A 214017-nucleotide genomic window follows, 5' to 3' on the forward strand; every position below is an offset into this window, starting at 1 on the left:
GCCAGCCGAGTCCACGAAGCAGCCGGCTGGGAAGTGAAGCACAGCCCAGCACAAGCAGGGCCGGAGGCCAGGCACAAGTAAACCAGCAGGGCCGCTAAAAACCCGCCCTGCCTCGGCAATGGCCGCCGCGGAAAAGGCGGCTTCCCTCCCGAGCCGTTCCGGACCCCTCAGCCATGCCCTTCCTGCTCCTCCTCCCGCTCACCGCTCCCCCCGCCGCGGGGAAAGGGCCTGACCCCACCGCACAAGGCGGCGGCTCACCCCCGCGTTCGCCTCGCCACGGAGAAAAGGAGGCAGCCCCTCAGCAACTCCCGGCCCCACCCGCGCCGCTGCAGCTCTCCTCCCGCACCGCCAACGGCCCGGAGGAGGCGCCGCAGCCCAGATTCGCGACCTCCATGCCAAGAGCGGGCAAAGCGGCAGCAGCCCACCCGCTCCCTCCTCCGCCGCGACGGCTGGGGACCAGGAGCAGCGCTGCAACCCTCAACCTACCGCTCCCGCGGCCGGGCCTCGGCACGCACAGCCCGGGAGACCACGCCCGCTACGGGGATAGTGGGAGGGAAAGGGGCGGGCGAAGCCCTCCGGTAGCTCACAGCCTTCCGCGGGCCCGAGCGCTTTGCTGCGGCACGGCAGGGTCAGGCCCCTCCAGTCCCGAGCTTTTTGCGGGAGCCGCCGGCCTGCGCCGGTTGCCGAGAGGAGGGCGCCTGGGTGTAGTGGGACCCTCCAGCCGTCTGCCAGCACCCCTCCAGCCGTGTGCCACAGGGCTTCTGCCCTGCTGTGCTGTCTGGGCAGGGGGCAATGGGTTACAACCCGGTAGGTGCAGGTTTCTATTGACCTGTTAACATGGGGTTTTTTAAATTATAAACAAGCCAAAACAGACGAGAGTCTCTTACTTGATCCTGGAGTAACTTTCTCTATGTGCCCAATCTCCTTTCTACTCTCAGTAGTAATGCAACTGATAAGACAATTTCCATGTTTTAAATAGCAATCAGCAATGAATACAAACAATATAATGGTAATGAACTATAGGCTGGATAAACCAGTGAAGTGCTGCATCAGTCTGTGGGGACCATCCTCTAAAGCTGTGGCACCAGCCGTGGACTGTAAATGTTTATGTTTCCAAGCCAGCCTCCTGATTTCTCCATTGGTACGTGTAACCTCTGTTGATGCTATTGATGCTCTCTTTCCAGAATCCCAAGGATGCTTTTGAAATCTGTGTTTTCCATTAGCATGTCGTTTCCCCTTCCCCGTTAACTCCCAAGGCTAAGAGATTAAAAATTTAGAGGATCAAAATAGTATTTAGTTACGTTGTGCTTTGCCTTTCTCAAGCCCCTTCATCTCCTGTAGGGGTGAGCACAGGGTATTTGCACTAATGAAGAAGAAAACAACTTCCTAAATGCCACACAACTACATAAAAGCTGCTAACACAATCAACAATAGCTATTTTCCTTTGTCCTTGGCAGCTGTTATCTCATGTGTGTACTGCACCTGCAACACTGCTGTGGTTAATGTCACAAACACGAGGTGGGGATAGTGCTCTGCAGTGGGAAATGCAGCCTGGCTGGTAACATCATCCATCTGGCAATACCCCACAGCCCAACTTGTCACCAACAATAAATGGCAGTGGTCAGATAGGACACAGACATATTTTCTTTTTTTTCTTTTTTTTCTTTTTTTTTTTTTTGTGACACAGAGTTGGTTTTTTTGGTTTTTTGTGGTATTGTGGCAGGTTTAGGCTGATGCCACAGATCGAGTAGGAAAGTAAATAAATTACCATTGCATGGAAAAGGGAAAATAATAATAATAATTATAATTATAATTATAATAAAAATAATGACAATAATAATCCCATTGGTCTGATAACTAACATAAAGTTAGTTGTATAAACTCTCTTTTTGGTTTCTTTGCTCTAGCAGATACTACCTGGTGGCTTTTGCTTGGTGGTTGCCAACCTTGGCTGTGTTCTTTGTTGTGGCAAAGTACTAATAAGCTACTCTCTGCTTTTCTCCTTTTTTTTCCTCTTGTCCCCTATACAGGGGGGAAGGGAGGGAAGAGGAGAAAGCTGTTGGTAACCCCCTGGTTTTGTCCAGGGGGGTTCTTGCGTGGATTATAAATTATAAATGTATGTAAATATTGTATATTTTGTACATATTCATTGCGTTTCATTGCAGATTGTAATTTTGCTTGTACATACAGCTTCATTTGCTTCCACTGAGCTAGTCTGGCAATTTTATTTTGGGGGGGTAATTTCAACCCACCACAGGTATTTATATGCCCTGCTACATCCTGGCTCTGGTGGTCTTGATACTATGCCTTAGTCAGTCATTTATCCTAAAAATAAAGATGATGTCTGTGGTATCTTGCTCCATGGTAGCAGTTTTATATGTCATACAGACACATGGGATTACTTGTGCTGCTAGAGGTTTTGTGGTGCTGAACCCCAAGATGATGAACATGGGGCTGGCAGTGGTGTAACCCATAAAAGTAAAGCACCTTCCCTTCTGATGGTGAAAGAGCCATTGCAGCTGCACTTTCAGTACAATCTCCTCCTCTCCTGATACACTGAGATATATTTTCTCTTTGTTGCACAGTACATGCCCTCCACCACATAGATTTTTATCAGTTCTAAGTTTTCCTTACACTGTACTGGTATCTGCTCCAGGACCTGATGCTACCTAGAGGCTAGAAGGTAGACTTTTAGCTGGCATACTGTTGACTGAGCAACACTGATGAATGTAGTAAACTCTTCCTCCTTGGTTTCCTTCCCCATTTTACTGAGCCTTCATGTGCTCTTAAGCTGGCTTCTAGTGGCCTACAGGCAGCTGCCTTAGACCCCTTTCAATGCCTCTCCAGTTTGGACTTTGATTATTGATGTATCTTCCCATAGCTTTTTTCTGTAGGGAATGTAACAGTCATAGAATCACAGAATGGTTTTGGGTTGGAAGGGACCTTAAAGGTCATCTAGTTCCAACCCCCCTGCCATGGGCAGGGATACCTTCCACTAGAACAGGTTGCTCAAGGCTTCATCCAACCTGGCCTTGAACAACTCCAGGGAGGAGGCATCCACAGCCTCCCTGGGCAACCTGTTCCAGTGTCTCACCACCCTCACTGGCAAGAATTTCTTCCTAATCTCCAGTCTAACCTCTGACAGCTCAAAGCCATTCCTCCTCATCCTGTCACTACAAGCCCTTGTCAAAAGTCCCTCACCAGCTTTCTTTTAGGCCCCCTTCTGGAAGGCCACTATAAGGTCTCCCCAGAGCCTTCTCCAGTCTGAGCAGCCCCAACTTTTGCAGTTGTGGTATTGGACTTCATAAAGACAACAGTTAAGCTCCACCCCTAAAGACACAGAATCATAGAATGGTGCAGGCCAGAAGGGACCTCCAAAGCTCATCCAGTCCAACCTCCCCGCAGTCAGCAGGGACATCCCCAGCTAGATCAGGCTGCCCAGGGCTTTGCTGAGTCTCACCTTGACCATCTCCAGGGACAGGGCCTCAACCGCCTCCCTGGGCATCCTGTTCCAGTGTTCCACCACCCTCCTAGTGAAGAACTTCTTCCTGATATCCAATCTAAATCTGCCCTTCTCTAGTTTGAAGCCATTGCCCCTTGTCCTGTCACTGCAGGCCGTTGTACACAGTCTCTCTCCATCCTTCCTGTAGGTCTCCTTCAGGCACTGGCAGGTTGCTATTAGGTCTCCCCAGAGCCTCCTCTTCTCCAGGCTGAACAACCCCAGCTCTCTCAGTCTCTCCTTGTATCAGAGGTGCTCCAACCCCCTGATCATTCTCGTGGCTCTCCTCTGGGCCCCCTCCATCAGGTCCATGTCCTTCCTACACTGAGGGCTCCAGACCTGCACACAGCACTCAGGTGTCCAAAAGTAATGAAGTTGAAAGAGAAGAATCAGCCTCATTGTCATTTGAGGCCCGTCAGTGTCAGCAGAACTTTTTCTGGCAGTAGTCTTTCAGCTGGTTTTAAAGCCCAGCTTGTTCTGTCTCCTTGTCCAGAGGCCTGGGGATGCCCAGACACACCAACCGCCATGTCTGGATGCTCTGAGATGTCAGCCACGTGACATCTCCCATGATGACAGGGCCCTGGCCACCATCACTATCTGTCATGTCCCATATCAGGTGAACATTACCTTAAAACAGAATCACAGAAAGCTAGGGGTTGGAATGGACCTCAGGAGACCACTGAGTCCAACCCCCCTGCCAAAGCAGGGTCACCTAGGGCAGGCCACACAGGAATGCATCCAGGCAGGTTCTGAATGTCTCCACGGAAACAGACTCCACAGCCTCTCTGGGCAGCCTGTTCCAGGGTTGTCACCCTCACTGTAAAGCAGTGCCTCCTTGTGTTGAGGTGGAACCTCCTGTTCTCCTTCTGGCTTTTACCCATTGTTCCTTGTCCCTGTCACTGGGCACCACTGAAAAGAGACTGGCACCTTACATCTTGACACCCACCCCCCAGATATTTATAGACATTGATGAGATTCCCTCTCTGCCTTCTCTTCTCAATGCTAAACAGCCCCAACTCCCTCAGCCTTTCCTCATAGGGGAGATGTTCCACTCCCTTGATCATCTCTGTGGCTCTTTTCGAGGAGTTTCCTGTCGTTTTTGAACTGAGGGGCCCAGAACTGGGCACAATCTTCCTGATGCAGCCTCTCCAGGGCAGCATCAGCATACAAAAGTTTTATCTATCCTGGAAGTACCTCTGTCAATACTGAAAAAAAAAAATATCTCTGTTCTCTTGTGGTCTGTGCTATCTTATCAATATATAAATACAGCCATGGTGGGCTTCAGTTAATGGTTGGACTCAATGATCTTAGAAGTTTTTTTTCAAACCAAAAATTTCAGCTTGGAGAAGGCAAGGCTCTGGGGAGGCCTAATAATCACCTTCCAGTATCTGAAGGGGGCCTGCAAGAAGGATGGAGAGAGACTGTTTACAAAGGCCTGCAGTGATCAGATGAGGGGCAATGGCTTGAAATTAGAGAAGAGCAGATTTAGATTGGATGTTAGGAACAAGTTCTGCACCATGAGAGTAGTGGAACACTGGAATGTGTTGCCCAGGGAGGTGGTTGCAGCTCCATCCCTGGAGATATTCAAACTGAGGCTTGACAGGGTTCTGGGCAGCCTGATCTAGTTGAGGATGCTCCTGCTTACTGCAGAGGTGGTTGGACTAGATGACCTTTGGAGGTCCCTTCCAACCCAGACCATTCTACAATTCTACGAATTCTGTAATTTTGTATAATCCACCTGAGTCCAGGCCTAGGGACCATATTTTCTTTGATGTTACAACAACAAAAATTCTTCTTAGACCTTAGTTATCGCCTCGCTACTCCATAAGCAACACTATCTGCTTCACCTCCATGTTTTAACTCTTGCTTGAGGTCCTCCTGCTCCTGCCTGCTAACACTCATAAATTAGAACAATTCTTTTCTTTTGAAAAGGTTTCAGTTCTTCATTTCTCTTGACTCAAGACCATGCCCCACTCACCAGCACCATTCCAACATTTTCAAAAAGGACAACCCTCACAGCCCTGCTGTCTACCACAGGCCCTTTCTGGCCCAACCTCTGGGCTCTGGAACTCCCAAAGAAGTCATCCAGCTGGTTAGGTCTTACCTGTGTGGGAGGCAGAGGGGATGGAGACTTTTACAAAGTGCTCCTCTTGGCCACATGATGTCCAGACAGCCCCCCCCTCCCAGAACACAAACAGGTGCAGAAATCTGCCTCTGATCCCCATTCCTTGGCCCCTGCAGCAAAGCACAGCCAAGATCCCAAATCTGTGCACAAAATGATAACATTTATTGAAAGAGTAGTTTGTTTGTTGTTTTGTTTTTTGCCTTTTTTTTTCTTTTTTTTTTAATACAAAAAGAAAGCTCTGTACATAGTACTGTGATTACTTCCACATCCTTCCAGAAACACAACCCTGGAAACTGGAGGGGGAAAAAAAGAAAACAAACAAACAAAAAAAAACCCCAATAATAAAATCATCTCACACACACTTCTGCGCGCACACACGCGCGCACGCACGCACACACACGACCCTCAAGCCAGTAAAATGAACTAAAAAAAAAAACAAAACCAAAACCCAAGCAACCCCAGAAAAAACATGTCACCACACAATAAATGCCATTTCTTCCCTGATACACAAGTGTTCTTACAAGTTCTGCACTTAAATAAAACAACACCATTAGCGTTTAACCAGCAATTTTGCCTCCGGGGAGCCAGGGAAGGAAATGCAGTCAGACACCCGATAGCAGCAGGGGCACTCCTGCCCTCCTGGCCCCAGCAGCTCTGCTCCACAGTGCTAGCACACAAGCAAAGCAGAGCAAAGCCAGGCCAGCGGCAAAGAACAATGCAAATCCCAACCCCATCCTTCTCCCTGGATGAACTCCTAAGTACCCACAGCCTTGTTTTGGAAGCATCACTGAGCAGCTTTCATACACCTAGCAATGGGGCATGGCACAGCACTCCCACATGCTCTAAGCTGCAGGGTACACATCACTCTTAGAGCAAGGATGCTAAAGGGAGGCAGCATGCAATGTCACTCTCACCAGATGGGCCACCCCACTCTCCACAAGGGCTTAACAGTTTGAGGGCTGAAAGACCATTCTGGGAGCTCTTTGCACAGAGAACTTGGAAGGAACATGCCTGCATCTGTGCACTAAGGAAGAGCTGTAGCATGGGAACTACAGCCCAGATCATCAGTGAGCTAAGGAGAGCTCAGTGAGCAGGATGAGCAGGGATCAGCCACTGCTGGCCACTCACAACACCCAGGGAGGAGTGGTGATGCCCATATCCCTTAGGCAGTCACAGGTAGCACTGCTCCACACCAAAAGCAGTGATAAAACAGCCACAGATCCAAGGACCAGAGGTGAACAGGGAAGCCACAAGAAAATGCAGCCCACTCTGGCTCCTGGGCACACTGCAAGGCCCTTACTCATGAGGGATGGTTTTCCCCACTTCTAGAGACTGCTTGACTCGCCTTCTGCCTGCTAAGCCCCAAACAACAGGTATGGAGTTCTCGGTGCAGATAAGTAGGGAACAAGCATCCCACTGGAGTCAGCTTGATCCCTGGCACATGCTGGTGGGTGGAGAGCGCAGCTTAAACGCTAATGCTGAGGAAACATGTCCAAGGTTACAATACAAAGTCAAAAGCAAGGCCCCTTTCCTGCCTCCATGCCCACCCACCCCTCTCCCATCCCCCTGGTACAAACCCCGTGAAAACTGTACAGGAGCCAAACTTTTATTCCTTAAAGAATTACATAAATACTGAGTTTAACATTTAGAAAAATAAAGTAATTTTCTTTTTTTTCTTTTTTTTTTTTTTCCTTTTTTTCTTTTTTTCTCCAAGGCTTCTTTTGTTTTTTAACTTAAAAAAAAAAAAGAAAGTTACAGTAGCTGCTTCTTCCCCTAAGGACTCAGCAGCTTCTCTCACTTGCTCACTCTCCTTCCAGGGATAGGACTAGGTAGCAGAGCTATTCACAGCAACTCCTGTGCAGGACCAGGCACATTCCAGCCCTTCTGCCCTGGCCTTGCTGAGCCTGCACAGGAATCACAGCTGCTGCTCCTCTGCCACACAGGATGGCCTGCAAGCCACTCTGGTGCTCAGAGGAAGAGCCTGCCACCTGTCCAGCAGCTCAGTGCTCCATGGGCTCTTCTTCCCTTTGACACTTAGTTGTTTCTCCACCTTGCATCAGACAGAAGTTTAGAAAGCATTGGCTGGAGCTGCAGGGGGACATCAGAAAGACCTGGCCACATTCCCCTGAGTGTATGGAGTCCGCAAGCAGTGTGAGGGCTGAGAGGAGAGTGTGGGGCTGAGCTGGCCACAGAGCCCCCTGTGAGCTCTACAGGGCCGTCGCTGTACCCCTGTGCACCCACCAACCACCTCAGCTGTGCAAGGGCAGCCGCCAGGGCAGAACCAGTCAGGCTGCAAATCTGCCAGGCAGCCCAGCAAGGAGGCACTGAGGGCAGAGGGCTCACTGTAGTGCATACAAGAAGGATGGGGCCACGGGTTGCCAGGCACATGCCACAGGCCGTGCCCTGCCCTCTGGAGGGAGGGTGCGCAGGCCCAGCCAGAGATGCACATGCAAGGTGGCCACTCTCCCCTGTCCAGAGCCCAGGGTGAGTTGCTGCAGCCAGAACGTGTCACCCCCCCAACAAAGGCACATTGCTGAGGCCAGCAGTACAGCCTCCTCCTGCTCCGCTCTGAGTTGCACCCACAGGATGGGCTCTAGGTCTGAGCTGAGCCCCACGCAGAGCGAACACTCATGGGCAAGGTGACTCAGAGAGCCCCAGAAGGAGCCAGAGCCTCCAGCTGGGAACGGCCCACAGTATTTATTTACAGCGCAGAGCAACCCTCCCCTCGAGAGACAAAGGTTCTTTGGCTGGCGTGAGACAAGCACAGCTATCGCAGCATCCAAACACCCGCAAAGCCCTGCACGGCCCCAGCACAGTTCTGCTCCAGGTGGGTCCTGCGGCCCCATGCGCATGCCTGTGTGTGTGTGTGTGTGGGTGCATGTCTGTGTGTGTGTGTGTGTGTGTGTGTGTGTGTGCATGTGTGGATGAAGGAAACGTGAAAAGGCAACAATAAATAATCGGTGCAGTCTGTACGAGAAGGAATTGCTGCTGCCAGCCCTGGTGTGGCGTGCCAGGGACAGGCACAAGGCCGGCAGCAGAGGCCTCTCAGTCACTCTTGGCGCTGTGCGAGGTGTCCAAGTTGACCACCTGCAGCTCTGTCAGGCTGCTGCCACTGCTGCTCTGCTGCCCGATGACAGCCATCTAGAGAGAAAAGGGAGGAGGAAGAACTGGAGGGTAGCGTGCCTTGAGACCACGTGTGCCAGCAGCCAGGGTGGCACTGTCCTTTCTGGGCACCGACAGCTTTCCCAGATCTGGGGACTGACCCTACCCAAGGGCCCAAGTCTGCGTGGACCCACAAAGGATGTGCAGGCAGGGCCAGAGCAAGGACACCCCCTGAACACCTGCAAATACCACTCTGTGCCTACCTGGTGAAGCTGGACAGCTGAGACTGGGATTTGAACAGTGCCTGATGGGGCTGTCAGGAACACTTGGGGGACGCCACCTGCCACAGAGAGAGAGAGAGAGAATGCACAAATGATGCCATCTCTTAAGTGGTGTTCACCTGTGGGTCTTTTTCTCTGAGCTCCATGGAGCTTCACAAGGATGAAGGTACCTGTTTTCATGCATGGAGCCATGGTAGGAGAAAGCCACATGCACTAGGTTTTTCCAAATGCTGGAAAACAAGACCTCAAGCCAAGTCTTGCCTGCATGGCTTCATGCCGCTTTGCCCCCTCATGCAACCACACCTCCTCTCTCCAGGGTTTCCTCCACCGACTGCCCCATCCACCACCCATTCCAGCAACCTTCACCCTTTGTCCTCAGCAAACGGCTCAAGCAATCCTTTGCACAGGAGAAGGGCAGAATCTAAAAGCATGCATCAAGCATCACCCCTGCCAGGCCTCTGTACAGCCACTAGGACTGCTTAGGAGAACATTCTTTGACTATGCAGCATTAAGTAAACACGAGACAAGAAATAAATCAAGGTGTCCAGAGTGCTTAAGGGAGCACTGACCCAGACAGCTATCTTACCCTGATCCTGGACCTGGCTGTGGGACACCTGCATCGCTGAGGGTGCCTGTGAGAAAGCGTTGAGGACTGCAAGTCCACTGTCTGCAAGGCCAGATGTGGGAGCGTACATCACCGCGTGTGGGCTGGGGTACATCATGTGGCCACCCCCAGTGGTTGGCACAGACGACGTCATGATGGTCGCTGGGAGGGTCACTAGCAGCAGGACAGACTGTGTGTGAGCTACATGAAAGGACTGTGCTACACTCACATACCTGCCTAAGCACCCCTCTCTCAGCCACCCTGAAGCAGCAGGTACTTGGAGATACTCATCTGGTTCTCCCAAGCTGCTAGGGAAAAGCCCCAGGGAACAGGCAAGAAACCTCTCTGTTTCATGAGTGAGTATGAGAGGGCAGAACAGCATGATAGCCAAATATCCCAGGACTGAATTCAACCTGAGACAGCAGTTTCCTGATGAAGCTGTAATAGAGCTGTTGAGCTGGATTCAGCCTGCATTCAGGCACCTGGAATCAGATTTCACTGACAAGAGGTCTCCTGTGTATACACAATTGTGGTGGGTTGAAATATACAACGCTCTACTACTTTCTGTTCAAGATCTGTGGAAAATTTTCAAGGCACAGCCTGAAACTACCACAACAGTAAAAATCTCAAGTAGATGTGAGCCAGTGCCTTGTGTGAAGGACAATGCTAGCTCACTAAGAAACCACACGAGAAATGGGCAACCTGTTCCCAACTCCACACAGTTCCACCTCAGCATGAGGGAAAGCTTTATTGTAAGAGTGACAGAGGACTGGGGAACCAGGCTGCCCAGAGAGATTGTAGATTCTCCTTCTCTAGAGACTTTCAAGACCCATCTGGATGCGTTCTCGTGTGACCTGCCCTAGGGGATCCTGCTTTGGCAGGGGTGCTGGACTCAATGATCTTCAGAGGTCCCTTCCAACCCTTACCATTCTATGTTTCTATGCATGTGGAAAGGTTCTGAAATCCCTTGTAAGATACCCTGTGCACAGCAGCATCTACCTAGAAAGAGTGTAACACAGGGGCTGGCAACAGGGGTAAATACACCTGGGGAACTGTCAGAAAGAATGGGATAGAGTTGGTCTGAAGGACCCTGGGGCAGGGAGCAGGCATGAGACCTATGGGTGTGAGTTGTTATCAGCAGCGGTTGGGAAGGCAGGCAGAAGATGGTTACCATGATGTGCCAATTACCTGTTCCGCTGGAAGAGGTCTGGGTAAGGTCAGTGCTGCTGTCACTAGAGGGAGATGCTTGCTGCGGTGCCTGATGCACCTGGATAGCCTGGACTGGAACCTGCTGAGCCATGGTACCACCTGGGGAGAGAGAGAGGAACCCATCAGCCTGTGGCTCAGTAGGGATACAGGCACCCTGAGCCATGTAAAAGCCACCCAGTCCTTCTCTGGCCACATACAGCTCCACAGCAGGGCTCTGTGCTGTGCTGCAAGACCACCAGCCAAGAGCAGCACATGGCACAAACCAGGCCCTGCCCCCAAATCTGCTCTTTCCTGGCACACAGGGGCCAAGGAGCAGTTAGCTGGCCTACAGGGCTCCGGAGAGGAAAGGAAAGGCCACAGCAGCTTTTGTCCAGCTCCCAGGCATAGTTCAGGAATGTCCTGGCTCCATGAAGCTTCAGCACAGATGATGTTGAAAGGAGAGCATGCAGCATATACCCCTGGCACTGCCCATGCCCAGGCTGGCTGGGGCCCACTGCCTTCAAACTCTGAAGCCCAGATCCATCCTCCACAGGGCACTTGGAGAAAAGCTCTCTCACCCACCCTGTGATCTCCAGGACATCATGGTGCCCTGCACAGGGTTTAGCAACCACTGGACCATAGGATGTGCATCCCAGACCTGCAGAGGCATGGTGACACAGCCTCTGGCCCAATCCATGTGTTGCAAAGCTCTTTGGCTCCTGAGACAGAACTCAGCAGAGAAAGCTCCCCTCGAGCTGAGGTCCTATCCCCAGAGGGAAGAGCAAGGGATGCTGCAGAGAGCAGCAGTCACCAGCCACCTTGCTCAGGCCGAGCATCTCCCCATGCCCACACCACAGGGACACACGTCTGTTACCCTCTTAGCTCCTCCAGGCCACAAGGGAAATCCAAACCCCTTGCAGGAGATCACACTCTTTTTCCAGGGCCCACAGAGCCATAAGGGCTTCAAGAAGGCATGCAGGCTAACAGACCCTTCAAACTGAGCTCAGACAGGCAGGACACAAGAGATACTGCCTCACTCCTGCTCTGAAATTCCAGCCAGGAGCACAACCAGCCCTAGTACATCCTCTAGAGAACCTCGACTCAGCACAACAAGAAATTCCTACAAAGGACACTGCACAAAAGGCAACACAACAGCACCATCTTCTTACTCTGCTCTAGGTCTCTCCTAATCTGTCTTCTACACTGTGGTTCAGTGACTGCAGATCCAAACTCAAAAGCAAAGGCAGCTGGTCAGAGCCCAATGACAGCACACCAAAAACATCCATTGGGAATCTGAGCCCTTATGGTCTCTTTCCATCATTCCTCCTAACACCACAATTGGGCCTCAGCACAGCTGCACCACGGACCTGTCTCCTATGCCTTTGCTAGTCACAGGGCAAACCCTGGGGAAGGAGATTGACAACCTACTGCTTCCCTTGGTCTGTATGCCCTAGGATGCTGCTTCTGCCTATGCCAAGCATTCTCTGCCCTATCTTGCCATCTCTCCCTCATGGTCACAGCCAGGGTGCCCTGCACTCTGCCTCCACTGTGCTCCCTCCTAAGCTGGGGGTCGGCTCTCTGGCCAGGACAGCAAAACCCCCACAGACGCTTCCATCCCCCCACCTGAAGCAGGAGGAGGAGAAGCAAGTGCTGACCTGTCAGCAACATCATCTGCCCTCCAGCTCTGGCAGGGAAGTGGAAGACTGTCTGCTGTAGCCACTGCAGCTGTCCAGTTGTACCTGTGACCACCCGGCCCTGCTGGCTGGGCAGAGCCAAGGAGTGGGGCTGTAACTGAGAGGAATGGAAGGGGTGTCCCCCTGAGAAAGGGAAGCACATGCCAAGAGCAGGGAAAAAGGAAAGCTTCTGTCACCACCAGCTCTTTTCACTCCCTCTAGGCTTCTAGGTGCAGCCCTATGTTCCCAGCTCAGCTCAGCTCCCTGCCACTACACCCTTCCCAGCAGCAGGGCCAGCTAGCAGCACTCTAAGGAAAGAGTCACTACATGACCCTTGTCCAGCCACTGGCCTGGCTGGGCTCAAAGAACCCCAGACAGGTTCACCCTACAGCAGCAACCACTCCGCTTTCTCCTGCCACTACCTCTCCTCTGCCCTCGAGAGGACAGCAACACATAGGTGCAGAGATGGACGGACGGACACAGACCTCAGCCCTGAAAGGCACTGACCTGACATGAGGGTGAAGCCTGTGGGTATGGGCATGAGGCCCCCCGACGTCACTGCACTGGCTCCAGTAGTCTTCAGCACTGTCCCGTTGGCACTGGTGACGGCATTGGGGCTGATGCTGGCAGACACTGGCGCCAGGTAGTTAGTGATGGGGAAGGACGGGCCGCTGCTGACCTGCATGGAGGTCGAGGTGGTGGGGGCTGTCTGGATGGTGGACGTTGTCCCCGGCAGGTTGGTGACAGTGAACGCAGGTTTCAGCGTGTCCTGGGGAAGGAGAGGTTGTGACAACTCAGACCGGCCCTCAGATGTGGTCAACACCTGCCCACGAGACCAAAGCAGGCTCCAGAGGGTGCAGCCTCGTGCTAAACTATACCCCCACTGCCAGCTGCCAGCACACGGAGCAGAGCCAGAGCAGCAGAGAGGAGCTGCTCGTACAAGCACAAGGAGACTGTGCCCAATAATGTAGCATGAGAAGAGCTGGAGAGAGCTCAGCGTAAACCTTGGATATGAGCCCGGGGCCACACAGGTCCCCTGAGAGACTTCTCTGCAAGACACCAGGGAATGAAGCAACCCTTTCCCTCCCCAGGAGTCCCCCACAGGCCCTAAGAGAGCAGCCTCTCTTTGGCACACAAGAGGCAAAAGCAGCCTTTGCAGGGACAGACATGAAGGTAAACACACTGTCTCCTGTCAGGAACACACACCACTTCCCTTATGGCAGGAAACACATGGCCAAGAAGCAGCCAAGAACTGGCTTTTAAAGGCAGCTGCACACCAGAAGCACCGAGGGACAGGGGAGCGAGGCCATACCCAGACAGCAGGGAGGCCCAGACCCAGCTGTGACAGCTGCATTGTCAAGCCCTGGGGAATGCCTCCACAAATTTCCTGGAGCAAAGGGGAGAACCCAGCCAGGGAAAGCACCCATTTGCCAGTCTACTAGCTGGAGACAGGCAGGAGGCAAATGCTTCCAAGGGACCCCATATGTCAGCTACAGCCAGCACAGACCACAGTCCTGCAAGGAGCATTGGAGCTCTGTGCCTGTCTGAGGACAGCATCATCAGGAAAGCAAAGCACCAGAAGAAGGGTCCTGTACTGAGCCAAAGCTAGCTTAAGAGGCTGGCTCCTGGGTCTGGGAACAAAGGAGGAACATGTATGCTGGTCTACAGGGTGCCTTACACCCCAGTTTCTGCAGCCACAAAGCACATGGCTGGAGATGGCTTGGGTCTGCAGGAACTGAGTGAGGCCAGCATGATCCCTATTGCCCCCCGGCACCCACGCTTCACCTAATGTGCCTCCTTCTCCCAATCCCCTTTTGCATACCCATCATCTCCACGGCTCCTCTCCTGCCCTGCTCAGCCAGGAGCAGACTGCAAATACATTGCTCCACAGGACACCACAGACCACAAGGGACCTGCTGTCCCCATGCCCTGCCAGGCCTGGCAGCATGCCCCGGAAGAGTTAAGGCTGCCACACTCCCACCCCTCCCACTGCAGGCTGGTGGGCCCAGCTCTCCAGTGCTAAGCCTTCTTCCCAGCTTGTCAAGCTGCCAGGAACGAGGAATTCACAGCTCAACGAACAGCTAAAAAAGGGAAGGCAGCCCATTTTGGACAGGGGTAACCAATCCCCGGCACTCGGCTGTGCCCCAGGGCCCGGGGAAGGAGGAGAGCAACACCCCTCTGCTTGGCACCACTGTCCCTCAAGTCCAAATTAGAAGAGGCACGTGATGACAGAGCAGAGCCCAGGAGAGGCACTTTCCATTAGCTCAACCACAAACTCCTGCCATCTCACATGGAGGCTCTGGGTGCCCTCCCCAGACGGGTGACAGGGCAGAGCTCCCAACTGCCCACTAGGCCATGGAAGCCAGAGCACAGCAGGGCAAGTCCTGCTCCCAGCTGGGAAAGCCAAGCACCCTCACCCCCGGGTGTAGCCCTGAAACTGTACACCCCTGAGATATAGCCCCCAAGCAGCCAGGGCACTTAGCATCCCTCCATGCTCTATACTCTCAGGCCTGGAGAAGGCATCCCAAAAAATTCATAGCACCTTACTCAGGACTCCCTAGAAGCACATGGGCAAACCTCAGGACAACCAGAGCAGAAAAGGTGCTTGGGAAAGATGTTGTGCCAGCAGGCTCAAACCGTGCATGCCCTCTCTCTTGCCCTCCCTCCTCTGCCACAGGTGAGGCTCAGATTCCCCCCTCTCCCCCACCCCAAGAAGACAGGCCAGATGTCCCGTCTTTGCCATGTTTCTCTCAAGCTGCAGCAACAGCTCCCAGTACAGAGACAGCTGGAGAGACCTTGGGATTGGACACCTGTTGTCTCCTCCCTGTACCTATCCAGGATGCCTCAGAGCCCCTGGGCACCTTGGCTCCTCTCAGCACCCTGCAAAACCCAGACCACATGCACAAGGCCAGCCTTCAACAGGAGCCAAGTCATGGGTCACCTTCAGTACACATTACCCAAGGGACCATGGACAAGCTCTGAGGCAGCACAGCAGCCCTGAAGGCTCTCCTCTTCCCCATCCAGCTGCACATCCATTCCCCACCAAACTTCCCAGATGCTGTAAAGTTCTGCTGCTTCCAGAGCAGCAGCCAAAGAATCAACATAGAGCAGAGAAGTGCAGCAAGAGATGTCTGCACAGACCCACACCACTGTGCATGTCTGATAAATGCTATACAGCATGAGTGGGCCACAGGATATGACCCAGGTCATCTGATGATGCACATCCTGGACCACAACAGGGTCTTGAGGACAAAAACAATCCCTCTCCACAGCTTCTCAATGCTGCCTAGGACAATGCTGTTCAGCATGACCCAGATCCCTCAACCCAGCATTACTACATGGATGTTGCAGGGTAATTGGCCTTGGAAAATGGGAAATCCCAGTCTGGTCTCCAACAGCTGGTCTACATCCCCAATGGGCCAGCAAGTCCCACCTTTCCCCAACCCCAAGAAGACATGACCAGATCAGGGCTAATCCTGTGCTCTCACCCCAATCTAGAGCCTTGAGTTCCCTCCAAAATCTCTCCCATAACCACACCCAGGAGATTACATGAGGGCAATGTATCCTTTGGGGACCACAAAAGACCAGACAGGTCAGTACATGGCATCATGAGGATGTAGCTGCTGTCTTGGAAGCGCAGCTTCCTTCAGTGTTAGCTGCAGGCTAAGTTCAGGTTCCATGGCAGGGAGTTTGGGTTTGGCACAGCAGGAGCTGCTCATAGCTGCTACCAGCTGCTGACCACAGGTAACAGCCTAGCTGCACTCTTCTGCTGCTACAGAGGCCCAGGAAGCAGAGTTGACAGGAAAGCCAGAAAGCAAATGCCCAACTCTCTCAGAGCATCCTAATTTAATTTCATAAAATCACAGAATGGAGGGGTTGCAAGGGACCTCTGGAGATCACCTAATCCAACCCTCCCATCAGAGCAGGATCAATTCCCTGCCACTTCCTCTAATGAGGCCCCCCTAATCTAGTCCTGTGTACCACCCACCCTTCAAGGCCACCATCCACCTCACGTGGCCCACCCACAGGCTCCCTTCCTCCCTGGAGTGCTTCTTCATCTATCTGAATTGGGCCCATTTTCATCAACAGCACCAAACCAGGTTTCCAGCAGTTCAGAAGGCACAGCAAGAGTGGGGAGGGTCAGGGTAGGACCATCCCCAGCCTCATGTCTTGCCACAAGAAGAATCCTTAGGAGGCCAGAAGTGGGGTATGGTACAGCCAGAACAGCAAGCAGTAGAGCCACAAAGCTCCTCCAGACCCACCTCAAATGCTGGCTGTGGCTATAAGGCACCCTGCACTAAAGCACTACCACTCATGATGGGATTGCAGGAGTGTATCAGAGGAAAGCTGTGTCATGAAGACCTCCTCTGCAGGGTAACTGCACTCCAAGAGCACATTTCTTTTGGGGCTACCTAGCAGTATCCTCAGGGATGTGATGTGGACAAGCCCCATGTCAGAGACAGGTCAGCTGCACGAACAGCGCTTCCCACACCTCCAAACTACTCCAGGCACAGGTAATTTGTTTCATTACAAAATGCCCACAGGACTTGCCTTTTCATCCAGGAGAAGCCCAAGAGACAAGTCCTTACAAACACAGGCAGACAAGAAGCTGCTGGTGACAACAGGCTCCTTTGCCCACTGGAAAGGGCTGGCATAGCTCACACTAGGAATTGGAGGCACCCAGGGGAGTCACACCAGTCTGAGATAGCTGGGACTATTGTTGGGCTCCCATCAGTGGGAAGCCTTCCCAGGGACTCTTCTGGGCTCCAGCAGAGAGGTCTGCAGCTAGCAATACCTTGGTCTATCAGCTCCTCTGCCTGCAAGAATGGATCTCTGTGACTGATATTTCTCGAGGCTCAGCAGCAATAATGTTTTGCTTGGCACAGCACTGCACACAGGCAGGATAGAGGGCACAGAGGAATCGTGGCTGTCACATCCCCCAGCAGTACTGAGGGCACGGAGGAGTTGTGGCTATCATGTCCCCAAGCAGCACTGATTTCAGAGCTGTTGGGCTGCCATGGGATACAAACACACAGCTGCGCAGACAACATGCTGGGCACATCTTGGAGCTGCACTCACTGCCTGTGGGATTACAGCACAGAGATCTCCACCATCCTTCTCCAGGTCCTCTCTTCTGCTACTGTTTAGTGGTTAATGCACAGCAAGGATGCTGCTGTGACTTGCATACAGTTGGCTGGAGGACTCCTAGAAAAAGTTCACCTGGAAGAATGCTTTTGCAGCAAGCCCAGTACCCATGCCACCAGCACAGCTAAAGCAGAGTATGCAGGAACTCATAGCACCTAATGGCACTCCACAAAGCTGCAGAAGTTGTGGCACAACCCCTAGTCCAGCATGTTGTCCCAGCCATGTGCCACAGATTCTCTTGCCTCTCATCTCCAAGTGCCTACATAACTGAGCACCAGCCTGCAAAGGAACCAGCAGCAATACAGAAGCCAGCTCACTTGCAACAGCTCTGAGGAACTGTTGTTCCCTCCCTGGAGGTCTTCAAGGCCAGGTCAGACAGGGCCTTGAGTGACCTGATCTAGTGGAAGGTGTCCCTGGCCTTGGCAGGGGTTGGAACTAGATGATCTGTAAGGTCCCTTCCAACCCAAACCATTCCATGATTCTATGAACTGCACCAGAGGATGCAGGGACAAGACAGAGCCCTTCCAGCAGAAAACAGCCATTGCCTGACTGCATCCATGGGCAGACCTCTTGTAGCACCCTGGGTGAGTAACATGGGCAGGCAAGGGCTAGTGCCTGCAGGGACACTGGGCAGGGAGCAGAAACAGTCCGTCCAGCCAAGTGTTTCCATTCCCCATGTCCTCCCTGCCCCCCTCCAAAACAGCACCAAAGCAAGAGACAGCTGCAGCTTATAAGGAATGTGAGGGGCCCTGCCAGGGACTCTGGTGAGGGAAACCAGGCCTTATAAGGCCATGGAGGCAGAATCAAATTTTTATCAATGAGTGCAAGAGCATGAAGACGCCCAGGGAGAGATAACAGTGCTGAGAGCTGGCTGGGGGGTGGGCTGGGCTGATGGGGAGCCCCACTGCAAAGGACCGGGCCAGAACACCTGTCACCCACTGTCCTCCCTCTCTGAATCACCACCATGCCAGCCAAGTGAAGGAGCCAGCTCTGAGAGGGAGTCCTAGCTAAAGGGGACTCATTTTCAGCTTCCCAAGCTGCTCCTTGAGAAGGGCTGGGGATGATCGAGGCTCCCAGCACGGCCCCGCTGGCACAGACGCGCTCCCCCAGGGTGCCCAGGCAGGTTACCTTGGTCTCCCCACTGCTGTCTGACTCCGACACCTGGTAGGTGAGGTCCGTCTCCTCGAAGCCCGTGGCGCTCATGCGCTGGTCAGTGGTGGGGTCGGAGCGCGGCGGCGAGTCTGGGGAGTTGAGGCAGGTCTGGATCAGCGCCTTCCCCGTCTCGCTGGTGATCATGGGCTGCAGCTTCCGTGTGGCAAACGTATACACATGGCCCGTCTCGCTGGCCACCAGCAGCAGGACTTGAGTGCCGGTCAGTGTGGAGAGCTCGTAGGCCTGCCAGCAGTACAAAGGACCAACAGGGAGTCATGGAGGAGAGGGACACAGGTCAAGAATCTCTGGCCTGTCCTCATGCTCACAGCATGGTCCTCCTTTTGCTTACTCCAGCTCCTTGTCATCTCACCTCCAAAACCAACTTGAGACTGGGTCCCTACAGGTTGAAGCGCACCATGCTGTGTTCCCAGTTCCTTTAGAACGCTCCATGGGGAACTGCATGGCAAGAGGCCGCAGAAAAAGAGCAGTGCCCTCAGGAGAACAGCCTGACTAGATAGGAACACTGGGCTGTCCCATTCTGGAAATACCACCTGCTTCTCCAGACACTTCTGGATGCCTCCCTCCTCCCCGCACCTTGCTGAGCCATGTGAGAGGATGCAACTTGGCCCACATGTCTCTGCTACCTCTTCACATCACGGCCAGGGCAGAACTCAGCTTCTCTTCTCAGTCTTCAAAGTCCTGAGCAGACCTACACCCAAATGATCCTGCACAGAGGCTACCAACCCCCAGGACTGACGTGTGGGCTGGGAAGAACACTGCTCATATGCCATCATGGCACACTCAATGGTCTCACCCAAGCTACCACAACTCCAGATGGCCTCATTTTACATCCCACACTACCACACTTTCCCCAGTGGTACCCCACAACCATTCCCACCTTCCCAGGCTACATGGGAAGTCCAGTTCAGCTGGGATGCAGCATTAACCAATCGCTCAGAGGATGCTATGAGCACCAATGAGGATGGAGATGAGCCAGCAGCATACAAACGCACATAACCCACTCCCGCCCAAAGTTTCTCATCTGCCTCTGTACAGTGCCTTGAGCCACTTAGGAACCGTGGAGCGCACTCTGGCCCAGGCGAGGTACGGAGCTCTTCCGTGGCCGAGGGAGCCAGCCCTGCTGGGCTCTTGGCAGGGCAGTCCAGCCGTGTCACAGGACTGGCGTGGCACCCAGAGACGGCTCATAGGGAGGGGCCCGAGGGCTCCGGTTAGCTCCGGCCGGAGGCTGCACCGGAACGAGCCGCAACAGCCGACCAGGGACTGCCAGGCGCACCCAGCATCCGCCGGCCCTGGGGCTACGTGACCGTCACCGCTCTTCCCGCTCCCCGTTGCCCGGGTCCCCGTCAGGAGCTTCATAAAAGCCAGGAGAGAGATGCAGGCGACAACCGGCCCCGCCGGAGGCTCCCGCGCAGCCCCCCGGAAGGAGCTGTGGCCGGGCCGCCCCCACCCGCCGCACGACCGGGAAGCCGCCGCCGTTTCCGGGCACGGCCCTGCCGGCCGGCTCCGTGTTCGGCCCAGGCACACACAGCCCAGGAGCGGGGGCTCCTGCCGGCAATGGAAAGGTGGGTGCCAGCCGCCACCCTCTGCCGCCCCCCGACCCCCCGCGCCGGCCGGACCCCCGGGGCCCCACCTTCTTCATGATGCCGGTCTTTCTCTTGCTGAAGGTGGTGTAGCGCCGTAGCTTGTTGTCAATGAATTCCATCTTGATCTTCACCCGACCCCGCGTCTTCTTCCCAGGCTTGGCGCCGCTCACGGCCCCGCTGCCCCCGCCGACGCCGCCGCTATAGGCAGCCGCCGCCGCTCCTGCCGCGGGCCCCGCCGCCGCCGCCTCGGCCAGGCCCCGCTTCACGCCGCGCCGCTCGCCGCCCAGCTCCTCCTCCTCCGCCGACTCCGAGTCGCCCTCGCTGCCGCTGTACAGCGCCTCCCGTTCCAGGCGGCCCCCGGGCGGCCCTGCCGCCGCCCCGCCACCGTTCGCCCCACGCGGTACCGGCGACCGACCCAGCCCCGAGCCACGGGCCAGCGCAGCGGCAGCAGCGCCGCCGCCGTTCCCGGCCCCAGCCTGGCTCGGCAACATCGCGGCGGCGAGCGCGGGTCGGGTCGGGTCAGGCCGGCCCTGCCATGGCCCCGGCGCCCGCTCCGCGCTCACGGCCCCGCTCCGCCACCGCCCCCGCCGCGCCGCGCCGCCCCCATATAAAGCGATACAATGTTGCCTTTTATGGCCAGGGAGCTCCTTATATGGGGCGAGCCGGCGCCCCGCCGCCAGCCGCCTCTCCATTGGCTAACTACCGCCAAGCGCCGGCGCCCATTGGCCGGCGTTAGGCGCTTGTTTTGCATACGCAGGGACGGCGCTGGCGTCACGCCGCGGCTGGGGCGCGCGGGGAGGCCCTTAAAGGCGTTGCGCCCCCAGCTCGCTCCGGTGGCTTTAGGGTGCTGGGGTCCTGTTGCCCCGCGCGGGGAATAGGGCTGGGGGTTTCCAGCCGCAGCTTCCCCCGCTCCTGCCACGCTTGTCTTCCTAAGGGATACACCGCATGGCTGAGGCGCCCCACCGTGCCCCCAGCGCCGGCCTCGGGCTGCAGGCGGGAGGAGCTGGGCGCCAGTGCCGCCATCCTGCCCGCCCCTTCGCTGTGCCACCAGGTGTTGCTCCAGGCAGCTGTACGCCCCCAGTTCCCCCCCAACCCCATCCCAGCTGTTCCCACTGCGGGGACAACGTGCTGCCCACTTGTCTGTGGTAGCCGCGGGCTCTGCCCAGGGTCAGGAGGAGGAGCTGCACAGTCCTGGGGGCCACACGGGTGCTCAAGGGTGCAGGGCACAGGACTGGGTAGATGCCCCCAAAATGCCCATTGCCCAACTACAAGATAGTCAGAAGGAGAAGGGTGTGTGTTTGACAGGATGGGCCACAGAGCTCAAAGCTCTTGAGGACGGAGCCACAGCCTTGGTTGAGAAAAAGGCTCTCCCACACCCTGTCCTACAAACAAGCAACTTCAACCTCGGCCAAGACCTCACCACTGCCCGCATCAGCCCTGCCACAGGCCCATTTGACCTTCTGCCTGCCACCCCCCGCCCCGGAGCGCTCAGTGGTTTTCACAAGCCCTTTCCTTATCCACCCCATCACTCAGAGGACACCAGCTTGCCACCAGCCTTCACAGCTGTCTCCCACTCTAGGGCCTGCCTCCTACAGAGCAAGGGAGTAACTGCAAAACCAAACACCCCCCTGGCCGCCACTGCCTCCCCCTCCTCCCTGCCAGCCATGCTCCTCCAGTGAGCACACATTCCATTTATAGATCCCAGCAGGGCTGCCGGGACTCACATGCCTCCCATCACATGCCCTGACCACCCTGGCTTTCAGCAGAGTGCAAACGACACCTGGCACAGGTGAGACAAACGCCTCCCTGTGTCAAGCCAGGCTGAGAAAGGGGCTGCAAGACCCTCTTGTATGGCTGGAGGCACCAGTTAGGCTGAGAGCAACTGGCACATAAACGTGATGGCCAGAGCCAGGCAAGTCTGCCTGCTCAGCACAAGCATGCGACCACCAGGACTGGGCTTTCTCTTGTCCATGGGGCTGCTACATGCTCCTTCCTTCTCCCTCCCCCTAGGCCTTTTGATGGCAGGGATAAGTGGAGGCCTTTTGCTCCCCAGGCTGCAGTAGGACCTGCAGAGGTGAGAGATGAGCAGTAGCTCATTTGGGGCTGGTTGAAGCCTTCTGCTGCCATCCTCTCACTCTCCAGACCCATCTTGAGCACGTGTTCCAAGCTGCTTGTCCCACTTGTGCTCTGCATGGGGCCAGAGTATCAGCCTGCCTCTGAGCTTAGTGGGCTGCTAATGTCTCACACCAAGACAGTCAGATGTACACTGTAGAGCCAAGCCCCAAACCACTATCACCCACAGGACACAAGTTGTCAGCAACCCTGGGCATTCCCAACAAAACCAGTACCCAGTAGCTGGTGAAAGAAGCTTAAAGCAGGTTTTTGACCGCTTGACAGTCCCACATTTCATCTTCAAGGTTGTTCTCATTTACAACCTCCCCAAGTCATAAAATCCACACTTGTAACCCTCTTCTAACAGCAGCTGTGGACACAGCACTTGGCACCATGCTGTGAAAACTTCTTACCCGATCACCCCCAAGGATACTGGGTTCAGTTTTGGGTACCTCACTACAAGAAAGACATTGAGGTACTGGTGGTTGTCCAGAGAAGGGCAACAAAGCTGGTGAAGGGTCTGGAAAACAGGGCTGGAAGGGAGTGGCTGAGGGAACTGAAGTTATGTAGTTTAGAGAAGAGGGGGCTTAGAGGAAACCTTCTTGCTCTCTACAACTACCTGGAGTGAGGTGGGGGTCAGTCTCTTCTCCCTAGCATCAGGTGGCAGAACAAGAGGAAATGGCCTGAAATTGTGCCAGGGGAGGTTTAGGTTGGCTATGAGGAAATATTTTTTTATGGAGAGAGCAGTCAGGCATTGGAACAGGCTGCTCAGGGAGGTGGTGGAGTCACCGTCCCTGGAGGTGTTCAAGAAATGTGTGGACGTGGCCCATGGGGACATGGTTTGATGGCCATGGCTGGACTCGGTGATTTTAGAGGTCTTTTCCAACCAAAACAGTTCTATGATTCTCTCCAGACAAGGTGCTGCCTGTGCCAGCTCCACTGTAACACATGCCAGCCACCCCCAGCATCACCCTAGCCCTCCATGTTCCCTTTGCAATCCTCCTGTAGGACATTGCACCAAGCACTTGCTCAGCCTTTTCCAGGTCTTTATCCACATTTCAACTAGGGAGCTATTAAACCTCCTCTGCAATCAACACTGGGGTTGTGATAGTTTCCATCCTGTTACTCATCTTAACCATTAATACTTCAGCTGCTTTTTTGACTGCTGATGACTACAGATAGCTTCTTTTTTAACATCCAGGGCAGCCTGTTCCAATGCCAGTAAATAAATATTTCCTAATCTCCCACCTAAACCTTCCCTGTCTTAGCTTGAGGCCGTTTACTCTCACCTTACTGCTAGTTGCTTGGGAGAAGCGACCAGCATCCACTTCACTCCACTTTCAGGTAGCTGTAGAGAGCAATGAGATCTCCCCTCAGCCTCTTCAAGACTAAACAACCTCAGTTCCCTCAGCTGCTCCTCACAAAGTTGTTCTCTAGACCCTTCACCAGCTTCTCTGCCTTCCTCTGGCCATGCTTCAGTGCCTCAATGCCTTTCACGAGCGCTTCTGCCCTTCATACATGACAGTGTGTCTGCTCCGTGAGGAGTGATTAGCCAGTATCAAAGGGTGATCCCATGCCCTCACTAACAGGTATGGTCCCACAGTACCTGAGCAGAGCAGAGCAGAGCAGAGCAGAGATGGGCGTTGGTAACAAGGTCCATCCACAGAGCAAGCGATGAACCAAGTCCAGTATCCACCCACTCAGGAGATATGGCCAAGCCCAGGATTGGATAATAAGTCTACAACAGATGCCTAGAAGACAGGGCTAGAGATAAGAAGAAGAACACTTACCAGATTGTTCAAAACAAAGCTGAAGCCCCAGGCTTGAGGTTAAATGCAGCTCGAGTGGATAGGAAGTCCCAGGTGAGCCTGCTTCTGACAATTAAGACCCATTAGTTCCCCCCAGGTGTCTGACATTGTTGCATAAGAGCTCCAGGATGGCAGATTAAATCATAGCAACCCCCAAAAAAGTGCTTCTTCAAGCTGAGCAGTAGATTTGTGCACTGATTGCCTTGAGGTGCTCAAAGCATGCATAGATATAAAGGGAGCTCAGATAACTTTCTGACAAGAGAAACCATCAAGAGCTGCTGGAAATCAAGAGCTGCCTATTTTGGGTGTCCTTGTGCTTTATGAGCTGGGACTGTGCATGCCTGCTTGCTGTCTTCTTGTGCTGTTCAATAAAACTCCTCAATTTTGGCCCAGGTGGTGGCCCATTAGGTGGAGCTTTGCTCTGATGGAGCCATGCTCTTTTCTCTGTGCTCTTGTTTCTGACCCTAGATACCACAGGTTGTCCTCCTTTCCCAAACTGTTTTTTTGTTTGTTTGGGTTTTTTTGTAGGGTTGTTTTTGGGTTTGGTTTTTTTGTTTGTTTGTTTGGATTTTTCTTGTTTTGGCTTTGGTTTGCTAGTTTGGGTTTTGTTGTTTGGTTGGTTTGGCTTTGTTGTTTTTTTGGGTTTTTTTGTTTGGGCCTTTTTAGTTGGTGTGGGTTTGTTTTTTTCCTCAATGTTCCTTCAATTTGGGCTGAGGCAATTGGATCCCACCTCTGTCAACCACCCAAATCCTCTCATTCTCCTGCAGGGGCTCTGTTTTCCTGCTCTTCTCCATTGCATTGGCCTCGGACTATACTTGCTCAGCTTGCTGTTTCCAATTAGTTTGGCCAACATCTGTCCCATCCCCAAAGATACAGAACTTTTTCATTACATCACTCCTAAAAATACACAATCCCAACCCCCTTCTTCCTGCACCCTTTGGGTCTGGAGTTTGTCCAGGCTTTAGTGCCTTTTCCATTTGGGTTCTTCCCTGTAGTCACCAAGTCTTGACTGCATGGTACAAGAGTCCCCAAGATGTGTTGCAATAAAACTGAGCATCCCACTGACACTGCTGACAGAACCAGCCCATGTTGGGCTCTCCCAATGCAGAGATTTCTGCATGCATGAAGCTGGCAGAACAAGATTGTCCTCTTGTACTCAGCTCTGCTGAGGCCACACCTCGAGTATTGTGTCCAGTTTTGGGCACCTCAATACAAGAGAGATGTGGAGGTGCTGGAGTGAGTGCAGAGGAGGGCAAGGAAGCTGGGGAAGGGCCTGGAGAATAAATCTGATGAAGAGCAACTGAAGGAGCTGGGGATGGGTAGTTTGAAGAAGAGGAGGCTGAGGGGAGACCTCATTGCTATCTACAACTACCTGAAAGGGGATGAGGGGACAGTGTCTGCTCAGCAAGTTTGCTGATGACACCAAACTGGGAGGCTTGGCTGATACAGCTGAGGGCTGTGCGGCCATCCAGAGAGATTGGACAGACAGAGCTGGGCACAGAGGAACCTAATGAGGTTCAACAAGGACAAGTGCAGAGTCCTGCAGCTGGGGAGGAACAATAAACTGCACCAGTACAGGTTGGAAGGTGATCTGCTGGAGAGCAGCCCTGTGGAGAGGGACCTGGGAGTACTGGCGGATAAGAAGTTATCCATGGGACAGCAATGTGCCCTTGTGGCCAAGAAGGCCAATGGGATCCTGAGGTGTATTAAGAATGTGTCCAGCAGATTGAGGGAGGTTCTCCTCCCCCTCTACTCTGCCCTGGTGAGACCTCATCTTGAGTACTGTGTTCAGTTTGGGCTTCCCAGTTTAGGACGGACAGGGACCTGCTGGAGAGGGTCCAGTGGAGGGCTATGAGGATGATGAGGGGACTGGAGCACTGCCTGGTGAGGAGAGGCTGAGGGACCTGGGGCTGTTTAGTCTGGAAAAGAGAAGACTTAGAGGAGATTTAATAAATGCTTATAGATATCTGAGGGCTGGGTGTCAGGAGGGAGGGGACAGGCTCTGCTCAGTTGCACCCTGTGATAGGACAAGGAGCAATGGATGTAAGCTGCAGCACAGGAGGTTCCACCTCAACATGAGGAGGAACTTCTTCACTGTGAGGGTCACAGAGCACTGGAGCAGGCTGCCCAGAGAGGTTGTGGAGTCTGCTTCTCTGGAGACTTTCAAGACCTGTCTGGATGGGTTCCTGTGTGACCTGTGCTAGATTCTATGGGGGGTTGGACTCGATGATCTATTTGGGTCCCTTCCAACCCCTGACATCCTGTGATCCTGTGAAAGAAGGTTGTGGAGAGGCTGCTGCTGGTCTCTTCTCACAGGTAATTAGTGATAGAACAAGAGGGAACAACCTCAAGCTATGACAGGGTAGTTTTAGACTGGACAGTAGGAAAAAATTTTTCCCGGCAAGAGTGGTCAGGGATTGGAATGTGCTGCCCAGGGAGGTGGCTGAGTCACCAACCCTGGAGGTGCTTAAAGGTGGTTTGGATGTGGTGCTTGGGGATATGGTTTAGGGCTGAACCTTGCAGAGTAGGGTTATCAGTTGGACTTGGTGATCCTGAGGGTCTTTTCCAACCTGAATCTTTCTGTGATTCTGTCTCCTCCTAACAGCTGAAAGCATTGTGCTAAGGGAAACACAGCCCAAAGCATACCTGCCAAAACAGTCCCCACTGTCTCAGACTCCAGCACAGTCACTTTAAGGCTGTCTCTCCAGCACTCACCAGGACAGGGCTGCCTGAGCTTGTTACAAGCCAAGGAGAGCCCTCTGCTCCCTGGGGTTTTAGGAGGGAGCTCCTGTGACCCACTGCTGGCTGCTGCACTTCCAGCCTGCACAGAGAGACATGGTTTAAGGGTGAACTTTACTGAATAGGGTTATTGTTTGGACTTGGTGATCCTGAGGGTCTTTTCCAACCTGAATGTTTCTGTGATTCTGTCACTCCAGAAATCCTTGGCATCTCTGTTCTCTAGCTGTGGCACCATAAAGATTCTTGGCTAGGTCACCACAAGTGATGGTGCCTGGCTCCAAGACCAGCCCATCTAGGAGCATTTTGAGTGAGCACAGCAACAGCCCTGCTACTCTGCCTGGCATGCCTAACATGGGGCAGCAAGGTGGGAGGAGAAGGGATCATTCATTGTGTCCAACATGCAGGTGGCCTTCACCTGGCAGGGCAGAGACTCAAGGTCACCCACTGGCCTACTGACTGACGCTGTACAGCTGCCCTTACCTGGCTCTCAGCTCCATGACAGCCTCCAAGGAAAAGCACCAATGACCAGGATGGAGGAGGTAACCTCTGCTGAGGAGCTGAGATGCTGCACTGTAGGGATGCTAGTCCAGCTAGGAGGACTGAGTGACAGGCTCTGATAGGATCTATCCACAGGTGCCCAAGGAAGTAGTGGAGTCACTGTCCCTGGAGGTGTTCAGAAACGTGTAGACATGGCAGTCTGGGACATGGTTTAATGGCCATGGTGCTCTCAGGTTGACGGTTGGACTCAATGAACTTAAGAGGTCTTTTCCAACCAAAACAATCCTGTGATTCTATGAAGCAGTTGCAGAACCAGCCAGGAGCATTTCTGGGCCAAGAGGTGGTCCCAAGCCAATCTCATTAAGTTCAATAAGGCCAAGTACAAGGTCCTACACCTAGGCTGGGGCAATCCCAACAGGCTGGGTGAGGAGTGGCTTGAGAGCAGTTTGGAGGAGAAGGACTTGGGGGTGTCAGTTGATGAAAAACTCAACAAAAGCCAGCAATGTGCACTGGCATCCCAGAAGGCAACTGAGTGCTGGGCTGCAGCAAAAGAAGTGTGACCAGCAGGACAAGGGAGGTGATTCTGCCCCTCTGTGCTGCTCTTGTGAGACCCCACATGGACTACTGTGCCCAGTTCTGGGGCCTTCAACAGAAGAAGGACATTGTACTGCTGGACTGGGTCTAGAGGAGGCCATGAAGATGATCAGAGGGCTGGAGCAACTCCTCTATAGGGACAGGCTGCAAGAGTTGGGGCTGTTCAGCCTGGAGAAGAGAAGCTCCAGGGAGTCCTTCTAGCAGCCTTGCAGTACCTGAAGGGGGCTACAAGAATGCTGGGGAGGGACTTTTGACAATGGCTTGTAGTGATAGGATGAAGGGGAATGGATTGAAGCTGGAAGAGGGGAAATTTAGACTGGAGATTAGGAAGAAATTCTTTCCAGTGAGGGTGGGGAGACACTGGAACAGGTTGCCCAGGGAGGCTGTGGATACCACCTCTTTGGAGGTATTCAAGGGCAGGTTGGACAGGGCCTAGAGCAACCTGGGCTAGTGGAAGGTGTCCCTGCCTGTGGTGGAGGGGTTGGATCTGGATGATCTTTGAGGTCCTTTTCAACCCAAACCATTCAGTGAGTAAGATGTGCTCTAGCAGTAAAGACCACCACAGGGATGCACAGGCAAGACAAGACACATTTATTAGTGACTTGGTTGCAGGAATCCATCCCATGGTGTGTAGCCACAGTCCTGCTTGGGATGTGAGGCAGCAGGCAGGAGGAACAGGATGGATGGGAGAGATGGAACAAAAGGATATCAAGCAACAGCAGACGCATGTGAGCTGTCTCTTGCAAGCTGGAGAGCAAGCATGCAGCAGTGCTGTGGCCCTTGGGCTTTCCAAAAGGGTTGTGTAGGCCCTGGGGAAGGACTAGGAGTGACAAGAGGGACATAGGGCTACAAGGGTGAGAGAAGACACAGCAGAGACCTCTGCCCACAACAGCTCCACCCAGTGTGCATAATGCCACGGGCCCAAGGCCTTCTGGAGAAGAGTCATGGAAGAAGCAGAAGTTCAGGCTGGTGATACCCCTGCTGCCAAACCTGCTCTATGAAGGAGCACCAGGTCTTGGGAGGAGAGAGGGGCCCCACAGCCCACCACAGCTCTGCTTGCCAGGAGGCATTGGCTCAGGGAGACTCTTACAGCTCATAGCCGTAAGACGCATCATGAGCGTTGGGAAAGGACAAACAATTTTGACTGCTCTACAGGCAGGAAACTTGCTTGAACCCAGAGAGGCCTGGCTGACCCTGTTCCCAAGCCCTGGACCTAACCCAAGCTCAGAGCCAGATAGCACATCCCAAGAAATGAGCTCTTTTCATGCTCTAGCATCTCCACATAGCCTCTCTGGGTGGCAGAAGTGAGATGACGACCTTGGATATTTCAGGTCCATCCTAGCTTAAAGCAGAGCAAACTAGACTGGGTTGTTCAGGGCTTACTTGGTCCAAGATTGGGCATCTCTGCTTCCCCTTGGTGGGGCAGAGCGTTTTTCCTAATATCCAGTATGGATTCCCCTTGCGCAGCTTGTGCCCATTGTCTCCAGTCCAGCCCCAGCAGGCTTCCTGTCTTCCAGCTCAATTCCTTCTTCAAGACCCTGCAACCCAGGGCTGTACAGCACCCAAAGTTGCTGGTGTACAGCAACCAAAACTGCTGGTCTGCAGCTTGGCCAAATGTAGTGTCCCAGTCTGGCTCCAAGGGAAAAGGCCTACCCTGTGTTGGCTTGACTCCTGTTCATGTGGGGGCTGGAGAAGAGAAGGTTCCAGGGAGATCTTCTAGCAGCCTTTCAGTACCTGAAGGAGGCCTACAAAAAAAACTGGGGAGGGACTTTTGACAAGGGCGTGTAGTGACAGCATGAGGGGGAATGGATTGAAGCTAGAAGAGGGGAGATTTAGACTGGAGATTAGGAAGGAATTCTTTCCAGTGAGGGTGGTGAGACACTGGAACAGGTTGCCCAGGGAGGCTGTGGATGCCCCTTCCATGGATGTGTTCAAGGCCAGGCTGGACAGGGTCTTGAGCAACCTGGGCTAGTAGAAGGTGTCCCTGCCTGTGGTGGAAGGGTTGGATCTAGATGATCTTTAAAGGTCCCTTCCAACCCAAACCATTCTATGATTCTATGACTGAGGCTTCTTGTCTCCAATCTGCCCTTTCCTCCCCAGGAATCTGTCAGAACCCTGCTATAGCTCTGGGACACTGGCACAGAAGAGAGGGCTGCAGGAACCTCCCCAGTATCCAGTGCTGGCCCCTCAAGTCCTCTGAGGCAGCAGAGCTGAAATCTGCTGTATGAAAACACAATGCATTGCTGGCTGCAAAGCTGCCCCAGGCCTCAGGGCTGGGAGCACAACCCCCATTACAAAGGAGAAAAGTTGCCACAAAAGCTTGGCTGCCTAAACTAGAGGGGAACCTGGCCACATGTCTGCAAGTGGTTGCTTGCAGGGAGTCCAAAAGGGACATTTCTCTGGCGAGACAGATGCCCCTCTTGAAGAGCTACCCATGACTGCCCAGAGAGGCAATAAGTGCTGAGACAAAGTGCTCTCTCGGGGCACAGTAGGGCTGGGAACAGAATCTTGGATCCAGCTGGGAAGGGGGTAAAAGCCTTAAACACAGGAGACAGATGCCTGAGGAACGAGCCCCCAGCAGTTCCCAGGAGCCATGTGGAGGAAAACAGTTTAAAAAAAAAAGCCTTCTTTATTGAGAGCAACATATAAAAACTCAACAAAACCCAACCCTTCTTGGCTGCAGTACCCTCCACTCAAAGCAAACTAACCCACACTAGGCTGCATTCCAGTAACAGAAATACTATGGTAGGGAGGAGTCAGCGCTTTGGAAAAGAGGGAGGGGTGCTACCCAGAGTCATTGTACAAAAAAAAGGCACAGGGTAGTTGGAAAAGGTGGTGAGATCCTTCCTATGCCAGGCACTTTGTGTTCCTGCTGGCTGGCCTGTACCCATAGGGTGCAGGGGGCCAGGCATGCCTAGCACAGAGGATGGGAAGAAGGGTCCGATATGCATGTGGTGAGTGGAGACAGAGAGCTTGGTGCTGGAGCCCAGGTCCTGCCAGGTCGGTGAGAGCTGCCCTCCATCCACACCAGCGGCCCAAGGGCGCAGGGCTGGGCAGGCAGAGAGCAAGAGGCAGCAAGGGCTGTCTTTTGGGACCTGTGGAGGAGAGGGGTGGGGGCCTGGGGTACACTGGCTTGTGCTTCGAGTCCAGCAGCTGCTGGTGCTGAGGTGCTTGCTGGCGCATCGGGGTTGGGCATAGCAAGGGGCCCACAGGACTGCCAGGGAGTCCCCAGGCAGCTACAAGACCTCCCTGTCCACCCCGCTGCATCCTTCCCCAGCCAGGGTTGGGACGCTCAGGCTTTGCTGTCGGCTGGGCTGTCCCCCAGGGCGGTGGCGAGCTCGCTGAAGGAGGGTCGGTCCTTAGGGCTGGGCGCCCAGCAGCGCTGCATCAGCTTGGCCAGGCGGGAAGGGCAACCCTCGGGCTGAGGCAGCTTCGTCTTGCCTGACTGCAGACCTGCCAAGAAAGCAAAGTCCAAAGGGCCGTTGGGAGGAGCTGTGAACCTCTCCACAGTGTGCAATATTCTGGCCAGTTCTGGGCTGCCCAGTTCAGGAGGGAGAAGGATCTACTCAAGAGAGTCCAACAGAGAGCTACCAGGATGAAGAAGTGACTGGAGCACTGCCCTGTGAGGAGAGGCTGAGAGCCCTGGGGCTGCTTAGTCTGGAGAAGACTGAGACAGGATTTAATAAATGTTTATAAATATCTGAAGGCTGAGTGTCAAGAGGGAGGGGACAGGCTCTGCTCAGTTGCACCCTGTGATAGAACAAGAAGCAATGAATATAAACTACAGCACAGGAGGTTCCACCTCAACAGGAGGAGGAACTTCTTCACTGTGTGGGTCACAGAGCACTGGAACAGGCTGCCCAGAGAGGTTGTGGAGTCTCCTTCTCTGGAGGCTTTCAAGACCCATCCTGTGTAACCTGTGCTAGATTCTCTGGTCCTGCTCTGGCAGGGGGGTTGGACTCAATGATCTCCAGAGGTCCCTTCCAATCCCTAACATCCTGTGGCCCTTCGATCCAAGGACAGCATCTCTCCATGCAGGGCTGGAACAGCCTCCCCAGCCAGACCAGCACCGTGAGAAAAAGGAGGCTCTCACCCAGCCTGGCTGGCTCCCTCCACCACAAGGAAAGGAAGTAGGTTACAGTGCAAGGGACAGCACATACCTGCTAGGACCTCATCGTCTGCCATTGGGGTGTAAGGCATCTCTCCATGCATGAAGACCTCCCACATGAGCACCCCAAAGGACCAGACATCTGACTTGGTGGAGAACTCATCCTCCAGCACGGCTTCAGGTGGCATCCAGCGCAGCGGGATCCAGGCTTGGCGGAAGTGGTAGTACTCGCTGCAGGCAGCACGGGCAGGCAGTGAGACTGGTGCCATCCCACCCCCTCCCAGCCCCCTGCCAGGCTGCCAGCTGACCTGTTGTACACATCCTTGCTGAGGCTGAGGGACGAGACCTTGACCTGCCGCTGGGCGCTGACCAGGCAGTTCCTGGCTGCCAAGTCCCGGTGCACGAACCTGCCATTGGAGAGATGCTCCATACCCAGGGCCACCTGTGTGCAGAGAGACACCTGACCCCAGACACGTGTCAGCACTGGCCGCCCTCCTCGGGCTCCTCAGCACCACAGGGCTTCCAAAGCTGTATTATCACCTTATGTTTGGTTGTGAGGGGCTGTGGCTTCAGAGACTCATCTTTGCTCTTGGAGATCCTCAGGAACTGCTTCAGGTCCCCCTGGGAGTCAGAAAGTGAAGCTCAGAGGCAGCATCTCTTCATGCTGCCAGCCACATCAGTCCCTGTGATGCCCAGATGTGGCAAGCCCACAAATCCTCATCTCCTGGGCTGCAGTCCCCACCTGCCCTCCTGATCCCTGCCTTGTAGGACAAGCCAGTACACTTCTGGTCACTTCTGGGCCTCAAATGCCTTAAGATCAGAATAAGCATGCCTGATGTTTCCAGGAGGGTTTTCATGCCCCAAGCTTTCTCTCCCATGAACTCCAAGCTCTCCATAACAGCCCTTAGGATTCACAGCCATTCTGTAGCATGGAGTCCCACAACCTAACTTGCCTGAGTGATAGAATCATGGTGGTCTTAGGCTGATGGTTGGATTTGATCTTAGGGGTCTTTTCCAACTGAAACAGTTCTATAGAATGCACTGGGTTGGAAGGGACCCTCAAAGGTCATCTTGTCCAACCTCCTGGTTTATGTCCTGCTCATAAACCAGAAATTAGGAGGATGTGGAAGAGGATGAAATTGTTTCAGGTCTTACAGGAGACTCTCATTCAAAGAATCATAGAATCAGTCAGGGTTGGAAGGGACCTCAAGGATCATCTAGTTCCAATCCCCGTGCCATGGGCAGGGACACCTCACACTAGATCAGGCTGGCTAGAGCCTCATCCAGCCTAGGATTCCCCCTGAGACTCCTCCACATATTTGGAACAGTGATTATCTCAGACTGGTTCCCCTACATCTTGCTTGCTCTGGGTTGCCAGCCTGGACCATGCCACTCTTGCAGGCCTCATGCCCATCATCCAACCCTCCTCCTCCTCTCTGCAGGCACTGCTGGGAGGGGCCCTTACCAAGTCCACATACTCCAGGACCATGTAGTGTGGCTCTGCCTCACGGCACAGCCCCAGCAGCCGCACCACGTTGGAGTGGTTCAGCTTGCCAAACATCTCTGCCTCTCGCCGGAAGTCCAGCTGCAGCTGCTCATCCCTCGTCTGCAGGCTCTTCACCAGGACCAGTGCTTCTCCCTCACCATCCTCTGCACCTTTTGCCTTAGCCAGGAAAACTTCACCAAACTCCCCCCTGCCTGGAAGCGTAGAGCGGCACATGGGAAGACATTAGGACAGTGTATGGATTTCACAGCCCAGCGGCTGGAGGGCTCTCTGTAGCCCAACACATCCACTTTCCCAGCAAGGACAAGCTGGGCTTTCAGCCACAGGTTTCCTGCTGGAGTGGGTCAGGGCTGGGGTGGCTCAGCATACCCAGGGTTGTGATTGTCTGCAGATTGGAACGTGGAAAGTGCATCTTGTCAGCAGTGCTGTGCCGCTTGCTGGCCCCAGAGCTGCTGCCCAGGTTGGTCAAGGCCACCTCTTCCTGGATCTCTGCTGTCATCTGCCCGTTCTGCAGCAAAGCACCACCTGCAAGGGAAGCACAAACAGCTCAGAATCCTGCCAGGCTGTGCAGAGAACATTAGTCCCTTCTGAGGCTGACACTCCCAAACACTGGCTCCAAGTGGCCAGCTTGATGTCTGTGCTCCAGGCAACGGAGTGGCCTCACATAGTTGCCTCCTCTGGGCTCACATCTGACCCTATCTCTAGCAGCCTTGCAGCCACCTCTGAAATCAGATGCTGAGCAATGTCTTTGGTCCCAGAGCCAACGAGCCCCATCTGGCCTTGTCCATCCCACGCCACTCAGTCACCCCAAAGGAGCAGCTACACCCAAACTACCATTGACAAAACCCTGCAGGACAGCAGCAGACCAGACAGAGACAGTGAGACAGAGGCAGAACAGAAAGGACCCTGCTCACTATAACAGTCTCTTGATGCCCAGCATGTTCTTATCTACCATTTATCTATCTTATCTAGCACTTGGCTGCAGTCTGACCTTCCTGCTCACTTCCCAGCAAGCCAGCAATGCTCATGTCCTTGGAAATGTTGAACCTGTCAGATCAAATCAGCCCTTTGCTGTCTGGGTTAAAACAGTGCTAGGAAGCACTGTCCTTGCAATCAACTCCAGCAAGCTTTCTGCTCAGGACCTCCATCAGGGATTTCCCTGGCACAAGCAGCAGCCAGTGAACAGGGCAAATCATACAATTAACATCTTCCACCAGACCAGGTTGTTCAAGACTTAGAATCATAGAATTGTCAGGGTTGGAAGAGACCTCAAAGATCATCCACAGTTCCAACCCCTTGTCATGGGCAGGGACACCTCACACTAGAGCAGGTTGCTCACAGCCACATCCAGCCTGGCCTTAAAAACCTCCAGGGATGAGGCTTCCACCACCTCCCTGGGCAACCTGTTCCAGTGTCTCACCACCCTCGTGGTGAAGAACTTCTTCCTAACATCCAATCTGAATCTACCCATATCTATTTTTTCCCATTTCCTCTAGTCCTATCACTACCTGACACCCTCAAAAGTCCCTCCCCAGCTTTCTTGTACCCCCTTCAGATACTGGAAGGCCACAATAAGGTCTCCTCAGAGCCTTCTCCTCTTCAGACTGAACAGCCCCACCTCTCTCAGTCTGTCTCCAGAGCAGAGGAGCTCCAGCCCTCTGACCATCCTCATGGCCCTTCTCTGGACATGTTCTCACCAGAGTAGAGGATTCTAACCTGGCTTTGAACACCTCCAGGGAGAGGGCATCCACAACCTCCCTGGGCAACCCCAGAAGGGACAAAGTATTACTGCCTTACAAAAGTAGAGAACCCTACAGGCAACTTGTAGGGGAAAGATTGTACAGATAGCTGTAGGGAGAGCCAGCCTTGACTTTGAATACATTTACTGCTTGGATCAAGCTTACCACCAGGAAGAGACACTTTCCATAAGCTGAAGGCAGGGGCTGGAATGTACAGTGGGGCAGAGTACCAAGCTAAGGTGGCTGGCAGGTGTGCAGCATCACCCTGCACCCTCCCATTTCAGTTAGCTCAGGAGAAAGCATTAAGAAATCACCTGGCCACACAAAAAGATAGACTCACAAAAGTAACACTTGACCCAACCTGAAATAGAATCAGAACACTGTTGAGGTTGGAAGAGACCTTTGAGATCATCAAGGCCAACCACTCATCCAGAGCTCACAGTCCCACCACTCCTGCTAAGTCACTGCCACTAAACCACATCCCTCAGCATCACATCCACAGTCTTTTACTTTCTGCAGGGATGGTGACTCCACCACCTCCATGGGCAGCCTGTTCCAATGCCTGAGAACCCTTTCTGGGAAAAAAAAAATCATTCCTAATATCCAACCTGACCCTCCCTTGGCACAGCTTGAGGCTGTTTCCTCTTGTCCTGTCTCTTGTTGCATGTTGCATGCTCCAACCTTCTTTTGGGTAGTTGTAGACACTTTTGTTTGACAGGTGACCAGGAAGGATAGGGACAGAGACAGGGAAAAGCATGGGGATAGGATTAATAAGAGGTATAAGGATAAGGACAGGGATAAGTACAGGGATAAGGGCAAGGAATGGGACAGAGACAGGGATAGGTATAAGAATAGGGTTAAGGATAGGAATAGTGACAGGCATGAGGAGAGGGCCTGGGACAGGGACAAGTATAAGGATAGAGATATGGATAGGCATAGTGGTACAGAAAGGCATGGGCAGAGGGATAGGGACCCCCACTTTGCTCCAGCCGCCTTACAGGTAGTTGCAGAGGGCAATGAGGTCTTCCCTCAACCTCCTCTTCTGCAGACTAAACGGCCCCAGTTCCCTCAGCTGCTCCTCATAAGACCTGTGATCCAAGCCCCTCAGCAGCTGCCCACTGCCCATCATCTCCATCAAGAGGTGCTGGCAGTGTGTGCACACCAGACATGCACACAAGCCCACCCTGACCAGCTCTGGCCATGATGACAGGGACAGCAGCTTTGTCACTTGTTGGCTTGGGGGTGTGAAGACTGAGATATGCTGACTTAAGAACCCTGGCTACTGACAGCTGTCCCCTCTCACACACTGGAGTAACATTTGCAGAAGGTTATAGTGAAAAACCAGCATCTACCCCACAAATCAAAGGTGGATGCTACTTCCACTCTCCATGGTTTTAGGCTAATTATTAGCAAGCCTGTTTGACCCTGTGCTGTCTGCACTCATGACTGATAGTGTCTCAAGAGTAACAAGCTTGAAGCCAAGAGGATAACACAAGACAACCACTGCAGCTGTGCCAAGAAAACACCAAAGGCTGCAGGACTTTGAGTATGCTGACACTGAGAGACAGCACCAGCAGGCAGCAGCAACAGAGACATTCGAAAGCAGACATCTCCATGTTTCACAGAGCTCTGACAGGACAGTTGGTAACAAAAGGATTCAAAAAATGATCAGGAACTTTAGTTTAAGCATACAGCAGACCAGAGAGAAGCAAGGAGGGAGGAGCTGCCTGCTTTCCCAACTGCCTGCAACACCAGAGTATCTCCTGGAGAAAGAATCATAGAGTTGTTCCAGTTCTAAAAGACCTCTAAGATCATCAAGTTCAACCATCAACCCAATACCACCATGGCCATTAAACCATGTCCTGAAGAGCCATGGCCACACATTTCTTGAACACCTCCAGGGACAGGAACTTCACCACCTCCCTGGGCAGCCTGTTCCAATGCCTGACCAAGAGTCACAGCCATGCTGCCCTGGAGAAGTCACCACGTGACAACAGAGAAATCAAACGCTCCCCTCAGTCCCCACAGCTGTTAACTTCTCCAAATGCTGTTTCTGTATTCACCCCAAAAAAGCAGAACAGTCACACAGAGGGACATTGAGAGCAGATAGCCTGGTTACAGAGGACGTGGCACGCCAGGGACATGACCTCAGAAGGTGACAGACTTGTTAGGAGCACAGAGATCCACAGGAAGCATCCATTGCAAATCCATAGGAAGGTCAAACCTCTCCGGATCCTGAAGCCACTGGAAAAGTCAGCCAGCCAGGGAGTCATCAGGTAGATGCTGAGATACTTCAGGTCACCCAGCTAAAGTAGGACCACATCAAAAGGAGGAAAAAGAGCCAAATCTTTGAAGACCGTGGTGAAGGGAGTGACTCCACTGGAGCTGACAGCAAACACAAATCAGTCCTCCAGAAAGGCTATGAAAGCACCAGAGGAGTGCAGACATCTGGGCAGCTGGGTCTGCTCGCAGCAGGGAGGGTGCCTCTGACAGCTAAACTGGCTCCAAATGAAGGGGATAAGAAGAGGCAGATTCTGGGAGAATAAAAAGAAGATATAATAAAGAAAGACCCAAATAAAAATCTGGGACCACCTCCAAAAGGATAAACCAAATCCTTTCCCAGGAAGAGGATGATATCCAGAGCCTGCTGGCACAGGTGAGCTGCCTGCAACTTGTCCATGGGAAAAGCTCACAGTGGCAGCAGAGGAGTGCAAAGCTGCAGAGATCCTCCTGCATCCCTACCCCCAGGATGTTCCCCACAGCCAGACTTCTCTTATGGAGGTGTAGCTCCCTTCAAAGTACCAATGCAAGAGGAAAAACAGGAGACAAAGCCAGCAGTGATGTTTGGCCAGGACCTCACAAGCAAACCCCACATGACCAAGATGTGCTGTGTGCCAGAGAACTGGGAGGAGGCAGTGGCAGAAGAGGAGATGCAGGCAGTTGTAAGGGCAGCAAACTCAACTGCACCCCATCACTTACACATCCTTCCTGGGATGAGTGGTGTAAGGACAACCATGACCAGGACAACCAGGAGAAAGAGCTCTAACAGCTTTTGGGAACCAAAATGCCCCTGAGATCTCCTGGGTTCTCTGAAGGAGTCATGCACAATAGATACCTAGAGCTTAGTCTGTTTGCAGGCTCTCATGGGAGCAGCTGTTAAAAAGCAGCTCAGCTGCCACAGGAGAGGAAGGAAAATCCTCCAGTGGACAGACAGAAAGTAGGAACAAGGGTAGTACAATATGCTGCCAACATGGAAAAACGTGCTGCTGGCAGCTGTTTGCCAAAGCCACTCAACTCAGCTAGCACCAAAAGTACAAGCCAGCTGTGGCCAGCTGCAGAGGGCAGCTGTGTACAGGGAGAGGTTAGGTCATGGTTGGTCTTTTCCAAACAGGCACTTCTATGATTCTAGGTCACTGAGAAATGCCTTGAGGTGCAGCCAGAGCTAGATACAACATGAAGCCTGGGAAAAGCAACCCTGATGCTCCATTTACAGTGGTGGGCTCAGTCCTGACTTGCCTGCTCCCTCTCCAGAGCAAGCTCTGTGGGCAGGGAACTGAAGGCAGTGGCCCAGCTGGAAGCAAGACACAATGCAGCTGTGTCACTCTGGATGCACTGTGGCCGGTCTCAGGCTCCACATCTCAGAAAGGTGACAGCACAACCAGAGAAGGCACTCAGAGGAACACTCAGGCACAGAGAAGAGCTGTGTGTTCCAGAGCAAAGCTAATAGCTGACAAGCTTGAGAAGCAAAGAGAGAGCTTCTAGATACTTTTATGCTCCAGAAGTCCTTGTTGGAGGATGCTGTAGATGCTCAAAGCACATATGGGCTTTCAAGATTACGGGGTGAGTTGACAGCAGGAGTTCAGGGCTGTTCAGGGGAATGTCTTCCCCTCCAGCACCAGGAGCTGCTGACCTGGGATCTGAACAGTCCAGCAGAGTACTGCTGGCTTATTACATTGCAACAGAGCCACCCTGCTCCTCTTGGCACAGGGTGTGTGTGATGCCATGTCTGCGTGCTGCAGAGTAGGCTCAATACGTAACTCACAGAGGTGGCCATGATGTGGGGCTCAGATGCAGGTTTCACAGAATGCATCGGGTTGGAAGGGACCCTCAAAGGTCATCTTGTCCAATCCCCCTGCAGTGAGCAGGGACATCTCTAACTAGATCAGGTTGCTTAGGCACCCATCAAGTCTCTGGGCAACCTGTTTCAGTATTTTACTATCCTCATTGTGAAGAACTTCCTCCTAATGCCCAACCTAAACCTCCCCTGCTCCAGTTGAAAACCATTACCCTTCTTCCTCTCACTACAGGCCCTTTCTAAACAGCCCCTCCCCAGCCTTCCTGCAGGTCCCCTTCAGATATTGGAATGCAGCTCTAAGGTCTCCTCAGAACCTTCTCTTCTCCAGGCTGAACAACCCCAACTCTCTTAGCCTGCCGTCATAGGAGAGAAGGTCCAGCCCTCTGATCATCTTTCTGGCTCCAGCAGGCCCATGTCCTTCTTGTGGACAAAGTACCCCAGATGAGTCTCACCAGAGCAGAAGGGCAGAATCACCTTTCTCCATCTCCTGGCCATGCTTCTTTTGATGCAGCCCAGGATGCCACTGGCCTTCTGGGCTGCAAGTGCACACTGCTGGTTCACATCCAGCTTCTCATCCACCAGAACCCCCAAGTCCTTTCCTGCAGGGCTGCTCTCAATCTCATCATCCCCTAGCCTGTATTGGTATCAAGGATTGCCCTGACCTAGGATTTTTCACCTGGCAGTAGATCTCTGCCACCAGCCATGGCCAAAATCAAGACAAAGAGACTCCTAAGGTAAGGGTGAGTTTCATGGGAGCTCCCTGCTCCACAGCCCCTCCAGCTCAGGGCTAAGGGGCTGGCAGTGAAGTTCCCAGCCCCAGGAGTGCCAGCCTCACCATTCAGACACTCCATTTCAGGCTCCTCGCCCTCTGGGTGCTTCTTCAGCCTCTTGGCTTTTCTCCGCTTCTTACAGTAGAACATCAGCCCCAGCACGATGATAATGTAGGCAACAGCTGCCCCTACTGAAAGCCCAATGGTCTGGATCATCTTGTAGGGTGTGTGGCTGCCTGGTCCCTCATCCTCTTCAGCTGCTGGTTTGTCTGTGGGGCAGAGAGCACTAAATCCATGAGGGCTGTGGTAGTTTTAGGCTATGCCTTTAAAAAGCTTGTACAGATCTTTCTTGAAGAGAAAAGTGGTAGAATGTAAATAAATCACTATTGGGTGTCAAAAGGAAAATAATGATAGTTCTAAACAATCCCATTGGAAAGATAAAAGACTTAAACTAGGTGTACCAAAACAATCTCTCCTCGCTTCCTCAGGCTGGGAGAGACTAACTTTGTGCTTCTGCTGGCTTCTGCTTGACCTTGGCTGCATTGTTTTGGCTAAGTTCTAACTTCTCTGCTCCTTTCTCTTGTCCCTTTTTTGTACAGGGGGGGAAAGGTCATGGCAGGGAGAGAGAAGCTATTAGCTTCTCCCTGTCTTTGGCCAGGGGGGTCCTTGTGCTGTTCATTAATTGTAAATACTTGTAAATACTTCAAATATTGTACTATTTTGTACATATTCATTGCACTCCATTCTAGATTGTAGTTTTGCTTGTAAGTACAGCTTTCATTTGCTTCCAACTGAGCTGGTCTGGCAAATTTAATGTTGGGGGAAAATTTTCAACCCACCTCAAAGGTATCACAGTATATCAGAGGTTGGAAGGGACCTCAAGAGATCAGCAGGTCCAACCCCCCTGCCAAAAGTAGGATCACCTAGGATCGTCTGCAGGTGGGTTTTGAAAGTATCTAGAGAAGGAGACTCCACAACCTCTCCAGGCAGCCTGTTCCAGTGCTCTGTCACCCTCACTGTAAAGAAGTTCCTCCTCACGTTGAGGTGAAATCTCCTATGTTCAAGTTTGAACCCATTGTTCCTTGTCTTATCACTGTGAACCACCAAAAAGAGCCTGGCCCCCTCCTCCTGACACCCACCCCTCAGATATTGACAGACATTGATCAGATCCACTCTCAGTCTTCTCTTCTCCAGACTAAAGGTGCAGAGGGATTTCCCAGATCCTGTCCAGGAATGTGCTGAAAGACTGAGAAAATCCACCTCTTTCCCCCACTGCTGTGGCCATCTCCTCCCCCACCCACAGACCGCTGGGCAGAGCCCACAGCACACCGTGCTGCATCCCAGGGGAGGTCACAGACCGGTAGGGGGCGGAAGGAGATCTGGAGATCATCCAGTCCAACCCCCTCCCACCAGAGCAGCTTCACCTGGGGCTGCTACACAGGAACACCAGCAGGAAGGTTTGGAAAGTCTCTGTGATTCCCTAGCAGGAACCCACCAGCAGAGCCAGAAGCAGAGCCTGGAGCTGGTGGAGATGGCACGAGGCCACATTCCACCCCCTTACCTACGACATAGAGGAAGGCCTCGCGGTGCTTGATGTTGCAGCTGTTGCCGGCGATGCAGGTGTACTTCCCTGAGTCCTCACTGGTGACGTCGTAGATCACCAGGGAGCCATTGGGCATGATCTGAATCCTGCCAACCACACAGAGCCCTTTGCAAGCACCAGAGGGCAGAGGCAGCCCTGAGGCACCTGCAGCCCCATCATCCCCAGGATGCCTCAGCCCTAGGTCCCCAGGATGCTGTTATCACAGAATCACAAAATGGTAGGGGTTGGAAGGGACTCCTGAAGATCAGAGAGGCCAGCCCCCCACCAGAGCAGGATCACCTCAAGCAGATCACACAGAAACACATCCAGGTGGGCCTTGAAAGTCTCCAGAGATGGAGACTCCACCACCTCTCCGGGCAGCCTGTTCCAGTGCTCTGCCATCCCTAAAGTAAAGAAGTTCCTCCTCATGTTTAGATGGAACTTCCTATGTTCAAGTTCACACTCATTACCTCTTGTCCTGTCACTAGGGAGCACTGAGAAGAGTCTGGTTCCATCTTCTCGACACCCACCCCTTAGGTATTTGTAAGCATTAATAAGATCCCCCTCAGCCTGCTCTTCTCCAGCCCTCTCAGCCCTTCCTCATATGAGAGATGTCTCAGTCCCCTCAGCATCTTAGTGGCCCAGAACTGGGCTCTCTCCAGCAGTTCTTTGTCCTTCTTGAGCTGGGGTGCCCAGCTGGGTTACCTTGAATCTCAGGCTGTGCAGTGCTCAAGAATAAATGGCTGTTGCCCAACTGCAGCTTGGCAGACTTTGGCAGAAAGAGTAGCCTTGGGGCCAGGAGAGTCCAGGCTTTGGGACATGGAAACAACTGACTGTGTGCCCCCCAGGGTGGGACCCCAAGACTGCACCATCAGCACCCACACGTTGGGTAGGTGTGGGGAGCACCAAGCTGTGCCACCTTGCAGTTTGGAATGGATGCTGTGTACCTGGGCAGGAGCTTGCCGGGATCCAAAAGCTTGTCCTTCCCTTTCCACTGGATGTGTGGCACAGGGTCTCCCTCTGCCTGGCACTGGAACATGGCTGTGTGCCCCTGGTACACTGTCATGGGCTCTGGCTCTAGCTTGAAGGTGACGTAAACTGAAGGCAGAGAGCCCAACAAGAAGGTTGTCAGCTCCTGGGAAGGGTGTTGAGCTCCCACAGGGTGGCAGGGCCAGCCCTGGCACAGTGGCACGTGCCCCCTTGAGCTGCATGTAAAGCACTGCCAAACCAAGAGACTCAAGTACCACAGGGCAGAGCTCGAGGCCAGGCCAGACTGACGGCAGCTGGATGCCACCCAGGCCAGCACACTGCCAGGCAAGCACGCTGCTAGGCCAGCACAGCAGGGCACCCCCTGCCTGCCGCAGAGCCCTCACCTGCTACCACAAGCTGCACGTTGGCACGGATCTCGCCTTGCGGGCTGTTGGAGGCGATGCACGTGTAGTTCCCAGAGTCACTCCTGCTCACCTTGTGGAAGGACAAGATGCCAGCATTGTGGCTGACGTGGGATGGCAGGCTGCTCCCATCTGCAGGAGGCAAGGAAAGGGATCGTGTACAGAATCATATAGAATGGCTTGGGTTGGAAGGGACCTCCAAAGGTCATCTAGTCCAACCCCCTCTGCAGTCAGCAGAGCAGGAGCATCCTCAACCAGATCAGGTTGCCCAGAGTCCTGTTGAGCCTCATCTTGAATATCTCCAGGGGTGGGACCTCAACCACCTCCCTGGGCAACCTGTTGCAGCGTTCCACTACTCTCATGATGCAGAACTTGTTCCTAACATCCAATCTAAATCTTGTCTTCTCTAGTTTGAAGCCATTGCTCCTTGTCCTGTCACTGCAGGCCTTTGCAAACAGTCTCTCTCCATCCTTCTCGTAGGCCCCCTTCAGGTACTACAAGGTTGTTATTACATCTCCCTGGCACCTTCTCTTCTCCAGGCTGAGCAATCCCAACTCTCCCAGCTTGTCCCCACAGGGGAAGTGCTCCAGCCCTCTGGATCATCATGCATGAAGCACTGTGCTCCATACTGGCTTCCCAGGCAGCTGCAGCACCACTGTTTCACCCATGTTGGAAGTGAGCCGGCACAGAGCTCCTGGGACCCCAGATCAGAAACAAGACCTACCACATCCGAGTGCCCCCTTACCTGATTTAGTCCACTGGATGGTTGGTTTTTCCCGGCCTGTGGCTGAGCAGGACACTGTCACCTCCTTATCAAACTCCATGCACTGCAGGGGCTGGGGTGGCGGAGTGAACTTCAGATTCTCTGCCAAGAGACAGATGTCGCTGTTAGGCCCCCACAGCTGCAGGAGGCACCAGAGCTGGGGGGTGTGGGGCAGGCCAGGCAGAGGAGAAAGCCAGGAGGAGAGGAGGTGTGGCGCTGGCGAGCGTACCCAGGACGTGCACCCGGGCGTAGCCCTCGATGCTGCCGGCGGGGGTGCTGCTGACGCACTTGTACAGGGTCCCGTCGTACACCTCCACGTTGTTGATACGCAGCGTCCCGTTCGCCGAGATCTCGAACCGCGAGTCCTGCCCGCGGCCAGGGAGAGAGGCACAACACACACCGTCACCAGCCCTGCTCTTACGCCTGCCTTCTGGCGCTCCCCACACCTCGCAGCACACCTCAAATAGAGCCCTGCTCGGACCCACGCAGAGGACAAGCTGCAGTGACAGCTCCCTTGATTAGGGGATGATTAGGGGACCTGAGCATCTCCTCTACGAAGAGAGACTGACAGACATGTGGCTGTTCAGTCTGGAGAAGAGAAGGCTGAGAGGGGATCTGATCAATGTCTATAAATATCTGAGGGGTGGGTGTCAAGTGGAGGAGGCCAGGCTCTTTTCGGTGGTGTTCAGTAGTAAGACAAGGAACAACAAGTACAAGCTTGAGCATAGAAGGTTTCACCTCAACACGAGGAGAAACTTTACAACGAGGCTGACAGAGCACTGGAACAGGCTGCCCAGAGAGGTTGTGGAGTCTCCTTCTCTGGAGACTTTCAAAACCCACCTGGATGTATTCCTGTGCAGACTATCCTAGGTGATCCTGCTTTTGGCAGGGGGGTTGGACCTGCTGATCTCTTGAGGTCCCTTCCAACCTCTAATGTACTGTGATACTGTGCTTGTCACTGCCCCACAAGCACAGGGCTGGATGCCAGCTGAGCGGCTAAAGACAAGCCAGGTGGGCACCTATACATCAGTAGGGTGGAGATGGTGGCAGGGATGTGGCCAGAGTGGGGGTGACAGTGATGCTGGGCCTAGGAGCAATGTGGGAGAGAGCAGCAGCAGAGGAATGAGCTGAGCAGGTGCCCAGCAGAAGCGCCCCTGAGTGGCAGGGGCTCAGAGGTGTCTTCCAGCCCCTAACATCCTGTCCCATTGCCTCACCTCAGAGATGGAGACGCCATTGCGGTACCAGGTGACTGTGGGTTTCAGGGAGGCCTTGCTGAGGCAGTGGAGGTATCCTGGCTTGCTCTCCTCCAGCTGGCTGTCCTTGGGCATCTCCACCCACTTAGGCACCGCTGGGCATGGAGGCAAAGGGTTATACAGGGCTGCTCATGCTGTCTCTGTCCAGCACCAGGGCATCCAAGACAGGCAGTGTGCAGCCAGCCGAGGGGCCCTGAAGCCCAGCCATGAGCTGTGCCTCATCTGTATCAGTGGGGTGATGCACCACCCCAACCCAGCTCATCCCAAGCCCCTCTCCAGCCCCTTTGTCTCCTCCCAGCCCTGCTCAGAAAGCTGCCTACTAGCCACGATGATGCTGAGCTCCTGTTTCTTCTCTCCAGCCTTGTTGGCAGCATGGCACGTGTAGGTCCCAGCGTCCGTCTCGCTGATGCTGGTGAAAACGAGCTGCTCTGCTTCTTGGTGCACCCTGCCAGTAGTGGGAACTCGTTCCTGGTTCCTCTCCCACCAGACCTGAGGCGTGGGTACGCCTCGTGGGGCAGTGCAGGCCACACGGTGCCCTTGGTTCGCCGTCAGCACCTTTGGGGTGAAGGGTGCCATTTCTTCTATCTCTAAGAGGTGCAACAGAGAGCAGGGCTCAAACAGGGCAGGAAGGTGTAGCCAACCCACCAGCAGCACCATCGCCACGGAAGGTACCAGCTGAGGGAAGGCCTGCACAAGCTGTATTTGCTCCTCTCCTCCAGCCATTTCACAGATAACCAAGCAGTTCTCCACATACTGACTCACTGCTATGTTGTCCCACAGCTCCAGAGTGACACTGAGGCTCTGGGACCCACTGCCCACCCTGACATCAGCCCCTGGATCTAACCTGCTAACTGCAGAGTCGCCTTCAGCACAAGAGTTTTCCCCCTCTGCCCGTGGCCAACGCACTTGTAGACACCGGTGCTGCGAGCCCTCACCTGGGTGATCAGCAGGGAACCATTGGCAAAGATGGTGGTCCTGGGCATATGGGGAGAGGCAGGGCTCAGTGGGCATCTCTGCAGGACACAGACCAGAGACACAGCCCTGTGATGTCCTACATGAGCCCTTGGAACCAAGAGGGGGAATTTTGTGCCGAGTCAAAGTTTCCCAGCTGTGGTAGTTTTAGGCTATGCCTTTAAAAGTTTTCACAGATCTTGAACAGAAAGTGGTAAAATGTAAATAAACCACTATTGGGTGTAAAAAGGAAAATAATGATTGTTCTAAACAATCCCATTGGAGAGATAATGAGCTTAAACTAGTTTGCAAAACAACCTCTCTCTCTCTTCTCACCTCTTCACTCTGGGAGATACTCACTTTGTGCTTCTGCTGGCTTCTGCTTGACCTTGGCTGCACTGTTTTGGCTAAGTTCTAAGGTCTCTCTGCTCCTTTCACTTGTCCCTTTGTGTACAGGGGGGTAAGGGGAAGGCAGGGAGGGAGAAGCTAGTAGCTTCCCCTGGTCTTTGGCCAGGGGGGGTCCTTGTGCTGTTTATCAATTGTAAATACCTGTAAATATTGTCAATACTGTGTATTTTGTACATATTCAGTGCAGTCCATTGTAGATTGTAGTTTTGCTTGTAAATACAGCTTTCATTTGCTTCCAACTGAGCCGGTCCAGCAAATTTAATGTTGAGGGGGAATTTTTCAACCCACCACACCAGTGCAGGGGCAGCAGCACATATAAACCGGGAGATGGTGGGACACATCCTTCCTGGAGGAAATGAGCTAAGAGAAGTCTATTTCTTGGAGAAGAGCTGACTCTCACCAAAGATGCATCAACAAACTGGGCCAGCTCTGAATGTTAGCACAGCCAGGAAAGGGGATATGGGGACCAGGTGGCACCTGGGAACTGCCAGGCACCCAGATAGCACCACTTGCCTTGCACAGTCTGGCTGAGAGACATCCTGGGCTCCAGGACCACTGCCCATGGGCAGCCTGAACTGGGAGATGTCCCCAGCTCTGGGGCTCAGAAATATTCCTGGCTCTAGAGATCATCATGCAGTGGCATCTGAAGGTGCAAGACAGCCATAAGCTGGCCCAGATGTTGGTGCAGATGTTGGGGACTGGGAGGCATCCCTGAGTCTGGGGACCGCCATCTGTGGGCATCTGGTACTGAGACGTGTCCCTGAATGTGGGACTTGTCCTAAGTGGGTGTCTGGGGCTTGAGCTGTCCCTGGCTCCACAAAATCACCACACATACACATCTGGGGCTGGGAGACATCCAGGCATCCAGGACTGACAGCCTCACAGGACTCAAGGACACACTGCTTGCCGAGTCCTGTGCAGGTACAGGTCATGCACAAGCACCAAGACCCTGCTAAACCCCAGCCAGCCAAGCTCAGAAACCAATCCCAATGGCCAGCTCGATGCTGAGTGCTTGCCCTTGGGCACAGTCAGGGTTTGGCCTCTGTCTGTTGCTTCGGGAACATGATGCCCTCTTTCCTCCCAGCCCTGCCCACGTCACTGGGGTCCCTGTTACTTGGATCTGTTGGTGATGGGGCTGTCTTCAAAGAGCCACTCCTGTGTGGGAGGAGGCACAGCTGCAAACTGGCAGTCGAACATGGCCTCTTCATTCTTGGTCACGATAAGGTCCTGCGGGACGACCACTGCCTGAGGGAAGCTCTCGTCTGCAATGGCAGAGACCACAGGAGGGTGAGGAAAGCACAGTGGCCTGTGGAGTCCCTTCACCAGCACTCTGGCTGAAACTCAGAGAAGAGCTGGGGGCATCTTGCAAGCACACTGTGGGCCTGCAGGAGGCAGGCATGCCAGCGTGGCTGTAGTTATGCAGCCAGAGCCCAGTGGTAGCTGCTCTGGGGAAAGGCCCTTTCTGCTTCCAGCAAGGCCCTGAGCACCCTGGGTCCTTAGCAAACACATCAAACCCATCACCAGACTGCAAATTCCCTTGTCCAGTTCCAAACACCTCTCCAAAGTCAACATCTCAGGCCCTCCCCGGGCCTTGCCTCCAAAGGCCAGTGGGATCTCTCATCCATGTGGTATAACGGTGGCACTGGTATTAGCAAAACCAGCAGCACTGACAGCCTGCAGGCTCCAAACCTTGTTAGAGGGGAGGTACCCTGGTGCACCAGTACCAGAGATGACAGCACAGACCTGCTCCAGAAAGAGGCAGGGAAAAACTGACCCCTGTAGATGGGGTAAGGTTCAAACCAAGCCAAGTGTGTCAGGTTTGTCTCTGGCCAGAGGCTTCACACAGAGGAAGTCCTACCAGCCTGACACTTTTGGGCCACTCACAAGAAAGACATTGAGGTGCTGGAGTGGGTCCAGAGAAGGACAACAACACTGATGAAAGGTGTGGAGAACAGGTCTGGTGAGGAGCGGCTGAGGGAACTGGGATTGTTTAGTGTGGAGAAGAGGAAGGAGACAGGAGACCTCATTGCTCTCTACAACTCCCTGAAAGGAGGTTGGAGGGAGGTAGGGGTCAGACTCCTCTCCCTAGTATCAGGTGATAGGATGAGAAGAAATGGCCTGAAATTGTGCCAGGGGAGGTTTAGGTTGGATACAAGGAAAATTTTCTTTCCTGCAAGAGTGGTCAGGCATTGGAACAGGCTGCCCAGGGAGGAGGTGGAGTCACCATCCCCGGAGGCGTTCAAGAAATGTGTGGCCATGGCACTTTGGGATATGGTTTACCAGCCATGGGGTGTTGGCTTGATGGTTGGACTCGATGATCTTAGAGGTCTTTTCCAGATGAAAGAATTCTCTGATTCTGTAACTGAGGAAAAGGCTCAGTACAAGGACAGAGAGCCTGGATACCCAGCTGCAGGCTTCCAGCTGCTGCTGGCACATGCCCAGACAGCCAGGAGCTCCTGGCACTGACCTCATTCACCTACCCAGCTCAAGTGAGTTTGGGGCTTCTGTGCTTCCAGTTCTCACCCTGCCCACCCTGCTTCCTCAGCACAGACCCTGCGAATCCCAGCCCCCTCCCCAGCCACAAACCCCTTGGGCTGGCTTCCTCCAAGGCTACCTCAAGCTCAGTTTCATAGGAGCCATGCAGTGCCTGCACTCAGTAGCTCCCTGCCTTAATCCTTGCACTGACAGCAAGCAGATATAGAATCAATCTGGTTGGAGGGACTCTTGAAGGTCATCTTGTCCAACCCCCCCTGCAGTCATCAGGGACTTCTCCAACTAGATCAGGTTGCTCAGGATCCCATCAAGACATAGCAGCTGTGCAGCCTCTACCCTCAATAGCTCCCTGCCTTCATCCTTGCACTGATAGCAAGCAGATACAGAATCAATCTGGTTGGAAGGGACCCTCGAAGGTCATCTTGTCCAACCCCCCCTGCAGTCATCAGGGACTTCTCCAGCTAGATCGTGTTGCTCAGGGTCCCCTGCCTTCATCTGGTCACAAGCAGGTATAGAAACCCCTGCAGCAGAGGGGAGGCTGCCAGCAGAGCAGGGAAGGGCCATCCGGACGACTCACCGATGATGTTGAGAGTGAAGTTGTTGTGGCTGCAGACGGAGCCGGCGGCGTTGCGGGCGCAGCAGGAGTAGAGGCCGTTGTGGTCGGGGCCGGCGCTGGGCAGCGTCAGCGTGCGCTCCTTGTTGCTGACGGCGTAGCCGCTGCGGCTGTCGGGGAGCAGGGCTCCGTCCCGCAGCCACTGCCACGTGGGGCTGCAAGACAGTAGCCGGAGCGTGACCGGGTGCGGGGCGCTGGCAGGGCTTCCCCAAAGAGCAGGTATGCAGAGGAGCCAGCCCAGAGATGGCCCCTCTCCCCGGCTCTCCATCCCCGCTGCCGGCCCCCACACAGACACCAAGCTATGAGACATGCAGCCAAGTGGAGGGCACACGACTGGAAAGCGACGGAGAGTGACTGCAGCGACACCAAGCAGCTCAGCGACCGGACTGGGACAGTCTGTCCTTACTGTGCTCCTCGCTACACGGCTCTGAAGAAGCCATTTGCCTTCTCCCCCGGCGGTCAGCCGCAGGCTCAATCCTGCCCTTCACCTTCCCTAGACTCTACTGAATCCTCGCAGGAGAGAGGAGAGACAGAGAGAAAGGGGGAAGAGCACCCAGCAAAAGGTGCAGGGGGGACCCTCCTCAGGGTCCGCTCCTCAGGAGGCAACCCTTACCGTGGGTGGCCGTCGATGTGACACCGCAAAACCACTGTGGAGGAGGGCTGGATCTCAGCGACACTGGCTGGCTGCTTCAGCACCACATTGCCTGCCTCAATCCCTGTGGGATCAAAGAATATCAAAGTAGCTGGCTCTCCAAACCCACAGATCCCAGGCAGATCACAGTATCACAGCACATGAGAGGTTGGAAGGGACCTCAAGAGATCATCAAGTCCAACCCCCCTGCCAAAAGCAGGATCACCTAGGGTAACCTGCACAGGAATGCATTCAGGTGGGTTTGGAAAGTCTCCACAGAAGGAGACTTCACAACCTCTCTGGGCAGCCTGTTGCAGTGCTCCGTCACCCTCACTGTAAAGAAGTTTTTCCTCATATTGAGGTGAGATCTTCTATGTTCAAGCTTGAACCTGTTGTTCCTTATCCTGTCTTATCACTGTGAACCACCAAAAAGAGCCTGGCCCCCTCCACTTGACACCCACCCCTCAGATATTGATAGACATTGATCAGATCCCCTCTGTCTTCTCTTTTCCAGAATAAACAGCCCTAGGTGTCTCAGTCTCTCTTCATAGGGGAAGTGCTCAAGTCCTCTAATCATCCTCATGGCTCAGGAATAACTGGAGCATGCAGCAAGGGCACAAGCATGCCTAGAGACACATAAGCCTCCAAGCTGGTGTGGAGCAAAGGGACATTCACTCTGCAAATCTCCTATTTTTTGCCTTGTGTAGCTGTTTCCTGAGGGACAAGAGGGGCTCTGAAAGGATTTGCATTGCTCAGGACACACTTGGTGCAGTAACATCCCAATCTCATCTTCCGTAAGAGGACAGACTGAAGGAGCTGGGGCTCCTTATCTTGGAGAGGAGGAGACTGAGAGGTGACCTCATTCGTGTTTATAAATATGTAAAGGGTGAGGGCCAAGAGGATGGAGCCAGGCTCTGCTCAATGATGCCCAATGACAGGACAAGGGGCAATGGGTGGAAGTTGAAGCATAGGAAGTTTCATGGAAACAGAAGGAAGATTTATTTCACTGTGAGGATGACAGAACACTGGAACAGGCTGCCCAGGGAGGTTGTAGAGCCTCCCTCTCTGGAGATATTCAAGACCTGCCTGGATGTGTTCCCGTGTGATCTGGTACAGGTGATCCTGCTCTGGCATGGGGGTTGGACTGGATGATCTCTCAAGGTCCCTTCCAGCTCCTAACATTCTGTGATTCTATGATTTCATATACACAAGCAGAGAGGGCAGCAGGAGAAAGTGCCTCTGACAGCGTCGGAGTCATCAGAAGATACAAGTGCCCTACTATAGGGCATGAAAACTATAGTAGCTGCAGAAGAATCCTACTTGCACAGTTCGTATCATCCAATCCAATCCAAATACTGGAACAGGCTGCCCAGGGGCGTTGTGAAGTCTCCCTCTCTGGAGATATTCAAGACCCCCCTGGATGCGTTCCAGTGTGATCTGGTGTAGGTGACCCTGTTCTGGCAGGTGGATTGGACTGGATGATCTGTCAAGGTCCCTTCTAGTCCCTAACGTTCTGCGATTCTGCGAATCGCTGCCTGATGCAATCCCCCCACCCCACTCATCATCAGGCAGCCTGGTAAAATTGTTTCCAGCCTCAAGCCCTGTGCAGAGAGTGCTTCCCCATGTGCAGGGTGGGCAGCACCAGGCTGTGCCTTGCCACCCTCGCCCCACACTCACACTTGATGTTGAAGGAGGCGTTGGCCGTGCGTGACTCCTCCCCGGTCAGCAAGTTCCTCGCCACGCACTGGAAGTTCCCCGTGTCCCGGTGCCGATCCACGGCAGCGAACTGGAGGTTGCTGCCCTCTTTGAAGCGCTGCTCCGTGTCCTGAATGGGGAGGCCGTTCTGCAGCCACTCAAACTCCACCTCTGCCGGCTCCTTCACCTCGCAGCGCAGGATGGCGCTGCGCCCATGCAGGGCGTCCTGGGAGTAAGGCTCCTTGGTGAAGAGGCCTGCGGCCCCAGCCCCCGCAGCTGCAAGGCACCAAAAGGAGGGCATGTTTAGAGCATGGGGAGGGGGAAGTGGGAGTAAAGGGAGGCGTGGGGTCTGGTGAGGCCACTCCTCGAGTATTGTGTCCAGTTTTGGGCACATCAATACAAGAGAGATGTGGAGGTGCTGGAGCCAGTGCAGAGGAGGGCAAGGAAGCTGGGGAAGGGCCTGGAGAATAAATCTGATGAAGAGCGACTGAAGGAGCTGGGAAAGGTTAGATTGAAACAGGGGAGGCTGAGGGGAGACCTCATTGCTGTCTACAACTACCTGAAAGGACATTGTGGAGAGGCTGCTGCTGGTCTCTTCTCACAGGTAATTAGTGATAGAACAAGACGGAAGAGCCTCAAGCTGTGACAGGGTAGGTTTAGACTGGACAGTAGGAAAAAAATTTTTCCCGGCAAGAGTGGTCAGGGATTGGAATGTGCTGCCCAGGGAGGTGGCTGAGTCACCAACCCTGGAGGTGCTTAAAGGTGGTTTGGATGTGGTGCTTGGGGATATGGTTTAGGGCTGAACCTTGCAGAGTAGGGTTATCAGTTGGACTTGGTGATCCTGAGGGTCTTTTCCAACATGAATGTTTCTGTGATTCTGTCTCCTCCTAACAGCTGAAAGCATTGTGCTAAGGGAAACACAGCCCAAAGCACACCTGCCAAAACAGTCCCCACTGGGGGACTTTAGACAGATCTCAGACTCCAGCACAGTCACTTTAAGGCTGTCTCTCCAGCACTCACCAGGACAGGGCTGCCTGAGCTTTTTACAAGCCAAGGAGAGCCCTCTGCTCCCTGGGGTTTTAGGAGGGAGCTCCTGTGACCCACTGCTGGCTGCTGCACTTCCAGCCTGCAGAGAGAGGTGTCTCAAAGTGTAGGAGTCAGGAAGTCAGTCACTGAAATACTGGAGAGCAAGCAGCTTCCTGGGCAGTTCAGATGTTTGTCTGAGCTGCTCTTGTCCTGTTCTCTGGAATATGACCTATGTCCCAGCTATGCATCAAGACTGCCCCACATGAGAAACAACCACAGACTGCTTCTAGGCTTTTTGCCTCGGGACCATAGAATGGTTTGGGTTGGAAGGGACCTTAAAGATCATCCAGTTCCAATCTCCCCGCCATGGGCAGGGACACCTTCCACTACACCAGGCTGCTCAAGGCCCTGTCCAACCTGGCCTTGAACACCTATGGGGGCAGCACCCACAGCCTCCCTGGACAACCTGTTCCAGAGTCTCATCACCCTCACTGGAAAGAATCTCTTCCTGATATCCAGTCTGAATCTCCCCTCTTCCAGCTTGTAGCCCTTCCCCCTCATCCTATCACTTCGAGTCCCACCCCAGCTTTCTTGTAGACCCCCTTCAGGTACTGTAAGGCCACTATAAGGTCTCCCCAAAGCCTTCACTTTTCCAGGCTGAACAACCCCAACTCTTGCAGCCACAGGGGAGGTTCTCCAGCCCTTCTGATCATCTTCACTGCCCTCCACTGGACCAACTCCAACAATGCATGCTTCCATCTCACCTCTGCATCCTCAGAAATTACCCAGAAAAAAAAAAAAAAACAACAACCAAGGTCTGGAAGAAGGATTGCCCATGGGAATAAACACAGCAGCTGCTGGAGCACAGCACAAGTGACACAGAAGGACAGTGGTTGGAAGGGATCGCTGGAGATAGTCTAGTCCAAGCCTCCTGTCAAAGCAGGATCACCTAGAGCTGGTTGCACATTTTGAATGACTCCAGAGATGGAGACTCCACCACCCCTCTGGGCAGACTGTTCCAATGCTCCACCACCTCTCATGTTTAGATGGAACATTCTCAGTTCAAGTTTGTCCCTGTTACCCCTTGTCCTGTCACTGGACAGCATTGAAAAAAGCCTGGCCCCATCCTCCTGACACCTACCCTTTATGTATTCATAAGCATTGATAAGATGCCCCCTCAGCCTTCTCTAGATTAAAAAGCCCTGAGTCCCTCAGCCTTTCTTCAGAAGAGAGATGTTCTAGTGCCCTAACCATCTAGTTTCTAGCCCTCTGTTGTACCCTCTCAAGCAGTTCTCTGTCTTTTTTAACACCTCAAGCTTGTGATGAGAACTCAACTCACTTGGAAATAGGACAGGAAACAACAAATTGCAAAGGTTGATCCCAGGGTCTGATAGCAGACATGGGATGGTTTTGGAAGGCTGGATGCCTCTCTCTGCAGTGGCAGAAAAGCTGAAAATCCTTCTCCACACACTAACCCCCACCCTCTCTGGAGATATTCAAAACCTGCCTGGATGTGTTCCTCTCTGATCTGCTCCAGGTGATCCTGCTCTGGCAGGGGGGTTGGACTGGATAACCTTTTGAGGTCCCTTCCAACCCCTGCCATTCTGTGATTCTGTGATTAAGAGGGGGATGCAACAGCCTGTGTTTCCCTAGGCATTGCCTGACCTGGTTGCTGAGGGCCCTAGCATGTTCCTAAGTGTGGTTGCTGCCTTGCTGCAGTCAGCCATGCAGGCACTCTGCTCCAGTTACCAGCTGGCTGTAGAAAAGAAAGCAGACAAAGGGCAATTCAAGCACACGTCTATTGCTTGTTGGACTCTGTTCCCAGCACCATGCTCTGCAGGGAAAGGGGCCAAGCCAGGCAGATTTCAAGCATCTTAGAAACTACCACTCATGAAGGAGAACAAAAAAGTAGGCAAAACGATGCCTTCCCACCACTGCAAGTAAAATGGCAGCAGAAAGTGGTTGCCTGGAGGAGTTATGCAAACAAAATCCAAGCTCAGCTGAAGGACAGTTCAGAATCACACAGAACGCAAGGATGGAAGGGACCCCAAGGATCACCTGGTCCAACCTTTCTAGGTAATGATCTAGTTGAAATGAGCTGGCCCAGCACCCTGTCGAGCTGAGTCTTAAAGCTGTCCAATGTAGGGGAATCCACCACTTCTCTTGGGAAATGATTCCAGTGTCTAACTGTTCTGATGTTGAAACCAACTTCTGGCATCCAATTGGAATCTCTCCAGGAGTAACTTGTACCTGTTACCTCTTGTGTTTTCCATGGGACTCCCTGTAAAAAGGGAGCCTCCATCTTCTTGGTAGCCACCCTTTGTGTACTGGCACATGGTAATAAGGTCTCACCTAAGCCCTCTCTTCTCAAGGCTGAACAAACTCAGTTCCCTCAGCCTTTCTTCAAATGGCAGGGCTTCCAGTCCTCTGATCATTCTTGTGGCCCTAAAGTTCCTCTCATGGCTCCTAAAATTCCTCTTTGGAGTCTCAGCCACATCCTCAGTGTCTGGTAAAGGGACACAATTTGCTGGGACATCTGTGTCATCCAGAGCTAACGGTAAGGGATCCTGTTCTGAAGGGGATGTTTTGAAAGGGGGAGGGGGTGTGCATCTAGATCACCACATTCCAAAAAGCCCCAGGAGCCCTTTCCATGCTGAAAAGCCTTTGGAGCCTGGCAGGTAGTGTGAGGGCCAAGTGAAGCCTCTCCCACCTACAGCTGCTCCTGGGCACCCCAGTGCCAGTCACACATTTCCAGCACAACTAACCTGAGAGACAGTGAGACTTAGACACAGGTGTTCACCCAGCACAGGATCAGAGTCCAGTCTCCCAGCTCCAACCACATGGGAGACGAGAGCATGGGCACCTCAACCTGTGTCTCCCAACAGCCTTTGCCCCACAGCCCACACAGAGAGAGCCAGAAAGTCCTCTCCATTGCGAAAAACAGAGACACTTGGGCAGAGGAGACAGACAACCAGAGCCCAGAGGCCTTTCCTGCCTGAAGCCTTCACAAGATGGTCCAACTCCAAAGAAATCAAGGGAAGGAGGCAGCAAGGGATTGGGAGGTCATAGGAACAGCACTGCACAACATACTGCAGGATCTAGGAAATAGACCTCCTTGCAGCCTGGCTTTCTACCTTCAGCACCCAATTGTGCCACTGACCTTGGCATGCAGGCAGCATCTCCAGGGGACTGTTCCCAGCCAGGTTAAGCCCCACAGCTCCTGGGTGGACATCCTTTGTCATCTGTACTCACAGCACTTACTGCCACCAGGAGTAGCCAGACTGGCCCAAATGACAGTGCTGCAGACAGTGCTAAGTCCTGTCTCCTGGGTTTTGTATTGAGCTAAGCCCCATCACCGTGCAGTGGCTTGATAGCAGTCTGCAGGAGAAGGACTTGGAGGTGTAAGTTGCTGAAAAATTCAATACGAGCTGGCAATGTGCACTGGCAGCCCAGAAGGCAACTGTGTGCTGGGCTGCATCAAAAGAAGTGTGACCTGCAGGACAAGGGAGGTGATTCTGCCTCTCTACTTGGCCCTTGTGAAACCCCTCCGGGAATACTGTGCTCAGTTCTGGTAGCCCCAACACAAGAAGGACGTCAAACTATTGGAGGCCACAAAGATGATCAGAGGGCTGAAGCACCTCCTCTGTGGGGACAGGCTGCAAGAGTTGGGGCTGTTCAGCCTGGAGAAGAGAAGGCTTCAGGGAGACCTTACAGTAGCCTTGCAGTACCTGAAGGGGGCCTACAGGAAAGCTGGGAGGGACTTTTGACAAGGGCTTGTAGTGATAGCATGAGGCAGGGAACAGACTGAAGCTGGAAGAGGGGAGATTTAGACTGGATATTAGGAAGAAATTCTTTCCAGTGAGGGTGGTGAGACACTGGAACAGTCTGCCCAGGGAGATTGAGGGTGCCCTTTCTTCCTAATATCCACTCTAAATCTCCCCTATTCCAGCTTCAAGCCATTTCACCTCACCCTATCACTACAAGCCCTTGTGAAAAATCCTTCCTCAGCATTCTTGTAGGCCCCTTTAGGTACTGGAAGGCTGCTCTAAGGTTTCCCCAGAGCCTTCTCTTTTCCAGGCTGGACAGCCCCAGCTCTCACAGCCTGTCCCCACAAGGGAGGTGGCTCCAGCCCCCTGATCACCTTCAGCATCACTCCCACCATAGAGCAGATCACCTGCAAGAAGAGGACAGGCACTGAGGACACACAAGGGTGGAGAGAAGGAAGAGGCTCAGATCACATCCCAGCTCTGAGAGCATACTTACGGCAAAGATCTGAACGCAACATCCTTCCTGCAGAGCTATCCCCCTGCTCAAAATTAATTTAATTTAAGGAGGCAAAAAGCAGCTTCACAGGAAGAACACTCACACCAACACCTGCATTGCCAGCCTGAATTTCTGCCAACTGTATCTCAATTAACTTTTTGAGCTTTTGGGATGTCCCCAGGACTTGGCCATTGAAGCCTCCTCCAAAGGCCACAGTGGGATGAGCATGTGCAGAGCATTTCAGGTGACAAAACAAAACCAGGAAAGCCACATCCAGGACAGACTGTAAGCAGCCACTTCTGCCTGAAGCTCTGCAAAGTGAGCTTTCAATCCTATGAGTCTGCCAGGGAGCAAAGGGCCTCTTCATACCTCCAGTAAAGGAGACCCAACCCCCTCAAGTGCTGTCACAGCATTACTGCAGAGATTTGGCAGCAGACTGCAGCACAGCCTGCGAATGGCTTTGGTTCGGGGCTATCCTCCAGAGCTAGCAAACCAAGAGACGTCAGAGATGCTCTCTTCCTGAGCCAGAACTGTAAGAAAATACACTAAGAGAGCAGTAAGGGTCAGAGGGAGTCATGGCAGAGTTGGGTGCTAGCACTAGGAAACTGGACCTGAATTTCTGAGGGATTCCACATCCCTGTTCCTACCTGGGCAGCACCAGATTGGTACATCCTGGGCATAGGGACATTGTAGAGCTCTTGGGGAAGGAAGTGGCAGCAAATTGCCATGCAGATAGCCAGGCAACAAACCTCCTGGACTGCAGAAACTCACAGGGTGCTAGGCTATGTAGAGATCATGGAGACAGTCAGAAAATGTGTGGGGTGGCAGGACTCCCCCCCTCAGTGGATCAGCCATTTCTAAGGCTGGTGCTGCAGCCAACAAGAGGGTCTGTGACCCCTGTGTAACCTGGCACCCAGAGCACTTTCTGCACCATACCACTAAGAGGCCTGAGAGCACCACGGATGCTGCCTGGTGAGCCCAAACCTTCATGCTCATCCTTCAGGCTGCAAGGGCATGGGGCAGCACTACAAGCCAGGCCTTGACCCAAGACAAGTTTCCTATCCATTGCTTAACACGACAGTGCCAGTACCAGCCTTGTGCTCACCTGGGTCCACTCTAGCAGCTCACCCCCATCTGGGTGCTGCAGAGTAATTGTGCAAGCTGAGGAGATCAGGCAGCACATCTCCTGCCCTGCCTGACAGGCTGAGTTGCCTACATCTTGAAGCAATCAAAAATTCATTGGTCTCCCTGCCTAACGACATCGCTTGGGAATGCAGCCCTGACCACAAGGCCTCAGCTGCTGCACAGCCCCCAGCCCCTGCTGCCTCTGCAGCCATCTCACTCAGCCACAGCCATGCTGGGGAAGCAGCAAGTCAGCTGGCTGCTGCTGGCATCTGCTGCAGCGTGGCAGCCCACTACCTGCCTCAAGCACTTGTACCCAGTGGCAGCTGTGGAGGAGAGCAAGCTGGCACAGATCTCAGTGAGAGATACTTGCCATGGTTGCAGTGCCAGCAGAGCTGGAAGCACACTGCAGTGCTCCACATCCCTGGCCCCATGGGAGACCCATGCTGCCCTCAACCCTGAGCCACCCACCTGTGTCCAGTGCCCAGCTCCTAAGCATCTCCTCACCAAGCCAGATGGCAGAAAGGGAAAAGGAAAGGATCCACTACACTTTGTACCCCAAAGAGCCTAGGTTTCCAACCTCTTGAGACACCACAGCTGATGCAAGGATGTGAGTAATCCCAAAGCTGTTTGCAACCAAACAAGGAATTAAAAGCATGGGAATGGGATTTGGGAGAGGGCTTTGTGCAACTTTCCTGGTTTGGAAACCAAGCCCAGAAGAGTAGGGTTTCTGCAGCTTGTAGGGCAGCTCCATGCTCCAGCCAGGCCTCAGGGACACTATTCTGCAGGTCTGCTTCCAAGGGGTACTTAAGCCAAGTTCATCCTTGGTCAGCTCAGACAGATATATAAGCCCCTTTAGTGGTCAGTTCAGCCAGACATGCAAACTCCTTTAGTGCTCTGCATCTGGAACAGCAGAGTAGAAGAGCTGCAACTCATTTGCAGAGCCCAGGACAGCAATGCCCAGAGTACTGAAACCGCATCCTCCTTCGTCTTCTCTCCTTTCATGTCCCACGTGAGCTCACCATGGGATGGACATGTTGACAGCCCCAGATATGGGACTGATTTATCACTATGTTCTCGGGGGAAGACCTTGGGTCATAGCAGAAGTCTGGAGTCAAAGGCAGCCAGTGGGCTATTTTCAGAAAAGACCATGAGCTATGCTCCAGGCCAAGGCCACTAAGGGCACAGTGGGCTGTCAGGGTAGCGTGTGGAGTCCTGGAGGTTTCAAGAACATATTCCCAGGAAGCATTATCAAACAGGTCTTGTCTTTAGGAGCAGTTTATTAAATATCATTAATCTGCAGGCAGCAATCCAATGTGTTGCCAAGTCCTCGGGAATGGCTCCAATGCTGGGACTCTGCTTTTAGCCACTTTTGGATCAAAGAGTAGCAGATTCTGGGCTCAAGCCCTGGCTTGCTTCTGAGGGCTGGACAATCAGATCACTGGGCAGGAGCATCCCAAGCACTGAGTCCTCCTTGAGAACAAGGCTCCACTCACTGCAGGCAGGTTTAACTCTTCATGTGCTGGGTGTGCATTCCTCAGCAGTGGCTTGGTCCATGCAGGCTTGGCAGCAGTTTCTTCAAGAGAGGAACATTCCAGACACTGATCTGCTAATGATTAGTATCACATCTCCCACCTGACAGCCTTTCCTCTCTGCTGCAGCCAGGCACAGCATGGCACCACCCCACTGTCCCTATGCCCTCCGGATCACAGGATCACAGAATGTTAGGGGTTGGAAGGGACTTCTGGAGATTATCTAGTCTTCTGCCAGAGCAGGATCACCTAGAGTAGGTCACACAGGAACACATTCAGACAGGTCTTGAAAGTCTCCAGAGAAGGAGACTCCACAATCTCTCTGGGCAGCCTGCTCCAGGGCTCTGCCACCCTTACAGTGAAAAAGTTTTTCCTTATGTTCATGTGGAACCTCCTCTGCTCCATCAATGCACTCATTGTCCCTTGCCCTATCATCGGACATGACTGAGCAGAGCCTGGCTCCATCCTCCTGACCCTACCCTTCACATCTTTATAAACATGAATGAGGTCACCTCTCAGTCTCCTCCAGGCTAAAGAGCCCCAGCTCCCTCAACCTGTTCTCATAAGGGACAGCACCACTCTGTGCCCCAACAGACTCCACACATCCTTCCTTTTCTCTCTTTGCCATCCACAATCATCACCCCAAGCTGTCAGCAGCACTTCCTTGCTTGCTGCATCACTGAGGCTCCTTCCAGCCTTGCTCCAGCACAGCCACATCTGCAGAGAAGTGAGCCAGCCCTCCCCAGGCCAGGGAAGCCACAAAGAGCTGGATGCAGCAAAACCATTTGCCTGGTCTCTTGTTCTGCCCTCTCTGCTGTTCACTGGATCAGCCCAGCACTTAGTACTTTAATCCCACCTCCTGCTCCCCCCACCCACTGCAACCCAGAGGACACAGGCTGCCACAGAGCAAGTAACACAGGCCAGCATCTGCTCTTTGTCCTTGTGAAGCTCTCAGGGAGCACAGGGCCCCATACAGACCTTGCATTCATGGCTCAAGCAAGCCATGTGTTTCCTGGCACAGTTCATTACGAGCATGCTCCTATAAACGCAGATTTTTTTTTTTTTTTTGGCATGCCAGGACTGGGAACAGTTAACACGTGGGTCAGCTTTTCCTCCCCTCTTGGTCACAAACCCGGAGCCAGTTGGCTCATTTGTACCAGCTGAAGCTGTAGAAGCAGGCAAGAAAAAACCATGAATGCTTAGGAACACAACGAACTCCCCCAGCCTCGTAGGTCAGTCCCTATAGCCACATAAAGCAGCTGCTTGGAGCACACCTGCTCCACGCACAGCCTGCTCCGCTGCTTAGCAGACACTGCAGAAACAGTAGCCAAGCCAAACACCCAGAGAGAGCTGCATCTCCAAATCATTTCCAGCCAGCCATGTTCCTCTGTGCAAGAGGTTCCAGTTTGAGGAAGCCTCTCAGATGGGCAGAGTTGCAATAAACCACTCTCTCCCACCAGGACCAGACAGAAATGGTTTGATGCAGTCAAGGAGCAATAAACACAGCAGGCTTGGTCTGATCAAACCCAACCTCTGGAAGGTCTTTGGGCACCCAACATATAAACCTTTTCAAACTGCATTCCAGTCAAAGAGAAGATAAAAACCTCTCAGTTTGCACCAAGGAAGAAAATAATTGCTGTCCCCAACCTATGGATGGGTACAACACAGCACTTCCAAGAAATGTTCATCTTGAGTGGCTTTGACTTCACCATCCAGGAACAACTGCATCCATGCCTAGGAGCTCCATGCCCGGGGGTAAACACAGTGTGGTTGTACTGGGATGGATCAAGAGGATTAGGGACTTGGGAAAACATCTACTTGCTCCTAGAGATGTACCACACACTTGGCTGTAAACAACAGCCCTGCTGTGAGAGCAAGGATCTCCTCAGGTGACCACCAAGCCTCTCCCTTTCATGGCAGTTTGCAGGAGACATGATGCCTGCTTCATGCCAGTTACACATCACTACACAGAATCAACCAGGTTGGAAAAGACCTTCAAGGTCATCAAGTCCAACCTATCACCCAGCACCATCCCATCGACTAAACCATGGCACTGAGTGCCTCATCCAGTCCCTTTTTAAACACTTCCAGGGATGGTGACTCCACCACCTCCCTGGGCAGCCCATTCCAATGGCCAATCTCTCTTTCTGGGAACAATTGTTTTCTAAGATCAAGCCTAAACTTCCCCTGGCACAGCTTAAGACTGTGTCCTCTTATTCTGTTGCTGGTTGCCTGGGAGAAGAGACCAACCCCCACCTGGCTACAACCTCCCTTCAGGTAGTTGTAGACAGCAATAAGGTCTCCCCTGAGCCTCCTCTTCTCTAGGCTAAACAACCCCAGCTCCACACATGCCATGCCTCTAGCCCTTCACTGCATGCTCCACAGACAATCACACCAAACCAGCCTGCACCATAGCAACTGGCATCTAGGAGCAAAGTTTCAACTGCAAAGCACCCAGATATGCAACCCTCCAGGTGGGATTTACAGATTGAGAGCAGAAGCAACCCAGGATTAGAGCAGGCGTTGAGGCATCACCATCCTGTAACAGCTTGGGGCATCTGCTCATCCCAAAGTACTTGGCTGTTTCACTTGGGTCCCAAATGGAAACTGCAGAAGTGGTTCAGTCTTTCACAGAAGCACAGAACGGTAGGGGTTGGAAGGGATCTCCAGAGATCACCCAGTCCAACCCCCCTGCCAAAGCAGGATCACCTAGGGCAGGTCACACAGGAACACACCCAGACAGGTTTGAAAGTCTCAAAAGAAAGAAACTCCATAACCTGTTCCAATGCTCTGCCAGCCCCACAGTAAGGAAGTTTTTCTCCATGCTGAGGTGGAACCTCCAGTGCTCCAGTTTGTACCCATTGCCCCTGGGCCTATCACAGGACACCGCTGGTAGGAGACTCTTTCCTCACTTCCATTCCTGCGTGGCAATGCAAGATTACATCTCCCCAGACCCTGGGCACCCTCATGGTCCCCACTGGGAGCCCCATGACATAGAGCTGATGTAAGGCCCTCTTTGGAAACATCTTGGCAGGCAGCCTGCTGGTGAGTGACAACTGCTCTGCAATGGGCCTGCAGCCTGAACTGGCTCATAGTGGCTCACAGCACCCCTCTTCACTGCCCTCTGCGTGGAGGGGTGCTCTTCAACACAGGTTCCACACATCCACTGAGAAACCCTTCAAACTGGGCCCTTCAAGCCAAGCTTCAGAATTCAAAAAACCAAAACAAACAGCCACAACCACTCAGCACAATGCCAGTTAGCCTCCCCAGAACTGTTCAGAGGTTGCAAGCTGTGGAGGATTTCCCCCCCCACACTGTGGGTAGCAACCTTCTCTGCTCCTCCAGCCCCAGGATCCCCTACTTGGCAATCACAGAATGGTAGGGGTTGGAAGGGAAGTATGAAGATCATCGAGTCCAATCCCCCTGCCAATTTCTGAGCCATTATGAGAGGAAACCAGAACAAAGGCACTGAGGTGAATCCTGTAAACCAGCTGCAGGGGCAAGCACAGAGGCAGTGCTTGCAGAGAAGTGCTGGGGTGCAGCTGGCCATGGGAAGAGCTTGCTGCCACCCACAGCTGGGAGGTGCCACAGCCTCCACTGCACACAGCCCTGGTTCCAAAGCAAGCAGGAACTGTTCAGGCAGATGCTGCAGGAGAAAAGACCAGAATAACAGACACTGAGGTGCTGGAGCAGGTCCAGGGAAGAGCAACAAAGCTGGTAAATGGTCTGGAGAACAGGTCTGGTGAGGAGCAGCTGAGGAAACTGGGGTTGTTTAGTCTGGAAAAGAGGAGGCTGAGAGGAGACCTCATTGCTCTCTACAACTCCCTGAAAGGAGGTTGCAGGGAGGTAGGGGTCAGACTCTTCTCCCTAGTATCAGGTGATAGGATGAGAGGAAATGGCCTGAAAGTGTGCCAGTGGAGGTTTAGGTTGGATACAAGGAAAATTTTCTTTCCTGCAAGAGTGGTCAGGCATTGGAACAGGCTGCCCAGGAAGGAGGTGGAGTCACCATCCCTGGAGGCGTTCAAGAAATGTGTGGCCATGGCACTTTGGGACATGGTTTACCAGCCATGGGGTGTTGGCTTGATGGTTGGACTCGATGATCTTAGAGGTCTTTTCCAGATGAAAGAATTCTCTGATTCTGTAACTGAGGAAAAGGCTCAGTACAAGGACAGAGAGCCTGGATACCCAGCTGCAGGCTTCCAGCTGCTGCTGGCACATGCCCAGACAGCCAGGAGCTCCTGGCACTGACCTCATTCACCTACCCAGCTCAAGTGAGTTTGGGGCTTCTGTGCTTCCAGTTCTCACCCTGCCCACCCTGCTTCCTCAGCACAGACCCTGCGAATCCCAGCCCCCTCCCCAGCCACAAACCCCTTGGGCTGGCTTCCTCCAAGGCTACCTCAAGCTCAGTTTCATAGGAGCCATGCAGTGCCTGCACTCAGTAGCTCCCTGCCTTAATCCTTGCACTGACAGCAAGCAGATATAGAATCAGTCTGGTTGGAAGGGACTCTTGAAGGTCATCTTGTCCAACCCCCCCTGCAGTCATCAGGGACTTCTCCAACTAGATCAGGTTGCTCAGGGTCCTGTAATTTTGACCTTGAACGTCTCCAGGGATGGTTCCCCAACCATACCTCTGGGCAAGCTGTTCCAGTATTCACCACCTTCATTGTGAAGAGCTTCCTCCTAATGTCAAACCTAAGTCTCCCCTGCCCTAGTTTAAAAGCACTGTCCCTTGTCCTATTGCTACAGGCCCTTCTAAACAGGCCCTCCCCAGCCTTCCCTGAAGGTCCCCTTCAGATACTGAAATGCAGCTCTAGGGTCTCTCCAAAGGCCTTCTTGTCTCCAAGCTGAACAGCCCTAAATCTTGCAGCCTGTCCTGGTAGGAAAGGTTCTCCAGCCCTCTGATCATCTTCATGGCCCTCCTTGAGACCCCCTCCAAGAATTCCATGTCCTTCTTGTGTTGGGGGTTCCAGAAGTAGATGCAGTATTCCAGGTGGGGTCTCATGAGAGCAGATTAGAGGGGGAGAGTCATCTCCCTTGTCCTGCTGGCCACGCTTCTCTTGATGCAGCCCAGATGTGATTGTCCTTCTGGGTTACAAATGTGCACTGCTGGCTCATGTCCAGCTTCTCATCCTCCGGTACCCCAAATCCTTTTCTGCAGGGCTGCTTTCCTGTGCACTCAAAGCCAGTCAGCAGGGTAAGAGAAGAGCCACCCCAAAGCAACATGATAGGATAACCTCTGCAGTCAGGGACAGGGCAGTGGTGGGGAGCAAGGTCCAGGGCATTTCCCACCACGCAAGCTAGCTGCTGTTCTGACAGTGAGCAAGAGCAGCAACCACAGGGCTGTCCCAAAGTGCCATGGCCACACGTTGCTTGAACACCTCCAGGGATGGTGACTCCACCACCTCCCTGGACAGCCTGTTCCAATGCCTGAACACTCTTGCAGGAAAGAAATTTTTCCTTGTATCCATCCTAAACCTCCCCTGGCACAATTTCAGGCCATTTCCTCTCATTCTATCTCTCGATACTAGGGAGAAAAGATTCATTAGTGGATTCCTGTTTCGTCACTGAGGCAATCAGGTGGTCCCAGGCCCCTAAGAGAAGCCTAGATACCACCCAGAGAACCAGCTCAAGGCATGAGTGCAGTGGTGGTGCAGGTGGGAGAGGGATAAGAGAGCTTGCCTGCCCAAACACTCGGGGCGCAGGCACATGGTGACAGCTGTCTGCACCACTTGGACTCTGGCTTGTGCCCAAGAAAGCTTGCTTTGGTCAGGCAGGGGTAGCCATGGGACCTCCAGGAAGGCCAGAACTCTATCTTGGCGGCAGACAGACAGGAAAAAGAGAGAGAGGAAGGCCACAAGCCCAGTGCAGGAGCTTGAAACCCTGCTGGCTCAATCAAACCATTTTTAATGGTGCATCAGCCAAAGGCTCCTGAGCAGACATCACCAGCTGTGTTGCTGAGCCCTCACGAGAAAAAGAGTTCCAAGGGTGACTCAGTACCAGTGACAGGCTTACTGCCTCCACTGGTCCTGCCAACTGATTCTCCCAGTTACTCAGAGCCCTTAAGCAACTCTCTGGCTCCCTCAGAAAACACTTATTTATAGCTGACGTGTGCTACTAGCAGGGCATGGCAGGCTGAAGATGTGGCTGGTCTGGAGGCCAAGGTCAGCCAAGATTCTCCTACCAAAGGAAACATGGCAGAGAGGCAACCATGGCAGTCAGGAAGTGCCAGGCTCCTTGTGCAGTGACTCTGAAGAATGATGCTTCCCCCACCATTTATGCAGGGCCATGTGAGAACCAAGCAAAACCCCTCTGGTGTTAGAAGGGAGCCCAAGAGCTGTGGAACAGCCAAGCAGGTCCTGCCAGCAGGGAAGAGCTGGTTCAGGGCTCAGCACTCCTTACCCTGGGGCCAGATGAGAGACCCTGCAGCAATGAGGCTGCACTGTTCCCCCCACCAGGTCCATGTGGCCGAGAACTCATGCCATGGTAGTTTGGGCCAGCATCTCCAGGTATCACACGAGTGCTCACCACTACATCCTCACACCCTTGCATCCAGGCTCAGGGCCAAAGGCTGACATTGCTCCTGCTAGACCCAAGCCCAGCCAAGAGGAATTCCTCCACAGCATTGCTGTGTGTGCAGAGGGAGCCCCTGGCCAGGGCTTCATGTTTTTCCTGTTCCATCCAAAACGCTGTTCCAGATGATTAAAAAAAAAAAAAAAAAAAAAGGCAGAACAAGCTCCATGAAGCTGCCTGGCACTTCCCTTCAGCAAACAGGAGCCCCAGCCAGCCCAGAGAATGGAAACTCAGAGACAAAAGAGGGAGGGGAGGTGGGGAGGGGGAGGAGAAGGAGAAGGAGGCCAGGGCAAGGGAAAACAGTGAGGAGAAACACACACACAAGGACTGCAAGCACAGCCAGCCGTTTCATCAAGACACCCTCAGAGAAGTCAAGGCTGCCACTCAGAGCCAGCTCCTCTCAATGCAGCGAGGCTGCTGGGTCAACATCCAAATCAAGGCTGCACTGGGCATGGCACACTCCTGCCACCAAGCCCTCCTTGCTCTCCTAGCACTGTTCAATGAAGAACAAAGTGTTTTTGGCACCGAACTGCTTCCCTGCATGCTGCCACCAAGCCCACTGCAAGGAGGAAAACCTTCCCAGTACCACCCAAACCTAGGCCAGGAGGTCTTGCAGACCTTGCTTTCTGAGGGGGCCAGGTGTGAGGGTTATGACCTTATCCAGTAGACCTCAAGCCAGATGTGGGTCACCAGCAAGCTGCACAAACACCCTGAAAGCAACAGAGCAGAGACAGCAGCTGGGAGGGCCAACAGGGGAAAAGAGGCTACAGACAAAATCTCACATCTACACTGCTGCAAGCAGTACCCTTGGTGTTCCCTTCTCCATTTTGCCAACAGCTCTATGTTCACACTATCTGCAGGAGCTTCAAGTCCACCCCTAAACCCCAGGGAGGAGAGACTCTCAGAGATGGAGACAAAAGGACAGCTGCAGTCCAGACCCTTGCATGCAAGGGAAGAATTATTTATCTTGCAAGCCCTGCTCTGGGATAAATATTTTAAATCTCTCTCTCCAGGTCACAGCAGTGTATTTACAGCTAAGTTTCCCTTGGTTATCTGTCTGGAGAGAGCTTCAGATGGATTTGCCATGAAGCCAGGAAGAATCAGCTGGCCAAGTTCTCTGAATGGCTCATAGCTCATGGGGGAAATGGTTCATCCAGTGTCATAGTCTTGGAAATTACTTAGAGGATGTCATCCAGAGGGACCACGACAAGCTAGAGAGGAAGGCCCAGGTGAACCTCATGAGATCCAACAAGAGCAAGTGCAAAGTTCTGTACCTGGGCTGGAAAAATCCTCACTATCAATACAGACTGGGGGATGAGGTGATAGAAAGCATCCCTGAGGAAAAGGACTTGGGGGTGCTGATGGATAAGAAGCTGGCCATGAGCAGACAGTGTGAGCTTGCAGCCCAGAAGGACAATGGCATCCTAGGCTTCATCAAAGGATGCATTGCAAGCAGATCCAAAGAGGTGATTCTGCCACTCTGCTCTGGTCAGACCTCACCTGGAGTACTGCATCCAGGTCTGGAGCACCCTCAGTATAGGAAGGACATGGACCTGATGGAGAGGGTCCAGAGGAGGGCCACGAAGATGATCAGGGGGTTGGAGCACCTCTGCTACAAGGACAGGCTGAGGGAGCTGGGGGTGTTCAGTCTGGAGAAGAGGAGGCTCTGGGGAGACCTAATAGCAACCTTCCAGTACCTGAAGGGGGCTACAAGAAGGATGGAGAGAGACTGTTTACAAAAGCCTGTAGGGAAAGGACAAGGGGCAATGGCTTCAAACTAGAGAAGGGCAGATTTAGATTGGATATCAGGAAGAAGTTCTTCACTAGGAGGGTGGTGGAACACTGGAACAGGTTGCCCACGGAGGTGGTTGAGGCCCTGTCCCTGGAGATATTCAAGGCAAGGCTTGACAAGGCCCTGGGCAACCTGATCTAGCTGGGGATGTCCCTGCTGACTGCAGGGGGTCAGACTGGATGAGGTTTGGAGGTCCCTTCTGGCCTGGACCATTCTATGATGACACCTGGGTGGTGGGAACTGCTGCATGGACTCAGCTGTGCACTCCTGCAGGCAGAGGGATCTGCGTGGCCCACCCACAAGCATGCATCCAGTGTCTTGTTTTGAGCAGACAGAGAAGATATTTTACCATCCCCTCCACCAAAGGAGTAAAATAAAAACGCTCCACAGAATTAGAAATTCGAATGGAAACACTCTTCACAGATCCATACAGAAATACACAATGCCACAGAATCACAGAATGGTCTGGGTTGGAAGGGACCTCCAAAGGTCATCCAGCCCAGCCCCCCCTGCAGTCAGCAGGGACATCCCCAGCTAGATCAGGCTGCCCAGAGCCTTGTTGAGCCTCACCTTGAATATCTCCAGGGATGGGGCCTCAACCACCTCCCTGGGCAACCTGTTCCAGTGTTCCACCAGCCTCATATTCAGCCTTGGCACAGTTCTCCAACCTGAGCTTACCAAAACTTCATGAGGCCAACACCTTCCAAAACCTTTCCCCAAAGCAGGCTGAACACCAGGCCCCAACGCCCCCCTCCTCCCCGCTTCCCCCCTCCAGGCTAGGCCAGAATTGCATAGCTAAAAATTAGCTTTGCTGAGGCTGCAAACCTCCCTCGCACTGGGAGCAAGGAGAGGGAGAAAGGGGCAGAACAGACAGCAATGTCCATTTATATAGGGGGTGCAGGATGATGGGAGTGAAATAACAGAGATGACACTTCCCTGTGGACACCACCTTGTACTCTCTGGATCCTTCTGGAGGATCCTTTTTTGACTCTGTGGTTCTTAAAGCCATAACAACCCAGCCACTCTGCCCTGCCAGGAGCAAGGGGATGGCACAGAGGCTTGGGGGATGCCACACACAACACTGCAGCCCTGCTCTTCACAGGGCAAGGCTGCAGCATGGGTCTGGCTCAAGGTGAGGAAGTCTCTGGAGCCTCCTGCTTCACCACCACCACCACCACTTGGTTTAGGGCAGATTTGACCTGTTTGCTCCCCTCAGAATCACAGAATCAATCGGGTTGGAAGAGACCTCCAAGATCATCAAGTCCAACCCTAACTAATCAACTAGACCATGGCACTAAGTGCCTCATTCAGTCTCTTCTTAAACACCTCCAGGAACAACCTATCACCCAGCACCATCCAATCAACTAAACCATGGCACTGAGTGCCTCATCCAGTCTTATTTTAAACACCTCCAGGGACATCGACCCCACCACCTCCCTGGGCAGCCCATTCCAAAGGGCAATCCCTCTTTCTGTGAAGAACTTCTTTCTAAGATCAAGCCTAAACTTCCCCCTGCACAGCTTGAGACTATGTCCTCTCACTCTGTTGCTGGTTTCCTGGGAGAAGAGACCAACCCCCACCTCCCACAGGAAGGGAAGAAAAGGTGGCCCCAACAGCACACACCAGCTTTTCCTAGCAGCCACCATGCTGCTGCAAGCTAAAAATTGAACCATGCATCCAGCAGTAGCAGAGACAAGTGGAGCTACCAAAAGGTAATGAGAAGACACCTGAGATAGGCCTAGCTCCACCAGCTGCACTGCTGCCTCTCCTATTTACATGGGCTTTACACCCTCAGGTTTTGACCTCTGCCTGCATCTGAAGTTTACATAAGAGGGACTGGCTGCCCAGGTCTTCTCTCTGGTTTTGTGCTGTTTCTGAGTGATTTAGGGACACTAACTAATGCTGCCCACTCTGCACTGCACAGCCCTTTTCAGTCCACGTGGCACTGCCTCTCTCCTGGTTCCATCGTGTGGTGGGTTGAAAATTACCCCCAAAATAAAGCTGCCAGACTAGCTCAGATAGCAGCAAATGAAGCTGTATTTACAAGCAAAACTACAATCTAGAAATATGGAACGCAAGGAATATGTACAAAACCTACAGTATTTCCAGGTATTTACAATTTATAAACAACACAAGAGTCCCCCTGGACAAAACCAGAGAGTTACCAACAGCTTCCCCCTCTTCCCTGCCCTATACACAGGACAAGAGTAAAAAGGAGAAAAGCAGAGAGCAGCTTATTAGTACTTAGCCACAACAAAGAATGCAGCCAAGGTGGGCAAGCTAGCAGAAGCACCAGCTAGTATCTGCTAGAGCAAAGAAGCCAAAAAAAGAGTTAGTTTACACAACTAACTTTATGTTAGCTGTCAGACCAATGGGATTATTTACACCTTAGCATTATTTTCCTTTTGCCTCCAATGGTAATTTACAGAATCAACCAGGTTGGAAAAGACCTTCAAGGTCATCAAGTCCAACCTATCACCCAACACCATCCAATCAACTAAACCATGGCACTGAGGGCCTCATCCAGTCTTATTTTAAACACTTCCAGGGACAGTGACTCCACCACCTCCCTGGGCAGCATATTCCAATGGCCAGTCTCTCTTTATGTGAAGAATTTCTTCCTAACACCCAGCCTAAACCTCCCCTGGCACAGCTTGAGACTGTGTCCTCTCCTGGTTGCCTGGGAGAAGAGACCAACCCCCACCTGGCTACAACCTCCCTTCAGGTAGTTGTAGACAGCAATAAGGTCTGCCCTGAGCCTCCTCTTCTCCAGGCTAAACACCCCCAGCTCCCTCAGCCTCTCCTCACAGGGCTGTGCTCCAGACCCCTCACCAGCTTTGTTGCCCAGAACTGGACACATTCCAGCATCTCAACATCTTTCTTGCATAGGGCAGAATGACTTCCCTGCTCGCCACACTATTGCTGATGCAGGCCAGGATGCCATTGGCCTTCTTGGCCACCTGGGCACACTGCTGGCTCATGTTCAGCCTACTGTCAAGCAGTACCCCCAGGTCCCTTTCTGCCTGGCTGCTCTCCAGCCACTCTGTCCCCAGCCTGTAGCACTGCATGGGGTTGTTGTGGCCAGTGTGTAGAACCTGGCACTTAGATGTGTTGAATCTCAGGCTGATGAGATTCTACCACTTTTCTACTTAAGATCTGGGGAAAATTTTCCTAGGCACAGCCTAAAACTGCCACACAATGCATCACCCACAGCTTCCCATACCTGTCTCCAACTACACCCTACAGCTCTGTGGGTTTCATCCAGCTCCTTCTCTTTTCATTGCTGCGTGTCACAGTGCTGCTGTCCAGCTAAGGCCTAGGATGTGCCTCCTTGGGGAAACATCACCAGGGAGGCTGGAGCTGCAGGATCACTTCTTGAAAGCAGAGGGCTAAGAAAAGAACAGTTCTGTGTTTATTTTCATTAAAGCCATTTATAAATCTATACTAAAACCCATAAAAAGGAAGACAGAGAAGCTAATATTTCCTCTGCTCATTCAATATTAATCAGAAGTTAGCTTCTCTCTGAGACATTGGTACATTAACTCAGCTAAAAATGGAGAAAAGGCACGGAGTGGGAAGAATATGCAAGCAGGGGGCCTTCTAGAATCTTCTCACAAATCAGTAAGTAGGCGGAATGCTTGCTAGAGACAGACCTAATGCAGAGCCCAGGGACGAATCAAAGACAGAAAGTTGTGCTAACCAAATCTCCTTGAAAAGCAAGTGCTTCTGCTTCTCTCCAGAGTGGCAGGACAGCTGAATTCCCAATGGATTTGGAGAACAAATAACTCTTACTGGACAGTCACTAATCCACCAGTGGGAAGAACACCAGAACAACATCCTAAGCAACCCAATGCCAAGGAAGCACACAAAAACTGGCAGTAGACACCCAACAACCAGGTCCTGGAAGAGTAAAAAATTGAGATGAAGTACCTATAGGTGCCTGGCTGCTCACTGTGGCAGCTTGACAATCCAAGATGGATTGCTCCATCAAATCCATCAGACCCACATCTTTATCTGCAGGAGGAGCATCTTTGGGCAGTGAGAATCACAGAATCATTCAGGTTGGAAAAGCCTTTCAAGAGCATCAGGTCCAACCATTAACCCTTATCTACAAGGCTTTGAAACACCTCCAGGGATGGTGGGTCCACCACTTCCCTGGGCTGCCTGGGGCAATGCCCCACAACTCTTTCAGTGGACAGTTTTTTCCTAATGTCCAGAAATCAAACAGCACAGTGGGGGGCTCCTGTCAGTGTGGTGGGAAGAAAGGGAGGAATCTAATGATCTTGTTCTTCACTGTTTTTTTCTTATGGGTCCCCAGCTGGACCTGTCCCTCTAGAACACCTCTGTCTCCAGAGAGGTCACAACCACCTGCAAAATCCTAGGATCAGGTAGAGAGGCTAAAAAACATCCTAAGCTCTAATCCACAGCCTTCCTTGCTTAAGTATACCTCCATCCCAATGAAGTGCTGAGCAGCAGCCCTGGCATGGGAGAGGAGATGCTAAGGCCTGGACACCACTGGTATGCTCCTGTGCCAGCCTGCCAGGATGGGAACACCATGGGGGCAGCCTCTTTCACTTCCTGAGGAAGGAGGAAGTACCTAAGACACCACCTTACAAATCATGTGGCTACCAGCAAATGCAAGCAGGACCAAATGCCAGGAACATAGTGTGACACTTAAGGATGCCCACTATTGTTCCCTGGGTGCTTATTTTCTTGCCAGAATGTCAGATGAATGGTTTCTGCTTCAGGACATGTGGTTTTAAATCTTTCCTTAGCTGAGCAGAAGTATTCTTATCAAAAAAAGTCTCTGATGTCCAAGAATCATCTGAACACCTCAACAGCCCTGCCCTAGTTCTGCTCTGATTTCTCACCACCAGCTGTGAACTGGAGGCCTGGCAATCTCAAGATGGGATAAGGAAGTCAGAGCTACACTTGGCAAAACAGCAGTGCTCACAGCCAGGCATCAAAGGGAAGCTGAGAAACAGGAAAGCCTGAGAAGGGGATACATGGCATGCCATGAGGGAGTATGGATACAGAAGAGGGAGCAGGCAGAGGGGAGACAGGAAGCACAAGTGGAAAAAGAACAGCTGCACTGGGCCAGAGCAGCAAAGCAGCAAGACAGAAGCAGCAGCAGGGCAGAAGGGTCACTGCTGCTGTGCCAGCTGAAGTTCCAAGCAAGCAGCTCCTACACTTAATGCACCTGAAGGCTGCAAGCATACACAACATGCAGGGAGAGCCACCAGGAGATATCTCAGTAGAGAAGAATCTCGCATTGCTTTCCTGCCTTGGCTTTTGCTGGGAATATGGTGGATAAACATCTGTTCAAACCTGGCTGAAGGGAGGAGTGGTCTCAAGACGAGCAGCCGAAAGCCAGGCATCTCACTGCTATAGAAAAAGGCTCAGACCAGGAACTGGCCACTCCCATAGCACCTGCCAGGTGCTCTCAGATGTCTCCAGGCTTCCAGTGTTCACAGCAGGCAGCATAGAGGGACAGGAACAAAGGAGAACGCCAAGTAGCTCACAGGAAGCTCTGTTTGATCTGGTCCAAGATAATCTGCACAATTCTTCAACTGCTGGAAGAGACTTCCCCTATTAGCCTCTCTCCATGGCAGCTGTAGAGGTGACTAAACTCATTCTCTGCAGCACAAACCTAGCTGTGCTCCCATGAATGGTCTGGGAGAGCTGGATGCACTGCTCTGTGTGGCATCCTACAAGACTGTCTGGCTTGATCTTCTCTGATCTGGACTTTTGCTATGAAAGACAAAAAAACATAACCTTTTCTGCTATGAAAGCTTCCCACTGAGACAGGCACTGCCAATGGCTTCAACAGAGCCAGCACCACAGAATTATAGAATGTTAGGGGTTGGAATGAACCTCTGGAGACCAGTTCAGTTCCCCTGCCAAAGCAGGATCCCCTAGGGCAGGTCACACAGGAACACATCCAGACTGGTTTTGAAAGTCTCCAGAGAAGGAGACTCCACAGCCTCTCTGGGCTCCAGTGCTCTGGCATCCTTACAGGAAAGAAGCTTCTCCTCATGCTGAGGTGGAACTTCCTGTGTTCCAGATTATACCTGTTGTTCCTTGTCCTATTACTGGGAACCAGCAAAAAAAGAGACTGGCACCTTCATCCTGACACCCCCCCTGTGATATTTCTAGACATTAATAAGATCCCCTCTCAGCCTTCTCTTCTCCAGACTAAACAGCCCCAGGTCTCTCAGTCTTTCTTCAGAGCAGAGATGTTCCAGTCCCTTAATCATCCTCAGAGCTCTCTGTTGGACTCTCTCCAGAGGATTCCTGTCTCTCTTGAATTGGGGAGCCAAAAACTGGACACAGTATTCCAGGTGTGGTCTCACCAGGGCAGAGCAGAGGGGCAGAAGATCCTCCCTTGACCTGCTGGATACGCTTTTCTTGATGCAGCCCAGAACCACGGAGCAGCTCTGTGGCTGCACAAGTGATGGTCCTCCCCAACAAAGCCAACACACACCAAAGCATGCTGTGTGGAGAGCAATAAAGCCACTTGCAAGCTGCAGCTTGTCCTGCTTTAACCATTTGGAGAGTTACTGTATGTTTTGGAATCAAAGGCTTCCTTTGTGCTCCCAAAGAGGCCAACGAGCAGCTGTAACGAGGAGAATGTTTATAGTTGGTCTTAAGCAACACCATGCCAGTCTTGTGCCAGCATCACACTCAACAGCAAGGACAGCCCTGCACAGAGCTGCCCAGAGGCACACAAGCCTCCCTTCTGCAGCCAGGATGGGGCTTGGATTCCCCATGCCATGGCTCTGGGGACAGAGCCCCCTGGCTTTGGGTGACAGAGGATGGAGTCAGCTCACCGGTGTACCTGTATCAACAGCAGTAGGGTGCTGTCCTGGCTGCTTTCCAGGGTGGCCTGAGCTACACCCAGGTGTAAAGAGTCCTGATTCTGGGACAAACCTCATGTTACAATAGCATTGGAGGAGATGAAACGTTCTAAAGCCTTAGAGCTACCCTGAAAGCAAGTATCTGTTGCTAGCCCTGAGATCCCAGTGCAAAGCACTCAAGGAAGCTCCTGTCCTTCAGGACAGAAATCATTTAGGAACTGAATGTACATGAATCAGGGACTGAAATACAAGCTGACTCCTAATACTCACTCACTTAAATCCAAGCCCCTTCCCACACCAGCCTCAAGCACAGGTAGCAGCCCTGTGTGTGTCACTGCTTTCTCCCACCACGCAACATCTTGCTTTCCAGAGCAAGAAAGTTCACACACCCCAGATATTCACCTCATCAGTATTGGGTTCAGTTTTGGGCCCTTTGCTACAAGAAGGACAACAAGGTGCTTGGAATGGGTCCAGAGAAGGGCAAGAGAGCTGGTGAAGGGTCTAGAGAATAAGTCCTATAAGGAGCATCTGAGGGAACTGGGGCTGTTTAGTCTGGAGAAAAGGAGGCTGAGGGGAGACCTCATTGCTCTCTCCAGTTCCCTGAAAGGAGGTTGGAGTGAAGGGATAGGTCTCTTCTCCCAAGTAACAAGTGATAAGATGAGAGCAAAATGCCTCCAGTTGTGCAAGGGAAGGTTTAGGCTGGACATGAAGAACACTTCTTCCCCAAATGTGTTGTCAAGGCCTGGAACAGGCTGCCCTGGGCAGTGGTGGTGTCAGCATCCCTGGAAGGACTGAAAAGCTGCACAGATGTGGTGCTGAGGGACATGGCTTAGTGGTGACCTGGCAGTGCTGGGTTACAAATTGGACTGGATGATCTCAAAGGCCTTTTCCAGCCTGAACCATTCCACAGCTCTGTACAAATCAAATATGTCATTCTATTTTCCAGACAGGAGTCTGCTGGGATCAGTTTTCCTCATTCATCACCCTGCACAACGTAGAATTATGCAATCATAGAATGGTTTGGGTTGGAAGGGACCTCCAAAGGTCATCCAGTCCAACCCCTCTGCAGTCAGCAGGGACATCCTCAGCTAGATCAGGCTGCCCAGAGCCCTGTCCAGCCTCACCTTGAATATCTCGGGGAATGAAGCCCCAACCACCTCCATGGGCAACCTCTTCCAGTGTTCCCCTACTCTCATGGTAAAGAACTTGTACCTAACATCCAACCTAAATCTACTCTTCTCTAGTTGGAAGCCATTGCCCCTTGTCCTGTCACTGCAGGCCTCTCTCCATCCTTCCTGTAGGCTCTCTTCAGGTACTGGAAGGTCGTTAGCAGATCTCCCTGGAGCCTTCTCTTCTCCAGGCTGAACAACCCCAGCTCCTATGAACACCCATCCAAGACATCCCCACTTCAGAGAGGTCCAGACCATCTGGCAGTGACTAATTCAATTCACACAGACTCAGGAGCCCTGTGCACACCCCCTTCCATAAATGCCAAACTTCTTGCCTGCTGCCTTCAAATCAGAGCTTAATGTGAGAAGAAGCCAGGCCACTGCTATTCCACCTGTGAGCTCCACCCAGAGGAGGACTCAGGGGTTCAAACCAGTCATGCCTCCTCTCCAGACATACAATCTGTGTGTACCTGCTGTGCAAGGGGACAGCTTGTTCACGAGTACTCATCACTGCAATGTTCCACCTTGCCATGTCCCAGTCTGAATTGTCCTGTGGTTGGATCCAGCTAGTTTTCATTTCTGCTCTCTGAGGCACCTGGACACCTCAGCATCCATCTGTTCACTACCCACAAGAATGTTTTAAGTAGTGGCTTGGGCCTTGTCTGAATGACACCTGACATTATTAAGGATTAAAATGCATTTTCAGGAGAAGTCTTTGCAGAGCAACTTTTCAGAGGGTCAAAGCCAGGGAACAGAGGATGGATTTTTTTGAAAGCTGACCAAATCAAAGGAGCAGCTCCAGGCAATAACAGTCTGCAAAAAGGATCAACAAAAGCACCAACCCATCAACCTTCCCAAAAATGCTCTCAGATAAGCAGGCTTGGCAATCATAGAATAATTCTTTTGGTTGGAAAAGACCTCTAAGACCATCAAGTCCAACCATGAACCCAACACCACCATGGCCATGAAACCATGTCCCAAAGTGCCACGGCCACACATTTCTTCAACACCTCCAGGGAGAGAGACTCCACCACCTCCCTGGGCAGCCTGTTCCAATGCCTGACCACTCTTGCAGCAAAGAAAATTTTCCTCATACCCAGCCTAAACTTCCCCCAGCACAATGCCAAGCCCTTTCCTCTTGATCTATCAGCTGGCATTACAGAGACGAGACCAACCAACCCCCACCTCATTCCAACCTCCTTTCAGGGAGTTGTAGAGAGCAATGAGGTCTCCCCGCAGCCTCCTCTTCTCCAGACTAAACAATCCCAGTTCCCTCAGCTGCTCCTCACCAGACCTGTTCTCCAGACCCTACACCAGCTTTCTTAGCCTTCTCTGGACACACTCCAACACCTCAATGTCTTTCTTGGAGTGAGGGGCCCAAAACAGAACCCAGTATTCAAGGTGCAGCCTCACCAGTGCCATGCCCAGGGGGGTGATCACTTCCCTACTCCTACAGGCTACACCATTCCTGATACAGGCCAGGATGCTCTCTGCCTTCTTGGCTACCTGAGCCTGGGCCAGCACACCAAACCTCCTCATTCCAGGTACACAGACCAGGCTTTCAGAAGCTTGCAAACCACCATGAAGTCCCTGCTACCTCTCTCTTTGCTGATCAGATGGAGAGATAACTAAGACATGCTAAGGAGGGGAAAGCAGCCTGGTTACATGCACAGAAAGACTGCTTTCCCCTGCCCCCCCCCAAAAAAAGGCAAGGCTTAAATTAAGACTAGAAGTACTGTATGGCTCAGCCTTTTAAACTCAGGAAAAACATTTTTGTATTAGATTTTTCAATTTTTTTTTTTCTCCCAAAAAGCTGGCAAGAGCAAGGAACAGAGCTGGAGCAGCAGTCAATGAAAAGCACATGCGCTGCAGATTTGGCTGCCAACACAAATTGATGCTTTGAAACAAAGACCACTTGTGTTTGGCTTGAAGATCTTCCACAGCTACTCAGTAGGGGCTGTAGAGATTAAAAGGAGACACAGGTAAACACAAGAGACCAGCACTTGCTGCCAAGTATTCCCTCAGAACAAAGGAATGACCCAAAATGGAGTCCCTGCTTTGACAGGGTGGCATGGGTGCATCTTCACTCTGCTGCAATGTGCCAAAACAGCAGAGGCAAGAGGAAACTGTGGACAAACCACTGGACTGGACTTGACTCCACCTCAATTCAAGCAGCACCCAGACCCACAGGCACAGCCTGGACAGCTGCAGCTGTTTAACACACCGAATATGCCTCCAACCTCAAGAGCCTGCAGAAGCTTCACTACAACCAGCCTGTACCCACCTCCCTTGAAGAATACCCAGAAACCACCTAAGAGAGCTGTTCTTCCTGTGCTGCACTCCTTCAGACTGCAGACAACCATCAGCATCCTGCAAAGCTTCTGTTGCACTCTGGTCTAGCTCCCAAACCAACCTACATTCATACAGAGACAGGCTTTGCAAGCCTCTCTTTCTTCTCACTGCCTGCACAGTGGAAGTTTCAGAAGGCAGAGAAGCATGAAACAGAGATAGTCTTCCTTATGATCACAGAATCACAGAATGGTAGGGGCTGGAAGGGACCTTGAGAGATCATCCAGTCCAACCCCCCTGCCAGAGCAGGATCACCTAGAGCAGGTCATACAGGAACACATCCAGGCAGGGCTTGAATATCTCCAGAGAGGGAGAGTCCACAACCCCCCTGGGCAGCCTGTTCCAGAGGATGATCCTTCAGATTGGCCTGTGGTCTTTTTGTTTAGGGACACCAGCTGTCTGGTCTAAACCAAAGAGCAGTAGCAACAGTTCCCATTACAATGCAAGGTGGATTTGTGACTTCAGAGGTGAGGGAACACTGGTCCCTCACATAGCACCCAAGAGCGATGCAGGAATGCAGTAGCCCCAGCAACAGGAGAGGAAAGGGAGAGACAAATGAAAAACCTGACAGCTCCTCAACATAACGAGAGCAGGAGGGGGTGCCCAGATCACACCCTCCAAAATCAAAAAGCTATGGGTGTGCTTTCTTATGCTGTGCTTCAATAGCTTCAGCATTAGGAAGTGAGCAAACTGCTTCTGAAAGACCCCAGGGTCCTCCACCTTACTCTGAACAACCTCCCTAAAAGGCAAGAGATGCACAACGCATCTGGACTGCTTAAAGCTCATAGGGACACCAAGAACAAGAAATGAACCACGTGCAGAGCCTCTGAACCATGACAAAGCCCAGGGAAGCAGGCTGACACATGAAAAGCCACACGAGGCTATACCTTGAATAACGGGGGTCAATTTTGGGCCCCTCACTCCAAGAAGGATATTGAGGTGCTGGAGCTTGTCCAGAGAAGGTCAACAAAGCTGGTGAAGGGTCTGGAGACGAGGGCTGGTGAGGAGCAGCTGAGGGAACTGGGGTTGTTTATTCTGAAGAGGAGGAGGTTGAGGGGAGATCTCATTGCTCTCTACAACTCCCTGAAAGGAGGTTGGAGTGAGGTGGGGGTTGGTCTCTTTTCCCCAGTATCAGGAGAAGGAATGAGAAGAAACGGCCTGAAATTGTGCCAGGTTGGATATGAGGGAAAATTTCTTTCCTGCAAGAGTGGTCAGGCATTGGAACAGGCTGCCCAAGGAGGTGGTGGAGTGACTGTCCCTGGAGGTGTTCAAGAAATGTGTGGCCAGGCACTTTGGGACGTGGTTTAATGTCCATGGTGGTGTTAGGCTGACAGTTGGACTCGATCATCTTAGAGGTCTTTCCCAACTGAAACAATTCTCTGATTCCTCCTCTCCTCCAAAACAGGTAAAAGACACTACACTTGCCTTTCTCCCACCTTAGGCATGACCAGCCTTCTTCAGGAGGTATGACCACACCAAAGGCATTCACTCTGGGGGCCGAGGGACATGAACTGGTACAGCTGCCTCCTTCACTTCACAGCCAAATGCACTGTGCTAGTTTGCAGCTTTTGCAACCCAACCCCAATGTCGTCAGCCCACACAACTTAAATCCTCACAAAGAACAACATTCCTGTGCATCTGCCTTGTCACCCTCACCCTCACCCTCCAGACCTCCAAAGAGCTGCTTGTCCCCATCCACGAGACCACCACTCACGTTAGAGGAGTAAGAGACCCATTTCCTTGGGGTCTGGACAAACAATTGCATGTCTCCTGGTCTCAGGGGGAATTTTCCCTGCTAACATGGCAGCAGCAGCAGCAGCATGCCCTCACAAAGAGCACGTTTGTACCCGAGCCTGCCTGCTGCCAAATAAGCATTTGTTCCAAGTACCCAAACATTGAAAGCAGTGGAGACACCCACTGCTAATGTGAAATATTTTGCATTCCAGGCTTGAGAGGTAGGCTTGAAAACCTTCAGAGAGGAAAGAGTGTTTATTCACTGGAGAGAGGTGTAGGTCCAGCTATTTACTTAAGTCCACGTGTACTTGCTAGAAGACAGCTTTGATCTTCACAGCTCAAATAGCAGATAAATTGCAAGGAAGGAAAGAAAAATATTAGTGTAAAGTTCCCCTAGTAAATACCAGTAACCAGGCCTCACAACCTTCAGATCTTTTTTAAGTGCCTTATCTTTCCTGCTGCCCCAAAGCCAGGCTATCCTATTGCTCTCGTGCCTTCTTTCTCCCATTGCTCATCACCTCGGCCTTTGGAGAAAGCATAGCCTGCCATCCTAGGACATCTGTGGCTGTCTGCTTGGATGCAACATGAGCCAGCCTTTGGCCAAACAATGTGAGAGCCCTGTCCATCTAAGTAACACACAGACATGCAGTGCCATCCACCCACTTCTTCTTGAGCACAGGGGCTTCCAAGGATTGGGAGAAAAGTCCCATCAGCAAAAGCATTCATCCTAGAATGGTTTGGGTTAGAAGGATGGACCTTAAAGATCATCTAATTCCACCCCCCCTGCCATGGGCAGGGGACACCTTCCACCAGACCAGACTGCTCAAGGCCTTGTCCAATCTGGCCTTGAACACCTCCAGGGAGGGCACATCCACAACTTCCCTGTGCAACCTGTTCCAGTGCCTCACCACCCTCACTGTAAATCGTGCAGCGTGCAACTAAATATGGGTTCTTGCTGCAGTTTAAACATCTGCCTTTGGAAGAAGGTCTCATTCCAGATCAATTAAGAGATCAGAGGACATCTTTAAGGGCTGCAGAACACGACAGCTCTCTGGTTTGTGCCAGTTCCCAGCTGTCCAGGACCCACTGCACAGACAAAGAAGAGCCTACGGACATGACTGTGGAACTGCTGTGCCTTTGAAGCTCCTGCCACGTTGGGCTTACAGCCTGACTGGAGCCCTGCCTGAGCACAGCCAAGTACCAAGGGGGATCACATGCTTTTTAAGAAAAGAATGATATTGGCTTGTCACTGCTTTGCCCAAAACAGCCCAGAAATGTGCTGAGCAGCACAACTTGTCAGATGCTGGAGCGATGCTCGCTCTGATTAGCTACCATCGCGCTTGGTCTCGTTGCAGAGGACTCGGAGCTGCTGGAAAGAAAAAAGATAGCAGCTTCCCAAAGAGCAGCTTCAAAGAGCAAAAGTCACTCAAGTGGTACTACTGGAAATTTATTGTGGACTCTTTAAACCCAAGAGAAATTCTCAGATTCCATCTGATCGCTCATGTTTTCAGAGCTTTTCTTCTTGAGGAACAAGGAAAGCATCAGCGTGAAGAAACATACAGCTCGACACAGAGCACTGAGGCACTTCCAGAACAAAACAGACCTTCTGGGGTTTGGTTGTTTTTTTTTTTTTTTCAGCTTTAAAGAAAAGTTGACTCAGCAAATATTTCCTCTGCTAGCATTTCAACCACATATTCGAGCAGAAGCCAGCACACATCTGGCACGTTGCAGTGTCACGGCCACAAAGATCACAGCATTGCTGAACAACAGAAAGAGAGGAACAGGGACCTTCAGCCCAAGAACCAAACACTCCTCAAGCACGTACCTGGCAATGGAGGATCACAGAAAGGACTCAGGTGAGCCTTAGACATCGCACCCTTCACAGGTCTTTCCCTAGCCCTTTCTCCAAAGAGCATTTAGAGAGACACTGCCCTGCAACCCCACAGAACTTACTGCTGGCCATAAAACCTAGACATGAAACCATACATTTTGGGAACACTGCTGGCTTCTGAGACTTGACAGTGTCTGTAAGCCAAGGGGCAGTGGTGCTGATCCTGCTGAGCAAGAGAAACGAGGCAAGGAGTACGTGCTTGAAGCGGCACAGAAATTCCAGCCACCAGAGAGGAGTGTGGCAGCAGGAAAGGTAGCCCTCATGGGCAGGCCTGCACACCCCAGCTGCTGCTGGTAGCAGACTGACAGGGAGACGAGTTCTGCAGGAGGTCCACAGCCCCACTGCCCCAAACCAGAGTGCAAGCAAAACATGCCACATCCCCTCCAAACACAGCCTCCATGGAAGTCTGCCAAGGCAATCACTAATCAGGGTGCTATAGTTAGCAAAGTAAGTGCTGCATTAAATTCAACTGTTGAGGCTGGTAGAGACCTTTGAGATCAAGTCCAACAGCTCACCTAGAGCTCACAATCCCACCACTACTGCTAAGCCACAGCCCTGAGCACCACATCCACAGTCTTTTAAATACCTCCAGGGAAGGTGACTCCATCACCTCCCTGGGCAGTCTGTTCCAAAGCCTGAGAACCCTTTCAGGGAAGAAATTGTTCCTAATATGCAACCTGAACCTCCCTTGGCACAACTTGAGGCTGTTTTCTCTTGTCCTGTCACTTGTTGCATGAGAAGAGGCTGACCCCTACCTCACTACAACCTCCTTTTGGGGAGTTGTAGGGGGCAATGAGGTCTGCCCTCAGCCTCCTCTTATCAAGACTAAACGACCCCAGTTCCCTCAGGGCTTCTTCATAAGATTTGTGTTCATTCCATGCTTATCAGCTCTACACTGGACATTACTTGCAGTCTGGCAGCAGGACTCTGCCACAGCTCCCAGTTATGCGAAGAGCAGCAGCAGAGCTATAAATACCTCTCCCTCCGAGGCAATATCCTCCTCAGGTGCTAGACTAAGATTACTCTTGATTTTGAAGCAGAAACTACACAGCAAACTGTGCACAGTGACACAGAAGCACTGCAACTGGGTACTGGTGACATGAAGAAACCTGTTTGTGGGGTTCCCAAATGAAGTGAAACAAGGCAGTGTCATGTGGGGCAGATCACAGAGTAATTTAGTTTGGAAGGGACTTTAAAGACCATCTAGTTGCAACCCCACCCTCAACCATGTGCAGGGACACCTTCCACTAGACCACGTTGCTCAAGGCCCTGTCCAACCTGGCCTTGAACACCTCCAAAGGAGGGGGCATCCACAACCTCCCTGGGAAACCTGTTCCAGTGTCTCACCACCCTCACTGGAAAGAATTTCTTCCTACCATCCAGTCTAAATCCCCCCTCTTCCAGCTCCAAATCCCTTGTCCTATCACTGATTTTTGTCAAAACTCCCTCTCCAGCTTTATTGTAGGCCCCTTTCAGGTACTGGAAGGCCACTGTAAGGTCACTCTGGAGCCTGCTCTTCTCCAGGCTGAACAACCCCAACTCTATCAGCCTGTCCCTGTAGGGGAGGGGCTCCAGCCCTCTGATCATCTTCATGGTCCTCCTCTGGACCTGCTCCAACAGTTCAGTGTCTTTCTTGTGTTGGGGGCCTCAGAACTAGATGCAGTATTCCAGGTGGGGTCTCATGAGAGTGGAGCAGAAGGGCAGAATCACCTCCCTCGTCCTGCTGGTCCTGCTTCTTTTGATGCAGCCCAGGACACAGCTGGCCACCTGGGCTGCCAGGGCACACTGCCAGCTCATGTTGAGTTTTTCATCAACTGACACCCCCACGTCCTTCTCCTCCAGACTGCCCTCAAGCCACTCCTCATCCAGCCTGTATTTGTGCAGGACCCTTGCAAACCAGGCTGGGTAACGAGCTCACACCACAACCAAAACCCCAGGCACCCCAGGCTCCCCAGGCACGGAAAATGGCGCTAGGAGGCCAGCAGGAGTAATACCAAAGAGCAGAGCGAGAGAAGGCACCTTGGAGTCTTACAGCAGAAGCTGAACAGTGAAAGGCAGCGGGCACCGAGGACGGCAGAGCCGGGAAGAGGCATGGAGACTCACACCTCCCTGTGCAGAATGGAGGGTATGGATGGGGGGATGGGGGTGGGTGGCTCCTCCGGATGTGCTCAGCATGGGACACAACCCCCTCGGCGGTGGGGAGGCAAATTTCTCCGGGTGAAAGCCCACTGCCTGCCCAGGTTTGGTTGGTTTGTAGGTTTGTTTTTTTCTTTTTTTTTTTCCCCCCTCCCCTTCAAGTTCTGATCTGCTCAAATTTCACGGGAAAACCACCCACTGCTGCGCACGAACAGCCTTCCTGGTCTCAGCCCCTCACCAGGGGCCCGGCCAGGCTGCGAGTCGGGGCCGAGTCCAGCCAGAGGGGGGCTTGGGGAACCGCCTCCCCGTCATGCCCGCTGCCTCGGGAGCGCCCGTTCGGCGCCTCCGGACAGCAGACGCCCGGTGCATTTGCATCCGAGCGCACTAAAGCACGACGCTCCCCGCAAGGAGCGGGCAAGGAGGGAGAACCCTGCCGAGGCACCCCGGCAACCCCCTCCCCGCAACCGGGCTTCGCTGGGCGGGGGCGCGGCCACCCTCGGGGGCCCCGCTGGCCCAGACCATCTCGGGATGCCAGGCCCCATCACCGCCAGGCACCGGGAACCCAAGGGGCCCAGACCACCCGAGGGCTTGATCCAAGGATCCCCATCGGCACCGCCCCTCCGGCGCCGCCCTGCCGCGGTACCGGGAGGCGCGAAGCCGCCGGCTGGCGGCCAGCAGGATCCGCATGGCGGGGGGGGGGGGTTCAGCGGGACCCGCGGCGCCGGGCCCGGCCCGCACTCACCCAGCAGCAGCAGCGCCCGCACCGCCGCCATCCTCCGCGCCGCTCCCCGCCGCGCCGGTCAGTGCGCGCCCCAGCCCCTGGCCATGCCGCCGTCGCCCCGCCCGCCGCCGCCGGGAGGGGCTTCCGGGGGGCGGGGCGGCCACCGGAACCCAGGTGGGGCCCGGGCGGTGGCGGGTGGGGGATGGAGAGGGGTCTGTGCGGCCAGCGCTCCGCTCAGCCCTCCGCCGCCGTGCTGGAGGGGAAGGGCTGGGCCGCCTAGGACTCCCTCTCCTGTCCACTGCAAGCGCCAGCATGGGGAGTCCGCAGCGGAGCTCCCCTCCTGTCCAGGGGCTCCTCGTGAAGCTCCTGTTGGAATCACGGAGTGGCAGGGGGTGGAAGGGACTTCTGGAGATCATCGAGTCCAACCCCCTCCGCCAGAGCAGGACAACCTAAAGCAGGTCACACAGGTCCAGGTGGGTTTTGAATGTCTCCAGAGAGAGAGGCTTAACCACCTCTTTGGGGAGCCTGTTTGTGCTCCATCACCCTCCCAGTAAAGAAGTGCCTTCTCCTGATTAGGTGGAACTTTATATGTTCAAGTTTATTCCCCCTACCTCTTGTCCAGTCATTGGGGACCACTGAGAAGAGTCTGGCCCCGTTTTCCTGACACCCACCCCTTAGAAGCTCCTCCTCTGTATCCTGTGAAAGCACAGAGGGCCCTGGGAGCCAAGAGCCCTGCATCCTGCTGCAGGCAGAGGGCTGCGGTCACAGCTCTGGCTGCACAATGCAGTGTCTGCTCCTTCATCTCACCTAAAGTCAGGGCACAGCAGTTCAAGCTCGCCTGGCCACCTGCAAAGCACAGGCTGAGGGCCACCCTACCTGGCTGAGCAACACCCATGGAACCTGGTGCAGCTCTATGCCACCCACAGCTCTGGACACCAGCTTTATGGCTGGTTCCTGAGTCTCCCAAATGCTGGCTGGGGAATACTCACCCCCAGAGACTGATGAGTCCCCAGGCATGCTTCTGGGATGCATCACAGAGGATGCTGAAGCCTTGACTCAGCAAGGCCTGTGGCACAGGATCGGAGCATGGCTGCTACAGAGGAGCATGGCCAGAGTTGTTTGGAGCAGCAATGGAAGCAGCCTGTGCAGCAAAGCACTGATTGAACACAAGGCCATAACCTGGGCAAGCATTAGAGCCCTTCTCAGTAACCACAGCTTGGCGACCTGGAACACCTTGAGAAGACAAGGCTCTTCCTGAGCCAACCTGGGCATGCCACATGCCCTCCAGCAGTGATCTGCAGCTGCAGTGGTTTGACATGGGTTTATTTACAGTTGGCACTGCCAGCTTCCCCCAGGAAAGCAGGAGAGGATTCATGGATGTGAAGTTTGCTGATCAATGTGGAATGCAAGGCATAGTGGCACCAGCGGTGCTGCTGCCAGCACCTTTCTCTCTCAGCTTGCAGCAGGTCTGCAAAACAGCACCCACAACTGATGGGCAAAGGCTGCTAGCACCCCAGTCCTGGCTGAGGGATAGTGTGTGACAGCCAGGGAGGCACCCAACAACAGCCCAAAGAGAGCCACCCTAGCAGAGAATGTTCAGGATCCACATCTTGCTTGTGGTGAGTCCTTTCCCCCTTTGAAACCCACTGTCCCTGCAGCAGCATTTCAGTGGCTCCGTTTGGGACAGGCAGCCTTTCTCAGAGGCCACACAGAGCTCCATACCTTGTACACAAGTCATTTGCCTTCCAGCCACCACCAGCCCACGACTCTGCAGCAAACACAGGGCCCACAAGCACGCCTAGCCCAGGAAGCCCAGCTCAGAGCTGAGGGAAAGCCCAGGTTGTACTGCACAACACCACACAGCTACTGCCTTACATGAGCCTCCCACCACATGCTTCCCACCAGAAGCCTTCTGCAGAGTCTCTCCCTAGTGCCACCTCCAGCCTCAGGCACAGCAGCATGCGAAGTGCAGAGCAGTCAGGCTTCCCCCTGCCTGGGCCATCACAAGGCAGAGTGCAAGCCCAGCCCGCAGCACTCTTTCTGTCTGTCATTTTGTGGGTTAATGGTGGGTCAAGGACGTGCATTTGTCTCCTTTGGGTCAGAAGAGCAGGTCCAGGTGCAGGAGGGTTGGTGGTGAGAGCGGAGATTCACTCTGCTCGGCAGATGAACCAGATCTCGTTGCGGCGCCGAGGGACGCTGGGGTTCTCGTAAGAAGCCACGATGTACGTCCCCCGGAGCACAGTGTCTGTGGAGCCCAAGAGCTCCCAGAAGAGACTGATCTCTCGCAGAATTGTCTCCTCGGTGGTCATCCCATAGAAAACCCTGCAGCAAAGAGTGCGAGGTGAGCAACTTGAGCTGGCACGTTCCTTCTTCCCGCAGGCAGGGCTCCCAGCCCTCTGCCCAAGGAACCACCTCGGCCATGCAGGGAGTTGAAACAACTCTGCCGAGCCAAGAAAATGCTTCTGGTGTGAGGGTCACCTGGTTAATACCCGGAGCGGGGACCTCTCGATGATGTGGATTTCAGGGTCTGTGGGAACAGGAGGGTTTTGCTGGAACTGCCCCGGAAGGTAATAGCCAGTTATGACCTCACGCTCCAGCCCAGTCCCTTCCTTGGTCAGGTGGATTTCATTGAGCACTGGGACTGTCATGCCCAGATAGCAACCTGGAAGGAGGTGGGAAGGAAGGCAGTGGGCACAGTGAGATGGCTGGGTCAGTGGCAGCAGCCCTCCTGCCTGCTCCAGATGAACAGGGGCAGGGCCCTCCCTCTGCGAAGCCTGCCAGCCCCCTCTGGTTTCCTGCCTGCACACACCTACAGAGTTGTCCTTGCAGATGTAGCGCATGAGCTTCATGAAGCTCATGGAGATGCTCTGCTCATACATGGGCTCCTCCTTGGTGACACATGCCCACTTCCCAGCTGGGTACCGCCGCTCCTCGTAGGCTGCTTCCTCACACTGAAACAGGCCACAGAGAAGCCAAGTCAGAGGTAAGCACGCTGGCAATGCTGCAGCACTTGGGTGGCACAACCAAGGCAGACAGGCACGAAGTGGGAAGACAGGACCCTGCCAAAAGGAGACCCCCTGCTAGTCAGTGCTTGGCAGGAGAAGCCAGGGAGGGCAAGGAGAACTGGTACCACATGCACTGCAGACAAGGACGCTTAACAGCACTGGGCAGAAGTCAGTGAAAGGAAAAGCACAGAGGGGGGACAGGGTGCAGGGAGGCTCCTGGCACGCACAAGGAATGCAGCACATCCTCAGCAGGGGACACAGGACTTCCTGCTCCTCTCCATTTGATGCCCTGCCTACTTGCAAGGGTGTTCTTGATTCTGGGCACCCAAAGGGCCTCCAGTAAGGTTGATGTTATTCTCAAGTGGAGGACCTTGTCACTGCAGCACTGTGTTCCTGGAGGATAACAAGCAAAATACCTCCTGCCCAGTAGAAGTCAAAGTCCGGCAGAAGAGCTCTAGCACCAAGAAGAGTTGTGAAGGTTGGAACAAAACTCCTCTCAGATCCTTCTCCCACACCAAGAAGTGAGAGTAGGAAAGAGAGATGTGAACCCAGCTGGTGAAGAGGGAACAGCTTTGTGGAATGGGTCAAAAAAATCTCTGTTTCCAGCACAGATGTTCAATCTTCTGGACAAACACAAGAGTGGGGAGAGGAGTGGGAAAATTGCATCTGGATCTGCTCTTAGTTCAGTTCATGGCTTGGTTATAACCACAACTACCACGCAAAGTGAGGCTGTGAAGTTGTGGTTAGCACCTATCTTCCTGCTCTCAGCTTCTTCAGACACACTGAAGTGGTCATGGAGCAACCTTGTTTCAGAGCTCAGGGCACCTGTCCTCACCAGTGGTGAGTGAACCAGGAAGTTGTGAGCAGCCTCAACAACAAATGTAGCATCTCTGTGTGTCCACCCAAATCAGGTCTCAACTCAGAAAGCCAAACCAAAGGCAAAAGGAAGGCATCTGGGCTGCTTGTGTGTGTCAGTGGGGTGTCAGGATGAGTGCTCCAAAGCTCTGCAAGCCAACCAATCTTGGCCTTCTAGATGGGGCCATGCCTGATACTATCACACCAAGCAAAGCAAGAGCAAAAGCAAGGAAACTGCCAGTCCCTGATAGATGACTTGAAGCTCTCATCTGCCACACTACCTGTAAATAAACCTATCAGTGAGGCACAGCATCTGATCTTGTCACAGCCTGATCCCCACATTAAGCACCACCACTCTAGAAGGTGAGACCTGACCAAGAGAAAGAGCCTAGATGCTTCATGAAGACCCAGTGGCAACAGGGGAATTTGACTGAGCAAAGCTCTGTAGGTAGAGTAATAATTCATTTGCCTCCAAGAGGATGAGAGTTTGTAACATTGACAGCTCAGGAGAAGCAACCAAATGCTACCAACCTGCCTAAGTCTGGGAAATGTCTCCTCAAGGACCCAAGGACCCCAGCTCCTGAGTCCCCTCAGTGCTAAAGCTATGATGTGGTTCCCATCTCCTCACCCAGTCCCAGACTCCAACAATCCTCCACAGGCACAGAAGGGATGCCAAGAACAACAAAAGATCTCCAGACCCCAACAAGTCTTGGAGGCCCATTCCTGCTTGAGACCAGCATAAGTAGAGAAGAGCCCAGACTAAGCCTCTGGGACCCAGAAGAGGGTAAGTCCCAGTTCAGGGCTGTCTAACCCACATGCTCAGACGTGCTTTAGAGGCAGGAGTGCTGGACCTCAGCCCAGAAGACACTGGTAAAGCTCTCTTCATACAGAGGACAATCGACAGCCGTCGTCTTGGTAGGAAGCCCAGCTAAGCCTGTAGAGACACAGAAACCAGTCTGACGAGCGCTGCTTCACAGTTACTTATGAAAGCTCCAAAGCACAGCACCCTTTTGTGTGAGAGATGAGAGGTGTGCAACTTAGCAAGAACAGGAGATCTTCAGGCAGAAGCTACCATGCTTGGATTGGCAGCTGTGACAAACACCACCACACGCTTGGGTCTGGCAGCCAGGGCCACAGGCTCTATGCTCCCCACAGAAGCTAAGATCTCCGACTCAACCACAGAACTAACACAAACAGAAACCCAGCAGGACCTGGAGCTATGTAACAAGGTGTCCTGAGCAAGGCAGGGAGAATACTCTGAACTGAAAATTCCCTCTCTTGGATGTGCCCACTCCCACAGAGGATAGGTTGGTAAAGGAGGCAGCTGCAAGCCATGAGACCAGAGAAAACAGCAAGATTGGTCAATTTTAAATTAAAGACTGGGTAGTTGAGCATTGCCATTACTCAACATAAGAGAAGATCACAGAATCCCAGCATGGTAGGGGTTGGAAGGGACCTCTGAAAATCATCTAGTCCAACCTCCCTGCTGGAGCCAGAGCACCTAATCACACAAGAACACATCCAGGTGTGTTTGGAGAGATGGACCAGAGATGAGCCGGAGATGGAGACACTCCACAGCTTCTCTGCATAGCCTGGTCCAGTGCTCTGCCACCTGAAACTGAAGAATTTTTTCTTTATGTTTACATGGAACCTCCTGTGTTCCAGTTTGTATCCATTTCCCCTTGTCCTATCACTGGACACCACTGAGAAGCATCTGGTTCCATCCTCCTGACACTTGAACTTTAGATATCGATCAGCATTGATGAGATCTCCCCTCATTCTCCTCTTCTTGAGGCTAAAACAGCCTTTTCTCTCTCAGCCTTTCCTCATAAAGCAGATGATCCTGTCCTCTCAGCATCATAGTGGCTCTCGGCTGGACTCTCCTGAGGGCTGAAGGCCACACCAATCTAGAGCTGCCATCCCGGCTGCAGCGCTTCTGCAGGAACTCCTGTCAGCAAGCCGCCGAGCGGCTGCCTTCTGCGCAAGGGAAGTGCTCTCTTCTCGCGGCCCGAGCTGGCGGGAGCCGCTGCATCAGCCTCAGCAGCGGCGGACAGCGGCCGGAAAGCTGGGTGTGCAGGGAAGAGGAGAAGGCCTCACCTTCACCTGCTGCGAGAGCGTAACGAAGGGCACGGCCTCTGGAGCCTGGCTGTGCCGGGTCATCTGGAGGATCGGACCTGCCATGTCTGCAAGGCAAAGAGAGGAGCGGGGAGGCTCGCCCAGGCTGGGGAGCAGAGGAGGCCGCACAGCGCACCTGGGCGCTCACAGGGCGCCGACAGCATCCGCAGAGCCCACCACCGACCCCCATCCACCGCAGCCTCCACGGCCCTGCTCAGAGCCCTGCCCGCCGCCTCAGGCTGCCCCGGCAACGGCAAAGCTCTCCCTGGCAGCGGAGCCCTCCCCGGCGCGGCTCAGCGCTCACCTCGGGGCAGGCTCACTCGGTGCGTGCTGGCTACGGCTTCCCAGTGGGCGAACAACCGAGCCCGCTCCCGTCCCTCGTCGCTATCCTCCTCGTCGTCATCCTCCCCGCCACCGGCTGTCGATTCCTCGCCCAGCCCCTCGAGGTCCTCCAGCCCGATCCGCGCCATGGCAGCGCCGCCCCGCCCCGGGCCCCTCCAACCCGGAAGTGAGCGCTCCGCCCCCTCCCCGTGACGTCACTGTTCCCGTCACCAGGCCGCCCCCTAGCGGACACGCCGCCAAGGCGCGTCCCAGCCCGGAGCCAGCCGCGGTCGCTTCTACGGGTGCCTTTTATTCAGTAAAACGTGGTACAGCAAAACCCGCCCCCGCAGCGCCCCCAGGCCACACGGCCACGGCCCGGGGCACTTCCCGCCACCCCCGGCGGACGAGGCCGCCTGGCTCCCACCGGACTTGGCGTTTCTACCTGGCTAGCGTGTGCAACTGGGTGCCGAGCGTGCTGCCAACCCAAGCTGCCCGGCCCTGGGCATGCAGCAGAGGAGCATGCGTGCGGGCTGCGCTTCCCAAACTATCTAGGGCCACCCGGTGCCCGTAGACCCCGGGCGGGACGGGCAGACAGCGGCACGAGAGTCAGTGATGGAGGGCTGGGGGAAAACAGAGCGGTTGAGGTGGGGAGGGTGCTGGGCGCTGCCCCGTGCAGCGCAAAGCTGTGCCACGCCGGCAGCAGAAGGGCCAGATGCAGGGGGCACCTGCCGGCAGGTCAGTTGGAGGAGAGCAGTGAGCTGTGGGAGGACAGGTCCATGCTGCTGGCGCTCAGGCCTCTACTCTCTGCACGGAGGCCTTGGGTGCCCTGGAAAACACAGCACCCGTGAGGACCAGTACCTGCAAATCCACACCCACACCCCAAAGCTGTCAGCCCACCTCCTGCACCCCTTGCCTCACAAGCCTGGACTCCCCGGTGATGTTATTAACCACAGTTAGGTGCCCACATCCCAAAGCTGTCAGCCCACTGCTTGCACCCTTTGCCTTGCAAGCCATGGCCCCCCCAATGACATTATCAAAAAAGTTAGGTGCCCCTCTGCCCCCTCTGCTCCCATTTTGCAGCTGGAGGGTTTGCTAAGCTCAGCCGGCAGGGAGGGGGTTGGTTGGAGGCAACACCTTCAGTTTTGGAGCCACGATCTCAGAGGAGTGGCTGTAGTGGGGACACTGGCCAAGCCACCCTAGCAGAGTAGCTCCAGCCTTGCTCATGGATCAATGCCTTTGGTGGGATCTTTGGCACCAAGTGTGGCCTCTTTCCACCTGTGTTGCTGGCCATGGCCCCCAGAATCAGCTGCAGCCACACAGCCCCCACCCCAGTGCTCATTCCTGCCCCAGTCCCACTGCCCACCCAATGCTTACCTCAAATGTAGCATCACTAGACTTGTGCAGGTAATTTAATGATGCAGCTCGTTTCATGCTACAAGAAAGCAGAGGAGAGCAAGTGTCATCTCCTTATACCTGGTCAGACCCCAAACCTCAGGGTAGCAGGGCCTGTACCTGCCCTGGACCCAGTCTGTGCCTCCTAGCCCTGGTCCATACCTGGAGTTCCTGGGCTCCAGGGCGCCATTGCCCTGCAGTTTCTTGACCAACATTTCACTGCTTCTCCGTATCACATCCCGGATTTTCCCAAAGGAGCTGCTGCGCTGGAGGGTGCCACTGCCATCCTGGACAGAGAGACACAAGCTGGAGCCAAGGCTGAGAGGCACCAACCAGGCTTTGGCATGCTGCATATGAGTGGCAGGAACTGGGCTTGGCTCCAAACACCATCTTGCCCACTTGCACTGAGGATTTGGCCCTGGCCCAGAGCAGGCTTACTGCTTGCTACATGGTTCCACCTCACATTGGTTCTCCACAGGACATGACCACCATGCAGTCAGGGCCCCCTACCACCATGCCCTGCTCACACATGGCATACCTTCATCACCTGCCACAGCTCAGGCAGGAGCTACCAAGGAGGTCCCAGTGGCCAGGGAAGCAATGAGCCCTGATGGGACCCCCAAGCTTGGGGGTACCCGTGTCAGATCAGGACATGCTGCTGGGACATTTCAATGACTCCTTCCTCACTTGCTGCTAACTGGAGGCCATCCTCCCCCTTCTACTCCAAGCTGTTGGTATTTTTCTCCTCCATCCAGAATTCATCCTGATGCACATCCTTGTCCTTGCAGGCTCACTCATGTCAGACAAGACCAGTCCACATGCACACTCAGCCTTGTCCCACCTCTAACACCCCCAGGACAATTAGCTTTGACCCTGCTGAGCAATTCAGGCAGTTCTCTCAGGGATGCCCTCCTTTGGCTGCACCAACACTGTACTGCCAAGCAGGCACCACTCTTCTTGGCCCCCCAAATTTTAGCTGCACCTTGGCCTGCTAGCTGTTCCAAGGTGGGACTTGTAGGAGTTTCTTTATGACTACCTGCTTCTTCCAAAGACAAAAACCAGCCCTAAATCTTGTTCCTCAATCTGCTTCCCTCCCACAGGCCCTGAAAACTTCCCAGTATTCTCAGCCCTTGACAGGTTCTAGCCTGTCTCCTGCATTTAGCTCCACGTGCCAGCTGCTGTGCCAAAACAGCACCAAGCTCTTCTCCTGGGGCCAGGCATGCTCATTACACAAGGTTGTGGCACTACTGATGATGTGGAGTTACTTCTGCTCCAAAGGCCTGATAGCAGCAATCCTCCCTGCTCCTCATCCCAATGGCCCCTGGCACATCAGGGCAGAACAAGTGGAGGTAAGGCAACTGCAAAAGCCCTTGGCAACTTACTGGCACATGTGGCAGCCCCTTTGTTACCACTCCAGAATGCCCTGTGTCCCAGAGGTTGGCAGCAGCAACACTGGAGCAGGTTGCCCAGGGATGTTGTTGAGGCCCCATCCCTGGAGATATTCAGGAACAGACTTGATGTGGCCCTGGGCAGCCTGATCCAGTTGGAAGTGTCCCTGCTCACTGCAGGGGTGTTGGACATGATGACCTTTGAAGGTGCCTTCCAACCCAATGCAATCTGAATCTGTGAGCTGTCACAGGATGTTAGGGGTTGGAAGGGACCTCTGGAGATCATCAAGTCCAACCCCCCTGTCAGAGCACAGGTCACACAGGAACACATCCAGATGGGTCTTGAAAGGCTCCAGAGAAGGAGACTCCACAACCTCTCTGGGCAGCCTGTTCCAGTGCTCTATGACCCTCCCAGTGAAGAAGTTCCTCCTCAAGTTGAGGTGGAACCCCCTGTGCTGTAGTTTATATCCATTGCCCCTTGTTCACACAGCTGTGCAGGGTCATCCCCTCACTCTGACCCTTATGTGTTGTGGCCCTGGGGAGAGCTGTTCCAACACTTCCCCACTGCAAGCCACAAACATGACTTCGTACCAGCAAACCTTTCTCCTGTATTCATCACATCCCTTCTTGGATAAGCCAAGTGCATTAAACCTCTTAACTTGCTCATTAGGATGAGGTGTTTCCAAACTGGGAGCCATGTGCTGTTGGTGCAAGGGACCCCCTCACTCAGGAATGCAGAAAGCACCACAAGTATTAGCAAGGTAACAATTCAACTTCTGCACCACGCATCCTGGATAGATTTTGGAGGAGCTGGCCATCAGTATGTGGCACTAGCATGGATGGAGGGGGGTGTCTTTTACCTCCCCAGTAAGACTTGCACTGGGTCACCACCTTCCTTGCAGGGTACTGCCACATCAGGCACTGCTCCTTCTGCCAGGGCACACAAGCCAGGGGTGGAGAAGGGAGCACACGGTACAAGGGCAGTAGGATCTGACCAGGAGTGACCAGGGCTGGAGGATGGAGCCACATTTCCCCAGCTGCAGTGATGCAAAATGACTGCAGACCAACACCAGAACCAAATGCTGCTGCATGCTGTGTTAAAAATAGCCTTCCTTCTCTCCCTGCTCCCTTCTCTGCAGGGTTATTTTTAACCCAGAATGGTTTTGGGGCTTGGCTTACTGTAAAGCCCCCATCCCACTGCACCCACCAGGATGAGCACACTCAAAGGAAAAAAAAAAAGGCAGCAACTCTATCACTGAGCTGCTCTTCACTGTGTGCTCTCACCCTGCCTGCTGCATGAAGGCAGAGGACTCAGGCAGGATTTGGCAGCATGTGCAGCTCAGCACTGAGGGACACAACTGGGTATTTCTCTGGCAATGGAACCACTTGTTGGGGAAGGCTCAAGCTCTGATACCCTGGGGCAGCCTCGCCACACGTGGCTACAGAGCTGAGGTTAGCAGCAACCCCAGTTTGGAGCTCAGAGGGAGCAGCAGTGGAGTTGGGTCCCTCATCTCCAATGCTCAGCCTGCCTAGGAGAGGTGCCCTGGGAGGCAGCATGTCCCCTTTCACACACACAGGCCACCAAGCACCCCCACACCTGCTCCAGCAAGCATCTGCACCCACCACCACAGGGCTGGCCAATGCTGGCCTACAGAGCATGGAAAGAAGCACAGGGCAGCAGTTCAGGTCTGTCTACCTTTAATCAGAGGTCAGGTTGTTACAGCACCAGGTCCAGCACATGGCAAAGCAGAGGGGCACTGTGGCCTGCAAGCACCCTGCACTAAGGACTCTCCAGGAGCATGGGGCAGTGCTGGCAGGGAAGGCACAGCCCTAGAGCACTCCACACTCCATGGTCCTGAGAACAAACCCTTCAGCAAGCACAAGCTCCCAGGAGAGCAGCATGCACGTGCCCCAAGGCCTCTGCACCACCAGAGCAAAGCCAGGCCCAGACAGACACAAGCACAGAAGCATGTTTAGTATCACCACCTGCCAGGTGACTAAGCAGGAGAGAAACTACCTAGCTAAATAAATAAAGGGGCAGGAGGGAGGGGTGATGTCCTGCACTGGCCTCTATCCTGCTGGCTGCAGCCTGCCCAGCTTTCTTCCCAGGTAAGAGGGACAGAGAAGTTTGCTTCTTACAGGAGGTGGGATGAAGGTGTGCATCCAAGGGTGTGAGGCTCAAGGCAGTGGTGGTCTGGCCCTGGGAAATGTTCTCTTTCCCAGTAGTGACCCACAGCACCAGACCTTGTGCAGGCCTGGGATCCCATCAGAGGCACTGAGCAGAGAGTCAGTACTGTCTCCCTAGAAGTAACAGGGTTGAAGGTTTCCCAGACACTTGATGAGGGACAGCCAGACAGCAAGTAACAGCCCCAGGGACTATGCATGGCAAACCAGGTCCTGTGTTCAAGAACTAACCTCTTCTGTGAGCAACCTGACCCCTTCTCCTGTGGAAACCTCCTTCACAGAACCACAGAATGGTTTGGGTTGGAAAGGACCTTGAAGATCATCTAGTTCCAACCCCTCTGCCATGGGCAGAGACACTGTCCACTAGACCAGGCTGCTCAAGGCCTTGAACACCTCCAGGGGGAAGGTATCTACATCCTCCCTGGGCAACCTGTTCCAGTGTCTCATCACCCTCACTAGAAAGAATCTCTTCCCAATATCCAGTCTAAATCTCCCCTCTTCCAGCTCAAAGCCACTCCCCATCATGTTATCACTATAAGCCCTTCTAAAAAGCCCCTCCCCAGCTTTCTTGTAGGCCCCCTTCAGATACTGGAAGGCTGCTATAAGGTCCCCTCAGAGCCTTCTCTTCTCAAGACTGAACAGCCCCATCCCGTCTGCCCCTACATGCTCAGAGCACCCCAAGCTCCAGCTCTTCCTTTCCTCACATCTTTCTTTGCACCTCCTCTTTCTGTCAACCACCCTGTTCCAAACCAGCCCATGGCCTGTCTCGCTCACCACTAATGGTCTGGAGCCTGGGCCCTTACAGAAAAGTTCTGCTTTCCTCCTACCTTTCCTCTGCCTCCAAGAACAGTGAAAAGCTTCACCCCTCAGCTCTCTCTCCCAGCAGCCACACCTAGAGACCCTGGAGCAACGGGGAGCTGATTCACTTCTCAGTGCCATCACGTCAGGAGGCTGCAACCAAATATGCCTGTCCTGGCAGGTCCCTGTTCCATGCATGGCCCTTGGCTGTCACCTCCTCACCTCATTTTGTATGTACAGTAGCTGTGGGCTGCCCTACATTCCTGTGTCCCTGCAGAGATGCCTACATGCAGCCCCTGGGTTGCAGAGCTCATGTGGGGTGAGGACAGCAAGACAGTGACTTCACTGTGCTGTAGGGAGAGACCAGCTTGCTGGTGGCCAGCACAGGTTTGCTTCAGGGTGCTAACATCAGCTAAGCCTCCAAAGAAGAAAGCAACTGGGAGCACAACAGCTCTGCCAAGGCCAGCCCTCTGCCCCAGAACAGTCTCCTGTCTTCATGCCTCCGTCCTGGCCTCTGCAGAGATGAAGGGAACAAGCTAGGAGGGTCGAGGACACCTAATGAGAGTGGAGTTGGTATGGCTGGAGTGAAGACAATGCCCCGCAGGCCTGGTCCCAAGGGATGTGCAAGGGCAGGATAGGGGTGGGAGCAGGCAAGGGGACAGTGGCTGGCTGCCCTGGCTGGGGGGAGCAGGCAGCTCCTCGCAGATTCTTCCTGCTCCTGCTGGCCACAGGGACTGGAGCTGGACCACATGGCCAGGGACTCCTCTGCAGGCGCGCCGGGAGGGCTGGGGGGCTGGCGTGGAGCTCTCGCCGAGGAAGGAGGGATGGTGTGGAGGAAAAGTCGGAAGACAACACAAACATCCAGGTGATTGCAGTGGAGGGGAAAGAGGGAGTCTCGGGAGGCATTTAAGCCTAGTGCACAGAGAGGAGAAAGACACAATTGACAAGGCTGTGAGGTTGGGGGTCACCCAGGGAGCAGCTGGGGTGGGCCCAGGCTGCAGGCAGAGACAGCTGGGCAGGAAGGGACGCTTGGGGGGGCTGTCAAAGCAGGCTCACGTCTTTGCCAGCAGGCTCTAGCAGCCTGGCAGGGACAGCTAGCTCAGGGAGGAGCAGCATGGACCTCCTGCTCTGAGGAATTCCTGCTCCTGGGCTTTGAGCATGGGGTGCCTGCCAAGGCCTCGGCAGCACTGAGCTGGTACCATCCTCGCTCCCACAGCCCAGACTCTGCCTCTCCCAGCTCCATTACCAGGTCCAGGCCCTGGGGTGCTTCCAGAGATGCTCTTGGTAGTGGGGCACAGAGGTTGCTGGCACCCTGGCTGCTGCCATGGCCCGGCCTGTAGCATCTAGTAGCTAAGGGATGGCTGCAGAGAGAACCTGCCCTAAGGCAGCACATATGAGGTCTCCAGACCAGTGCAGGGAACAACTGGCCATGACAGACAGAAGCAGCAGGAGCTGCCTTCGTCTGGGGGAGCTGCAGCCGAGTGCAGGGCTGCTGGCTGGCAGAGGAGGCTGCCTACGTGTGTGGCAGGCTGGCAAAGGCACTGAGCATCATGTGGCAGCAGCCATGTGCCCCAGGGTGTGGGATAGCCCTCCAACCCTCTATCTACAGCTGGTTAAACCATATAAGCCCTTGAGGAAGGGTCATATGAACAGGGCTATCCCCCTTGGCTGAAGGACAGGGTGGTATTGCTTGCTTGCCTTGGGATGATCAGCTCAGAGACTGTCAAAAGGGTCTCCCAGACCATCACCAGTGCAAAGCCATTACCCAGCACCAACCACAGCCAGGAGGAACTATAGAGGTACACCAGCAAGAGCAGGGACCAGATACGTATAACTTTCCCTCTTTTCTTCTCTAGCCCCTCTACTAACGAGGAGGAAAAGGCTCCAGGGTGGGTGCCTTGCCAGGGCCTAGGACCCTTTTTCATTCCTGATGCTAAGAGCTGGGACAAAGGACAGCCCTCTGCCTGGCAGAGCTGCTGGATCCTCTCAAAGCTCTGCTCCCCAGATCCCCTCCAGCCGTCTCCTGGGTACAATCCACGATCAAGAGAGCCAGCAGGCTTCAGACTTGAGTGTTGTGGGGCTGTCATGGCAACAGGAAAGAGGCAGGAGGAAGACAGGGAGCTCATGCAGGTAGGGATAGAGCAGAGCCAGGTGGGGAAGGGTTAGTGACAGCAGATGTGAGGGGGAAGCAAAGGACTCTGTGTGCTCAGTGTGTTGCCTGTGCCAGGCTGCAGCAGCCCCTGGGTACCCAGCTACACTGCACTCTCAACTAGAACCTGCAGGAGGGATGGTGTTAACAGCTCTAGCAGCTCTCAAGCCAAGCACCCCCAGCACCATGCTCACTTGCTGCCTCATCTCCATCCTCCTCCTTGCAGAAGGCATAAGGCACCTGCTCCAGACCTGGACCACTACCTTCCTCCAAACTCAGCGCCAGTGACCAAAGTACCCCTCAGTCTCACAACAAGCCCATACAGGCTCAGGTCCCCTCAGCTGTGTCTCAGCTAACATCAGCTTCATTTGCCACCACCGGTCAGGTTGGCATCCACTAGTGGATGCCAGGCATCACGGCCTGGCATCCTGCAAAGACCTGCCCCTTACCACCTCTGCTTGGCCAGAGCCCACATAGGGCAGGAGGCCAGGAAAGGGGGGGAGCAAAGATGCTGGCTGCAGACTATTCTTGTGCCCTGCAGTCACTCAGTCACAGCCACACCAGACACACACAGAGACCCCTCCCCAGGCTCAGCACCACCTGTGGCACAGTGCAGGACAGACAGCCAAGCCGCTCACAGAGGCTGTGTGGGGCCTGAGATGGGGCTGACGCTCTCAGCCAGGGCCCTCGAGAAGGGAGCAGCAGGGAGAGATGTTAATAAGGTTGCAAGGCTAAGATTAAGGGCAGACCAGGACCATCTCATGCTGTGTACTGCCAGGGCCTGGCAGCCACCTGGAAGCAGAAGCCCTCAGTCGGGGATGTTTGGCCTGTACACCAGAAGCCAGGCCCAGGCACGCACCTTTGCGGACTGGCTGGCTCGTGCCAAGGAAGAGGGGAAGGAAGTGTGCAGGGAACAAACGGAGGCAGACAAGGATGCCACGACAGGCCGCGCGGGGACAGCCCTGAGCCAGGCTGTCCCTTCCCTCTGGCAGCCAGCTGAGGCCATTCTTGATGGTGTCTTGTACTTACCCCGCTCCATTCCACGCCCATACTCACTTCCTCGCTACCGTCTGTGGCACTCTCGTACTTGACGCTGCCTCCCAGGCTCCGTCGTCTCTCTGTGCCATCGCCCTCCTTCAGGATCTCCACCACCTTCGTCTGGTTGATTGGGTCAATGCCCTGGCAAGCAGAAAAGGAGAAGGGAGCACGATGCTTTGCCTTTCTCTGCTTCCGTTCCTTCTCTCTAGCGACCTGCTGTGCCACCGCTGTGCTTGGTGCCAACCCCTCACTTGGTCATTGCCCCCACCACAGCCAAAAGTCTCCAGCACAAGAATCACAGAATCAACCAGGCTGGAAAAGACCTCAGAGATCATCAAGTCCAACCTATTACCTAATACCTAACACCTCCTGACAACTAAACCATGGGTCCAAGTGCCACATCCAATCTTTTTTTTTAACACCTCCAGGGATGGTGACTCCACCACCTCCCTGGGCAGCACATTCCATGACCAATTACTCTTTCTGTGAAGAACTTTCTCCTCATCTCCAGCCTAAACTTCCCCTGGCACAGCTTGAGACTGTGTCCTCTTGTTCTGGTGCTGGTTGCCTGGGAGAAGAGACCAACCTCACCTGGCTACAACCTCCTTTTAGGCAGTGGTAGAGAGCTCCCCTGAGCCTCCTCTTCTCCGGGCTAAACAACCCCAGAAAGAAGGACGGAGCCAAATGCCAAGGCCATGTTGCACTTAGCAGTTCATCTTTGGGTTTGCAGCTCACCGAATCCCCCATCAAACCAGAAACCACACTGAAGAACATGAGCTTCCTACCATAAAGCTGACAGCTTTCTGTTTGTTTCATGGTTTGGTGTATGAAGGTTTCTGCTGTCCTTCAGTCTTTGTGCTAGGGGCTAGCTTCCTGCTTTATTATTTGAGGATTGAGAGGAGTTTAGAATCATAGAATTGTTTTGGTTGGAAAACTCCAACTGTCAACCTAACACCACCATGGCCATTAAACCATGTCCCAAAGTGCCACAGCCACATTGAAGACCTCCAGGGATGGGGACTCCACCACCACCCTGGGCAGCCTCTTCCAATGCCTCACCACTCACTCTTGCAGGAAAAAAAAAAAATCCTACTATCCAACCTAACCCTCCCCTGGCACAATTTCAGGCCATTTCTTCTCGTTCTATCACCTGATACTAGGGAGAAAAGATCAACCACCACCTCACCCCAACCTCCTTTCAGGAAGTTGTAGAGAGCAATAAGGTCTCCCCTCAGCCTCCTTTTCTGCAGATTAAACAAATTAGGGTGAGAAGTACTCCAAGAAAGCCATACTGTGTTCCCTAGACAAAAAAACTACAGTATTTCTGCACTCAAAAATCCACATCTTCTTCCTCACACCTGACATCTGCTCCATCCACACATGCACACATACACCTGTGTAGCCTTGCACAAACACAACCCCAACCACCACGCTGCCTCTGGTGCTGTGGGAACACAAACTGAGGCTATCAAAGGTTATAAAACCCAGGAGAGACCCTTGCCCAACCCCAAGCCAAAAGCTGTGACCCAGGAAGGTCCCTGAGGGGTTACCTGCCGCCGAGAGCGAACCGCACACTCCTCCAAGGTCTCAGCTGCCTCTAGCTTGCCCTGGCGTCGGTACAGAGCACCCAGGTTCCGCAGAGTAGTGTTCACAGTTGGGCTGCAGTCAAAGACTGAAGGTGAGCAGAAGCCCTCAGACCACCCCCTCCAGAGCTCACAGCTGCCCACAAACTACCTCTTACCTGCTAACCTTACAGGCCTTGTACCAGCCTCCATACTCAGCATAGGGAGCGCTGTCTCTGTGCTTGCTCTACAGGGTGAGGAGAGATGAGAGCTGTTAACTCCATGTCTACTCACATTCTCTGGCACACCTGTGCTCTCCTACTGGCTGCCAAGGTCAGGCCCCAGGCTGCACCCTTCTACCAGCCCAGCCTTTGGAAATACAATGTTCTAATGTGATGAAGCCCAGAAGGTTCCTGGAGGGAAAGCTGAAAGCCCATTTGCTGCAACAGATCTGGGCCACAAGCAGAAGTGATAACCCTACCTCAGAAAGCAACACAATCCCCTCTGTGTGCCCCTTCCATGGTACCAAAAGGCAGCAGGGACAACACAGCCCATCCTCACAGCACCCTGGGAGGAGGTGACACCCCACCTCTGCCAGCATACAACAAAAATCCCCAACCAACAAAAATCCCACAGGCATGCCAGGCAGCATGGACACTAACCCCACCCCAGCCACGGCCAGCAAAGTAATCAGCCAGCCACGTCCACAGCTTCTGTGCCAAGTCAGGCCTGCCCCACAGCACTTCAGTCCAGCTGTCTCCTCTCCATGCCCCCCAAAGCTAACTGGCCCTGCCACAGGAGCAAAGTGGCTGCTGGCCAGAGCAAAGGGAGAGGGGGAAGGGAGATCTTTCTCTCAAGGAGAGAGATCTATGCCCAGGACGATCCACTCTGAAGAGTGCAGGAGCCAGCACTGCTCTGGGGCAGTAGGGACCATGGCAGGGACCATGACCTGCAGGAGCAGGACTGCCTGTCCCCATAACATGCACCCTGCTGGATGGTGAGCACCCAGGGGCACACCAATGCCCCTGGCTCTACATCCACAGGACACATGGGCTGGCCAAGAAGCATCTAACTCAGCCCCAAGGCCAGAAGGGCTGCTCTCACTCAACAGGTGCAGGGGGGCATTGTTCCACAGCAGGAGTTTCCCTCTGTCAAGAAGAAAGAAACTTGTCTTCACAGGGACCATTTTTCGTACTCAGTCCCACAGTAATCCTCAGATCTTTACCCCACATCCCAGAACCTCCCTGAGCCACAAGGCCAGAGCCTACATTGTCTGTGCATGCCCCAGGGATGTGAGAGCTCAAGACTCAAAACACCTCTTGAGCTTGCTTAGTGGCAGCCTTAAGAGGGTGGATAAACCCAAGAGGAAAGGTATCCAATCCCCTGGGATAGAAGAAGCCTTGCAGGTCAGGGTGCCAAGGCCTTGCTGCTGGCACATGCTGGCCTCCTGCTGCTGCCAGTGAGAGCAGAGGGAAAGAGTGGTCCGAGGGAAAGAAGTGAAGCTCTGCAAGAGAGGTTTGATGCTTTTTAATAGGATAAACACAGCACAAAGCAGAGCACAGCAGTCCTGGTCCTTGGGTCAGCTGTACAAGCTGTGGTTACTGCTGCCTGGCCAGAAAGGCCATTCCAGCCATAGGGCATAGATAGAGCTGCTGCCTTGAGGTCAGAACCCCAGGGGCAGAGATTGAGGTTCAGCCCTTGCTCCGGGCTGTAAAACAAATCTTACTCCAACTGTAGGTCCCTGAGTGTGTTCCCTTGCAACACAGCAAGGCTTGCACTACCTGGAGCACTGCTCCACACTACAACTGTCTACATTTGATCAATTTGTTCTCCAGATATTATCAGGAGTGTCTCAGTCCCAGAGAGGGCAAGGGGAGCCTGGTTTCTGCTTCAGCTTTGACTTCTGCACAGGATAGTGCTGCAGCAAGTGTAATTTCCTTGCAGCACAGCCTTCACAGGGAAGCAACTGGAACAGTGCAAGATGCAGCTGAATGCTGGTGGGAGCAAGCTGCTAGTTCCCTGCTCTTAGGCCTTGCAGACTGGGACTGGCAAGTCACTAAGCCAAGTCTGCCAACCTGCCGTCTGAGCCCACATGGGGATGGGGCTCACTGAGGTCAAAGGAAGAGCAGACAGTGTTTGCTCCCACTGCAGCTAGAGGACTAGACCAGAGCCCTTCATTCTGCTACTCTGTGTACCTGCCAAAAAGCAGGTGAGGTCTTAGGCTTGGGAAAAGCAGAGACAGAACCCTGTTGTGTTTATCAGCTGAGCACACAGCAGGGTCTGGGCAACAGCTTCTGCCTCTCATCCTAAGCCAAGGCAAGCACAGCTCAAGGCTATTCTCTTTCAGAGGCCAGCTAGGACACAGAACAGCAAGGGCCTGCCCTGTGCACAGATCTCTTTCAGGAGATTTGGCTCCACTTCTAAAGCAAGGTGGCAGCAGCAGTTTCTTCTTGATCTCCCTTGTGACCCAGGCAGCCTTAGGCCTGCTTCAGAAGCAGGTTGTGCTGTGGGCAGCAGCAGCTCTTTGGAACAGAGCGCTAAGGCCCTGCAGCACAACCCTCTGCCATCCACCATCTTCCATCATCTCTGTGGCCTAGAAGGATCACTAAAGCAAAAAGAAAGTGCATGCAGCCATGTTTGAGAGGCTGAACAACTCTCTGCCCCAGCAAAAGTATCAAGGTCTCTGACTGGGTGCCTGAAGGAGCAGTCATGCCCCTTGCCTACTCTTCAGACCCCTCCTGGCCTTCATCAGTGGCCATGGCAGCTCTTCAGACTGCAGAAAAGAGGGTCTGGCTGTGAAAAGAGAGGATCAAAACCCCTGTGTCTCCTTCTCCTTCCAGGGCTCTTGCTGCTGTCAACAGGCAGCACCACCAGCTCAGACTCACCTTGCTCATCTCCTCTCTCTCCTCTGCATGCATCCAGATTGGTTTGTGTTCATCTGTGTAGAGAAGAACTTAAGTCAGCTCAGCTCACCACCTCACCCTGCTGGTCTGCCACTTTTACTGGAGCTCTGCTTCCTGCACAGCCCAGCACTCCCAGAGGGAAGCAATGAGACTTCCAGATTCCCCTGGGCCAGAGCCCCAAGAAAGGCAACTGACATTGCAAGGGCAGGACAGGGGGAGGAAGGAACAAGTCCTCCCACAGGGAAATGCCAGGTGTACAGGAGCAACTTCAGCCTATGCTAAGGAATGATTGTGCCACTTGCTATTCCCCTTCTAGCCTCAACTACTCCCAATCCACCGAAGACTGACAGCCAGAGCTCTCCAAGACCCCTTCAGAGAGAAGGGGTGGAGCAGCCTAACACACTAGAATGGCAGTGTCTCAAGGGCTGCCTAACATGGGGGCCCTGCAAGGCATCACATCCCTCTGCCAGGGGATACCAGACTCAGCCAAGCTTAGGCTGAGAGCCAGGAGACCAAACTGCTCACCCTTCCCCAGCCCCAAGAGCTTCTGCTGTACAAACCATCCACAGAGCCAAACTCCTTCACGTGAGCACGGGTAAGGATCTCCTTATACAGCACTTCTGCATCTTTGTATTTGCCTTGCTTCAGGTAACAGGAGGCCTGCAACCAAGAAGAAAACTCCAGCCCCACTGGGCAACAGAGATGAACCCTGCCCCCCATCCTTGCAGCTATCTCTCCACATCTTCCAAGCACCAGGCAATGCTCACCTTTCCCATGGCACCACTCCCCAACCCCACACAGCCTCTCCCCAGGGTCTCACCAGGTTGTTCTTGGTCTTGGCCACATTGGGGTCATCAGGACCTAGGCAGCTCTCGTAGATCTCCAGGGCCCGGCAGTAGTAGTACTCCACCTCATCGTATTTGCCTTGGTTCTGGCACAGCAGGGCTAGATTGTTCAGCTGCTTGGCCACATCAGGATGGTCTTTGCCTAGCACCTGGGTAAACAGAAGTAGAGAAGCCAGAGAAAGTCAAAACTTAAAGACTTCAGTGGACTCCTGGAGTCAGTAGATGCTGTGGTCCCTCCAGGACATGCCTATGACAGATAGGAGCCAAGGAAAAGTGGAGAAATTCCAGCTTCCACCTCCTGGCAGACCTCTCTATGGCTGAAAACACTGGAGAGACAGTAAAGGTGGTGGCAGAATCAGCAGCTGAAGAGACTAGATAGGTCCTGGATCTTCCAGGTGCAGTGAAGCAATGTGGAAAATCCTCAGGGAGAACTGGAAGGAAGAAGAGTATGGAGGCCCAGTACCTTCTCACGGATCTCCAGGGCTCGCTTACACAGTGGCTCTGCCTCTTTGTACTTCCCTCTCTTGCCATAGAGAACAGCCAGATTGTTCAAAGTTGCTGCCACCTGCAGAGACAAAAGCTTCTCCATCAGACAAAGCAGAATCCAGTGGGACCAAACAAGGGGTGTAAGCAGCAGTAACAGTGCCTGTCCTATTTCCTTCATGCCTGCAGGATGGCTGCTTCTGACAAGAAGCAGGTCCAGAGACACAAAGCTACATTGCAGGGTCCAGGAGAAGCCAACACCTGATGGACCATGCTGAACAAGAGAGCAGGAAACACTGCAGCAATAAAGCAAAGCCCCACCCCACCTGAACAGCTGCCCTCAGATCAGAGCACACTGCTGTCCCCGGGAATCTGGCTGCAGACCCACCATGAAGACACTCTTCTAGCCTCAGCAGTACCCACAGGTCAAGGGGAGTGACAAAAAGGAGGAAGACACTCACTGCTGGGTGGTCTTTGCCCAGAGTCTTCTCACGGATGGAAAGAGCATCATTCAAGAGGTGTGCTGCCTCTTTATATTTATTCTGATCCCTGCAGTGCAAAGTCAGACAGTTATTTGGGATCTGCCCACCATAGCCCAGGGCAAGCAGAACTGCAAACAACAGTCCTCCTTCCACACAGATCTGGTCCCCACAGCCCTTTCATCTCTCCCTTCCACCACACTTTACCCAGTCCTTCATTAGACCAGGGAGTTTGGTGGTTCAAGCAACTTACCTGTGCCCAAAACCTTTTTGAAAGGCAAACCACTTTCGAAAGGCAAAGCTCCCTGTCACCAGAATGTGCTGTCCTGGTAAACGGGAGAGGCAGAAAGCTCTCCTGGTCCAGTCTTGCCCTCTCCACCATGCTCACCTGTACACCAGTGCCAGGATGTTGAGCATAGTGGCCACATCAGGGTGATCGTGGCCTGAGGTCTTCTCCAGGTCCTCCAGTGCCTGCTTGCAGAGTGGCACAGCCACCTCGTAGCGTCCCTGTGAGGCGTACTGGATGACAAGGTTGTGGAGGGTGCGTAAGCGGGCAGGGATCTCATAGCCTCCTTGCTGGGCAGCTGCCACTGCACTGCTGTGCTGGTGGGGCACTGCAGGCACAGAGGAATAAACAGGGGCACCGTTGGCACAGCAGGCGTGGAGAGAGACAGTCAGCAACGGTGAGTGAGCAAACACTTACAGCCAGGACCATGCTCCTCCTCCTCATTTGGGAACAGATCATCCAGAGAGTCCTTGGTGGAGTCGCCCTCCTTCTCCTCCTGAGAGGAAGAGAATCACAAAATGGATGATTCTCAGAGGAGACAGCAGCAGCCTGAGCTGAGTCAGCTGCAAACATCTCCTCCCTGCTGCAGCCCACTGACACCTTCAACTTCCTCTGCTGTTTCCACCACCGGATTCTTCCCCACACTTAAAACTAATAAAGCCAAATTTCCCCAGTGTGCCCTGGCAAGCTACTCCATCTTCTCCCAGAGACTCTGCCACAGGCAGGCTCCCTTTATTTACAGGCACTGTTGTGCAGGGTAGCCAGGAAGGAGTAAATTCCAGGGCAGTGCCATCACCACACCTAGGCAATCCTGCCGCTCCAACCTCCCTCCCCACCAAAGGCGGCCGCTCGACGGGACTGGGGCATACCGAAGGTGACACATCCTCATCATACTTCTTCAGCTGGTTCATGAACTCCAGGTGTTTCTTCTCCTCCTCCAGCTGAGCCACGGTTTGCTCGCTGCGCTGCAGCTTCTGCTGGGTGTTGGCAAGCTCATCGCGCAGCCACTGGTTCTCCTGGCACAGCCTCCGCACCTGGGCGCGCAGCTTCTGCTTCTCCGACTCCACAGCGTTCAGGTGGTTGGACAGTGCCATCATCACCTGGGCAAGAGCCACAGTCAGTCAGTTACCACAGCCTGGTAGCCCCCTTGAACGCATGCTCAGGGGGCCAGCCTCAGGGTCATGCTGCCCTTCCATGCTCAGGCCCTCGCTGCCCCTGCAGCTTATGGGAGAGCGGCCACATAGCCACCTTCCCCTTGTCAGTCCCGGGCGTGGTAGTTTTAGGCTATGCCTTTAAAATTTTTCACAGATCTTGAACAGAAAGTAGTAAAATGTAAATAAATCACTACTGGGTGTAAAAAGGAAAATAATGATTATTCTAAACAATCCCATTGGAGAGATATCTACCATAAGGTTTGGTTCCCCAAACAATTTCTTTCTCTTCTTGCTTCTTCACTCTGGGAGAGACTCACTGGCTTTACTGATCTTGGCTGCATTGTTTTGGCTAAGCCTAATATCTCTGCCTCTGTGTCTTGTCCCTTTTGTACAAGGGGGTAAGGTGGAGGCAGGGAGGGAGAAGCTGTTGCAGCTCCCCTGGTCTTTGGCCAGGGGGGCCCTTGTGCTGTTTGTTAATTGTAAATACCTGTAAATACTGTAAATATTGGATCTTTGTACATATTAATTGCATTTCATTGTAGATTGCAATTGTGCTTGTAAATACACCTTCCATTTGCCTTCCAACTGAGCTGCTCTGGCAAAGTTAATGTTGGGGGGGGTAATTTTCAACCCACCACATTACGAAATCACCAGGTAACACTTAGGGGGTCACCCACCACTCTCACCTGAGCTTCTCCAAGGCCCAGCTCAATCATTTCCACCGATTTGCGGAGCAGGTTGGATTTCTCATGCACAAGATTGGCTTCTTCATCTTTCTTCAGGCACTTGATGGTCTCAAGCAAGCTGTGCAGGATGGAGTTGTGTTCATTCTTGAGTGCCTCCAGCCCTTGCATCACCAGCTTGGTGTTGGAAATGATCTCCTCTTGGCTCAGCTTGTCCAGTTTCTCCTCCCTTGGGTATACCATGGTGGACATAGTCCTGCTCTTGCAGCCCTACACAGAGAGACAAACCCTGAGCACCTCACTGCTGCTTCAGAGAGCCACTACCAGCAGCCAGAGCCAGTGTTTAAGTGGTTGCCTACTTAAAGCCCTTACCCTCTGTCTTCCCCTCTGCCTTTGGCAGCAGGGAGCTGTCAGGGCACACGTATCTGCTTCTGTGGCAGGGAGTTCTGGCAACCAGTGCAAGCAGTACACGTGGACAGGAGACAAAAAGGCTAGAATCAGTGCTGACCTCCAACACCCCCACACTCCTAGCAGCAAGGAAAGCTGATTTAGCTTCCATTTGTGAGCAGAGATTTAGAGCTGGCATGTGAGGTTGCAATGTGTACACCTCCTGCCCACAGACCACTGATGCAAGGCTGTCAGAACCCAACACCTCTTCCAGCTGCAGAAGAAAGGCAATAGAAAGTGGAGGGATGCCAGCTCACAGCTTTCTGCTTCCTCCACAGAAAAATCTCTTTTTGGATGGAAGAGCATCTCTCAGCAGGGGAGGCATGAGTGACCTTCTAGGGCCAAACAAAAATACCCTGACCAGAAGAGTACAACCTCACCATCTCAGCCCCAGCACGGAACAGCTGCCGAGGAGTAGGAGGTTGCTGTGTGACAGGCAGCTGAACATGAGCCAGCAGTGTGCCCAGGTGGCCAGGATCAGGAACGGTGTGGCCAGTAGGAGTAGGGAAGTGATTGTGCCCCTGTAGTCAGCACTGGTGAGACCACACTTCAAATACTGTGTTCAGTTTTGGGCCCTCACAACAAGAAGGGCACTGAGGTGCTGGAGCATGTCCAGAGAAGGGCAACAAAGCTGGTGAAGGGTCTGGAGAAGAGGTCTGGTGAGGAGTGGCTGAGGGAACTGGGATTGTTTAGTTTGGAGAAAAGGATGCTGAGGGGAGACCTCATTGCTCTCCACAACTCCCTGAAAGGAGTTTGGAGCCAGGTGGGGGTCAGTCTCTTCTCCCTAGTATCAGATGAAGAAATTGCCTGAAATTGTGCCAGGGGACGTTTAGGTTGGATATGAGGAAAAGTTTATTTCCTGAAAGAGTAACTAGGTATTGGAACAGGCTGCCCAGAGTGGTGGTGGAGTCACTGTCCCTGAAGGTGTTCCAAGAAACCTGTAGGCAAGGCACTTTAGGACATGGTTCAGTGGCTATGGTGGTGTTGGGTTGATGGTTGGACTCAATGACCTTGGAGGTCTTTTCCAACTGAAACAATTCTATGATTCTATAACAATTGTGTAACACTCCCAGCATGAACAGCATCACACCTATCTGGGAAAGCTTACATACACCAGCTGCTCCAGCAACAGCAGTGTGACCCTTGCATGGGTGTTAGCTTTTCCAGCTTCATTTGCCCTGCTGCCAGCCCAAGGACCCTTTGAGACAGCATAAGGACTCTGTTATTCCTTCCCTGTCCCGTTCCCCAAGCTACTGCCTCTGCAGAGGGCCCTCAAGTGTTACACAACCCACAATGCTAGCATGGCTGGAAGATCCCAGCAGAGAAAATCTAGAAGCTAGGGATACACGGCAGGCCAGAGGGTTAGGAGGCAGTCTGCTAGAGAGCAGCTCCACGGAGAAGGACCTGGGAGTCCTGGTGGATAGTAAGTTGTCCATGGTACAGCAATGTGCCCTCGTGGCCAAGAGGGCAAATGGTATCCCGGGGTGCATTAAGAAGAGTGTGTCCATCAGATCAAGGGAGCTTCTCCTCCCCCTCTACTCTGCCCTGGTGAGACCTCACCTGGAATACTGCATCCAGTTCTGGGCTTCCCAGTTCAAGAAGGACAGGGATCTACTTGAGAGAGTCCAGTGGAGGGCTTTGAGGATGATTGAGCACTGCCCTATGAGGAAAGGCTGAGAGACCTGGGGCTGGTTAGTCTGGAGAAGAGACAACTGAGAGGGGATTTAATAAATATCTGTTTATAAATAATGTTTATAAATATCTGAGAGATGGGTGTCAAGAGGGAGGGGACAGTCTCTTCTCTGTTGCACCCTGTGATAGGACAAGGGGCAATGGATGTAAACTACAGCACAGGAAGTTCCGTCTCAACATGAGGAAGAACTTCTTCCCAGGGAGGTCTGGAGTCTCTGGAGACTTTCAAGACCCATCTGGCTGTGTTCCTGTGTGACCTGCACTAGATTCTATGGTCCTGCTCTGGCAGGGGGGTTGGACTCGATGACCTCCGGAGGTCCTTTCCAACCCCTAACATCCTGTGACCCTGTGAGAGGCATAAGCAGCAAACAAGACAGGTTGACAGCACCCTGTAAGCTCCATGAGTCGCTCATCTAACCCTCACTCAGCCTCCCCACCTTAGCTGGGACATCCTAGCAACTTCTTCACAGTCTTCAGGAGAGCTTCTACACCCCTCCCTGTTGGTCCCTCCAAATCAGGCTCCTGCAGGGCTGAAGGCAGCTGGTTGTGATGCCCTGCCTGGGCAGCACCTGCCCAGCAGCACGTGCATACCAGCGGGAGATGGCAGGAGGCTCTGCAACCTGAGCACCCAGGGCCTTGCTGGCAGGAAGCTGGCAAACTGCCCAGGCAGTACACAGGAGGTGGGGAAAGAGCTGCCAACAAATTTGCCTTTGTCCTCCTGCAGGACCCTGCCATGTCCTCTGCATGGTTCATGCTCTTTGCTTAGCCGCAGCAGCAGCCTTGTGCCTGGTTGACTGAGTGAGCAGAAATGCTGCCCCAGGTACAGCACAGAGAGAGCAGAGCTCCTCTGCTTGGCAGGGTTCCTCTCCCCACAGCTGTGCATTCAGCTCAGGGGGGCTCAGGGCAAGCTGACACTACCCCTGCCCAGGAGCAGGCCCTGAGCAATGGAGGTTTTTTCCTCACTGAAAGCAAAGCTAGAGAACAGTGCTGGGGCAGTTGCTCCAAGCACACACATCTCATTATACCCACCCATTTCCTCCTCTTTAGCCTCACTCTTCCAACAGTTCCTTGAGTCAGTTGTTTCATAGCACTGAGCTCTCCTCTCAGCTCCAACTTGGCTTCTGTTCCAGTGATGCACATCCATCCCAGCAAAGCCTCCAGATACAGCTCAGACCTCAATGAACCTCAGCAGGGCAGAAACACTCCATGTCTCTTGGAGACTAGGTTCCTTTTCATACATTTGAGCAAGAGCTGAGTCCTCCCCCACCTACCACAGAGTCAGTGCTGACTTCACATTGGCTTCACAATCGTTGAACCACAGAATCATTAAGGTTTGAAATACCTCTGAGATCATCAAGTCCAACCTTCGACCCAATGCCTCCATGACCACTAGACCATGTCCTGAAACGCCACATCTACTCATTTTCTGAACACCACCAGTGATGGTGACTCCACCACCTCCCTGGGCAGCCTGACCACCCTTTCAGTCAAGAAATTTTTCCTAATATCCAACCTAAACCTCCCCTAGTGCAGCTTGAGGCCATTACCTCTTGTCCTCTCATCAGTCACTTTGGAGAAGCAAGGCAACACTGGCCTCACTCCAACCTCCTTTCAGGTAGCTGTAGAGAGCAAACATCAGCACTAACCCTGCACCATACTTCATTGCAACCTTCAGTTTGGGGTATCTGCTGTGCTCCACATGCACCCTGTAAGGAGGATTCTCATCTGGACTGTGACATTTCCCAGTTTGCTCCATAGAAGATCAAATTATAAGAATAGCATGAAAACCTCACTAAGATCAAGACAGAGGACATAGGCTATTGCTTCATATTCCCTCTTCCAAACTGATTCTGCAGGAACTGGCAGCTAAGAATTCTGATCCATAATTTCCTGCAAGAGTGGTCAGGCACTGGAACAGGCTGCCCAGGGAGGTGGTGAGGTCACCATCCCTGGAGGTGTTCAAGAGATGTGTGGATATGGCACTTGGGGACATGGTTTGATGTGGTGTTAGGATGACAGTTGGACTTTTCCATGATTCCCCAATTTTTTTCCCTACCTGTATATCACCTCTTCAGGAGTGATCAAGTACTAAAGCAAAAAAGGAAAGCCCTGCCTAAAAAAGACTTCTGCAAGCGAGCACAGCTCAGGAAGAATCACAAAACCATAGAATGGTCTGGGTTGGAAGGGACCTCCAAAGGTCATCCAGTCCAACCCCTCTGCAGTCAGCAAGAACATCCTCAGCTAGATCAGGCTGCCCAGAGCCCTGTCCAGCCTCACCTTGAATATCTCCAGGGAAGGGGCCCCAGTCACCTCCCTGGGCAACCTGTTCCAGTGTTCCACCACCCTCATGGTGAAAAACTTGTTCCTAACATCCAATCTAAATCTACTCTTCCCTAGTTTGAAGCCATTGCTCCTCATCCTTTCCCTACAGGCCTTTGTAAACAGTCTCTCTCCATCCTTCTTGTAGCCCCCTTCAGGTACTGGCAGGTTACTATTAGGTCTCCCCAGAGCCTCCTCTTCTCCAGGCTGAACACCCCCAGCTCCCTCAGCCTGTCCTTGTAGCAGAGGTGCTCCAACTCCCTGATCATTTTCATGGTCCTCCTCTGGACCTTCTCCATCAGGTCCATGTCCCTCCTATGTTGAGGGCTCCAGACCTACACACAGTATTCCAGGTGAGGTCTCACCAGAGCAAAGTGGTAGAATCACCAGAGATGTGCAATGATTCCCAGCTCTCTGAAGAAAGAGGTTGGCAGCCCAAAGATTGTCAGCATTGTCTAGCGTGGCAAAGCACCATTTTCCTGCTCTGAAATGGGTCCCAACAACCTCCCAGGAAGGCTCAACAGGCACTTAGTTACTTCCACAAAAGACAAGGTAACAACTGCTAAAGGGTTAAACATTCATTTGAGCTTGTAAGGAAACAGCCCCAGATTCACAAACGGGTCAATCAGGGAGTCCTCTGGAGCACAGGCAATGTTTGGGACACAAGGAGATGCCCAGGACCAGCCTCATACCCAGCACACAAAAAAACCCTCAAACCTTTGCCCTAAGGCTTACAGAGCTGTGCAGCACAAGTGCCTCTTCATCTGTCCCTCTGTGCAGCAAGTCAGCTGTAAAACGTTGACAGTTTTCATGGGATCATGACTGATGTCCATGCAGAGCTCTTGCTGCCATCTTTAGAAAGCACAATACAAATCCACTGGGAAGAGGATCTCGTTACAAATCCTGATAAAAAGCCACCAGAGTTCACACCTTGCTAGGTCAGAGTCAGGCAAGACCCAGATCCATTGAAAATCAGCTTCATTAATTCTACCAGGCACAGGACTGCTCCTCAGATGAGAAATTGCTGAGCAACCTGTTAAATCATCAGTGCTTCTACAACACCACCACCCACACATTTCTTGAACACCTCCAGGGTGGTGACTCCACTACCTCCCTGGGCAGCCTGTTCCAGTGCCTGACCACTCTTGCAGGAAAGAAATTTTTCCAGTCCCTATCATCAGCTTGTTTTTCAGAACTGTAAAGATTTCATCTGAGAAGGGCACATAATCAAAATGTCCCAATCCACAGCACAGTTTCATCCTACCCTGCATCTACATCCTCAGATCCTTAAGACCTACCAATACAGGCTCCTCCTCTCTCACTGGCTGTGCAAACACCTCCACATAACCCTGCTCTTTCTTCTCTAGGATGATGTCCTAAAGGCACAGCTCAACTAGGTACCAAGGTGCTTCCAGTGTTCTAAGGTGCACAGGGCATCATCCAGACTGGACACAGGTGCAAAACCTGAGAACAGCAGCACGTGGGCTGTTTAGTTCCAAGTGCCAACAAGGAAACAAAGAGAAGAATGCAGAAAAGTCACTTAAACGCTGCTACCTCTTGCAGCAAAGAAAACCAACCAACACTGGCAGGAACTGACATCTTATCCCTCCAAAGTGACAATTTTTCCCTATAAATCCTTATTTCTAGCTCTCCCCAGGGTTGGCAGGTCTACACTCAGTGCCAGGCCCTCCAGAGAGGAAATATGTTCTATGGCAACCAACGCCAAGGTCAGGCAGGCTGAGGCTGCCGTGTAAGCACTTGTCCTACACCCACACATTCAGTAAAGGGCACCAAGTGTCCTTTATCCAGACAGAAAATGCACTCAGAGGTTCCTGCAGAAAGGGGGTTGACACCTACCTTCCTTTCTTTTTGGCAGGGAGAGGTTCAGACTAGAAGAGGAAAAAAATGATTTCCGATGAGCTCCTTGTGAGCTAGAGTGCCCAGCTGCCAGCTTATCCTGCTGCATTTCTCTGCAGGTGTCACAGCCCAGGTCTCCACCAGCACTTTTCTGCTCTAGTTGGTTTGTCTTCCCTATTCACAGTCAGCTGCCAGAACAGCCTGGCTTTCCAGCAACACCCACCTCCACCTCCCCTCCTCCCCTGCTCCCATTTGGAGGAGTGCTGCAGGAAGACAGGGAAGGAACATGCGTGCACTGAGCTCTGTGGCAGTTGCAGCAATCAGCTGGGAATCCATCAGCCAGCACATCCTGCCAGGCAGAAACCTTCCTCCTGGATTCAAGTGCATAACCGGGAAAACCAGTAAGCATTAGCAATTTCAGCAGCCCACTTCTCTCCCTCGAAAAAGCTGCTCCCACATGCAAGAGCTTGAAGAGAAAAGAGCTGGAAGCTTCACTGCCATCTTAAACACACAACAGCTGCCACAACAGGAATGAGGACACCAGACTAAATGGGTCAAAGAGAATCTTAAAGCTTAGATTATGGTGTCTAATGCTAGAAGGCTATAAAGGAAAAGAAAACCCCAAACAAACCAAAACAAAAAACACCAGGGAAATCAGAAGTCAGCTACAGTAGGACAGAAACCTGATTCAGATTTACACAAGCCCAAACAAATTCATTTCACTTTGCTCTCTTGCTCTCTCCTTTGCATGTCCCTAGAACAAGTAAGCCCAGGAGGGTGGTGGAGTCACCATCCCTGGAGGTATTTAAAAGACATGGATGTGGTGCTGAGGGACATGATTTAGTGGTAGTGGCTTAGCAGTAGTGGTGGGATCAGCCTCTTGTCCCCACTATCAGGTGATAAAATGAGAAGTATCCTGGAATTGTGCCAGGGGAGGTTTAGGTTGGCTATCAGGAAAAATTTCTTCACTGCCAAGTGTGGTCAGGCACTGGAACAGGCTGCCCAGGGAGGTGGTGGAGTCACTGACATGGAGGTGTTCAAGAAATGTGTGGGCGTTGCATCTGGGGACATGGTTTAATGGTCATGGTGGTGGTAGTTTGAAGGCTGGACTCGATCTTCGAGGTCTTTCCCAACCAAAACAATTCTACGGTTCTATGATTACAAGCTCTAGGTGAGCAGTTGGACTTGATGATCTCTAAGGTCTCTTCCAACCTCAATAGTTCCTCGATTTTATATGCAGGACATCACACAAGCAACACTGTCAAGACAGTAACATCACCTTCTTGCAAACGGCAGCTGACCTGCCAGCACTTCTGCACATACAGTCACAGAATTGTCAGAGTTGGAAGGGACCTCAAGGTTCATCCAGTTCCAACCCCCCTGCCATAAGCAGGGACACCTCACACTAGAGCAGGTTGCTCACAGCCACATCCAGCCTGGCCTTAAAAACCTCCAGGGATGAGGCTTCCAACACCTCCCTGGGCAACCTGTTCCAGTGCCTCACCACCCTCATGGTGAAGAATTTCCTCCTAACATCCAATCTGAATCTACCCACTTCTAGTTTTGCTCCATTCCCCCTAGTCCTATCACTACCTGACACTCTAAAAAGTCCCTCCCCAGCTTTCCTGTAGGACCTCTTCAGAGACTGGAAGGCTACAATAAGGTCTCCTCAGAGCCTTCTCTTCTCCAGACTGAACAACCCAAACACAGATGTGGGCACAGCTTCTTATCAGTAAACTCTTCTGTAGAAAAGGTGATGTAAGGTAGTTTCAGAAAAAGAGTTGGGTTCTGGAAAAAATCCTCCTGTGGAGAAGAGTAAGTCTGACCCATAACAAGAATGAATGAACAATGTGTGGGAGATAGATAGCAATGGTAGCATTTAGACAGGGAGACATAGGGCTTCAAGTCTTAGGTCATTAATAACTATCCTAGAAACATCTAAGGTTGGACCAGATGATCCTTGGGGTCCCTTCCAACCTGGCATTTCTCGATCCTGTGATCACGCTATGAGAGATGCTTTTCCTACCTGGAGAAGCAGCAAGGTTATGTATTTGGGAAGCAAAATAACTTGCAAGGAGAGGTTGTTTTGTTGGGAGTTTTTTTTTGAGGGGATGGTGGGGTTTTTTGTTTGTTTGGGGTTTTTTTTGTGGTTTTGTTTGTTTGATTTGGTTTTCTTTGTTTTGTTTGGTTTTGGGGGGAGGGATTTCTTCGTTTTGTTTTAGATCTCTGCCAGCTCATTATTGTTAAACAGAACAAGGGGTTTAAGGGGGTCTCTGGAAAGCCTGGCTGACCTCTAAAGATAAAAGTGAGATCAACAATATATAGCTGACCTCATTCCTAACGGGTACTGCAACAAATTCTAGACCTAATAAATACCTTGGATGATGAAAAATAAAAATTATAAAAAAACCCCAACCAAACAAAATATATATAAAAAAAACCAACCAAAACAAATTAAAATACAAAAATTAAAATAAAAAAAATAAAATACAAACCAAATTAAAACACAAACCAAATTAAATTACAAAATAAAATACAAAATAAAACACCAAATAAATTCAAACACCAAATAAATTCAAACACCAAATAAATTCAAACACCAAATAAATTCAAACACCAAATAAATTCAAACACCAAATAAATTCAAACACCAAATAAATTCAAACACCAAATAAATTCAAAACAAAATAAATTCAAACAAAAAAAATCAAACACAAAATAAATTCAAACACAAAATAAATCAAAACAAAATAAATTCAAACACAAAATAAATTCAAACACAAAATAAATTCAAACACAAAATAAATTCAAACACAAAATAAATTCAAACACAAAATAAATTCAAACACAAAATAAATTCAAACACAAAATAAATTCAAACACAAAATAAATTCAAACACAAAATAAATTCAAACACAAAATAAATTCAAACACAAACCAAATTAAAATATAAAAAAAACGCAAATTAAAATAAAAAATAAATTTAAAAATAAAATAAATTAAAAATAAAATAAAATATAATAAAATTTTATGTGATGCTTGGCACCACTGCCAGAAAGAGGCTCCCTTAGAGCCCCTGGAAACACACAAAGAGGAGATCAGTCAGGGGTCAGCATCCTGGTAGTTCACAGCCAGCACATCTCCAAGCTACAGTCCCAAAGCCAAATGATGTCACTCAGACTCTGACGTGCAGGAGGTCCTCTGCCACCGTTTGTCTCTGGGTCATGAGTTTCTCCATCCTACTGCCAAAAAAAAGAGTAGGCAGTAGGATGGAGAATCAACGTGCTTTCCCAACCCCAACCTCCAGCCCAGACCTTTCTGGCACTGCAGACAGTCTACAGAGTCAAAGCAACACACAGATGACTTCAAGGACCATGAGAGGCTGCTTTGTCACAACCTCCTCCCCAGTAAGAGTCTGGATGTTGCATTAATTGGAAGGGATGCTTAGAGGTCTCTTAGTGGTCTCTGGTTCACCCCTTCACTCAAAGCAGGGCTGTGTGGCACAGGTATCTGTGTCAGTTAAGGCTGGTGGGATATCACGCCAAAACAGATCCCAAAAGCTCTTCAGATCCCTGTCCCGTGGCTTAACCATCCCCATGTGGGACAAACCCAGTAATTCAATAAATAAAAATTCCTCATCTGAATTCCTTAGATAAACTATTACATTTGCCTGTGCGGAACACCACTTCAGGACAAGGGCCCAGGTACCACAGCACTAGAAAGTGACTCTAGGCCCAGAGGAAGGGAATGCAGCATGTGCCTCTTTTCACTAAGGTCCCATGGGGACAGGGTCCCCCTGTCCCAGAGCAAGAGAGGCAATGCAGTCCACCTCCCATAGCAGAGCAAGGAATGGAAGCAAGGACCTAGCTATCTCACATTCTCCCGTGCCCAAAATTCAGGACACTCTTCAGCATATCAGGCAACAGAACAAGAAGAAATGGCCTGAAATTGTGCCAGGGCAGGTTTAAGTTGGAGATTAGGAACAATTTCTTTGCTGACAGAGTGCTCAGGCATTGGAACAGGCTGCCCAGGGAGGTGGTGAAGTCCCCATCTCTGGAAGTGTGGACATGGCACCCTGGGACATGGTTTAATGGCCATGGTGGTGTTAGGTTGACAGCTGGACTTGATGATCTTAGAGGTTTTTTCCAACTGAAACAATTCTACGACTCTATGATCCAGTCAGCCCTTTGCCTGGTTTTAAAGCCAATCTTAGAGCCCAGAAGGGCTTCAACCAACCAGGTTTCCCTTTTCAGCTTTATAGTCATGTGTAACAGTACAAAGTGAATGTGCTGTTGGAAACAGCCCAGCTGTCCCCATCCATGGACAGGCATCAAGGCCAGGATTGCTTCTTTCAGCAGCAGCTGACACATGCCAGCTCTAGCTGAGTGTAAAGCTCCAGTATAAAGCTTCTAGATACCAGAAGGCCTGTGTTGGGAAAGTCTGAGCCCCAGGAGCTTTTAACTAGGACTAAGGAACCAGAATTGCAGCTCAAGTGGAAGGCCTCTCCCACAAGGAGATAGGAGGCTCCCTTCATGCTCTTTTCCATCAGCACTAAACTCTCAGAAGCTTCAACTCCCCACCACGTACCACATATCTCTAACAGAAAATGTACCACAGCAGAACCTTCCTGAAACCTACAGCAAGCCAGGTTTACAGGGCCACAGTGACTCAGGTTCAAGTCACTACATAAAGGACCTGGGAGCTTCCCATTCCTCTCCTGCTTTGCAGTCCAGACCTGAAAACCACAGGCCAAAAGCTTGTGACTGACCAAAACAATTAGTTCTAGTGACACCAAAGCATGATCCAATTCCAAGAAGCATTTGTACTCCAAGGAGGACAAATGGGATGGTCTGGTTGGCTTTGTATCAGACCACTCATTGCCTTCAAGACCAGAATCATAGAATTGTTAGGGTTGGAAGGGACCTCAAGGATCATCTAATTCCAACTCCCCTGTCATGGGTAGGGACACCTCACACTAGGTCAGGGTCCTATTTCTTTCATTCATTAGCAATAAAAGAACAGAGACATTGGAGGCAACAAAGATTACAAAACAACTAAAAAAATAACCAAAACAACCCAACCCAAGCCATCACCAATGTGTGCCATCAGCAGAGGGCCATTTTGCTCCTTATTGCAGTTCATGCTGTTTACAACCCCAGCAGGCCACTGGAACCAGAAGAGCAGTCTTCACCACCCCCATTCACCAGACAGCTTGTGCTGGCACCTCCAGATGAGCTGGTAAGACCTTGATTTTAAAATCCTTCTCCTGTCTGCAGCAGCTCACCAAATCCATTCTACACCTGCTGTGCCTGCAACTACAGTGGAACGTCATTAAAACTTGTTTCCAGGCTAGCAGAGAGAAGAGCTAAGCAGCTGGAACAAAGCCAGGACAAGCACCTCTTCCTGCCTTCAGAATCTGATTGGGAGTCTCACTGTATAAAAGACAAAGTGAGAGCCATTACCTTGCCTTGAAAGTATGAAGTAGTATCAAAGCCGGCAGAATAATTCCCACGAGCCAGTGCCTCTGCAGGTATCTGTCTAATGTGAGGGCAAAGCACTGGATACGCCCCAGGAGTACAGGAGATGCTGAGGACAGAGCTGGGACCAGCAAATCCCCTGAAGCCAACTCTGTGTACCCTGAGGGCTCTGAAGTGCCCACATTCCCTCCACAGCATACCTGGGGCAGCTGCAAGGACCAGCTGACTGCAGGCTGCAAGACTTAACTATTATTTCCAGAAGCAAATGGGTCTGGTAAACCATAACAAGGCAGCCAAGAAATCCACTGAGACAAAGCTCTACCTGCACAGTAAGCAAAGGATCCGGTTTATCTCTGTCTCCCAGGATCAGCTGGAGTTCTTTGAGGAGCTTTTTGGCTCTTTCCTCGCAAATCAAGCCTTCATCCAGCATCTCTACCAAGGTCAAAATCTTGCCACGTTTCCTTTGTGCCCTGAGAGCCATTTTGGTGTTTAGGGTTAATGCTCTTCCTACCTGGGTATCCCTCCAAACCAGCAGATGAACGAGCATGCGCTTCCTGCTCCTTCTACCAATTGCAGCAGAGCTCTGCCATGTTTATTTACCCTCTGTCTGAGCCAGACAGTTCCTTGACCAGATGCCTGCTGAGCAACACCCTCCTTGCCCTCATGCAGAAGCGGGGGTGGCTGCTTTCCATGTCTCTGAGCTGGCACAGGAGACAGGGAACCAAGGGCACTGGAGGAGATCCTAGCATGGAGCCACGAGAGTGTCAGATGGCAGCTATAGGAGGAGACACAAAAAAGCCTGCGGTTGCTGGTAACCGTGCTGCTGCCTCCCACCATTGTGGAGATCTCTCCCGGCTGCCTGGTCAGAGCATTCTGCTGCAACACCATCCCCCAGCCCTTCTTCAGACAGCTCCTCCCATCCGCATCCTCTCCCCCTCAGAAGCTTACCAGCAATCGCTGCCCCCGGCCCCCCCAACCTTTGGTATGGTGGGGTGGGTACATCTGTGCTTTGGAACAGCTTCGGAAGCAATTTATTAACGCGAGGAAGGTTTGGAAGGAAACAATGCTCTGGAAGTTTTGAGAGCCACTGCTGTACGCTAGGAGCTGCCTCCATCACCGTTTCTCCGGCTTTGTCTGGCAGCAGGAGGCACGCCCGCTGCATACCCTTGGGACAAACAAGCCAGAGAATCCCCTTCGTCCCTCCTCATAGCACCACAGAGAAATTCTGTGCCCACCTGGCTAACTGTAAGCTTCCCAAGGAGAAAAGTTTTCCTCAGCACTGCCCAAAATTGCGCTTCAAAACGGTCTTTTGTTCCGGGGCAGCTGGGCACCCTGCCCGTCTCAGTCAGCGGATGGGAATCCTCCCCCACCCTGCACTGCAGAGGAGCAGCAGTACCTGGCTGCCTGCAGCGGCTTGTCCAGCTCTGGCACTCCCGGACGCCCCAGCCACGCAGGGCTCCCGCGCTGCCCTCGGGTTCGAACACAAGCTCAGGCACCAGGCAGCCAAACCACACTGCAGCAGGGGGAGGGGAAGAGATGCAGCCAGACTCCAGAGGCAGGACGGTCAGAAGCTCTCCAGGGAATGCAGAAAGTGCCACGAACGCCAAACGCAGGGCTCCCTCCCCGAGGCCCGACGGGAGCACCAAGCAGCAGGGCAGGGTCCCCATGCTGTCCCCACACATTGCCCAATGCACTCTGCCCCAGTATCAGGTTGTTCCTGCTCAGCCATCTGGCCAGTTATCTGGGCCATATATCCATCTAGATCTTGCTCCACCCTACACTCAATCTTATAGATTCATAGAACGGTTTGGATTGGAAGGGTCCTTAAAGATCACCTAGTTCCAACCTCCCCTGCCATGGGCAGGGACACTTTGCACTAGACCAGGTTGCTCTGCCCAACCTGGCCTTGGGTTTTCCTCCCAGGGAAGGAAGTGTTTGTCCTTCTTGTGGTGAAAGGTTTTACATTCTGCTTGGTATCACCCTCACTCATGTCCCCACTGCTGACCCCAGCCCACCTCCCTAAAGCCAAGCAGGTGGAGCTGCAGAGAACATTCAGGCTGCGCAATCGCTATGGCTGTGCCCACAGAAATGCCCGGGTACAGGACAAGATCGCTGTGAGTCCTACCGTGTCAGCACTGCACAGTGCAGAGCTGGACCAGGCACTGCCTGGAAGCTTTCATTCGACCTCTAGATGTTTTACACAGAGAGAGAACAAACGCCGCAGCAGCTGACATAGCTTGCTGCAACCACCTCACCCACAGTACCATGCAACCTTCACAGAGCTCTCTTCAGTGTTTTCTGAGCCTCTGCAGGCATGCCATCACCAACCCACCTACATCCACCCAAGCCAATGCTTCAGTGAAACTCCTGTCCCGGGTTTCCCTAGAGGAGTAAGGGTCCCAGAAGGGATCCCCAGCCATGCTGACACACAGGCTCTCTCTTGCCTCATCTCACAAGACACTCTTCTAAAGCATCTTGCTGTTCTCCCTTCCCTAGTTCTGGAGGGCAAACCTGGATGGCTATGGGAGTACACACAGCTATAACACGGTTAAATAAATAAAAAGAAATAAAAAATAAATCGCACGAGTTGTCTAGCAGGAGGACAAACACATAGTATTTACCTCACGTTGAAAGCCATTCCTGGCAGTGAAGACACATCCTAATTATAGAGCACTGAATCCCCCAGTCTGTGCCCACAGCACCCGGGACACAGCCATGACTGGGACTTTAGGCTGGCTCACCCTTGTCACCCACACAGGGCTCCCTGGGGGGGTCCCGGCCTTTCCTTGCTGCCCCTGGCACAGGCAGCGAGGCTGCTAGCCCTATCCACAGGAAGGCCAAGAGCACAGCACCTCGGGGAGCCGGTGCCGCTTGAGGAGGGCAGGAGCCGGCGGTGACCGCCGAGCTAAGAACTCGCTCTGGTGCCCGCTCTGGGGGTTGGGTCCAGCAGGCCGAAGGGCACACCCCGCCGGCTCCAAAGTCCGCAGTACCGCCGCCCTTATCGCCGACCTCGCCCGCATTGCTACTGCGGACCGCCGGCTCCGGGCACGGCGCGCCTAGGGCGGGCACCGCCACCCGCTCCTCCGGCCACCAGGGCACGGGGGATTCCACCGTGGGGGCCCCGTTCCTCTCCCATCGCCTCCGGGAGGCCACGATGCCCTCGCCCGCCAGGGTCTCCGCATCCCTCCCCTCGCCATCCGCCAAGCCCAGGCCGTGTCCCCCGCGGCCGTGCGGGGCTACCCGCACCCTCGCCGAAGAGGGCGGCTACCCTCCTCCCCACGGGCCTCCGCTGCGGCGGCGGCCGGCCAGTCGTCGGTCGGTTACCCGACAGGACCCCCCAACAAGGGCAAGGAGACCAGCCGAAAACCGGACCCCACAACCCTACCCGGCAAACCGCGTCCGCCCAAGCTGCTCGAGGCGAGGTCTCGATGGCCACCGCGACGCAATCGCGGTCGCTGTCCCAGTCCCCTGTCGCGGTGCGAGGGTAGGGTGGGGCGGGGCGAGAACCCAGCCCGGCACCGCCCTCCCCTCAGCGGCGCAGCCCCCTTAGACCCAACATGGCCGCCCTGGCCAGAGCCGGCCCCGCTGCCGCTTCCGGCGGAGCCCCCGCCCCGTCACAAGCCCCGGTGGCCGCAGCCATGGCCGCCGCTCTGTGCCGCGCCTTCGGGTCGCTCCTGCTCTCCGCCCGGTTTCCCGCTTTGCCCCGTGTCCCACTACCTGCTCCCCGGTCCTGCCTGCCCGGAGCAGCGCTGGCGGCTGCCTGCCGCGGGCTGAACGTCTCGGCGCCGCGCTGCACCACCGACCCCATGTGGAAGTGCCGGGTCAAATACACGGTGCGGCCCATAGGCATGAAGAAGACGGGCGGTCGAGACCACACAGGTGGGCGGACGGGTGGCCGAGGGCAGACAGAGCCCCGGGGCCGGTGTGGCGGGGACGGAGCCGCCAGCAGCTGTCCCTTTGTCCCGCAGGGCGCATCCGTGTGCGGGGGATCGGCGGGGGACACAAACGGAGGTACCGCATGATCGACTTCCAGCGGCTGCGCTACGAGGAGGGGGCCCCGCCAGAGCCCTTCACCGAGAAGGTCATCAACGTCCGATACGACCCTTGCAGGCGAGTGCAGGGTACGGGCTCGGCCCCAGCCCCTGGAGGTTGTGTCTCTTTTTGAGTCACCCACCCACCGTGGGCTCCCCGTGCAGGTCGGCTGACATCGCTCTGGTGGCCGGTGGCAATCGGAAGCGCTGGATCATTGCCACGGAGAACATGAAGCCAGGGGACATCATCAAGAACTCCTCTCACATTGGCAGGATGGCAGGTGCACGACAGGGCCAGGGGCAGATGTTGCCAGGGCAGCCATGCCACCACAGCCAGGGCCTTATTGGCTGCTCCTTGCCCACCTCATCAGCTTCTGTCTTCCAGTGTCAGCCAACGAAGGGGATGCCTACCCACTGGGTGCCCTCCCTGTCGGCACGCTGATCTGCAATCTGGAGAGCCACCCTGGGAAGGGAGCGCAGTACATCCGGGCAGCTGGTGTGTCTCTGGGAAGGGGACCCACCGTTTGTAGCTGGGCTGGGCTTAGGTAGAGAGGAGGGCAGGGGGGCAGTGCTCTGGGCATGACAGGGATTTGCTGTCCTCCCATCTCCCCTTGTTAGGGTGAAAAACAGCCTTCCAGAGAGGCAGAGGCAGTGGTAGCTCTGCCTCCATCGCTTACTAGTGATGCCTTGAGGTCTTTTCTTCAAGAAGTGCTGCCTGAAGGGCAATGGCAGGGTCTTTGGAGAGTTCCTACTATGGGGACTGTGCTTACCAGAGGATGAGATACTTTCTACTGCTGTTTGAGGTAGCTGTGTCCTTTCTTCTTACGTGCTGCAGGGACTTGTGGGGTGCTGCTGAGGAAAGTGAATGGGACGGCCATCGTGCAGCTGCCATCCAAGAGGCATATGCAGGTAGAGGAGCCATGCTGTCCCTGAATTGACTGCCTGGGCACACAGCTGGATGTACTCAGGGAAGCCAGCAGCTCTTACCTGTCCCCTAGGTGCTGGAGACCTGTGTGGCCACAGTGGGTCGTGTGTCCAACGTTGACCACAACAAGCGGGTGATCGGGAAGGCAGGCCGAAACCGCTGGCTGGGCAAACGGCCACACACAGGCTTGTGGCATCGTAAGGGGGGCTGGGCTGGACGCAAGATCAAACCTCTGCCACCCATGAAGAGCTATGTCAACCTGCCACGGATTGCATCACAGGAGTGATGCCAGGAACTAGTAAAGTGTTTTCCATGCCACTGCTGTTGTATTATGCTATCTTTTCTGCTTGGGGTCTCAGGTGCTGCTTCTCCCATGGGAACACATTGGATGTGTTCAGCTCCTGGCAGAAGTTGGGCAACCAGGAGAGATGAGTGTGGGCCTGTGGTCTGCCTGGTTTGAACTCGAGGTGGGTGGGGTTAAACGGACCGCTGCCTAATGGTGCCAAGCCTGACTGTGGGACAGCTGGGTTCTTCCAGCACCCTCACTTTACAGAGCAGCTGGACAGCCGTGCAGTAAGGCAGGAGGGTGGCTAGCAGCGAGGGAGACCTGCTGTGCATCTGGGATGCACAGACCCCGGGACTTCCCATCCCCGGTAATGCCCTTGCGGCTTTCCAGCTCTCGCTAACGCTGCCGAGCTGCCGCCGCCTCCTGTCCTCCCCGTCCCATTCTGCCCACCAAGTGCTGTCCTGCGACACCTCCGTGCTAAGTATAGCTCAATCTGTACCCCAGTGCCGAACTGCCCCCGCTCCACGCTCCCCCGAGGCCGCCTTCAGGAGCTGCCCCGCGACTGCCGGCTGGAGACGTGCCGCTGGCGGGCGGGCGACGCTTGGCCCCGCGCGGCTTCCGTCTGGACCACACGAGCGCACCCACCGGCCCGGAAGTGATGCAAGAGCGATGCTGGAGCTTACGCGGCCCGGCCCGGCCCGGCCCGGCGTGGCATCGTGGTGAGGAGCAGCGAGCTGGGAATGGGATTGGCCTGGCCTGAACTAACCTGGCGAGCGCCTCGATCCTGGGGTAGTTCCGGACCTTTCCTTTTTGGGGAACCCTGCAGGAGGCCTCGGTACCGGAGCCCCGAGGTGAGGGAGCCCGGCTCATCTACGACGCTGGGAAGGGGCTACGGCAGCCAGTCCAGACCGGGCAGAGATGGGCTCTGCTCGGCGCTCTTGGAGCTCTGACTTGATCCATGCATAGAAGGAGCTTTATTCCTCCTGCCGGCGGGACGGGCCCGCACAGGCCCTCTCCACGGTAACTGCGGTGCCCTTCCACCTGCTTTTAGAATGCCTGTCCCAGGAATCAGGGTGGTCGGGGCACAGGAGACCTCTTCGTGGAATATGTTTCCAGTCCCAGTTGGGTGATGTGCAGCGGAGCCTTCCAGCACAGACTTGCTTTCACCATGCACACTATCTGGCTTGGGGAGCTCTACCAGTGCACAGCTAGATTCTACGGCTGAGCTTCCTGGGCAAATCTGCCTTTCTTGTGCACTGCTGTCCGTGTTCCTGCCATGACCACAGCCCATTTAACAGGATCACTGCATCCTGCCCTGTTCTCATTGCTACGAACAGTTTTCTAACTAGGGAGTGAGCCGCACCTCATACCTGTACCTTAGTAGTTTTGCTGTGTCAGGGGCTTAACACCACCGACCTTTTGTCCACCCAATACAACAGCACATCTGATTTGTTACACTGCAATGTTACAAGCCCTGTGACCCACAGGATAGGAGATACCTAGTCATAGCAAAGCCTGTACCTCAGCCACCTCTTCCCAGCTCTTGCTTCCCCTCTGCCTCTGCAGGCACATGTCCTGTCATGGTGAACGAGAGGCACAGTGGCAACCTGCTTGTGCAGCTGGGCCCGAGACTGCAGGCCTGCCCGCAGGAGCTGCTGCGGCAGCGGCGGGGCCATGACGGCCAGCCTGAGTACCTGATCCAGTGGAGTGTAGTCACCTTGGAAGAGAGAGCAGTGGAAGGAGGCAGCACCTCCTCTGCAGAGAGCAAGCCAGAGAAGATCTCGCTGTGGATGTCTGCAGAAGAGGTCTGTGCCTGCTGCCCGGCCTTGCTGGGCAAGAGGAAGCTGGCAGGGCCGTGGGTGAAAGAGGAGAAGGCAGCCGGCCCCTTGGCTGCAGATGTGCCCCTGGATGAAGAGTGGCTGCAGGAGATGAAGGCTGATGTCAGGAGCCTGGTGCGGCGAGCTGGCCGGCAGTTGGCCGAGGCCGGGGCCCCCGAGGCCTCCGCCCTCAACACCGTCCACGTGCTGAGCGCCTACGCCGGCATCGGCTCGCTGGCAGATGCCTTCAGGGAGGCAGGAGCCCTTGAGCTGCTGCTGAAGATGCTGTGCCACCAGGAGCAGGAGATCCGCCACGCTGCTGGCAAGATGCTGAGGGCCCTGGCTTCGCACGATGCAGGTAGGAGCTGCTGCTGCTCAGTGCCGCTGCGGAGGTGCTGCTGGGCAGCTGGGGGTGCCAGTCCTGCTGTAGGTGTGGGGTGCCTAGGAAGCAGGGTGTCTGGAGGCTTGTTGGCAAAAGGAGAAGAGTCAAACTGGAGCTTCCAGGTGGCTTCTGGCTTGTACTTGTCAGGGTGCTGTAGGACTTGGGAGCATTTTGGTCTGACAGGTTCCTGAGCTGGGAGGCAACAGTTTAGGAGTGTTAAGGGCCATTAGGGGTGAGTGTCCCCTCCAGCAAGGCCCCAGCCTGGGCATCTGAGGTCCCCCAGGCTGAGAGATGCAGCTGTCAGTTTCCTGTCTGCAGGATCAAGCGGTAGCACAGCTGAGCACCCATCCCAGAGCCATCTCTCAGGACACTGCCACAGGCAGCCACAAGGTTGCTAATGGTGGTGTGTCCCACAGGACATCTGGCTTTCCCTGTCCTAGGGCTCAAGTCCATGTGGCTCTCCATTGGGGCAGATGTGGGGCTGGTTCAGGTGCAAACTTCACTTTTTTCTTCCCTGGAACCCTCTTCTGGAGTCAGTTCTCTGGGGTTGCTGCTTCAGGGGAATCTTACAGCTTCCGGGGTGTTAAAAACGCAGCGGAGCAAAATGGTGCCAGTCCAGATTGATAGAGAGAAGATGGTTCTGGGTGACACTGAGCTGCAAAGCTGCTCCTTGCCTGCAGTTCTATCTCACACAGGGAGGGTGGGGTGAGGGTTGTCTTTATGGGACCTGAGGAGTTTCTGTTGCAGGGAGCTGGGCCTATGTCCTGCTCTCCCTGAGCCAGCAGGATGACCTTGAGCAGCACATGGACTTTGAGAGTCGCTACACCTTGCTGGAGCTGTTTGCTGAGACAACCTCCTCTGAGGAGCACTGCATGTCCTTTGAGGGGATCCACCTTCCCCAGGTATCAGCTGGCCCTGCCAGCCTATGGCTTCTAGCAGTCAGGAGTGGGGAGAGTTGGGGGCTAAGCTGGTGTCTTTGTTTGGGGCAGGAGGGTCGTCAGCAGTGGGCAGCTGAGCAGGACTGCGTGTTGGCAGAGCTGGTACAGGATGCTGGGCTTGGCTTGAGGCTGGGGGGTGCTGGAGAGGTGCATGGAGAACCTTGTCAGTGAGCAGGGGGTTGAGGTCTCTGCTGGTGCCTGCTGCTTTGGAGCTATGGCAGGAGCCTGTCTGTAGATGTGCTGGGGTCTGGGGCAGAGTGGAGGGCTGGAGTCGTTCTGCAGCCCAGAACCTGACAGCTCTGCTGCTTGCAGCTCTGAAGCTATGTCGGGAGCTTGTCTGTGGATGTGCTGGGGTCTGGAGCAGAGCGGAGGGCTGGAGTCGTTCTGCAGGCCAGAACCTGACAGCTCTGCTGCTTGCAGCTCTGGAGCTATGTCGGGAGCTTGTCTGTGGATGTGCTGGGGTCTGGGGCAGAGCGGAGGGCTGGAGTTGTTCTGCAGCCCAGAACCTGACAGCTCTGCTGGTTGCAGCTCTGGAGCTATGTCGGGAGCTTGTCTGTGGATGTGCTGGGGTCTGGGGCAGAGCAGAGGGCTGGAGTCGTTCTGCAGCCCAGACCCTGACAGCCCTGCTGGTTGCAGATCCCTGGCAAGCTGCTGTTTGTCCTGGTGAAGCGCTACCTGCGCGTCACCTCCCTCCTGGACAAGCTGAGCAGCGGCACGGAGCAGGGCGGGGAGCAGCAGGACTGCACCGTGCCCGGCCCGGTCACGGAGGAGAGCAGTCGAGCACAGCAGCAGTTCGAGTTCAGCACGGCCATGGCCAACCTCATCCTGGAGCTGGCGCACGTGATGGGCTGGGACCAGGGCCGTCAGCCGGAGCCGCGGCCCCGCGCCGCCCGCTGCATTTTCCCGCGTGGGGCGGCGTCCCGCAGCGCTGCTCCGGCGGCGGCCACCGCCGCCCCGCCGCGGGCGCCCAGCGGCCTGAGGCCGCGCTCGGCCCTCCCGAGCCGCAGCGGCGACGCTGAGTCCGTGCGCGCGAGGCTGGCGCGCGGCGCGCGGGTGCGCGTGCTGCAGGACTCGGAGCAGCTGCGCGCGGGCGACGAGGGCCACTTCCGGCAGAGCGGCGAGGGCGCGGCGCACGTGCAGGTGGCGTCCGCGCGCGGGCAGGCGGGGGCCGCCTGGCGCTGGGCCGCGTGCGCCTCGCCCGGAGCTGTGGGGGCGCGGCCGGGCCCGGGCGCAGTGAGTGCCGCTGGGCTCTCTCCTCAGGTGTGCTGGCAGCGCCTGGGCCGCGCCGCCTGGGGGCGGGGCCACACGCCGGAGATCGCGGGCCCTTGGGAGCAGGAGGAGCAGGAGGGGCAGGAGCAGGTGACCGTCGTGACCTGCAGCCGCAGAGCAGCAGCAGGTGAGCAGCCTGGCAGCTGGGCCTGCCGACTGCCCCCCAGCCCTTCTGCAGCTGCGGCCTGGCACTGTGGGTGTCTGAGTGCCTCGGCCTGGCTGGCACGGGCACTGTGGGAACTGCTGGGGGAGCAGCGAGCTGAAGGTGCCCGTTTGCAGCAGCTGCTTTTTGTGCTCTACACCCAGAGGGGTCCAAGTGAGGCTGGTCATCCCCATCTCTGAGGCCTCTCGGGTCTCCTCCCAGCACGTTCCCCCTTTCTTGCTGCTCTCCTGTCACCTGCCTTCCCCGCAGCAGGCTGTGGGACAGAGGGGACCTCTTCTGCCCAGCTGGTCTGCAGGAGCTGTCTGCCTGGGGCAGGTGGGGAGTGCAGCAGAGGGTGGGGGAACGGGCAGAGCTGGCAGTGCCCTTCCTTGCTCTGCTTCTCTGCAGCTGCACAGCCGTTGTTCTGCAAGCCCTCTGGGGGGCTGCACTCCCTGCCTCACCTGAGGGAGCAGCCCAGCAGGGCTGCAGAGGCCCTGAGCCGTGCGGAGTGGTGGGAGCTGCTCTTCTTTGTGAAGAAGCTGGCAGCAGAGGAGCAGAAAGAGATCATCTGCCTCATCCAGCAGGAGCAGGGAGAGCAGGTGTGAGGGCCTGGAGGAAGGAGCTGATGGCCAGCGTGAGCTGTGCAGGGACAGCCTGAACATGGCAGAAACAGGACTGAAATGGGAGGGTGACGGAGGGGTGGGGAAAGCCTGGGGAGCTGGACACAGCTAAAGGTTGAGGAGAGATGAAAGGAAGGAGTCTTCCATGACTCTGGAGGAGTGAGTGAGTGTCCAACAAGGTCTGGGCAAGTGAGGCAAGATCGTGGGGGGATGGTGCTGACTGTGGTGGGTGGTAAGTGCAGGTGGGAGGTCTGTCCCAGTGGTAGTTGGTGTGGGGACAGGGAGGGGATGGTGGCACTGGGGAACAGCTCTGGAGGCCTCTGGCGGTGCAGGCTTTGTGTTTGTTGTGGCACTGGCTGTGACAAGGGTGGTATGGTGAGTCCATGAGGGTGAACTTGACCTCATCTGTCCAGCTGTGGGAGATGGATGAAGAAGCTCTGCTCCAGCTGTCAGTACCTGCAGAGCTGGCCCAGAAGGTGCTGCAGGAAGTGGAGAAGCGGTGCCAGGGCAGCACTCGGTGTGACCTGCATGGCTCCCACGTCTACACCAAATACTCCCTCGGTAGGGGAGCTGAGCAGCACAGTATGGGGAGCACCTCGATGTCCTTGGAAGGTGATGGCTCTGGGAGCCTTATCCCTGAAGGCACAGTGGCCAAGGCAGCAGAGAACCTCTCTGCAGCAAAGGAGAACCTTCCTGCAGCCACAGTGCCACCCCGAGCCCCTGCTGCAGCGACCAAGTCAGATGCCCAGCTGTTCAGTGAGCTCCTGGAGAGGGAAGGGCTGCTCTTGCCAGAGGTGACCGAGGAGCAGAGCAGAGGTAATCACCTGCTAGGTGCTGGGACATGCGCAGGGTGGCAGAGGTGGCTCTGCCGCCTCAGGGGAGGAAGACCCTGGGCAGGGCTGAGGAGTGCAGGTGCCCCTGGGCTAGCTGGGGAGGGGCTGTGGGTGCCTGGCACTCTGGGAGTTGCTGGAGGTGTCGCTGCTGCCCTGACACCTGTGCCTTTGCCTCCCTCCCACTAGTGCTGGGCAGCTGCAGGGGGTCGAGTGCAAGGGGCTCGCTGGCCCAGGTGGCAGCCATGGTGGACATGATGGAGAGCAGCAGCTGCGAGGGGGGGCTGCACTTGGGTGGGCTCAAGCTCATCCTGAAGTTCCTGGAGGAGGAGCCTGAGCAGCAAGCCAGCCAAGTCCAGGATGGGCTGGAGACCAGGAGCGTGGGGTGAGGCGTGGGGTGCTGCACATCCCTGCTGCCGGCTGGGCAGGGCTGTGCTGGCAGGGTGGGGGCAGGGCTGGCTGTGGCAGTGCGGGAGGTGCCGGTGGCATGTGAAGGCCTGCATGTCCCTGCGTGGTGGGGAAGGAGAGAGGTGGATCTTGTGTGCCTTTGTCCCAGGCAGGCTGGTGGCTGGGGCCGTGGTAGGGCTGCTGTGTGGGCATGGAGAAGGTGTCTGGCAGGGGCCGAGGTGCCACCGTGGCGGTGCAGTGCCGGGAGGCTGGACCTGAGGCATCCTTTGGCCTGCAGGGAGCAGCTGGTGAAGGTGTCAGTGGAGCTGCTGAGCAGCGAGGTGGCAGAGAAGGCCCTGCTGGTGGTGACCCTGCGGCTGCTGGCCCTGCTGCTGGCCAAGCACGACTGGAGGGTGGCGTTTGCCACGGAGGGCGGCGTGCGAGCCGTGCTGGCCTGCATGCAGCAGCACAGCTCCTCTGCCCTGGTGCAGCAGGCAGGCCTGGCGGTGAGTGTGGCAGAGGGGAGCAGGGTGCAGGCTGGCGCGGGGTGGGGGAGCTGCCTGCTGCCCTCCTGACTGCTGCTGCCCTGGCAGGCCCTGAAGGTGCTGGTGGGAGCTGAGGCCGGCAGCCCAGGAGGGGCCGGTGGGAAGGCCTCGCCCCTGAGCCACGCCGACGCCCAGGTGATGCGGGAGGTCTTTGCCAGCATCGGCTCTGCCTGCGGCCAGAGCTCTGCCAGCCTGCTGAGTGCCATCCCTGCTGCCATCAGCACCATGCAGAGGGTGCCAGGGTAGGGGCTGGGTGAGGACAGCGGCTGGAGGGGAGGAAGCCTCTGTGCGGGGCAGGGGAGACAGGCGAGCGGCTTGTGGGTGCAGGAGAGGCTCTGTGCTTGGGTGAGGACGGTGGCCCCGTGGCTCTGTCCCTGCAGGGGCTCCTCGGGTGTGCAGAATGGCTTGGTGGTGGTGAAGATGCTGCTGGAGAACCACCGGGGCCTGGCGGAGCAGCTGGTGAGCTGTGACCTCCCCAGGGTGCTGCAGAGCTGCTGGGGGGAAGGGCAGAGCAGCGACTGCCCCCAGGCAGCGCTGGCCCTCAGCGTGATCAACTGCCTGGCAGAGCACCAGCTGTCCCCGGGCACAGCAGGTAGCGTGGGCACCCCCGTGCCACCACCCCAGGGGCACAGGGGCCTCTGCCTCACCCGCAAGGGCAGAGCACCCTGCTGGCAGCTCTCAAGCGAGTGCCTGGGCCGGGCCCATTGTCCTTGTCGTGGCAGGCAGAGAGGCCCCCCTGGACGTGGGGGACGTGCAGATGCTCCTGGGTGGCCTGGGGGACGGTGTCTTGTCGAAGGAGGTGGTGGTGGCCCTGGAGCAGCAGCTGTGTGCTGCCATCCCCTCGGGGCAGCTGTGGCAGCTGCTGCAGGACCAGAGAAGCTTCAGGCTGCTGCTGCGCAGCCTTGAGCTGCTGGGAGCAGAGAAGGCTGTGAGCCTGAGCATCCTCAGGTGGGTCCAGAGGGATCCGAGGAGGGCCTGGCTCCCCCACAGCAGGGGTGAGAGCTGGGGTGATGCTGGGGGCACGTGGTGTGTGTCTGGGGTCGTGCTGGGGCTGTTCTTCAGCAGGGGCAGGTGCACCTCAGCAGCAGCTGTGTAGGTGCTGGCTGGGGTGTCCTGTGGCACAGGGCCATGTGGGGACAGAGCAGCACATGTGTGGGTGCTGGGGGTGCCTGGGGAGCCTTGGCTGCCAGTCCTCTGGGGGGTGCCAGGCTTTCAGGTGGGCCAGGAGGGCAGGGCTGGCCCTGGCACCGTGCTCTGCATGCCCTGGGTTGAGTGGGTTCCTCTGTCCCTCAGGATCCTGAACAAGCTCCTGGCCAGTTACCAGGAGGACGTGCTGCCATGGCACGAGTGTGTGGAGCCCTGTTTGTCCTCCCTGAGTGCCCACAGCAGTGACCAGGAGGTGAGGGGGCCTCAGGCAGCGGTGGCTTTGCTTGGCTGTGCCATGCACAGCCCAGGCCTGGTGCTGGTGCCCGGGGTCCCTGTCCGCAGCAGCCTGGCCTGGCTGTGAGCAGTGCAGGGGGGAGGCAGGGAGCAGCTGTCCCGGTGCCAGCGGCTGCCAGGCTGTTGTGGCACTGCCACGGCGTCGGGGCGGAGGGGACGCAGCTGCAGCTCCCCGCTGCCGGGGCCCGGCCGGTGCCAGCTCCTGCCCAGCCGCTGGCAGCTGCCTGCTCCCCAGGTGCTGCAGGAGGTGGTCGGCTTCCTGCACGGCCTGGCCAGCGCCAGCAAGGACTGCGCGGTGGTGATGTGCGGTGTGGGCACCCACGCGGCTCTGAGCCAAGCCCTGGCCAAGCAGGGCTCGGTCCCGGCGCTGGCGCCGGCCCTGCTGGCCCTGCTGGCCGACTGCGAGCAGCAGGCTGGGCTCTGCAAGCGGCTGAGCGCCAGCATCCTGAGCGGCTGCATGCAGGTGAGCCTGGGGAGGCTGGCAGGCTTGGGGCCCTCGAGCTGCTCCCTGCCTGCCACAGCCCTGCGGCGGGGAGGGGAGCAGGACCCCGAGCTGCGGGTGAGGGCTTCTCCCCATCCTGCAGCTGGTGCTGGGGCAGATCGAGGAGCAGCGCCGGAGCCAGCAGCCCCTCAGCATCCCCTTCTTCGATGTCTTTCTGCACCACCTGTGCCGAGGTGAGTGCAGGCAGCAGGGGCCGGAGCCCTGTGCCTGCCGGGTGCTGGGCCGGTGGCTGGAGGCCTCCCGTGCTCTGCCCGCAGGCTCCAGTGTGCAGGCGAAGGAGGAGAAGTGCTGGGAGAAGGTGGAGGTCTCCTCCAACCCTCACCGTGCCAGCAAGCTCACGGACAGGAACCCCAAGACGTACTGGGAGTCCAACGGCAGCACCGGCAGCCACTTCATCACCGTCCACATGCAGCGAGGGGTGGTGATCAGGTGGGGCTGGGCCGGGAGGTCTGGGGGCTCAGGGGGCTGTGTGGGGAGGAGAGGGCTGCGGGCACCTGTGTGAGCCCTGCCCCAGCAGTCTCTGCCCTGGGGGCTGCTGGTTGTGGACAGCAGAGCTTGGGGCTGAGAGGGGCCAGGCCGGGGAGCAGGGGGCCGTGGGCATCAGCCTGTTTGGTGTGCTGCAGGGAGATGAGCATGCTGGTGGCCAGTGAGGACTCCAGCTACATGCCAGCTCGAGTGGTGGTGCTGGGGGGAGACAGCCCTGGCACCATCAGAACAGAGCTCAACTCGGTGAGTTTCGGGGGGCTCTGTGCCCCTGGGGCCCTGTGGCAGCGGTGGGAGGAGCCCTGATGTGTCTGTGACGGCCTGGCCATGGTGCAGGGTCCTGGGAGGGGCCCCCTGGGGAGGTGAGGATGGCAGCAGCTCTGCTACAGGAGCCTTCTGGCAGTAGGCATTGGGTGCTGGAGATGGTCCAGGAGCCTTCTGGCAGTAGGCATTGGGTGCTGGAGATGGCACAGGAGCCTTCTGGCAGTAGGCATCGGGTGCTGGAGATGGCACAGCAGCCTTCTGGCAGTAGGCATCGGGTGCTGGAGATGGCACAGCAGCCTTCTGGCAGTAGGCATCGGGTGCTGGAGATGGCACAGCAGCCTTCTGGCAGTAAGCGTTGGGTGCTGGAGATGGCACAGGAGCCTTCTGGCAGTAGGCGTTGGGTGCTGGAGATGGCACAGAAGCCTGGCAGTAGGCATTGGGTGCTGGAGATGGCACAGGAGCCTTCTGGCAGTAGGCGTTGGGTGCTGGCGATGGCACAGCAGCCTTCTGGCAGTAGGCGTTGGGTGCTGGAGATGGCACAGGAGCCTTCTGGCAGTAGGCTTTGGGTGCTGGAGATGGCACAGGAGCCTTCTGGCAGTAGGCATCGGGTGCTGGCGATGGCACAGGAGCCTTCTGGCAGTAGGCATCGGGTGCTGGAGATGGTACAGGAGCCTTCTGGCAGTAGGCATTGGGTGCTGGAGATGGCACAGGAGCCTTCTGGCAGTAGGCATTGGGTGCTGGAGATGGCACAGGAGCCTTCTGGCAGTAGGCATTGGGTGCTGGAGATGGCACAGAAGCCTTCTGGCAGTAGGCATTGGGTGCTGGAGATGGCACAGCAGCCTTCTGGCAGTAGGCATTGGGTGCTGGAGATGGCACAGGAGCCTTCTGGCAGTAGGCATTGGGTGCTGGAGATGGCACAGCAGCCTTCTGGCAGTAGGCATCGGGTGCTGGAGATGGTACAGGAGCCTTCTGGCAGTAGGCATCGGGTGCTGGAGATGGCACAGGAGCCTTCTGGCAGTAGGCATCGGGTGCTGGAGATGGCACAGGAGCCTTCTGGCAGTAGGCATCGGGTGCTGGAGATGGCACAGGAGCCTTCTGGCAGTAGGCATCGGGTGCTGGAGATGGCACAGGAGCCTTCTGGCAGTAGGCATCGGGTGCTGGAGATGGCACAGCAGCCTTCTGGCAGTAGGCATTGGGTGCTGGAGATGGCACAGCAGCGTTCTGGCAGTAAGCGTTGGGTGCTGGAGATGGCACAGGAGCCTTCTGGCAGTAGGCATTGGGTGCTGGAGATGGCACAGGAGCCTTCTGGCAGTAGGCATTGGGTGCTGGCGATGGCACAGCAGCCTTCTGGCAGTAGGCATTGGGTGCTGGAGATGGCACAGGAGCCTTCTGGCAGTAGGCTTTGGGTGCTGGAGATGGCACAGGAGCCTTCTGGCAGTAGGCATCGGGTGCTGGCGATGGCACAGGAGCCTTCTGGCAGTAGGCATTGGGTGCTGGAGATGGCACAGGAGCCTTCTGGCAGTAGGCATTGGGTGCTGGAGATGGTACAGGAGCCTTCTGGCAGTAGGCAACGGGTGCTGGAGATGGCACAACAGCCTTCTGGCAGTAGGCATCGGGTGCTGGAGACTCGGTGCCAGGCAGCCCTGCTTGCCCAGCCTGCAGCAGCCTGGGGTGCTGGGGCAGAGTGGGGAGTGGGGTGCTGGCCGGAGGGGTCCTGTGGCTGTGTGGGGGCTGCTGGCAGTACAGAGGCTTTAGGAGGCCATGGCATGCCTGGGCATCATGCAGGGTGGCTGGCGCTCGGGGTGCTGAGGGCTCTGTGCCCACAGGTGACCGTTCTGCCCTCGGCCAGCAGAGTGATCCTGCTGCAGAACATGACCCAGTCCTGGCCCCTCATCCAGGTCCGAGTGAAGCGGTGCCAGCAGGTAGGGAGCGGAGGCCGGGCCAGGGAGCTGGCACATGGGTGTCAGGGCCGTGCCCGAGGAGCTGAGGGTCGTGCTCTCCCCTAGGGTGGCATTGACACTCGTGTGCGTGGCATTGAGGTGCTGGGGCCCAAGCCCACTCTCTGGCCCATCTTCAGGGAGCAGCTGTGCCGCCGGACGTTCCTCTCCTGCACTGCTCTGGCCCATGCCTGGTGCCAGGAGATCAGCCGAGACCGGGGGCAGCTGCTGCAGCTCTCTGGCAAGTGAGTTGTCTCCTGGCGGTGCCAGCTGCATCCTCCATGTCCCAGGGCCTGGGGACACAGTGCAGGGTCAGGAGAGGAGTAGCCACGTGTCACACCTGGGCAGGGAGGGCTCTTGCACCTCCCTGGTGACCAGAAGTCGCCGAGGGCCAGGGCCACCTCGGAGTGCCCCAGGTTTAGGCTGGGCATGTGGGCACAGCTAACCCACCAGAGGTACCCCAGAGGGGCTGGCACGTCCTGACCAGATGGAGGTCAGTTTGGCACAGGTAGAGTCTCACAGCCACAGGCTGCTGGGCGTGAGTGGGGCTGCAGAGCTGCGGTGCCTGGCAGGGGGCAGGGCAGGGAGCACTGCCAGGCTCTGCTCTCCTGGGGCAGTCTCCCTGGCGGGCAGCAGATGCCCTGTGGCACTGTTGGCTGCCTGCTGGCCGTTGCAGGCTGAACCGAGCGCTGCAGCACGAGCAGGGCTTTGCTGACCGCTTCCTTCCTGATGCTGAGGTGGCCCAGGCCTTGGGCAGGACATGCTGGGAGGCCCTGGTGACCCCCTTGGTGCAGAGCATCACCAGCCCAGGTACCCTGCGCTCTCCCAGGCCTGCCCATGCCATGCCCCGGGCAGAGGCTCCCTGCTCTGAGTCTGTTTGGCCTCGCAGAGCCCAACGGCAGCAGCCCCCTGGCCTGGCTGCTGAGTGAGTACCTGGAGCGGTGCCAGCCTGCTGCCAGCCGTGGTGCCCCCAGCCGTGGTGCCGCCTTTGGGTCCCGTGTGCGGCGCCTGACCCAGCTCCTGGTGCACATGGACCCAGATGGCCCAGACCCGGAGGAGGCCAGAGCAGCTGGTGAGTGAGGGGCTGCTTCCTCCTGGGGCTTGCAGGGCAGGGCTGCAGAGTGCCAGGCTGCAGCTGTGGGCATCTGCTGGGAAGCTCTGCGCATGGCCCTGTGGCACAGGAGGGCTCATGGCCGTTCCCCCACGGTGACCAAGCTCCTCTGGCATCTCCTCTGCCCCCCAGGGAAAGGGGGAAACTGCTGCTGGTCAGTGTGTGGGGGCTACCCAGAAAGCCCTGCTGAGCCCAGGTTTGTCTCTTGTCAGGTGGGAAGGAGGGCAAGGACAAGGAGGTGCCTGCCAGGGCTGCCAAGGTGGCGGTGAAGAAGTCCAACAGCCTGTGGAGCATCTCCCAGTGTTGGCAGGGTGTGGTGCAGCAGCAGGTAGAGCTTGGAGGGCTGGGCAGGGGGGCTGGAGGGGGCATGTAAGACCCTGCTCTGGGTGGGCATAGTTGGGAGTGGTGAGCGTGGCCTAGCAGTGCCCTGGAGTGTGGGGAGGGCATGAGGCTGTATCTGGCCTCTGGGAGGCCCAGAGGGGTGTGGGGACAGCCCTGCTGCCCTCCCCACCCTGGCAGTGCTCCAGCATCAGCCTGGTGCTATGCCCAGGTTGCTGCTGCAGGCCAGGAGATGGGAGCTGTGCTGGGCTCCTCAGTCCTGCTGGGCAGCTGCTGTGCTTCTGCCCAGGCTCCATCCAGCCCTCGGGGCTCCGCTCCTGCCTCAGTGTGAGCTCCATAGGCCCGGGCAGCACTGGGACCTCTACTTGGCCCCTGGCCAGGACCTGGGCCCTTGACTACGGCAGGGTGAGGCTGGGGCTGCGGAGGGGCCAGAGGCAGTTCCTGCTGTGGAGCTGACCCCTCCTGTGCTGTGTCCTGCAGGTGCAGCGGTTCCTGGAGCTGGCAGGACAGGCACCAGAGCTGGTGGAGCGCTACTGCCAGCTGTACCAGCGCCTGCGCTGTGCCACGGAGGAGCTCTTTGGGCAGCAGTCCTCCTTCCTGCTGGCCCTGGGCCAGGGCTTTGCAGGGGCTTTGTTGCAGCTCCCCTTCCTTGCTGCCCTGCACGTGAGTTGAGGGAGCGTGGCACCAGTGCCAAGGCCCTGGCCTCACTGGCCCCAGGTGGAGGTCGGAGATGGTGCCCAGGCCAAGGGCTTGGGTTAATCTCCAGGCTTCCCACGCAGGACCCTGCCCTGTTAGTGGCTCTGTGCAGGCTCCAGCAGTGCCATGGGCTGGTGCCCGAGTACTGAGAGGCTTCCAGCTGCTTCCCCCATGTCCCCCTCGTGTGGCCCTGCTGCAGCCAGCCCTGTCCCCCTGCAGGTCAGTGAGCAGTTTGCCTGCTACCTGGATGGGCAAGTCCAGGAGCTCTGCAGGGCTGGAGGCAGCTTGGGGCCATTGCAGCAGATCCTGGAGCCCTTCGTGGCCATCAGTGGCCTGGAGCTCGCCCACACCTTCGAGCACTTCTACCGGTGAGGGACGCTGTGGCCACGGCCCCAGAGAGCCTGGGGGGAGCCTGGGCAGGGGGCACCAAGGCTGTGGCTGAGCCTGAGCCTGGCCTTGTGTGGCAGTGTTGCTGCTGCTGGGCTTCTCCCAGTGCTGGTGTGTGGAGGGAAAGGCTGCCAGGGCCCGTGGGCGCTGCCAGGCTGCAGGGGCAGGTTCCCTGCTGGGGGCAGGGAGGGGAGCTGGGCACTGCTGGGCCCAGGGGTGAGGCCAGAGCCAGGGTCATCTCTGTTTGCTGGTGAGGGGCTGGGGGAAAGCCATCCTGACAGGTGCTGGTGGCTGTGGCAGGCACTACCTGGGGGACCGACTCCTGGCACAGGAGCCATCGTGGCTGGAAGCAGCCATCGTGGAGCAGCTTGGGCTGTGCTTCCCCAGCCGCTTCCCCCAGCAGATGCTGAGCAACTTGGCCCAGTCGGAGGAGCTCCAGCAGCAGTTTCACCTCTTCCAGCTGCAGGAGCAGGACAAGCAGCTGCTGGAGCTGGACTGGAGCCCGGATGAGGTGAGCCTGCTGGGGGGTGGAGGGGGAGGCTGGGGGCCACTTGTCTGCCTGGCAGCGATCCTAGGGACCCATCTCGAGCCCCCCTTGTCTGTGTGCCCAGGGCCCAGGGCTGGCCTCAGGGGCAGATGTGCCAGAGGTGAAGGTGCTGACTTTGTCCCCACGCTGCTGGCCTGTGTCCCCTCTTTGCTACATGGACGAACCAGGGAGGTTCTTCTCAGCAGCACTGAGCTCCCCCCTGGAGGAGTTTGCCTCCTTCTGCAGGCACAGTGAGTGTCGTGGCCAGGGCTGTGCCATGGCTCGTGGGGGCCAAGCCCTCCCCAGCAGCTCGGCGAGAGGGGCAGAGTGCCAGGGGGTGCCCGGCGAGGCTGCCCGCGGCCCTGGCACCGAGGCTGTCTCCGGCAGGCCAGGCCTGGCTGGGCTGGGAGTGCACCAAGCCCCGGCGGCTGCAGTGGACGTGGCTGGGCCACGCTGAAGTGCAGTTTGGAGACTGCCTCCTCCAGGTGTCCACGCTGCAGATGTACATCCTGCTGTGCTTCAACAGCAGCCAGGTGAGGGCTGGGGCCACGGTGGGGTGAGGGAGGCAGCTGGAGTGCAGCAGGGCCGGGGGTCCCTGCCAGGCAGGATGTGGGGCCTGTGGCTGGTGGCCTTGGCCATTCCCCTCCCACACTGCTCCTGGCAGGAGGTGGCTGTGGAGACCCTGCTGCAGGCCACAGGGCTCCCTGCTGACCTGGTGCACCATGCCCTGGCACCGCTGACCCACAGCGAGGGCATCCTGGTGGGGAGCTGCACGCCAGGAGGTGAGCGTGGGGCTGGGACAGCTCTGGGGAGGTGCTGGGCTGAGCCCTGAGTGGGTGCTGGGGCAGGAGGGCAGGGGCTGGGCTGGGTCTGTTCATGGGTGGTCAGGTTGCAGGGGTGTGTGGGGAGAGTTGAGGCCTGAGGCCATGTGTTGGGCTGTGGGTGGCATGGGGGCTGGGGATCGTGGGTGGGGTGTTGGGTGGGGGGTGGTAGAGCAGTTGGGGCTTGGGGCCAGAGTTGTGTGTGTGGCCATTGCCTGGGGCCAGCTGTTGGGGCAGGGATGGGGCTGCCACCTGTGAAGGCAGCAGTTGGGAGGCCCAGGGGTGGATCCAAGAGCCACAGGAGTCCTGGGGCTCCTTCAGGGTCCAGCTCAGGGCTGGGCTGAGCCTGGGCTGGGTGCTAGCTCCAGGTGTGCTGCGGCTGAACCCAGAGGCCCTGGCCCATGCCTCTGGCCCCCGCCTGAGGCTGCTGCCCCAGCAGAGGTACCTGAGGTCAGAGAGGGCTGATAGCAGTGTCCTGGAAAGGAAGAGGAACGTCCTCTGCTGCCTCATCATTCGCATCCTCAAGGTGGAGAAGCAGCTCCACATTGACAACCTGGTGTTCAGGGTATGGAGGGCTTGAGGGGCAGAGAGGGGCTGCTGAGAGCTGCACTGCACTGCACTGCAGCTTGGGGCTCCTTGGCTGCTGTAGGTGACCGATGCCTGTCAGAAGGGGGAGCTGGGGCCCGGGCTGCAGTTCCTGAGCTTCTGCTGCCACAGTGTGGATGTGCTGTCCTGTATCCTGCACCTGCTGAACCAGGGTTACATCCGGCGCCAGGAGGAGAGGCCTCACGTCTTGGAATACATCTCTGCTGAACCTACAACACCCCCAGCTTCCCAGATCCAGCCTCAACTTGTCTTCCAAACTGTAGAGATCAAGACAGCAGCAAGCCTGGCCTGTGCTGAAAGGAGAGAGACTTTTTCCACTTTCAGGTAGACAAGGACCTGGCTGGGCTAGGAGGACACAGGCTGAGTCCTCCAGTCTGTCTGTTCTTGAGTACTTGTGGGGTTTGGTTTAAATAAATGAGCCAAGCTCCACCCAGTCCCAGTTTGAGGCCTGTGGAGACATCAGTTGTCCCATGGCTGAAAAGTTGCCAGGTCATACCATTGGTTTCTGGACATAGACAACTGCCTCCTGCCCACATCAGTTCTTTGCCAGCTGTGCTGAGCCATGTCCTCAGGCATGGATGGACACACAGACACCTCCCACATCTCAGCTATACTGGTACCAGCATTAATTTATTAAAATTAATCCTGAAAAGTAACCGTACAATAAATTTAAAAAAAATAGAATCTTGTAAAAAAAAAAAAAACAAACAAACAAACCCAAAACAACAAAAACCCAACAACACCCCCACAGCTGCTCTGCATGGCACACATCCAGCTGGCAGCACCATGGGGCAGGGCTGTTTGGGAAGGGGAGATGAGGGGGGCTGGCCCAAGCAGAGCTATGCCAGCCTCGGCAGCAGAGCTGCAGCAGGGACTAGAAAAGCTGCCAAGGCTCAGCCCTGCAGGACAGGGCCAGGCACAGCAGCAGGAGGCTGGCAGTGGAGCTGGCGTGGGGTGGCACAGAACTGGTGGGCCCTGCACAACACCTGCCCCCCATGAGCAATCCTGTTGGCTCCAGCGCTGGGGAACCTGCCCGAGCCCAGCCCAGCTGGGGCTCCCGCGGGCTGGGGAGCTGGCCTGGCAGCCCAGAGCTGGTGCCAACCCTTGTCCCAGGCTGCTGTTGGGGGTCAGGGGAGGCAAATGGCATGGTACCCTGGCTGATGTTGGAGGGTGCATGGACCCAGTCTCACTGGCCTCACCTTCACGGGTCTTGGCCCACAGGGAGCGGTGCGGGTGTGAGATCTCCCTCTGCAGAGCAGGCATGGGCTGGGCCACAGAAGAGAGGGGATAAGCGAGTCCATCTCCATCTCCCCATCTCCTCCTGCAACCCTCTGCAGCTGCCACTGTATCTCACACACTCTTTGAGTAGCCAAAGATGCCCACAGGGAGGTACTTGACGTGCGTTGGCCACTGCGCTGCCAGCTGGAAAAACTTCACATCGTTCCACTCTACCCCATCTATGGAGACTGAGAGGAGAGGGTGCAGTGAAGCACAGCCCTGTCACAGGCAGCCTGTGCTGCTTGCTCTGCCCTCCCACCACCCCGTGGGGCTTGGGCCTCCCCTCACCTCGCAACATGGTGTTCTGGTGCTTGGCAGTGCAGATGAGGCGTGTGATCCCTTCAATGACTTGGCTTTTGGGCTCGATGTCTTTCTCTTTTGGTTTCTTGCTCAGAAACATCACTGGAGGCCAAGGACAGACAAGACCAATATTAGGATGTTCCCACCTGGCCCTGGGTAGGAGCCCTAACCCCAGGGTGACTGCACTGACTGGTCCCTGCTGGGCTAGGTCTCAGCCATGCCCCCCTGCCCTTCTTTGCAGGATGTTAGGGGTTGGAAGTGACCTCCAAAGGTCATTGAGTCCAACCCCCTGCCAGAGCAGGAGCATAGAATCTAGCACAGGTCACACAGGACCACATCCAGATGGGTCTTGAAAGTCTCCAGGGAACCAGACTCCACAACCTCTCTGGGGAGCCTGTTCCGGTGCTCTGTGACCCTGACAGTGAAGTTCCTCCTCATGTTGAGGTGGAACCTCCTGTGCTGTAGTTCATGTATCTATTACCCCATGTCCTATCAGAGGGTGCAACTGAGCAGAGCCTGTCCCCTCCCTCTTGATACCCAGCCCTCAGATATTTATAGGCATTTATTAAATCCCCTCTCAGTTGTCTTCTCCAGACTAAACAGCCCCAAGTCTCTCCTCAGAGGGCAGTCTCTTAATCATCCTGGTAGCCCTCTCTTGGACTTTCTCCAGCAGATCCCTGTGCCTGCAGGATTGTAGCCCTATGGGCAGAGAGCACCCCAGGGTGGTCTTGGTTACCTTTCTTGTTTTTCTCCTTGGTGACCACAGTCATGGCCATGGTGTTAGGGGACACCAGCTCCCCTGTGCCAGGGATGCGGCTGACCTGGAGCGAGCGGAAGTTGCTCTTGAGGGTGTTCTTGATACCAGTCTCCCTCTTCTCGCCCTCCTTCTTCCTGTCTGGCCCTTGTGTTGTCCAGTAGTCCACCTGAAGGCCCATCACCTCCACACCAGGGCTCAGAGACCTGGGCAAGACAGGCAGCATCATGCAGCACACAGACACTGTCCTTACCCCTCTTCCTCCCTGCAGCCCAGCTACTGCCTGCCCTAGGAGCACACTGGCCCCATAACCCCAGCGTGTGGCACCTCAGCAGTGAGCACATCAGGCCCTCCCAGCCCAGCTCCCACTGCTTCAGGCTGAGGCTTCCTTACCCGACACCCGAGAGGCCGCTGCTGACGGACGGGGAAGGGGGTGGGGTGCTCACAGTCTCCTTGCAGTAAGGGGTGGCACCGCTGGTGACTGGCGCCGAGCTCAGCAGGGACGGGGTGCAGACCGTGGCATCGTCTGAGTCCACTGAGGAGAAAGAGTGGGGGTGGTAATTTTAGGCTATGCCTTTAAAAATTTTTCACAGATCTTGAGCAGAAAGTAGTAAAATGTAAATAAATCACTATTTGGGTATAAAAAGGAAAATAATGATAGTTCTAAACAATCCCATTGGAGAGTTATCTACCACAAGAATTAGTTTGGTAAATAATTTCTCTCTCTTCTCACTTCCTTGGGTTGGGAGATACTAACTGGCTTCTGCTTGACCTGGGCTGCAATGTTTTGGCTAAGTCTAACAAAGTATCTGTTCCTATCTCTTGTCCCTTTTGTGTACAAGGGGGTAAGGGGGGAAAGGGAAGGAGAAGCTATCAGCTTCCCCTGGTCTTTGACCAGGGGGTTCCTTGTGCTGTTCATTAATTGTAAATACCTGTAAATATTGTAAATATTTTGTACATATTCATTGCATTCCATTGTAGATTGTAGTTTTTGCTTGTAAGTACAGCTTTCATTTGCTTTCAACTGAGCTGGTCTGGCAAATTTAATGTTGGGGAAGGAATTTTCAACCCAACACAGTGGGGGGCTGGGGAACACCACCAAGGGCCTCCTCACTGCGGAGAAGGCAACCAGGCACTGTGGACTCCCAAGGACTCACCTGAGGCACTGAAGGATTGTTCCACCAGGCCCACCTTCACCACCTGCAAAAACAGACAAATGGGATCATGCTCAGCATCAGCAGGCCCGTGCACTGCCCCTCTCCCCATACCCAAACTGCCCACTGGCCCCTCACCACACTCACCCCCACAAAGGGAACAAACTTCTGGCAGGAGTCCTCGTCAGGGCTGCACAAGGAAGAGAGGCTGGTCAGGGAATGGGTGTGCTGAGCACCAGGTGCCGTGTGCCTAGCCTTGTGGCCCAGTGACCCCCATACTGGCAGGGGCCAATGCTGGCTCACGGCCACTAGAACCATCTCCTCTGCCCTCCCTTCCCATGGGACCCCTAGTCCCCAACATGGCAGCACAGGGCACACTACACAAGGAGGCAAGGAGGTCAGCCTCTCCAGTGCTGGGAGAGGCTTGCATGCGGGAGGGCAGCCCTGCCCCACTTTGGGGGTCACAGCTCCTCTGCACGGCAAGAGGGACAAATGGACGCACATGGGGAGAAAGGGAGGGGGGCACCAGGCAGCGGCACAGCAAGCACAAGCCAATACCTGATATAAAAATCAAAATAGAGACTTCTCTTCCTTGGGTGCCAGAAACCAAGAGAAGGGAGAGGTGAGAGTGCAGCTGGAACACGAGTGTCAACCCCTGGGGTGGCTCACAGCCCCCAGCCCAGCCCAGCCCTGGCAGTTTGTCCCTATCTCTGGGGACATGGCAGCCCACAGCTGCTGGAGGGAGGCAGCGGGGGACCCCCAGCTGCCCTTAGCACCACACTGCTCAGGAGAGTGTGAGGCCTCGCTCGCTTCTCCCCCATCTCCCACAGCCCAGACTGGGGCCACACGAGGCAGGACAGGCATGGCAGTGTCACACTCACCTCTTCTGCTTGTAGGTCAGCATGGCCTCAGAGATGGGGAGCTGGTGAGAGAGGCTGGCTCCAGCGATGAACTGGGCGACTCGGCCTGCAATGTCCACAGTGTCTGCAGGCACAAAGAGCAGTGAGGGCCCTGATGGCAGCTGGGCTCCTCCCCACTTCAGCACACTGCTGGCTCCTCACCTGTGACAGGTGGTTCAGCCCTGCTGAACAGCTCCCGCCACGCCGTGTCCAGGAAGAGGGTGCTGTACTTGTTATCCACTGAGGCCAGGTACTTGGCCAGGGGGTGGGAGCCTGCAGGCAAGAAGGGTGACACTGAGGGTAGGAAGGCTCTGCAAAGGCATCAGGACAGGCTGGATCGATGGGCCAATGGTCAGCTGTATGAGGTTTAACAAAGCCAAGTGCTGGGTCCCGCACTTAGGTCACAACAACCCCAGGCAATGCTTCAGGCTTGAGGAAGAGCAGCTGGAAAGCTGTCCAGCAGCAAAGGATCTGAGGGTGCTGGTTAGCAGCCAGTTGAACATCAGCCAGCAGTGTGCTCAGGTGGCCAAAAAGGCCACCAGCATCCTGGCCTGGATGAGGAATGGTGCAGCCAGCAGTAGCAGGGAAGTGATTGTCCACCTGTACTCAGCACTGGTGAGGCTGCACCTTGAATACTTAGGGTCAGTTTTGGGCCCCTCACTACAAGAAGGGCATTGAGACGCTGGAATGTGTCCAGGGAAGGGCAACAAAGCTGATGAAGCGTGTGAGGAACAGGTCTGGTGAGGAGCAGCTGAGGGAACTGGGGTTGTTTAGCCTGGAGAGAAGGAGGCTGCGGGGAGACCTCATTGGTCTCTACAACTACCTAAAAGGAGGTTGCAATGAGGTGGGGGTTGATCTCTCCCCAGTATCAGGTGATAGAATGAGAGAAAGTGGCCTGAACTTATGTCAGGGGAGGTTTAGGTTGGGTAGAGGAAAAATTTCTTTCCTGCAAGAGTGGTCAGGCATTGGAACAGGCTGCCCAGGGAGGTGGTGGAGTCACCATCCCTGTGGAGGCGTTCAAGAAAAGCATGGACATGTTTTAATGACCACAGTGGCATTAGGTTGATGGTTAGACATGACAGTCTTTTTGAGCAAAAGCAATTCTATGATTCCACAAGTCTATTGGATCCAGGCAGGGGAGCCCAGCGTGATGGGAGAGGACAACCCTGAGCCAGGCTCACCCAGTGGGACGAGCAGGAAGCGAAGGTAGTTGAGCCAGTCGGGTGTCTTGCTGGCGAGCTGCTCCACGAAGAAACGGAGGACAACGCTCAAGTAGCTCTGGTCCCCTGCCACCACCACCTTCACCGGGGGAGGCATGTGGGAGTTACAGTTACAGCTGCCAACAGGAGAGCAAAGGAGACGCTGAGGGACATGCCTGGGCTCAGCAGGAGGGCCAGGGGAGCAGGTGACTTGCCCTGCCAGCCAACCAACCCAGCATTAGAAACCCACTGCTGACAATTTCCAGATTGCTGAGTGCTCTCTTGGGTACAATTGGCAGCAGCATCCTCTGCTTTCCCCAGGGCCTGCACCAGCTTCTATAGCACCCTTTAGGGCCACGGACACAACCAACGAGCCTTGGGGGGAGGAGGCAGGGCCCTTCCCACCCTTTCTCTGCAGCCACAGAGCCCAAAGCTGTACTCACTATCGCTGGATGCGGGAGACAGTGGTGTTGAAGGCAGCCTGGATGTCCGCCACGGAGCAGGTGGACACCACCAACTGCTTGTGCGCCTGGAGCTGCTCACTCACGTACTGCCAACGCAGAGAGCTTGGGTTAAGGCAACCTGGGGGGCACATGGCTGTGCTGGACAGCACCAGCCCATGCCTGCCCTGGCCCCTGTGGCCCCTGGGATAGAACCATGGCCCCCGTCCCCACCCACGCTATGCGGGGAGGCTGAAGCCATCAGGTCACCCCTGGCTGCACACCTGAGCATCTCCACTCCTCCCCACTCTGCTCCCAGGGGCTCTCAAGTTTGAGCACAGCAGTCACCACTCTGAGATGGCAAGGGCAAAACTGTGCCAATGGCCAGGCTGTGCTCCTTGGGATGAAGGGTTTGGTCCTGGATCTCTCTGATTTAAATTCTACCATCCCCCAAGCAGGGCCCAGCTCTCTTCCTTCTCTTGTTCTCACACTGGGGCACTCTAGAGCCCTTCTGTGCCCCTTGTCTGTGGACAGCTGAAGAGTGGTAAAACAGGCAGTTGTGTTAGACAAGGGGGTTAAGAAGATGCCATGACAGGGTCTGGGAGTGGGCTTTGCTCCTATGTTCCCCATTAGGACAACAGTTAGAGCAGGAACAAGCCAAGGATGCACAGCTTGGGTCAAGACTCCACTTCCTCTCACTGAGAAGCCCTTTCTTCTGCACAAGCCCTGCTGTGACTTTCCAGAACTCCTTCTGGATGTCAGATGTAGCTGCAGGATCTCAAATGGGCCTCACCAGTGCTGTGTGCATCTTTGCACACATGTACGTGGCCCTACTCACCTTTGGCAGCCAAATCCTTCAGGCATGGGGGAGGCAGGTGGTCATCAGAGATGGGGACCATAAAAAGGCCTCATATTCCTCCCCATCCAGAGACCTCAGCTCTGACAATGCACTTAATGCTCCCTGAAAATGATACCTCTGCTGCTTCCCAGGGCCTGGTGCCAGCAGATAGAGTCTAACACCTCTGTCTTGGCATCCCACAAAGCTCTGACCACTGTGGCCCTGGGAGCCTGGATCAGGCAGTCAGGGCACAAGGCCTACTCCATTAACCAGACCTTCTGGGACTGCTCAGGGTACCACGCTTTGGGCATCCAGCGAGGCTGGTGTGTGGCACACGGCAGAGGAGACACAGTAGGCTCTCGTGTCTGTAGCTCAGCGCTGTACAAAGTGCGCTCTCCCCAAAGACTAGAGGACATAGTTGGTGCCAGCTCCCCTAGGGGCACCCTGCTGTGGTTGGGAGAATCCTCTGGGACCCTGCTTATAGCTACCCTCAACACCAAGCTCCCATCACACCTGCTCACCTGGCCCTGCCACTCGGCAACATTGACCAGCACGATGCTCTCGGGGAGCTGCTCGTCCGAGACCAGGATCTGGTTCAGCTGGTCGTAAACAGACTTGCGGGGCACCTGCGACAGCGTCACCACGGAGGTTAACCCCAGCCCGCTGCCTCGGCCTCTCTGCCCATGGCTGAAGGCCTGGCTGGGCTCTCAGGTGAGAAGCCTCCAGCTAAGGCAGCTTCCAGGGCCTCACCTGGGTGCTCTGCCATGAGTCTGGAGAGCTCTCACTGTCCAGGCTGCTGGCACGGCCACCCTGTCCCTTCGAGCTCTGCCGGTCCTTGACGGAGGTGCTGCGGGGCCGCCACAGCTGCTTGCTCTCTGACTTGCTGCGAGTGAGAAGCAGGAGAGGAAACGCCATGGAGGAAGTCCCATCTCCACCAAATCCCACTGACTCCAGGGAGCTAGTGGAAGCCTTCTCAGCCCTGGCATGGGATGTGGACCTGCCTTACCTGGGGGACACAGCACTGGGGAGCTCAGCTTTGGTGCCAGGTCCCAGCTGGGCCAGCCTGTCCACACTACCCTCCCTGGTGGCAGCCTCTGCGGGGTTAAGCCGTGAAGAAGGCTCCTCTGCGGGCAGCTCCTGAGGGCCACACACAGTCACATCACACACAGCAATCTGCCTGCACCTCTCGGTGCCCTTACCCAGGATGGGCCTTCCGGACAGCCAAGGCTGCAGGGCCTCAAGGCAGTTGGGCTGCACCTCCTGCAGACCCTAACTCTCCTTCCACTCTCACTGCTCTCCAGCCCAATCTCCTTGTCCCCACAGCCCTGGTACCCCAGAAAGCAAAGCAGGGCCTGAGGGAGCTCCAGCCCCATTCCACATCCCATAGCCAAGACTCACCACTGCAGGGACTTCCACTCCTGGCTCTTCTTGTGGTCGAATTGCTCCTGGCTTCCTCTTGTCTGCCTCACCCTGGGGGACAGGGAGTGTGGTCAGGGCAGGACAAAACGCCCCAAGCAGGGCTGCTGCCACTGCCCCACACCTGGCCTCACAGGACACACACTCCCACAGGGGAGCCAGGCATCTCCCTAGGATCAGCCCCAGAGGATACCCCCAATTGCTACCTGCTTGCCTGCACCGGGAAAGAGAAGAGGAAAAGAAGGGACGGAGCAGCCCCAGAAAGGTGCTGCCAGGACCTGCGGTCTCAGAGGGAGCTGCAGGCAGTGTGGGGATGCTAGGCTGGCTGAGGAGGGGAGGGCACAAGAGGTGGAGGTGGTGGTGGTGGTGGTGGTGGTGGTGTAACTCACAGGGCTGCCCGACTCTTGATCCTGCCCTTTCTGGCTGTGCAGACTGCCGATCTCAGTCTGGGAACCAGAATGAGAGACTCCCTCAAAGAAACGCCTGCAGAGAAACAGACAGACGAACGGACGGACAGACAGACAGACAGATGGGAGAGAAAAAGGCAGGAATAAGAGAGGAACAAAGTCACCATCATCCCAGCACATCCCTGCTGGCCTGTCCCAAGCACAAAGCACTGTGGAGAAGGTCCAGGACCACACACTGTGTCTGAACAACAGGCCATGGTCTACTGCACCAATGCTGGATGTAGGGACAGGATGGGGCCATCCCAGACCATCAGGCTAAACCTGTGACCCCTGGGATGTGAAGGCAGGGTCCCTGCCTCCTAGCCAGCACTGATTTCTCTCTCAGGTGATCCCCTGCTGCTGCAGCACAGGGTGGGGAATCACCACTTTGCCCCATCTCACTGCTATATAGTCTCTGTCAGCACCACAACTCCTGTTTGCTGCTGAACCTCTCTGCACCACCACAGCTTCCACAGATTTCTGCTGCCTTCCCTTCTGCACCCCCTTTCCCAGAAAGGGCTGCCCCTGCTGCACACTTCAAGCAGCAGCTTCCGGACCTAGCAGTTTGAGGGAGGTGATTCTCCCCCTCTATTCTGCTCTGGTGAGGCCCCACCTGGAGTACTCTGTCCAGTTCTGGAGCCCCTATTGCAAGAAGGATCTGGAGGTGCTGGAACATGTCCAGAGAAGGGCCATGAGGATGAGCAGAGGGCTGGAACTCCCTCTGCTATGCAGATAGACTGAGAGAGTTGGGGCTGTTCAGTCTGGAGAGGAGAAGGTTCTGAGGAGACCTTATTGTGGCCTTCCAGTATCTGAAGGGGTCCTACAGGAAAGCTGGGGAGGGACTTTTTAGGGTGTTAGGTAATGATAGGACTTAGGGGAATGGAAAAAAAAAAAAAAAAAAAAAAGAGAAATGGGTAGATTCAGATTGGATGTTAGGAAGAAATTCTTCACTGTGAGGGTGGTGAGACACTGGAACAGGTTGCCCAGGGAGGTGGTAGAAGCCTCATCCATGGAGGTTTTTAAGGCCAAGCTGAATGTGGCTCTGAGAAACCTGATCCAGTGTGAGGTGTCCCTGCCCATGGCAGGGGGCTGGAACTAGATGATCCTTGAGGTCCCTTCCAAGCCTAACAATTCTGTGATTCTGCTTTCTGGAAGCTCTGAAGATCAGAGCACTGCAGACAGAACCACTCCTCATGTACAACAGCAGCACAGTAATGTCTTGTTTTGCTCCCCAACACCAAAATGTGCCTTTTTTTAAGTTCCCTGAGGCTTTGGTAGAGCTGCACAATGCAGCTCCAAGGTCCTGTTTCCAAGTTGAAACTGTGAAAAGAGGAACTCCCTTGGGACAGCAGCTTTGATGGTCACTGCAATGTGAGCTTCCACCTTTGCTTCCCCTTTTCACATCCATTGTGACAGAATCATAGAATCGCTTTAGTTGGCAAAGACCTTTAAGATCACAGAGTCCAACCATCACCCTAACATCACCATGCCCATTAAACCATGTCCCAAACTGCCATGGCCACAAGTTTCTTGAATACCTCCAGGGATGGTGACTCCACCACCTCCCTGGGCAGCCTGTGCAAATGCCTGACCACTCTTGCAGCAAGGAAGTTTTTCCTCATATCCAACCTAAACCTCCACCCAGCCCAATTTCAGGCCATTTCCTCTCATTTTACAACATGATACGAGGGAGAAGAGACCAATACCCACCTGGCTCCAACCTTCTTTCAGGGAGTTGTAAAGAGCAATGAGGTCTCCCCTCAGCCTCCTCCTCTCCAGACTAAACAATCCCAGTTCCCTCAGCTCCTCCTCACTAGACCTGTTCTCCAGACCCTTCACCAGCTTTGTTATCCTTCCCTAGACACACTCCAGCACCTCATTCTCTTTCCTGTAGGAAGGGGCCCAAAACTGAACCCCAGTATTCAAGGCATAGCCTCACCAGTGCTGACTACAAGGGTATACCTGCTGGCCACACCATTCCTGATCCAGGCCAGGATGTTGGCGCCTGCCTTGGCCTCCTGAGCACACTGCTGGCTCATGTTCAGCTGGCTGCCAATGAGCACCCTCAGTTCCTTTTCTGCTGAGCAGCTCTCCATCCGCTCTGCCCCAAGCCTGGAGCATTGCCTGGGGTTGTTGTGACCTGAGTACAGGACCCAGCACGTTGCTTTGTTAAACCTCATACAACTGACATCAGCTCACCAATCCAGCCTGTGCAGATTGTTTATTTACCAAGAAGCCTCTCTCCATCTTATGACCTGCTCAAAGGCCATTTTTTAGGAAAAAAGCAGAATGTGTCACTGGATCCCACCTGTCAGCTTTCCTAGGACCCTGCTGCAGCTGCTGCAGCCCATCTGCAACCTGGTGTAGTGGCAGCTGTCCCTGCCCATTGGGGATGTGGGGTTGGAAGTAGATGATCCTTAAGGTCGCTTCCAAACCAAACCATTCTACGATCCCACCACTTCCCTGCCTGCTTCCCTCCAAGCTGTACTAACTCCCAGGAAAGGTTTCTCCTGACTTGCCTGGTGGGCAGATGGGGAACACCAGGCTGCAGGCTTTCAGGGATGGCCACAGAGGTGCTGGATATAGAGCAGCTCTTCTGTTAGAACACTACCAGAGTTTGTTTTCTACTGTCCTCACCTGGATACACCTGCAGCATTCTGTAGCAGACCATGGCTGCTCCCTTCCCTTTTAACACATTACCTCATTTGTACCTAATATGCTATGCTGCCAGGGACAACAACACTGGTCAGGTTCTTTGCTCTCACTGCTCCTACAAGGACATGTCATCTCAGTAAATGATGGTCCCCACCACACAGCAGCTCCTCAGCAGCAGTGTTTATACCCTGACTAGCAGAAGCCAAGGCTCACTGGCTCCATGCCCAGCTGCTTCACAACATGTTTATCTACCAGAGGTTCAGCTTTAGAGTTAGAATTGTGCCCTGGTGGGACATTTGTGCCCTGGTGGGATATTTTCTCCAGGTCCCACAGAGACAAATGATGTCTCCTGCTTTCTCCAGTCTCTGCTGCAGGACCTCAGGCATTGTCACCACCCTGTGCAGTCACTACTCCAACCTGTACAGATTACTGTAATAACTTAGGAGTCAAACCAGAGAAATATCCACAACCAGCCTCTCTCCCACACTTCTCTGTACTGTCCTGTCCCACCAGAACATAGCAGACCCTGGTACCCCTATCACCTTGAAAAGGTATCCTCATTCCCTCCCTTTTCATAGATATTGGATGTGTCTAGATTGTGTGCACTTGCTCTAGCTTTCAACATCCCATTTAGGCTCTGCCTTCTCTCGCTCGCAGTTCAGAAGCTTTCATCCCCTGAGGATGTGTCCTTCTGAGCACAGAGCTCTTCTGCAATTCTCAGCATCCCTTGTTCTGCAGTTTAAAGGCTCTCCTCCAGGCATGAGTGAGTCTGAGTCTCAGCAGGTTGAGAATTAGGCAGATGCCAGCCCTTCTGCACAGCTTTCTTCTGCTTTCAATGAATTAGCCTCCTCTCCCTCATCCATTTTTCCAGTCACCTGTGGAGACGTTTGCTCCTTCAGCTCTGATCTTCAATCAACTGTTCTGACTGTTGAGATCTTACCTAACAGCCTAAGTTGTAGCTCCAGTTTCACCCCAATGCAGGCACAGTCTACAGCTGCATGGCCTCCCTGGCTGATCAAAAAGGATGGCTATCTGCTCCCAGCAGCACTGTCCCAACACACAGCACCAGCCGCTGCCCATCCTTAACACTATCTCAATGCCTTTGCTCCACAAAGACCTTCACAGTGTCTAACAAGGCTGTCTAGAACAATAAATATATCCAATGCTGAGTATCACATCTTGAATTTACAGTCTGGGTTGTAAGGTCATCACCAAGTGAGAAGGCTACGAAAGGTTTTGGAACCATGCAGTCCACACTAAAGACCCTGGCAGTCAGCTTGGTACAGACCCAGCAATGTGAATTCAAGGGGACACAACCTCAGCACTGCTAGGAACTGAGGCACCAGAAAGCAAACCAAGCGAAGGACACTTTGTGAAGAGGCTGAAAAGCAGCCCAGGGCCCAACAGGCTGTCTCACCAGAGACAGAAGCACACAGCCAAGGAAGAGGTGGGTACAAGCAGGTACGAGCACAAAGCTCTCCTGGGGACCAGATGTTTGCAAGCAGGCACTTAAATGAACCAGGGTGAGGTCTTCTATTTCAATACTCTCAACAGACAGAAACCATTATCTGACCACAGACAGACCTTCCTCTTTCTCCCGCAGCACCTTTGTTTCCTTTGATGAGAGACCATGTGAAAGTGGTTTTGGAGTCCAAGCAGACCACCTAAGCAGCTCCCCCTTGCCCAGGTGCCCGCTGTCTCCTCCACAATGGCTTGGGAGTTAGCTGAAACGTGACTTCCTTCATCTTTCTGCTTTTTCTCATGGGCTCCTGAATCCAGCAGATTTCATTTCGGTTTGCCTGTGGCAGACCAAATCTGCTACCCCTGCTAAGTACCTTCAGCAGGGATTCCAACTAATCCAAACTCTATTTAAATGCCTAACTATAGGAACAATGACAAGTAAGCTTGGTTTGGCTAAAAGAGACTCAGTGCACTGTGAGGCAGCCAAGTAGAAAGACAATAAAAGGCAACTTTCTCACGAAAGAAGAGCATGGAAACAGAACAGCCATGAGCAGGGAGGCCAGATCACATGGGAGAAAATCCTGGTTTCACTGCATGGTCCACTGGAGACCCCTGTTCCAAGCCAGCAGCGCTTGGCACAGCACATCAAGGCTGGGCAACAGGGTGAGGAACATTGCTGATGGTTGCTAGTCACATGTCTTCACAAAGGGTGGGAATGCAGCATGCAGATCTCACAGGGAGAGACACAAGGACTGCTCAGAACGGTCACAAAGGGCTCAAAAAGACAGGCAAGCTTCCGTGTGGAGAGCAGGAGTGTCAGCAGGAAGATATGAGAGCTGGGAACAGCAGGGACCTTAGACCAAGCAAGCACTCTTTCAGCAGATCAGGAGTGTCACAGGTGCTGAGCTGGCAGGAAATTAAATGAGACTGAATGTGAAGGAACATAGATTTCACAGGCAGGTTTGAGTTTACTGAATAGGGCATGCAAGTGAGGAGCTCAGTGATGCCAAAGGAAGATGGCAACAAGAGTGGAGACAAGACAATAAGCAACAGAAAAGGGGCAGAGGGCGTTTCTCCAGGTCCCACAGACTGTGCTGTTGACCTGTGACTTCCTGCAGCTCTTACCTCAGTGTGGGCTTTGGTGTGCTGTGCACACTCTCGTTGTCCTCGATCTCTGGGCCGCTGTCACTGTTGTTGCACTCTTCCAGGCTGTCATAGAGCAAGCCCAGGTCTTCTTCCACCTCCTGGGTCTGGTCTACTGGGTCAGAGTCCAGGACCTGTGGGGCCAAGCCCAGAGAACAATGAAGAGATATATAGAGTCACCTATATCCCAGCCCAGGCATGTACAAGCTCGCTCCCAGCCATGAGGCACCCAAGGCACTGTTCCACCTCAGGGAGCCAAATCCAGACTGTGGAAGAAGCAAGTGACACTGTCTTTAGGCTAAATGAGTATGTCATGAGCATGGCATCCAAAGGAGCCTCACACACTCGTCACACTTACTGAGAGTCCTGGGAGGACCTGCACTGGCTGCTCTGTACACTCAGTGCAGGGGTCCAGCCCAGGCCAGTTACCCCCAGGCTGATGTTAGCCTGCTCTCAGTCACAAACAGGACTGATTCTGGGGCAGAGCCAGCATGTGACAGCAGCTTTCCCTCTGTGGCCCCTCTGCCCAGGAGGGAAGGTGTTTTTTGATTTGAGTGCGAGTCTCAGGGCTGCCTTGGAAAAGCCAAGGCCCAGCCTGTGCCATATGTCACACCACTTGCAGGTCGTGCCTAGGGCTCCCAGTGACTTGAGAGCCAGCACTCTGACAACTACACATCTGCAGGAGACACTGCCAGGTGGGGCACCCTTCCCAATTCTTACCTCCTCTGTCACTTTAAACCTCTTCAGCAAAGCCACAAATTTCTGCTTGAAGTTTGGTTGCTAAAACAAAACAAGGGGGGGAAAAAAAAGATCAGCAAAATGATCAAACCACGTTCTGAGATGACTAACACAAGTGCTGTTGGCTCCTTTAGAGGTCTACAGGCCCAAGGCCAGCTATCATCTCCCTTGCTCTTTCTATTTGTTGTAGGATTTGGGCTAAACCTGGACTCTGCAAGAAGTGTCTCTATCTGGGCATGAGGGAGGGTGCAAGGACTCAGATTCTCTGCTGCAGGCTGAAATAGCACTCTCTCTCCACTTATTTCCCCTTTCTCCACAGACCATCTGGTTGAGGAATGCCTCCTTCAAGTAAGAAAAGATGGGGAACAAGCTCAGGAAGGTGTCCAGGGACCTTCAGAGTTGAAGCAGATGGGCACAAGGAGATGCTTGGAGAGCAGGGGGCTGGGCTGGCAAGGCAGCTCTTCCCTTCTGCTGACAGGCAGAGGAACTGCTAATGGTTCACCCTTCCCTGCACCAACCTTACCCTTCCTTAGAAAGGGAAATGGAAGATATGCCACAGCAGCAAGACAAAACTGTGCTGCCCACAAATGACCACTGATATGAAACCAGTCTAAACCCAGTGCAGACCATTAGCTGGGGTACAGCTCTGAGCAGCAAACTAATTCCTTAATGGCAAGAAGTTTGTCCCTTCTCAGAACCAAGGGCTCACTCCCCTGTCCTGCACCTCCTTCCAACCTCCCTCACTCCCTGCAGGGAGGGAAGGAAGTGAATTCCTTCCATCCCTTTGATCATGTAGTAAATGCTGATGTTACTCTGGTCATTGATGTGGTTCGGATCATTTTCCTCCTAGCCTTCTTGGTTTTCCTCAAGTCATCCTCTTCATCAAACAGATCCTGCAGGCAAAAGGTCACAGCACATCAGAGCAACTCAGAATGCAGGGACCAACTTCTCCTAGAAGTTCCCTGCCTTACACTTGCCCCTCATTTTGTAAAGCTTTGGCCACTCCGTTCCCAGAGTCTTGCTTCTCACTTCTGCCTCTCTCCGTGCAGCTCCTTCTCTCTCCTTAGCACTGTCTCTCCCTAGACCTTTCCCAGTGCCTTTGTCCCTAGTTCCCACCAGAGGGACATATACCAGCAAGATTCAGAGGAGACAGCAGCTTTCTGAAACAGCCCTTGTTACAACCTAAATTCTTCTCTCTGCACTTCACCAGCCTGCCCATGACCCATGTGCTACTCTCCTGCTCTCTCCTCTTCAGGACTAGCTCAGAGGACACAGCACCTGAGCTCACAAAAAGTGTTCTTCCAGGCATCAGTCTCAACAATACATGCAGCTCCTAGGGACACAGGGCCCTGAAGTGTTAACCCAGCATGATGGGACAGGTAATATGCAGGCCCCTGAAGAGGGCTTTGTCCCTGTGCTTGATCAGCATGTTACCACAAGTCTTTCTTAGCCTTGAGTACAGACACCACAACAAGAGGACGACAAAGAGCAGTGAAACAGTTCATCCCAGGGCTGGGCTGGCTCTGCCACCTCAAATCATTTTCAGACTCAGACAGTACTTACTCCTAAAATCTCTTCTCTTTCAGAGGGAAGGCAGCCTCTGGCCTCTTATCACAGGGAGATGGGAGAGAATAGTGGTGCAAGATGGAGAGGACTCAGCAGGGGGTTTGTGCAGTAGACTAGACAGCCTCCTCTTCTCCAGACAACAACCCCAGCTCCCTCAGCCACTCCTGAACAGACCTGTTCTCCAGACCCTTCACCAGCTTTGCTGCCTTTTACTGGACATGCTCCAGCACCTCAATGTCCTTCTTGTAGTGAAGGGCCCAAATCCAAACCCAGTATTCCAGGTGTGGCCTCACCAGTGCTGAGTACAGGCACGAGATCACTTCCCTACTCCTGTTGGCCACATCAGGCCAGGATGCTGTTGATCTTCTTGGCCACCTGAGCACACTGCTGGCTGATGTTCAGCTGGCTGTCAACCAGCACCACCAGGTCCTTTTCTGCTGGGCAACTTTCCACCCCCTCAGCCACTCCAGCCACCTTGTCAGGCCTCCCTTACCTGGCCCTGCACAGCATCATCGCTGGCTTCCTGCTCTGAGGAGAAGCTGTCGTCCTCTTCCTCAGAGTAGTTATCAATGTCTGGGGAGCGATCTGAAAGCAGAGTGCAGATGCCAGAGCTAAGCACGATGCTTGTCATGGCCCCAGGGAAACGACTGGCAGTGCTGGAGGGGATGGGAGTTTTACAGAATCACACAGAATCAGCCAGGTTGGAAAACACCTCACAGATCATCAAGTCCAACCTAGCACCTAACGCCTCCTGACAACTAAACCATGGCTCCAAGTGCCACATCCAGTCTTTTTTTGAACACCTCCAGGGATGGTGACTCTACCACCTCCTTGAGCAGCACATTCCTACAGCCAATTACTCTTTCTGTGAAGAACTTTCTCCTCACCTCGAGTCTAAACTTCCCCTGGCACAGCTTGAGACTGTGTCCTCTTGTTCTGGTGCTGGTTGCCTGGGAGAAGAGACCAACCCCCAGCTGGCTACAACCTCCCTTCAGGTAGCTGTAGAGAGCAATAAGGTCTCCCCTGAGCATCCTCTTCTCCGGGCTAAACAACCACAGATACCTCAATCTCTCCTTGTGCAGATGCCTAGGGAAACTTTCCACAGATTGAGTAGAAGAGTGATAGAATGTAAATAAATTACCACTGGATGCAAAAGGGAAAATAATGCTAAGGTCTAAATAATCCCATTGGTCTGATATCTAACACAAAGTTAGTTGTGTAAACTAACTCTTCGACTTCTTCACTCTAGCAGATACTAGGTGGTAGGTTTTGCTTGGCTGATGTTGACCCTGGCTGCGTTTCTTTGTTGTGGCTACTCTCTGCTCTTCTTTCTCTCTCTTTTACCCTGTATAAGGTGGGGGAAGCTGTTGGTAACCCCCTGGTTTTGTCCAGGGTGGTTCTTGTGTTGTTTATAAATTGCAAATACCTGCCAGTATTGTATATTTTGCACACAGAATCATAGAATCAGTCAGGGTTGGAAGGGATCACAAGGATCATCCAGTTCCAACCCCCCTGCCATGGGCAGGGACACCTCACACTAGATCAGGCTGGCCAGAGCCTCATCCAGCCTGGCCTTAAACACCTCCAGGGATGGGGCCCCAACCACCTCCCTGGACAACCCATTCCAGGCTCTCACCACCCTCATGGGGAAGAGCTTCTTCCTCATGTCCAGTCTGAATCTCCCCACTTCCAGCTTTGTTCCATTCCCTGTAGTCCTGTTACTACCTGAGGTCCTAAAAAGTCCCTCCCCAGCTTTCTTGTAGGCCCCTTTCAGATACTGGAAGGCCACAATAAGGTCACCTCTTAGCCTTCTCCTCTCCAGACTGAACAGCCCCAACTCTCTCCATTTCTCTCCATAGCAGAGGTGCTCCAGCCCTCTGATCATCCTGGTGGCCCTTCTCTGGACACGCTCCAGCACGTCCATATCCCTCTTGTAATAGGGGTTCCATATTCACTGCATTCCACATTTCTAGCTTGTAGTTATGCTTGTAAATGCAGCTTCATTTCCTTTCAACTGAGCTGGTCTGGCTCCATTTTACTTTGGGGGGGTGTAATTTCAACCCACCCCAGCGGGCAGTAGGGGACACAGGCTGTCACCCACGCCCTGTAGCAGACCTGCCTCCAGCTCTGGAGGAGCACCAGCACACCTGAAGCTTTGATTTTGGGGCCCGAGGGGACGTTCCCGTCCTCATGATCGATGGGCTGACTGGACAGAGAGTAGATGCTGATTTCAGCCACTCGGATGTTCACGTCCTTCATGTTGCTGTGGAGGCCCAGAAGCTGCCCACCGTCCGTTGGGTGCTGCATCACCTAGGCAGACAGACAAGCCTCCTAACAGGGGGGCACCATGGCAGCTGGCAGCCTACCCCCTCCAGTCTTAGAGGCAGCCCCAACGAGCTCGCAGCACCCAGTGCCTGCCAGCTGGCCCAGCTCCCTCCCAGCACTGGCACAGGGAGGTCATGCAGAGCTCCCCCCTGCTCCCAGCACCCTGTACCTCAGCCATGTTAATGATGCCCACTGCGAGGGTCTTGTAGCCCAGGATGGTGCGGTTCTTGTACCTCTTCCTCCGCTGCAGCATGATCTGGAGTTTGTTGCCATCTCTCTTGAGGAAGTGTGGGTACTGGGAAAGGGAAGCACAGGAAAGAGGGCAGAGGGCTTAGCGTGACACATGGGTAGAAAAAAAAAAAAAACAACTCTTCCTCAGTGCTGACATATAGCAGGATTTCACCTGCTGAGCTTTGAGATGCCTCTCAAAGGCCACCCACACTCTGCATCATCCTTCAAAGCCCCGTGCCCAGCAAAACAACCCCTGGAGCAATGGAGCAGCTGGCCAGCAGCAGGAATCTACACTGTGATGATCTGAGCATGGGCAACCACAGGAGGCCCCTCTTCAAGAGGCTGAGCCCCCGAAGCCATGCTTGCTGAGGAATGCCAGGTGAGGGGAGCGCCAGGGAGCCCAGGGGACCAGGCAGCACGAGGTACCTGCAGTGAGAAGGTCAGCTCCAGCTCAGTCTCCATGAGGCCGCCGGGCGGGAGGATGTATTCATTCGATCTCAGGACTCGCTTTGAACCCTACAACAAGATTCGTAGATGCACACAGCTAAGCTGAAGCATCTTGGCCATGAACTCTGCTTGGCTCTCTTGGTTGCAGGGTGGCACAACTCTCAGACCTCCCAAGAGACCCATGCCTGTTGGCTGTGTCCCCACAGGACTCTGAGGTCAGCCTATGGTGGTTCCTCATTTTTGCCCACCTCCCTGTGAACAGAGCAGTAAGCTGAGACACTGGCTGCAGGAGACAACAAGATAGGCCAGATCAGCTGTTCCTGCAAATCAGTTTTCACTGCTTTTGTGAATGCTTCTTAAACTGTGAGCTAGTGAACAGATGGATCAAAGCTAAACAAATAGGTGCAGAAGTTCAAAGAAACTGAGTGCCACCTAATATATGCTGCCTCTTCCCAGGACCTCACTCCATCCCCCTTCCTTCCCGACAGATGCTGTGAACAGCAAGATCCTAAGTTGGCCATGGCGAGAGACCCTTCAGCAACTTAGAACAAACCCTAGATTTGGCTACAGTTAGGTGAGGTTAGAGCCCCCAGCAATTCATCTCCACTGCAAATGGGACAGCAGCCCCAGAACTCATGACAGGAGTATGCTGGTGGCATCATAAAAGAGACCAGAGCTATATCTGCTCTGCAATCAGAAAGTGGCTAAGGGCACAGGGGTGTTTCAGCACCCAGAGAACACCAAAGCAGCTTGTTGATGGGACCTTCAGCAGGTTCCTCAAGCCTGGGTGGTGCCATTTTAAGGCCTTTTCTTGCACCTGTGGCTGGTGTTACCTATGCTGGTAAGGAAAAGAAAAAAATCAACCTGTGGAAGGGAGGCAAGAAAGGCCTCCCCATTTTGCAGTCATGCAGCATTACAGCTCACACCAGTACCCAAGCAAAGCCAAGCTCTAGCAAAACCCTCCCTCATGTCTCCAAGAGGTCCAGTCTGAGCTGCCTGCAACATGTTTCCAGCAAGTGTGCCAGCAGTGAGGCTTTCCTGTGAAAGGTGTTCCTAAAGAAGAAAACAAGCAGAGGCGGAGGCTCATCCCCTTCACCATCTGTGAGCTTTCCTGGCCAAGAACACACTGACTCTTCCTTCCTGAGCTCTTCTTTAATAAGGAATTATAGGTGGTCACAATGACAGTGACCATTCACTTCAGCACGTTTGAGATTATCCACCAAAGATTCTTTCTTCCATCAAAACAAACCTACTGGTGCAATTATTCTTCTTGAAGATGCTATTTCTGGGGACAGAGTTTCAGCAGAGGAAAGATGAGAACAGCCTGGGTAGTGTGTCAAACGAGTGACTGTTTCATAACCATTGCTGTCCTATCTGTTAACTGTCATCACTGTGGAAGCTACACAACCAGCTCCAGCCCTAGGCTAGGGCCCCCAGTAAAACCCCAGTGCATGCCCACATAGCACTGTAAGAACTGGGACAAAGGCTGGCTCCTTATCATAGAATGGTAGCAGTTGGAAGAGACCTCTAGAGATCATTCAGTCAAAAGCAGAATCACCTAGGGCAGGTCACACAGGAACACATCCAGATGGGTCTTGAAAGTAGAGAAGGAGGCTCCACAAGCTCACTGGGCAGCCTGTTCCAGTGCTCTGGCACCCTCACAGTAAAGAAGTTTTTCCTCATGTTGAGGTAGAATTTCTGTGTTGGTGTTTGTGTCCATTGCCCTTCGTCCTAGCACAAGACACCATCGCAAAGAGCCTGGCCCCTTCTTCTTGACACCCACCCTTCAGATATTTATAGACATTAATAAGATCTCCTCTCAATCTTCTCTTCTCCAGGCTAAACAGCCCCAGGTCTCTCAGCCTTTCCTCATCAGACAGATGTTCCAAAGATGTTCAGAAGTCAGGTTGAAAGGAGCAGCAGCAGAGTTCAAAGACCCTTGAAGAGCAGCACTTTTTAGGTCTGGGACAGTTCTTTATGGGTACAATCACCTAGCAGGCTGCATCCTGGCTGAGCTCAAAACCCTAGGAGATACCTGGCCTGTGGAGCTCACATGAAGAGAGAAAGATCATAGTGTCTAAGCTTAGCCAGAGGACCAGCTCCCAGGGCACCATGGAGCACAGCACTTAAGACATGAGGCAGAGGAAGGTCTTAGACATTGCACTGCTAATCACATCGCAGAATCACAGAGTGCCAGGTTGGAAGGGACCCCAAGGATCCTCTGGTCCAACCTCTCTAGGTAATGGTCTAGTTGAAATGAGATAGCCCAGCAGCCTGTCAAGCTGAGTCTTAAAGCTGTCCAGTGCAGGGGTATCCATACCTGAGGTGCAGTCCTCTCAGCAAGGTAAAGCCACTACCCAAAGTTCAAGTTCAGCCCGCTAAGTATGCAGTTCCATGAAATGATGGCACTCAACATATCCAGTAGGAAACAGTGATCACCTCCAGGAGCAAACCATGACCCACCAGGAACTAGCACTGCTGTGATGAAATAGTTTAGAAACTGGGGATTTTTTTGCTGTTCAGCTACAGGCAGTTAAGAACAATTTGGGATGTCTAGTAAGGTCAACACAAACCTCGGGAGATTCAATAAAGCAAAATCACAGTTCTTCTTTCCTAGGACATCCCACAACTTGTCTGCCAAGGAAGAGACCCAGACAGCAGGAAAGGCTCTGCAGAAAGGGACAAGGGGGATCCTGGGGGAGAGCATCAAGATGCCTCTACATTGGCAGCACGTCCTATTGCAGCAATTACACCAATGTCAGCCTCAGCAAACGTGCAGGCAGAGAAGAGGAATTCCTCCTCTCTGTGCAGCACTAGAAACACCAGAACTGGATTCCAGAGCTAGTGTAGGCTCCCCAGTACAAAACACTGACAGACTGGAGGAAGTCCAATAGATGACATGAGGATGGTCAGGGGCTGGAGTACAGGACATACAAGGAGGGCCCAAGTGAGCTGGGTTTGTTCAGCTGGAAAAAGAGAGGGTGAAGGGGCACTTTACTGATGCCTGCAGACATTTAGCAGGAGAGTGCAAAGAAGACAGAAGTGAACTCTCAGAGGTGCACAGGAACAGAGTGAAGAGCCACAAGAATGGGCTGGACCATGGGAAATTACCATCAGATGCTGGGATTTTTCTTCCTCTGAGTGTGGTCAAACCTTGGACACAGAACAGAGTTCTCCATCCTTGAGAAACAGAAACCTTAACTGGACTTGGCCTTGAGCACCTGACATGGCTCAGCTGTTCTGCAATTTGAGGCATGTCAAGCAAGACAAATTTCTCAACAGAACAGTGGAGCATCACCGTCAGTAAGAGGAAAATGTAGCATCAGACTGTTACAGTGAAGATCACAGCTGACAAAGGCTGTCAAGGAAGTGAAAAGCAATAAAGAAAGGTTGTGGTCACAGATCTCCACTACCTAATAGACTGAAAACATATAGGAGCTCTCACTACTACACAGAGGGGAAGAACTGTAGAGAGATAGAACATCAGGTTAGATACTTAGAATACCAGGTTGGAAGGGACCTCAAGGATCATCTGATTCAAGCTTTTTGGGCAAAAACATGGTTTAGATAAGATGGGTCAGCACCCTGTCAAGCTGTTGGGGACTTCACCACTTCTCAGGGTAGGTAATTCCAATGGCTGATGCCCAGGTCTGGTTTGCAAGGTAAAAATCCCCACTTTCAGGTAAAAATCTGTCCTGATGGTTCTGCAAAGCTGAGGTTAGAAGAGCATGTGAAACCTAGAAAAGGAGAGAACTAACATAGTTTAGGAGACCAGGCCAAGGGAGACAGCAAAGCACCACTCAGCTAAAGGTGCATGAATCACACAGGACTGCCTGGTTAGAAAAGACCTTAAGGTCATCCAGTCCAACCATAAACTAACATCTCCCTGTACACAACTCATGTCCCTAAGCACCTCACCCAAACACCCCCAGGCATGGTGACTCCACAACTTCCCTGGGCAGCCTGTCCCAGTGCCCAATGACCCTTTTGGTGAGGAAACTTTTCCTTATCTCCAACCTAAACCTCCTGTGGTGCAACTTGAGGCCATCTGGGGAGAGAATAGCCCATTAATCACCATCAGCAAATTTAGGGGATAGCTGAGATTGCTCAGGCAGGAGAGGAAAATCCTATGAGCAAAAAGATTAGAAACAAAGCATGGGTGAGGTGTAGACAGAAAACCAGGTGTTACCTTTCATACATATCAAGAAGGAGAAACAAAACAAAACACAACACAGAACAAAAACCCAAACCAAACCAAACCAAAACACAAAACAAAACAAAAATGTTTCTGCAGCAGGCAGGCCTGGCAGAGGCAAATGAGCTTCTCAGCCTGGCCTGTTTTGTAGCACACACTCTGGTTCACTAGGTAGGGGCTGCCAGCATCATCCCTCTACAGCAGCACCAAGGGTTGACCTTGAGTCAGGAGCCACATCCTGCAAGCAGTGGCAGGAGGATTTGCATATCTCCCACAGCACCTGTCACAGAAGCTGAAAGTTCTGCAAGTGCTGGAGCTTGTTTTCTTCTTCCCTTGATTGTTTCCTCTGTTCACAGCTCAAGCTGGGTGTTTCTAAGTTACAGTAGCTCTCTCTGCTGAGAGGGAGCACCATGTTTCCCTTCACACCACCTTCAGTTTTGATGCCACAGCAGGTATCTGCACCTTTATGGACCTAATGCCAGGATAAACAATACACAGAAGGAAACACTATAACATCTCCAGCCCTATAACATCTCCAGCCCTATAACATCTCCAGCCCTATAACATCTCCAGCCCTATAACATCTCCAGCCCAACAAGGGATAAAAGCTTAAAACCCACTTGTGGTATGAGTGTAAGTCCCCTTACTCACAGTAGTTCAGACTACTGCTTCAGGTTGTCTTGGCACCAGCCCCATTTAGACAGGGTCAGAGCTTTGTTACCATGCAATCTGCCCTTCAAAACAGCAATTTCCTGATAGGAAAAACTTGGTTAATCCAACAGAGGCACTACTGAAACTGGAGAAAACAGAGCTCCTCTTTCCACTAGTCCTCAGCTGCCCCTTGGGAACTTACAGGTCCTCCACAAATTACATGCATCAGCTGCTTCCATCCAAAAGATGGAGATGGCAGCACTCACTGGCAGCCTTCAAACAGCTTCTTGCTAGGATGACTCATCTGTTACCTAGGAGAGGAGCAGGAGGGATAGATCCATCTGAGACCATTCTGTGGGCAGGCTGCACTGAAGCTGCCTTCAGCTTCCATCTGCCTTCCATCCAAGAAAGCTCAGCAGTTTCCAACCCTGCCAAGGTGGCTGGTCAGGCAGGTGGGGAGGTTCACAAATCCACCCAACTCCCACAATGAGTGTCAAGCCATAGGGTACTGTGGGCAGAAGCATTCTCCTCCAGTTTCCTTCAGCTTTGCAAGGAGCCTACACCAGCACACAGCCACAGGAGTGTGGCCATACAGAGAGGAGGGGACCATGTTTAAATTAAGACCCTGAATGAAGTCTCCATTCCCTGTTTACAGTCTCTGTGGCCTCAAACAGTCACTGCTGAGGTCTGGCAATTTCTTTTGCCAACAGGGTGCAAGGCTGGTGTGTGGCAAGGATAGAGGTGACCTGTTTGAAAGAGCTGGAGTGCCCCTGTACAGCCTCTTTCACAGCCTCACATTTGCAATGCCTGGGAGAGGAGGCAGCTGAGGACAGACATGCTCAGGACATGGCAGCCCCAGGATAAAGAGGGATGCACAGAAGCCCAATGTTTCCCAGTTCAGAGAAGCATAGACAGGTTAGGCTGACAGTGCAGGAAGTACAAGGAGCAAGGGATCAGCTTAGCCACCTCAGTCACACAGGACTGATGGCCTCTAGCTGGTTCCCAGCCCCCCCAGTCCTGTGCTGCTGTCACCTGTGGCCCAGCATAGATGACTCAGGCATTTCCAGGGATCAGATTGTTCCCCTGCTAAAGCTTTCCCCAAAGGGACACAGGTCTTGGGGCCAAAAGCTCAGTGCTTTCAGCCCTCCTGAATGGCACTGATGGAAAGGCCAGCAAAGTGGGACACTGACAGGTAGTGTGTGGACCACAGCATTCTCCTGGCCCTGGGTTTCACACATTTTGCTTTCAGTTCCTTCGGGGCAAGCGAATCAGGTCTGCCATGAAGGCAAACCCTGGCTCCCAGAGCTCCACTAATACTGCAGCTTCCAGCACTAATCCAGGATTTAGATCCTAATGTGTGTGTGGCACAGAGAGCTCTGTGAGAGCGCAAAGCTGCTGAGCTGCCGCCCCATGGTGCGTTCAAAGGGATCAGCAGCTTGTCCGCCGGCTGACAGGAACGAAGGAAGGACACCGGCATCCCAGCTGGGTTAAGGGGAGCTGTGGTGAGGACAGCATCCTCAAGAGGCATCTTGCTGTCCTTTGACAAGCACAAAGGATGTGCCTGCACTGACAGAGACCCATCCCCATCACCAGCTCCAGAGAGGAAAGAAGGGAGGACCGCACATACCAGGATGTGTGCAAACTCCCTCTCCTCTTGGTGGCAAAGATCCTCCCCTCTCCCCTCAGCCTGACTCAGAGTAGAGGCACCAGGCCTAGCTGGGATGCAGACAACAAGGGAAGGGACAGCAGATGCAGCAGTGAGTTCACACAAGGTGCAAACATCAGCAGAAGTCATGCACAGAGCTGCTGAGCCCTTGCCCTCCTCCCTTCCCACCTTCCGCTCCCCAGGCAGGGGAAGGGGATGGAGGGCACTGCCATAAACCATTCAGCCCTGAGCTTGCCTAAAGGATGAGGAATGGTGAGGTAGGGAATGCCAAACTCCCAACAGCAGCTTGAGAGGAGGGCCTTGGCTGAGGCAGGCAGGGATGCAAGGCACACGCTGCCCCAGTACAGAGACCTAACCAAATTCATCCCAGCACCAGACAGCTTGCTGCTCTCCCCAGGGAATCCTTCCCACCTGTCTGAGAGCCAAAATCTCCCCAGGGCTGCTAACCATGACAGAAGCAAGGGGTTGGCACAAGGCAAGGGACATGCAGAGCAGCACTTGACAGAGTACAAGGATGGGCTTGCTGCCATCAGGCAGCAGCAGGGAGAGGAGCCTACCTGAATCTTCACAGCGATAAGCACAGAGCTCAGCTCTTTGTCCAGCTCTTTCAGCACTGTGAGTTTCTTCAGGCGCAGACTGCAGAGCCTGTAAGACAGAGAGAATTGGACACATTCAGGTACCACCATCCCTGGGGCCCTGCCACATGGTACCTGCTGCTCGGAAGGCAAGCCTGGATGCTTGGCCCAGCTGCAGGCACAAGCTTGGCCAAGGAACATTGGCATTCACGTGCCACTGAGACAGCCCATTGGGGGGGGGGAAAAAAAAGAGAAGGGAAGAAGGAAAATTAACAGAGCTAAAGCAGGCTTAAGGGATTAGCATGCAACAGGAAGTCCAATAGCAGGCCATGTGGTAAAGTCATCCCTTCCCCAGCAGGGCTGTTGCCAGCTCTGCTTAAATCTACCTTGGCCACAGTGCTGTTTATTTATAAACCAAAGCACTTCAATCCACTCTTCTTCTGGACACACAGCTAAGGCCAGTGCTCGCAGGCAGACATCACAGCTCAGCTCTCCTCTTGCACAGCACCACACAGAACTGACTGGGAGACAGCAGGAAGCCTCATACAACACTGACAACCTCAAATCCTGGGCATTCAGTAGGGTAAGTGGCAATCCCAGGAGCCTGAGGCTGAGTGAGAGAGCTGCTTTTGCTGCTCCAAGGATTAGTCAGTGCCTGTGAACCAGCCAGCATCCCCAGCCTCCTGCCTTGGAGCTTGCAGCAGCAATCCCACCAAGACACCACTTGTGTCAGGGGGCACAGCTCAGCCATGTTTTTACAAGCAACACTGGCAGGCTCCTGGTTTTCATGTGCTCCACACTCACTGTCTGCATTGCTGCAGCTAATGGCACCCAGGGTGTTTGTGGATACCACTGAACTGCTCCTAAGATTCAGGCCACCCTTCACAGATGGGATACTCCCAAACACCTTTTTCTCTGGCAAACTGTGCACTCTAAGAGTCAAATCTATTCCCCCCCTGCTTTTCTGTGGTTGTTAAGGAGGAAAAGAACCTGCTCTTGCTATGCTAATGCACAGCAAGGGTGCAGAGCAGCCCAGAGGTGGAATGCTACTGGAAAGGGAAGGACAGCAGCCATACTGCAGGGCAGGTTTAGGGCTAGCAAGCACTCACCTCCTACTAAGTTCCTGCCCTGCCTGCTAAAATGATTTTAGCTTGTATAGAAAGTTTCCTGGACTGTGATCACAGAATGGTCCAGGCCAGAAGGGACCTCCAAAGGTCATCCAGTGTGACCTCCCCACAGTCAGCAGGGACATCCCCAACTAGATCAGGTTGCCCAGGGCCTCACCTTGAATACCTCCAGGGTAGGGGCCTCAACCACCTCCTTGGGCAACCTGTTCCAGTGCTCCACCACCCTCACAGTAAAGAACTTCTTGCTGATGGAGCCCTGCTGCTCAGTTCTTTGCATTGGGATAGCAGGGTATGAGGCAGACCAGAAATCAGATGGGAGTACAGGTAACCTCTGCCCACCTCTTTGCCAGAAAGTCTGGATTCTTTCAGCCAAAGCCCAGGGCTACAGCACTCAAAGGCTCCCATACCCTCTGCATCCCAGCACTGCAATCAGTGATCTCTCTTCACCCTTCCTCTCTGAGCCTCTGCTTGTGGGAGGGGTGAGTTTTTTATCCCCTAAGGTAAGCTTCTCACTCCCCAGAAATACTTAGGCAAGGTTAGGTGTGAGACACAGGGAGCATGGCCAAAGATAAGGAAGCAGGGAGGACAGGATTGAGTGCACAGAAACTACACCAGATCTGCTAAGGAAAAGCTTGATGAGAGTTTAAGCTTAGCTAACACCACCACTAGCTAGTGTTGTCTTTTACTGCTCCTAGTTCCTAGACAAGCCACAGAAAAGAATGAGGCTTGAATGTGTAAGATGAGGACAGAACATCATCTCAAATTTTCCCTATAGCACTGATCTAGTTGTGATAGTTACCTGCATGGCAAAGATATCCCCAGAAGATTCAACCTTCCATAAGGACATCCAGTCTTAATTTGAGGATACTGAACTATTAAAATTCCACCTGGCAGTTATCCTGGCTGTAAAAACACACTCCTTAGCCAAATTAATTCACTCATTAGCTCCTTCATGCTCCTCCCTGAGGCACTCGGGGCTACCATCAATACCTGCATACAGATCAGCTCTGCCCACTTGGGCAGCTCTTGCATCTCCTAGAAAGGACTTTAAAACTTCTTTCTTCCTTTTCTACCTGTCTACAGGTTTTAGATCTCTTTTACATAGTGGAAGATCCTATACTCTGGCCCTGGTTTCACAGATTCACAGAATGGTTTGGGTTGGAAGGGACATTGAAGATCACCCAGTTCCAACTCCCCCTGCACTGGCAAGGACACCCTCCACTAGACCTGACTGTTCAAGGCTTCATCCAACCTGGCCTTGAACATCTCCAGGGAGGGGGCATCCACAGCCTCCCTGGGTAACCTGTTCCAGTGTCTCACCACCCTCACTGGAAAGAATTTCTTCCTAATATCCAGTCTAAATCTGCTCTCTTCCAGCTCAATGCCATTCCCCCTCATCCTATCTCTACAAGCCCTTGTCAAAAGTCTCTTCCTGGCTTTCTTGCAGGCCCCCTTCAGGTACTGTAAGGCTACTCTAAGGTCTCCCTGGAGCCTTCTCTTCTCCAGGCTGAATAGCCCAAATTCTACCAAGTCTGTCCCCATCAGGGAGGTGCTCCAGCCCTCTGATCATCTTTGTGGCCCTCCTCTGGACCTGCTCCAACATTCGATGCCCTTCTTATGTCGGGGACCCCTGAACTGGATGCAGTACTCCAGGTGGGGTCTCAGGAGAGCAGAGTAGAGGGAGACAATCACTTCCCTTCCATCCTCTTTTCACACTTCAGCATTCAAGGATCTCATTAGCTGAGGTATAGCTGGAACTCCAATCCTTGCTCAAAACTGCTTTCTCAGACACCACTGCCCTGGCCCCTGGGCTCAGCAGGTGTGTTCTGGATTCTAAATGTTATTTACTTGCAACACAAGAGCACACAGTTTTTCAAAGAGTGCTCCCTAGCAGCTCAGCTGTCCCTGATGACCCTCTTTTGATCTGTTACTTAACCAATCTCTCCACCACCCAGATTTGTGCCACTGCCGGCTGTTTAGCTCCACTACTGGACAGCAATGGGTCTCACACTAATCCCTGCAGATCTCCACAGGACAGGATCGAGCCACAGTGACCAGAATGGTTTGGCTCTCTGAACCTGGAGGCACTGTCCCTGGAGGTGTTAAAGCAGCCTGGCACTTAGGGACAGTCCTTCAGTGCTGGGTAAAGGGTTGATGATCTTTGAGGTCTCTTACATCCAGATGTATTCTGTGATATCCTGTAACGCTCTGACAGTCAACAGTGACTCACACCAACAAGAAAAATGAGCTCCAACAGGACAGTTTGACAGCCTCCTGGAACTTCAGTACTTCTAGCAACTGATGCTAAGGAGAAGAGACCAACCCCCACCTCGCTCCAGCCTCCTTTCAGGGAGTTGTAGAGAGGTCTCCCCTCAGCCTTCTTCTCTACAGACTAAACTGCAGGTCCCTCATGAGACCTGCTCTCCAGACCCTTCATCAGCTTTGATATCCTTCTCTGGACACACTCCAGTACCTCAATGTCCTTCTTGAAATGCCCAAATCTGAACCCAGTATCTGAGGTGCAGTCTCACCAGTGCTGAGTACAGGGACACAATCACTTCCCTACTCCTGCTGGCCCTACGATTCCTGATCCAGGCCAGGATGCTGTTGGCTTTCTTGGCCACCTGGGCACACTGTTGGCTCATGTTCAGATGGCTGTGAACCAGCACCCCCAGGTCCTGGTATTATCCTCAAAGATGCTGACTTCTTTTCATCACAAACTGCAATAGACAATCACCCAGAAATCTCCTTCCCCTTTCCTTTTTAAGCACACAACAAAACAAAGCAGAGCTCTTCCTTTTCACTTGTTCTGTTCTACCTCCTTGTTCAACCTGGTACAAAGCAGGAGCACCACTGCTGCTGGCTGAGGAGGTAAGGAATGGGAGTTCCCATGCACAACCACACATTCACAGAATCACAGAATGGTAGGGGTTGGAAGAGACATCCAGAGATCATCAGGTCCAACCCCCCTGCCAAAAGCAGGGCCACCTAGGGCAGGCCACACAAGAACACATCCAGGATGGCTTTGAAAGTCTCCAGAGAAGGAGACTCCACAACCTCTCTGGGCAGCCTGTTCCAGTGCTCCATGCCCCTCACAGTAAAGAAGTTTCTCCTCATGTTGAGGTGGAACTTTCTGTGTTCTAGCTTACATCCATTATTCCTCATCCTCTTACCAGGTGATGGTAACACCAAGATGAAGGCATGAACATACACACAAACACACAGCACCAGCCCTGCCTAAGGGGCATGACAGGCACAGTCACTCAGCTTAGCTAAGCAAGCACTAACTTCCTTGCAGTTCAGCATCAGAATTACATCAAAATAAAATGGGGTTGGGGTGAGAAGGGAAAGGATCAAACTCAGGAAGTCATTGAGTTGGCTGTCTGATAGCAGGAAAACCTCCAAAGTGAAATTTTCTTCAGTATGTTCTTAGACACTGAAGTCATACTTTGAAAACCTAGAATCACTGGGGTTGGAAGGGACCTTTGGGGATCAAGTCCAAACCCCCTGCCAAATTGATGACCTGCCATAGGTGATCCTGCTTTGGCAGGAGGGTTGGACTTGATCTGTTCTGTCTGGAGAAGAGAAGGCTCTGAGGTGACCTTATTGTGGAAGATGAAGGCTAGAGGGTAAAACAAGTCAGCAACAACGGCTCTTTGAATGGCCCACCTGGTCAGAAATGGGGTATAAAACCTCAAAAGCAGGTCTCACACTTCTTTTGAGCAGACATGTTAACATTTTTCTGCTGGTATCCAGGGTGCCAGCAGCAGAATTTGGTGTTTGGCTTGCTGACCACAGGCGAGTGGTGACTCACTCTCCAGGCAGGATTATTTTCCTGAACATTTGCACCAATTTCTTCAAGTGGCAGCAGTCAGGAGCACAGCCTCACAGAATGGTGGGAGTTGGAAGGGATCTCTAGAGATCAGAGTCCAACCCCCTGCCAAGGCAGATTCACCTAGAGAAGGTCACACGAGAACATGTCCAGGTGGGTTTTGAATGTTTCCCCAGAGAGAGATTCAATCACCTCTCTGTTTCCCCAGAGAGAGATTCAATCACCTTTCCCCAGAGAGAGATTCAATCTCTCTCTCTGGGCAGCCTGTTCCAGTGCTCTGCCACCCTTAAAGAAGTTCCTCCTCGTGTTTACATGGAACTTTCTATGTTCAAATTTGTGCCCATTACCCCCTTGTCCTGTCATGGGGCACCACTGAAAAAAGCCTGGTCCCATCCTCCTGACACCCACCCTTTAAGGGGATCCTTGTGTTTTGCCTGCAGTTCCCATGCCACCTATAAGCATCTGAGCAGATCCACCTTTCCCAGCACTGGCTCTCCATGCATGCTTGTCAACACTATCAGCTCACAATCATCAGCTAAGTTTTCAACAGCAAAGGCATGCTGGGAACAGCAAACACCACCAGTCTTGGCTTACTAAGAGCAAGATGCCAACCTCAGTCAGAACAACTGGGAGGCAAAGGGAAGGAAACAGTGTCCTGCAGGTGGACAAATCTACCTTTCCTTGTCTTCAGGACTGGCTGCTTGCAGCTGCCCAGAGTCCTCCTCACAGCCTTGTGCTATTCCAGACAGACTGCAGCCTCTGCTCAGAAGTCAGTACAAACCCTGTCAGTACAGCACATTCAACAGGAGCTCAGCACCACTGTGCTGAACTGAACCACTTCCTTTATTTGATTTTTCCTATCCTCACAGAACAGAAAGCCTAACCCAACAGCCCTCACCCTTCTCAACTGACTGGGCAGTCCATTCTTAGCTCCACTACCCATCACCATCTCACTCTGTGTGCATATTTAATCAGGCATGCCTTGCTCCAATCAAGCCCTTAGAAGTGTGCCCTGCTCTTTAATCTCTAGGCAGATGATCTCAGCACAGTTTGAGCTCAGTGAACAATTTGCCCCCAAGCTGGCTGCAGCCAGCTGCTCTACTAAACACATGCATAAGCAGCTTTCTCATTGCAAGGACCAGCTCTGCCCAGGAGCTCTGACTGCCACCCAGAGGCTTCCCAGGAACATCTTTCTCTCTGTCAAGAGCTTTTGGCACTCCTCTGTGCTCAGATGTGTATTTCATAGCATTGCACTACCACAGCTACTCAACAGATGCACAGGAAGGAGCAGGTCACACCCCACAGAGATAAAACAGCCAGGAAAAGGCAGTAGGGTGGGTTAAATGCACCTACAAGATAAGGAGGTTCAGAAAAGGGACAAGACCATGTGCATCTCAGCCAGCAAATGCAACTATTGGTGACCACCAGCAACACCTATCAGAGCTGCTTACTAATTGTGTGAGAGCAGTCAGGTGTGAGGGAGGATTAAGCACTGTCTGGTAATGGATCATAGAACCATTAGACCTTGGACAGTAAGTTATCCATGAGACAGCAATGTGCTCTTGTGGCCAATCAGGCCAATGCTGCCCTGGGGTGCATTAAGAAGAGCATGGCCAGCAGGTCAAGGGAGTTTGTCCTCCCCTTCTACTCTGCCCTAGTGGGACCACATCTGGAGTATTGTGTCCAGTCCTGGGCTCCCCAGTTGACAAGAGCCACGGATATACTACAGAGTGTCCAAGGGAGAGCTACGAGGGTGATTAAGGGACTGAAACACTGCCTTATGAGGAAAGGCTGAGAGACCTGGGGATGTTTAGCCTGGAGAAATGAAGGCTGAGAGGGGGGGATCTTCTGTGATCCATTCCATGATTCCATGATTTGGGGCTACACTGTACACAGCAGTGGAGCAGTAGCTTTAGAAGAACCCTGCAAAACTATCCAAAACTTATCCACAAACCGACAAAGGTGACTGCCAAAGAAGCAAGGAACCTCTTTTTGCACAGGACACAGGCACTGAAGAAGCAGAGGTACCTTCTGATCCCTACCATTCTGTGATCCTGTGATTAATGGATTCACTAATTTGGGCTGGAAGGCATTACAGAATTCATCATTAACAGAAGAGATTTGTTGCATTTATCTAGCAGGGTATAAATCAATATATTTAAAAACATCTTTCTAAACACCTAACATGATGTGTAAAATCATCCTCTTCCTCAAGCTTTCAGAGCTGGTATCTGACAGCTTTAGCTGAACTGTAGCCAGATCTGTGCTTGGCCCAACCACTGTTTCCTTCACAAGGTTCTAACAGGTTGTGCTTTTGAAGCATCCTTTCTAAAAGAGATCAGCCAAGGTGCATTTACTGGGTGTACACTAGCCCTAAATAAGGAGTCACATGAGGAGAGGTTGACAGATCAGCAGTAGTGCTGTGCTCAGGGTGCAGAGTCCTTTTCTACTAGATCTACTGCAGGCTTTCAGCTGCTTTTGTGCTGCCACAATGTCAACATACAGCGAGTGCACATGAGAGAAGATCTGAACTACTCCTAATGCTGCGTTTCTAATGAAAGAATGGCTGGGGAGACCCTATTGCAGCCTTCCAATACCTGAAGGGGCCTACAAGAAAGCTGGGGAGGGACTTTTTGACAAGGGCTTGTAGTGACAGCATGAGGGGGAATGGATTGATGCTGGAAGAGGGGAGATTCAGACAGGATATTAGGAAGAAATTCTTTCCAGTGAGGGTGGTGAGACACTGGCATAGGTTGCCCAGGGAGGCTGTGGACATCTCATCCCTGAAAGTGTTTAAGACCTGTCTGGACAAGGTCTTGAGCAAGCTGGCCCAGTGGAAGGTGACCCTGCCCATGGCAGGGGGGTTGAAACTAGATGATCTTTAAGCTCCCTTCGAACTCAAGCCATTCTATGATCCCTGCTGTGGACTGAGGGCTCCCCCATACTCTGCCAGCCTGGAAAGCAAATGACACACAAGATGCATCCTTCCCACTTTGATCTCAGGGTCATTCTTGCCAATCTGGCTGGTCTAACTGTGAGAGCAAAGAGCAGCTGCTACAGAGGTGTCAGGCCTTCCCAGCATCACAAACTCCCAAGCAGGATTAGTGCTGCCTGAACTGACCCATTTTGATGCTTGTAAGGCTGATTTTTGTTCAGTTTTTCAGTTCTTATCTACTCCTCGCAGTCTTTTCTCTTGCCATTCATCTATGCAAAAGCCAGAAACAATCTGTTGCAAAGGGAGTAGTAAATTATCAGAATTAGAAGGTGCTGCTCATATTTGTCACATGAATCCGTGTGGACTTTAATTCTTATTTTCTTTTCTTTAATTTTTTGATGACCCAGCATTTCTACAGACTCAGTTTATTAAAACCCAAATCACCAACACATGCAGAAGAGCAATATAGGCAAACCAGGTTAAACACAGTAAGTCTCTGAGTTCAGAAAAATCTTAAACCTGTTGCCCAGCCCCTGGGTTGATGAACTTATGCCCCAAACTTGGATGCACCCTGCTTATACCCAGCAATGTTTAGTTTTGTTTTTTATTCTTCTACTCTTCCATAAACACCAAATGAAGTTGCCCAACAGGTTGAAAAGCTAAAAGACAAGACTAAAACACTCTTGGGAACTGCATATTTTCCAACAAAATTCTTTTCCTGCCAACATTTAATTTGAGTCAAGCCAGATGCAAACCTGGCACCTCATAATGCCATTCTACAGTCTGGTCCTGCTGCTTTGTGCTAGAAAAAGTCAGCAACAGGAAAATGCTCCACCAAAACATGATGACAGTATTCTCATGTCCAGGATCTGCACAGGCTGGACCACTGCTGTTTTCACAAAGCTGCTATGCAGTTTTTCCAGATGCATTCAGTATCTGCTCACAGCTTTCCCCATTAGTTTTACTTTAAATCCCTTTTCATCACTTTGTAATTTGGAATCCACCTGTCCCTTCATCCTGCAGCACTGCTGGAAGCACTGCTTCTCACCCACCACCTCTGGAGCTCTGTAGACAAATTCCCAGGCAAAAGCAAAAGGTATCCGGGCAGACTGAAAATGAGCTTACATTTTTGCATGGAGTTTCCCAACAGGTTTTTAACCTCTCTGATTCACAGGTCTCTAACTCACTTATCTAGACCAGTGAGGCCACTGTGCAAGCCACAAACAATGCAAGGACCCTTGCCTGAAGAGTGGGGGAAGCTATGAAAAGTATAGTTGTTAAAATCACAAGAGAATCATAGGATGTTAGGGGTTGGAAGGGACCTCTGGAGATCATCTAATGCAACCCCCCTACCAAGGCAGTTTCACATAGGGCAGAAACACAGCCAGGCAGGTCTTGAAAGTCTCCAGTGAAGGAAACTCCACAACCTCTTTGGGCAGACTGCTCCAGTGCACCACTACCCTCGCAGGAAAGGAGTTCCTCCTTATGTTGAGGTAGAACTTCCTGAGATCCAGCTTATACCAGTTGTTCCTTGTCCTGTTACTGGGCACCACCAAAAATAGACTGGCACCTCCACCTTGACACCCACCCCTCAGATATTGATAGACGTTAATAAGATCCCCTCTCAGCCCTCTCCAGAGTAAACAGCCCCGGGTCTCTCAGTCTTTCTTCATAGGGGAAGTTTTCCAAGTTCCTTAATCATCCTGTAGCTCTCTGTGGGAACCATCATTTTGTGTATCCAGTGCCCAAAGCAAGATCAGAGGATGAAATGGGAACCCTGAGATCTGCCTAGAAGGACCTTGACAGTCACCCCAACCTGTCAGTGTCACAGACACACCAGAGCTATCTCATATACGCCACAGTAAGGAGCTGCAGCTTACCTGGTACTACAAAGCAGCTGCCCTTTGAGCATAGGGATGACTGCAAGCACTACACTGCTTCTCCTCATCAGTCAGCTTCAGAAATAGCCCCTCCTGGAAGAAATGTCCAGCTTGCCACCATCCCAAAGCTGCTGAGCTGTTTCTACCTAACCATGCACATCTTTCTGTGGCAGATGCCACTCGACCTACACAGTGGAGGAGGCTGGACAAGTTCCTATAGATCATAGAATGGATTCAGTTGGAAAAGACCTTTAATGGTTGGACTCAATGTCCTTATCTAACTCTACCATCAGATACTCAGATTACCTGTTGCCCTGTTTTGTTAAAGGCTCTGCAGTCTCAAACTGCATGAAAATGTTCACTGATTCCAACTGCCAAGGCCAATAAGACAGCACAACTAAAGCAAGGCTACACAAGTATCTTTAACTTAGCCTTCTTCAATGCTGCCCAAGTATATCTCTGTTGTAAGAGCATTTACAGCTCTTAACCATGGAGCACTGATGTTGCTCCTCCACAGAGTCATCTGTTGTGCACCTCCCTGTACACAGAGAAAACACAGTCAAGTGAATGGGCTCCTGGAAAAAGGACAGATAGGCAGCACAGAGCCAGCCAGCCAGCCGAGCTCAGCAGAAAGGGATGAACTAAGACCTGTTTCCAATACCCTCTCAAAGTACTGCAGCCAGCCTGAAATCTCAGCATCCTTGGATACTTTAAAAGCTTCTGGACAAAGATCCAAAGCATCAGAAAACACATTTGAGACACAGATGCATCTCAGCCAAGTGGCCAGGCACAACTAAGCACATCAGCATGCTCATGACCAGGAAGTCTGAAAATTCATGCTTTACTCAGAAACAAAATAAAACAACAACAACAAAAATCTTCAGCAGCTGTGAAATGCAGTCACTGTTTCTTTGGTGACAAAGGTGCTGCTCTCCAGAGTCCTGGAGAGCCACAACCAGGGCAATGTGCTAAGGGCAGCCTTGGATCTGTAGTTACTCCTCAGAGGGCACTCACAGCACCCACCTTCAGTCTAGAGCTCTACTGTCAGCAGTCAACTGCTTTCAGGTCAGCACCATAAACCCACTGTACTCACACAACCCTCAATAGCTGCAAGTCCAGGTATCACCTGAAGCTTAAGAACACTGTCAAGGAACATGCTCCAGTAGCCTGTAGAAGACTTTCAAGGTCTGCATCCAAAGGGTGACCAGTGATAAAAAAAAGCAGTAGGTAAGGCTGCAGAAGTTTAAAAACCACACATTATGCAAATTAGGAGGCACTGTTCTTAAAATTAGATACTGGGATACTTGCTCAAACTGGAACACTACATTCACTGCAGAAGCATCCTCTGCAGCCCTAGTCTAGGTGCTGTTTGACAGAGGGATCCCATCAGAACAGTTATTTTTAAGACTCAGATCTTGAAGTTAAGCTTTTCATTAGGCTGCATGGATATCTTGGGGAGGGTTCAGCCACAAATAGATAATTATTCCAGGAGAGGACAGTATCTATGGAAGAAACTGACTTTATAGCAGCCACCAGTTACTCCCAACACTGTCAGCCAGCCTCCACCCCATCCTAGCAGACACACTCCCACTCAGGATCTGCCACCAAGTTGGTGGGCAAACAAGTGCTGGCCCCCAAGAGCTTGCCTTAGATACCCTGAGACTCTGCTCCAGCTTCAGCTCAGGCTTCCAAGCTCCAGGAAGGAAGCGGTCAGCAATGCTCACGTTGCTGAAGGGCTTGTTTCCTGTTGCAAGAGGGCAACTGGAACACAGCTCTGGTAGGGTGGTGCTGCCAGGAGAATTTCAGGCTGTGTCAGACAGAAAGGGAGAACAGACTGCTGCCACAAGTCACCCACCTCCATGGTATTTGTTCATAGAAGCTGATTTCAGAAACAGTTGAGAAAGTTATTACCATTATTTCTACCTTTATCTGCTCAATCATGTTGTCCTAGTTACCAAAGCCCTGGTGACTACGGCAACCAGCCTTGGCAAGTAAGAGGCAGAACACAGTTGAGATGTGACACAAATATTTAAGATGACTCTGAAACAGCAAAAGCAGAAACATGTAACAACAGTTCTGCTCCCTCACCATCATTCCCTGTCCCTTGGTCTACTACACTTCTCATCATCCCCACAGGAGTTTGGGAAGGACACCCAGGTGTGTTTTTGATATACCCAGGAGACACAAAATGGACTGCAAAGCCAATTCAAATGTGCAAGAGCTCTCCCTGCACACCTCCTCTTCACACACTGAGTTAACTGTACAGACACTGCTGTGTGCCCAGCCTTCTGCCCACACTGAAGAACAGAACTTGTGCTGCCTGAAACTGTGCCAGGGGAGGTTTAGGTTGGATATTAGGAAAATTTTCTTTCCTGAAAGTGGCCAGGCTTCAGGAACAGCCTGCCCAGGGAGGTGGTGGAGTCACCATCCCTGGAGATGTTCTAGAAATGTGCAGGCATGGCACTTAGGGACATGGTTTAATGGCCATGGCAGTGTTGGGCTGATGGTTGGACCTGATGACCTTCGAGGTCTTTTCCAAGTGAAACAATTGTCTGCTTGTGTAGCATTCAGTAAACATCCATGTATGGTCTCTGCAGCACCCAGGCTGCGTGCTGTGTGCTGGAACATTTCCCACAGGCACTACAAGGCATCTCCATCTGGGAACTGAGTAACACCACACTCTGTGGTTTCTGAGATCACTAAAAGGCTCTGCAAGTATTCAAGTCCCGAGGACGTGTTTGCTTCTCTGTTATTTTATGACACACATACAATACCCAAAACATCTCCAGGCTCAAGGCTGTATAAAACTAAATCAAAAGGTACTTTAAGTGAACTGTGTGGCTTGGATGGCTTAAAGAGAACAACTACTGCAGCGACCAGGTGCCACAAAATTATCAGAAGTGCATGTCCATCTGGCAGCTATCTAGTCTCAGAAAAATATCTTTATTACCAGAAAGCACCATCTACTATCACTCTTAAAACATGCAAGGGGTGAGCTGATACAGCACAAATCATAGGATAGAATAGTAGGGGTTGGAAGGGACCTCTGAAGACCATCGAGTCCAACCCCCCTGCCAAAGCAGGATCACCAAGGGCAGGTCACACAGGAACACATCCAGATGTATCTTCACAGTCTCTGGAAAAGGAGACTCCACAACCTCTCTGGGAAGCCTGGTCCAGGGCTCCACCACCCCCACAGTAAAAAACTCTTCCCTTGTGCTGAGGTGTTCCTGGGTTCCAGTTTGTTTCCATTGCCCCTTGTCCTTTCACAGGACACCACTGAAAAGATAGTGGCCCCTTCTTCTGGACACCCACCTTTTAATAACATCTCCTCTCAGGCTTCTCTTTTCCAAACTAAAAAGCCCCCCAAGACTCTCAATTTTTTCTCATAAGATGTTCCAATTCCCAAATCACCTTTGTAGCCCTTTACTGTACCCTCTCCAGCAAGTTCTTGTCCTCCTTGAACCAGGGAGTCCAGAACTGGACACAATATTCCAGATGAGGCCTCCCCAGGGCAGAGTAGAGGGGAAGGCCCCTTGACCTGCTGGCCACATTCTTCTTAAAGCACCCCAGGATAACATTTGCCTTCTTGGAACAAGGGCACATTGCTGTGCATGGATAACTTCCTATGTAAAGTAGCTGAAGATAGGGATGCTGAGATCAACCTTCCTCCTAGACAAAGATGGAGCTGCCACCATTACATTAAGGCTACAGACTCCTCAGAAGCTGCAAAAAAGCTCTGCAATGTCTGTGACACATCTGGCTCTGTCACTTTTATCTGCTGAGTATACAGGATAAAATAACCCTCTGCATTCAACAGGTCCCTCCCTCTCCACTCTGCCCTGGTGAGGCCACATCTGGAATATTGTGTCCAGTTCTGGGCCACTCAGTTCAAGAAGCACCTCATGGAACTGCTTGAAAGAGTCCAGCACAGAGCCACAAAAATGATTAAGGGAGTGGAACATCTTCCTTATGAGGAGACACTGAGGGAGCTGGGGCTCTTTTGCTTGGAGAGGAGGAGACTGAGAGTTGACCTCATTCATGTTTATAAATATGTGAAGGGTGAGTGCCATGAGGATGGAGCCAGGCTCTGCTCTGTGATGCCCAATGACAGGACAAGGGGCAATGGGTGGAAGTTGAGGCATAGGAAGTTCCATGGAATCAGGAGGAAGAATTATTTCACTGTGAGGGTGACAGAACACTGGAACAGGCTGCCCAGGGGGGTTGTGGAGTCTCCCTCCCTGGAGATATTCAAGACCTGCCTGGATGTGTTCCTGTGTGATCTGCTCTAGGTGATCCTGCTATGGCAGGTGGTTTGGACTGGATGATCTTTCAAGGTCCCTTCCAGCCCCTAACATTCTGTGATTCTGTGATTCCTGCAGGTGTTAAACATCTTCCAGCCCTCACCATGCATCACTGAGAGGTTATGATGGGAACTAAAGGGTCAGGTCCAAATATGTCGATGTTTTCAGCTTCCCTAAGCTGCCAAGAGAAGCTGATATTTCTGCTGTCCACAGTCTGGCATCTTTAACTCAAAATGGTTATGGTCATGGCCCAAAACATAAGCAACTCTTGCTGTCTTTGAAATCCAAGCAGCATTTCACTAAGCTTAGGTTTTTCTCCCTGATTGCTCTTAAACTTCACAGAAACAGGACAAATTTCTGTGCTTTATCCTTGAATCAGGATTACATAAAAATACATCAGTGATACATAAGCTGCTAGACTTAAAAATAAACATTGCAACAGCTTTTGATGAACACTGCATGTTCAGCTTTCCCAGGGTAGTACTGGGCAACTCATAAGAAACATGAGAACAAGACTGTTATGCAGGGATGGGTGACCAGATCCTGAAGAGAAAACAAGAAAACTTCAGTTCCAATGCATAATAAAAAGGATGTGTTCAAAATTTGATTTAAAATAAACAAAAAAGACATTTAATCTCTTTCCAGCCTTTAATTTCTCTATATTACAATGTGCTTCCCATTTTGATTTAAGCATACCCAAGGTAGCAAGGCAGCTGGACAAGATGACCATCTCCAAAGGTCCCTTCCAACCCCTACCATTATGTGATTCTGTGATTTAGTTAATCAACTTCTTCTCTGTTGGAAAAACATCCACATAAAGTGGGAAGTTTCATTTGCTCCCTGGTGATTCACATCATCATATCACACTTCATATCACATATCATATCACACTTAAAGATATATCCACCCAAGGCCTTCTAAGCATTCTCATAAGAAGGCACTGGAGCTTCAGAGGAAAAATCTGTGAGCATGTGGAGTGCTGCATGCTGAACTCACAGGAGTGATGGGGGTGGTTCTGTATAGGTTGCATGTTCCAGGGAGGATCTCAGCTAGGAAGCATTACATCCTAAATTACCTTGGGAGCTTTAAAAATTCTGCCTTCAAGGTCTTAGCTCAAGGCCCTGTTTGAACTGCACTCCACCCAGACTTGAGAGGAAAGAGCTCCCTTGCAGCAAGCACTGTTTTAAGAGTCATATTTCTGCTTAAATTACCAATATTTTTTACACCTCAAATGAAAACAGCACAAACTTTCAAATCACTTCCAAAAAGCTTGATTTAAACTGTGGCTTACCTCACTCTGACCTGGGAGACAACAAACTCCCAGAATTACAGCAGGAATCAGCAAGAAAAGGCTGCAGGCAGGGAAGGCTGCAGGCAGGGAAGGCTGCAGGCAGGGAAGGCTGCAGGCAGGGAAGGCTGCAGGCAGGCAGCAGCTCTTGTGAGTCTGCCCAGCTGGTGGGAGGGAAGGCAGACAGGACACTACAGCTCTGCATGCCCTCTGGAAAAGTGGTGCCCTCTGCTCCTACCCCTACAGAAGTGCTTTGCTTATCAGAGAATCACAGACTGGTAGGGGTAGGAAGGGATCTCTGAAGATCACACAGTCCAACCCCCGTGCTACAGCAGGAGCACCCAGAGTAAATCACACAGGAACATACCCAGGTGGGGTTGGAATGCCTCCAGAGAAGGAGACTCCGCAAACTTTGGGCAGCCTGGTCCAGGGCTCTGCCATCCACAAAGTGAAGAAGCTTTGCCTTATGGTTAAGTGAGACCTCATGGGTTCCAGTTTGTGTCCACTGCCACTTGTCCTGTCACTGACACCACTGAGAAGAGTCTGGCTCCATCCTCCTGACGCTCACCCTTTAGCTATTGATCAGCATGAATGAGATCCCCTCTCATTTTCCTCTTCTCCAGGCTAGACAGCCCCAGCTCTCTCAGCCTCTCCTCAGAAGGTAGATGTCCCACTCCCCTCAGCATCTTAGTGGCTCTCCACTGGACTCTGTAGTAGTTGCTTGTCCTTCTTGAACTGGGGAGTGCAGAACTGTACACAATCCTGCAGATGAGCTCTCCCCAAGGCAGAGCAGAGCAGGAGGAGAACCCCCTCCTGGCCACACAGTTTTCTTAATGCACCCCAGAATGTGGTTGGCTTTCTTGGCCACAAGGGCACATTGCTAGCTGATGGTCAGCCTGCTGTCTACCAGCATTCACAGGTCCTTTTCCCCAAGGCAACTGTTGGGTCAGTCCCCAACCTGTACTGATGCATGGGGCTCTTCTTCCCCAGATGCAGGACTCTACACTTGCCCTTGTTCAATTTCACTGGGTTCCTCCCCACCCATCTCTCCAGCCTGTCCAGGCCCAGCAGGCACACTGCCCCAAGGCTCAGCCCCAACTCCCCCTACTCACAAGCATGATGAATAGAGAAAACAATTGGGAAGCCAAGAACCAGGCTGGGGCCTATGGGAGTCTATGCAAGTTGCCATAGCAACTGTACAAACCCCTCTCACCTGAGACCACCACCTCCAGCAAATTCAGACAGCCCTTCTAGCACTTGGATGGCAGCCAGCTGTCCTGCTTTCTGGCAACAGGACTGCAAGCTTAAGTAAGATCAGCCTAACTCAATATTATGAATGGAAGATCTCCAAGAGACACCAGAGCACCTGGGACATCTGGCCAGGCTGTGAGGGTACCATAAAACAGATCTTTGAACTGCCACCATGGCTGATTCCTTTTTCCATGTGAGGAAACTATAAATTTGCAGTTTTTGAAGACTCCACATAATGGTTTCTGAGCAGCAGGTACGTTGTGTGCAACACAAACAGCTTGCTCCCTGTTACTACAGCAGCCTGAGCTGCTTCAGCACAACACACAATAAAAACATAAAACCAGAGCTACTGGAATGAGTAGCCCTCAGGTCCATTTTATAAAGGCTGACAATAATCCAGAGCACAGCAATCTTCCAGCATTTTCCAAAATCCCAGAAACATAACTGGGGCATTTTAACTTCTTTCTTGTTTATACCATCTCTCAAAGCTTGAACTTCAGTAGCTGCTATTAAACACCTAGCTGAAGCCTGAGTCAGACACCACCACTGACCCTCTGGCCTACTGGATTAGAAAGGGCTAGTAAGTTTAATGCTCCTGTGAGCCCCTCTGACTGCTAATAACCAGCAGGCAGAAAGTACAAATTACTCCAGAAGCTCCAGAGATAGGCTGAAACGTGAAACTCATCTACCAGTTGGTGGTGGGACACTGGAACAGGTTGCCCAGGGAGGTTGTCGATGCCTCCTCCATGGAAGTGTTCACGGCCAGGTTAGAAAAGGCCTTGAGCAACCTGGTCTAGTGAAAGGTGCCCCTGCCCATGGCAGGGAGGTTGGAATCAGATGATCTTTAAGGCCCCTTCTAACCCAAAGTACTCTATGATTCTATGATCTCCATTTCTGCTAGCACTGATTTTGCCTCCCTCTGCAATACACCAATTTGACAGCAAGTCCTGCCTCTTTTTGATGATACAAAAAAACTCTGCAATGGAATGCTTGCAAAACAAAAACTCTGGATGTACACACAGAATCATAGAATGGGTTGGGTTGGAAAAGACCTTTAAGATCATAGGAGTCCAAACATTACCTCACTCTACCACCACCTAGGGCTAAACCATGACCCTCAGCACCACATCTCTGCTTGGGGATGGGGATTCAACCACCTCCGTGGGGAGCCTGTTCCAGCCTTTGAGAACCCTTCCAGTGAAGAATTTTCTTTTAATATCCAACCTAAACTTCCCTTGGTGCAACTTGAAGCCATTTCCTCTTGTCCTATCACTTGTTACTACGGAGAAGAGAAACATTTCATTGACAGAGGAAATGTAAAATAGACACTTGCAAGAAAAGAGAATTAACCCAGCAATGTGAATAGCTATGGAATATGAAAGGGGGGGGGGAAAAAATCACGGAATCATAGAATGGTTTGTGTTGGAAGGGACCTGCTCTGGCAGGGGGGCTGGACCTGATGATCTCTTGAGGTCCCTTCCAACCTCTGATATACTGTGATACTGTGACCTTAAAGACCATCTAATTCCAACCCCCCTTGCCATGGGCTGGAACACCTTCCACTAGATCTGGTTGCTCAAGGCCCCATCCAACCTGGCCTTGAACACCTCCACAGAAGGGGCATCCACAACCTCCCTCGGCAGCCTGTTCCAGTGTCTCACCACACTCACTGGAAAGAATTTCTTCCTCATCTCCAGCCTAAATCTATCCTCCTCAAGCTTAAATCCACTCCCTCTTGTCCAGAAGACATCCAGAAGATATGAGAGACAGCCAAGCTCTAGGCTACAGATCAAGCACACGACTATGAAAAGCCCCTGCATCAGTCACAGCCACCTCTGCTCACAGGCTTGGCAGCTACATAAAGCACACAGCACCTCTCTGTGAGTAAGCTCTGTGTGCCACATCTGGTGTATGAAGCAACACCCTGTCCTTCCAGAGAAATGCTGCTTACTTCTCAAAAGGCAGGTTGAGAGAGTTTCCCACCAGCTGGTTTTATCTGAGCATCCTGCACAAAGAAGAAGTGCTCACGGACATTGAAGCGCTGGGGTTCACACTCAGTTTGCCCACTGGAGGAAAAAAGGCTTAAAGGAAAGACTCTTCAGTCACAGAACAAGGAACTGCAGGGGTTATTTGTTATCTGTTCCTGGTAGGGTTTTGGGGTTTATTTTTGCACTGCTTCAGCTGGTATCTGAACACTATTAAGCTGTTCAGCAGACACCTCTGACTGTGCTGCACTCCCGACTGAACTGCCTCTAGCATAAGATCTCCAAGTCCTGTGAATGTGCCTGCCATTCACTTGATGAACAATGATTGCAGCCCCAGGTCCACCACGTCACTTTGGGCTTAAAACACCTCTGTGTCCACAAAATTCTATGCAGTGTGAAACCTAAGAAGAAAGGATGAGTTCTTATACGTGCTGGAATCCCCTTGGGAATCCTGATTCTTCAGAGCAGCTCTGCTATGCTTTGGTGCTTTTGGAAGGGCCTTTCTTCCACTTAGAGACATAGTTCCATCTCTCCATAGAAATTTATTCAGGCAGTCACCTGGAGAAGGAACATTAGTTTGAAAGCTCTGTATGGCCTGACCTCGTGTGGACTGCACACAAACACCACATCTGCTCAAGCAAACAGAAAACAGCCACGCAGTAAAAACCCACAGGAAACTGACTGTTCCATCATTTATCAGTGAGTAATGAAATAATTCAGCCATGCCTGAAGTTTATTGCCCTTTTTGTGAGGTATGTCAAGAGAATAAAAGGCTACAATGCTGAAAAAGTGTTACATCTCATCAGGTACTGGATGCAACTCCTTTTGGAAGGCAAAGGAGCAGCTGGATTCCAGGAGGAATCACACTGCTTTCTCCACTGTCTCAGTGTCTGATACTGATTCACAGCAGCTGCACTTGCCATTTGCAAAAACAACTTCAAAGTCATCGCTACATTAAAAAGCGCCAAAATCTTTACACCTAAAAGCAAAGCTGAAGTTTTTGAAGAGCTCTGGTTCCCATCCTGAACTGCTCTGCCTGGATCCAGAGATGAGTCATTGTTGTATTAAGCAGCACCAAAATCTTTACACCTACAAGCAAAGTTAAAAGTTTTTAAAGGCTCATACTCCCATCCTGAACTGCTCTGCCTGGATCCAGAGATGAGTCATTGTTGTATTAAGCAGCACCAAAATCTTTACACCTACAAGCAAAGTTAAAAGTTTTTAAAGGCTCATACTCCCATCCTGAACTGCTCTGCCTGGATCCAGAGATAGCTCCTGAAGCTGTTCCCTAGAATTCATTTCCATTCTCAAAACAAAGTACTAATCAGTAGGAGAAAGGGTTCCCTTCCTCATTGCACACTCCTGGCCTTCAAGTCTCCAATACAGATTCACAGATTGCATCAGGTTGGAAGAGACCTTCAAAGGTCATCTTGTCCAACTCCCCTGCAGCGAGCAGGGACACCTCCACCTAGACCAGGCTGCCCAGGGCCAGGGATCTACCAGATGTTCATCACCCATCCTCACAACATTGCAGCACCCAGAGCACAACATACCTGCCTGTTCTGCTGCTTCTCCAGCAGACAGCAGAGCTTAACTGCACACAAGCATCTGCACAAGCTGCTTATGGGCAGATCCCATGTCAAGTGCTTGGTGGGTTGGTCATCTGGTGGGCTTTACCATTCCTTAAATTTTTCTCAGCATGGGCCCCACCACTGTGTTACCTGAACCCACAGACTGCTGCGAGGTTTGTAAGCACACATTTCCAGGTAAGGTTTTAGGTTGCCTTGCATGGAGTCTGAAGTTGGACTTGATGATCCTCATGGTTCTCTTCCAACTCCAGAGATTCTGATTCTCTAAGTGTCTCTTCTGTCTTAACACAGTCCCCTAACAACTGAAGCATGTGAACCAGCAACCCTGCAAAGGACATCAGAGCAGCTGTGGGATTTGAGTCACACCATGGACAGCCAAACTTTCAGGAAACTTCCAGAAGGCAGCAGACAACTCTTCTTTTCTCCATATACCCAGGGAGAAGTAAGAGAGAGGAAGTGGTGGGACTCTGCTTGAGAAAAGCTTCTTTTTTTTTTTTCTTTTCTAAAAATAAAAAAAATTAATTACTCTGCCCCCTGCTTTGCCTAAAAGCAGGGCAACCAATCAATATCTCTAGTAGATGATAGTTTGCATACTCCTTCACATCTCTTCTAAAAATGAAGAGAGAGAGCAGGGTTTCAAGAGCACCAGAAGAGAAGGCTTCTCAGCAGGGCAGAGTCAAGGTCAGGGGTGTTCATCCCTAGCAGTACCACTGCCTGGAAAGTTGGCATTTCTCCCCTCACCCACCGAGTGACAAAATTCCTCAGAAAAGACTGGAAAGCAAGCAGACTGTCTTCTCCCTACTAAAACCACACTGACTAATCCCACCCAGGTCCATATAGGAGAAGATGGAAGTTAGCTACAAGGAATGAAGAAATAAATAAATAAATAAAAGTATCCTTCCAGCAACCGTTTCAGAAAATTTTTATCACACTCTCTTTTTGCCCTTCAGCACAGCTGCTTCTAGCTTTAGGGAGTCCCACCAGGGGCAGCTTAGAATCACAGACTCATAGAATTGACTCAGTGTTCTATCTCCTGATACTAAGGAGAAGAGACTGACCCCCACCTCACTGCAACCTCCATTAAGGGAGTTGTAGAGAGCAATGAGGTCTCCCCTCAGCCTGCTCCTCTCCAGACTATACAGCTACAGTTCCCTCAGCTACTCCTCACCAGACCTGTTCTTTAGATCCTTCACCAGCTTTCCCTGGACACACTCCAGAAACTCAAACCCTTTCTTGTCAAACCCTTCTTACCCCATTACTCCATTCTCCTTTAGGTTGGTGATAAAACTAACTAAGAAGAGAAAAAACAACTCCTACTAGCTTGCTCCTACCCCATGCTCTGCTACAGCTGTCAGCAGCTGCTGGGAGTTAGTGTTGGATTTGCACTCAAATTCCTACTAACCAATCACCCCAAGTACCACTTCCAGGCAGGCTCTTCCATCTGTGCTCCCAGGGCTCAAAGTGTCTCTCTAGAACTGAGGTCACACTGCCTTATGCTCGCTGTAATTCCCATGTGTTGCTAAACCACTCACACTACAGGTGATTTAGTAAGGCAGCAAGAGGCTGGAAGCCTGCCAACAGCCATTGAGAAACAGCTTGAAATGCATCCCAAAGGACAGGGGAAGAACTCAACCACACATCTCATAGCCCAGCTTTCTCATCTGCAGTAAAGCAGCTGCCTGAAGAACAACTTAACACTCAGCATGTTTGTTATGCTCTGGAGCTGTGGGGCTTCAGGAGTTGTCTGCAGTCAGGAGCATGATTTTATACTCACTTTCATACCTGGGTGTAGCCCAAAAATTCACAGCATAGAGACAGATCTGATTATAAGACGTGCTGGAGGAGCATCTCACCCGTTTCTGGAGCCACCAGGAAAAGTATGACTTCTCTTGATGGGAAAATTACTTATTTTCCATTATGGCCTGGATCAGGAATAGTGTGGCCAGCAGGAGCAGGGAAGTGATCCTACCCCTGTGCTCAGCACCGGTGAGGCTGCACCTTGAAAACTGGGTTTAGTTAGGGGCTCCTCACTCCAAGAAGGACATTGAGGTGCTGGATTGTGTCCAGAGAAGGGCAACAAAGCTGGTAAAGGGTCTAGAGTACAGGTCTGGTGAGGAGCAGCTGAGGGAACTGGGGTTGTTTAGTCTGGAGAAACGAAGGCTGAGGGGAGACCTCATTGCTCTCTGCAACTCCCTGAAAGGAGGTTGTAGTGAGGTGGGGGTCAGTTTCTTCTCCCTAGTATCAGGTGACAGAATGTGAGGAAATGGCCTGAAATTGTGCCAGGGGAGGGTTAGGTTTGATATGAGGAAAAATTTATTTCCTGAAAGAGTGGTCAGGCATTTGCACAGGCTGCCCAGGGAGGTGGTGGAGTCACCACCCCTGGAGGTGTTTAAGAAACATGTGGCCATGGCACTTTGGGACATGGTTTCATGGCCATGATGGTCTTAGTTTGATGGTTGGACTCAATGACCTTAGAGATCTTTTCCAACCAAAATGACTCTATGATTTTATCAGACACCTTCCTCGAGAGCAACATCTGCTTATGGCTTCAAAATAAGATCTTCACCCCTAAGGAAAGGAAAGCTGCCAGCCTTGGTATTCAGAGGGTGACAGCTCCCGAAAGCCTTAACTTCGACAGACAAAGTAAAAGGAAACCAAAGCCCACCTCAAGAATCAGGGAGCTTTACAGGAACCCTCCTACTACCAATGCAACAGAAGTACCTGCCACATTCTGTGAGGGTGAGGAAGAAAGTTGGCCAAGAAAGAAGTATCCCAGACAACTTCAAAAAGTTTTGCTCTTGGGTGATTCGACAAGGAAGAGCAAGATTTTTCCCCTCAGAGGAAAGGAAGCATTCAGCTCAGGTGAATGTGCTCTAAGTTAGTTCTCCATTGGGGAACTGCACATTACTTAACAAAGAGTGGTGGAAATTCAGCACCAGGAAGAAATCCTTGTGTTTCAGGCTGTGAATCTTAAGACAGAATGTCAAAACCAAAATCACAGAATTGTTTGGGTTGGAAGGGACCTTAAAGATCATCTAGTTCCAACCCCCTGCTATGGGCAGAGACACCTTCCACTGAACCAGGTAGCACTAGGCCTCGTCCAACCTGGCCTTGAACAACCTCCCTGGGCAGGCTGTTCCAGGGTCTCACCACCCTCATTGGAAAGAATTTTGTCCTAAACTCCAATCTAAATCTTCCTTCTTCCAGCCCAAAGCCATTTCCTCTCATTCTATCACTACAAGCCCTTGTCAAAAGCCCCTCCCCAGCTTTATTGTAGGCATCCTTCAGGTACTGGAAGGCTGCTCTAAGGTCTCCTTGGGAGCCCCAACTCTCAGAGCTTGTCCACATAAGGGAGTTGCTCCAGCCCTCCAGCTGCATGGCCCTCCTCTGGATCCGCTTCAACAGTTCAATGTCCTTCTTGTGCTGGGGGCCCCAGAACTGGACACTCAAAAGGTACTTCTAGAAATTCTAGACTTGGCTGTAATCATCCTGGAAGAGATCTGCAATGAACAATTCTAACCTCAACAGAAAGTTTGGGTTGTAATCACAATCTACCCTGAAGGCAGAGACCAAGAAGCTTCTCTCACACAAAGCTACCCTGGATTTTAAACCTTGATCTACTTAATTCTGCCTTCTTCCCAAAGAGAGTTCTGACATCCTGCACATCTCACAGCCAGTTCTCCTTGAAAAGTCATTTGCTCTCAGAGTACTAGGAAAAAAAAAATAGGTTGTAATTAAGCAAAGTTATTAATCTTTTGTCACCTGGGACCCCAGATCTATTCATATTCATGTCAACAGAAGTGTCTTCCATGACAATCAGGGCTAGACACAAGTGCCTCATCATTTTTCAGAACATAAGATAAGATCTTCTGGAGACCAATAACCAACAGCTCTGCCTTTTGTTCACAGCAGTGCTTAGCTGGGGTGTTGACCACTTCTGCTACCCTTGACACTTCTGGGTGTCAATGGAGGGGGCCAGGCTCTTTTTGGTGGTTCACAGTGATAAGGAACAATGGGTTCAAACTTGAACATAGAAGATTTCACCTCAACATGAGGAGAAACTTCTTTACAGTGAGGGTGACAGCACTGGAACAGGCTCCCCAGGGGGGTTGTGGAGTCTCCTTCTCTGGAGACTTTCAAAATCCACCTGGATGCATTCCTGTGCAGACTACCCTAAGTGATCCTGCATCTGGCAGGGGGGTTGGACCTGATGATCTCTTGAGGTCCCTTCCAACCTCTGCCATACTGTGATACCTCATCACCCACTATTTTTCTCATCTGCATCTCAGCCAAAGACCCTTCCCCTGGCACCGGCACAAACTGTCACAGTCTGTGGGCCAGTTTCATGCACATTTCACAGCTCTGCTAGCCATCCAGAGGAGGAATAACCATGGCCACAAGTCTTTGGAATGTTTTTCAATATTCCTCAAGAGGAAGGAACTATCAGGATCTGCTAAAAGCTTAAAACAGCCCCCTCAAAGACACTTAGATATGTGAAGTGTCCAGGCCACTTAAAAAGAGATGCTGGAGAACCCAGCAGCAGCCAGGCTCCTCCTCACATGGACAGGTGGACAAGACTCAAATTCAGGGGCCAACTATCCTCACACTCCTTGGACAAACTCCATGAGGCCTGTGTGAAATTTCCTCACAGCTTCTTCTTCGGGTAATGGTCAAGGCACAGAGAGGTTTGGTGACTTCCTTCACACATCACATCCCTGCCTGCAGGGGTATGAAACCAAGATTTCTCTGGTCTAATTTGGGTTCAGCAGTGTCAGGATTAAAGGATGACAGTAACTGCATTGCTTACTGTAGTTAAGAAACCATAATAAGGTTAAGAGATTTCCTTTCCCTCGCCTTGATTAGGCTATGAGTAGGCAGAGGCTATAAGGCAAGGGGGTGGCTGTTAAACCTTTCCTCCTCCCATTGCTTAAGAGGTGTGTGGAGAGTTGTTAATTTTACCTCCTTATTCATGTCAGACACTTCTCACCTCCCTGGTTTCAAGGCACATTTACCTCTGTACAAAGGGAGTGAACACACCTTCCTGCACAAACAAAGAGTGGAGCAGGCTCCTTGAAACCATTCCCACACCAGCCTGCTTCCATTCACATTAAATATCCTCACAGATGCATCACTGGAGGGATCACTGCTCACATGCTGCTCAAACTACTGCTAGTCATGAAACAGCTTAGCCTGAAAATGCACCATTCTCTCCCACCTCCTGTCCTGCACTTATATTGGCTCTTTTTAGGCTGTCTCTTCTTCTTCATTTCCCCTCTCAACACTCAATGCCACCCCTCTGGAAAGAGAGCAAACCTTGAAGATGCCTAGAGTTATCTCTGCAACGCACCCAGGCACATCGACCTGCAAACAGGGGTTTGGAAGATTCTCAAGTTCTCCATCACAGGGGATCTAGCAAGACAAGGATCCCCTGGAGAAGACAAGTGGTAATGGGCACAAGTTACTCCTGAGGAGATTGATTGGACTCCAGAAGGAAATGTTTCACCATGAGAACAGCTAGATGTTGGAATCATCTCCAAAGGGAAGCAGTGGATTGCCCTACACTTGTCCCTTAACACTGGACAGTGTTAAGACTCAGCTTGATAGGGTGCTGGGCAATCTCATTTCAACTATAATTTTACCTAGAAGGGTTGGACCAGATGATCCTTAGGGTCCCTTTCATTCTGACATTCTGTCATTCTGTGACCTCCACCCTCCCTCTAACCACTGATTTCTATAGAACACGGTTCTTTGAGACAGTGGCCCTTGACAAGTCAGAACAAAACTGGGCAAACAGATCAGAAGTTGAGAGAGCTGGACAGACATTGTGTACTTTCTTTGTAGTTTCCTGTGTGAGGCTGCTACTCATTTGCTGTGTTACTCACAATACCCAAACGCTGGGGGGGTGGAGAGGGTAGAATCATAGAATCACAGAATGGTAGGGGTTGGAAGGGACATCCAGAAAGCATCAAGTCCAACCCCCGTGCCAAAACAGGATCACCTAGGGCAGGTCACACAAGAACATGTCCAGATGGGCCTAGAAAGTCCCCAGCAAAGGAGACTCCACAACCCCTCTAGGCAGAAAATTAACTGAGGACAAACCACACCAAACAACTGCTGTTGTCCCACCACGTGCACAGGAGAGCCACAGTGATACAACCCCATCCCCAGGCAATGCTGCAGTGAGGCTTCACTGCTTTTACAGAAGGAATTAGGAATTCAGGCCTGGTTCTAGGCAGAGAGGTGAGATTTAATCCATCTCTGCCACTTCTTACCTGTTGGATGAATCCCTTCACCTCTGCTTCCCCCTCAGCCACATCTATCCAGCCCATGGAGTAAAACCCCCACAGAAGAGCCATGTTTCATAATAGCACATCATGAAGCCTCAACCACAACAGGATGTGAGACTCTGCCATAGCCTCTTGGCACCTCCTGTCACACAAGCTGATTTCCAGATAATGAGCACATTGCCAGGAAGCCTCTCCTGAGGAAGCATCTGCCCAGACAGCCTGTCCCAGTATGCTGTGCATGCTGCTCACTCACACAGCCATTAGCTTCTCTCATGCTCCACTGCAAGCCATGCAGATATTAATTGCCCCTACCAGAAACAAAGCCTTTCTTCTGCACAAAGAGCATTAGCAAGGCAAAAACAATCCCAGCTGACTTCTACACAACTGCTCCCCAACCTTCCTCCAGACCCTACCAGTTACCATGGTCCTTTCAGCTTGTTCCAGGGATTCCCATTTGGCAGCACCCAGATTAGACAGCAAGGAAAATTCTGCTGCTGGTCTGGCTCTCAGATGGTTTCTCTCGTTTCAGGAAGGCCTCTGGCTTCCCAGCCCAGCTTCTCCAGTCTGTAGAAGCTCCAGCCATTTCCTCTAATTCAGTTTTGTCTGAGCATACAGGCAGTTCTGTAAGGGCCTATTTTTCCCCAAGAAGGGCAGATTCCTTCCTTCCTGAGTACTGGCACCGTGCTGTAGGACATTGGCTTTGGCAGGAACCCTGCCACACCTCAAAATCATTTCTGCATTACAATGCAACTTCACAGCCCTGCTTAGCAAGGAAACTGCAACACTGCAGCATGGAAACAAAGTGGGGAGAACAGGAACAAGGGGTCACAGCTATGGTTTCAAGCAGGGGAAAGGAGTCATTTCAACTAGAAGAAGAGCAGGGAACTTCAGATCCTGGATCTGAATCTGTGTCTCGCTTCAGCGTCCAAGCCATGAGGTCATCTTTCTGCTCTGTTTTCAAACAAGTTACTTGTTTAACAGAAAGCATGTGACCAAATCTGTTGCTGCTGTATAATAATGGCCTCCCTAGAAACATTAGAAAGAGCTTACTGAACAATCCACAGGTCAGTGGAAAGGCTGCATGCTGCAGCAATCATTAAATCACAGGCCCTGGAACAGACCTCCAGAGAACACCGAGTCCAAGCCTCCTGCCAAAGCAGGATCCCCTAGGGCAGGTCACACAGGAACACGTCTCCAAAGCCTCCAGAGGAGGAGACTCCACCACCTCTCTGGGCAGCCTGTTCCAGTGCTCCCTCACAGGAAAGAGGTTTTTCCTCATATTGAGGTGGAACTTCCTGCATTCCAGTTTGTATCCACTACTCCTTGTCCTATCACAGGACAGTACTGAAAAGAGCCTGGCCCCTTCTTCTTGACACCCACCCTTCAGATATTTATAAACGTTGATAAGATCTCCTCTCAGCCTTCTCCAGAGTCTGAGTGATTACAATCTTTTGAAAGTCTGTTTTTGTTTTTTTTAGAGGCAACAGAAAGGGTACATTACTGGAAAAACATCACACCTTTAACTAGTCATTGCTGTACTTAAGATCACTGTGCTTGAAATTCCAGCTGTTCACTTGGAGTCTGCCCAAAAGCAACCTCAGGGAAGACAGAAGAAAAGTGGAAGTCTGCAGCAGCACATTGATCTTCTCTCATTTTAGCCACGCTGGAATTAGGCATCACAGAATCAACTTGAAGCTATTTCCTCTCGTCCTGATCAGCACTGGCATTGCTAATGTCACAGAACTTTTCTGAAAAACAGAACAGAACTTTTCTGTCTACCTACACAGCAGAATTGCTGCACCAGTTGCCTCCAAACCCAAGGCTGCTTTAACAAAAGCTGCTGCAGAGCCAGCTTAGATCAGAGCAGCAGTTAGTGGCATGGCAAGGTGATAAGACACCACAGCTCCACAGAGCCACAGCACCAGCAGGGAGTGATTACAAAAACACCACTCACAGCCTTCTCTACAGGAGGAGAAAACCAAGTATTTAAGAGGGAGTGACAAGTACCTTTCAACCAACTTTGAAAGTGCTAATAGGGATGCTGGACAGGCTACATCCCAACACTCATCACCTGGCAGAGCTTGCTGGAGTACACTTCCAAGTCTGCTGGAGATGTGCCAATACAACCAAGCTGGGAAAAGCAGTGAAATGAGGTCAGGGTTAGTTCACCGACCCACACCAACTTCCTCCAGTTCTCTGCTGCAGACATTTGTCCAAGTGTCAACAGACACCTGTCTGGCAAACCCTGCTACAGTGACTTAAACACAGAAAGGGCATCCTCAATGGTCCAGACTGTCCTAGCAGAGAACTCCATGCACACTGACTAGAAGGGGACCATGTGCCTTGCAGAACCTTTTGCAATGCCCAGCCTAACTGCTTTCATGGTGAGGAGGGAAGCTGTTTCATTACAGCTTGCTACTTCTGAAGTAGCAAACCCACCAAACATCCTGTTTCCTTGAGCTGGCAAACACCTCAGATATCACCACCTGCAGGCTCAGGAATACAATTCATATATTCATAGATACATAGAATGGGCTGGGTTGGAAGGGACCTTGAAGATCACCTAGTTCCAACTTCCCTGGCACTGGCAGGGACACCTTCCTCTAGAACAGACTGCTCAAGGCTTCATCCAACATGGCCTTGAACACCTCCAGGGAGGGGGCATCCAAAACCTCTCTGGGCAGCCTGTTCCACTGTCTCAGCATGATAATACCATGATAGAAAGAGGGCACAGGGGAGGGACTGGAGTGATACGGGTTTGTGGAAGTGACAGCATGGAAATCTCTTTCTATTTTTAAGGCTTCATCATAACTGTAAGGAAAAAAAAATATTTAAAAAGAAGAAAAAAGAAAGTTTAATTCTAAAGAGCTGCCTAGTTATGATTCTTCAATGGAAAGAAGGATTTTCACCAAAAGTGCTGAAATTGCATGTAGGCTTTTCACTCACTTGCAACACAACTTGCTAATAGCCGGAGCCTGTAAAATCTACTTCTCTGCTCAGGTTCTTGTGGGTGAAGCAGGTCCTGAAACTAGGGTGGCTTGTCCCTGCTTCTACAGATCAGTATTTCAGTAAATAGAAGTTATTCCCAAATCAGTACCCTGGGTTCAGCTAGGATAGAGTTAATTTCTTCACCACTAGCTGGGAGGGGCCAGCTATCTGAACCAGCCAGTGGGGTGTTCTGCACCATTCTGGGTGGGGACTTGTAGTGGAAGGACAGGGGGGATGGACTGAGGCTGGAATAGGGCACATTTAGACTGGGTATTAGAAGAAATTCTTTCCATTGAGGGTGGTGAAAAACTGGAACAGGTTATCCAGGGAAGTTGTGGATGCCCCCTCCCTGGAGGAGTTCAAGGCCAGTTTGGGTGAGGCCTTGAGCAACCTGGTCCAGCAGAAGGTGGCCCTGCCCATGGTGAGGGTATTAGAACTAAATGATCTTTAAGGTCCCTTCCAACCCAAACTGTTCTATGAGTCTATACTCACATCATGCCTGCCATATAAGGGGAGGGCAGGTGAGGAGGTTTTTGGCCAGTGTCAACAATTTATTTCACTCATTTCATATATTTCTTCATTAGTATTCTTGTTATTTCTGTTGTTTCTTCTCTCTTTGTATTGTCCTATTAAACTTTGTTTATCTCAGCCCAAAGGGCTTTGCCTTTTCTTCCTGATTTTTCTTCCCATTCCAGCAGGGTGAGAGGCAGTGGCAGTGTGTGAGCAGCTGTGTGGGGCTCAGCTGCCAGCTGGATGTAAACCAAGGCAATAAATATGGATATTTCATCAATGGATAGGTGAGATAAGCAAAGTGTAAATGCAGAGTAATGGGAATGTTGGCCTTTTGCCTGACCAGAGATTAAGGAATTTAACAGAGAGAGAAAAATCTTGAGAAGTCAAGGGGCTTTACAGACAACAAGGAAAAGAAATTTGTAAATTATTCATATGGTAAATTATTCATATATACAGTATACTGTGAACTCCAAAGGACATCCTGAGTCTGCTTCTGACAAAGGAGCACACAAGAAAGGAAGAAATACTTGGAGCAAGCAACCTCAAGCATAAGGTATGAGAGGACTGAAAGAAATGTCAACTGATGAGACTATTTCGGGGATGCACATATGAAGACTGGCTGAGGGAGCTGGGCTTGTTTAGTCTAGAGAAAAGGAGGCTGAGTGGAGACCTCATTGCTCTACAGCTCCCTGAAAGGAGGCTGGAGTGAGGTGGGGGTTGGTCTCTTCTGCGTATTAACAGAACAAGAGGAAATGGCTTGAAATTGTGCCAGGGGAGGTTTAGGTTTGATATGAGGAAAAATGTATTTCCTGAAAGAGTGGTCAGGCATTTGCACAGCCTGCCCAAGGAGGTGGTGGAGTCACTATCTCTGGAGGTGTTCAAGAAATGTGTGGCCATGGCACTTTGGGACATGGTTTAATGGTCATGGTGGTGTTAGATTCGTGGTTGGACTCCATGATCTTAGAGGTCTTTTCCAACCAAAGCAATTCTGTGATCCTATATTTAAAACAAACAAAAAATAATCAGAAAATCTAATTTAAAAAAGCCCCAAACATTCATTAACTGTGGAAAAAACCAAAGCCCTTAAAAACCATTTTAAACACATCAAGAACATAGTTCACCTAAAAATACAGGCCACACAAGAACATGTGACTGTTGCAGCTTCACAAAGAAGAGTCTCCAAGCACTGACAACAAGCAAACTACTTTGAAAAGAGAAGCATTAAGGTTCAGAACTAAAAATTACTCAATTACAGGTGTGCAAGGCAAGACAGAAGCAAGGGAAAATGTGACAACAGTGCCAAAATTATCAGCAAGTATGTGCAGGGCTTTTGAGGGAAAGGAGCAATGAGAAGAAAGTGGATGTGTTGATAAGGTCAAAAACAAATAGAAGATAGCTGAAGGAACACATACAAGGAATTCTTATGAAATATGTATATATAATGTAAAACTAAAAACCTCTGATCTAAATAATACAGATTCAGAGACTCTACTTGAAATGCAAAGGAAAATCAGACAGCAGAAGAATCAGTAAGAGGCTTTGGATGAACATGATCTTCTCTTGTGGTAGAGAAAAGGTATTAAAGAACAGGAAAAAGAGCAGCAGAACCCATTACAAGGGAGTTATTCCTAATCTAACCCAGCACAACAGCTAATTGTTAGTGGGTTTCAGTTTTAGAAAATGAAACCAAAGATACGAGTTTTGCCCATCATCCCAAGCTGCCTATACTGATAAGAATTTAGTTACAAGCACAGAAAACACCAGAAACACCCAGTTGAAAATACACAGCTGAGCATGGAACCTGGGCATTTTTTTTGTTCAGGAGATGGTCCTACATGCTCTGGCTCTGGATCTCACAGTATCAAAGATGTGCTCGCACTGAAGAATAAGAAGCATGAGGAGAAGGAAGTGCAAAAATCAACGTGAGCACAGAAATAAGGAGAGCCTAGAAAAACTAGAATAGCAGGCAAAATACAACAGGAGGTTTTATTTACTAAATAGAATCCCTCAGTGGGTTGGACCACCTGAGACAGGAGAAACAAAGAGCACAAGAGATGACAATGGGCAGTAAGTTTGTAAAGGACGTGGCATTGCAAGGGGCCTGCAGAAAAAAACAAGTATAACTTTCATCTGTGTGCACAGAGGCTGAATCACCCTGCAGAACGTGGAGTGGTCCCTGTAACCACAGTTGAAATGTGTGAAATTACCTGAAACAACCCATTTTGTCCTCCAGCCCACTGCAAGGAGTATTCTGAGGCATCCAAACAAAGCCTCCTAATCTAAGAGACTTCTAACTACCAGAGCAATGTCACTTAAGCTCTCTGCTTCCCCAGAGGCAGACACCGATTCCTGCTGCCGCATCCCACACAGAAGATACTCTCACTTTTTGTTTTCCCAAACAGTATCCACCAGCTTTGATGTCCTTAAAAAACAAAACAAAACAATCAAACAAAGCTAAAAACAGAAGCACAGCTTACCCATCAGCTGGGATGCTGAAAGCTTTGACCTGATAAGAATACAAATAAAATAGCCTTGCCCACATTCTCGTCTGCATGCTATCAAATGCAGTGTTTCTCACCTCTGCCTCTTTCCTTGGAATTAACTTCTTCTGAAGTTGACTGGAAACTCAGTCTAGAATCATAGAAGGGTTTGAGTTGGAAGGGACCTTAAAGATCATCTAGTTCAAATCCCACCACCATGGGCAGGGACACCCTCCACTAGACCAGGTTACTCAAGGCTCTGTCCTCCAACCTGGCCTTGAATACTTCCAGGGAGAGGGCATCCACATATTCCCTGGGCAACTTGTTCCAGTGTCTCACCACCCTCACTGTAATGAATTTCTTCCTAATATCCAGTCTAAATCTGCCTTCCTCCAGCTTAAAGCCATACTGCAAACAGATTTCATCGAAGAACAGATCTGCTGCAGGACCTCCATAAGACACTGGTGCTCAGCAATTCATCCTTTTGACAGCATAAAGGTCAAGAGATCTCCTTCCCCAAGGAGGATACACTGTGCACATACTATGTGGCTGTTAGTAATGAATCACAAGTCAGTGAATACACCAGAGGAAGCAGAATGAGCCCTTGTAGCGTTGTAGCACAATCGGAGCAAGGCAACATTTCTGATAAGCCATCAGACAACTGAGCTAACACAGCCTAGCTCATGAATGAAACATTGGAGAGCAAGGCCAGGAGGCAGCATGGCAGGTACTTCAAAGAAAATGAAGTCTTCAGGGAAGTCAACTATTAATATTCTGAAAGGAGCACACCCCCACATCGATCATGCTGGCAGGGGGACACTTGTCCTGAGTTCCGCTAATGAGCGGAAAGAAGGAATAACAGACACCAGCTCAATGATTGTGTGCTAGGAAGGGAAACCTAACACTGCCAGAGGATAAATCCCAAACACTCCTCTGTGACAGGACTGAAACTGTGCCAGGGGAGGTTCAGGTTGGATATGAGGAAAAATGTCTTTCCTGAAAGAGAGGTCAGGCATTGGAACAGGCTGCCCAAGGAGGTGGTGGAGTCACCATCCCTGCAGGTGTTCAAGAAATGTGTGGCCATGGCACTTTGGGCATGATTTAATGGCCATGGTGGTGTTGGGTTGAAGATTGGACTCAGTGATCTTAGAGGTCTTTTCCAAATGGAACAATTCTATGATTCTACGACAGAAAAGCTACAGAGAGTGACAGATAGTGGACAACACATCAGATGTAGCCAAGCACACAATATGAAGAATAGTAAGCAATACAATAGCTGCTTACAACATTTTGGTTTCTAAGTAGGACTAAAAGGAAATCATAATTCAAACATGGCAAATATCACCAGTTATGAGAGACCACTTCCTTACAAGAAATTGGAACCTCTCCCAAACACTCCCTGCCTGGACCTACCCCAGTTTGTCACGAGTATCTTTTGAGGGAACAATCTGGAATCATTTAACATCCCCAGAGGTGTAACACTATAGCTTACCCAAACAGAGCAGAATTTTGCTGAGGTTGGAAGTTTACCATGAAAATGCCTGATTTACCCAGTAAATCACTCAAGAACATCTCAAGCCTATAAACACACATTATTCCACCTGGAGTAAGTGCTTCTTAACAGAACATCCAGTTCAGAGGCTCTTCACTAACAAAGCTCACAGGGAGGTTGTGAATGCCCCCTTCCTGGAAGCGTTCAAAGCCAGGTTGGACAAGGCCTTGAACAATCTGGTCTAGTGCAAGGTGACCCTGCCCATGGTGGGGGGTTGGAACTAGATGATCTTTAAGGTCCCTTCCAACCCAAACCATTCTGTGATTCTATGAAAACAGCTTCAGAAAAGAAAACTCTTAAGGGCTGCCAAGAGGAAGCAGACTCATGACTCCAGACCTGACAGAGCAGTTTACTTCCTGGGGCTGTGAGATGCTGCCAACCTGGTTGAATGCAGCCCTGCCACAGGAGAAAAATATTATTCCATCCTGCAGGACATGTACTGCCCACTGCAAGGCTTTCCCCATCTCAGGCAAAGGAAAGAACACAGCCAGCTACAAAAAGGAAGCCTTACCCTACTCTCCATGAGGTGTCAAGTAACAAATCCTGGCTGCCCAAACAAGACAACAGTGTTGCAGAGACAGAACATGCAACCCATAGCACTTCAAAGGATTGCCATATGGTGCATAGCATAGATCACTTGTGAACTATCTCCAGTTGTATTTGAAAGAGCTGCTCTCCTTCCAAGAAGACATTCATTAGGCTTTTCAATGAATGAAGTTTTCCAGCTTTCCAAAGCACAAATTTGGAAGTTTTACCAACAAAGAATTCAGAGCATCTCCTGAAACAATGTCCTGAAGGTACACACTGAATTAATAGAATTGTGAAATTGTCAGGGTTGGAAGGAACCTCAAGGATCATCCAGTTCCAACCCCCCTGCCATGGGCAGGGACACCTCACACTAGAGCAGGTTGCTCACAGCCACATCCAGCCTGGCCTTAAAAACCACCAGGGATGAGGCTTCTACCATCTCCCTGGGCAACCTGTTCCAGTGTCTCACCACCCTCATGGTGAAGAATTTCTTTCTAACACCCAATCTGAATCTACCCACTTCTAGTTTTTGCTCCATTCCCCCTAGTCCTATCACTACCTGACATCCTACAAAGTCCCTCACCAAGCACACACTTGGCTGGGCACTGGAATGGGTTGCCTGGGGAGGTGATGGAGTCACCATCACTGCAGGTGTTCAAGAAATGTTTGCCCATGGCACTTTGGGATATGGTTTAAGGACCATGGTGGTGTTAGGTGGATGGTTGGCCTCAGTGACCTTCAAGGCCTTTTCCAAACGGAACAATTCTGTGATTCCCTACGCAGCCTCACAACGTGAGCCCAAACCACGTGCATCTCCCTAAGTCAAAGCTGTTCTATCATGAGCAGGAGACACTGTGTTCAAGCACACCGCGTGGCTGGCAGCAGGACTTGGAATGTATTTGAGCTCATGCATCATGCTGAGATATGAGGTCCTCTGGACAAAACAACACAATGTGTTTGAATCCCTGCAGTGCCACTCACAGCATGGTTGGCACAGGTAGAATCTGCCTTTGCAGTCTGAGCTCAACAATGGTCTGAGGTCGATGGTTGGACTCAATGATCTTAGAGGTCTTTTCCAACTGAAACTACTCCATGCCTCTATGATTCTAATACTGGCACATTAACCAGAACACAACTCGTACCTCTCGCCTCAAAGTAGAATGTGATGACTTATCACTGAAACAACATTCACAGAACACTGAACACAACAGCTGAGCCATGGGAAAAGAGTAAGAGTCAACACAATCACAGGATGCATTAGGTTGGAAGGGACCCTCAAAGGTTGTCCAACCCCCCCCCCTGCAGTAAGCAGGGACACTTACAACTGGATCAGGTTGCTTACCTTGAATGCCTCCAGGAATGGAGTCTCCAACATCTCCCTGGGCAACCTATTCCAGTGTTCCTCACAGTAAAAAGCTTCTTCCTAACATCCAATCTAAATTTGCCCTTCTCCAGTTTAAAACCATTGGCTCTTGACCTATCACTACAAGCCCTTCTAAACAGTCCCTCCCCAGCCTTCCTATAGCCCCCTTCAGATATTGAAATGCAGCTATAAGGTCTCCCCAGACCCTTCTCTTCCCCAGGCTGAACAGTCCCAACTCTCAGCCTACCTTTGTAGGAGAATTGTTCCAGCCCTCTGATCATCCTCATGGCCCTCCTCTGGACATACTCCAGCAGGTCCATGTCCTTCTATTGTTGAGGACACCAGAGCTGGACACAGTACTCCAGGTGAGGTCTCACCAGAGCAGAGCAGAGCAGAATCACCTGTGTTGATCTGCTGGCCATGCTTCTTTTGGTGCAGCCCAGGATGCAATTTGCCCTCTGGGCTGCAAGTGATCACTGTCAGCTTGTGTCCAGTTTCCCATGCACCAGTACCCACAAGTCCTTTTCTGCAGGGCTGCTCTCAATCTCATCATCCCCCAGCCTGTATGGATATCGAGGATTGCCCTGACCTAGGTGCAGGACCCTGCCACTTGGCCTTACTGAACCTCATGAAGTCCATCTGGGCCCACCACTCCAGCCTGTCCAGGTCCCTCTGGATGCCATCCCGTACCTCAGTCACATCAACCACACCACTCAGCTTGGTGTCATCAGCAAACCTGCTGAGAGGTACTCAATCTTCTTGTCTCTATCACTGATGAAGATATTGAACAGCACTGGTCCCAGTATGGATCCCTGAGGGACACCACTTCTCACCCATCTCCATCTGAACATTGAGCTGTTGACCACTACCCTTTGGATGCTGTCAGCCAACTAATTCTTTATCCAACAAACAGTTTACCCACCCAGTCCATATCTCTCCAGCTCAGAAGGACGTTGTGGGGGACTGTGTCAAAAGCCTTGCAGAAGTCCAGATAGATGACATCCATTGCCCTTTCCTTGTCCACTGGTGTAGTCACTCCATGGTAGAAAACCACTAAGGTGGTCAGGCAGGACTTGTCCTTAGGAAAGCCATGGTGGCTGTCTCAAATCACCCTCCTGTCCTCCATGTGTCTTACCAGAGCTTCTAAGCAGATCTGTCCCATCATCATCCCAGGCACAGAAATGGGGCTGACAGGTTGGTAGGTCCCAGGGTCCTCCTTTCTACCCCTTTTAAAAATGGGTGCAGGGTTTCCCTTCTCCCAGTCAGCAGGGACTTCACCTGACCATCCTGACTTTCCAGACATCACAGAGATAAAACAGTTTTATCCTGTTTCCTGATTAAGAACTTATATTTGGGGGCTCTCAGATATTAAAGGGATAAAAAGGAAGAACAATCCTACTCACAGAAGTTGAAAAGAACAAGACCCTAAGTATGTTCACACAAAGTCCTTTCACAGATTGTTTTCCAACTGCCTGATCAGCATACAAAAATGACAAAACCACAGCTAGAAGTTACTTTGATGTGGACAGACATTTCACTTTAGCAAAGTTCTAGTTCATTCCTTGCAGTCTCCATACAGTGGAAAGTTGCTACAACCCTTAAGGGTCCTTACTTGAACAGTATCACAATAAGGATATTTTCTCCTGCCTCAGAAGACTGCTGTGAAGACTTTTACTAAGATAACTATGAGTGGAAGTTAAGGCTGACAGACTGATTTAGTTAAAGTATCCTTCCCACCCTGCAGCACCAATCAACCAGGATTACTTTCCTCTTAAGGCATCGTGGTGGGAAGCAAACAATCCCTATCCCAGTGGGTAGCCTAACTGAAGATGCAAAGAACACTCTGCTTGGTTTCCAGGTGTTTATTTCTTTCTGCCTCTCTGCATAATAGTCCACTGCCCAGAAAATGCAACTCTTGTCTCCCTTGAGAGCCACCTCAGCCAAAGGAAGCTGGGGTCTAGGCTATGCTCACTTGGTTCATCCTAAGAGCATGAAGAATTCACCCATCTCCCTCAACTTGGCCCTGGAAAAGACCCCAGCAGAAAGGATGATACAGAATCACAGAATGGTAGGGATTGGAAGGAACCTCTGGAGATCATCAAGTACAACCCCCCTGCCAAGGCAGGATCACCTAAAGAAGATCACACAAGGAACACGTCCAGGCAGCTTTTCAGTGTCGACAGAGATGGAGACTCCACCATCTCACTGGGCAGCCTGTTCCAGTGCTCTGCCACCCTTAAATTGAAGAAGTTCCTCCTCATGTTTACATGGAACTTCCTGTGTTCAAGTTTGTGCCTGTCACCCCTTGTCCTGTCACTGGGCACCACTCAAAACAGACTGGTCCCATCCTCCTGACACCATCCTTCACTATTTCTAAGCATTAAGTCCATTCTGAGAATAAGGCAACTTCCAAAACTAATCGTGCACTAAGATCAGTGGCACATTCCTAATTCAGCAGGAAAGACATAATGATGGGCAACACTTCACCTTAGAAAGCCAAGACCCTCCTTCAAGGCATCACAACTCTTACAGTCATACTACTGAACTACTCAGTACCTTGGTTATACTTCACAGTGTCTCCTTCCAATTGCCCAGCCACGGGCAGGGACACCTTCCACCAAACTATGTCGCTCAAGACCCTGCCCAGCCTGGCCTTGAACACCTCCAGGGAGGTGAAACACCTAAGAAGCAGTATAAGGACAAGAAAATATTTATGATACAGAACCTAGTAAAAGAAAGCATGTTCTACAGCATTAAAATCAATACAAAGTTCTCCTTTCCCTAGACATGCATAGAGCTGGAATAGCTGCAGCTCATACACACAGGACAGAGGCCCAGGGGAAAATGATTACTACCCTTGAGTGGGTATTATTTTGGCAACACCCCCAAAATACAATAAGACCAGAGCCCACCTGTGCTGGGCACTGGAACAGTACAGCAGAGTTTCTACCCTGAAGGACATAAAGACTGAAACATTACACAAATAGATCAGAACACAGCAAGCTGAGCACAATGCACAGCTGTACCATTAACACAGCTCAGATCCTGGGCTTGATTTACCTCCAGTTTCAGTGAACACAAACACCTGCCTGACAGCTGCTCACCTGTAACCTGCTCACTCAGGAAAGCCTGGGCTAGCCGAAGACAGAAAACACAGAAGCACCACATTGGTCACTGTGGCCTGACAAGATTTCTCTAGACACCTGCTGACCCTGCAGGCATAGCAGCACACCATGTTTGAGCCATGGCCTCCGAAGGAAGAGCCAGGTTGCATCTGCTTCTTCCCATCCTGATAAATGTCGCATTTGAAGACATCCCAGAGATGATACCTCAGAATAATTTCACCAGTTTCCTCCAAGCTGGCGTGTCAGATGACTGCCTCCCATGCCTTATCAACATGCAAAGAGGCTCGTGCATTAGAACAGGCATCTATCTAATGCCAGTGGAAACTGCCCTTGTGAAAAGGCACAGGATCCACGGGCCAAAGAGCAGTTCTTTAGACACACAACTTTCAAACTGATCACACACCAGTTCTGTTCACCCACTGCCTTCCCACCACTTAGAAATTCAAGTCACACTATTCCCAGCCATTCTCTCTTTAATTTGCCCAAAACAGTTCCTACTCTCCTTTGTTCCTGCAGCTTTTCCATTTGTGAAGACTATGTACCAACCATGCTTCATCGCCACTGAGTTCTGTGCTCTGTATCTGCAAATTCTTTCTGTAGGGAGTCAACCTGCTAATTCTGTCCTGCTCTTCAAATTCCAGCCTGGGAGTAACCTACCCACAAACAAACAATACCTCCAGTCACTTTAAAGCTATGGAATGATTACTGCTTCCTGCTCAACACAACAGCCTCAGCATGTGTCATCAAAAGCTGCCTGTGAAAAGCCAGTGCACATGTTGCAAACTCCTTCCCATGTGCAGCCTGCTCAGTCCAGGACTTTCCTCGGAACTGCAATCACAAAGACTTTCTCTACTAGCTCAGAGTGTTTTGGAACATTTCTATTCCTACCCATGTGACCACTCAATCACCAAGTTTCTCCCTACAAATACATCAGCCTTCTGAAGCCGTTTCAGAAAGGCTGGTGCTCTCCTTCCCCTGTTGAAACGGGCTTCTCTAGCTTTTGTGCAGCACTTGAATACATCACTTCCAGGCAACACATCACACGCCCAGAGACACATAGACCCAGACTGATTTCCTGAATCAGCTCTCACAAGAAGGCCTCCTGATCAACATCTAATGAGTGGGCCAAAAGACACTTAGCTCATTAATGCACCCAGCACCTCCTGGCTCTTCATATTCTTCTCATGAGCACCTCAAACCTGGCGATACCCCTAACCACACCATCAGTAACGACACTGACGCCATTCAGCTTGTCTACCTGCTCCGCGGATTCAGCTGGCAGGAGAGCGAACCTTTTTTGTTGTTAGCTATGGCCCCGAGTGCAGGTGTCACAGGTAACCCACAGATGCAAGGTGGCCACTACCTGGCCCCAAGGGACCGGCTGTAGAGCCATCAGAGGCCAAGAGGCAGCTTTCACAAGCAGCATGGGCACGACGATCTCCCCGGAGATCTTCCATGGCCATCACGGCACACGCTAGTCTGAGGCCGCAACATGGAGTCAACGCAGCCGTGGTCTGGGGCTGGCACACCCAGCCCCGCCGGCCCCTGGTGCTGCTGGCAGCCCGCCGGGCGGCAGAGCGGGGCAACGGTGGCAGGGGTTGCCGTTCGCCCCTCGCCCAGCCACCACAGAAGGGGCGCAACCCCGGCTCGGCGGGACAGGGATGCTGCAGGGACCGCCGATACCAGAAACGCACGGAGGCCTCCGGGGGACCGCCTCCATCTCCCCCACGCCCGTGCCATTCTCGGTCGCGAACGGCTCACCGAGGCCAGCAGCGGAGCGAGGCGGCCCCTAAGCGAAGCCCCGGGCGACGCGGCTCACCTGGGTACGCAGCTCGGCGCCGAACGGTCGATCTCCCATGTCGCGAATAGGTTCATTGGCACCGGGACCGGCCCGGGGAGGCCAGCCACCGCCATCGTAGCCGCTGGCGTCCCGCCGGCCATCGCCGGGGGCCCCGCGGTGGATCCTGAGCCCAACGCGCCAGCTGCCGCTGCTGCCGCCGCCGTCGCCGCCATCCCGCCGCCGTCGCCGCCAGTGGCGATGGGGGGGCGGCCCGAGCCCCTCGCCTCAGCGCCGGCCTCCGCCTCGGCGGACGCGCGCGCTCGCTCGCGCGGCGGGGCGGGCCGGGGTGGGCCCGCTCTTCCCGAGGCTGCCAACCGAAGCGTGGCAGGGTGCGGCGGAGGGGAGCCGGTTAAGGCTCCTGTCCAATCAGAGCGCGGCTAGGGTGCGGCCTGCGGCGGCAGACACAGCCAATCGGAGCCAGGGAGAGCGCGAGGATTGGAGAATTTGTCAACCCAGCCAATAGAAAACTAGAGGGAACGTAGCCGAAACGGCCAGTAAGCCAATCGCATGGGCCGCCGGAGACGGGTGCAGCCAATGGGAAGAACGCTGATGCCCCGGCGGATGCGGGGAGGGGGCGCGTGGCGGTGAGCCTTTTGAAGCGCAGCCGCCGCCGCGGCACGCGCGAGCTCGTGGAGGGGTGTGGTCGTGCGCGCGCCCGCCCGCCGGGGGATCGCGACCTAGCTCGCGAGGTTGCCATGGCAACAGGCAACCGAGCGGAGGGGCCCGGCCGGGCCCGGCCCTGCCCTCTCGCCGGTACCGCCAGCACCGCCCGTCCCCGGCACGGGGCTGGTTCAGAGCCCTGCCGTGGAGGAGCTGTTTAGGGGGGAACGGCAGGTGGGGGAGGAGGAGTCGCAGAGAGGTCTGCCGGAGCTCCGCTCGGGGGCTGCGCTGTGGAGGGGGTGCCTGGGCCCCGTGGTGGCGAGGTTGATGGCGTGCCTGGAACGGCACAGGCGGCCAGCGGATACACGTAAGGAGGAAACATCTTCTGTGTGCCGGAGTGAGGAAAATGAAGACTCGCGGGCCTGGCACGTTGAAGCTAGAAGCAAGACAAGCCTTGCAAAGGGAAGTTGGGAGCTAAAACTGATTCCTCCCTTAAAAACCCTGGAGGGGACAAGGACCCACCACAGCACCTGTGGAGCCAGCACGGTGTGCAGGGACGGGGCCTGTGGCACACAGCCATGCAGCCATTCGCATCAGCCTTTGGTTTGAGTAATCTAACAGTCATCAAATGCTCTCACCTTGCTCTCTGCCCCCTTTCGTAGCCCATTTCTGCATCTGATGAACAGCATGGATCTAGCACAGAGCTGCCCGGTCCTCCTGGTTGCTGCTTCAATGTGTTTTCCTCCACACCAACAAATGCATTGCTGTGGTGCTGTTCTAGAAGAAAGCAGGAATGATCCCCTGATGGACCTCACCTTTAGCGGAGGATCCTTCAGAAATGGCACTGCCTCTGGGAAAATGCAAAAGTACCAAATCATCAGAGTAGGGTGATACTGGCTGAGATCTCCTGAAAGTAGGCAGCCATGAACTGGGACCTGTGGTGCTCCTAATTTTAAACTACCTGAAAGAAGTGGTTGAGTCAATAATGGCCAAGCCACAAAATAAGAGGGGAAATCCTCCAGCTTCTGTATCTTCATAGCATTCTGCAGCTGAATATGAAAACCTTGTTTTGCAGGACAGTCACATAATGGTCATGCTGGCCTGGCCTTATCTCAGCACATCCACCCATGGTGGTTTGCTCTCAGCTGAGCATCATCACTGCCTCTCCCTGAAGGCAGCTGACTGCTCCGTAGGACCCTGCTAGGTCCAGAGGTTTGATTTGTCTCTAGAAAACCCATCACAGTGCCTCCTTAGCTGTTTGGTTTCATCTATTTGCCTTCAGTCTTAGCCAACATTCCCAACTGTTTCTGTGGTACTTCAATAGAACTAAGTGGTCTAGGCTGTCAGGGATGCCTTTTCACGTCCAGGAGGAGCACCTCTGCTCAGTCCAAGGCAACCTGCTAAAGTGAAAGCTCTTCAACATAGCATAGTAACAGATTGCTTTTCCCCATTGCAGTCACCATTTGCAGCTTCTTGCTGAGAGCTTCCTCCCTGTCCCCTGGAGGGATATTCAGTGTGACTGAGGTGGATTTCCCTGGCTGTCTCCCTGCAGCCTTTTCCCGTAGAGGTCCTCTCACCTCAATGCAGCTCTCTTGCTTGTCTCAGCCTTCTGGATTTTCTACAGATTACTTTATGCTTTATTTTTTTCACCTCAGGCTGTTTCGATGTGTCTTGTTTATTTGGGGGCTTGGCTGCACAGTCTGTTCTTCATTTTTATCTACCTTCATGTTATACTGTGGCCAAGAAAGCCAACAGCATCCTGGCCTGGATCAGGAATGGTGTGGCCAGCAGGAGTAGGGAAGTGATCTTGCACCTGTACTCAGCACTGGTGAGGCCACACCTTGAATACTGATTTCAGTTTTGGGCCCCTCACTACAAGAAGGACATTGTGGTGCTGGAGTGTGTCCAGAGAAAGGTAACAGAGCTGGTGAAGGGTCTGGAGAACAGGTCTGGTGAGGAGCAGCTGAAGGAACTGGTGGTGTTTAGTCTGGAGAAAGGGAAGCGGAGGGAGACCTCATTGCTCCCTACAACTCCCTGAAAGGAGGTTGGAGTGAGATGGGGGTTGGTCTCTTCTCCCTAGTGTCAGGTGGTAGAATGAGAGGAAATGGCCTGAAAGTGTGCCAGGAGGGGGTTAGGTTGGGTATTAGGAAAAATTTATTTCCTGAAAAGAGTGGTCAGGAAGATGCTCAGGCTGCCCAGGGAAGCTGTGGAGCCACCATCCTTGGAGGTGCTCAAGAAAGGTGTGGACATGGCCCTTTGGCACATGGTTTAATGGCCATGGTGGCCTGAGGTTGATGGTTGGACTCAATGATCTCAGAGGTCTTCAACCAAAACAATTATATAATTCTGTGAGGTTGTTTGCGTGGGACTGGATGGGACAGCCAGATGCTGCCAATCATACACATCCCCTGGTGACAGGGAGCCAGGGGTAGCTTTATTGTGAGCAGGCTGCATAGGTCTGCACTGGCCCCCACTGGCTGTGGCACAAACAGCCGTTCTGCCAAGCCCTCCCTGCACACAGCCAGAGGAGAATGCCACATCACCTGTGCTTGGATTACTAGTCCCTGCTCCCCACATAGGTACCTCACCTTGTGAGGGCTGGGGTGGCTTCCTGCCATGCAGAACCTGCAGGGTTTATGTGCTCCAGACTCAATGCCTCAAACTTCCATTTTTTTGAGCCCAGGCTGCTGGGACCTTCCTCTTTGGGTGCAACAAGGTGGTCCAGCACATGTGCTGACATAGCTTTGCACCAAGTGCCCCCTGCCAAGCTGGTTTCCACGACGGTCCTTTCGTGCCTCCTTTGAGCTGCTGTCAGAAGTAGCAGCACCCTGCTCTCTGTCCCATCAGGTGCATGATGCCATGTGGAGCTGTGTTTGAAATTCAGGTTTTTCAGTAGATGCCATTTCCTCAGAGGCTCAGCTCCACACCCCATAGGACATTGTCACCATTGCCTCCAGAACTTTGCTCCCACCTGTGTTGCCAGGGTATCTCTGTGGTCACCTCCTGGGTGGCTCCACAAACAGAGACCCATTGCTCCTCCTCTTTCAGCCCTTCTGGAGATCATTGTTTTTTTTCCTGGATGAGGTGAATGATATCAAAGCCAAACTCTTTACCTTGCTGCACCTCAGAGTTCTTCTCCCTCACACAGGCCCTCCACAAACCAGGTCACATTCACCAAGGGACATGTGAGCTAAGCCTGGATACTGGTTCAGCGTCTCCACTGGTGGGATTCATTATGTTCCTGGTGCCACCAAAGATGTTCCAGGGCGTGAGACACAACAAGGGGCTTGTGGCCAGCCACCCTGTCAGCAGCTGGAGGTGAGGTGGACTGCACTAAATGACTGTGACCAACACTGGTCCTTTCACTCAGGTCTATGCCTACCTAGTTTTGCTCTTATTCCATCTCCAGTTGCCTCCCCATCTTCCAAAACACCTGTATTTAGGATGAGCACTTCAGAGCGGACATATGCTGGGAAACCCTCCCTGTGGAGCTAAGGAATGAACTCCCTAAGCTGCTGAGGCAGATAGAAGAGCATTTGGAGAGAGGGATGTCCACCAGGGTGAGGGAAATCTTCTGCCTTCACCGGCCTGGTTTATCCACACAAGCCCCTGGCTGTGGCCAGCCCAGCTCTACCAGTGTCGTGAAGAGCTGGAGCTCCCCAGGACCCCACGGGCTGGCACGCTTGGGGGCCAGCAGGCAGGACCCTTGTCAGGCCAGGCTTCCCCAAGGACCCCAGGTTTTCCTGTGGCCTCTTCTGGGCTGTGGCGGGGAACGCTGACGGCCCTGGGGCTGGCTGGAGATGCGTGTGTGTGCCGGTAGATGTGGGCTCAGAGCGGGCACCGATGGATGCGGACGGGGAGCGGGAGGGTGTCCGGGCAGGGGAATTTCCAGGGCTGCTGGGAGAAGGCGGGCGGAAAAGACCGGAGCGAGCGGGCACGTCGGGCACCGCCGGGCGCTCCGTTGAGGCGGAGACCACCGCAGTCCCCGCCCGCACGCCCGCCGGGAGGGGCTAACCGCCGCCGCCGCAGAGCCGCCGCCGGGGCGCGCTGGGCGATGCCGCGCCGGGCCCGGGGCCGCCACCGGGGGCCCGCGATCGCCGCTGCTGCCGCCGCCGCCCTGCCCCGGCGCCCAGGGGAGCCGGCCGAGGTAGGCATGACCCGGGCAGGGGACGGCAGGCCGCGCTGCGCCCTGCGT

General features: G+C 53.0%; 7 protein-coding genes across 7 annotated transcripts; 2 read left to right on the forward strand and 5 right to left on the reverse strand.

Annotated features, from left to right (window-relative positions):
* Positions 1-8033: 8033 nt before the first annotated feature.
* On the reverse strand, positions 8034-20864 carry SRF (serum response factor). Its single transcript, XM_054394676.1, has 7 exons — positions 20421-20864; positions 18746-19012; positions 12980-13241; positions 10800-10919; positions 9594-9785; positions 8990-9066; positions 8034-8765 (listed from the first exon to the last, which is right to left on the reverse strand). Exons 1-7 carry the CDS (start codon positions 20862-20864, stop codon positions 8670-8672), a joined length of 1458 nt encoding a protein of 485 aa, XP_054250651.1. The 3' UTR covers positions 8034-8669.
* Positions 20865-31416: 10552 nt separating this feature from the next.
* PTK7 (protein tyrosine kinase 7 (inactive)) lies at positions 31417-85228 on the reverse strand. Its single transcript, XM_054397321.1, has 22 exons — positions 85007-85228; positions 84780-84938; positions 81847-81880; positions 52083-52376; positions 50388-50490; positions 49739-49929; positions 47783-47930; positions 46154-46284; positions 45630-45896; positions 45271-45404; positions 44286-44421; positions 44039-44158; positions 43276-43425; positions 42850-43000; positions 41882-42009; positions 40386-40589; positions 34106-34261; positions 33698-33930; positions 32773-32853; positions 32541-32692; positions 32285-32463; positions 31417-31577 (listed from the first exon to the last, which is right to left on the reverse strand). The coding sequence occupies exons 1-22, from the start codon at positions 85226-85228 to the stop codon at positions 31417-31419; spliced, it is 3534 nt and encodes a 1177-aa protein (XP_054253296.1).
* Positions 85229-86587: 1359 nt separating this feature from the next.
* LOC128976379 (heme-binding protein 1-like) lies at positions 86588-91707 on the reverse strand. The gene is made up of 5 exons (XM_054393626.1): positions 91542-91707; positions 91220-91305; positions 88072-88213; positions 87741-87924; positions 86588-87584 (listed from the first exon to the last, which is right to left on the reverse strand). The coding sequence occupies exons 1-5, from the start codon at positions 91705-91707 to the stop codon at positions 87410-87412; spliced, it is 753 nt and encodes a 250-aa protein (XP_054249601.1). The 3' UTR covers positions 86588-87409.
* A 457-nt stretch (positions 91708-92164) lies between these two features.
* On the reverse strand, positions 92165-124110 carry KLC4 (kinesin light chain 4). Its single transcript, XM_054396351.1, has 16 exons — positions 124080-124110; positions 108906-109172; positions 107935-108165; positions 107483-107561; positions 107168-107393; positions 106762-106849; positions 106281-106382; positions 105793-105966; positions 105533-105632; positions 104955-105007; positions 102249-102316; positions 102058-102166; positions 100499-100648; positions 93113-93237; positions 92933-92990; positions 92165-92384 (listed from the first exon to the last, which is right to left on the reverse strand). Exons 2-16 carry the CDS (start codon positions 109152-109154, stop codon positions 92295-92297), a joined length of 1902 nt encoding a protein of 633 aa, XP_054252326.1. The 5' UTR covers positions 109155-109172; positions 124080-124110; the 3' UTR covers positions 92165-92294.
* Positions 124111-124332: 222 nt separating this feature from the next.
* Positions 124333-125955, forward strand: MRPL2 (mitochondrial ribosomal protein L2). Its single transcript, XM_054398292.1, has 6 exons — positions 124333-124573; positions 124663-124804; positions 124891-125006; positions 125111-125221; positions 125561-125634; positions 125724-125955. The coding sequence occupies exons 1-6, from the start codon at positions 124333-124335 to the stop codon at positions 125934-125936; spliced, it is 897 nt and encodes a 298-aa protein (XP_054254267.1). The 3' UTR covers positions 125937-125955.
* Positions 125956-127492: 1537 nt separating this feature from the next.
* Positions 127493-142335, forward strand: LOC128975562 (cullin-9-like). The gene is made up of 29 exons (XM_054392519.1): positions 127493-128111; positions 128883-129037; positions 129710-130213; positions 130334-130469; positions 130893-131083; positions 131527-131920; positions 132124-132319; positions 132620-132827; positions 132915-133108; positions 133247-133458; positions 133589-133814; positions 134160-134265; positions 134527-134769; positions 134891-134981; positions 135066-135237; positions 135432-135537; positions 137382-137477; positions 137562-137737; positions 138169-138302; positions 138382-138564; positions 138816-138931; positions 139423-139605; positions 139858-140006; positions 140326-140536; positions 140637-140802; positions 140939-141084; positions 141216-141333; positions 141741-141937; positions 142022-142335. Exons 1-29 carry the CDS (start codon positions 127517-127519, stop codon positions 142304-142306), a joined length of 5889 nt encoding a protein of 1962 aa, XP_054248494.1. The 5' UTR covers positions 127493-127516; the 3' UTR covers positions 142307-142335.
* A 752-nt stretch (positions 142336-143087) lies between these two features.
* On the reverse strand, positions 143088-209260 carry LOC128976444 (phosphofurin acidic cluster sorting protein 2-like). Its single transcript, XM_054393696.1, has 24 exons — positions 209202-209260; positions 168338-168425; positions 161248-161337; positions 160760-160885; positions 160413-160575; positions 158759-158838; positions 157512-157592; positions 156682-156741; positions 155944-156095; positions 150646-150739; positions 150239-150304; positions 149847-149977; positions 149591-149723; positions 149362-149466; positions 148006-148112; positions 147545-147699; positions 146526-146636; positions 146346-146448; positions 145612-145654; positions 145468-145510; positions 144704-144845; positions 144293-144516; positions 143545-143658; positions 143088-143444 (listed from the first exon to the last, which is right to left on the reverse strand). The coding sequence occupies exons 1-24, from the start codon at positions 209255-209257 to the stop codon at positions 143329-143331; spliced, it is 2583 nt and encodes an 860-aa protein (XP_054249671.1). The 5' UTR covers positions 209258-209260; the 3' UTR covers positions 143088-143328.
* Between the last annotated feature and the right edge of the window lie 4757 nt (positions 209261-214017).

The sequence above is a fragment of the Indicator indicator genome, chromosome 2 (genome assembly GCF_027791375.1).
Source record: "Indicator indicator isolate 239-I01 chromosome 2, UM_Iind_1.1, whole genome shotgun sequence".
NCBI lineage: Eukaryota > Metazoa > Chordata > Aves > Piciformes > Indicatoridae > Indicator > Indicator indicator.

Excerpts from the sequence above, each read along its gene's own strand:
- LOC128976444 (XM_054393696.1), bottom strand. The coding sequence starts at position 209,257 with ATGAACCTATTCGCGACATGGGAGATCGACCGTTCGGCGCCGAGCTGC. Across the intron at positions 160,886-161,247 it reads AGCTGACCTTCTCACTGCAG|TACCCACACTTCCTCAAGAG; the intron begins GTACCTCGTGCT and ends TCCCTTTCCCAG. Across the intron at positions 149,978-150,238 it reads GAGTGGAAGTCCCTGCAGTG|GAGCTGCCCGCAGAGGAGCC; the intron begins GTGAGTCTTGGC and ends TGTGGCCCTCAG.
- PTK7 (XM_054397321.1), bottom strand. The coding sequence starts at position 85,228 with ATGCGGATCCTGCTGGCCGCCAGCCGGCGGCTTCGCGCCTCCCGGTAC. Across the intron at positions 43,426-44,038 it reads CATCCAGTGGACTAAATCAG|ATGGGAGCAGCCTGCCATCC; the intron begins GTAAGGGGGCAC and ends TGCCTCCTGCAG. Across the intron at positions 34,262-40,385 it reads TGAAATGGAGTGTCTGAATG|GTGGTGCTTTGCTGCAGAAC; the intron begins GTGAGGCTGGCA and ends CTTCCCTTGCAG.
- KLC4 (XM_054396351.1), bottom strand. The coding sequence starts at position 109,154 with ATGTCCACCATGGTATACCCAAGGGAGGAGAAACTGGACAAGCTGAGC. Across the intron at positions 107,394-107,482 it reads GGAGGAGCATGGTCCTGGCT|TGCCCCACCAGCACAGCAGT; the intron begins GTAAGTGTTTGC and ends CTGTGCCTGCAG. Across the intron at positions 92,991-93,112 it reads CTGGAGCCCAGGAACTCCAG|CATGAAACGAGCTGCATCAT; the intron begins GTATGGACCAGG and ends GCTTTCTTGTAG.
- LOC128975562 (XM_054392519.1), top strand. The coding sequence starts at position 127,517 with ATGGTGAACGAGAGGCACAGTGGCAACCTGCTTGTGCAGCTGGGCCCG. Across the intron at positions 132,320-132,619 it reads CTGGAGACCAGGAGCGTGGG|GGAGCAGCTGGTGAAGGTGT; the intron begins GTGAGGCGTGGG and ends TTTGGCCTGCAG. Across the intron at positions 135,238-135,431 it reads CAGCGAGGGGTGGTGATCAG|GGAGATGAGCATGCTGGTGG; the intron begins GTGGGGCTGGGC and ends GGTGTGCTGCAG.
- SRF (XM_054394676.1), bottom strand. The coding sequence starts at position 20,864 with ATGTTGCCGAGCCAGGCTGGGGCCGGGAACGGCGGCGGCGCTGCTGCC. Across the intron at positions 19,013-20,420 it reads AGACCGGCATCATGAAGAAG|GCCTACGAGCTCTCCACACT; the intron begins GTGGGGCCCCGG and ends TACTGCTGGCAG. Across the intron at positions 9,067-9,593 it reads CAGCCAGGTCCAGGATCAGG|GTGGCGTCCCCCAAGTGTTC; the intron begins GTAAGATAGCTG and ends TCTCTGTGGCAG.
- MRPL2 (XM_054398292.1), top strand. The coding sequence starts at position 124,333 with ATGGCCGCCGCTCTGTGCCGCGCCTTCGGGTCGCTCCTGCTCTCCGCC. Across the intron at positions 124,574-124,662 it reads GGGCGGTCGAGACCACACAG|GGCGCATCCGTGTGCGGGGG; the intron begins GTGGGCGGACGG and ends TTTGTCCCGCAG. Across the intron at positions 125,635-125,723 it reads CATCCAAGAGGCATATGCAG|GTGCTGGAGACCTGTGTGGC; the intron begins GTAGAGGAGCCA and ends CCTGTCCCCTAG.
- LOC128976379 (XM_054393626.1), bottom strand. The coding sequence starts at position 91,707 with ATGGCGCGGATCGGGCTGGAGGACCTCGAGGGGCTGGGCGAGGAATCG. Across the intron at positions 87,925-88,071 it reads CTGCAAGGACAACTCTGTAG|GTTGCTATCTGGGCATGACA; the intron begins GTGTGTGCAGGC and ends ACCTCCTTCCAG. Across the intron at positions 87,585-87,740 it reads CCGCTCCGGGTATTAACCAG|GGTTTTCTATGGGATGACCA; the intron begins GTGACCCTCACA and ends TCTTTGCTGCAG.